General features: G+C 40.1%; 3 protein-coding genes, 3 long non-coding RNA genes and 1 pseudogene across 13 annotated transcripts in view; 3 read left to right on the plus strand and 4 right to left on the minus strand.

The window, feature by feature from the left end:
• Positions 1–1,679: 1,679 nt before the first annotated feature.
• LOC123599230 lies at positions 1,680–14,977 on the minus strand. Of its 3 annotated transcripts, none has more exons than XR_006713056.1 (3): positions 14,759–14,977; positions 12,175–12,395; positions 1,680–2,050 (listed from the first exon to the last, which is right to left on the minus strand). It is a non-coding gene; the product is annotated as an uncharacterized LOC123599230 (long non-coding RNA). The 3 variants fall into 3 exon arrangements; XR_006713054.1 differs by lacking the exon at positions 14,759–14,977 and adding an exon at positions 13,810–14,138; XR_006713055.1 differs by lacking the exon at positions 12,175–12,395.
• MFSD6 (major facilitator superfamily domain containing 6) lies at positions 14,285–92,866 on the plus strand. 3 transcript variants are annotated; one of them, XM_045480537.1, is made up of 8 exons: positions 14,285–14,634; positions 40,658–42,266; positions 66,310–66,407; positions 86,054–86,215; positions 87,123–87,221; positions 88,354–88,634; positions 90,592–90,616; positions 90,772–90,889. In XM_045480537.1, the coding sequence occupies exons 2-8, from the start codon at positions 40,720–40,722 to the stop codon at positions 90,780–90,782; spliced, it is 2,223 nt and encodes a 740-aa protein (XP_045336493.1). In that variant the 5' UTR covers positions 14,285–14,634; positions 40,658–40,719; the 3' UTR covers positions 90,783–90,889. The 3 variants fall into 3 exon arrangements, with proteins under 3 accessions (XP_045336493.1, XP_045336491.1, XP_045336492.1); XM_045480535.1 differs by lacking the exon at positions 90,592–90,616 and having other exon boundaries at positions 90,772–92,866; XM_045480536.1 differs by lacking the exons at positions 14,285–14,634; positions 90,592–90,616 and adding an exon at positions 34,578–34,599 and having other exon boundaries at positions 90,772–92,866.
• A 6,094-nt stretch (positions 92,867–98,960) lies between these two features.
• On the minus strand, positions 98,961–125,673 carry NEMP2 (nuclear envelope integral membrane protein 2). The gene is made up of 9 exons (XM_045480538.1): positions 125,214–125,673; positions 114,995–115,110; positions 109,864–110,095; positions 109,657–109,729; positions 108,472–108,565; positions 107,269–107,383; positions 105,241–105,466; positions 101,476–101,652; positions 98,961–100,779 (listed from the first exon to the last, which is right to left on the minus strand). The coding sequence occupies exons 1-9, from the start codon at positions 125,320–125,322 to the stop codon at positions 100,656–100,658; spliced, it is 1,266 nt and encodes a 421-aa protein (XP_045336494.1). The 5' UTR covers positions 125,323–125,673; the 3' UTR covers positions 98,961–100,655.
• A 39,884-nt stretch (positions 125,674–165,557) lies between these two features.
• On the minus strand, positions 165,558–221,896 carry LOC123599234. Of its 2 annotated transcripts, XR_006713060.1 has the most exons (5): positions 221,716–221,896; positions 199,604–199,698; positions 183,617–183,696; positions 167,816–167,960; positions 165,558–166,537 (listed from the first exon to the last, which is right to left on the minus strand). It is a non-coding gene; the product is annotated as an uncharacterized LOC123599234 (long non-coding RNA). The 2 variants fall into 2 exon arrangements; XR_006713059.1 differs by lacking the exons at positions 165,558–166,537; positions 167,816–167,960 and having other exon boundaries at positions 182,311–183,696.
• Positions 182,741–182,850, minus strand: LOC123600272 (annotated as a pseudogene).
• NAB1 (NGFI-A binding protein 1) lies at positions 221,628–265,462 on the plus strand. 3 transcript variants are annotated; one of them, XM_045480544.1, is made up of 8 exons: positions 221,628–221,707; positions 231,856–232,693; positions 242,733–242,866; positions 245,570–245,621; positions 257,298–257,387; positions 259,031–259,193; positions 261,112–261,225; positions 262,934–265,462. In XM_045480544.1, the coding sequence occupies exons 2-8, from the start codon at positions 231,875–231,877 to the stop codon at positions 263,020–263,022; spliced, it is 1,461 nt and encodes a 486-aa protein (XP_045336500.1). In that variant the 5' UTR covers positions 221,628–221,707; positions 231,856–231,874; the 3' UTR covers positions 263,023–265,462. The 3 variants fall into 3 exon arrangements, with proteins under 3 accessions (XP_045336500.1, XP_045336499.1, XP_045336501.1); XM_045480543.1 differs by having other exon boundaries at positions 221,652–221,902; XM_045480545.1 differs by having other exon boundaries at positions 221,652–221,902; positions 259,034–259,193.
• Positions 265,463–278,851: 13,389 nt separating this feature from the next.
• LOC123599235 overlaps positions 278,852–288,358 on the plus strand; it is a 14,649-nt gene continuing 5,142 nt past the window's right edge. The window contains exon 1 of the long non-coding RNA XR_006713061.1: positions 278,852–279,873. This is a non-coding gene — a long non-coding RNA (uncharacterized LOC123599235). The remainder of the gene's footprint in view (positions 279,874–288,358) is intronic.

Genomic DNA, 288,358 nt, shown 5'->3' on the forward strand with positions numbered 1-288,358 from the left:
CCAATTTACTAATGTATGCCAAAGTGCCTGGTACTTAGAAAGCCTTTTTTTTTTTGTTTGTTTTCATTTTAATAAAAGTAGCCTAGGGGTGCCTGAGTGGCTCAGTCAGTTGAGCATCCACTCTTGATTTTGGCTCAGGTTATGATTCTAGGGTCCTGGAATCAAGCCCCACAATGGGGGCTCTGCACTGAGCATGGAGCCTGCTTGGGATTCTTCTCTTCTCTTCTCTTCTCTTCTCTCTCTCTCTCTCTCTCTGTCTCTCCCCTTTGCCCCTCTTTTCTACTTGCATGCTCACTCACTCTCTCTAAAATAAAATAAAATAAAATAAAATAAAATAAAATAAAATAAAAATAAAGTTGCCTAAATGTATTCAATTTTTAAAAAATGGGTGAAATATTTGACACTTTACCAAAGAAGAGAAATATAAGCATATGTAAAGATGCACAATATTTTTAGTTGTAGGGAAAGGCAAATGAAAACCGTAATGATATGCCCTGCACACCTATTAGAAGGGTTAAAATAAACACATTGTAAATGACAAGTGCTGGCAAAGTCTTGCTACGTATTGCTGGCGAAAAATGCCAATGTTACAGCTGCACTGAAAACAGTTTGGCTATTTCTTATAAACTTAAATATGTGCCCCACGTGCCCCAGCAACTCCACTCTTACGTATTTACTCGAGTGAACCGGAAGCCTTTCTTTACACAAAATGTGTATATACACATTTACAGAAGTGTTATTTATAATAACCAATAACTGGAAACAGCCCAGATATCCTTCAATCAGTGAGTGGATGAAATGGAACACTACTCAACAATAAAAGGAATAAATGATTGATTCAGTGGATCCTAAACAGAATTTGCTAACTGAAAGAAGTCAGACCTAAAAGGTTACATTTTGTATGATTCCATTTACATGACATTCTAGAAAAGGCAGTCTATAGGCACTGTTAGGATAAGTGGTTGCCAGGAGTTAGGGGGGTTAAGTACAAAGTGACATAGCACAAGGGCATTTTTAAGGTGATGGAACTGTTCTTTCCGTTGCTGAGCTGATAGGTACATGACTCTTTGCATTTTTTAAAAACCTACAGAACAATCCACCAAAATTAATGAATCCTATTGTATGTAAATAAAAAATAGAACGTGGGAGGGCAATTCAAGATAAAATGCAACATTTTGGCAAGTGATTCTAATTGCATTACAAATTAATCTAATTGCGTTATACACGAGTAACCACTCTGAAAGGTTGAGTAAGAAAGGAACTGACCTAAGGAGCTTTGGAAAACAGTGTTTTAAATGGATATTGTAAGGCTAATCAAAAAATTTCCAAAACACTGTGCTCAGGGTGCCTGGGGGCTCAGCTGGTTAAGTGTCCAACTTCGATTTATGTCATGATCTCACGGTCTGTGAGCTTGAGCCCTGCATCAGGTTCTGTGCGGTAGCTCAAAGCCTGGAGACTGCTTTGGATTCTGTGTCTCCTTCTCTCTTTACCCCTCCCCACCCTCGTGCTCTGTCTCTTTGTCTGTCTGTCTGTCTCTCTCTCAAAAATAAATAAACATTAAAACACACACACACACATTGTACTCTAGTTGGTAAGCTTACTTCTCTGGGGTATTAGTGAAACTACTTAAACTATTTGAATCATGCATACTGATTTGGGATAAATAAGTAAGTCTCTTGTAGGTAAAGCAAGCCAGGTTTCTCGCTGGCAAAGAAAGTTATAAATAAGCACAAATAGTTATAAATAAGCTGGATTGGAATTGAAAGTATCAGTATGAACTCATGTGCTGTTTTGTTTTTAATTATATATACAGTTAGACAGGTACAGAAATAAATGCAGACATGTATGGATAAATGGATTAGTAAACATACATACATTTCCTACTCCGTCCACTGATAGGGCCTAGAAGCAGTGATATCCCAGTTATAATGGCCACAATCAGTTGGTTTCTAAACACCATCCTTCAACAAAAAGACAGCTCTTTGGAGAAGTTGGTTCTAGTGCTGGAATACGTGAGATGGGTCTAGAGCATCTTGTGATGCCGAAGCTCCTAAAAATAAATAAATAAATAAATAAATAAATAAATAAATAAATAGGCACAGAAATAAACACAATGTGGTATATACTAAAATGGAATATTAGTCAACCTTATAAAGGAAAGACATTTCAACACACACTACAACATGGATGAACCCTGAGAAAATCATGCTAAGTGAACCCAGCCAGACACAAAAGGACAAATACTGTATGATTTCCCTTATATAAAGTACCTAGAGTAGTCAAATTCATAAAGTAGAATGTTGGGTTCCAGAGTCTGAAAGGAGGAGAAGATGGAAGTTATTGCTTAGTATGTTTGTAGTTTCAGTTTCAGAAGATGAAACAGTTATAAAGATGGATGATGGTGATGGTCGCACAACAATGTGAACACACTTAATGCTACCAAACTATGTGCTTAAAATATTTACAATGGTAAATTCTATGTTATGCATTTTTTACCACAATTAAAAAAAATAGGCTTATGAAGCAACTAACATGAGGACTGATTTTAGAAAATATTTTGCCGAACTTCATGGTTATTTATATGTTTAAAATTATGCTGTAAATAATAAATTATACTCAAATTCCACCCTGAAAAAAATCACAGAAGTCAACCTGAAAAGAATACCCAATGGCTAAATACAGAACAATTTGAGAATGAAAATAAATAATGAAAAAATTGAATTTTAAGTCAAAGAATAGAATAAATATCCATGAGTCAATACTGATATAAATAAATAAGTAAATAAGTGGAGAAGAAGGGAAAACTTTTTTCTGCAAGAGAATTCCAATTAATAAGTGTATAGGTAATAAGGAAAATAGGAAATCGCCATTAGAACATCACAGTAATAAAAGCTGCCAGTAGGAACAACCAGTGGAAGCTAAAATGAATGAACAAAGGTTTAAGAGGAAATGACATATTTGCATTAAGCATCAAAGTGTCTCCTTCCAAATACTGTTGATTAGAAAGTGAAAGAGAGAAATCTAGTAGACATCACCCTTCTCAAGGGATCAAGATTAACATCATAGGATGTGTGTGCTTCCTGATATGATCTGAGAAGGGCACATACCTCAGTGACATTCTTCCTCCAAAGATATGGCCTCACTCTAACCATGAGAAAGTATCAGTAAAACTAAACTGAGAATCATTCTATAAACTACCTGACTAGTATCCTAGTACTAATAACAAGGTAAAGGAAGGAACAGGGAAAATTGAGCAGCAATCACAGATTGAAGGAGACTAGGGAGACACAAGTGTTATGTACAATCCGGGATTTGATCCTGGAACAGAAAAAAGGATGTTGGTGGAAAGACCAGTGAGATCCAAATAGCATCTGTATCAGGGTTCAGCAATGTCAGTGTCTTTGTTTTGATCATTGTACTATCATTATGTAAGATGCTAGCATTGGAGGAAGCTGGTTGAGCTCTCTGTTCTATTTTTATAATTTCCCTGTAAGTATAAATTTATTTCAAAATTTATCTCAAAATAAAAGATTTAAAAAAAAAAAAAGAAGACTGAAAATACCAAGTCAGGGCAAGGAGTATACATTCTTGCAACCCCCTTGGGAATCTTTTTGGTACTAACTAATAAAGGTGAAAACCTACATATTCTATAATTTAGCAATTACACTTCTAGGTATATAGGATAGAAATTCATATATATGTGAACCAAAAAACAAGTACAGCAATGTTCATAGCAGCATTATTTATAATTGTGAAGGAATGTAAATAATCCAAATGTCCAGCAACTGAAGAATAAAAAAAAATAATGTGGCATCTTTGTATACTGGAAATGAAGTAACTACAGACAGCAATGTAATTTTGAGCAAAAGAAATCAAATATAAAAGACTACATACGTTGATTCCTTTTATATAAAGTTCTAAAACAGGCAACAAAAATCTGTGGGATTACAAATGAGAATGATGGTTACCTTTGGGGAGAAGGGTGGGGTAGTAATTTGTAAGGGTTACAGGGGGACCTTTTGAGGTGTTGGTAATATTCAATTTCCTGCTAGTGGTAGTGATAACACAGAGTTGTTATTACATTTATTATAAATTACTGAATTTTACTCTTATGGTTTATTGAATTTGTATCCTTATGACCTTCTACAGGTCATATACTCTAAGAAAAAAATTTAAATATTAAGAAATAAAGGGCACCTGGGTGGCTCAAGTGGTTAAACAACCAACTCTTGCTTTCAGCTCAGGTCATGATCTCGAGGTCATGAAATTGAGCCCTGCATCAGGCTCTGCACTGGGCGTGGAGCCTGCCTAAGATTCTCTCATTCTCTCCCTCCCTCCCTCTCTCTCTCTCTCTCTCTCTCTACCTCTGCCCCTCCCCTGCTTGTGTGCATGCACAGTCTCTCAAAAAATAAATAAAATAATGATTTTTTTAAAAAAGATTAAGAAATAAGTATACTTTTAAAAAATTATGTAACTGTGATCCACATTTAGTGCCTTGGTTTGTGTTGGACAGATTTTCAAGGCTGGAGACAGGGAAGCCATTTTGGACACTTTTTCATGAAGACCTTAGAGTAGTATAGGTAGGGATGGGCAAGATGAAGCATGTTACAGAAATGACAAGGAAATAAAATTGGCAAGACTTAGTGTTTGATTGAAGGTGGTGAAAAATTTGGAACTTTATGCATTAAGCCATAAAAATCTAATGAATTTTTGGGCGCCTGGGTGGCTCAGTCGGTTAAGCGGCCGACTTCAGCTCAGGTCACGATCTCGCGGTCCGTGAGTTCCAGCCCCACGTCAGGCTCTGGGCTGATGGCTCAGAGCCTGGAGCCTGCTTCCGATTCTGTGTCTCCCTCTCTCTCTGCCCCTCCCCCGTTCATGCTGTGTCTCTCTCTGTCTCAAAAATAAATAAAACGTTAAAAAAAAATTAAAAAAAAAATCTAATGAATTTTTCTTAATTGGAAAGGAACAAGATGGAAGTGATATTTTTGAAATGTTAATCTGTGTGCCACCCATAGGATATGCTACCTCCTATAATAATCTTTTATTTTTAGATTTTTTTTTAATGTTTATTTATTTCTGAGACAGAGAGACAGAGCATGAGTGAGGGAGGGGCAGAGAGAGGGAGGGAGACACAGAATCAGAAGCAGGCTCCAGGCTCTGAGCTGTCAGCACAGAGCCCGATGCGGGGCTTGAACTCACAAACCGTGAGATCATGACCTGAGCCGACGTCAGTCGCTCAACTGACTGAGCCACCCAGGTGCCCCTATAATCAATCTTTTTTTTTTTTTTTTTAATTTTTTTTTTCAACGTTTATTTATTTATTTTTTGGGGGGACAGAGAGAGACAGAGCATGAACGGGGGAGGGGCAGAGAGAGAGGGAAACACAGAATCGGAAACAGGCTCCAGGCTCTGAGCCATCAGCCCAGAGCCTGACGCGGGGCTCGAACTCACGGACCGCGAGATCGTGACCTGGCTGAAGTCGGACGCTTAACCGACTGCGCCACCCAGGCGCCCTATAATCAATCTTTTTTAAGCCATGTCTCTGCTAGTAAGTAAATCACAAGCCTCTTGATGGAAAAGACCTGAATTTTATGTTTCCTTGTATATCTGGGGCTTAACTTTATGCTACACTACAGTGAATTTATTATTGTCTAACAAACACATATGATGATGATGTGCTACTGGATTGTGAACAGACAAGAAAACATCTTTGAAAATACATGAAGAAAATTACATTCAAACACCTATTACAATTTAAAAAACTCTTACTATGTCATAAACTCTTATTTAAACTTGATAAATATACAGAGGGATATTTTAGTAACCTAATGAAAAATTATATACCTCAAAGCACTAGCTAGTCTTATTCTCAATAGTGAAGCAAGAGGGGCCCTCATAGTAAAAAAAAAAGTAATAACACAAGGGGACAACTATTGATCATCATGAGTATTTATGATTGTTTCATCAATGTAATGATATTTTCAAAAACAGATATAAATATTGGAAAAGAGACTACAGTATCATTATTTGTAGGTTGATATGCTTACCCACCTGGAAAATTCTGAGAATTAAGCAAAAAGATACCAGAATAAAGGATTTCTAGAAGTTAGCCATCTTTCCTATTTATATTTTAGGCCACTTAAAAAAAATAAATAAATACAGATACATATAGATAAGTGGGTTAAATTATTTACCTTTTGAGAGAGACAGTGAGAGTGGGAGAGAGGCAGAGAGAGATGGAGAAAGAGAGAATCCCAAGCAGGCACTGCCAGCACAGAGCCCGACACAAGGCTTGAAACTATGAAACGATGAGATCATGACCTGATCCAGAACCAAGAGCTGGACGCTCAACCAACCGAGCCACCCAGGCACCCCAGCCATCTTTTGAATCTAGTATAAATAGCACTTTCTCCATGAAGCCAAAGCCAAGGAAAGAAGGGATGGTGGCAACGGGAGCTAAAAGGAACCAACCTCGTCACACTTGTCACCCATAATTTATACATTTATTATCATCCATTTATCTGACAAATATTTATCACCTCTCCCTCCATGGCCCTTCCGTTTCCTCCCACATGAGACCACCAATCTCCAAAGCTTGGTGTTTATCCTCCCACCTTTCTCTATGCTCATACAAGCCAATTCTACGAGTCAGCTTCTGTGATGCAGTAACAGGGGTATGGGAGGGCTGCTAGTTGCATCTAGTATCTATTCTGTCCACTGGTCATGGTAATAGAATTTTAATCTGTGCATATGCCACTAAAGACTATATTTCTCAGGCTTCCTTGCAGCTAGATATGGCTGAACACTGAGTTCTGCCACTGGGATTTAAGTGTAATATGTACCTTCTAGCCATGTTCTTAAAAGAAAGGAACATGCCTTCCCCTTCTTGTTTCTCTTTCCCAATGACTGGAATGTGAATACGATGGGAAGAGTTGGAGAAGGCATGCTGGAGTTTGAGATGAGAGCTTTATGTTGAAAGTGATGGAACAATAAGATCAAAGGAACAAAAACCTCCTGGTCCCCAACACCACTGAGCCACCTATTTATGTAAACTTTTATAAGGGAGGGAAACACTTTCATCGTGTTTGAACCACCATATGTTGACTGTTACTATGCTAACACAAATAATAAAACTCTCGAACAAGACACGTTGTTCCCGGTTTTTAAGGAGCTCATGGTCCACCATGGAAGACAAACAAGTCATTAAAATGCTATTTTGTAAGTGCCGTATTAGAGAAGGCACCAGGTACATGAAGCCCTTAAAGGGCAAAAAGCCTAGTCTACAGGGATATAATGTTTTTTATATGGCATCTGAAGGAAGGAAGCTGGAGTGGTATCTACTCAATCCTGCTTAAAAAAAACTTCTCTAGGCTTCAGTGACAATACCCTTCTGAATTTCCTCCTCCTTCTATGGCTGATCCTTCTTTGTCCCTCCTCCCACACCAACTGACTTTTCCAAAGATTCTCGCATATATTCTCTCTCCAGGTGATCCCCTTCATTCCCATGATTATACACAGCACCTCAGTGCTGATACCTGCTGAGTCCAGCCCTCTCTTTTGAGCTTTAGACTCATATATTTAATTGCCTACTTCACAGTCCCACCTGCATGTCTTACAAGCATCTCAATGCAGTATGCCAAAATGTGAACTCTTCTTTTCTTCCCTCCAACCCGCTCCTCCCACAGTCTTCTCCCTCTCAGTAAAGGTTATCACCATCCACCCAGTTCGCGTGAGCCAGAAACTTGTGAGTCATCCTTGCCGCCTCCTTTCCCTTGCCTCCCACACCCAAAACATCACCAAGTGTGCTGATACATTTCCAAACACTCTGTCTCAAATCCATCCACTTTCTCCAGCCCCATCGCTACCACTCTGCTCTAAGCTACTGTTAATCTCTCTTTTCACCAATGGCTGTTTTCTAAATGAGTCTCACTTCCTTCTGTCCTCTCAGTGCCATTCTTCACATAATAGCCACTTCTGGATCTTTTAAAGGTACAAATCAGACCTCTTAAATGTCCCTCAATGGATCCCATTGAATGTAAATTGAAATCCAAAATGCTTAACAGGAGGCACAGGTTTCTGCCTAAACTGCCTTGGCCAACTTCTCCAACCTAATCTCTTGACATTTACCTTTAGCTCCCCACTCACTTTTTTTTTAAAATATGAAATTGTCAAATTGGTTTCCATACAATACCCAGTGCTCATCCCAACAGGTGCCCTCCTCAATGCCCATCACCCATCCTCCCCTCCCTCCCACTCCCCATCAACCTTCAGTTTATTCTCAGTTTTTAAGAGTCTCTTATGGTTTGGCTCTCTCCCTAACTTTTTTCTTTTCCTTCCCTTCCCCCATGGTCTTCTGTTAAGTTTCTCAGGATCCACATAAGAGTGAAAACATATGGTATCTGTCTGTCTCTGTATGACTTATTTCACTTAGCATAACACTCTCCAGTTCCATCCACGTTGCTACAAAAGGCCATATTTCATTCTTTCTCATTGCCAAGTAGTATTCCATTGTGTATATAAACCATAATTTCTTTATCCATTCATCAGTTGATGGACATTTAGGCTCTTTCCATAATTCGGCTATCGTTGAAAGTGCTGCTATAAACACCAAAGCTGAACTCTTTGCTGCCTCAGAGGTGCCCATTCTGTGGGGCAAGGTCTGCCCAGAACTCTTCCCGGCCCTCTCCTCAGGTCTTAGTTTACTACTTCCTCAGAGGACATTCATATCCTCCAATCTAAATTACACCCCTCCATTTTTCTTTTGCATAGTACCTTGTTTTCCTGCCTGTGCAAGACTGCTCATTGACTTCCCAAATCTACTCACCGTTTCTTTTGTAGTAATAGAATTTAGCTGTGCATATGGCTGCTCAGCTAAACTAGACTTCCCTCCTTTGCACCTAGATGTAGATATGTGACCATTTCCGCCAAGGGGAAATGCATGGATACGATGTGTACAAACACTGGGGCTTCCCTTTAAGTGACTGGGCTTATGCTTCCCCATCCCATGTACTGGGAATGGTGGGACCTAAAGGAGTCACCTTGGAGAGATGGAATCCACGTGTTGTATGGATGGTGGGGACACACTAATAACCTTGGCCTGCCTACTTATAGATGGCTACATGAGAAAAAAAAATTTTAATCATATTTAACTACTAGAATTTTGAATCTCTTTGTTACAGTCAAGGGACTTTGGATGGGATTTAAGTAGAGGAGTAAGGTCTGCTGGTAGCACATCCAGGAGGCCTGACACAATATGAGTGGTCTCCCATGGTATTATGCAGCACCGTGGGACTGCAAAGAAGTGACATAGGTCAGATGTTTTTAAACATTATTTGGGTTGCAATAGGAAAACTGATTGGATGAGAGCACACATTAAAGCAAAGAGGCCCAATAAATGGTTATTATAAGGTAGAGGAGAGAACCTCATGGATGAGCTTAAAACAGGGATAGAAAACACAAGACAAATTCCTGAGATATTCTGAAAGATGGTCTCCAGAGGGCTTGGTGTTGACTGGGTGTGGCAGGCAAAGTCATTGCCCCCTAGGGATGCCAACGTCCTCATCCCAGGAACCTGTGAATATGTCACCTTACAAGGCCAAAAGGAATTTGCAGATGTGATTAAGTTAAGGCTCTTAAAAATAGACTCTTGGGGCGCCTGGGTGGTGCAGTCGGTTAACCGTCCGACTTCAGCCAGGTCACGATCTCGCGGTCCGTGAGTTTGAGCCCTGCGTCAGGCTCTGGGCTGATGGCTCGGAGCCTGGAGCCTGTTTCCGATTCTGTGTCTCCCTCTCTCTCTGCCCCTCCCCCGCTCATGCTCTGTCTCTCTCTGTCCCAAAAATAAATAAAAACGTTGAAAAAAAAATTTAAAAAAAAAATAGACTCTTAACTGTAGAGAAGAAACTGATGGTTACCAGAAGGGAGGTGGGTGGGGGATGGGCCAAATGGGTGATAAGTAATAAGGAGGGCACTTGTACTGGGTGCTATATGCCAGTGATAAATCACTAAATCCTACACCTGAAGCTAATATTACTCTGTATGTTAACTAACTGGAATTTAAATAAAAACTCAAAAAACAAAAAAGTTAAGGCTCTTGATAGGAGAAGACTATCCTGGATTATCAGGATGAACCCAGTGTCATCACAAGGGTCCTTAAAGGAAGGAGGCATGGAAGGTCAGAGCCAGGAAGCAATGTCACAACTGAAGCAGAAGTTAGAGTCGGGGGCTCTGAAGATGGAAGGAAGGCTCCTTCCACAAGCCAAGGAATGTGAGTAACCTTGAGAATCTGCAAAGGTAAAGCAGGGGGTTCTTCTGTAAAGTCTACAGATGGAAGACACTTGAAGACACCTTGATCTTAGCTCAGTAACACCCATTTTGGACTTCAGACTTCTAGACTATAAGACAGTAAATTTGTGTTGCTTTGATCTGCTAAGTGTGTGGTAATTTAGTATCGCAGCAATAAGAAACGAATACAGTGAGTATGAGGGTAAGGGTGAAAGGGGCGTCAAGTATGAGGCGCCGGTACAACTGGGTGGATGACCATTTGGGAATCCAGAAGTAAGTGTGAGTGGGGAGGGGCAGAAGCCAACGAAGGGCTGATGTGGGACTCAGGGCCTGTGAAACAACCTACTGGACAACTGGCCACATGGATCTGGCACTCAGGAGAAAAGCTGCCCCAGAGAATAGGGAAGAGCAAGCACAGGGAAAAAACAAAAACAAAAACAAAAAAACAGAAGAAAGAAAGGCCTAGAACAAAAGACAAGTGTTGTATACAAAGGGGAGTGGCTAAAGAGGAAAAGAAAAACCCAGGGGATGTGGGTCACAAAAATCAGAGGAAGGGAGAGTTTCAAGGAGGGAATAGTCAATGCAGTAGGTCCTCCCTTAGCGACAGGGGATAAACTTTGAGACCCTGAATGGATGCTTGAAAAACAGATGGGGGCCCTGGGTGGCTCAGTCAACTAAGCATCTGACTCTTGATTTAGGCTCAGGTCATGATCTCCCGGTTCATGGGATAGAGCCCCATATCTGTCTCTGTGCTAACAGCACACAGCCTGCTTGGGATTCTCTCTCTGCCTTACTCTCCCTCTCTCTCAAAATAAATACATAAACTTAAAAAAAAAGTGGTGAAAAAAAAAAAAAGCGCAGATAGTACCAAACTCTATACTCTTGTTTTTTCCTATGCATACAAATTTATGATAAAGTTTAATTCATAAATTAAGCACAGTAAGAGATAAACAACATTAACCAATACTAAAATACAACAATTAGAGCAGTATACTGTAATAAAAGTTATGTGAATGTGGTCTCTCTTTCAAAATATTGGGTGGTACTCACCCTTCTTGTGATGATGAGAGATGATAAAATGCCTAAGTGAGGAGACAGAGTGAGGTGAACGATGTAGGCGTTGCAACGTACCATAGGCTACTATTAAGGATCATGTGCTTCCAGACCTTGGTTAGACCTTGGGTAATGGAAACTCAGGAAAGCAAAACCGCTGATAAGGGGACTACTGTTGTGTCCAACGATGCTAACAGGTGGACAGAGAAAAGCAGATGACACCATTTGCATGTATGTAAAACCCCCAACCCTCCACATGTGAATATAGGTATTTCTAAATATTTCTAAGAGTGAAGAAGAAGGTCTGGTTAAGAGCCGGGGCCCTGAAGCTGGATGACCTTGGTTTGCATGTGGATTCCACCACTTAGTGGTGTGACCTTGGTCAAGTCACTTAACTTTTGCAGGCACCGGTTTTCTCATTTGTAACATGGGCTAATAACAGTAGCTACTTGTATGTGACTCGTGTAAGAATTAAATGAATGAATATATGGAAAGTGCCTGGCATCAGGGTAAGTCCTGTATTAGCTATTATTATTATTATTATTATCACATATAGTGATGTGTTTGCTTTGTTATTTAAGAATAATAAATTCTGCCAAAGGAACTAGGAGACACAAACATTATAAGGGGGAAATATAAAACTGAAGTAGAAGCAAATAGTTTGTGAGAGAAAGTACATAGTATGTATGTGAACTGAACGTAGAGGAAAGGATAGAAGGTCCAAGTACGCACCAAATACTCTTGATGCATTAAACCTTCAGGAAGCACATGAGACACTCAATATTAGGAATAATACATTAAAATGGTTAAAAAGGCTAAATCACCACTCACTGGTAATACCTGCATGGCTTCCACTTGTTCTTTGCCTGACAAATGCAGTTAAAAGCCACAGCTACTGGTCAGGCTAAATGGTGAGCAGGAACGGTGGCCAGGCACCTGGTTCCTGTGCCTTAGTACAGAAAGCATATGTTGGCTCTGGCACCAGCCATCTCCTATCTGTCAAGTCCCCTTGTTGCACCTCAGTGATGGTCCTTGTAACCCCAGCAACAACACAAGGAAGGCTGAATCAAGGAGAGAAGGGGAGAGAAAGGCACATTTCATAAAACATACCACCTCACGTGTACCCTATCCTAAGTGTGTTAATCTACCCTCCCTTTTCCCCCTGGTTTCTTACCCTGTATTGTAAATTGATTCAAAAAGCATGTGACATCAACATCTTAATTTGGGGAACCTTTCTGTGCGGGGACCTCTGGGATAGCCCACCCGGCAGTGCACTTGGAAGCTAACCACCACACCCATTCAGTACCCCACGGGGTAGGGAGATGAAGGGTAGCAGATCACTTTTCTTTGGTGCATGTGTGCATCTTATACTGAAAAGGGAAGGGGCTGCCAGGAAAAAAAAAAAAAAAAATCCCGCCCAAACAGGGCCAATGAAAACAAGATTTTCTGCTATGCTGACCCTTGAGGCTATCCCGTCCTATTTGAAATAGAAACACCAGCTTACATCTCTAGGATGATTTGGCTTCACTTTTCAACATGGACCTGCCTTTGAGCATCTTTGGTTTAAGAACTACCCTATTTTCCTACAATTTGTTCCTGTTCTCCTTTCCCCCTCCTTCCATATGTAGGAGAGAACGTGAGCGGTGTTAGATGTGGAATCTGTTCACTTTCCTCTCCCCACTTTTTAAGGTTGCTTCTTTAATAGCTAGACAGAAGAGGATGGTAATTCTATCAAGATAGCTACCAACTGGATACTTTGTGAGCTGTCTGTTCCAATAATGCAGTAGGAAGCTGTCTAAAGGCCATGCTAGACCCAAATATCTCATTCTCTAACAACCACCTAATCTCTTTCATTTGCAATTTCAGCATTCACTGCCTTTAATTGTTTTGCTTTTCTGCAGAAGTACTGCAACTAGATTTATCATGAGGCTAATGTCGCTTAGGCTTCAGAACCCTTCCTGGGGTCCAGGAGGGGCTACAGTGACTTTGCATTCGTAATTTTGTTTCATTAATTTATCTCTAAATAGGGACCTCAAATCCCAAAGTTTCTCATCATTTCTTATCAATAGGATTTCGTGGTTAAATCCTGGAAATGAAAGAAGACTTTTCTCCCTTTTATTTAGTGATTTTTGGATAGGTCACATTAAATTTCAGCCTCGGTTTTATCAGTTCTAAGTAATAGTACTATCTGTACCTTTAGGACTATGGTAAGGTTAAATGGCCCTTAAACAGTGTTTCATATATTAGAAATGTTCATAAATGTAAGTTGCCATTATCGTTGTTGTTTATTGCCAGGACAAGACCAGAAGCTCCCTGCGAACGCTACGTGGCACCCCCAGAGCCCATCACGGGCTCACAAAAATACTTACAGAGGGAATGCTACCTTTTACAACCACTCCACTCTCCCCACCTTCCCAGCGGGTCTAACCAGAAATACAACTTGCATTACGTTCTTAGTGCGACACGCGCGGTTACCTCCTTCAGCAACGCGCCAGATACTCAGTAACACCTTCCTAATTTGAAACGCTGATGTAGCTCCGGTGTATCCTACCCCCGCGAGTCCAGAAACCCACGCCGTTTGCCTCCAGTCCCCTGCCCCCTTCCTCTCTCCCTGGTCAACTGAGGACAGTCTGCCACGCTCGGGACCAGAGGCTCTGAGATAGCTCCCTAAGAGCGTCAGCACTGTGCGCTTAATAAGCGCTCAATAAACGCCAAGGATGTAGATTCCCAAGCAGGCCGCCATCTCCTCCCCGCACCCTCCCCCGGGAGCGAGGCCTGCATCATTAGCCTGGGGAGGGAGCCGGGGCGGGGTGGGGTCGGCTGGGGTGCCGGGATAGAACCTGCGTCTGCTTTCCCCAGCCCTGCGCGCTTCCCCGGCAAGGCTGGTTCCGGGGGTCCCCCGGGGCCGGCGGGGCGGGCGGGAGGCCGGGAGGAGCGGCTGCCGACGCATCCGCCGCCGCCGCAGGAGGCGGAGCGCTGCACCTGGCGGCGGGTGCTCGGCGCTCAGCCCTGAAGCGGGTCCAGCTGGTAGCCAGCGGCGGAGGCACCCGGTCGTGGAGGAGCAGGAGGAAAGGTCGCCCCGGAGGGTGCGCTCGGTTCTCCGCTGCGGGTCGCCCCAATCGGCCCGCATCCCTCGGCCGCGTCCCGCCCGCCGCAGCCCCCGAGGAGCCAGCGACCCGCCCGAGATGGTGCGCGACGCCCCGACAGCCGCCGCCCCGGCGCCCCGAGCCGCCGCCCCGCGCCGGGGGGAGATGGCTCCCCGCGCCCCGCGCAGCTGAACGCCAGCGCCGCCCGCAGCAGGTGAGTCGGGGCCCGGTGCGCGGGGAGGGGGCGCTCGGCGAGGGCGGCCCAGCAGCCCCACCCAAGCTTTCCCCTGCGGGGGCCGGGCCTGAGGGCGGAGAGCCCCCCTCCGGCGCGCGCACACCTGCTGTCGGGGGAAGGGGGCCTCGGAGGCGCTGCTCCCGGGGCGGGCAGGTGTGGGTGTCTCGGTTCCCAGTCCCGCTCGCCCGTCGCTCCCTCCCTCCCTCCTAGCCTCCCTCCCCTCGGCTTCTGTGTCGGCTGTCATCTTTATAGGGCGCTGGGGAGGCAGCAGCCGGCACCCCCGGCGCCCGGCGCGGGCAGCACTTCCGCAAACGTAACTGGAGTAGGGAAAACAAAGGCGCTGCCGGAGGGAGCCCTAGCCGGGCGCAGGCAGCAGCAGGGGGTGGGGGTGGGGGTGCAGGCAGAGGGCTGGGCCCCGAAGGCCAGGCCATTCTCCGCCCGCTCCCTCCGGCGCCCTTGCCATAAACATCCTTGGGGGAAAGGAGGAGGCGAGAACCTCCAGACGGCCCCAGTGAAAGAACGTGGCCACCCGTGTGCAGGGAGGAAATTGACAGCGTCTGATTCCCCAGGTGAAAAAATACAAAAATATACCTCCCCCGCCCCCCCCCCCCGCACCCCACCCCAGGCCTGCTACCACCTCCTGCTTCTTTACTTAACTAAAGTCTAACATGGTGTAACATGTCCCTAGAGCTCTTGGAGGTGCTAATGGGGGTTACTAGCCTTTCTCGGTCCTATTTATTCCCTACATAGCTCGCTGTTAAATTTAAGTAGGATACTGAAAAATTTCAAACGCAACTTACCCCTTCATCTACCTCTTCCCCACGTAGAGACCGGTGGGTTAATTACCCTTAAGGCAGGTACACGGTGCATTTTGCCTCTCCCATACACATTCACAGCCACAAACATTTCCTTTTCATCCAAAAATATTTAGTAAACATCTTACAGAGCTCCTGGAGCAGACAAAAACCCTGCCTAATTGTTGTAAGAAAAAATCTTAAATTAAGGCGTTGAGTTTCTAATTCCTACTGGTGTCTACATAGTTGTATGTCCTTGGGCACATCACATCTTCCCCAGCCTCAGTTTTTTCACATGTAGAAGGAGATGGTTGGATGGTGTGGTGGCCAGGTTTGCCTTTAATTGTTCTAGAAGTTCAGGATTTTGTGGAAATCCAGCCTTTTCTATATAGATGGATATAAGGGGTGGGTGGACAGTTAACCAACAACATATGTGTATTTAGTAGATTCCTGCTGTCTGCAGGGCATCCCTTCCCTAAGACACTGGGAGCTAGCCAGTAAAGGTGTATGCATCATCGATGGTTTGTTAACTAAAAGAAGAGGATATAGGAACCCTAGTCATTGGGAAGATTGACTTTTGACACCTTAAGCTGCTGGTCATTAGCAGACATGCAAGATATTTTCAGTTATTTAGTGATAGTCAGATGGCTTGTGTTTATCACAGGTTGGAAGTGAAATTTAGGATTGCTTAGGAGGAGGCTGGGACATTGCTGTTTAGCCCAGTGCATGACACTGGGGGAGTAGGACAGAGGATCCTGTTTCAATAAGGCATTAAAGCTACTAGGCATGTTTACAGTAATTTAGGCTCTGTTTCTATACAAATAAGGCAAACTAAAACACAAAGATAAAACAGCAAGGTTTGCATGTGTTCGGTGGTACAAGGTATTGGATCGCCAAGTCTATCTGGATTGTTGACAGTAATAAGGCATTTTTTGAGAACTTAACTATGTTCAAAACACAATCTTACACACTTAATTTCTAGATCTCTGAGAGATGAGTCTTTTCCCCAGCATTGTGAGTGACGAAAAGGAAGCTGAGAAGAGTTAAGGAATGTACACAAACCACATAATCGGTGAGAGGTGGAATTAGGTTTGACTCCATGTCTCTGGCTCCAAAGCCTGGGAAGTTTCCACGCCGTGTGCCTCCTTATTCAGGACCCATTGGGCCTCACCACCTAAGCGGGTGCCCTCTTTTGCTTTCTGCCTTTGAAAATTAGCTACATTTCAATGTACACGTATTACATATGGTAACAGTTTTCTATGTAAGATCAATATTTATATTGCAGGCATATTAATGCAAATATATTTACCCATTTCTCACCATTTTTAGGTTGAAGGCAAGTGTAAGTACATGAAAGTGACCAAAGATAAATTTAGTTTTAGGCAGACAGGATTTTTTGTTTTACTTCTTTTGATATTCAGTAAGTCTTGACTTAGCAATTGCTTTGTAGGGAAAGGGAGAGATGGAATGAATGTAAATGTGTCTGTTAGCCACTTTGATACATTGTCTTGGGGAGAATCAAGATACAGTTAAGTGAAAAAGGCATTTGAAAAAAATTTATATGCAGATACTTAACGGTACATACAGGCACACATACGCCTCATTGTCCGCAAACCATTGACATTGACTACTTGAAGGAAGTGGGATGGGGTGATGGAAAGAGGGTGCTTTCCTTTTTTCCTTATGAGGTTATGTTTGGGTTATTTATTTATTTATTTATTTTTATTTATTTTTTTTTTTGTTTGGGTTTTTAAAAGGGCCTGTATAGCCTGAATTTTTTTGCCCTAAATCCCGAAGGACACACTGTGTGTAGTACTTGGCCCTAGCGATGATTTCAGTTAACATTTGCTTTGTAGTTGGTTTTCATTCTCCGTATTTAGAAGACACTTATTTATCACTTTGCGAAGTGGCACTGTCTTAATTTAGTTGGCCAGGAAGCTTTTGGAAACTCTCAGAGTCATTTGTTACGACAATGATTTATTGGTGCAGAGACCAAAGCAGAAAACCAAACCAAAACAAATAACTGAAATGTTAAACAACTAAACCTTGAGCCTATATATTAATATGTATTTGCTATAGATATTGAAACTTGTCTTGCTAGTCTGTGGCTCTAAATAGCTCCCAGCACACCCACACCCCTACCTCTACCTCAGTACCCACAAAAACTACCCAGAGTGTTGTATTAAATGTAGCCTCCCTCCGCTTTGGTCTAATGTCATGTAAATGCAGCTAAGCAGGGGATGTGCTGATGATTGTGTGGAAGGGAGGTTTGAGGCTCAGAGATGTGAAGGAGAACCCTGTATTACCTTAGGTTCTGGTGGTGCAGCTGCACTTAGGCAGCGGCGGAGGGGTGGAATGGGAGAGGATGGGCCAGATGGAGTGAAATTGAGGCTCTGAGAAAAACCATATTCCAGAGGTATGGAGAGAGGATTGAATAAAGGAGGGCTAAGACACCTTTTTTGACATTTGTTGCGGTGTGTGTTTGAGAAGACAAATTCAGAGAACATTTTGCAAATAGAAAACCGGAAAGTCCAACTTGAATAACTCCGAGGGTACGCTTTGATCTGAGGCCAAGAGTGGGATTGGGGTAGAGTGGGAGATGGCCCTCATGAGTCAGCAGAGGCCAGAGGGAGCTCTGGCGTGGCTTTGTGGAGGATAAAAGGAGAACTAGAAAGAGGAACTGGTGTTGTCTCAACAAGCCTGATTTGTGGGTTAACTGTGCCAAGGGAAAGTGAGTAAGGAGCCTGAGGTGGTAGTTAGCTGCCTGTGTGGCTCTGTAGACAGACATCCACTGCACAGCTCGGTGCCCTCTGCTTTCCACAAGCTGCCTCCCCATGGGCCCTTCTGCCCATGGGGTGCAGAGTAGGGACGTGGCCAGCAGAGGAACCCTGGAACCCTGGAACCCCGGAACCCCGGAACAGTGGAGGAGTGGGGCCCTATGAGCCATGTGGCAAATTCTTCTCTTGTAACTGCACTGGGTACTTTAGGGACAAGGTTAAGGTAGAATTGGCCCCAAGGTAAACAAGGCCTGTCTCCAGCATAGTTAAGCTTCTGCAGCTATTATGAGTGCCTTCTTAATTCTGTTTTAAGATAATTTATGTGGAGTTGTGTTTATTGGACAAATGGAACCCAAACTCACCTTTGTGAGGGAGTTTGAATAAAAGATTTTATTGTTGGGGTGCCTGGGTGGCTCAATTGGTTAAGCGTCCAACTTTGACTCAGGTCGTGATGTCACAGCTCGTGAGTTCCAGCCCCGCATCAGGCTCTGTGCTAACAGCTCGGAGCCTGGAGCCTGCTTCAGATTCTGCATCTCCCTCTCTGTCTGCCCCTCCCCTGTCTCTCTCTGAGACACGCTCTGTCTCTCTCTCTCTCTCTCTCTCTCTCTCAAAAATAAACATTAAAAATTTTTAAAAATTAAAAAATAAAAGATTTTATTGTTATGCTTCCATAGGGTAAAGATAACACACATTTTAATTTTATTTACTACATAATCAGGTTCCCTATATTTTGAAGGTATGATATCTTTTTTAAAATTATTTTTTCTTGAAGTATAGCAGACATACAGTGTTACATTAGTTTCAGGTGTATAGCATAGTGATTCAACAAGTCTGTACCTTAAGCAGTGGTTACCACAATAAGTATAGTTACCATGTGCCTCCTTACAAAGTTGTGGCAGTATTATTGACTATATTCCCTATGCTGTACTTTTCATTGCCATGACTTATTTATTTTATAAGTGGAAATTTGTATCTCTTAATCCCCTTTACCTATTTTGTCCATCCTTTCAACATCCCTCCCCTCTGGCAACCACCAGTTCTCTGTATTTATGAGTATGATTCTATTTTTTGTTTGTTCATTTGTTTTGTTTTTTAGACTCTACATGTAAGTGAAATCGTATGGTATTTGTCTTCCTGTCTGACTTACTTCACTTAGGATAAGACCCTCTAGGTCCATCCTTGTTGTTGCGACTGGCAAGATCTCATTCCTTTTTACGGCTGAGTAATATTTCATTGTATATATTGTATATTTCACTTATATATATTCTTTAACCATTCATTAGTGGACACTTGGGCTACATACCTTGGCTATTGTAAATAATGCTACAGTAAACACAGACATGCATATATCTTTTCCAATTTGTGTTTTCATTTTCTTTGGGTAAACATCCAGCAATAGAATTACTAGATCCTGTGGTAATTCTATTTTCAGTTTTTTGTGGAATCTCCATAGTGTTTTTCATAGTGGCTGCACCAATTTACATTCCATTAACAGTGCACAGGAGTTCCCCTTTTTCCATCACAAAGATATAAAATCTTTTAAGAAATGTCTCAAAGCCAGGGTGCCTGGGTGGCTCAGTCGGTTGAGCATCCGACTTCAGCTTAGGTCATGATCTCATGGTTTGTGAGCTTGAGCCCCACATGGGGCTTTCTGCTGTCAGCACAGAGCCTACTTCGGATCCTCTGTCCCCTTGTCTCTCTGCCCCCCCCCCCCCATTCTCTCTCTCAAAAATACATAAACATTAAGAAAAAAAAAGAATGTCTCAAAGCCCTTAAAACAGGCCTTTTCAGTTGTCTCTTCAAGTGAGCAGGAGCAGCCCAAGGAGAAGCCGACTTCAATTTAGCAACTTGCTGTGACTTTTTACAAACTACAGAATCAAGGGTGCCCTGATTGTCAGTCAGCTACCTTGTACTTAAAATAATGCCTCTTTTATATGTATTTGAAAAGTGATAAATGCTCAGGGCACCTGGGTGGCTCAGTCAGTTAAGTGTCCGGCTCTTGATTTTTGGCTCAGGTCATGATCCTGGGGTAGTGGGCTCGAGCCCCGTGTCGACTCCTCACTGAGCATGCAGCCTGCTTGGAATCTCTCTCTCTCTCTCTCTCTCTCTCTCTCTCTTTCTCTTTCTCCCTCTGCCTCTCTCCCCACTCACACTCCCTCTCTCAAAATAAAATAAAACATATTTAAAAGTGATAAAGGCTCATCGGAGGAAAATCCAGCAAAGTGTAAGAAAAAAATTAAAGTACTCCTCACTTCACAGAAATAGCCCTAGTAATATTTTGTTATTTTCTTCAAGTTTTTTTCTGAAACATATTTCATATGAAGCACATAGACTTACAAGTATAAACTCTTGCAATACATAGGGGTTTTTATCCTGCTTTTTTTTTTTCACTTAATGTGATGCATATATCATAAGCATTTCTCCATATTCTATTCAGTTCTATTAAGTTCTGTTTTTTTATCCTATGGATATAAGTTCGTATTTTTCTCTGACATGGATATGCCACATTTATTTAACTGCTCCTGTTACTGATTGCTTCCTGTGCTTCAGCTTTGATTATTATGAAAAGTACAGAAATGAACATCCTTACACTTAAATCCTTGCATTCTCATGAGAGAATTACAATGAGGGTGCCTGTCAATCTTCATCCTTACCAGCACTGAATATTTTCATTTTCAAAAGTATTGGTAGGGCATGTATGTATTTTTACTTTAATGGGCTAGGTAATAAGTCATTTTCTGAAAGAAATTTATAGCTCATGCTAACTCTCAAGAGTTCTAACAGCATAAGAAACAATTTTAGATTATATATACTGGAATGTGTTAGGATATAAATTGTTGTTTTAGATAATGGCATTTAGGGGATATAAATAAAAATCATAGATAATAGCTATATGTCTGTAGAAAAATGTATTTTAAATCTTGCAGTCTATATTTTGGTCCAAAGTATAAACTCATAAAATATGTGTCTGAGCACCTAGAAATTCCTAAAATGCCTTATCTTATGGGTAGATCATACTTTCTGTAACCCTCTTAACTTCCTTGGTGTCTTAATGGTGTCAGAATGGTCAAGTAATGACACCAGTCTTTTATTGAATAAGCTTTCATCAAATACCCATTGTAATTATAACATTATTTTTATGTGTGTGTGTGTGTGTGTGTGCATGTTAGTGCTCTAACCTAATGTTATATTACTAATACTTGGAGTTGTGTTTTTATTTCTCCTTATAATTCTTATTTTTACACAGTCTGCTTTTTCAGTGTTCCTACTATTTTTAGATCTTGAACCTATAGTCCTATACCAATATATTTACCTGAGTGAGTCCTTTTCTGAAAAGATTTGAAAAAAATTGTATCTGTCTCTGTGTATAAAATAGGCATTCACATAACTAGATTGAAAAATAAACCAAGAAGCATTTTAATAGTATTGTAATTCATCTTTTTTTAAACTATTGTATCTTTCATATAAGTTGCTCCTCAAGTATAGCAAGCAAAAATTTATTGAGGAAAATCTTTCTCTAAAACCTTAAGCAAATAACTTCTTTCAGTATCAACTTTTTAGAAATCTTTTGCTTCAGGCTTTGAAAAGATAAGTCTAAGATTTTTCATGTTGGCTTCTTGGCAAAGAAACAAAGATTGCATTTACAGCCACTAAACTAGTAAATAATTCCGTAAGATTAAGTGTTGACTTGTGGTGGTGGCCAGGTTCACTGTGGCCGGCTCTGGTGCTGACCCGGTTACATGAAAGTAGTTACGCTTGGAGGGTCCCTTGTCTGAGAAAATGCATAGAAAGCTAGAAGAATCACACGAACACTTACCAGAGAAATCAGTGCATGATGGTAGCATCAGTGTACATCCAAAAATGAGTAGAAGGCATAGGCGTGACACATTCGTTTTAATGCTTTCAAAGACTTCTGGCAAAGACTCCATGGCTCCCACAGGTTGGAACTGTCACTCTGGAGGAAGCGAGTGGCTGGGATTCCATCCATGCCCACTGCTGTGGGTAGAAGGGAGTGGTGAGTAGGAAGGCTCTGGACGGGCCTGTCTTGGGAAACATGTTGCTGGCATTCCAGAATTGAAAAATAGAAAGAATTTCCTCTAACTTAAAAGTGATGCACTCTGGGGGTGCCTGGCTGGCTCAGTCGGTGGAGCGTGCGACTCTTGATCTCAGGACCGTGAGCTTGGGCCTCACGGTAGGTGTAGAGATTACTTAAAAAATAAAATCTTTAAAAGTAAATAAAAGTTCTGAACTCTGTAACGCCCAGGTTCTTTCAGCACTCGTGCTTCAGTAATCTGGGAACTGCCACTGTTTGGAATATTAGTTCAGTGGGGAGACGGTTTCTAAGTGTCAGCAATTGAAGTGCAATGAATATTGGAAACCCAGCCTATTCATTAGTATGGTTATCCTACACAAGCAATTTCCTTGCCCTTTCTGGCTATTGATCTTTGTTTAGGGAGAGATGACTGTACTTCGGTTCTATTTTTACAAACCTTCTGTGACCCTGCCCCCCCTTAAATCTCTTCATTTTCCTTCCTTTTTAAAAATTTTTTAAAAATGTTTATGCACTTTTGAGAGAGAGACAGATAGAGTGCGGATGGAGGAGAGGCAGAAAGAGAAGAGACAGAATCTAAAAGCCTCCAGGCTCTGAACTGTCAGCACAGAGCCCAACACAGGGCTCAAACTCCTGAACTGAGAGATCATGACCTGAGCTGAAGTCCGATGCTTACCTGACTGAGCCACCCAGGCACCCGTCTTTATTTTCCTTCTTGAGTATCAGCAGCAGCATATTCAGTTACTTTCACTCCCTATTTTGAAACATCCACTGGATTTTGTTGTTGTTGGAGAAACTCACAAGATCGAAATATCTTTTAAAAAACATTCTGTTCATGTTGTGATTTGAACTGTTACTTGTTCTTCACACTAGGCTTGTTTTAAGGCAGGAAGTTTATTTGAAATGTAGAAGGAAATGAGGTTCTGGGGCCTGCTTCAAATTTATACTAGAAGCTACTGGCACAGTATTTAATCAGAAGCCTAAAACAAGAATCTGCTTCCATGATGGTTGATGAAGTCTAAGGACCTAAATTACCAATTTTTAAATGACATTTAGTTGGGTCTTACGCAAAGTGAAAGTGAAAATCCCCTTGGCATTTTTTATTACTAAAGCCATATTTAGGATTAAAGACTATTTCCTCCTCCACATCCACACCCAGAAGAGGTGAGAATAACTTGTTCCTTTCACCCTCTTAGCAGTATGAAGGGAAATATGTTAGGATTTCGGCTCCTATCTTTCATGTTTATTATGTTACAAATATAATTAAAATGTTCCTACAGGTGATTATATTTTATTTTATTTTATTTTTTTAATTTTTAAATGTTTATTTATTTTTGAGAGAGGGAGAGAGACAGAGTGTGAGCAAGGGAGGAGCAGAGAGAGAGGGAGACACAGAATCCGAAACAGGCTCCAGGCTCTGAGCTTTCAGTGCAGAGCCCGATGGGGGCTCGAACCCACAAACCATGAGATCATGACCTGAGCCGAAGTCAGATGCTCAACCGACTGAGCCACCCAGGTGCCCCCAGGTGACTATATTTTAAATGAAAAGGTATTTCTGGTCTGGAGATACCTAATTATCATTCCAGTCCCTAATCCAACAGTGTGTTTTTGTTTGTTTGTTTGTTACATTTATTCATTTTTGAGAGACAGAGAGAACACAAGCAGTGGAGGGGCAGAGAGAGAGGGAGACCCAGAATCCAAAGCAGGCTCCAGGCTCAGGGCTGTCAGCACAGAGCCCAACGCGGGGCTCAAACTCACAAACCGCAAGATCATGACCTGAGCCGAAGTTAGACGCTTAAGCTTAACCAACTGAACCACCCAGACACCCCTCCAACAGTGTGTTCTCTAGTGAGTCAGTGTGCATCCTCTCCCCCCTGATCGCCTGCAAAAACTAGGCTGAGGACATGGAAGTGGATGGAAACTTAAATCCATAAGCACTGATGGGTAAAATTCTAGCCTAGTTCATGGATGGTGCCAAAAAGTTCTAGAATACTCACTTGGGGGGCGCCTGGGTGGCGCAGTCGGTTAAGCGTCCGACTTCAGCCAGGTCACGATCTCACGGTCCGTGAGTTCGAGCCCCACGTCGGGCTCTGGGCTGATGGCTCAGAGCCTGGAGCCTGTTTCCGATTCTGTGTCTCCCTCTCTCTCTGCCCCTCCCCCGTTCATGCTCTGTCTCTCTCTGTCCCAAAAATAAATAAACGTTGAAAAAAAAAAAAAATTTAGAATACTCACTTGGGAAGGATGTTTCTAGAGTAATTGTAAAATATGGCCTAGCATTTCAATGAAATAGTACAGCTTGAGGAACATGATCACAATCATCACCAGCAACATATGTGGTTTTGAGTTAGAAAAATACTTTTTCAATACATTATTTCATTTATGCCCTAAAATCCCTCTGTGAGTTAGTTGACTTGGGTTTGTGTTTTGATCCCCATTTTATAACAAGTAAAGGGAGGCTCAAAGAGGCACTGATTTGTCAAAGCCAGGAGAGCAATTGGGACTTCTCTCTGTACTTCCTAAAATTAATCTGTCACATTAAACCTTAGGAAAACATTATACATACAATATATTATCATCAGGTAATAATCAAAAATAATCTTTATTGGAGCCTACAAGAGTAAAGGGCAATATGCTGAGCACTAGATTCCTCATTCAAGGAGATTATAATCTAATTGGGAAGACAGGAAGTACTTATAAAAAGAGCAATAAAATTATCCACAAGTCTTACCACAGCTCAGGTGTGAGACCAGTCTCCAGAAGCAGAGAAAGGAGTCAGGAAAATATCGTTAAGTTTATTCTATTTCCAGATGTTATAAAATATTGCATTAGGTACAATTCATAGAGTACTATCCAAAGTAAATTCTATCACAGAATATTAGTACTTATAAATAATGTACTGGTTAAGACCAGTACATTAAAAGGTCAAATGTTAGGAAAACCTTAGTAGGGTGGCAGTAGCAAAATCCTGCCATTCTGTTTTCTGCATTGAAGCTATAATAATCTTTGTACAATACAAATGTGACCATTGTATCCTATTCTGTTTCATTCTCTTCAGTGGCTCCCTGTTGTGCTCGAAATAAATAATACCAACAAGTTCTATATATTATATCAGGCACTAGGCTAAGATTGAACTGCATTATGCTTTTTCATCCCCCCCTGGCTATCCTAATGGAAAAATATTATTACGTTCCTCCTTTTGTAGACGGGGAGACTTTGAGAAGTGGCTTCTCCAAGGTCATTGATCTAGTCAGTGGCAGAGCTAGGATTCTAATCTCTGACAGTCCCTAATCCCCTGCTCAGTGACCTCTTAGTAGTGTGTAGAAGGCCCTTCTTGATTAGGCCCTCCCCTGCTCCTCTTGTGGATTACTCTCTCATCCTTGAAGACTTCCTTAAGGCCCCACCCAGAGACTTCTGTGTCAACTCTGCTTGCTCCTGTTTTAACATATAGCATCGTGGATTTGGCTGTGCTTACCCCTGTCTCTGTCTTACCCACTGGACTTGATAGCAGGGACTGGGTCTTCACCATTTGAATTACTGATCACCAAACACGCATCCCATCCAGTTGTTGGTGAAAGAACATCTTAATTTTCATTGTAAGTGTCTAATATGGTATTTTGTGTTCTCTCCTGTCGTCCCTCAGCATGGTTTGTAGGGCCATCTGTGATCTGTTGCTATCCGCTAGCCTCAGATGCCCTTCAGCCCCAGTATTACCATTTTAAGGATCTTCTGTTATCTCTTCTCTTCCCCCATCCTGGAATAGTTTTCCCTTTCATCTTTGCCAAGGCAAATCCTACATATTTTTCAGGGTTCAAGTTAAGTCCCTCATTCTCTTGACAACCTCTGTCTGAAGTTTGGGCTCTCTGCTGTGAGCCCCAGAAGCATCCCATTGTCTGTTAACATTTTCTGTTAATTATGGGGTGCTATGTGGCTTCTCGTCTGTTATTCTTGTGACTTATCATTTAAATCTTCCTTGTGTTTTGGGCTCAACTTGTCAACTATAAAGCAAGTCTTTGAGGCCCAAGACCACGTTTTTGACATCCCTGTCTAGTTGAGACATAGCATGCTAAGAGCACAGACTGTCTAGATTTGAATGCCAGCTCTCCTTCTTACTCCCTGTTAACCTTGGGCTAATCATATAGTTTCCCTTTGGCCCGTTTTCCTCATTGTCAAGTTGGGAGAGTAATCATACTCACCCCAGAGAACTATTGGGATTAAATGAGTTAATACATTTTAAACCCATAGCAGATATTACTTAAGTGTTATTGTGTTGTAGTTAGTAATAATTGTGATGATAACATAGCCCGCTGAGCCCTTATTAAAGTAAAAATATGTTGTCAAGATGGCCAGCCACAAGGTATGCATTAGCCACTGTATGGATCAGTTTGCTTGTCACCCAGCAGACAGGTTTTGCTATGAGCCTGGGAAAGGTCCACCAGGAATAACAGGGATGGCAGGTTCTGGATTCTGGAAGGAGTTTCAGTCCAAGTGGAATACTGTTGGCAGCAACTGTGGGGACCACTGAGTATCTGGAAGGTTCAAGCTGGATTTTGGGGAATCAAGCTGGGCTGGAAGGGCTAGAACCAGTTTTGATCTTACAGTTTGGCTGAGCCATTAAGGAGCCATGTCAAAATGCTCCAAAAGGGAGAGGAAGATTCTAAAACAGTCATTCACCTCTGTACATCTTAATGCCCTTGTAGCTTATATAACTGTTATAAAACCAACCTTATGTTTCTTTTTCATGACATTGGCAAAAGGTCTAGCAGATGCTAAAACAATCCTTATTGAAAAAGATCTGCTGGAATTGACATTGAATGCTGTCCTCTGAGGAGAGTGCTTTCTGGAAAATTCTGGGGGTTGAACTGAATGTTCAAGAATGTAGTGCCTGAATACCAGGACTCTAAGACTTGTTTAGAGTGGTTTCTCTATGTCTGTGCTCATAATAGATTGCAGCAGTAGTTAGAGACCTGCCCTGGGACTCACATTGATCAATGGTAGAGAGAATGGTCAATAACAGTTGACAGTGTAGACGTAGCTCTGAGGGTCCAGAAAGTGGATTTTCCCATTTTGCAGCTTCAGTACTGGTCTCTGGGCAATACTGAGTTATGATGGCAATGGTGCCAGGGAAATGTCCTTTCTGTGTCATCCAGGGATTATTTCCTCTCCATCGCTTGTGGTTATGTTGCTACGTTATAATGCCTGCAAGTCTGACCTTTGGCAATTTGTTTTAAATTTTTTTTTTGTTAATGTTCATTTTTGCGAGAGAGAAACAGAAACAGAGCATGAGTGGGAGGGGGCAGAGAGACGGAGACCCAGAATCCAAAGCAGGCTCCAAGTTCTGAGCTGTTAGCACAGAGCCCGACACGGGGCTCAAACGTACAAACAGCGAGATCATGGCCTGAGCTGAAGTCCGATGCTTAACCGACTGAGCCACCCAGGTGCCCCTGACCTTTGATAATTATTATTCCAAAGAACATATTCAAGTTTAAGGGTTTTTTTTCCCCCCTCAAAGTTGAATCCATTTCCATACTCATATATTTGTGGATAACTCAATATAAGTTTAAGCAGTTTCAATTTACATACATAATGAAGAAAGCTATCAATTTTAACAAGGATTATTTCATCACCTGTCATCAATAATTCAGAAATACCTGCTATTTGAATGACTCAGGGTAGGTACTGGTGGAATGTCTTTCCAGGTTTTAAAAGGCTGTGTTCTTACCAGCATTAGAGAGTGCTAAATGAGAAAACTTTTCTGCTTTCCTAATAAATAAAAGCCCTTCTTATCCAAGCTGGCTTAACAGCAATCCTACAATAGAGATTTCCCAGAGAAGTTAATAAATTTTAATTCTGTGTACTGTTTGAAATGTCTTCTCTCCTTTTTAAAAGTTTCTTTTAGGGACACCTGGGTGGCTCAGTTGGTTAAGCATCTGAGTTCGGCTCAGGTCATGATCTCACGGTCTTGAGTTCAAGCCCCGCATCAGGCTCTGTGCTGACAGCTCAGAGCCTGGAGCCTGCTTTGGATTCTGTGTCCTGTCTGCCCTGCCACCACTCACACTTTGTTTTTCTGTCTCTAAAAAATAAATAAACATTAAAAAGTTTCTTTTAAACAAATCTTTTTTTTTAAACAAATGAGCTTTTTTTTTTTTTTTTTTTTTTTAATGTTCATTTAGTTTTTGAGAGAGCCAGCACACAAGCAGGGGAAGGGCAGAGAGAAGGGGACAGAGGATCCAAAGCAGTGTCTGTGCTGACAGCAGAGGGCCCGGCCCATGTGGGGCTCAAACCCACGAACTGAGAGATCATGACCTGAGCTGAAGTTGGATGCTCAGTCAACTGAACCACCTGAGCGCCCCTCTTTTAAACAAATCTTTAAGACTCAGAGGTTTAAACAAAATGTTAGTTTAATGGGTTCATGTTGTTAAACTACTTAATAAACAAAATCCCTCCTTGGTTTATAAAGAGATTAAGTACTTCATCCAACATATAAATATTTTTACTGCTCTTTATACTTGCTCTATCAATCCTTATAGCAAATTAAATGTAATCTAATTCAGCCAAAGCATGGCCTACTTTGGGACATATTTTAATTTTACTAAAATACAGAGGTTGTTTTCGTTTATTTGCTTCTTTTTGTCCCTGATCCCATGATCGCACAGATGAATATATTTAAACTGTATTTTGTCACTGTGTTTTAAATGTGATTATTTTGGGGGTGCTTGGCTGGGTCAGTCAGTAGAACATGTGACTTTTGATCTCAGGGTTGTGAGTTTGAGCCCCACATTGGGCACGGAACCTACTTAAAATAATACGTAAATAAATATAAAAAGTTTAAAAAAAATAACTGTGATTATTTTGGTTCCTTTTCCTCAAAATCTAAGTATAACCTGAAAATATTGTCTAAACATTAATGTCCTGAATTGAAAGTGAAAGTTTTTGTTTGTGTATATTTTTAGATTTCAAATTCTTATAAAAGTTACTGAATGTGACATTCATATAAAGGTACAGAGTGTTATAATACAGGAACATTCCCTTACCTACTTTGCATTTGTTTATACTTTGAGGACTACTTAACATCTGGACTCCTGTAACAGGAGACACCTTGCATAACCTTATGATAATAAAAAATCATTTGAATAAGATAGAGAGGAAAGAATGCTTTGGAAGAAAGTCCCTCATCAAGGTTTAAATCAACACACTAACGTAAGATATTTTGCAGCGTGGAATTAGCATTTGGGCATCAGTTCTCATCATCACGTGGACAATTCAGAGACTTGTACCCTTTTAAAAGGACTTTGTGCCCTTCTATGACCTCCTTGTTAAAGACTCAGTGGTTGATTTATGAAAGATAATTAATTAAAGGCCACCTGATTAGAATTCATAGAATGCATTTTGTACAATTCTGAAAACTATCTTTAGTTTGTCATAGAAGGGTACAAGTAGCTGCTTTAAATTACTTTCTTTTGTAAAGGTAAAGCTCATATGACTGTGTATTTCTTTTTTCTTTATGTTTATTTATTTATTTATTTTGAGAGAGAGAGAGAGAGAGTGAGCGTGCACACGAGTAAGTGTGAGTGGGGGAGGGGCAGAGAGAGAGGGAGAGAGAGGGCGCCCAACGCAGGGCTCAGTTTCATGAATTGTGAGATCATGACCTGAGCTGAAACCAAGAGCCGGACACTTAACTGACTGAGCCACCCACCCAGGCACACCTTAATTTTTATTTTTTAAAGCAGAATACAAAGTGGTTTTTTTTTTTTTTAAGATGAACATTTTTTTAAAAACATGAACAAGTTTATAAAGTAAAACACCAGATTCTATACCTTTCCTCATTTCCCGTCCCAGAGGCAACTACTTTCTTGCCTTTTAGGCCACTATTTTGATATTTATCTGTGTATTTTTAAATAAAATGCTTGTATTCTTAGCTCTTGATTTTTTTTTTAATTTTTTTTTTTTTAACGTTTATTTATCTTTGGGACAGAGAGAGACAGAGCATGAATGGGGGAGGGGCAGAGAGAGAGGGAGACACAGAATCGGAAACAGGCTCCAGGCTCTGAGCCATCAGCCCAGAGCCTGACGCGGGGCTTGAACTCACGGACTGCGAGATGGTGACCTGAGCTGAAGTCGGACGCCCAACCAACTGAGCCACCCAGGCACCCCTCTTGATTTTTAAATGTAGGCATTATCTACTGTCTTCTCACCTTGGAAGGTATGGGACTAACTCTTGTTTCCTGCCCCAGCTCTCTATACCTGTTCAATCTTCTCAGTTCCTATCTTCCCACTGTTGTTGGACTTTACATTAGTAGGACTGTGTAATCATAGCTGAGACATGTAGTAAACTATGGTTATTTTTTTTTCCTGTGCCACTTTTTGTTTTCTTGTGATGTTTTGCTTACCTAACTTTCTCTCTGCTTACCACTAATTCATCCCTAGTCTCTTCACCGTTAGAGTTCCTCTTGACACATTCAGATGTCTTGTTTTTCTGTCAGTGTCCTTTTGCTGTCAGAGCTCTCGGGGAGCCTTCAGACCTGCCACTGCTAGACCTGCTGCCCTCTCCATCTGGTGCACAGCTGTCACGCTGGGATCTGTGGTCACCAGTGTGCTTGTGTCCCTTTGCCTGTCTCCCACATCAGGTCTTTTTTTTTTTTTTTAATTTTTTTAAAAATGTTTATTTATTTTTGAGACAGAGAGAGACAGAGCATGAGCGGGGGAGGGGTAGAGAGAGAGGGAGACACAGAATCTGAAACAGGCTCCAGGCCTGTCAGCACAGAGCCCGATGCAGGGTGCCAACCTCACATCAGGTCTTTAATGTCCTATATCCCCTGTCTTTTTCTTCATTTAGTCCACCCCCCTTTTGGGGGGGGGGCACACACAATCTGAGAAACATGAGAGGTACATTTTTTTGAGAAACTGCATATGTAAAATGTCTTTCTTTATTTCACCTAGAAACTTGAATAATAATTTAGCTGGCTATAGCTTCCAGTGTTACTGTTGAGAAATCTGAAGCCATCTCTGGTTCTTGATCCTTAGTATGTGACACATTTTATTCTCTGAAACTTTGTGGGGTCATCTGTTTGTCCTAGTGTTCTGAAATTTTAATGATGTGCCTTGGCTCAGGTCTGTTTTATTCTCTGTGCCTGGTGCTCAGTGGGTTGCCTCAGTCAGACAATTCATAGCTTTCAGTTCTGAGAAATTTTCTCAAATTAAAAAAATTTCCTTCTCTTAATTTTCTCTATTTTCTTTTCTTGGAGTTCTAATGTTTGTAGATACTTGACTTTCTGGATGATCCTATATTTGTTATGTCCTTTCTGTCCTACTTTCATCTGTTTTCTTTTTTTCTTCTTCAGATTTTAGGTTAAGTTCATTTTTTGTTGAAAAAAATCATACAAATCAGTGACCTTTTACACATTGAACCCATCCATATAATAAAGAGCCAGATCAAAAACTATAAAATTATCAGCACCCTAGAGCACCTTCTAGTCGCTACCTCCCCCAAGGGTAACTACTATTTTAAAAATAAAACTTTTATTAAAACTAAGGTTTTTGTTTCGAGATAACTGTAGATTCACATACAGTTGTAAAAAATAATACAGAGATGGCCTATGTATCCTGTGCTCACTTTTCCCCAATGGTAACATCTTGCACAACTTTAGTACAGTAGCACAGCCAGGATACATCTATATGGTCGAGATACAGAACGCTGTATCACCACCAGGATTTCTCATGCTTCGCTTCTGTAGCCACTCTGCCACTTTCCTCTTGCCTCTATTCCCTACTTAACTCCTGGAAGTCTCTTATGTGTTCTCCATTTCAGTAATTTCATCATTCCAAGGATGATACAGGAATGGAATCATACAGTATGTAATCTTTTAAGATTGACTTTTTTCACTCTTTACAGTTCTCTGAGATCTGTTCAGGTTATTATATGAACCAATAGTTTGTTCCCCTTTTATTGCCGCATAATATTCCATGGTATGGATGTACCATAGTTTGTTGAACTAGTCCATTGAAGGGCATCTGGTTATTTCCAGTTTGGGGGTATTACAAATAAAGCTGCTATAAATATTTGGGTTTTTTTAATGTTTATTTATTTTTTAGAGAGACAGAGACAGAGTGTGAGCAGGGGAGGGGTAGAGAGGGAGACACAGAAGCTGAAACAGGCTCCAGGCTTTGAGCTGTCAGCACAGAGCCTGATGTAGGGCTCGAACTCACAGACCGTGAGATCATGACCCAAGCCAAAGTTGGACGCCCAACCGACTGAGCCACCCAAGCACCCCCTGCTATCAATATTTGTGTATTAGTATTTTGTGTGAAATTTTTTCATTTCTCTGAGATAAGTGCCCAAAAGTGCAGTTGCTGGGTCATGTGGTAGTCACATGTTTAAATTGTTAAGAAATTGCCAAACTTCTTTCCAGAGTGGCTGTACATCCCCACCAGCAATGTAGGAGTAATCTAGTTTCTTTTTTATCCTTGTCAGAATTTGATGTTGTCACTATTTGTATTTTAGCCATTGTTACACGTGTCATGATACCTTTTAATTAAATTTACACTTCCCTGATGGTTAATGACCATGAACATCTTTTCCTCTATCTATATGCATCTGTATATCCTGTATCTCCACTTTGATGAAATGTCTCTTCATGTCTTGTGTGCATTTTCTAATTGGATTATTTGGGGTTTGTTTTTTGTTTTTTACTGTTGAGTTTTGACAATTCTTTATATATTCCATATACTAGTCGTTTGTTGAGTGTGTCTTGCAAATATTTTCTCCTAGTCTATAATTTGTCTTTTCCACCTTTAGTAGAGACTTCTACAGAACAAATTTTTAAAATTTTGATGAAATCTAATTTATCAATTTTCCCTTTTATAAATCATGCTTTTGGTGTTAGGTCTAAGAACTCTTTGGCTAACTTTAGAGCCTGAAGATTTTCTCCCAGGTTTTTTCCCTAAAAGTTATGTAGTTTTACATCTTACATTTAAATCCATGATCCATTTTGAGTTAGTAATATTCATAAAAGGCATGAAACTTAGGTTGATGTTCATTTTTTGCCTATTGATGTCTAATTGCTCCAGCACCATTTATTGAAAAAGTTATATTTCTCTCATTAAATTGTTTTTGCATCTTTGTGAAATATCGGTTGGGCATATTTGGGTGGATTTATTCCTGGGCTCTCTGTTCTGTTCCATTGATCAGTGTGTCTGTTCTTCTGCCAATGCCACATAGACTTGATTACTGTGTAGCCATAATAAATCTTCTTTTTCAAAATTGCTTTAGCTATTCTTGTTCCCTTTTTTTTTTATTTAAAAAAAATTTTTTTAACGTTTATTTATTTTTGAGACAGAGAGAGACAGAGCATGAATGGGGGGAGGGTCAGAGAGAGAAGGAGACACAGAATCAGAAGCAGGCTCCAGGTTCTGAGCTGTCAGCGCAGAGCCCGACGCGGGGCTCGAACTCACGGACTGCGAGATCACGACCTGAGCCGAAATCGGAAGCTTAACAGACTGAGCCACCCAGGCGCCCCTCTTGTTCCCTTTTCATGTAAATTTTACAATAATCATGTCTATTTCAAAACAAAAACAAAAACAAAAAACCTTGCTCAGATTTTGGTAGGGTTTGTGTTAAACCTGTTATAAATTTTAAGAGAATTGAAATCTTTGCCGTGTTGAATGTTCCAATTCATGAACGTGGTCTGTCTCTCCAATTAATTAATTAACCTATTTATTTATGAGAGGGGGCACAAGTGAATGAGGAGCAGAGAGAGAAGCGGGGCTCACATGAAGCGGGGCTCATGCTCACCCAAAGTGGGGCTCGAGCTTACCCATTGTGGGACTCGAACTCACAGACTGTGAGATCATGACCTGAGCTGAAGTCAGATGCTTAATGACTGGGCCACCCAGGCCCCCACTATTTATTTAGATTTTTATTTCTTTCATCAGCATTTTGTAGTTTTTAACATATAGTCCTATGCATCAATTTACATTTAAATATTTCTTCTTTCTAGGAGATTTTGTAGATTTCTTGATATTTTCTACATAGTCTCATGTCAGCTGCAAATAGAAACAGTTTCTTTCTTTCTTTTTGATCTGTATACCTTTTGTTTTCTTTTTTGTCCTTATTGAAATGCCATTTGATTTTTGACAGATCAAAAAAGAAAGAAATATGCAACACTATGTTGCATAAGAGTGGTAAGACCAGATGATCTTGCTTTGCTCCTTTAGAGAAAAAAGTCTTTCACCATTAAGTGTAATGTTACCTGTACGTTTTTGTAGATGATCTTTATCCAATTGAGGAAGTTTCCCTGTCTTCCTGTTTTTCTGAGACTTTTCATGAGTGAGTCTTTAATTTCGTCAAAATCTTTTTCTGCATTGATTAACAGCATTATGATACTCTTTTTCTTCAGCTTAATGTGGATTTACATTGATTGATTTTCAAATATTGCACTAGCCTTGTATCCTTGGAATAGATCTCACTTGGTCAAAGTGTACAATTCTTTTTATATATTGCTAAATTTTCTTTTCTAATATTTTGCTAAGGATTTTTGTGTCTATGTTTATAAGGAATATTGGTCTGTAGTTTTCTGGTGTTTTCACTGTTTTTCTTAATATACGATTCTGGGTTGATAATTCTTTTTTTTAAATATTTTTAATGTTTTATTTATTTTTGAGAGGGAGAGAGACAAAGTGCCAGTGGGGGAGGGGCAGAGAAAGAGGGAGACAGAATCTGAAGCAGCTTCCAGGCTCTGAGTTGTCAGCACAGAGCCTGACGTGGGGCTCAAACTCACAAACTGTGTGATCATGACCTGAGCTGAAGTCGGATGTTTAACCGACTGAGCTACCGAGGCACCCTGATAATTCTTTTCTTTCACAAAATATATCATGCCACTTCCTTCTGGTGTATATAGTTTCTAATGAGAAATCTGCTATCATTTGTTTTTCCAATATTGGTAAGTTGTGAGTCCTGTGTCATTGCTTTCAAGATTTTTTCTTTGTCTTTGATTTCCAGTTTGACTATGATGTGTTTTGGTGTGAGTTTCTCTTGTTTGGAGCGCATTCAGTATCTTGAATCTGTAGGTCTTTTGCCAGCTTGAAAATTTTCATCTTTTATTTCTTTGAGTAGTTCATCTGTGCCCTTTTCTTCTCTTTCCAGGACTTTGATGACATGAATGTTCAATCTTCATGATCCCACAGGTCCTTGAGGCTCTGTTAATTTTTTTTTTCCAGTCTATTCTCTCTGTTGTTCAGATTATGTAATTTCTATGTTCTTTCTTTCAGTTTGCTCATTTTCCCTCTCTCCTCTATTCTGCTGTAGAGTCCATCCATTGAGTTTTTTATAGTTTGGTTATTGTCTTTTCCAGTTCTAAAATTTCCATTTTGTCTCTCTTTATATATTACATTTTTTGCTGGGACTTTCTGTTTCTGTGCTTCAGCTTTCTTCTTTTCATTTTTTTAAGTGTGTTTGTAATCACTTGTTGAAGCATTTTTTGAAGTCTCGCGGGTTCTTGGTATGCATTATTTTTTATTGAAATTTTGATATGTTGGGTATTATGTTATGAAACTGTGGGTTGTATTTAAGCCTTCTGTTCCAGCTGGATTTTTTTGACATGCTCTAGCAAGGGAATTGGAGATGTTGCCTCAGCACTGCCAGATGGAAGTAGAAGTCCAGGTTCCCCACTCAGCCCCTCATGACACCTGAGGGTGAAGGAGCTCCTTGTTACTGTGATGTAGAGATGGATGTTCTGACACCCCATTAGGTGTCCACTGATACCTTCCTGGCTGGAAGGAATAGGAATGCCTCGTCACTGCTCCCCGTGTGGCTTCCACTGACACTGTAGTGCTGGGTGGTGGCAAAAGTCATGAGTCTCTATTAGACCTCTTCTGACACCACCTCAGGTGGGAAAGGTAGGGGTATCTTGTTACTAACAGGTGGGAGTGGAAGTCCAGGATCCCCCTGTGTTCTCCACTGATGCTGTTGTGGGGATATGATCTCATCACCACCTAGCAGTGATGAAAGTCCCAGCCCCCTACTTGGTGTTCTCTGATGACACCTCAGCTTAGGGGTTGGGGTGTCCTCTTGTAGCCTGGTGAGGGTGGAAGTCTGGGCTCCTGTGCAGCTTTTGTTGGTGGAGGTAGGAGTAAGGCCACATTACCCTGGTCTCCTTCTGTGGTATTTGGCTGGAGTAGAGCAGTTATTACCTAAAGCTTTCTATTTTTTCTAGGCTGCATTTTCCCTCATCCTTAAGCCAGAGAGGACTTTGTTTTTTGTTGTTTGGTTGGTTGGTTGGTTGGTTTTGGTTTGCATTCATTGGTATTTCCAAGTTCTGTAGTCCCACTCATCCCCATGTTCTTTGGGTACCAAGGTCCCTAGCAGGTCTGCCTTCTGTCTATCAGAGTCTTCTGTATTTGGTTTATATATAATGTCCCGGTTGTACTCAGCAGGAGCAGTATGGAAAAGTGTGTCTACTTTTGGAAGCAAAAACGTATCCTGACTTTAATACCATCAATTAGTTTGCCTGCTTTTGTAACTCTGTATAAATGGAATCATACAGTGTGTGCTCTTTTGCTTCTTTCTTTTCTCAGTCCATATTATGTTTGTGACATTCATCCTGGTCATTGCATGAAGTTGTAGTTTGTTCATTTTTACTGCTATCCAGTATTTCGTTATGTGAATATAACATACTTTGTGTATTCTGCTGTAGACAGGTTGTTCCCAGTTTTGAGCCATTAAAATTGTTCTGCCGTGAACATTTTTTGTAGATGTCATTTGGTGAATAGATTACTACTCAATACATATCTAGGACTTGTCGTCAGGTATACATTCAGGTTTGATAGCTATTCCCAAACTGTTACCAGAGTAGCGTATCCATTTACATTCCTACCAGCAATCTATGAGCATTCCGGTTGCTTTGCATCCTCACCAACACTTGGTATTATCTTTCCTATTTATTTTAGCCATTTTGGGAATATGTTGTATTGTTGCATTTATTAATAAGTCTTTTTCTATCCTGAAATCTTTAAGATATTTTTCTGTTTTATTCTAAAATTATGTTACTTTATCTTTTACTTTTATTTATGTTTTATTTAAAAAATTTTTAAAGTAAACTCTACTCGAACATGAGGCTCAAACTCACAACTCTGAGATCAAGAGTCACATGCAGGCGCCCCTGTCTTTTATTTTTAGATATACAGTCCATATGGAATTGATTTTTGTATATGAAGTGAAGTGGAAGATCTGTTTGTTGTTGTTCTTTTTCTTTTCTCTAAGAAGTTGCCTCAAATTTTTCTTTTATATCATCCCTTACTTTGACATTTATGCTCTTTTTTCCACAAAAACATTTCCATAACTTTTTCATTCAGGCATTCCTTTCATTCCCCTCCTCTTCCTTCTTTAAAAATATGTATTATTTTTGTTTCGTAGTTGCATTTCTTTTCCTATTGCTGAAGATAACACATTTAGAAGTATTTTTGTCCCCACATAGCTCCTATTTTCCCCATGTGTTTTTTTTGTTTTGTTTTGTTTTTTGCTGTTTGTTTTGGTTCTTTTTTTTTTTATTTATTTAAGTTTATTTTAAGAAAGAGCATGAGTGGGAGACGGGCAGAAAAAGGGGGACAGAGAATCCCAAGCAGGCTCTCCATTGACAACAGAGAACCCAATGTGGGGCTTGAATTCACAAACTGTGAGGTCATAACCTGAGCCAAAGTCGGATGCCCAACCAACTAAGCCACCAGGCATCCCCATGGTTCTATCTTTCATGTAAGATACTTTCCTCAAAGGTCTTATAATTCTGGGTGACTGATCATATCTAGTGACAGGGCTTGATGACGCTGGGCTTCCATGTAGAGGGATTTGGTGGGATGTTTAGTTAGGGAGGCTTCAGTATCAGCATCTCCAGAGAAGAACCTTCCAGTTTCCTGCCTGGAGGATGAAAGCCTTGCCAGCTTCTGGGAACCTTGTGAGAGAAATGGGATGGAGATCTGGGACAGGTCTAAGGCTTGGAATCAGCATGTATATGTTCACTTCCTGCCCTGTTTTCAGTATGGTACCCCTACTCTCAACTCCAGCTATTTCTGTGTGACAACAGAACTTGTTTTATCCTCTCCAGAGGAAAAAACCTCTACTTGTTTGGTGAGCCACGTGGAGTGGAGAAGGGGATTGGGTGTCCTGAGTTGGTGTTCAGATTTTCAGTCAACTCCATTGACAGCAGCCTCCACTCCCTGCCTCTATACACACACACACACACACACATACACACACACACACACACTTCCTTGCACTTCAACCTGATATGGCCAACCTATGAGCTTTTGAAGGATTCTGAGTAATAAATTATTCCACTGTCAGCCAAGGTTTCTGTTTTCTTAGGTCTACTAAGTTATTTACCAATTGTCTAACTGTATTCTGGCTTCCAGAATCTTATTTTATTTTTCCATTTACAGGCGCTTTAATTCTCCTAGCTTGGACTATTGGATTTTGACTTTAAAAATGTGTGTGTGTGTGTGTGTGTGTGTGTGTGTGTGTGTGTGTGTGGTCATTTTAGTGGGGTTTAGGGTTGGAGGCCAGATGTACACAACCTGCCATCTTCACCCCGAAGTGCCATGAAATTTTATACACTTGAAAAAGAACAAATATTTCTTTAAAGTTTGAGCTCAGAAATGAAAATAATTTAGAAAATAAGTCCAAAGGAGAATTATTGTTGTTTTCAGGTGATGAGATGGAATTGGAACCGACTGGGATGGGTGAAAGCACTAATGATGAAAAAAAATAAATAAATATAGAACATTGAGGAAAGTCTTTCAGCTGGACAGTGAAAGATTGGATTTTGCTTTTCCTTCAAGTTTTGCGGGGAAAAAAGGTCCCTTTCACTACAGGAAAACATCAGTTAGGAACTAGTGGGGGCGACACCACATTGTGAATGCACTAAATTCCACTGAATCATTTACATAAAATGGTTAATTTTATGTTATGTGAATTTTACCTCAAATAAAAAATTTTCTTAAATCTAAAAATAAGAAACACACAAACATTTTCAAAACTTAACAGCTATTTTGACACCTGGCTTTTGGGGGTAAAAGATAAGTTGACTTACTACACGGGTCTCATTAAGTTGTGTTTCTATTGTCTGCCTAGGAGCTATTTTTAAAATGTTTACAGGCATGATTCTGGAAGATTTTCAGAAAGTTAGTCTTCGTTTTGGGAAAAGGGAAAGCAAGATCTATTCCAAGGGGTAGCAAAATGAAGTTATTTCTCTCTGGCTTAGAAGGTGAAAGGAAGTAATACGTATTTAATGTATATGCCTCCTACATCAGAATATATTCATTGCAGCATGACAGATCTTGATGCAAGCAGGACCTTTTGGCTCTTTAATTCTCTGTATAATGGAAGAAAGGGAAATTCTGGTGGAATGTGGCACAGTTCCTATAAATTTATACTATTGATATATTACTTATCTTTTGTATGAAACACCCTGTCTTATAAGAAGGTTTAATAAAAAGGCAACATTTATTGCCCAGAATGTAACATTTGGCAGTTTATTGTGGTTATTAGAGCACACAGCTTAAAGCCATAATATTAGGGTTCAAATCCTCACTCTACCACTTACACAAGTTGTTTAAGCTCACCATGCCTCATTTTTCTCATCTGCGACATGGAGAAGATAGTAGGGATTTTGTGATCAGTATGAATTAATACATTTAAAGATCTTTATGTGTTGCCTGGCATAGAGTAAGTGCTCACTCAATAAATGGTATCTGCCATTTTTTTCCTGACATTTTTTAAAACTATAATCCATAAAAGCACAGCTGGAGAAACATATGCAGTATAAACAGTGTGAGGACTGTCTCCTTACCAGGGTATGTGTCATGGCTGTAGTGACCAACTCCAATTGCAAATGTGCATTTTGCTCCCTCATTCTCATTACATTTGTGGTTGTGGTTAAAAGCTTATTTCTACTTTTCTATAGAAACTTAATGGTTGTAGCTACCTTTATTTCCTAAAAATTCTGTACCTCCTAGTGCATTGGATTTGTTTGAAAAGTAAAACCAATAAACTATAAGGACTATTTATTTTCAATTCTCTATATTTGGTTTAGACATAATCCCTGTCATTTGTACATTTTCACTAGACATCGATGAAGAAGATTTGAGATTGAACCAGAGCCATAAACTTGCCATTAGAACGTGTAATTTGTCAGTCAGTGGCCACAAAGAGTATTTGATGTTTTGAAAGCTATTTTTCTTTTTTAGTATTGTATGACTGCAAGTGACAAATGGGAGAATTCTCTCTCATAATTATTATTTTTAGTAGTTTGAAACTCCTCAGTTTCTTGCAAGATGAAGCTCAGTGCTTAAATGTTATTTTCATACTAAGCCATCTTTTAAATTTTACTTTACAGATCAACAATAAAAATTTTGAAAGTCACAAAACTTTAAAATTTTCTGATGGTGGTGAGAAGCCATGGCGGCAGATGATAAAGTTGCCATCTTAACCGATGATGAAGAGGAACAGAAGAGAAAATACGTGCTTGCTGATCCCTTTAATGGTATTTCCAGGGAACCCGAACCACCTTCAAATGAAACACCCACCTCCACAGAAACATCTGCTCTTCCTGAGGAGGAAGTAGACTGGATAGAGAAACATTGTGTTAAAATAAACAATGATCTTCTGATATCCAAGGTCTTCTATTTTTTCTTTTACTCTGCATATGGCTCTCTTTACCCACTTCTGCCTGTGTATTATAAACAGCTGGGAATGTCACCAAGCCAGAGTGGATTGCTAGTAGGTATCCGATACTTCATTGAATTCTGCAGTGCCCCATTTTGGGGTGTAGTTGCAGATCGCTTTAGAAAAGGCAAAATTGTCCTCCTCTTTTCTCTTTTGTGTTGGGTTTTATTCAACTTGGGCATTGGATTTGTCAAACCTGCTACCTTGAGATGTGTACCAAAGATTCCCCCAACGTCTCGTCCCACCAACTCAAGTCATCTGTTAACTATCCCGCCAACCAATTCTTCCATTACCACATCACCAAGAATGCGTGAGAAAAGGAGCCTGCTCCCTTCCACTTGGCCAGTGATATTAGAAACAGAGCCCAATGTCACCGAAACTGTCATCTTTTCGACAGCTCCAAACAAGACCAGTGCACCCACCCCACAACCTCAGACAGATGAAATTACTGACCATATTATGGACTTGACCTTGAATCCGAGCACGGCAACCCCTGCCTTCCTGGGAAATGTAACCAGAGAGACGACCACCGCTATTGTCACTACCACCAAATCTTTACCTTCTGATCAAGTCACTCTTGTTTATGATCAACAAGAAGTTGAGGCTATATTCTTGGTGATCTTGGTGGTTGTCATAATAGGAGAATTTTTCAGTGCCTCTTCTGTCACCATTGTGGACACTGTAACACTTCAGTATCTGGGAAAACACAGAGATCGCTATGGATTGCAGCGTATGTGGGGCTCCCTGGGCTGGGGCCTGGCGATGCTGTCTGTGGGCATTGGGATTGACTACACACACATAGAAGTGATCATTGATGGAAAGGGGTGTAAACCCCCTGAATATCGGAACTACCAGATCGTCTTTATTGTCTTTGGGGTTCTCATGACCATGGCTTTGATTGTTGCCACTCAGTTCCGGTTCCGCTACAACCATTTCAAAAACAATGAAAATAAAGGAAAAGAGGTGGAGATCCCTCAAGTGGAGAGAAACAGCTCTACAGAGTCCTCTGAGGAGACACCAACCACCACGAGCCACTCACAAGCCTTCAACTTTTGGGACTTAATCAGACTGCTTTGCAGTGTGCAGTATGGCTCGGTGTTGTTCGTGGCATGGTTTATGGGTTTTGGATATGGCTTTGTGTTCACCTTTCTCTACTGGCATTTGGAAGACTTGAATGGAACTACAACTCTCTTTGGGGTCTGTTCAGTCCTGAGTCATGTGTCTGAGCTGACAGCTTATTTTTTTAGTCACAAGCTTATTGAATTGATTGGCCATATCAGGTAAGAACATGCTTATTGTTGCTGCCCCTCAGCAACTGAACCTCATCTTTTTAGTTCACAGCTCTTTTTAGCACATAGAAAGAAACTGTAATTTGTGTTGGGGTAAGGCTGGAACGGGAATGAGACTTCCTGTTGCTCTTCCTCCTCAAAATACAAACAAAAAGAAGGAAGGAATGAACCTACTTGGATTCTCTAAAACAAACAAAAAATGCTGCTTCCTCTTTGTATGCCAGGAGGCTCTTGGAATAAATGTTTTCAGGTATAGGAGCACCAATGTAGTGAACTAGATTATGCTGTGGACCTCGAAGGGTCCACTTGTCCCAGGCATTTGTGAAGGAGGGTTTAAGTGGATAAAGTGGATTAGGTTTTTTCAGCCTTCAGTTATTCTCAGCCTTGTTATATATGGTGTTTTATGAAGATGTCCAAATTATTTAATTAGGCTGTGATATGACCCATCATAATCCCTAATCCATGATACTACATAGAGAAGATTCTTACATGATTTTTTCCCCTGATTATTAATCAGTCTGCATTTTTGTCTGCCCTGAAGACATGGGACATTTAAAAATCTTTCTTTCACCTAAATTTCCCGTATGATCTTTTTAGTCAAAAAAAATCTATAAATGCCTGCTGTTTCTTGTGTAATTTTGCTCACCATTAATGTTTGTCTGAAGTTGATCGAACAGTACCTTGCTCTTTGTAAGTCTTTCTTCTCTGTTGTTGGTCTAAAATGTACAGCTAGCTACACTTAAGCCTTCTTAAGTAGAAAAGTATGGCATGTCTGACCCTAAAATTTGAAGTTGCTATGACTGAAAGAGAGCAACCACGCGTGTTTGTGTGTGTCTGTGTGGTAATCATTAAATCTATTTCTGTGAGAAATTAAAAAGGAGAAATAGGCACTGACAAGATTTGAGAAACAGTGACCTTTTTTGCTTTCCTTTATCTTCTAGTAACTGAAGATTTTAATTAGTTAATAACTTAAGTAATTTGATTTAGTTTAAAGTTTCAACCTAGAATCATTCTTTTCCCCCAAACAATTGTGAATATTTTTTTCTTGTTTGGTTGCTTTTGCTTTGGGAGGCTGTGTCCTACTGCTTTTGTTTCTCAAATCTTTGACCCCTTTGTTGTCACTAAACAAAGCCAAGCATTGTATAGATGGTTCCCAGACCCACAGGGTCCCCAAGGCATATTCAGTGGGTCCAATTTGAAAAGAGTCTTAGAATATTAAGGACTTGGAAGGTCCTTTAACTTTGTCCAGGTAGTGTTTACATTCTCTGAGCTGTGTAGACTCACCATGGTGCATGGGATACTTGTCTTCAGCAGGAGTGTATGAGTGACTTCTCTCCTCAACTAATAGCATCTTTAAAATCACAGTCATATGGGGTGCCTGGGTGGCGCAGTCGGTTAAGCGTCCGACTTCAGCCAGGTCACGATCTCACGGTCCGTGAGTTCGAGCCCCGCGTCAGGCTCTGGGCTGATGGCTCAGAGCCTGGAGCCTGTTTCCAATTCTGTGTCTCCCTCTCTCTCTGCCCTTCCCCCGTTCATGCTCTGTCTCTCTCTGTCCCCAAAAAAATAAATAAACTGTGTCTCCCTCTCTCTCTGCCCCTCCCCCGTTCATGCTCTGTCTCTCTCTGTCCCCCAAAAAATAAATAAACGTTGAAAAAAAAATAAATAAAAATAAAATAAAATAAAATCACAGTCATTTGGACTGGGCACGTATGGGCAGGAGGCGAGGCCACCCAGGCCTCCCTTCCTCCCCTCTGGCCCCCTGGGGTGGTGGGGGGGGTGGGTGAAATATTAAAAAAAAAATAACAGGCATTTATTCCCAGAGAGGTACTCAGGCCTTATGAGTGAGTGGTGTTCCTAGATGTCATGGTTTAATCAATTAATTTGAATATTGAATATTAATTTGAATAATTGAATATTGACTCAGTACAGAGTATGAGTGTGCATTCTGTTTTCAAAAAAATTGTTAGGCTCTTCTCACATGCTAAGAAAAGAAGTTTCTTCTCTGTCTCTGCCTTTTGTCTAAGGTGTATATTTTCATGATAAAATCCTGGAAGATTTACTACTAATTTTGGTAATTACATGAAACTTACCCTTGTATTTCCTGAGCATTTTTAGTTGTGTTTCCTTTTTTCCTGAGCATTACTAGTTACTTATTACTTAAAAGCCTACAGCTCAGTTAACCTTAATTTTCTGGCTTTTATGTACAGAAAACATCTTCCTTTTCTTATTTAATGATGTGATGGAAGAAAAAGGCTCTTGTGGTCACATTGCTGCCCCCAAGAGTCTACTGGGATTCCATTCATTAATTTGTGGTCATTTACCTCTTTTGGGTTTTGATTCTGTCCATTAAATGTATTATCTTCACTACTTTTGTAAGATCCTAATAGCTGTAGCGAGATTATGCTCACTGTTCAAGTAGAACAGATATGTTTCTTTTGATGAGAATTTGGGGAGCCCAGTCAGGTGGTGGTGATTGAGATTTGGGGGCTTGAAAGTGTGATGATGACAGTTGTAAACATTTCACTGGAATTCTGTCATACAGTCAATAGTTGACAAAGAGATTATGTTTCTATGAATTGATAGTCTTTCATGTATTCCTTATAGGATCATAAGGAGGGATCTGCCTGTGGCTCTTATGTATGCACATGTTTTTTTTTTCAATACTCTGACTGTCTTATTGTTTGTTTTTAGGAGTCTGAACCACCATAAAGATGGTAAATACCCTAATGTAGCCCAAAGTGGATTTTCCACAACTTTTTAATTTAGATTCATAATGAAGAAAAATATCATACCAGAAAACAGTTTTTTAAAATAGCATGTCCAGGGGCATCTGAGTGGCTCAGTCTGTTAAGTGCCGAACTTCAGCTCAGGTCATGATCTCACAGTTTGTGAGTTCAAGCCCTGCTTCAGGTTCTGTACTGACAGCTCAGAGCCTGGAGCCTGCTTCAGATTCTGTGTCTCCCTCTCTTTCTGTCCCTTCTCCACTCTCACTCTGTCTCTCTCTCTTTCAAAAATAAATAAATATTCGAAGAAAAATATTGTAAAAAATAATAAAATAACATGTCCACTTTTGAAGTACTTAGCATTTTAACAGTTACACAGTTTGGGTCCAGTTTTTCAGGGGATAAACTAACAGTCTAACCACACACACACACACACACACACACACACACACACACACAGAAGTGATTTCTGGTTTTGATCTTGGATTTTGTTCTTCTCTGGAAAGTAGCTTTCTCAGGCAAATAGGATAATGCTGACTATTTCCACTAAAAGAGGTAAATTTCTTTTGATGTGAAATCACATGACTTTGGAATTTACAGCAAGTATATTTATTTCTAGGCTAATTTATGTAAAGGTGATAACTAGACTTCTTTAACTAGAAATATAAATGTATCTTAAGGATACGTTTATGCTGCTGAGTGTTTTAACAGCTGTGAGTAGAGCTGAGATCAAAATACATTGCAATTAATCATTTGTAAATTTGTAAATCATTGCTATCCAGTATTAGGCCATCACCTATGTTATTTGATTTAAATTTGTTTAAATTTTAAGGGATACCAAAATCTACTCAATCAACTCTGACTTTGCCCTAAAATTCTTGCACTCAAGGTCAGTTTTGCCACTCAAATGTCATTTGGAAGGGGTTATAGATTAACCATGCTTAGCCATTAATTACTACTTAATAGTAGCTAAGTATCCCAACGAGCTAGCCAGTCAGCTTGGGAAAGAAGCAAACAGCAAGAGGAAGAAAGCACAGGTTTTCCTGGTGCAAGAAGACCAAGAACAGAGAACAAGACGCTGGGCTACCAGCTGAGGACACGTGAGACATAGGACGTGAAGTTTTGTCATTGGAGGAACAGCAATCAGCATTATAAGAAGGAGGAAACACTACTGTCGGGGTGCTCGGGGAAGGCTTCACAGAGGAGGCGGAACTCGAGCCTGCCATTGAAGGATTTAGAGAAGATCGTGTTTATTTACTTAAGTTTCACTGCTTCTCCTCTCCCTTGTTCTACCATTATATTAGCTAAGTCTAGATCTGCTGGCTGTCAAATCCTATTCTCACCCTCCGTGGCAGGGTGCTCATTTCTGCAGGCTGCTTCTCCCAGGACCTGGTCTCCTGGCTTCTGTGTGGGTTCAGCCCATCCAGTAGTTCTCAACCAGCAGACATAGGAGGAATGCTTTCAGGACTCCTGGTGCTCAGGCTGCACTCAGATCTGTTACTTACAGCTCCCTAGGGTGAACCCAGGCATTCACACTTCTTCAAGTTCCCTGGTTGGTTTCGGTTGATTTCATCCTGTGACCAAGATTGCTAGCCACCAAGCTGGTGAGAGGCACAAGTGGAGGACTAGAGGGAGGGAGGGAGGGAGGAAGGGAAAAAATCCAGGGCATTTCCTTCTTTTTAGCTCCTACAGTGTCTTCTGTGAGTTTTGGCAACTGTTTTCTTCAGTCCTTTCAGGTGGATCTTTCCCAGCTTTGGGGACTTTCCTCAGAGGCAGATCAGTGCTCAGCCACTGTGGCTCTCCACACAGCCCTCTTCAGTCTCTACCCTGCCCCCCAGACTCTCAGTCTTTTTCCTCAGCTCTGAAGACCCCTGTGCCCTGTCAGGCAGCGTCTCTCAGAGCTGCTGTACCTCCCTGTGGCCCACCACCATGGGTGGCCCTGACCCCTGCTAACATGCCCATTCCCGTCAGCCTTCCACCATGGGCCTGCCAGAGGCTGCCTGAGTTCCCTCACCATACTGGGCTTCTCAACACTTCCTTGCAGTTCTTGGTGAAAATGCAAAAAGAGTGTGGACCTTAAGCAACTTCTTTCTCTTCTCATTTTTTTAATGTTCATATGTTTTTGAGAGAGAGAGAGAGAGAGACCGACCGACCAACGCCACGAGGGAGGGGCAGAGAGAGGGAGACTGAGAATTCGAAGCAGGTTCCCGAATGTCAGTGCGGTGTCTGATGTAGGCTGCAAACGCAGCCACCCAGCTGCCCCTGTCTTCTCATTTTTTAAAGGAGACTTAATTTTCACAGTAAATTTGTAGTTAAGTAATACATTCTCTACAGGAGCAAGTATTTCTCTTATTTAAAGATCAAAACCCTGCATATCTGTTCAGTTTAGCGGAACGGCTATTTAGGGTTAGAGAACTGTAGGTTCATGGGATGTAGGGCCTACCACTGAAAGGACTGGGAGATTCAAGGCCAGGTGGGTGCTGGGATTAGGAATGCAAACTTTATCCTGGAGGCTGTAGGGAATCACTGCAAGGTTCAGAGCAGGGGAGCGTCATAGATTTTTATTTACTTGCAAAGCAGTAGGTAACTTTGAAGCAGGGAACCCACTGAGAGGGTTCTTCAAATAGTCCAAGGGAGAGCTGAAACAGGGAGAAATGATACAGACCTGAACTACAGCAGCACCAACAGAAATTGAGGGAAGGGATGGATTTGGGAGGTAAAATTAACAGAATGGTTTGTATGTGGGAAATAAAGTAGAGTTCCCCATGTTTCCAGTTTGGGTATCCAGTGTCCAGTTTAGTGGTTCCTCTAACTCCAACAGGAAATTCAGGAAGGAGATGCAGATTCGGGGCAATGCAATCTGAATCATAATTGGGCTTGAAATTGGAACATCTATTTGGGAATGTCTAACAGAGAGTTGATTATTCCAAGCCTGAAGCTTAAGCTGTATCTCCAAGTCTCGGATTGGGGATATCGATTTGGGACAGTTGAAGCTGTGAACACAGATAAGATCAGCAAGGAAATTTTGTGGTCAAAGAAGAGAAATGGGCTGAGGAAAGTCAATTACGGTGGTCTCCAAGATTTATTCTTATTGAAATGTCGGTCTATGCTCTATAGCTTAAAGTGTGTATTCTCATGCTTAAGAATATTTTGTGTTGGGGGAGTGTGCGGTATGGTATTCACCGTAACCTTTTTCCATCTTGCTTTAGGAGGAAATGACCTTCTGAGCTCTTCTCCAATCCCATCTCTTGAGCCAGGCACCCTCTATGAGTGTTTATAAGTGGACTTAAAACATAAACAAGGAAGAGAGAAAAATAAAGGGAGAAGGAATGTAAGGAGCAGAAACAGAAAGAAAGAAAAGTAGAGAAAGGAAATGCTGTTCTCTCGAGGGGAGGGGATGGTTTCTTCTTGTCCTTATTCATGAAAGGCACTGCCACATAGTGGTTCCAGACACAGGCTTAGAGTCCCATTGCCTGGTTTCAGAGCCCGGCTTCACCTTTTGGTACTGTGTGGCTATGGACAAGTTATGTAAGTTTTTGCATCTCTGTTTTGTCATCTGTAAATAGGGATACTTTTAGTACCTACATCTTAATTGTTGTTTTTATTTCTTTTAATGAAGACTAATGAGATAAAGTAGGGCAAGTGCTTAGCACAGTGGCTGGCATATATTAGGAGTTCAGTTGATTTTTTGAAATTATTACTTGGTCAATCCTCGGCTATATCATGTTGCTTATACAAGAGCCATTGACTATGACAAAAACGCAGGGGCTTAGCACAGTATCACAAGTGTACAGGTCATTAAGCCTGCAAAGTCCAAATGTTTGTGGTTTTCAAAATTTTCAAAACTAACACTCTTTTCAAAAACATTTTGATCAAACTGAGTTTTTCTCCACCCCCCCCTTCCCCATTTTATGACTATAGATTGTTTATATACTCTCTGGTGCCATTTTTTAGGGTTTGGTAAGTATAAGCTACCATTTCTGTAATAGCTGACATACAGAGTGATTATAATTGTAACTGTCATTATTTATATGTGATAGATTTCTATTTTTTCTATTTCTCTCCCACTTACCTTCAAAGACATTGATATCCATTTTTATAGGAAAAGCCTTTTAGAGCTATTACAAGCAAGTATAGATTCTCATTATTAAAAAGCTGTGAGGTATAGAATCTCAAAAGTAGAACTTACGATCAAGAGTTGAAAGGGAGTGATTTGCTTTTTATAGTCCCTTGAAAAGAGCAACTCTGCAAAGAAATACATTACCATGTTATAGCTACCAGGCTGACTTGTTAATAACAGCATTACTGATAATTGAGCCATTCATAGTTCAGAACAAAGGCCATTATGGCAAGGTAGTGTAAGTGAATCCAGGACTTTTATTTATTGGTGTCATATTTGGTTTATTTTCTCTTCTACCTCTGGTGGCTGGCTTGACCCAGGTGCTCACTGAGTTAAAGAGAACAGAACTCACTCTGTATGAGCTGTAACTTGTGGTTGTGGACAGCCTCCTGCCCCTGCAATCTCACAGGCTGAGGTGATGTCTGTCAGGGTGTGCACCAGCAAGAGTAAACACCACTCCTGCAAATTCATTACCTAGACCACACTGTGGGACCAGTTCTGCAGCCCCTGGGGTGCTCAAGTGAGACATTTTCTGTGGAATGAAAATTGCATTTTAAGGTATAGCCTTACCTGGAAAAACTTAAACACATGCAGAAAGACATGTACATGGACACTTACTTGCTTATGCAGCTTTCTAACAGTGGAAAAGAGAGTCTAAATATCTATCAGCTGGAGAATAAATATGTTCAATATGGTATAGTCGTAAGATAGAAGCCTATGCAAAAGGTAAAAGGAATGGACTAGATCAATATGCCAACATGGAAAGCTCTCAAAAATATGTTGAATGGGGGGGTTGTGCCTGGGTGGCTCAGTTAGTTAAGCGTCCGACTTCGGCTCAGTTCAAGATTTCACAGTTTGTGAACCCCCACATAGGGTTCTATGCTGACAGCTCAGAGCCTGGAGCCTGCTTCAGATTCTGTGTCTCCCTCTCTCTCAGCCCCTCCCCGGCTCTCTCTTTTTCTTTCTTTCTCTCTAAAAAATAAATAAACATTAAATAAAATCTTTAAGAAATATATTGAATGGGGAAAAAGCAAGTTTCAGAATGATACATAGTTTGGTACATTTATGCATATCTTCACAATGCATTTTATTTTATTTATTTTTTGATTTTTTTTTAATGTCTATTTATTTCTGAGACAGAGACAGAGCATGAGTGGGGGAGGGGCAGAGAGAGAGGGAGATACAGAATCCAAAGCAGGCTCCAGGCTCTGAGCTGTCAGCACAGAGCCCGACGCAGGGCTCGAACTCACAGACCGTGAGATCATGACCTGAACCAAAGTCGGACGCTTAACAGACTGAGCCACCCAGGCGCCCCTTCACAATGCATTTTAAAAGCTACACATATTTTAAGGCCGCCTTGGTGGCTCAGTCGGTTAAGCGTCTGACTTCATGAAGCTCAGGTCAGGATCTCACCATTCATGAGTTCAACCCAGATTCGGGCTCTATGCTAACAGCTCAGAGCCTGCAGCCTGCTTCAGATTGTGTGTGTGTGTGTGTGTGTGTGTGTGTGTGTGTGTGTGTCTGCCCCTCCTCCACTGGCATGGTGTCTCTCTCTCTCTCTCTTTCAAAAATGAATAAACATTAAAAAAATTTAAAAGAAATAAAAGCTACACATTTTTATGGGTATATCTATATCAAAAGTCATTTAAATTTGGAGAGGAAAATATATTTCAAATTCCTATTAGCCCTGGACAGGATGTAGAAAGGAGGTGACTGGGATGGGGAACAAAGAGGACAAGAAGAACCTCCACTTTATCCATAATATTTAATTTTTAAAGAAAATATGGAAAAATACTCATAATTTTCCATTCTTGGTGCTAGATATATACCTTGCAGGTTTTTTCTGGATTTTCTGTTGGAAAATAGCTGAAAGCTTGTCTACTTATAGTGAACCATTATAATTATACTTATATAGAATTGTGTGTTAGTGTAACTGTATATATTTTATAGACACCTATTATATACCAATATGTCAAACATTGAGAATTTGTGCCCCTGATATGTACATTGCCCATGTGTTTACTCCTAAGTAGCATATATATAAATGACTAAAAGTGTATTTTATATAAGTATCATGGCCTCAGGTCTTTCAAATGAGATCAGATGCAAATTTATACTATCTTATTTGGGAATTAATATCAAACTGCCCAACAACCATGTTTTGGGTAGCAAGTACATTTCTTTATATACAAAAAGAAATTAAGGTACCAAAAAGACAAGTGAAATCCCAAAGACCATAAAGTTTATTACAGGCAGTAAGCCCAAGTATGAGTGTTTAATTATTTTGAGTCATACAGTGCCCATTTACTGCCTTTTTTTGTGTGCAGTCAAAAATCTAAGTAATCTGACTAATTATATTTCTACTTCTCCATGGAAATATTTACCAGACTGCAATTATATAATTGTGTAGGATACTTTCAAGAGTGGATAAGAAAAGAAATTTTCTTAGAAGTTTACTACGAAGCATACCTCTCCAAAGCCTTTCCAACTGGAAGGAAGAATACTGCTCCGTTCTTATTGCTGAAGTAGTAAGCGTCTTTTCTTCACCTTTTCTCTGCTGAAAATAGCATCTCTGAATAGTAATCTATAAGCAGACAAACAGTAATTTGTTAACTTTTCCTGAAAAATATAATCCACAGATTGAAGCTCAGACATTTTCAAAAAGAGTAAATGTTATTACATTTGTCTAGGTACTGTATCTTTGAACCATGCCGCGGTGTTCTGAAGTTGACCACTGGGTACCGTGAGGAATCCTCATGGATGAAGTGTTGGCCATAGTCCTTGGCTGTGACTGTGGAATGTTGGCCAGACATTTCATTCCATTTAGAAGAATGAGAAAGAGAAGGGAGCAAATTGGTCTAGCCTTGGCTTCAGTCACCTTTTCAAGCCCTGGTAGAATTGTGGGGTAGTCTGGTAGCTATCCTGTTTCCTTTTGTTCTTCTTTTTGCCAGTCTACCTATAGGGAGTGTGTGCGTGTGCATGACCTAGATTCAGATCTCACACTTACCGTATGTCTGACCTTGGTTAAGCAGCAATTTAGCTTTGTTAAGCCTTTTAGGTTCCTCATTTATAAAATGGGGTTAATAATTGTACTTAGCTTCATAGCATTGTGATTAAGATTAAATGACATAATGGATAGCAATGCTAAGTGCTCAACTATAAACAGTAGGTCGTATTGTTACTGTTATTATTAATTGACTCCTTCAACAAGTATTTATTAAGCACATACTAGATGACAGAGACTTTCCTAGACCCTGGAGCTATATCAAGTGTGTAGTAAGATAAACACAGGCTCCTCATGGAAGGAACTAGCATACGGTTGGGGTAGACAATAAGCAGTAAACATTATTTTATTTCTGAGGATAATGAGTAATATATAGCAAAAATAACACAGGATGAGGGTTCACAGAGTGACTGAGTAGAGGAGACTGTCTTAGCTTGAGTGGGCTAGGAGAAGTGACTTTCTCTGAAGAAGTGACATTTGAGTAGAGTCCTGAATAGAGACCACCCAGTGAAGATTTGGGGCACCGAGGAAACCACAAGTGTGAATGGCCTAATGTGAGAGTGAGGACTAATGGGCAGTCAGCAAGGTGGACAGCGATCCTGCAGGGCCTTGAGGACCACATTAAAGGATAGCATGTGACACATCTAAGAGAAGTGGGAGCCATTGGCGAGTTTGAGCAAGTGGTGATATGAACAGATTTCTGCTTTTGTGTTTTTTAAAAATACCCATATGAGTGGTAAATTTATCATCATTATTTACCTTGTTCTACTTTAGAAGGGTCCCAATTTACTTCAGTCTCTGAGTTACAGAGAAATTATAGGTTGTTTTCTTCTTGAGTCATAAACTGGTAATCCGTGCACTACCTTTGTTGATTTAATGCCTTCCACCAATCCAGATGAAGGTTTTGAGTTTTTGTGGGGTTTTCTTTTTCTTCTCTTTTTTTTCTTTCTTTTTTTTTTTTTTTAGCAACTTCACAATTCAGAATAGCCATGCAATCTAGAGGATAAACAAAAAATAAACATTAAACATTTAAAAATCTCCAACTTTAACAAAAATATAATTATAGGATGATACTACAAAAATAATAATAGCTGGTATGCTACCATTTGAGTGCTTATTATGGAAAAGTGCTTACGAAGGCATGTGCTAAATACTCTATGCCACACCCTCATTTAACTCTTTTAGTGGCCTTGTGAGTTAAGCATTGGTATGTCTATTTCAAAGAAGAAAGGTTCAGAGTAGTTAAATAAGTTGCCCGTGGTGACACAGTTAGTAAACAGCAGAGGTAAGATTCAAACCCAAGCCATTCAGATCCCAAAGCTCATGATCTCAGCTACTTTATAGATTCATGGGCACAGACTTAGAGTGGCAAGTATTGCCCCTTTATGCAACCCAGTCTTACCTCTCAGTCTTCTTCTTTTCTGTTGTGGATGACCAGTGTCAGTACAATTTTTTCACCTGTTTCAAGTACCTTCCTTTATCTTCCTGGTAAGACCTCCATTCCTCTAAAATGCCCCATTCTCTCAAATTATTCCTTTTACCCCCGATGAAATTCACATTTCTCCAGATTAGCTGCCTTTCAGTAGTGTGAGGATGAGAGTAATATAAAACTCACACTGAATATAAGTGGAAAAAACTAATGTTTCTCATGATGGCTGTGTATCATATAGAGTTAATTCACAATTAAATATTATGTTCACTCAATGTTTTTTTAAAAGAAAGCTTTATTAAAGACCAGATCCTGTTCTAGGATACAATGTTGAACAAGATAGACACAGCACCTCTATCATGGGGGTTCACATAGTGTGGAAGACCATATAACAAACAAAAGTGTTGGGTGCTACAGAAATGTTAACTTAGGCACCTAAGACATTGGGAATGGGAAAAGAATAAAGCAAATAAAACTGAAAGTTCTTTTGGGCAGGATTTACTGTAGCTGGAGCAAGGGAGAAGTTATTTTGTGAGCTAGATACCACATAGGTGGTGGTGCCACCCGCCAAGGAAGGGAACCCAGGGAGGCGGGGAGAGGATACTGGAGTATGGACCTTGTGTGAAGCCTCTGAGACAGTGGAGATGCCCACTGTTGTATTTGTAAGTCTAGATCTTGGAAGAGAGGAGGAGGCTGGAGAGAGGTCTTTGGGGGAACACTGACTGGCATGTAAGTAGGACAACTAGCTCCATCCCATGATTTCAGTTTTCTGTAACCATCTTCCTTCTCTACTTCCCTTCAGCTAGTAGATCCATTTTGGGAAACCATTTACCCCAAATAAGGAACGTGTTACTATCAGTGTTACTTCTGGAAGCAGTGCCAACCATAGAGCAGGACTATTGAAAAGAGGCAAACTCAGTGCTTCTAAGATGGGGATGAAAATTATATCCTAAAGTCAGAACCTGAAGTCTTGATGATTATTTCTCTAATGTTCTCTTGATGTTATTCACTCATAACTCAAGGCCTTCATCCTAGAGTGAGCCACTATTCACCCTTAGGAATGGTGGCCCCTGCATTTCCATGGGACTGGAGAAACATAGTACTGGAGGGAATATGATGCCCCAAATAGCCTAATGGCTTAGGTGTGATTTTTTGTGCTTAGGGCTTACTTGATAAGTGCAATTTAAACTAAGAAAGCAAACCAAGACCAGCAAACAAATCAATTACTATTTTTTAATACACATGCCTGAAGGTAAAATTATTTTTTATTGCCTTAACTGAGGAATGCCACTGATAACTGGAATATACTTTATTCCACAGATTCTTGTATCTTTTAGAGGGAACCATTTTATTCTCAGTTTCCTAATTAGACTACATTAGAAAATCATTATTTCCATTTCTAATTTCTAGATCACCAATAAAAATAAATGGAAATAATATTGTAGGCTTTACAATTTATACAGTTTTCATAAATATTTTTATTGTTATAGCCACTTGACAAAACAGTTAAGTTTTGTTATATTCATTTTACAGTGGCTTGATGAGAGCCGGATAACCTCCATTGGTGGAAAAGACATGTTGACTCCCTGGGGGCCTGGGGTGGAGCACCTGAGAACCTGCAGCCAGGGTTCATGGAGCCCCAGGGTAGGTTCCTAATTGTGTCAGAGAACATGGGTATTAAGAACAGAGAACATGATGGGATTAGTACCCTTATAAGAAGAGACACTAGAGAGCTTGCTCTGGCTGTTTCTCTCCACCATGGCAGGACACAGTGAGAAGGTGGCCATCTGCAAGTCAGGAAGAGGGTTTTCAGCAGAATCCAACAGTGCTGGCACCCTGTTCTCAGATTTCCATGTTCCAGAACTGTTAGAAAATAGATTTCTCTTGTTTAAGCCACCCATTCTGTAGTATTTTGTTATGATAGCCTGAGGTGACTAAGACCTATGTCCTAACAGAGCAAGGAGAGCCTGAGAAGGATAGAGAGGGTTGGGATTCCCAAAGATTCTAAGAGTCAGAGGATACTGGAGTAGGAGTGATGTGTGGCATAACATTGGGATGACTGTGAGAGTGAGTCAAGCAGTGGTAAACTTCTTTTTCTGCATGTGTACTCCATTCCTGGTGGCATTTACATTGGTTGGATGGGCAGATCCACCATGCATGACTAAGAAGGAACAGATTTGCTATGATTGCCCAAGGTCTGCCCTTCTGAATGGTGGGGTGGGGACTCAGCCCAGGTCTCTGGCTGGTAGATCCCATACTCTTTTCAGTGAATCAGATAATAATGTTGGCATCCATCAAAGTAGATGAAGACTAGTTTCATTATTGCTTGATTACTCTTAACCAAGTTACTCTTAATTATGAATACTCTTTTGTTACTACTAAGTTATTACTATTAAGTTATTCTTAGTTCTATCAACAAGATTTTGTTAGAAATCTAGTATGTTTCAAATGCAAGTAGAATATCGCAGCAAATTTTTGTGAAACAAGATTTTTAAGGTAGAATGGTCATTGGTGTGTGTGTGTGCGCGCGTGTGTGTAAAAGAGTACCCTTTCAATTTCTCTGTTTGCCTCCAATCCTCATGGTCAGGGTGGAGGAGGTCTGCTGACTATGGGAAGGGTGTAGGATTTGACAGCAGAAGACCTCAAGTTGAGTCTTGGTTCTGCGATTTGTTTAGTTTTGTGACTCTGGCAACTTGGTTCACCTTTCAGGGCCTTGATTTCTTCAGCTGCAAAACAGGATTCATGAGAACTCTTGCCCTTCCTATTTCAGAAGATTATTGGCAGGAACAAATGAGATAGTAAGTGGGAAAAATGCTAAAGAATTGGAGAACATTATAGAAATACTAGTATGAAGGGTTAGGCATGGTGAGGGGCCTGCAGTAAGCAGAGGTCTCAAGGCCACTGATGTTGATGGTCTTTTTTCCTTAATGTCACAAAAAAGGGGGAAGAGGAGTGGGTTTGGACACAATCTAATATTCAGTTACAGTTTCCTATTTTGAAAAAGAATGGAACAAAATTTCTAGTCATAAAAATGTATTAATTGACAAGTTTGGGGCAGGAGTTTACTGAAATTGTATTTTTTTGTTCTTTCTTGAAAAACTCATAACCTAATTTTCACTTCAGGGAAAGTGTTTAGCATTGTGAGTTGGGATTACATTGAATTAAGTCTGAAAGCTAGTGAAAGTTCAAGAAAGAGAGAAAGAGAGGGAGATAGCTCAAATTCAGTGTTGGTAGGTAGAGTAGTTGACTCTTCACAGTGGGTTCTGTGGAGCTACTTTAGGGATCAAGGAAAGGAAAAGATCCGGGCAATTTTCAACCCCCTGGTGGGCTAAGCCCATCTCAGAGACCTCCCAGGCGGGTCTAGAGACCTGAAGTGTTGATGAACACAGCCTGAGTCGGTGGTTGGACCTACACAAGATGGAGACTCTTAGCCCCTGTCTTTGCTCTCCCCTTACAATCCTGTTAGGGGTGTGTGTGTGGGGGGGGGTGCCCCTCCCTAATTTCTGTTCCTTACCCAGCCCAAGCCAGATAGTCAATTTCTGATTATTTGGTTTCAAAGTCTGTCTGCTTGGGGACAGAAATCCTGGCTCACCTTGTGTCCTGCCTTAGCATTGACACCTGAACTTTCTGGGGCTACCTCAGGAGAAATAGGTTTTTGACCCATTTTATCTCATAACAAAATTTTCCTCTTAACTTTTCTTTTTTGATCCAGGATATTGGGCAGCTGTTGACTGGCATTTGCTTTACTACTTTCCTCTTATGCCATTCCTCTTAATGATTCATCAAAGTTTAAAATGTTAACTGTCTTCTAAAGTCAACTCAAACATATATCCAACTTCCTTGATCCAAACGCATAGCTGTTACCATAGGCATATTCACATTAGCGTCACCAGGCCCTGTCGCTACTGGTCCAATCCACAGGCGTTTCTTCAGGCCCTTGTCTAGGTTCTGACTTCACGTAGGAACCCTGGAGTAGCAACACAGCACATTGTTGTTATCTACCAAAAGAGCCAAAGGGCAAGGGAGAAGGGACCTTGACTTTCACTGGCTAATGGATTTTGAGGCCCCCATTCTGCCTGTCTGGACCTCTATTTCCTTGTCTTTGTAAGACGGTTGGACTTAATGGCTGTGGCTTCTTTGAGTTCTGACTCTAATGATCTAACTTTCTACTGTGGTTGGTTTTAGTATGTGAAAAACCACACATCAGACCTCACTGCTCCCTGCCCACCCCTGCAAGGACTCAGACTCTGAATGGGTTTTGCTGAGAAATCAGAAATGTGCACACTGCCATTCATGCAAATTCATCCAGGCGATGCCATGACAACAGACTGTCTGGTCAGAGATGGGCAATGTGATTTATGATAGTGGATCTGTATAGAGGATTTTCTTTCTGGAAGGCCAGTAGATTTGAATGGAAGTTAGAACTATAAAACTTGCACATTTATCCATGTACTGGCTCAGAATTTGTAAAAGACTTGGCTGCCCTTGCTGAGATGTTTGCATTTTATTTTATTTGCATTTTATTTAATGCTAGTGAAGGCAGTCATGACCATTCCTGAGAAAAGTCTACTGCCAGTATGTCTGTGCCCTGGATGACATCACTTCAGACAAGGTGCAGCCTAGGCCCCACCATGCTGCCTGTTGTAAAAACGTATTAATTAGCACTGTTTGTCAAAGCCTTTCACTCTACATCAACCACTGGAAAAGTAAATAGCAGTCCCCTAGATAACATAAATGAATAAATATAGTTGGATTGGGTTGTACAAACTGCTAACAATTCTTTTCTAAGGGTGCAGCCTCATGCTGACTTCAGAAGCCCAGGGCAGCTACCACTGGCATCATACATTTTATTTCTGATCCACGGAATAAATAGCTCTTGAGTAAAACACGGCATTCTTTACTAAATTTTGTTGGAATTCTAAGTAACCTTGGAGATCGTTTTTGTGGCCTGAATTGTGTCCCCTCCCCCAAATTCATATACTGAACTCCTAACCTCTAATACCTCAGAATGTGACTGCATTTGGAGACAGGGTCTTTAAAGAGGTAGTTAAGTTGAGGGGCACCTGGGTGGCTCAGTCAGTTAAGTGTCTGACTTTGACTTGGGTTATGATCATGTGGTTTGTGGGTTTGAGCCCCATGTTGGGCTCTCTGCTGTCAGCGTGGGGCCTGCTTCGGATCCTCTGTCCCCCTCGCTCTCTGCCTTCCCACACTTGGGCTATCTCTCTCTTTCTCAAAAATAAACATTTAAAAAAATTTAAAGGGTAGTTGAAATGAAGTCGTTAGCGTAGACCAGTGTCTAATATAATGGGTGTCCTTATGAGAAAAGGAGATTGGGACACAGGCACACATTGAAGAAAGACCATGTGAGGACACAAGGAGAAGACAGCCATCTACAAGCCAAGGAAAGAGGCCTTAGAAGAAACTAATACTGCTGATACCTTGATCTTAGATTTCTAGCCTCCAGAATTGTGAGAAAATCAATTCTGCTGTTTAAGTCACCCAGTCTGAGGTATTCGTTATGGTAGAGCTAGCAAACTAATACCATCACATAGGCTTAGCTTGAGCCCAGTTTAGATTTCTTTCCCCCTAATCCTCGGCAGATGGTTACTTAGTCTTTGGCCACTTCTAGTGATGTGGAACTTGCTACCTCACAAGGTAGCTAAGATCTTGTCTCACTTAGGACTCTTTCACTTGAGGAAGCAGAAAACCTTACTCAAAGGGGCTTAAGGAAAACAAGGAATGTATTGTCCAACTGCAAAGTCTAGCTAGCAGATACCTGTAGCGGTAGCTTTAATCGGAGCTCATATGATGCAGTCAGAACCTGGGTTTCTTCGTCTACCAGCTCTGCCTTCTACTGGGTAGGCTTCCTATGCCTATGCTGAAGTCCCAGGCCGGTCAAGGATCAGATCCAGCTGAAAAGAGAGAATGCTTTATTTTCTTAGTTTCTGCTTAGCAGCTAAAACAATTTCTATTGTACTGACAGCTCACAGGTCTGACTTAGGGTTAACATAGCCCCTTCCCTCCTCAGCAGAAAAGGCCTTTATGAACGTCCCTCATACAGCTTTGTCTCTCCAGTTCTCTCATGGATTTTCCACAGGGCATCTTATCCCAGACTCCCCACTATTCTTTCCCCTCCTTATTCTGGCTCCTTTCTTTTTTGCCAGTGATCTCTTTAATTGTTCCCACTTCTTCCTGTGGTTTGGCCAAAGTCAAGAACAGTGAGACTATTATCTCCTTTTGGTTTGGTCATGATACTCCTTCAGCCTGAATTTTGATGAACTTGTTTAACTCCCTCAAATTTAGCTTAGGGTCAACTAAAACTCTTGAGGCCTTTTTCAAATTAATTGCTATACTAAATGTCAATGATTCTTGTTTGGAAATGATAGAATTTGTATTTTATATATACCTCAGGTCATCTCATGGAAAATTTTTAAACAAAAACTTATATGGTGTGTGTGTGTGTGTGTGTGTGTGTGTGTGTGTGTGTGTGTGTGTTTGGTCATCTAACTTTTACCCAAATGGAAACTAGAACAAAACAGCATATTGTGTCTTCCAAGTAGTTGGGTTCCATTAATTAAGGTTCTGTTTTGTTTTGAACATCCTTATTTTTCTACCTAAGATACACACAACCTTAAGAAAAAGTAGACAGATAAACTAAAGGGACAATAGAGAGGAGTAAATATGGCCAGGAACCAGCACAGTGAGCCAGCTGATGATTGCCATAATTATACTCTTAGCTTATCAATCACTGAGAGAGGAAATATTTGAAGGCAGCTAAATAAAGAATGACTTAACACCAACAGAGGCTCAGACTTCACTTTTTCTAGCAGAAAAAAAAAGGAAGTATTGGTAGCTGTACAAACCATAGGTAAATGAATAGTCTTTTTCCTTCAATCACTCTTCGGACATACAATATGGTTCTTATGCTCTGTTCTACAAGGATGGGTCCGTAGCCAGCTACGCCTGTTTAATGAAAGGAGCTTGGTGACTTGGTGTCTCTATTGATGATCCCCTTGGCTGTGCTGTGTTCGGTACGGGAGCGCCACTGATTCTTTGAGCTTTGTGGCATGTATGCTAACTCTTAGTCCTCTAGTGAGATGGGCCTGTGGGTACCCAAGAACCCTGTTATCTGCTAGTGCACATGTGTTGAAGATTCACTGCATGATGCTTCAGGAGGCCCTCAGATAAGCAAACAACAGACAGCTGTTCATTGAACTATTGCTTGTTCACAGAAATGACTTAATATTATCTTCAACCATAGCCTATTAACATTAATCACAAATGGTGACAAATATGGACATCCATTTTTTTTTTTCCAACGTTTATTTATTTTTGGGACAGAGAGAGACAGAGCATGAACAGGGGAGGGGCAGAGAGAGAGGGAGACACAGAATCGGAAACAGGCTCCAGGCTCTGAGCCATCAGCCCAGAGCCCGATACGGGGCTCGAACTCACAGACCGCGAGATCGTGACCTGGCTGAAGTCGGACGCTTAACCGACTGTGCCACCCAGGCGCCCCGGACATCCATTTTTTTAATCATCCTAGTTCCAGGTTTTTTTTATAAATCAAATAATTCTTTCACATACCTGTCTCTTATATACACACACACACACATAAAATTATAAGCATAATATATTTCATAGTTCATATCTTGTTCATCACTGTATCCCTGGCACTTAGCACAGTGTGTTCAGTAAATATTTGTTGAGTGATGTTCTGTTTAAAGTATTTATATTTTCCCTCTAGTTATTGAATATTTATTGAGTGCCTACTGTGTGCCAAGCACTGGGGATAAAACCTAGCCAATATTACATGAAATTGATCTCACCCCGCATGAAGCATACAGCCAGGTTGTTGACACACAGGTACAACTGAGATAAGGATTATGAGGAGAGGCACATGATAACAGCTGTGATCACATATAAAGGAATTGAGTGAGATCGGAAGGAAGGGTAGGACATCAGGTCATACTGAGGGATAGGTTGGGACAGTAGCCCAGTGGGTCCATTTGGCATTTGTGTGGCTGGAGGACAGAGAGCTAAGCAGAACATTGTACCAGATAGGCTGCAGAGAAACATGTTTTATAAGAGAATCTTGTTTCTATCAGCTGCTTTGTTTCAAAGGTTCCCATTGTGTCACATACATTTTCTGATGATCCAAGTGGTCCTTGAAGTAAATAAGCACTTTCCTGAAGTCTCTAGAGAGAGACTGCCAATTCCTTTGTCCAGGAAGAATACAATAATGGTGATGCTGATTATTTTATGTCCTTTTCTTAACTATTTGTGTCTATATGGCTTACTTACATTCAATCTCACAACAAATTCGAAAGATAGCAATAATATTGAATAGTAGCTAGGATATAATATTGTTTTCATAATTTTTTAAAAGTTTATTTTAATTACTTTGAGAGACAGAGAACGGGAGGGGCAGAGAGAGAGAGAGAATCCCAAGCAGACTCCACACTGTCAGTGCAGAGCCCAATGTGGGACTTGAACCCACAAACTGTGAAATCATGATCCTAGCTGAAGTCGAGTTGAATGCTTAACCAACTGAGACACCCAGGAGCCCAAAAAAGTACTAGTTTTATTATAAAATAACCACCAATTTGTCCTTCCAATACTGTGAATTGTGGTTGTATAAGAAATTATAATGTCATAAACACTTTTTTTCTCCTGTTATATTTTGCTCAAATACAGAATCAAGGTGCAGGGGCACTTTGTCAAGGTGACACTTGTCACACGTTTGACAAGTGATTTGGGTTTTCCATGGTGTAGTTGTTTTCTGCTAAAGCATTTGCTTCCTACCACTCGTGTTCATCCTCTTTATAGAGAAGTTCACTTATATCAACCACCTATTCTAAAATTACCTTTATTTCTTGCCTAATTTTATACTTACTGACTTCCTGTTGTGAAATAGGAAAGTGATGAGGTTGTCTCTGAGCTTCTTCATTATAGATGCTCATTAGGTATCTGTATCTCAGTGAGAAGCATTTTTCACCCTATTCTTCTGTACTTCCAGACCTCATAGTGCTCAGGAATATTCTAGGACTCTGAACATGTGCTTTATATTCAGTATAAAGAATTTGACCATCCAGAAGATGATCTTTATCATTTTTAATTTCTTTTTATTCCAAATCCTTAATTTCATAGGTGTGCATGAATTCATTTGCTAGGGCTGCCACAATAAAGCACCACAGATTGGATGGCTTAAACAACTAGAAATTTATTTCCTGAACAGTTCTGGAAGCTAAAAGTCCAAGATCAAGATGTCAGCAGGTTTTATTTCTTCCGAGGAACTCTCCACTGTCTTCATCCCAGCCTTCTCTCTGTGCCTGTCTCTGACCTGTTTTGTTCTCTTCTTATCAGGACACCAGTCATACTGGATTAGGACCCACCCATGCAACATAATTTAAATGTCGTATTTAATGATATGTATTTAATGATACATATACGTATTTAAAGGCCCTATCTCCTTATATAGTCACACTCCAAGGTACTGAGGGTTAGGACCTGGGACTTCAACATATGAAATTCAGGGGACACAATTCAGCCCATAACAGTGAATGAAATGTCAGTTTAAAATTTTTTTTAATGTTTATTTATTTTTGAGAAGCGGGGGAGGGGCAGAGAGAGAGGGAGCTACAGAATCCAAAGCAGGCTCCAGGCTCCAAGCTGTCAGCACAGAGCCCGATGCGGGGCTCAAACCCACGAACCATGGGATCACGACCTGAGCCAAAGTTGGACATGTAACCGACTGAGCCACCCAGGTGCCCCTGCCTGTTATTAATCTTAAAGTTGAGCGTCTGACTTCAGCAGGGATAATAACATCTACTCTGCAGGCTTGTTATAATTACAACACAGTGAATCACCCAAAATAAGCACTCAATAAATTGTAGCATTATTATTATTATTGTTGTTATTATTAGTAGTAGTAGTAATTATTTTAAAGAAAAGCATCCAAGTACCCTCTTGTTTTCTGACAGTACTTTTATTCCAGAATTCCAAAAGAGAGAGGAACACTATCATTTCGTCCTCATCAACCATTCTGGGGTAGCCAGTGCTTCAAGAAATCAGCAAGAGTAAAATTGTGAATTGTGAGCAGAAAGGCAGCATTTTGACCCATGAAAAGGGAAAAGAATTAGATATGTATTTATTGAATAGTCACTGAAAAGTATTTCAGCAACCTAAGAATCTAATACGTGAAAGGGATATTTAAACTGACATATCACTGGGAAGCTGTGTGGCATGACCTAGACCAGTGGTTCTTTACCCTGGCTTAGTATCTGAATAAACTGGGGAGGTTTCTAAAGCACAGTGTGTGGGTTCCAGCCAGAGAGATCTTTATTGAGACTAGCATGGGCCTTGACATCTGTCATTTTTAATAGTTACCTGAGTAAATCTGATGTATAGCCAAGAACTAATGAGCTAGATCAGGGCTTAGCAGGCTTCAGCCCTTAGGCCAAATCTGGCCTGCTGCCTGTTTCTGTATGGCCCAGAACTAAAGGTGGTTTCTGTATTTTTAAGTGGTTGAAAAAAGTCAAAGAAGAATAATATTTTGTGATGCATAAAAACTACAGTTGACCTTTGAACAACATGGGTTTGAACTGTACAGGTCCTCTTATACACAGAATTTTTCAATAAATATAGTATGGTACTGCAAACGTATTTTCCTTATGTTTTCCTTAGTAACATTTCCTTTATCTTATTATTAGAATATAGTATATAATACATATAACATATAAAATACATTAATTGACTGTTTATGTTATTGGTAAGGCTTCCAGTCAATAGTAGGCTATTGGTAGTTAAGTTTTAGGGGAATCAAAAGTTATATGTGGATTTCCTACTATGCAGGGGGTTGGCACCTCTAATCCCTGCATTGTTTAGAGGTCAGCTGTCTATGAAATTTAAATTTCACTGTTCATAATTCAAATCTTACTGGAATACAGCCATCCATGCTCCCTCATGTACGTATTGTCTATGCTGCTTTCACACTACAGTTGTAAGGTTGAGTAGTGGCAACAGACCTACAAAGCCTAAACTATTTATGTATGGCCCTTTACAGAAAATGTTTACTGACCCCTGAGGCTATGGGGTCAAGGTCATCAACAGACTTAGATTAGAACTTAAAAAGGAGACATGGGTTGTGTCATTTGTATGTTTGTGTGATGTATTTTGCATTTTAATTTCCTGTGGGCTTTTTGCTGTTGTTTCCCAGCAGAAGGACCCTTGTTGATGGATCTGTATAGCAAGTTTCTTCAGGAAATTTTTATCAAACAGGATCTAAACATATGCTTTTTTCCTCAAAACATTCAAGTACAAAGAACATAATGTCCACAGAATATGATAACCCAGACCTTTTCAACACTGAAGATCTCCTAAATCTCTTTTAATATCTATTTCCTATCCCATCCCTGCCCCTCAACCATTTTTGTCTTTCTTCCCATCCTTCTGTTCCCTATTTGTGGTTAATATCAGCTGGATGCCTCAAAGCATTTCCTTTCCTTGATCCAGTGTTGGGAAAAGAGAACAATGTTTATTTGATGATTTTAATATAAAAATATAGTTGAGCAAGATGAGGAAAATACCACTGACTGTTATATCGGCTTATTTCTTTTACCTTTGAATTTTCATTCACTTGAATTAAGAAAAAAAAAGCATTAAGATTAGAAAATTAAAGAAAATGGAAAACAAGTTAGAAAGAGAAATCCCTAGGGGTGCCTGGGTGGCTCAGTCAGTTAAGCATCTGACTCTTGATTTCAGCTCAGGTCATGATCTCATGGTTTGTGAGATCAAGCCCCACATGGTGCTCTGTACTAACAGCACAGAGTCTGCTTGGGATTCTCTCTCTCTCCCTCTGTCTCTGCCCCTCCTCCACTTGTGTGTGCTCACTTGTTCTCGCTCTCTCTCAAAATCAATAACTAAACTTCAAAAAAAAAAAAAAGATTAAATAAAAAAAAGAGAGAAATCTCTACCATCAGGCTGTGTTTTATACAAAGAAACAACCACCGTTTACTTCCAAACCAGCTCATCCAGTTCAGAAAGACAGAGAATGTAACGTACCACTTAAGGCCTTTATTTATTTTGTTTTTCTCACAATTTTGGTGGCGGTACTTAAGAGGGGGGAAAGTGATGTTGATATATATTTATTAGTTTGGTAAGCATATGATATCATGGATTTATTTGTAAATAATGAAGATGTGTCAATTGAACTGACAGGAAAAAGTATTTGATCTCCAAATTGTTTATTATTCATCATCGGATGATAGTTTTCGATGACCTTGAGAGTCTCCTTATAAAACTTGGTGTCTTCGATATTGCATGTGAGACCAAGTTCATATTCATGTTCTCATTTTTATCCTGTTCTTCCCCCATCAGAGTGAAGTAGCTATAATCCCAGCATGTTTACCCTACAGCCACCTGGAAGGAAGCCAGTAATGTCATTAGACATGGCAGTGTGCCCAGGCTATCTTAAAAAAGCATCAGCTCTGCTCCTAATTAAGTTTCAGGAAGGGTGATGGTCACTTTTATATTAACAAGTGTTTTTGAAAAGGCTGACGGCAGATACGTTAGAAGCAGCCTTCTTTCTCCTAAGAGTTCCTGGTTAACTTGAATTGTCTTTTAGCTTGCCCACTCCTAAGTTTGAACACTGCTGGATGATGGATGGTTTGGGCAGGGGAAGACGTAGGTAATATTTGCATGCTTTATGCCTCATTCCAGGGCCTCATCTTCTTCTCCCCAACCCCCCTTTTTTTTAGGGTTCTGTACATTGGCCTGGCTTGCAATACGGCTCGCTATATTTATATTTCCTACCTGGAAAATGCCTGGACTGTTCTCCCCATGGAAGTTCTTCAAGGTAAGTTAACAGCTGGAATTAGAATTATTTTTCTACCTGACTGAGCTATGACTGTGTAAAAGTTGAGTGGCCTTCAGCATGTGACTCTGTGAAGGAAGGGCAGTCCTACTGTTTTATAGGATTTTGAAATGGTTGTTAAGGAAGAGGTGACATCAGGGGAGTTGGCTCTTCAGTTACTCTGAGTGTTCTGTGTTTGTTGAGCCAAACAAAGCTGGATTTGTCCCACACCCTTGTGATTAAACAAAGAAAAAGGAACTCTGGAATAAACTGTTATGTACAATTGTTAGGCATGCACTTCCAAAGGTAGTTTTAAGTATAAAAGGATTTATCTTTTAAAGACTTTGGTATTTTGGCGTTTGTAGGTTAACTATAGATACTGGAAAAGGTTGTCATAATTATTTTATTTCTTCAGTTACTTTGATCACATCTAGTGATTTACAACTAAAGCTTTACAGTCAAGCTATTATTTTCCCATGAACTTTTAAAAGCTTTGCTCAAATATCCTGATGTGAGTTCTTCTCTTTGCTTCATTGGACTGTTTCCCTTCAACATATAACTTCGAAAAAAAATTTTTAGGAGGCTCTGGCCATATGCCTTAGGAGCAATGAAAACTTGGATTTCTATACAAAGTTCATTGCCATATTCGCTCATATAATCTAGACTGTGTATTGAAAACCCTTGTTAGCTGCTTGGTTGAGCCATTTGGTGGTTGGCATTATGATTAAAATAAAGGTTCAGGACAAGATGATTGGAGTTGAGGTCTTCTGGGACATCCCAGGCTCCTAAATCATTAATTGTACTAAATAGTATGTGATTATACACAATTTCATTAGCTTTAGAGACCGCCATTATTATTTTCCAACACTGAGGATACAAATATAGCACAATCAACATAATTTCTCATCATGATCTGTAAGATGAAACAAAATGTATAAAATGCAAACACCAAATCCCATTGTGGCATTGAAAAAAAAAAACTATCCTTATTGAAAGGAAACATAATTTATATTCACATTATAATAAAATTAAAATATATACATAATCTAAAGGTGCTTTTCTCAGGTCTGGCGCAATAGTATAATTGATGAAAGGGGATTTTATTTGTAATAGGAAATGGAAATTTGGTCTTATAAGAAATTATTGTTCATAATAATTAGAACTCTGAAAGAGTCTTTTTTTTTTTAATGTTTATTTTTTTGGGGGTGGGTGGGTGCAGAGAGAGAGGGAGACACAGAATCCAAAGCAGGCTCCAGGCTCTGAGCTATCAGCACAGAGCCCAACAAGGGGCTCGAACTCACGAACCATGAGATCATGAGCTAAGCCAAAGTCAGATGCTTAACCAACTTAGCCACACAGGTACTCCTCTGAAAGTCTTGAGGCAGAGCACATACCTCAGCATTGTGTCATTTAAGAATAACAAAGCACTAAATATGGACTGCAGGAAAGACTTGTGTAATAACACGGCAAATGCAACACAGTTCTTTGATATCCCATTTTTAGTCCTATTGTATGAGGCAGGATTCTTGCCTCTTTATTAATTGGTATGCCACAGTGTGCAGACTCTACATTAAAAAGCTAACTGGTATGCCCATAGAAAACAAAGCATATTGTAATAATATATGCATATATCTTTCTTTCTCCTTTTAATTTGATATGAATTAAATGACATAAGTGACTCAAGAAAAGAGAGCAGAAGAGAAGCTTTTTAATTAAATGGTTAAAGGAACAAAAGAGGAATTTTATAAAAGGGAAAAAATAAATGTTGTTATGAATCAAAAAACTTTTTTCCTATTAATTTATCAAAGGTATATTAAATAACTACAAGAGTCAGGTAGCATGCTGGGAATGTAATAAAGGTATAATAAAATGTAATAAAAAATAATATATTAACTAGGGCCCCAAGGTCTCCCCATCTGTTCTGGAAGCTGGATATGTAAACACATAATTACTACAGCATGTTAGATGGAATCAGAAAAATGTACCAGGTAGCAGAGAAGCTCCTTGGAAGGAGCAGGGAGTGGAATGATAAAGATATTATTTAAAGATTTCCCAAGGAAATCACTTATGAGCTGGAGTTTGAGGGGTGCATAGGAATCCACTCTGGCATAGAGAAAATGCCACAGAGCCATGTGCCAGAGCTAAGACATGGAAAGCAGAATGGCAACTTCAGGGAAACTAAGTGTATGCCATGGCTAGAGCTTGATGGGTTTATCATCATCATCCCAAGCTGCCAACCCAGGACATATTTACATAATACTATGGATACTTCAGAGTGGTTATCCCAGGATTTAGGGAGCTGGCCATGTTTGAATCCAAACAGGAATTCTGCTTCCCATGGCAGGCTATAGTTTATACCTCTGTCGTTCATTTTATTTTCCCCTGTGCTCTTAGAAATCTAGTTCCTGATCTGAAGCAAGTGAAAGGGGGATCTGTAAATACCTAGAGTCACTTTGTCTCACAGAGGGCTCTGTGACCACTTCTAAGAGTTCTTTGTGTCTAAGACTGGAGGAGACTGTTTGATACCCTAGCAGAAGTGAGTGCTGAGTGTGTTTTGGTTGTACAATGGAAACAAAATCCCTTGCCTTTGTTAGGCCCATGTGCTCCCCACAGAAAATAGTGGATCACCCACGTGGAATAAATCCGGCATCACAGAAATGCACTTCTGACTGAAGAGGTTTGTTTTGCCAGTCTGGATTCTTCCACCTTTACAGGTGTCGTCCAAGTGCTTTCAAGTCTTTGTGCTTAAGGCAGCTCTACTTAGGATGTAGGAGAGACAAGAAAAAATGATGAAAAAACACTGAGTTAATTATAGGACAAGCCCACTATCATAATAGATGCTCCTTCATTCCTTGACTGGAATTGTTACTGATGATTACCAGAGACCTAGTCTTGGCCGGGGGTGGGGGGTGGGGGTGCAGAGCATCTTGACAGTGAATAGTCAGCACTTCGATTCCCAGCCAGTGCCATATAAGACAATCTTCTTTAAAAAAAAAATAGAGGTGAGGTCTATCTCTTCATCCTGTTACCCCTTGCCTCATCCCCAGAACACCATGAGAACTAGTATCACCTAGTGGACAACAGAATAGGAGGAGACAAGGGATGTGCTTTATTCCCTATCTTCCACTGCCCGTCTCTCCCTCTTTGGGACTGAATGTAACAGGTAAGACTGTTGGATAATGGTGGGAATTGTGAGGATGTTTCTTTTCCCAAGATCTTTTATATTTAGTGGCCAGTATTCTTGTATTCTCTTGCAGGCTTATCCTTTTAGCAGTTCAGCTACCATCTGCAGCAAACATGTTGTTCTGTAAGCAATTGGCAGCACCATATAGAGAAGCAGAAGACATATTTCCTGCCCATAAGGAGCCTGCCATTTATTTTAAAAAGAGACAGTGGGTCTAAGTCCCTAAAAGTATTGCTGGGTACAGTGGAAGGAGTAGGAGAGTTTATGTATATTTCTCAAGATCTCATTTTTATTTTATTTTATTTTTTTTAATTTTTTTTTCAACGTTTATTTATTTTTGGGACAGAGAGAGACAGAGCATGAACAGGGGAGGGGCAGAGAGAGAGGGAGACACAGAATCGGAAACAGGCTCCAGGCTCTGAGCCATCAGCCCAGAGCCCGACGCGGGGCTCGAACTCACGGACCGCGAGATCGTGACCTGGCTGAAGTCGGACGCTTAACCGACTGCGCCACCCAGGCGCCCCTCATTTTTAAAGACCTATAGGAATTTTCTCTGTTACTTTTGTACAAGAAACATTTAAATATTCATGGTTGTGATCAAGCATATCTATTTGTTATAAAGATCAAAAACAGATATTTTATGCTCCTTCCTATGCAGGTACTGGTTGTGAATCCTTACTAACTTTGAGATGAATGTGATCAAAATTATTCTTGCTATAAAATGCATTTAAGGCGAGTAAGGCCAGTGTAGTAGGGCTGCTGTAACAAAAGAGGTCCTTCGAGGTACTTGAATGGTTTAAGCACTGACAGGTGCAAATGAGGTCTGTGTCAGGTCCTTCTCTGCAGGATGCTCTATGAGTGGGAGCTGGGTTAAGATTTTGATGAAAGATGTTCTTCATTTTTACCAGTAGGAGGGCTTGAACTGATATTTATGAAGTTTTGCTCTTATTTAGTATGCCAATTCAGCCAAATAAGAACTGTGTTTTCCTTCCTCTTATGGTCTGGAAGATCATGGAGACATTATGAAAGGATAGTGGAGTCCTTATCTGACAGCAGCAATTCTAGACATGACTCTAGTCTGTTAGCATCAATATTGGAAATTGTCTGTCTGGCTTAACCCTTGAAACACAAGTCGCTTGCCACATGAATATGTAGGATAGAAAAAATGCTCTGGGTTTAGCTTTTCAGTTGATAAACTAACATATAAAAGTCACTGGTGTTAACTGTTAAAATCATTTTTTTAAATCAGAATTGTCTTATAAATTGCAGTAGAGCAATTTTATTCTGTGTCACTCCCATGGTTTATTTAGTTACTAAAACTCTTGGGGCGCCTGGGTGGCGCAGTCGGTTAAGCGTCCGACTTCAGCCAGGTCACGATCTCGCGGTCCGTGAGTTCGAGCCCCGCGTCGGGCTCTGGGCTGATGGCTCAGAGCCTGGAGCCTGTTTCCGATTCTGTGTCTCCCTCTCTCTCTGCCCCTCCCCCGTTCATGCTCTGTCTCTCTCTGTCTCAAAAATAAATAAACGTAAAAAAAAAAACCAAAAAACTCTTATATAACTTTTTCTTTGAAATAGGCATTATTTTGTCCACCTAAAATTCACTTTAAATGTCTTCTGCTTCAAGAATCCTGTTCTGGGCATTTTATCCCATACTTGGCTCTTCCTTTTCTGAATTGTTCTTAGATTCATGGACTGTGTTATATAGTTTAGTACTTAATTGCTATCCAATTATTTTACAAATACTAGTTTAACTTCATGATTTAGTTTTAATTCTTTATTTTTTTTAATTTAAATTCGTTAGTTAACATACAGTGTAGTCTTGGTTTCAGAAGTAGGACCCAGTGATTTATCTCTTACGTATGACACCCAGTGCTAATCCCTAAAAGTGCCCTCCTTAGTGCCCATCACCCACTCAGCCCACCACCACCCACCTCCTCTCCAGAAACTCTCAGTTTGTTCTCTGTATTTAAGAGTCTCTTATGGTTTGCCTCCCTCTCTGTTTTTGTCTTGTTTTTCCTTCCCTTCCTCTATCTTCATCGGTCTTGTTTCTTAAATTCCACATATGAGTGAAATCATATTTGTCTTTCTCTGACTTACTTCGGTTAGCATGATACATTCTAGTTCCATCCACATTGTTGCAAATGGCAAGATTTCATTCTTTTTCATCACTGAGTAATAGTCCACTGTATGTATGTACATGTATATCTATATTGATATTGATATAGATATAGATATACCACATCTTCTCTATCCATTCATTAGTCCATGGACATTTGACTCTTTCCATAATTTGGCTATTGTTGATAGTGCTGCTGTAAACATTAGGGTGCATGTGCCCCTTTGAAGCAGTACACCTGTATCCTTTGGATAAATACTTAGTACTGCAATTGCTGGGTCATAGGGTAGTTCTATTTTTAATTGTTTAAGAATCTCCACACTGTTTTCCAGAGTGGCTGCACAGGTTTGCATTCCTACCAGCAGTGCAAAAGGGTTCCCCTTTTCCTACATCCTTGCCAACATCTGTTGTTTGATGAGTTGTTGATTTTAGCTATTCTGACAGGTGTGAGGTGGTATCTCATTGTGGTTTTGATTTGTATTTCCCTGACAGTGAGTGATGTTGAGCATTTTCTCATGTGTCTGTTAGCCATCTGGATGTCTTCTTTGGAAAAGTGTCTATTCATGTCTTTTGCCCATTTTTTAATTGGATTTTTTGATTTTTGGGTGTTGAGTTTGGTAAGTTCTCTATAGTTTTTGGATACTAACCCTTTATCTGATATGTCATTTGGAAACATCTTCTCCCATTACGTCAGTTACCTTTTAGTTTTGTTGATTTGTTGATTGTTTCCTTCACTGTGCAGAAGCTTTTTATCTTGATGAGGTCTCAACAGTTCATTTTTACTTTTATTTCCCTTACCTCCCTTCGGAGACATGTCAAGTAAGAAGTTGCTGTGGCCTAGGTCAAAGAGGTTGTTGCTTGTTTTCTTCTGTGGGATTTTGATGGTTTCCTGTCTCACATTTAGGTCTTTCATCCATTTTGAATTTATTTTTGTGTATGGTGTAAGAAAGTCGTCCGGTTTCACTCTTCTGCATGCTGTCGTCCAGTTTTCCCAGCTGAAGAGACTGTCTTTTTTTCATTGGATACTCTTTCCTGCTTTGTCGAAGATTAGTTGGCCATGTATCTGTGGGTCCATTTCTGGGTTCTCTCTTCTATTCCATTGATCTATGGGTCTGTTTATATGCCAGTACCATACTGTCTTAATGATTACAGCTTTGTAATACAGCTGTAATACAGTTTAAAGTCTGAAATTGTGATGCCTCTAGCTTTGGTTTTCTTTTTCAACAATACTTTGGCTATTTGAGGTCCTTTGTGGTTCCATACAAATTTTAGGATTGTTTGTTCTAGCTCTGTGAAGAATGCTGGTGCTATTTTGATAAAGACTACATTGAATGTATAGATTGCTTTGGGTACTATAGACATTTAACAATATTTGTTCTTCCAATCCATGAGCATGGAATGTTTCTGCATTTCTTTGTGTTGTCTTCAGTTTCTTTCATAAACTTGCTGTAGTTTTCAGCATATAGATCTTTTACCTCTTTGGTTAGGTTTATTCCTAGGTATCTTGTGGGTTTTGGTACAATTGTAAATAGCATTGATTCCTTGATTTCTCTTTCTGCTCCTTCATTATTGGTGTATAGAAATGCAACCAATTTCTGTACCTTGATTCTATATCCTGCGACTTTGCTGAATTCATGGATCAGCTCTAGCCGTTTTTTGGTGGAGTTTTTTGGGTTTTCCATGTAGAGTATCATTTCATCTGTAAAGTTTGACTTCTTCCTTGCCAATTTGGATGCCTTTTCTTTCTTTTTGTTGTCTGACTGTTGAGGCTAGGACTTCCAGTACTATGTTGAACAGTGGTGAGAGTGGACAACTGTGTCATGTTCCTGATCTTAGGGGGAAAGCCCTCAGGTTTTCTCCATTGAGGATGATATTAGCTGTGGGCCTTTCATATATGGCTTTTATGATGTTGAGGTATGTTCCTTCTATCCTCTTGAGGATTTTTATCAAGAATGGATGCTGTATTTTGTCAAATGCTTTTTCTATATCTATTGAAAGGATCATATGGTTCTTATCCTTTCTTTTATTAATGTGATGTATCATGTTGATTAATTTGTGAATATTAAAAAAATTTTTTTTAATGTTTATTTATTTTTGAGACAGAGAGAGACAGAGCATGAACAGGGGAGGGGCAGAGAGAGAGGGAGACACAGAATCTGAAACAGTCTCCAGGCTCTGAGCTGTCAGCACAGAGCCCGACACGGGGCTCGAACTCACGGACCGTGACATCATGACCTGAGCTGAAGTCAGACGCTTAACTGACCAAGCCACCCAGGCGCCCCTAATTTGTGAATATTAAACCAGTCCTGAAGCCCAGGAATAAATCCCACTTGATCATGGTGAATAATTCTTTTAATATACTGTTCAATTCCATTTGCTAGTATCTTGTTGAGAATTTTTGCAGCCAGATTCATCAGGGGTATTGACTGTAATTCTCCTTTTTAGTGGGGTCTTTGTCTATTTTGGAATCAAGGTAATGCTGGCTTCATAGAATGAGTTTGGAAGCTTTTCTTCCAGTCCTATTTTTTTGGAATAGTTTAAGGAGAATAGGTGTTAACTCTTCTTTAAATGTCTGGTGGAGGGGTAACTGGATGGCTCAGCTGGTTAAGTGTCCAGCTTTGGCTTAGGTCATGATCTCATCATGAGTTCAAACCCCACATCAGGCTCTCTGCTGTCAGCACAGAACCTCTGTGGATCCTCTATCCCCTTCTCTCTCTGGTCCTCCTCTACTGGCTGTCTCTCTCTCTCTTTCTCAAAATAAATAAACTTAAAAAAAAAAAAAAGTCTGGTAGAATTACCCTGTGAAGCCATCTGGCTCAGGACTCTTATTTGTTGGGAGATTTTTATTTTTATTTTTTTATTTTTTGCATTTTTTAAAATATGAAATTTATTGTCAAATTGGTTTCCATACAACATCCAGTGCTCATCCCAAAAGGTGCCCTCCTCAATACCCATTACCCACCTCCCCTCCCTCCCACCCCCCCATCATACAGAGAAAGACAGATACCATATGTTTTCATTCTTCTGTGGATCCTGAGAAACTTAACGCAAGTCTATGGGGGAGGAGAAGAAAAAAAAGGTTAGAGAGGGATGTTGGAAGATTTTTGATAACCGATTTAATTTCTTTGCTGGTTTTGGGCCTGTCCAAATTTTCTATTTCTTCCTTTTGAGTTTTGGTAGTGTGTGAGTATCTAGGAATTTGTCCATTTCTTCCAGATTGTCCAATTTGTTGGCATATAGTTTTTCATAGTATTCTCTTATAATTTGTATTTCAGTGGTGTTGGTTGTGATCTTTCTTCTTTTATTCATGATTTTATCCATTTGAGTCCCCTCTCTTTTCTTTTTGAGAAGTCTGGCTAGGGGCTTATCAATTTTGTTTATTCTTTCAAAATACCAGCTTTTAGTTTCATTGGTCTGTTCTGCTCTTTTGGATTCTCTATTATTTATTTCTGCTCTAATCTTTATTATTTCCCTTCTTCTGCTGGCTTTGGGCTTTATTTGCTGCTCCTTTTCTGGCTCCTTTAGATGTAAGGCTAGAGTGTGTATTTGGGACTTTTTTTGCTTCTTAAGATAGGCCTGAATTGCAATGTACTTTCCTTTTAGGACTGCCTTTGCTGCACCCCGAAGGCTTTGGACTATCATGTTTTCATTTTCATTTGCTTCCATGTATTTTTTAATTTCTTCTTTAATTTTCTGGTTAACCCATTCATTCTTTAGTAGGATGTTCTTTAACCTCCAGGTATTTGAAGGCTTTTCAGATTTTTTCTTGTGGTTGATTTCAAGTTTTGTAGCATTGTGATGTGAAAATATGCATGGTATGATCTCTGTCTTTTTGTATCTGTTGGGGGCTGATTTGCGACCCAATATATGATCTATTCTGGAGAATGTTCTATGTGCACTTTAGAATAATGTGTATTCTGCTGCTTTAGGATGAAATATTCTGAATATATCTGATAAGTCCATCTGGTCTGGTGTGTCATTCAGAGCTGTTGTTTCCTTGTTGGATTTTCTGCTTAGATGAATCGGTCTATTGTTGTAAGTGGAGTATTAAAAGTCTCCTACAATAATGTTATTATTATTAATGAGTTTATGTTTGTGATTGACATATCTGGGTGTTTCAAGTTGGGAGCATAAATATTTACAATTGTTAGATCTTCTTGTGGATAGACCCCTTAATTATGATTTAATGCCCTTCTTCATATCTTGTTACTGTCTTTGTTTTAAAATCTAATTTGTCTGATATAAGCATGGCTACTCCAGCTTTCTTTTGACATCCATTGGCATGATGGATGGTTCTCCATCCCACTTTTTTTTTTTTCCCATCCCCTCACTTTCAATCTGCAGGTGTCCTCAGGACTAAAATGAGCCTCTTTTAGGCACCATATAGATGAATCTTGTTTTTTTATCCCTTCTGATACCCTGTGTCTTTTGATTGGGGCATTTAGTACATTTACATTCAGAGTGATTATTGAAAGATATGAATTTAGTGCCATTATGCTATCTTTAGATTTCGTGTTTCTGGTGATGTTCTCTCGTCCTTTGTAGTCTTTGCTGGTTTCCACTCAGAGAGTCCCCCTTAGAATTTCTTGCAGGGCTGGTTTAGTGGTTATAAACTCCTTTAGGTTTTGTTTGGGAAAGCCTTTATCTCTTCTATTCTGAATGACAGCTTTGCTGGGTAAAGGATTCTTGGCTTCATATTTTTCCTATTCAGCACATTGAATATTTCCTGCCACTCCCTTCTGGCCTGCCAAGTTTCATTGGACAGGTCTGCTACGAACCTTATGTGTCTACACTTGTAGGTTAAGGACCTTTTGTCCCTGGCTGCTTTCAGAATTCTGTCTTTATCTTTGTATTTTGCCAATTTCACTATGATACGTCATGGTGTTGACATGTTTTTATTGATTTTGAAGGGGGTTCTTTGTGCCTCTTGGAGTTGGATGCTTGGTTAGGGAAGTTTTCAGTTATATCCAAATAAACCTTCAGCCCCTTTTTCTTGCTCTTCTGCTTCTGGGACTCCTATGATACGGATATTGCTTTGTTTCATGGAAACACTTAGTTCTCTCATTCGCCCCCTAGTGATCTAGTAATTTCCTTTCCCTCTTTTTTTCAGCTTCATTATTTGCCACAGTTTCATCTTCTATTTCACCTATTCTCTCCTCTGTCTTCAGTCCTTGCTGTCACTGTATCTAGTTTATTTTCATCTCAGCTATTGATTTTTTAATTCATCTTGACTACTTTTTAGGTCTTTGATCTCTGCAGCAAGGGCTTCTTTGGTGTCTTCTATGCTTTTTTCAAGCCCAGCTAGTAGTCTTATGACTGTTGTTCTAAATTCTTGTTCAAATATATTGTTTACATCTTAAATTCAAAGACCATGCTGACACTTTTTGAATTCTCCAAAGAAACACGCACATAGGAAGATACACTTGATGCTATAATCTGCAAAATGTACTGTAATTGTATTTTTTAATTTTTAAAGTTCTTGAATAATACAGTAAGTTCTATGTCATAAATTTATAAATATGTAAAGAAAAATTGAAAACTAAATTTAAAAGCTGAATCTTCAATATGATAACTTTTTTTCCTAGAATACCATCCTGTCTCCATTGCATATCTATGTTTTTAATCATTTACTTATGTTCCCACCTCATTCTATAAATTATTTAAGACAACTTACCAAAATATGCAATAATATATAGAAACTATAAAGTGCTTAGGCTTGAATTAGACTGTCTTGTATTCCAGCTCTCACCTATAAACTATGTGTTTTGAGGCAAGATGCTAAGCCTTAGACTTTTGTGCTATGGAACAAACTGATATGAGTATTAAATAAACTGATGCATGTGAAGTATTTGGCATATTACACGGCACACAGTTACCTTCAATAGATGTTAGATAATATAACAAAAGTAAAATGAAAAATTATAAATAAATAAAAATCAGGACCTAGGAAATATAATTCAGAAGATTCTCCTTGAAGAGGTTAAATTGCAATTATGCATTAAAGCCTGGCCATAAATGATTAGTCACTGCACACTGTTCTTAAAGCTTTCTTTGGGAAGTGAAATTTTTACTGTCTTTGATATAACACCAGTTCTCATATGTGGCTTGATATGGGGAATCACTGAGCATGAAGCATACACTGGTTGGCAAGTTTTGACATTAAACACAGTCAGTTTTGGTGGTAACCTCCTAAAACCTTTTTAAAGGTATGCTGAGGCAATGGTGCCTCCATGTGAAATTCACAAGGGCCCATAAAATATTGTTTTATCAGTTATAGACCTTTTTTTTTTTAAAAAAAGCAACTCACATGTCTTTTTTTTTTAACTTGTAAAGTGAAGCTTATAGAGACTTACAGAAGCTTCATTTCTTTTTTAAAATATTTATTTTTGAGAGAGAGAAAGAGAGGACACATGTGCAGGGGAGGGGCAGAGAGCGAGGGAGATGGAGGATCCAAAGTGGGCTCCACAGTGACAGCAGAGAGCCTGACGCGGGGCTCAAACTCACGAACCATGAGATCATGACCTGACCCAAAGTTGGACGCTCAACCAATTGGGCCACCCAGGCGCCCCTCCTCTGTTCATTTTTACTCATACATGGGATTTGGAATCTTTCTCCAACCTTACCCAGGGCACCTTTTATCTCCAAATGCTTTTTCCTTATACCGCAACATGTGACCACTGCCTGCTTCATTTCATTTCACCATTCTTTTGCTCAGCTGCCATTGTGTGTCAAGCCCTGTGCCAGGTGCTGGATATGTTTATTCTCCTCAAGGAATTCGATGTCTTTTTCTTTCAGATAAATCCAGGCACTTTTCACCCATTAGACTATAAACTCCATGGTGGTTAAAGAGGTGTTTTAATGTGTACATTATCAGATTTTCAAAGCAGAGCAGGGGTTCTGGCACATAGTCTGGGTGCTCAGTAAGTGCTATTTGAATGAATAGCATGAAGGTGATTCTTGTAGTGCTATATGTTGGTGGATATGGGAGCACTGATCTTTAACAATATTGTATGTCTTATTTAAAGTGTCTTTTGTGCAACACATGTATGGTTCATGCAGCTGCTGATAGGTCAACTGCTCTCTGTACGGTTCTGTGCTCTTTTTAAAAGGTCCATTGCTGTTGGTGGCCCTTACTTTGGAAGAGACACTGGGCTTGCTTTTTACCTGATGTGAAATGTATCCTTTTCACCTGATATGAAATGTATCCTTTTCTTCATGGACACATAGTTGGACTCTATTTCCCAGCCTCCCTTGCAGTTAGGTATGACTAATTTGGCTAATTCTGTTCAGTGGCTGTGAGCAGGAATGATGTGTTTCACTTCTAAACCCAGACCATAAAATTTCCGATGTGCCTTCCTCCACTCCCTACTCTGCCAGCTGGATATATGTACCCAGGGTAACCAGGTGTTGAAGATGGCTGAAGCTCTGTAGCCCGCATCCCTAACAACTACATGGAGCACAGCTGTTACTCTTCCTGACCCAGGCCCATTGGGCTTTAGATGAGCAAGAAAATAAAACATCTAATGTATGAAACCACTAAGATTCCAAGGTTTATCCATTACAACAGCTATCATTACCTTAACCAATACAGACTCCTTTTATTGCCAGCCCAGTGGAGATTTTGGTTTTTGGTTTTTGTTTTGTTGTTGTTGTTGTTTTTAGAAAGAGCAGTCCCTTACTTTTCACTATATGGATCTTTCAGAAGCTTTTTTTAACTTTTTTTTTTTTTAAGCCCAGCATTTGAGAAGTACCTTGAAGTAACTGACATGTATGCTTTGGTCCATCAATGGAAAGGGTCTGTCACAACTGATTCAGTGTGCCAGTGCTTTGGGGATACTTATGTTTTGTTTAGTGAGCATAAGTCAGTGGCAGAGCAAGAAAAACAAAAGAAAAACTCCCAGTTCTCCAGTATTTTGATTGTCAGTTCTCACCCCTCCCCGCCATTACAATGGCTTTGTAAAAGCCAGGCAGCATTTTACAAAGAGCAGCTGTCTACTGGTGAAGAAAGGATTTTTTTTCTTGCTAATACTTGCATACATTTATTGCAGTAGAGCATTTTTCTGGGACAAGACTGAATAATCTTGAAATTCATGTTACAGGATCAGATACCAATCTTGAATATTATAAGGTAAAGAGTTATTTGAGACATATAAAAAAACTTGATAATATCAATGATCTGAGCTCTTTGGAAAAGGAGGGGAAGTAGGTGGTAAGATTATACATTTTTTTTTTAATTAGTAGATTTTTGGGGGCGTGTTTGATATTATCAAAAAACTTCTTAAAATAGATAGTTATGTTTACTATACAATAGTTGTTATGAGGGTATATAGTATAGTACTTAAGCACTATACTTCTATACCTTCGATTCAAATCCTGTTCTACTACCCTGTTGTCTATGTGACTTTGGACAAGGCACTTTAATCTCTGTGCCTACTTTCCTTTTTTAGAAAAGGGAGAATAAAAATAGTACTTACTACTGGGAAGAATAAATGAGATAATCTATATAAAACACTTAGCACAGGAGCACCTGGGTGGCTCAGTTGGTTGGGTGTCCAACTCTTGATTTTGGCTCAGGTCATGATCTCACTCACGGTTTGTAGGTTTGAGCCCCACACTGGGCTCTGTGCTGATGGTGCAGATCCTACTTGGGATTCTCTCTTTCCCTCTTTCTCTGCCCACGCATGCTCTTGCTCTCTCTCTCTCTCTCTCTCAAAATAAATAAACTTAAAAAAAAAAAACACAGCACAATTCCTGGTAGACTACTGTATCATTAATGAAAAAAATTTAATGAGTCATACTTATTTCCAGTGGTTCTTGGTTATTCAAATGTAGTGTATTCCCAAACAGTTAAGGTCTTGGATGTAGGTCCTGTGAAGCTATGTCTGTGTTTCTGTTAGGCCTTGTAAGTAATCATGTGGGACGCTAGTAAAGGTAAGGAATTGACTGAGAGACTAAGACTCAGACTGAGAGACTGAGTGACTTGTGTGGTCTTTGAGAGTCATTCACTGCCAATTAACATATGGTATTGAATTGCCACTCAAACATATATATTAAGCACCTCTTATGTGAGTTGGGTGTTTGAATTGCCATTCACAAATATCAGTAGTTTTCTGACAAGTAGCCAAGGAAGGAGAGTCAATTGCAAGGAGAGTCACTTCAAGTACCTTTGTTACCATTACCAGTCAGGGGGCAACATCTTTTTAGACTAATCCATCAACCTAGTTATCTCATACTAAAAGGTTTAAAAACTTATAAAAGCTCTAGTGTGAAAACACTTTTACCCATGCCACTGAATAATTTATTTCATCATATAGAGAATAATCATCTACTACTTTTTTCATAGTTCTCTAATAAAAGGTAAAGTGGATGGAAGCATTTTCTTTTCTCGGCTTCTATCTTTTACCTCCTAAATCTTACAGGAAAGTTTCAGGTAGCACAATTGCTACGATTTTCTTTGTCTTACAAATAAGAAAAATGGCAGAGGGTTTTTAAGTTTCTAGATTGCTTTTTCCTTGTTTTAAAATTAGAGGGCCAGAATACAACTGTGGTTAAAAACACTGTCAAGAGTTTCAGATAATTAATATGATTACTAGAAGTTTGCATATTTAATTTAAGAATAAGAATCACAACTCCATAATTGTCTTTTATATACAAAGGTGTTATTACCAACCCAGTCCCCTCTTGTGGATTTTTTAGTTTTGCTAGTTTCTTCTCTAGGAAGTGGTATGGATTCTTCTGTTTACATGATATTTTGAAAGAAGGTATCTCAGAGAAACCAATTTTAGTTTTATATCTTCCCTGGAAAATGTTGGAGCATACAGGCAGAATGGCTTTCATTCTTTTGCATTTGGTTCCAAAGAAAAAAAATTCTACTCTATGGTTTACTATATTTTCCTTCAGTTAATGCCCTGAGTTGCTTTACGGAATGTGGTTCCCAATTATCTTATTAGTCCTCAAAAGCAGTAAAGAAACTCTAGAAATCTAACTATAGAGAATCTTTTACAACTGCCACTTAATACCACCCCCTAAATTCTAATAGTTTAGAACCTTTAAGAATCCTGACTTAAGTCACCCTGCTGGAAGATGCTTTAATTATCTTAGAAGACTCAGTGTTTTAGAAAACACTTAGAATTTTGAAGAAAAAGAAAGAAACCCTATTTACTGCTAGACTTAAAGTTGATCTAGAATTACAGCAAATATATATTTGCTATTGTTTTGGTCACATAAATACACAGGCCCATCTCTGTCTACTTGTAAATCCTGCAGTTGATTGCTCAGACACAGACAAAACGATAGATTTGGCTTCACTATTAAAGTTAATTTACAGTCATTTGATATGGTTTCAGATCTTTGATGATTCATTTTTAAGAAATGATTTCCACCTTTATGTTGGATTTTACCATTGAATCTAATTAATTTTGAATATATCTGGGGTGCCTGGAAGGCTCAGTTGGTTAGGTGTCCAACTCTTGGTTTCAGCTCAGGTCATGATCTTGTGGTTTTGTGGTTCATGAGTTTGAGCCCACATCGGGCTTTGTGCTGACGGCATGGTCTATTTGGGATTCTTTGTCTCCCTCACTCTCTGCCCCTCCCTGCTCATGTGCTCACTCGCTCTCTCAAAAATAAACATTAAAAATTTTTTTTTGAATACATTCATTTTATTTCTTGGAATATAGGAGTTTTTCCTTAGTGTTGTTAATGAAGAAAAACGTGTATCTGAGAAGAAATGGAGTTTAGCAGGATCTTTAGTAATATAAAGGGAAGTATTTAAAAGTATTTCCATTGTGTACTACTGTGTCAACATTTATAATTAAGACTATCCAGGAATTACTTAGTTCTGAGAAAGCTGGCATTATCTAAGGTACTGCAATTGTTTAGTCAGATAAAGCAAATATTTCATTTGACTTCTGTGGAAATTAAAAGTATGCATACTATTTCTAGTCATCTAAGTAACCTGGTTGAAATGATTACTGAAACATATATAAACCTCATAAAAATTATTTCTATTGTTTCAGTTAACTATAGGGCATATAATCTAACATATCCAGCAAAAATAGTGTTTATTCCATTATTGAATAGTGGAATCCACTTAAGTGCAGATCATCCCTGGTAATTTAATTGTATGCTAGACATTGCGAATTTTACTTTTTTGGGTGCTAGATATTTTTGTATTTCTTATAAATATTCTTGAGCTTTGTTCTGGGACACAGATAAATTACTTGGAAATAGTATGATCCTTTTGAGCTTTGTTTTTGAAGATTACTTAGGTGGGACCAGAGCACTGTTCCCAGTAATTCTAATTCTTTCATAATACTAACACAAGACCCTTCTGAATACTCTACCAATCATGAACTTCCCTGTGTGGTTGAAATAGGTACTATTCCTGGCCCTGTATGGGTTCTGAGTACTGTTGTCTGCAGTGCTTTTGGATGGTTCTTCCCTGGCTGTGGATAGTTTGTACCTATGTTTTTGCTGCAGCACTCTGCTGAATTACTTGAGGGTATTCAAGTACCTTGAAGGTACCTGCCAATCCCTCTAGTTTCTGTAAAGCTCTCTCCTCTCTGGTACTCTGCCCTAGAACTCTAGCTGCTTTGGTCTCTCCAGACTGTTAGCTTCATCTCAACTCAGTGGCTCCCCCTCTATGCCTTGCAGCTATTTTTTTTTTTTTAAGTTTATTTATTTGTTGCAGGGAAGGGGGGGGGGCACAAAGACAGGGAGAGAGGGAGAGAGAGAATCCTCAGCAGGCTCCATGCCCAGCGTGGAGCCCAAAGTGGGGCTCTAACTCATGACCATGAGACCATGACCTGAGCCAAAACCAAAAGCCCGACACTTCACTGAGTGAGCCACCCAGGCGCCCCTGCCTTGAGGCTTTTAAACTCTAACCAGACAGTAAGCTGGGGCTCCTCATTTGTTTCCCATCAATCAGAGATCAGTCATTATTGTTGATATCCAGTGTCTTGGGAACTATATTTCATATATTGTGTCCAATTTTGGTTGTTTCAGAAGGAGGGCAAATCCAGTCCATTATTCTGTTTTTGTCAGAAGCGGACTAATGTCAGATTAAATATTAAGTGAATATTAATCTTCTAGTTTAATTTTTCAAAACCTAGGTTATGAGTTTCTGATGACAGTATCTCCAACTAGGATTATTTTTCAGGGAGCAAGCTCATTACTTAATCTAGGCAGAATCAGATGATTTCTTAACCCCTTCTCAGTAAAACTTGTTGTGACAGTATCTTTTTATTACATGTATTTATTTATTTATTTTATTATTTTTTATTAAATTTAAAGCAGTGTTCTAATAGAGATTTAAATTTAGACAATGCACAGTTGCTGTACATTTAAAATAATGACCCAAATTATTTTTCACCTGTTATCTTTATCCTTTCCTCCCTCCGACAAATGGTGAAAATATAATGAAACTGGTATTGAGGCATTGTAAATGGTCTCTACGCTCTTTCAGAAAACCACTTGGAACTATATATTAAAAGGTATAAAAATTGTTATATCCTTTGAATCATTAGCCTTATTTATAAAACTATAGCCAAATAAATAATCTCAGATTATGTAAAAAGCTGTATCTCTAAGAATGTTATTCTTTAAAAAAAATTTTTTTAATGTTTATTTATTTTTGAGACAGAGAGAGACAGAGCATGAACGGGGGAGGATCAGAGAGAGGGAGACACAGAATCTGAAACAGGCTCCAGGCTCTGAGCTGTCAGCACAGAGCCCGATGCGGGGCTCGAACTCAGGGACCGCGAGATCACGACCTGAGCCGAAGTCAGCCGCTTAACCGACTGAGCCACCCAGGCGCCCCACTAAGAATGTTATTCTTGGTGCTAATCATAATGGAAATAATTTTAGGTAAAAACATGTGTCCGGTAAGGAATTAAAACCCAAAATATATCAAGAACTTCGATAACTCAACAACAAAACTCCCCACACAACCTAGTTCAAAAATTGGCCAGGGCGCCTGGGTGGCTCAGTTGGTTAAGTATCCAACTCTTGATTTCGGCTCATGTCATGATCTCGTGGAGCCTGCTTGGGATTCTTTGTTTTCCTCTCTCTCTCTCTCTGCCCCTCCCCTACTTGTTTGTTCTCTCTCTCTCTCTCTCTCTCTCTCATAAGTAAATAAACAAACATTTAAAAAAAAGCTGGGGTGCCTGGGTGGCTCAATCAGTTAAGCATCCAACTCTTGGTTCTGGCTCAAGTCATGATCTCATGGCTTGTGAGTTCCAGCCTGCGTCAGGCTCTGCTCTAACAGTGCGGAGCCTGCTTGGAATTTTCCCTCCCTCCCTCTCTCTGGCCCTCTCCCACTCATGCTCTCTCTCTCTCTCTCTCAAATCAATAAATAAATAATTTTTAGTAAGTTATTTTAAAAAATGGGCAAAAGACTTGAATAGACATTTCTCCAAAGAAGATATACAAATGGCCAGTAAACACATTAAAAAAAAAAAAAATGTTTATCTTCACTAGCCAGTAGGGAATGCAGATCAAAACCACAATGAGATACCACTTCATACCCATTAGGAATGCTATTATAAAAAAAAAACACGGAAAACAACAAGTGCCAGCGAGGATGTGGAGAAATCGGAGCTAACTCTTGCGCATTTCTGACGGGAATGTAAAATGGTACAGCTACTGTAGAAAACAGGTAGTTCCTCCAAGCATTGAACATATTATTACTGTATGACTTAGTAATTCCACTTCTAGGTATAACACACCAAAGAACTGACAGCAGGGACTCAAACAGATATTGAACACCCATAAACATTGCAGCAGTATTCACAGTAGCCAAAAGGTGGAAACAACTGAAATGTCCATCAACAGATGAGTAAACAAAGTGTGTTATATACCTGCAATGGAATATTAAAAAGGAGGGGAATTCTGACACCTACTACAAACATGGATGAACTCTGAAGACATTATGCTAAGTGATAAGCCAGACACAGAAAGACAAATAGCGATTCCACTGATAAATGATTCCACTTCTATGAGGTACCCAGAGTAGTCAGATTCAGAGACAGAAAGTAGAATAGTGGTCTCCAGGGCCTAGAGGCAGTTATTGTTCAATGGGTGCAGAGCTTCAGTTTGCAGTGTTAAAATCTGGAGATGGATGGTTGCATACCACTTTGAATGTACTTTAATGGTTAAAAGTGGTTAAAGATGGTAAATTTTACGTTATGTATATTTTACCATAAATCAGATATACGTCTTTATTAGGTAGGGGTGTGTGTGTGTGTGTGTGTGTGTGTGTGTGTGTGTGTGTGTAATTAAATAAATAATTCACTCTCCACAAAAGAGTAACCTAGGCAATGCTGATCAGACAATCCCACTCTTCTTCCCCTCCAGGAGTGACACACGCGGCCATCTGGGCAGCGTGCATTTCTTATCTCAGTGCAGCAGTTCCCCCTGAGCTGAGGACGTCTGCTCAGGGCATCCTGCAGGGTCTTCACCTAGGTTTGGGGAGAGGTTGTGGTGCCATGATCGGAGGCGTATTAGTCAATTATTTTGGTAAGAATGACTTTCTCCTTTTCCTTTCCTTCGTTGTTGAAAACATGATTTTTTTTTAGCAACACCTCAGTAAACACTTAAATTATTACTGAAGGTTGCCAGAAGTTAAAACTCCAGTATTCATATTATCTTCCTCACTTTCATGGTAGTCATAATTGTAAAGCTGAGTTCTTAAGTCATTAAGATGATTAGAGCCAGCCTGTAACTGTGCACACATCTGTGACAAACAGCCTAATGAGATGCTACAGATACCTCAAAGGAGCCAAACAAATGAATGGACAGCATGTGCTTTTGGATTGAAGCAAAGTACCCTAACCTTGCTGATATTAATGCTAGAAGAAAGAAAATTCATCATTGTTATTCCAGAAAAATCTAGCTATTTGCTGGCTTTGGTAATGTCACTACATCTCTTGATAACACAATCTGTCTGCCCTGTCAGGTCTCCCTTATCGGAAATACACGGGGTGGGGTGGAGATAAGATTACCCTGCTCGAGGGATCTGGACTGATCAGTCATCTATGGAAGGTGGGCCCAGGGTATCTGAATTTATAGCACTACTTGAGCTCTGCTGTTCCAACTACAGATTAGTAGGGCTGTTTAATAGTTAGGTAAATGGTGCTCAAAGAAGAGAGCACCACTGAGTTTTATGGTAAGAGGCACTCAGAGATAATCCTTTATAAATACAGTTTTAAAATTTGATGAATGACCAATCCAATACCAGCATCTGGGTCTCCTGGGACCTACCAGGCCTGTGTTTTTCCACTCTGTGAAGCCACTGGCTATTCATCATTCTCTGGTATGTCCTAAGCTCTGCTGCCTTTGCCCTGAACTTCAGCACATTGACAGCTGTAGATGAGGGCTCTCTGCATTTCCTGGAATTACTCTATGCAGTGCTCTGTTTTCACAGGGGCTGCCGCAACCTTTCGAGGAATCGGCATGGCCTGCCTGGTGATCCTCCTGCTTTTTGCCCTGATCCAGTGGCTGGCAGTGCCCGGTGAGGAAGAAGGTAAACCTGTCTATTCTTTCTGAATGGGTCTAAAGGTTGAAGCCATGGAGAAACCCAGAGGTGGTCACAGAATACACAGCAGACCTGCCTGGCTGGATTTTCTCAGTGGTGTATGAGAAAATGAATTGATGTGTACCATTGTTAGAAAGAAGCTGTGTCCTATGTTGAAAAGAATACTGGCCATTTTAAGTAGCTTGGGGGTTTTCTTGTTTTTGTTTTGTTTTATAGTACAAAGTAGTATAGGAAGTACTGGTTTTAAATTTCTCTGGTATTCTAAAGGGATTTTGCACATATAAAGCTATGTAGTAATTTTACTACTAGGGATAGGGAGTGGTATTACTTACTATGTTTTTGCCTTCATTTGAAAAAAGTGTCTTAAAATTTAAATTTGAAGTTTTCCCTTAACCAGGCATGGCCTTCATTAAAATTGTTATATACAAAGGAGGTTATGTCAAATACAATGTACAAGTTGAATCAACTTTTTTTTTTTTTTTTAATGAAGAAAGGCCACTAGTAGAATGGAAATATTCTTGCTTAACTCATGGGTCCCAAAACAAGGCTCATCTTCTTTATCCTATCCTTTGAGGGGCATTTGTTTGCCTCAAGTACCTAAAATGCTTCTGTAAAGGGAAAAACTAGCTTATTACAGAAAACTCTAAGGCCGGTTTTAATGCTAACGAGCTATACAGAAAAGAGGACCAATACTGGTCTTTCTCACATTTTTTTTCCTCATGATCCTAAATGGTCTATGCCTTCAGTAAAAGGCCAACAGAAACAGCTATTTCTGGCATTTCCTGTTTTGATGCTTATCTTTAAAAACTCAGTCCTGTAAGTGGGCCTAAGGCCACATTCATTATAACCCATGCCCACAGATTAAGTTATATCTAAGTTTAATGAAAAATATATTTCATAAACAAATACAAGTTAATGTCTATTAATCCCTATAAAGAGATCCTGCAAGATGAACATCACATCCGTTGCTCAGTACCTGCACCAAGAGGCCCCTGATACATAGCAATTTATTAATGTTGCCAAGTACACTAGCATGGGCTCATGGGATTGTCTGCTTATTTTGTTTGTTTAAATATGACGAAAACTCCAAAAAATGATTTAAACGTGATTTTCTCTCCAGACAAGACAATGTTGGCAGAAAGGATTCCTGTGCCCTCTAGTCCTGTTCCCATAGCCACCATTGACTTGGTACAGCAACAGACCGAAGACGTCATGCCACGCATTGAGCCCAGACTTCCTCCCAAGAAAACCAAGCACCAGGAAGAACAGGAGGACGTGAACAAGCCAGCCTGGGGCGTCAGCTCCTCCCCCTGGGTGACCTTTGTCTACGCACTCTACCAAATTAAAGAGATGATGCAGCTAACAAGAGACAACCGTGCTCCTGAGATACAGCCTTTGCAGGTAAAGTCCCTACCTTAAGTGGGCTCAGTTGTGTTAATTATTCACTCACCAAGATTTATGGTAGGTCTAGTGGGCAAAATAAGACACACAAATAATTTTAGTATTCTATGACAAGTGCATTATAGAGGTGTATACAAGGTTGTGCAGAGGGAAAATTCCACCTTATGGAGCACAGGAAGGCTTCACAGAGAAGACATTTCTTGAAAGAAAGAAAATTTTAAAAATCCAATAAATTGTATATTCTTTAAAATTTCAATGTTGACAGGTACCAGTTCCAGTGAGCATATATGGTTCTTGCCATGGGAGACCGTTAACTATTAATTTCTGTAATTCTAAAATTCTAGTGGGGACATTATATATAATAGGACTTCAATAAATAATCTGATGAATTAATGAATTCTGTATGAGTCTAATGGGATACACAACTTAGTGGAAGTGTTGTTTTGCTGGTGGCCTCATGTGAAAAATAAAAAGTATGATTTTGCTTATCCCTGGAGATGTGGTCTCTCCTGAGTAAAGTCAAATCGTGTTGATAAAACTGGGGGTAATTGTAACTAAAGCTATATACTGCCTTTGGAAATGATTAAGTGTGACTTCTATGAATAGTCTGGCTAAAGTAATGAGTCTACTTCCTTGTGTTTAATCATGTCCTTTTAGTTGATGAGTCATGGTCAGCTATATATATTAGAGTAGCTTCCGAGGACACATAAGAAAGACAAAAATAAAGAGTAATTTGGATAATCTCCTTTTTAAAAAATAGTTTGAACTATGTTAGTTCAATTTTTCATGACTTTGCAAACTAACATGTAATATTTCTATAATTTAAACCAAATCTGATTTCTTCACCCATAATCATAATGCATCCTGGTGTATGCATGATCCTATTCATTTATCAAGATTATAAACTCACATGAATCCCCTGCCCAGTCAAAATGGAGAGTATCAGGGTGGGAGGAGCATATAAAGGATGTGAAGCAGGAGAAAGGATGAGATCTTCTGGTTGAATAGCAATGTTTTCATTACTTTGGGTACTCAACCTTATTTTTATGGAAGCCTATTAGGCTTATATATCATTACACTTTTTTTTTTTTCCGGCATGTTAGGATCAATAAAAACTGGCTGGTATGGCTTGGTTATTCTTATGAATAAGAAGTCATTATATTAAGATTTCTTTACATTTTAGAATCAATCACAGAAATAAAACTTTTTTTGGTGCTCAGTTATTTGAAATGATATATACTAATTCAGAGAAAAATCCATTTTGGTTCTTTATTTATCTTGAGAGAGAGAGAGCACACACGCACAGGTGAGGGGCACAGAGAGAGAATCCCCAGCAGGCTCTGCACTATTAGTGGGGCTCAATCCCAGGAACCGTGAGATCACGACCTGAGCCGAAATCAAGAGACGCTTAACCGACTGAGCCACCCAGGTGCCCCGGAAAATCTGTTTTTAGAAAAATATGTTTCCTGATTTGTGTAAGTCAGAATGTATCACGGAATGTGGCAACATGGCATCTTACAGACATGCTGTGGGTGATGCGCTGGGGTATGCGTGTACTCCTGGTTTCTTATAGTGTATGACCTAAGTGGTTGTTGCCATTCTCTTTTTTCACGCATATGTTGTTTGACTTTTAGTGTGCACTTTAAATCCCCAAATATACATCAGGAGTCTTAATTTCAGGACATTCTTTCCTGGCTTTGTCTCTGAGGCTGAGAAGCCTTACTTACTTTCTGTCAGACAAGTGCCTCCAGCTCTTGAATTCTGCAGTCTCAGCAAATGACCTGAGTTTCAATTCTATGCTGCTTGCTCAGTGACTTATCACAGTGGTGGAGGCTCAGTAAACATTTGTCGATGTAAATTATTTTCCTAGTAGTAACAGGCATTTTGGTAGTGATGTTCCGTTATCCACAAGATACGTCTACTTACAGTGTTTGTGTTTTTCATGCGGCTTTGGCAGTTGCACATAGGAAAAGAGATGAAAGGTAAGACATTCTATCTTTATTCCTCTTACTTGTTCCTTGAAGTTACTTCAGGATGATCTCCCCATGTTTCCTATATCTTACTTGAAAGCATATAAAAAGTGTTGGATTTATTTGTTAGCACCGACTACAAAACATCTTTTCTTTTTTCCTTCCAGGGGACCAGTGAGAATCGGGAAAATTCTCTAGCTGGTGGAGTCCGGCCTGTCCCATGTGAGACTCATTCTGACCCATCCAGAAACCAGCCATCCCCTCAAGCAGCAGCATCTCGGACACAGAGCAGCCCCACTCACCCCAGCGTGGACCAGCGTGTGGAGAAGGAGGACCAGCAGGCTCAGCCTGTCGCTGGGGGACACTGAGGGCTCCCACTCATCTCCCACCCTGCATGGAACTGGGCCCCTCTGCCAGGACAGAGGGAGAGGCTCCCTGAACCCAAGACATGCCTCACCTTGAGAAGCATAGCACTATATACTCTTCTAAATACCTGAACTCATCAACATGGAAACACACACACACACACACACACACACACACACACACACACACATACACACACAGAAGCTACAGTACATATTGGCAGACACAGGTAAATTTCTATAATCCCACTGGAATCACAGAAGGGAAATAAGAGTTCGGTAAGGACTTCAGTTCTTTGGTTGGTTAGGTTAAGAACTGTAGGACTTCTTTGCCAGGGCAGTTAGGGTTGAAAGCAGCAGTTACACTAAGTAAGTGGAGGGAAGGAAAGTGTTTCAAGGTGAATGCTGATACAGTTTCCCTCTTTTGATTATTTATTCTAATTATTTGGTTCTTAATGCAAACTGGGAAGAAATAAAATATATCTATAATTTTGTTTCTCTTGAAGAGAACTATTTAAAAAATTACAAGACATATTTAAGAAGTAGCCAGATAAAAGTTACTAGCTTATATGCTTTTGTTTAAAAAACAAAACAGAGAAACAGGAAAAAGTTTCATCAGAAACTTGGCATATCTCTAGCAAATATATTTTTATATGTATATGGTATATAATGAAAATAGTCCATTCTTTGAGCAGCAAAAGCCGTACTGACTACCACAAACTAAGCTGAGCTTTAAACGCCTTTTGTTTTTAAATGGGCTTTAAGACAAGAGGACAGAATATTTCAAATAAACCAACCAACTCAGTATCCTATGGCTTGACAGACAAGGGTTTACCAAATATATTGATACTGTAAATAGCCTCTATCACTATTTCACAATTTTATAGTGATTTGGGCTCTAAATAGCTGATGGAATTTTTAAAAAAATCACTGAATTCCTAAGGGTTTCTTTAATTAAGCAGTACTATTTACAAATAACAGTATAAGATTTAAGTGCCTGGGAGAGGGATTATAATTTTTAAAAATTACACAATGGGTAAGTTTTTGTTTTGTTTTTGGTGAAGGGAAAAGGTGGTGAACAGGAAGCCAGGAATGGAAAGGATTAAGAAGTAACTATATTTTCCAATGACTAAAGAAATTATCTCAGTGTATTCCTTTTCATGAAGATACAGTCAGACACTGGACAGATGAAACAGGGGTGTGCTACTGTAAATATTATACCTACAGTCAGAACAGTGGCTAGGTGACTCACGCATAAAGCTTGCTGCTAAAAACGAAAAGCTAAGGATACTAAGAAGCCTTGGGGGAGGGCCGTGGAAAAAGCACTGCTTTAGCTGAATGAAGGTCAATGGTATGTGTAATAACTGTGAGTGAGCACAGGAGAGAGGAAAGAAAAGAACAGAGTTAAAAATGAGCAACTCACCTTACCTCCTGACCCTGATTAGACAACATCAGTTGTAAAGTGAGGGCCTCTCCACGACACCATACTTCTGCCCAATACTGCATCTGGGAGAAGAAAGTCTATACTTGGATGTTTAGCTTTGCCACAAAACACAGCTTAAAAATAAAATAATGGAAAGAAATAGAATTAAGCAAATAGTTATTTTTGCACTTGAACTGAAACGTACTGTACTGTAAATTATCATGACTCATTTTAAGTGACCTTTAAAATCAGATGTATTTATTATGCTTATGTAACTATAGAAATAAAGAAGTGGCTGACAGGCTGAACCTCACCTATGAATGTACAGTATGTGGATTTGTGACACTGACTTTAGGAAGTCAAAAACTTATACTGTGTCTTGTGTTTACAGTTCTGATTTATTCCTTTGAAAAGCCTGCTGTTTTGGAAATGCACAGTTGACATGTTGAAATAAAAATAAATATCATTTTTAAATATTTCTTAAATGATAAAGATGTGACCAAACAAATAAAAGCCCTTTACTCTGGAATAACTGAGACCAAATTCAACAGGCCTTTGTTATGGAACATTTACTATGAACGCTGATGCATTGATGCAGTAATTTCTAGCCTTTTTAGGGAAGATACCTTCATGGGGTTCTGCACTCTGTAACTTTTTCTTGCTGTCCTCAAAGTGCCATGTGGCATTTTAAAAAATATTAAAGTGTATTCAAATTAAATTCTGATACTTTTATAACCCCAGTTGAGATTCCTTGGGAATCCCCAGAGTTGTCACAAAACCTGGGCTGATATAATCACTATCTTAAGTCTTATTTCATACTCTTTCTCTTATGAGTGTAGAAAGAGTAAACTACCGGAGTCCTGAGCTTGTGTGGATCCAAAAAGGCTAGTTGCTAATTATCAAACTATTTATTCAAAGCCTTAAGTAGAATATTAGATGATTATAACACACATAGATCCACTAGCCAGTAAACCTCAGGAATAGCCTAAGTTATTCATAGGAAGAACAACACTACTTTACTGGCTTACTACTCTCGCCATGGGCCACAGGAAGTGATTGCCTCAGCACTTCCCGGATTTGCAGTTCCTCCAGTAAAGTGGGGTGGGGGCTGCTGGTGGTACTGGGACCATTACCTAAGCAGTATTCCTTCAAGCCAATCTGGAGTTAAGCAGTGAATCTTGGAAAAGGAGAACCACATCTACAGTTACTGGGTTTGGTTGTGTGCCGAGATTTATCTTTTTGTCCTTAAGACAACCCAGTGTAGCTCCTAGAATAGGAACTCCTATAATAGGAAGAGTCTGCAGCTAATAGAGCTTACATCATGGAACTGAGATCACAGAGCCAGGATTCAAACTGAAACCTGCCTGATGCCAAAGCTCAGGTCCACCCAGCACCTTCCCCCACAAGGTGGGGAGGCCACTCCATGCTTCTGCTATGGTAGAACAAGCTACAGAGCAGCCCTGGCCTGCACCTGTGCCTGATTCGTGTATGTGGTTCTATTTCCATTAGGATTTCTAGATATTCCAAGATACCTAGAAATCCAGTAACTTCAAACCCCTCGTGTTTTGTTAGTTGTGAGTGTCAGACCCCTTATACTCTGGAGGTGACTTGGATAGTCTGGCAACCCTGTAGACAAAATTTGGGAGGCTGGCTGGGACCCTGAAGGCCCATGTCACAGGAGTCAGGAAAGACAAGCCAGTACCCAGGAGCAACAGCTTTGGTAAAGCAGCACCGTCTGGTATGGTAGCCATTAGCCACAGGTGGCTATTAAGCACTTGCAATGTGGCTAGTGCGTCTGAGGAATTAGATTTCTCATTTTATTTAAATTTAAACAGTCACATGAGGCTCATGGCTACCATACCTGGACACTGTAGTTCCAGAGGAAGAGATCATTTTGGGGTGATCTCTGGGCCTCCGTTCTCTCATCTTCAGTATGAGAGGCTGGACCCTAAAATTATGTTATTCTGTGAAGATGAGGCATGCTGTGTCACTGCTGACTACAGGGAAGTGAAAAGTGATTTTCCCTTTAGAAGTTCTGTCCTTTGGTGCGTGGGGATAAGACAAAGCTACTTCGGAAGCCCCAAAACGCTCCTGTGCCATTTCCGCAAAGCTCTAAGATTACCTGACTCAAGAATTCCAAACCATCAAGCAGATGGGGAGAGAGTGGGAGCAAATAAAGGGGTGAGAGAAAGGGAGACTGGTTTCTCAAGTCAGAAAGTAATTTACCTTATGCCAGACAAACCGTGGCTTAAGAGAGTAACACTGGAAATATGTTGATGTCTAGACTGGGGGAGAAATGAGCCCAGTCCAGGTGGCTAACTCTCAGCTCTCATCTGCTTCAAGTGGCTAATGCAAGACCATCTGCACCACTGTGGCTCCAGGAAGATTTTAGATGGCAACCCAGGAACCTGACAGCGCTGGGGGTAAATTGCGGGTTCTGGAGTGCCACTGTCTGGACTTGAGTCTCAGCTCTGCCAGAGGAAATTTACATATATTCACAACCTCTCTGTGCCTCAGAGGCACTGTAAAATGACGGTGATTGTAGTATCTGCCTTCAGGTTGTTTTGATGTTGAAACACAGAGGTACCTGACACACAGTGTGCACTATAAATACTGCCATCGTTGTGTGGCCAAGAGCCCATGGCAAGAGGAGTGCAGTCTCATTTCCCCAACCAGCACCCCGTTCTCTTCATAGTTTGTTAACACTGACATCTATAATAAGATCGCATTCCCCCGGACTACAGTGCTATGTTATGATGTTTGCCGACACCTAGTAAGTTGTACAGTCAAGCATTTGGTTCCAACGTGAATTATAATCATTAAGTTGGTTGCAGATATGAGTTCGTTAAGGGACAAAATTAAGCAAAATATAAGTTGAGGAGCTGGGGAAGAATGACAAGTAACAAGGGCCAAATCTATAGTGTGCAAAAGCCATAGACAGGAGAGGTTATAGGATATCTGTTCCACAGTTTCAATATTTCTTTTTTGTCTAAGAGGTGTCAAAAGATGTAAGCGAGAGTTTTATAATCATTTAACAAGTTACATACCCTCTTTCCAAATTGTCAGCTGGTATTATTCTCTTCACCTGTAAACTTGTATTTTAAAAAGGTCAGGAACTTTTTGTTCCCTGAAAATCTCAATGGGGGTAGGGGGGAAGGGTCTCAAAAAAATAACATGTAGACCAGTGCTACTCAATTCTAATTTACTTTTAGTGTACAAAAGTACAGATTTGCAGTAGTTTGGAGGCGGGGGAATTGGTCCATTGCCCCAGAGTTGGCACACACATAAATTCAGGAGATGTAGTCATCTCTTCAACTGATCAGCCACTTAACTTGACTTTGTTTTTTTAAAGATGGCAGGAAAGGAAATAGCAAGGGCACGGGCCCTGACACACTGAGCCTTGCATTCTGATTATACCACTTTAGCTACATATGTCCTTTAGCAACCTTCTCCGAGTCTGTCCTCAGTTGAAAAATGGAAATAATGCTAAAGTATATTACAGTGATTGTAAGTCAAAATGAAGAGGCATAGAAAGTGCCCGTATAGTACTTGACAGATCAATAAATGCTGGTTCTCCTCCCCTTTCTCCTTTTGATTACTGCCTTTCTGGAAAATGGACCAAATGTAAAAAATAGATTCTCCCAAATTATTTAAATAATAGTGGTTAAAATAGTGGGTGGCTCAGTTGGTTAAGCACCCGGCTCTTGATTTCGGCTCAGGTCATGATCTCACAGTTGTGTGGGGGGCCCCTGTGGGGCTCCTTGCTGGGTATGAAGCTGGCTTAAGATTCTCTCCCTCTGTCCCTCCCCAGCTTGTGCTCACATGTGTGTGTGCTCGCACTCTCTCTCAAAAAAAAAAATTAAACAAGGGGTGTCTCTGTGGCTCAGTAGGTTGAGTGACTTTGGCTCAGGTCCTGATCTCGCTGTTCCTGAGTTTGAGCCCCGCATTGGGCTCTGTGCTGACAGCTCAGAGTCTGGAGCCTGTTTCAGATTCTGTGTCTCCCTCTCTTTTTCTGCCCCTCCCCTGCTTGCGCTCTGTCCCTCTTGCTCTCAAAAATAAATAAACATTAAAAAAAATTAAAAAAAAATTGAAACAACAAAGAGCAGCTATCCCATTGAATGTGTCTTCCAAGATGTATCCTACTAAATATACACTCAGCCCAAATCTCCTGTGACCTGTGAAGGCATCACATTCAGAGACCATAGCAAAAATATGCAGTTACCTTAAAATGGTAACTAGATTCCTAAGCCAGAGAAAGACTGAAGATTTTAAGAACGTATCTGAAAGAAGAACATGCCCAGTAGAAGGGGGTGGAGATGCTGATCAGTGACAACAGGCACAGAGAGGAAAAGCTGGCAGGGTCTGCATAAAGGAGGCCTGTGCCAAAAGATTTAGTACCTCATCACGTTAGGGTAGTCCCACTGAGGGATTAAATTAGACTTTTTGGCCTGGTGACATCAAACACTTGAATTATGTAACAAACTCCCTTTGTTCTCTTTCTGCTCAAGCAACCTTATTCCTACTATTTGACCCCCTCACAGATCTGTCTTCTGGGAGAGAATCTGCTGGTCTTATGAATTCAAGTGTTTTTATCCTTAGGCTAGTTTTATTTTTGGCTGTGAGTCACTAAATACACTATATGAATTGGCTAACTCATGTGGTAAACTCATCAGTGTCATACCTCCTGGTGGGGGTCTCAGAAGGCAGCAGTGGGGTCACCTACAAACACCTCTCTATCTTAATGCAGGCATCTTCGAAATTCTACATCCATTATGTTATTTATGCAACAGCTGGACAAAAAAGGCTGATTTAAAAAACTGTACTTCTCTGGGGCCCCTGGGTGGCTCAGTCGGTTAAGCGGCCGACTTCGGCTCCGGTCATGATCTCGCAGCCCGTGAGTTCGAGCCCCGCGTCGGGCTCTGTGCTGACAGCTCAGAGCCTGGAGCCTGTTTCCGATTCTGTGTCTCCCTCTCTCTGACCCTCCCCCGTTCATGTTCTGTCTCTCTCTGTCTCAAAAATAAAATAAACGTTAAAAAAATTTTTTTAAAACTGTACTTCTCTAGGAAATAACCTCATACACAATAATCCTTTTTCTTTTCTTTTTAAAAAAAAATTTTTTTTTCAACGTTTATTTATTTTTGGGGCAGAGAGAGAGGGAAACACAGAATGGGAAACAGGCTCCAGCCTCCGAGCCATCAGCCCAGAGCCTGACGCGGGGCTCGAACTCACGAACCGCGAGATCGTGACCTGGCTGAAGTCGGACGCTTAACCGACTGCGCCACCCAGGTGCCCCTCCTTTTTCTTTTCTTAACACAACTGCAGGAGTCTTAATTTATGAACTTGTTTCGATATATTGATATAATCCATCATCTATTCCAAGCCTCTTAAAAACTGAAATCTCTTAAATTTCTAGATTTTTTAAAAAAGGTCATAAATTGAAATACTGTCCTAAACATCAGATGGACATTCCCCTCTGATTCAGCCCTTAGTATTATTGGCAAAGTGTACAACCAATTCACAAAGCAATTTTTGTGATATGTACAATGTGTTTTAAAACATTTTAAAAATAACATTTGAATGATATAATTGTTTAAGCATGGCCCCCTACGCTAAATCTCACCCACACATTTTGGTGTCAAATAGCCCCAACTTGCTAACAACAGTAAGCTTTTATGAGGCACCTTGCCTAAGCACTAACACAAAGCGTCTGTTCTGTTCCATAATTGCACACCTATGGCGATATGAAGCACAAAGCCAACTTTTAACCACCTGTGAAGGGCAGAGTCATTTTACTGAATGGTCATTTAAACAGTTTAAAGGACTTTTTTTTTTTTTTTTTTTTTCAACGTTTATTTATTTTTGGGACAGAGAGAGAGCATGAACGGGGGAGGGGCAGAGAGAGAGGGAGACACAGAATCGGAAACAGGCTCCAGGCTCTGAGCCATCAGCCCAGAGCCCGACGCGGGGCTCAAACTCACGGACCGCGAGATCGTGACCTGGCTGAAGTCGGAGGCTCAACCGACTGCGCCACCCAGGCGCCCCTAAAGGACTTTAAATAAAGGAGGGAGAGGGAAGTGGGAGGGGGAAGACAGAGAGAGGAGGGAAGGGAGAAAGGAAAGAAGAGAAAAAAGCTCTCCTATGGGAGTCATCTGTGTATTGCTTCACGGGGATTAGAACTGTGATCAGCACTATAATAAATCCCAAATCAAATGAACACAACAGAAATACACCAAACGTATCACAACTAATGCTTGTAACTGTTTTGCTTTTCACAGTACTCACATAACAGAAACTGACAAATCCATGATTTCCTCTAGAATAAACCTGAAAAACAGCATCCCAGAAGACTCTTGTACTCTTCCTCTCTTTAGCTGTTTTTATTGTGATGGTCCCACCCAGCTTGACCCACTAGGGCCTCCTTCTGCAGCCAGCTCCTCTTCAACATGGCATAGGTAAGGCCCAGACTGCAGCTGACTGTGCACACGTCATTCAGACACACTTTCTGCCAAAAACTGCCTCCTGGGAGGTGAACATGGTGAGCACAGCACTGATGCATCTGATACACTCATAATATACCGGCAATAAATTTAATTATAAAAAATTCAGATAAAACTATAACAAAAGTGTCAGACCTGTTTACACTTATAAAACAGTCATCATCATAATCATAATAAATTTGAATGGAAGATTCTTTGATATTTGAAATCAATCTATGTGAAAGCACAGATTGAATTTAGTGCACTTCACAAAGACTGCAGAGCTCTTAATACTGGAAGGTGTCTTGTAAAAAGAGGAACTTGTAAAATACACACTGCTTCAAAGAGAAAATATTATTTGAAAATCAACCTAGAAAGTTCCAAATGGGTAGCCATGCTCTTGTTTTAACAATTAGAAACACTCTACTGATCTTGGCTCAGGAAAGCAGCTCCTAAATTTTCTGTAATGTCCTTCCTCCGTATCCACATCCCTCCTAGTAAAAAGAGATTCCTCATTCTGTATGCCTCTTTAAGAACTCAACACAGCAAAACCTCCTTAAAGTGAATCAATTTAGCACATCTTAACCCTTAGATTGTTTTGCCATGTTCAGATCTTTTCTCAGCTCTTAGTTTTGGCCTTCTTTCCCCAGGGTCAAAGCTCAGGGTCATTTCACTCCGGAGAATCAAGAAAAAAATATTTGTTCTCTGAAGAAAGATCACAAGTCTGTTGTGTAGGAAACTGTTACAAATATATATAACTAAATTTTAAAAATGGACCAGTCAACTCAAAATGTCACAAGAGGTTAAGTGTCTTCAATTGCAATATACAAAAAATTATAGAAAATAATTCTTTCTAAAATTTATGTCTATAAAAATCTTATCAAACTTTAAGATATAATCTTAGGAAATGTTTCTCTATCATAGTTATCAAATAGATAGTTGTCCATTATTAAAAAATAAAAAAGTCACCAATACTGTGAGATCCAAGTCTATGGGGAGATGGCCCCTAGGCTCACCTCTGAAGGTCTCTTCTTAACCCTGAGTTGTAGGTAACATTAGGGCTGATGTCTAGTCCCAGTGCTGCCTCTAAATAGCTTTGTAGTTTTGGACAAGTTATTGAACCTCCCCAAATCTCAATTCTGCCATCATTAGCATTTTCCAAACTGCTCCAAGGAATATCAATCTCACAGAAAAGGGTTCTGTGGTCAAATTAAGTCAGAAATGGCAGCACACAGTTTCTATCCAGGAGATTGACAACGTGCATCGTCAGTATTAAAGGCTCTGAGAAGTCCTGCGGTACATTTGTTTAACTTTGTTTCTATCTTAGTTGACCTCACAATCCCTTTACTGACTAGCACTTATTAGCACCCTGTGGATTATACTTTGGAAAACACTGGTCCAGCATATCTCAGATCTCTTCCAACACTTATATGCAGTCTTCAGACACAGGTTCTGAGGTTAAGATTTAATGCCTGGTGTTGACAAGGCAGATGTTCATGTTAACTTGCTCTTTGAAGATCAACATGATTCTCTTGCTCCTAATGAAAGTCTTCATTCAAGGAAAGTGGCAATGACTCTCACAAAATCTTGATGACTACAATAAGTAGCAGAACTCACCAAGAACGAGAAGTTATCTTCAATAGTGTTTAGTTTTCCTTTCCAGTATGACTCTTCTCCATAGCAAATGCTTTTGCCACTGTTCCCTAGAACTGTTCTGCCCAATGTTAATAGGATCCTTGCCCTTAACCCATTTCTTGTCCAGAATGAAGTCAATGCATAGATGGTCATCAGGCAGTCCTCAGGTTAAAAAGCTGTTCTTCCAAGAAGGCACCCCCAAAACCATATTGCTCTTCATGCAGACTAATTTCTTCAGGCGACAAGTGGCTTCCTCCAAGAACAAAGTCTGCAAATCTAATAAGTAGTTTTTTTGTTTTAAATAAAGTTAATGTTATCACAGAAAGGTTTATGTGGAAGATAACATGTTCTCTTGCTATTTATCCTCTTTTTAATTACATTTGACTTTACATCAATAGAGAATGGCATTTATACATTGGGTGTAAAAATGGGAATGGCTTAGGTGATCCCTCTGGAGATATTCAGAGAAAGAGCAGAGAAGGCGGCTGACTTACGAGCACTGACTGCTGCCTATCCTAACAAGTCCTGTTTTCTAATTCCTTTTCTCTTATTAGAGTCATTATTCATTCATTATTTTAGTACATCAATACTCTCCCCCTTCAATGTTTAATTTGAGGGCACTGTTATTTAGATAAAACTATGAAGGAAGGGAAGCAGTAAGGAAAAAGATTTTGGGACAAAGATGTCTTTCCTGGTAAGCTTTGACAATTACTTTCGACAGTGGTCACTTCTCATGTGGAAGTTATGTTTACGACCTTCCGTATCAAACATCAGGTCACTATTTGTCCTGACATTAGCAGCTCTGTGCAAGGCAGAGCACTGAAGAAAGAGCAGGGCCACTGACAGTTTCCGCATCATGGGTTCTCCTGGGCAGCAGTCTGTTCCTAATGTGAAGTACCTGTAGCAAACCGTCACAGTGTTTTCACAATCATCCCAACCCCAGTGTGGTCCCGGCAGCTGAGCAGGGCTTACTTGTTAGGAGCCTGGAGTCTGGAGACTACCAGCCACGTGGGGAAGTCGGGCCTGCAGCAGGCTCCACGAAGCTCCTCCAGGGCGCTGCTTGTCTCAGCATCAGCCTGTTCCCGGTACTCATCTTCAGTCAGATACTTAAACACTGGCTTCTTGGATGTCCACCATTTCTTCATTTTCCTAAAACATGTGGCATTTGGTTGCTAGATTCCTGCTCATATTTGACTGCTCAATTCAACCCTTAAGATTTATAAAACTACATTTCTTAGAAAGTAACAGTAATACTTAACTTCCTTGACACCACACTATACTTTTTTATGGTTCTTACTGTGACTATGGAATACAGAACATGCAGTTTGGGCTAATAGTACATTTCTTCTCTTCCTGGACCATCCTAAATAATGTTCTTAGGAATTTGAGACTCAATTTCTGATAGACATGTTAATTGTATTCTCAATAATTTTTAATCGCACAATCAGACCATTAAAAGTCTGGTTTCCTTATGCTTGGCCTGCTCATTATCTTGGGCACTAACAGAAGCAAATCTTTTGAGATACCCTTTTACAGAGACCTGGTAGAATTCATGGCCACTTACTTGCTAGACCTAAAGGAAAAAAAAAAAAAAAAAAAAAAGGAAGATTTGTGGGATATCACCTCCACCTAGTGGTGGTGATTCTGACTAATCCTAGAGACAGGGAGTAAATACCATACAAAGGTCGTTTGTGTACAATAATTTATAATTCCTCCTTTGCTTACATGCTAAGGGGCTCATTATTGGAATTTTCTTTTTGAATCAGGAAAGTCCTAAAGGGGAGAATCTCATAAAGATGGTAATGATGATAAGGTTTTAACACATATGTTAATTTATCAATGAGTTTTTAAAAATGTTCTTGGGTGGTTTAAAATTTAACCAGAGATTCCCAAATCTGGATGAGTACAAGAATTACCAGGAGGTGGTTAAACATATATTTTCTTGAGTGTTGGGACCTGAAAAGTCTTTTAAAGATTATGTGGTGGATGATAAGTCAGATTGAGGAACCACCAATATTGTTTCCTTTTCCTTGTCTGAACACCTAGCCTGGTCTCCCTAGAGGAAAATCTCTGGTCTCTGAGCAGAAGACTGGGACACAGTCCTGGCTCTGAGTTTCACCCACTGTATCAACTGAGGCAACTGTTAACAGCTCTGACCCTCACTTGGCTCATATGAACAAAGTGAAAGCAATAACATCTACCTCACAGGACACCTGGGTGGCTCAGTGGGTTAAGTGTCCAACTTTGGCTCCGGTCATGATCTCGTGGTTTGTGAGTTCAAGCCCCGTGTTGGGCTCTGTGCTAACAGCTTAGCCCAGAGCCTGCTTCAGATTCTGTGTCTCCCTTGCTCTTTGCCCCTTGTGCACTTTTGCCATCTGTCATAAATAAATAAACTTAAAAAAAATTTTTTTTTAAATATAACATCTAAACCTCATTAGGTCACTATACAGGTTAGATGAGATATTTTGTGTAAAGCGAGTGGCCTATAGTAAGTGTTCAATAAGGATGATCAAGAGAGTAGCTACCATATATTAGGATATATTCAAACAGCTCTTTGTAAAACTAAAATACTGTACAAATCAAGGTATTATTTCTCTGGTTTGTTATTTATGTTCCTGTTTTGTTGTTGTTTTGTCTTGTACTTGTTCATGTAATTATTCACTAGCAAAATGAAAAGCTAAAGAAGTTACAAAACATTTTATTAGGTTTGTGTTAACAGAATGCACAGCAAATGCATAAAAAGACCATCACACAGGTAACAGAACACACCTTACACTTGGTGAGGCAGCTGGAGGTTTAAAACAAAAGGGGCCCAAATGCTAACCCGCGTTCCTCAAGCCACAAGCCTGGCAAAGGACCCAGGCCTGGGGAATGTGGATGGCTAGCTTCCTCCCAGCAGAGGGACCTCTGGTAGTCCCAGTCACCTTTGGCCTCTGAGGCAGTGCAGAGAGCAGCTAGCAGCAGCCCCTCTGTCCCAGCCTCGCTACCTTGCAGTCTTGCCAACATTCTCTGCACAAGGGCCCTGTCCTGTCACTGGCTATATGTGTAGTAGCAGATCCATAGACTACAGTTACCACAGTCTCCTTCCTCTCAGCCAGGTTTACCTCATAAATATTTATTAACACCCTCACTCCCTCAAGGTCTCTCTGCCCGACTCTGGGCCCTCATCACCTCTTGCCTGGACCGCTATGATGTCACTGTCCCAGGGCCTCCCGCTTACATCCACCCTCTGTGCCAGAAGGCAGATGGGCCACATTCTGCCACCCAATGAGGTTCATGGTCTCTGCTTTGATTGTGTTAACTGTATTTTTATTTTTAGATTAGTTGCCAACATTTAAAAATAATAAGAATTCACATTCAAATCCATATTTCCAGCTTTTCTAAAAAAAAAACAAAAGATCTGGCAAGGCAGGGCCCATATTCCTATGTGATAATAATCAGCTCAAGCTGAGTAGTAATTGCCCCCTTACTGATGAGGTTGCATTGTAGAATTTCTCACAGTCCTCATGATGGCCCCACTGACTCACCCCTGCTCAGCATCACCCAGTCAGGACCAGCCCCAAGCATTTGGATTTGTAATTCTGGTCTAGGCAGCAGCAGGCAGAGAATGCTGACTGCATTGCAGAATGGCTTCTTGCCTCCACTATGCACAGGATCAGACTAGATTCCTTAACACAGCCTGTGATGCCTCCACAACCTGGCCGACGGCCACCTCCCTTGCCTGCCTCATGATGGTACCAAACTGGGCTTTCTCCCTGTCAGGGAGGTCCTTCCCACATTTATTCACCCGGCTGTTTTAATTCATTAAGGTTCAGCCCAGTAATATCTCTTTCAGGAACTCTCCTGAATTCTATGTGCCATAGTCCCTGAACAGGCATATTTTTAACACTCCAAAGATACAGAAACGCATGCTGATGGCTCAGCAAGTACACCTCAAGGGTAGGGACTATCTCCTTCATCCGTGCACCTGACACAAAAACAGGTGTTCCGGCTCAGTGACTAAGGAGAGACATAATACAGTTGTGACAACAGAAGCTACCTCATCTCTCTTTCTGTATTTTTCAAGGGCTTAAGCCTTAACTTTATTTAAAAAAAATTTTTTTTAACGTTTATTTATTTTTGAGACAGAGAGAGACAGAACATGAATGGGGGAGGGTCACAGAGAGAGGGAGACACAGAATCTGAAACAGGCTCCAGGCTCTGAGCTGTCAGCACAGAGCCCGACGCGGGGCTCGAACTCATGGACCGCGAGATCATGACCTGAGCTGAAGTTGGACACTTAACCGACTAAGCCACCCAGGCGCCCCTTAAGCCTTAACTTTAAACCTTAAAAAAACCAAAAAGTCCTAAGCATAAACAATACATTCATTTAGCTCTATTTCATAAGCACAACAAATACCTTTAAAGCAATCTTGGGTCCTAATGAAAGGAAATGTAGAATAAAAGTAGAAATTGTAGGCAACCCAGAACCCAAGTAATTTTGCCCCTGATCTTAGTAAGTTCTAGGTGAGCTGTAATTACCTAGTATTTGGGGGGAGACCTCTGAAAGATTAATGAAGACTAGAAATGGAGATGGGATTAGATGCTTAAATTCTCTATCCTCTTTCTCTCCCAAATCCCCAGATGAAATGTGGTTAATTGTGAGACTAAATAGGACACATCCAAGAAACTTCCCCAAACAATAAAGAAAACCAGAACTCAAAATGTCACATTTACAAGGAGAAAAAAGATACGCACCACCTCATATAAGTGAACGCCTTCAGTGGGTAGCGTAGACTCCTGGAGGCCAGGATGAGGATCAGAGCTGCATAGGAGCCCTGGGGCACGGTGACTCCACAATAGATCAGAACCAGGGCGAGGAGCCGCAGTGTCCACGTCAAAAGAGTCACGCTCCTTTCATCAACCAGGGGCCCATGCTTATAACAAACAGCAAAGCTGAGAAATCCAGCTACCAAAACATAGCCTGTAAAAGCAGAAGAACTTGAAAATCTGAACTTGAAAAGTTATGTGAAAGATCCTGGTAGAGCCTTGACTTAAGCAGAAAACCTTCATTTGTGTTTTCTTTTTCCAAAGAAGTAAGGCTGAAAAACACGTAGAGGGGTAGTTATTCCTTCAATGTGAGATACTGTGCTGACTTTTTATGATAATTAAGGTTGTCTAATAATAAATTATTATGATATGTATATTTTTTAGTTCAGAGTCCTAGATGGGCAAATGTTACCATAGTTCCTTTGGTCAGGAATAAGCCTCAGCATATGTCACAGTGGGCTACAAACCCTATTTTTCATTTTTACTTTCTAGTCAAAAAAGGAAAATATAGTGGAGGGATCAGTCTCTATCCCCCTAATACAGTGCTCAGTTTCTACATTAATAATGGCAGGATGATGAGATATTCTGCATCCTCCCTCTGATCTGATGTGAAATACACATCTCCTCTGATGTATACTATGAAAAATGGTTCACTTGTGTCTAAGAAAGCCTCAAGATCTAATTTCCAGTTTAGGAAATACAGGGGAGAGAGGAGCAAGTTAAATTATACCACAAAGGAGTAATCAGAAAAATCCAGACAGTTGGGACACTCTACAGGACAACTAGTCTCTTCACCAGAGCACTATGATGAAAAAAGCAATTGTTATGGATTAAAAAAGACCTACAAGACATAATAAATGCAAAATATGGTACTGGACTATATCCCACCTTATACAGACCAACCATCAAGGATGCTGGGGAAATGTGAACATGGCCTGAGTAATTTATGTAATTATTGATTTTTTTAAGATTTAATAGGTATTTAACTATAGAAGAAAATGCTCTTTTTTTTTTTAGAGATGTTTACTGAAATATTTAGAACATACCATGATATCTGTAATTTACTTCAAAAACACTTAAGCATAAAAAGAAAAATGAGCTAAAGACATAAAAATCTTCAATTAAAACAAAAATTGATTGCTTCTGTTTTGGGTGGGTGGACTTATGTGAGAAGTTTGGCACTAAGGGCTTAGGAGAAAGTTGACCCTCCCATTCTCCATTATTCCCCAATTAAAACAAATAAATAATTTTTAAAACTTGTTCATTTGTTTTTGCTTTCAGGAAATAAGAACAAGTGGTTTCTTAATAGCTTCTCTGTTTCTGAAAATTCAAGTTTTCATTAGTAATTTATATTTAGGATTTTTCACCTTTCATGCTGAATACATTAAGAAAAAGAAAGAGTCATGATTCAAAGCATAAAAGCAGTCAAAAGGGACAAATACTTTTTTGCTCTTTTCATCATTAGTACAAAAAACTAAGAAAGATGTCATTGGGAAATAGACTAAAATGAGATCTAAAAGGGTTGCCTGGGTGGTTCAGTCAGTTGGGTGTCCGACTCTTGATTTCGGCTCAGGTTGTGATCTCACCGTTTGTGAGTTCAAGCCCCCCCCCCCCCCCCATCAGGCTCTATGCTGACAGGGAGAAGCCTGCTTGGGATTCCCTCTGTCTCTCTCCTCTCCTCTCTCCCTCCCTTCCTCCCTCCCTCCCTCTCTCTCTCTCTGTCCCTCCCCCACTTATGCTCTCTCCAAATAAATAAATAAACAAACTTAAAGAGAGATCTAATGAACTGAAATCATCAACTGTGGGAATAAAATAAAATGTTTTTAACAGCACTTCTCCTTAGTTCAAAAGGAAAATTTAGATGCTAGAGAGAAACATACTTCCAAAGGAAGTCCTCTTAGTTATACTTTCAGCTTTGCAATAATACATATATATATATTTTTTTAAATTACCTACCTAATATATATATTCTGTTTTCATGCCATAGCCACTTCAGATCTTCCATCAAATGGCATACAACATAAACTGAAGCAAACCAACAACCAACCATTAGAGCCCAAAAGGTGCTATACTGTGTGTGAAAGAGAATAAATGACACAGGTTTTGGTTCATTCACTCTCACAAAAATAGGAGGAAACAAATAAACCCTTTATATTATTAGAAACTTCTACATCACACTGCACTGAGGCCAATTCAAGGTGCTCTCTGGTGTCTTGTTAAAGTTATGACCCATGAACCAGCAGCATTGGCATTACCCAGGAACTTGCTGGAATGCAGACTCTTGGGCCCCATGGCAGACTCCCAAATCACAACCTGCATTTCAGCAGGATAATACTCAGGTAACTTGCATGTATACTAAAGGTGGAGGTGAAGAGGCACTGTTTTAAAGAATAAATTTATCTCAAAATAATGCCAGTGTTGCAAGCTTTAATCAGAGTATCTGCAACATTATCAACATTAACTAATATTTATCCTCAACTAAGTGCAGGGCATTCTTTCATTAAAGGTGTTTCGGGGAACTAATAATAATGAAGAAATCCCCAGTTGTAGCAATGCTGTTACTCAAGGCCTTGATGGTTCAGCATCACGACATTCCTCAGCTCTGTCAAGATAAGAGAAATTTCTACTCAGCATAGACTCAGCCCCCACCATTCCTAAGAAAGATCTACTACCTGAAAGTAAAAGGGTCTTGGGGCAACTGGGTTGCTCAGTTGCTTAAGCGTCCAACTTTGGCCCAGGTCATGATCTCACAGCTCCTGAGTTCGAGCCCCGCATCAGGCTCTGTGCTGACAGCTCAGAGCCTGAAGCCTGCTTCAGATTATGTGTCTCCCTCTCCTTCTGTCCCTCCCCTCCCCGCACTCACACTCTGTGTCTCTCTCTGTCTCTCAAAAATAAGTAAACATTAAAAAAAATTTTTTTAAATAATGGGGTCTCAAAAAAGTATCACCAAAAGTTATATTTACTTAAGGGTATACATAATAACAAATAAAAATGGAATCTCTAGAAAAAGATACATTTTAAAGCCAGTTTTGTAATACAGTATAGAAATACAGTTTGAATTTGGAACTGTCATAATCAACGTGATTAACTTTGATCCATTTTTCATGTCTATGAGATCATGGTTTCCCTCTTTTATTCATTTATACACAGTAGGCCTACCTTAGGAATAAACCTTTTCACCAGAAGCAGGACAAAGACTAACGTCATTAGAACACCTAGCACGGTCCCAGAAGAGTAAAAGAAAATAGGACTTCTGTCAAAACAAGCAAATAAAAGCCATTTAAATGCCAAGCAGCACTTTCAGTATTAAAACTGTTTAACCTGACGATAGCAACTATAAAGAATACTAAGAAGAAAAACTCAGATGTTAGTTTTAATTAGATCCTATACTCAAAAAATGAAATTTCTATACTTGAAATTTATAGTCAATAGCTTGCCACTAACTCAAAACAAAATGTCTGAGTTATCTATGTTTAGAATCTGATCCAAGAATAATTACTGAGTGCCTACCATGTAGCAGGCACTTGTCTGAGAGCTCTGCATGCATTCACAACAGCCCTGTGAAATAGTTATCCATGTCAAAATTTTACAGAAGAGGAAGCTAAGACACCAAGAAGTTAAAGACCTTCCATAAGTCAGTATCTGCCAATTGGAGGATTCAGGCTTATAGCCCAGCTCCTCTGAGTCCAAGCTTTACTCTTCAGGCTATGTAACTAACATTGGTTTTATAAAGGCCATGGATTGCATTAAACATACTTAATTGCACTACAAGAAAGATGAACAATATTAAGAATAGCAAGCTAAGAAGTAAAATATTATTGGAAAAGGACTCCTTTTTCATGAGAGAAGTTGTAATAAACAAAATATCAGGATGCGATGTTTATCCAAGAGTCAAATATTTGTTAAACTCAACCTTCTGTATCAGAGCCACAAATTTTGGAGGCAGCTTGAATCTAATAGAGAGAGCAAGCCTCTGGCATCAGAAAACCTGAATATAAATCTCGGCCCTAGCAAGAACTAGTCAGTGATGATGAATGTTGGTTTTCTCATTGATAAAATGAGAACAATAATGCAAAGTTCACATAATTAAGAGGATCAAATAAAAAACGTACATTAATACGTAACACAAAATGATTCATGTAAAAAAGCATGCTGTAATATATACGTACATATCATGTACTGTTTCTGGTTTTAAAAGGCCTTTCAAGCACTATCTTTAGAACTACTGTTTGTAAAACCTAAAGCAAGAACTGCAAACTAGTGTGGAAATACTTAGCATAGGGTCAAAATTGTCCTATACTCTTTTTAATTTACAAAATTAACAAAATAAAAAGGGATACTTACCTACTCAAGGTCTTTGCATAAAAGAAGAGGAAAATACCTGCTACAAACACAAGGAAGAGTTTGAAATCCACAACTGGAATAAAAAAGACACACACACACAACAAAGACTTTGTGTCAATGTAGTTGGTAAAAGAAAAGTCACTTTATTGAAATGTCACTCCAGAAAAACTAAATCCATAAAATCAAGTATAATGAAAACAGACTTACTGTTTCGATTCACACTAATTGTATACATAAATATCTTCCTGACAGGCTTCACAGAGAAGCACATGGTCTCTCCATATGGATTGATGATCATGGTAACTTCATTAGACTCCTTTGGTGTCCAAAAATTATGAATCACACATTTGATAAAAGATAGAATGGTTTCTGGATACTGACAATTATGTCTTCCTGTGATATATGCAATATTGAGCAGGCCTGAACTGGTAATTTTCACCTATAAAATAAGAACAAAGAAATCCATAAACACAGAAGTTAAAACTTCTCATAAGCTCCTTCAAATCGTAAGCAGAGGAGTAAAGAGAGCCCAAGATAACTGGATAAAGAACACTCAGATATACACGATCCCAGGGATCCCAGGGATGGACCTACAGATCTGGGTTTAGTTCAAACGCACTGAGCACAGAGACTTTTGAAAGTGGTTATTTCTTCCCCTGAGTTGTAGGTGACTTAACTCCCTCCTGTAGCAAGTTGTTGTGGTCAAGGGACATGTGAAAAAGGATGACAAAAGTAATAGGTGGCAAACTATTTGGTTATAAACATGAGAACAGGAATTATGTCTCTACCATTTTCTACTGTGTTGTGAGAAAAAGCACTTCCTTCTGGATCAGCTGAGCATATGTAATTCAGGCTTCTCTCCCCATGCCTCCTGAAGAAGGACCAGAATCCAACCACAGGTCCTATTCCAGTCTCACAACAAAGTACTGGCTACAGTACCAAGCAAACAGTGACAATCCAGTGTTCATTAAAGAACAATTCTGCTGCTGCCTTTCTCCCTCTCTATTCCTCTTCTCTGTCCAAGAGTAAGGCAAGCCTGAAAAGGATAGTGAGATCACCAACTCTGAAGACAGGGCATCAGGTGATATAACCCATTACCGACACTCATTTCTCCTGGACTTTAGTTCCTGGCTCACTGATGCTCTCTCTCTAATACTATTTCCTGTCATATTTCTCAGGGTTCAATGTGTTTATTATGTACGCCAAACTCCTTCCAATGCTCTGATTCTCAGCATCTTGAGCTCCTACCCTCTTATGCTTGTTCTCTGCCCCACCTCAGCTAACTACTCCCACGGCCACACCCAGGACCTTGTTCATACCAAACTACAGCCCCTCTACAGGTTGTTTCATGCATCCCACTGGCTGACCACCAACTCCTACCTTTCTAGCATGCCCTGTATAGTACCTCGACCCCAGTAAGCCTTTGACCCCACCATGGATCAAGCCATTTTTCCCCTGCTCCTCACCCCTTTGATGTCCTTAGCCCCTTCTTAATCCAGCTAAATTCCACGATCAATCATTACAAATCATTCTCTTGCAGGTACCCGACTCATTTGCACTGCTCTTGCTTTGTCACATCCACCTGCAAAATCCAACTCTCCACCCATTCTACTCTTGGCATTTGTACCACCCAATGGTGCTAGATAAACACATAGTAGCTTGACTTCAAGCCCCTGAGTGGGAACGTGAAGTGGGACCTGCAGCTATAGGCAATCACACCACATTCCGATCTACTCTCCACTCTCTTCAACAAAGATTTCACAGCTTTTCCTTCCTCAACACCAATACCTCCTCCCCTTCCTCACTCTCCACTGAAAATGAAAGAAGCCAGAAGAGAACATCAACAGGTTCCTATCCCCACCTCCACCCAGCAGGCAGCACCTGCAGGCACGTGCTCTGCTTCCTGCCTGTGGGGAGGAACTTTCTGCCACAGAGGAGACTTAAAGAAGATTCTCAAGGCACAGAATCAGATCCACCTCTGTCCACTCAAGGACAGCCTACCAGCACTTCGTCCCTCTCTGTTAGACCATTCCTATCAGGACACAAACATATTGAAGCTTTTCCATTTAAAAACAAAAAAGCCACTTTCCCCTCCAGCTATCCCCTTGCTTCCCGGTGCACTCAGATTCTTTTAAAAAGTTGCCCATACCTGCAGTCTTCAGTTCTTCTCCTCTCCATTCTCTCTTTAACCCTCTTCCAATGTGTCGTTTCCAACAGGCTGTCCCTGACAAAGTCACCAGGGACCTCCATGTTGCTAAATCAAATGGCCAATGCATTCTCCGTCATCATATTTGATCCACCAACAGCATTTTGGCCCTGCTTGTAACACTTCTTCCCACAGCGTCCTGGACATCTTCACCTGTTGCTCCTTCTCTCTCTCTCCTCTGTTGGCCTCTTCCTCCTCCCTGACCGCTTCATATAAGACTGACCCAGGCTCAGCCACTGGTCCTCCATCTAAACCCACTCCTTAGCACTGTCTGTAAACATGCATCACTGCTTAGTTTTGAAAAAAGAAACACAGGAAAGACAGAAGCTAGTAATATTGACTACCCACAAGGGTTGGATAGGAATGATAGAGAAATGATGGGGAGTGACACTTCTCTGAGGATACTTCTGTGTAGACCTGTGATTTTAAACCATACTAATATTGCACATACTAAAAAATAATTATAATAAAATCAACTAGGATGGGGGAAAACCCTTAAAAATAAAAACAAATATATTTCAAATGAAAATGGAAATGAATGAAACCAAATATATTTCAAATGAATAATACAACCATATTGAAGGAGGATGGGTGGGAATGAATTAACCTAAGTAATTTTGGAGCATAGTATTAGACTATGTACTCTTAAGCTAGAGATAAAACACACTCTAAACAAACGTTGACAAATAAATAATAAATAAACAAATTACTACCCTAGCATTAAGCAAATAAATTAATATACTGATGATAATGAAAACCAGGTTCCCCACTATCAGAGAAGAAAGTTACAAATACGACAAGGAGAGAGATTAGAATGAACCCAGTAGTATGGGAGATATCAAAAAAGCATGTTTTTTTGTTTTTGTTTTTAATTTCAGAGAGAGAGAGAGAGAGAGAGAGTGTGTGTGTGTGTGTGTGTGTGAGTGGGGGAGAGGGGCACAGGGAGACGGAGAGAGAATCCCAAGCAGGCTCCATGCTTAGCACAGAACCCAATACAGGGCTTGGGTCCAAAACCCTGGGATCATGACCTGGGCTGAAATCAAGAGTTGGAAGCTCAACAAACTGAGCCACCCAGGTGCCCCAGAATGCATGTTTTTTAACAGATAGAGTGACAGGGGGCCCCTGGTTGGCTCAGTTGGTTGAGCATCCAACTTTGGCTCAGGTCATGATCTCATGGTTCATGAGTTCAAGCCCCACAGTGGGCTTCGTGCTGATAGTGTGGAGCCTGCTTTGGATTCTCTCTCTCTCTTGCAAAAACACATATTAAAAAAAAAAAAAGTGACAGAAATAGATACATGTGCAGGTGTAGGGGTGTATATGTCTCTGTGTCTCTGTGTGTATGCATATGACAATGGTATCCCAGCACTAACAAACACACCTAACTCTGAATGCTCCTTGAAAAAATGTAGGATTCCAGAGCTAGGTTTAGGAAATTACAAGATAAGCCTGGAGCATCCTGTTTGCCAGAGATGCTCAAATGATAGGCACAAATTAAAAGGACACATGAGATACTTTAAAAAAAAATTTTTTTTAATGTTTTTATTTAATTTTTAGAGAGAGAGCGTGAGTGGAGGAGGGGCAGAGAGAGAGGGAGACACAGAATCCGAAGCAGGATCCAGGCTCTGAGCTGTCAGCACAGAGTCTGACACGGGGCTCAAACTGACAAACTGTGAGATCATGACCTGAGCCGAAGTCAGACGCTTAACCGACTGAGCCACCCAGGTGCTCCCACATGAGATACTTTGAAGGAACTCCTACTGGCCAAATCTAGGATAATTTGAATATCAAAACAAATTATAAGGTAATGGATTCTAATCCACTGAATGAATTGGCAATCTGTAATATTACATGAATATAAATAAACTGGAGAAGGAAAAAGTCTTCCTCGTTGAAGAATAATGATGAATGAGGAAAGAGTAATGGAATTAGAAAATCACCATTTGATAAAACAGCATGATGATAACTGGTTCATGCAAGCATCATCAATGGATGATAAAACTACAGGGTGAAAGGTAAAGAGTATCTACATAGTTTCAAAGTATCCCTCAAAATACTCATTTATTACAAAGGGGAAAATGGTCACTTTCCAGTGGTAAAATTGTAAATTGACAATACCACCTTAAGCAGGTGATCAAAATGGTGTATATTATCAGTAATAGTACAAATCAACATCATATGCCTTCTGATATGCTGTCCCATCTTTTTCCCTCAGCCTAGAACACTCTTTCTTGGTATATTATCTTGGTAACTCTCTAACTTCATTAAAACCTTTCTCAGGGCACCTGGGTAGCTCAGTCAGTTAAGTGTCTGACTTTGGATCAGATCATGATCTCCTGGTTCATGAGTTTGAGCCCCACGTCGGGCTCTGTGCTGACAGCTCAGAGCCTAGAGCCTGTTTTGGATCCTGTGTCTCTCTCTCTCTCTGCCCCTCCTCCTCCACTTGCGCTGTCTCTCTCTCTGTGTGTCTCTCTCTCAAAAACGATTAAACATTTAAAAAAATTACAGTCTTTCTTAAATATCACCTTCTCTACAAGAACTACCCTGATCACTCTTTTTATACTGCCCCCCCCACCTCCCTCATTCCGCTTACTTTACTCTACATTTTCTTTTTTCATAGCACTTACTAGTTTTATAATTTTCTTCTCTATTACATTTATGGCCTATCTCCTATCCCTAGGAGTATAAACATCACAGGAGCAGGGATCTATTTTGTTCACTGATGTATCCTAAGAGCCTATAATAGTTCCTGGCACTTAACTAGTGCTTAATAAGTATTATTAATGAAGGAAAAGTACTGGGCTATTGAGATTAACTATTATCTTGGCCATACCTAGAATCAGAGAGGGGCTTGGGATAGCAATGATTTTGGAAAGTATGTATCTGAATAGCAAGCACCTGTGCTCACTTAGAAACCATATTTATTTGGAGTAGTTTGGGGAAGGGCTGATGAAGCGTATGAAGAGTTAATGTACCCTTCCACATATCCCTTTCCCTTGGGCCACTGGATGTGATTCCCAAGCTAGCTTTCATACTGATACACAGCTCTATGTCATATAAAAGCTATTTTGTATTCTTGAAGAAGTACATTTTAATTCCCAGCTCCTCAGACATAATTTAAACATAGGCTCTTACCTGCAGAGTTGACCACATGTATTTCCACTCCATTCGGGAATTTCGATTGTAGCAGTAACAGTCTGACTCAGAAGTTTTAATTAAATCCATTTCCTTCAGAGCTTTACACCTTGGAACTGAGAGATCGAAAAGCGATTATATTTCCTAAATATTTAATTTCCTGCAATCTTATCTTTTTTTTTCCTTTTATTCACAATAATAATGCATTTTACATTCTTTAAATGAATTCTCCTACATAGTAAGTATAGTCCCTCCATCTTTCCAACCTACAGGAGACAGACAAAAAATTAGTCTAGTGTCAGTACTCTTGTGATATATGGAAGGCACTATAAGAACACAGAAGGGGGGCGCCTGGGTGGTGCAGTCGGTTAAGCGTCCGACTTCAGCCAGGTCACGATCTCGCGGTCCGTGAGTTCGAGCCCCGCGTCAGGCTCTGGGCTGATGGCTCAGAGCCTGGAGCCTGTTTCCGATTCTGTGTCTTCTTCTCTCTCTGCCCCTCCCCCGTTCATGCTCTGTCTCTCTCTGTCCCAAAAATAAATAAACGTTGAAAAAAAAATTAAAAAAAAAAAAGAACACAGAAGGTGGCCAGGAGGATGGGTTAAATGGGTGATCGGTATTAAGGAGGGCACTTGTGATGAGCACTAGGTGTTGTATGTGAGTGATGAATCACTACATTCTACACCTGAAACTAATATTACACTGTTATGTTAACTAACTGGAGTTCAAATAAAAAGTGAAAGTAAAAAAAAAAAAAAAAAAGAACTCAGAATGGGTACTTCAGTCTTGAAGTAGAGGGCAAGAATTGGTGGCAGCTTCAACACCTGCAGCTAGAGAGGTAAGCAGTAGTTACTACTTACTCTAAGGAGTATGGACTTCATGCTGAAAGCAGAGCATTGAAGGATTTTAGGTAAGCATCAAAGTCTCAGCAGGAAACTGATGACACTCAAAAGGGTTTAACTGATGAGTTCAGTGAGGATGTGGGCAGAGTTAAGGCATTAACAATAAGGCGCTGTGAACTTCCCAGACATCAACAACAGCAGGAAGCCTTTAACATCCTTGCCTGAAATGGCAAAGGGAGGGCCCAACGTCACCAGAGCTGCTGAAGCCCAGAGGACAGTAGTGTCATGGGATGCAATCCCTGCCAAAATGTGGAACGGTGGGATGAAGGTATGACTACTTCAACCTCTCTCTCCTGCCCTCCCATCAGTGCCTTTCACTGGCCAAATGCAATGGGAAGCAGGAGGGCAAAGAAGCCCAGGTGATGCAGTCCACAGATGTCCACTTCCAGACACCGAGCAGGGAAGAGAGGGGCACAGAACAGATCTGTGAGAACAGAGAATAACCAGTTTAATAGGGAAATAACAGGTACACAGTTGTGTTTTAGAAAAAGAATTCTAAAGCAATGTGCAATTTTAGAGGTGAGGAAGACTAAAAGTAGAAGAACCACTAAGGAGGCTACTAAAGGAGTCCAAGCAAGAAACGAACTGGGTAGGAGGGAGAAAGAACAGATAAAAGACCACTTAGGACTGAAATCAACAGACTTTGGAGATTCATTAGATGAGGGAGAGCAAGAAGACGACCTGAAAGTTCTGGTGAGTGGAAAGATGGTGAGGTCCCTCACCCAGAAAAGGAACACTGGAGAAGATGCAAGCCTGTGCAGGGAAAGGGGGATGAGTTCAATTTGGGACATAACTGAGTTTTGGTTGGTGGGACTAAGTGAAGACGGATAGATCTACAACACAGGAGAAATGTGGGGACAGAAGCAGATACATATGTGTCTGCATATATAAATATATGTGCATCTGTATGTTATATACAACATATAAATAACATTTAATACAACACAACACAATCTAATATACAGAGGAAGAGAGACAGGTGCTTTATGAGAGGGTAAATGCCATATGAAAACTGTAAAGTAATGGGATTCATTTTATTCTGTGGCTGCCTCCGTATCTGAATTTAAAGTGAAGTGAGATGGGGGCGCCTGGGTGGCACAGTCGGTGAAGCATCCGACTTCAGCCAGGTCATGATCTCGCGGTCCGTGAGTTCGAGCCCTGGGTCAGGCTCTGGGCTGATGGCTCAGAGCCTGGAGCCTGTTTCCGATTCTGTGTCTCCCTTTCTCTCTGACCCTCCCCCGTTCACGCTCTGTCTCTCTCTGTCCCAAAAAAAATAAATAAACGTTGAAAAAAAATTTTTTTTTAAATAAAAAAAATAAAGTGAAGTGAGATGAAAGTCATAAATTCCTCTGGATCCAGGACAGGGTGTCTCACCACTACACGTGTCAATAGGAAACAGGCACAGAGAATGTTATGGGCACACAGAGAAATGGGCCTCATGCCCATCCCCCAACTCCTCTAAGGAGAGTGTGGTCAGCTGCTCCATAAAAACATCAAGTGAAGTTAGAATAATCTGCTGCACCACAGTTGGGGAAGGACTGAGTAACTAGAAACTAGTCAACAATTACATCCATTCAGGGAATGATATCGAATAAGCCCACATAGGTTTGTGTCCTAGCTAGAAGCATCCTAAGCATTAAGCTTAAAGGAAGTGAAGACAGATTTGGGGAGAAAATGAGGAGAATACCCACCAATGCAACTGCATGGAAGTCACAAAGCTGCACAAAGCAGGAAAGTCACATGAGAACCCAGTATCTTCTTTTGACACTGTCAAATCATTTAATCTATACTCTTTTAAAAAAAAATTTTTTTTTAACCTTTATTTATTTTTTGAGACAGAGAGAGACAGAGCATGAATGGGGGAGGGGCAGAGAGAGAGGGAGACACAGAATCGGAAGCAGGCTCCAGGCTCTGAGCCATCAGCCCAGAGCCCGACGTGGGGCTCGAACTCACAGACCGCGAGATCGTGACCTGAGCTGAAATCGGACGCTTAACCGACTGAGCCACCCAGGCGCCCCGAATCTATACTCTTAACATTGTGAGGAAATGCACAGTTTTTTAAATATACCAACAAATTTGCAGAGTTTGAGAGTCTGAGATGGAAATACAAGAATCCAGGTGAAGAGGCAGGTCTCAAAACGGCACGTAAAGGAAGCTCCAGAAGCTCTCTGCTAAATACAAACTACTAAAAATTAAAACTGCATGCCCTGGGGGTGAGGGGGCCACTGGCTGGCTCAGTCCGTTGAGCAGCTGACTTCAGCTCAGGTCACGATTTCACTGTCTCTGAGTTCAAGCCCCATGTCAGGCTAGGTGCTGACAGCTCAGAGCCTGGAGCCTGCTTCAGATTCTGTCTCCCTCTCTCTGCCCTCCCCTGCTCACGCTCTGTCTCTCCCTCTCTCTCAAAAATAAATAAACATTTTTTAAACATTTTTAAAACATGCATCCCTCGGCACAGCCTGTTTATATACAAGACCAAAAGGGGAATGCAGAACCAGTGCTACCAACACACAAAGCAACCAACTGCTGAGGCGAATTCTTGGATATATCTGAGATGCAAATGACTCCTGGCCAAGGGCTACACAGGGGAGAAAGCACTCCTGGACATCGAAGAGCTGGCAGCTAGCTGTAGAAGAGACAATGTCAAAGGCAGTGTAGAACCTGGGAGCACCTAAGCAACTGAAACACATAAAAGCCCTCAGCTAGTGAGAACAAGCATTAGGAGGGCTGTCGACTGGCCTTCTGGTATCCTATGTTCTGCCTCTATGCAGCCCTCCTGTTGGGTCTCTGAGCAGGAACAGGTCTCTACTGGGTGGCTAGAGTTGACAACTTTATACTGACAACTATATTCCTCAGTAAAAGAGGGGAATCCCTACCTATTGTTGAAATGGGAGTGCATTCCAACCAGGCAGGTAAAGGGGGTGAGGCTTAAGGTCCACAGACCCCAGCAGCCCCAGACCACTGTAAGAATGTTAACTTCCAGCCAGTTGTTTCTTCAGGGCTACTCCTAATACGACACTTGTGCTCAATGCCAGGAGCTTCTCCCTGCATCGCCTCTCCTAGTGGGCTCCACTACTTCAAGGAATCAATTCCTGTAAGAACAGTGAACTACTCTTGTTAGTAGTTTGAGGGAATATCCTCTTTCTGGGACCTGAGCTTTGCAAACAAATACTGCCTTCGAATGAGTTTGCTCCCCCTTGGTCCTAAGACTGTCTCCTTAAATCATTTGGTATCTGTAACTTTTAAGAGCAAGATGGTGCAATTTAAATATAGTGCAATGATCTGAATTTAGAAGTAAATGCTTCTCTGCTGTCCAAACCAGTCTTCTTGCACTTGGATTACTGTAATAGCCATTTAGCTGGTTTCCCTGCTTCCAGAATTGCTCCTATGACATTTCCCTAGACCGATTCTCCCATCAGCATATAGATCTTTCAAAAACATCCATCAGAGCAGATTATTTACCTGCTCAAAACCAATGACTTCTCATTGCATTCATAATAGAATCCACCCTCCCTTCCAAGGACCTAGTACTCTGACCTTCTCTCCTCCACCCCTCCCCCTCTCAGCTACTCAGGCCACACCAATCCTCCCATCCTCAAGATGCTGAACCATTTCTGCCTCAAGTTTTCCTACTTGCCAATTCCTCGACCTGAAATCTGCCTTCCCCAGATTTTGGCAGAGCTTGCTCCTTCTGATAATATATGTTTGCCCAAATGTCACCTTCTCAGGAAGACCTTCTCTGACCCCACTGTCTAAAATGGCACACTCCAGCCCCTTTTATCTACTTTCTTCTCACTCTGCTTTATTTTTTCTTCATGTTATTATTCGTTTATACTCTGTCTCTCCATGAAGTTAGGGACAGCAAGTTCATTACCGTATCTCCAGCCTTTAAATATCTGTCTTCTGTGTGTGTGTTGTAATTCCAGAGGGTTAGTGAGTTATTTGGGCATGCATAGCCCAGACAGTGAAAGCCTGACCAATCTTTGTAAAAGTCTGGCCAGCACCAGTCAGCACAATAAAAGGAGGTACACTTTGTCCCTCCCTTTGAAGCAACATGATGTAAACAAACATCCTATCCAGTCTGTGTCATTGCCATCACGCCTACAGAACCCATAGGACCTACAGAACCTACCCTACTCCATCATCAGTATACCTTAACTAGAGGGTTGAGAGCTGTAATCCTTAAGATCCCTTGGACTAGGGACTCTCTTCTTGGTCCTCACTGGTTAGAGAAGGGCAGAGAGATGCAAGAGGCAATAAGTTTTTGTTTTACTCATATATGGTACATCAGTGTATTCTACATAGAAGAGAATAACTTGCTCTGAGTTTCTCCTTGGTCCTCAATAGGATTAAGTAAAGTACAGAAGGAGGTAGGTTGCTCTGGCTATTGATTTCAATAGAAACACTACTAAAAGCATGTTGCAAAGTGTTCCCCCTGGAATTCTCCAGAGTGGCCTCTGGCTTTTGAGGTCAAGTTGATGTCGAATTTACACAATACATGAGATATGATAGATAAGGTGTTTATATTTCATGGTGTCCACTGGCTGCCCTCATTGTTATTAACTCTCTTCTGAGATGAATTTCATTCAATCCACACAAGAACTCTGAAATATCTAAGGAAGAACATGCCTAACTTCAAGTGAATTCATGTAAACCATAAGCCATGGGCTAGCTAGGCTAAACGTAAGATACTGTAGCAATCAAGATTGTTATCTATTGCCCAAGTGTGCACACTCTTTCTAAAATAAAAAATAAGCAAGTAAATAAATAAATAAATAAATAAATAAATAGAGATTGTTAAGTAGGCTGGACTACTGCCTTCCTAGAGATAACAAGATCTTCTAATCTTAGATTGTTTATAAAGGTTATCTTTCCTAGGTCTCTCCTCCCTTAAATAATCTTCTAGAAACATTTCATTATTCAGTTTCTTCCTCCTCCATCTCCACCTAAGGGTGGAAATAGAAAACATAGCCAGCTAATCTGAACTCTATTGGCTGTTCAAGCCCTGACACTTCAAGACCAGAACTCTGTGAAGCTGCCAGATGTCTATAGGTATCATTTATTTATGTGGCCTCAGTCATGCTGGTTCATTCTGCTAGGATGGAACTTCCTGGAGGCAGATGTAGGGAAACCCAAAAATATCACAATGATACCAACAAAATCCCTTCACAATATAATCAAGAAAACAAAAGGGAATTTCTGGGGCTCCATAAAAACTTAATAATAATCATTCATCTGATCAGAAGAGAACAATACCTGCCTAGGGACAGCTACTGCTTCCACCTGAGGCTGAAATATGCTTCCACCCTAGAAGGTGCCCCATAACCTGGGTATTCACATCCTCACACCTGATTCCAGATGCAGAGAAAGTTCTGGAAGTGTGGGCTATCCCAGCTCTGCCTCATCTCCTAAGTACTTAGGGAGTATCTACAGGGCCAGCCCAGCATGCCATCATCACAATGCCTACCCCAGCAAGTCTGCAACTCTAAGTCGCAAAATGACCATTGCCTTCTGTAACTCTATGCAGTCCTCAGCAGGTTCTCTTGATTCTGCAATAAACCTGACTTCCGTAGAATATATTTCTGGACAATTGTGCCCAAACGGCTAAGACAAAGCGCAATTATTTACATTACCAAAGGATCTGAGTCAGGGTTACCTTACCCAATGAGATTCCTTAGTTCATTTTATTTTTTATTAAAAAAAATTTTTTTGATGTTTATGAGAGAGAAAGGGAGAGAGACAGAGCACGAGCTGGGGAGGGCAGAGAGAGAGGGAGACACAGAATCCGAAGCAGCTCCAGGCTCTGAGCTGTCAGCACAGAGCCCGACGCAGGGCTCGAACTCACAGACCCCAAGATCATGACCTGAGCCGAAGTTGGAGGCTCAACAGACTGAGCCACCCAGGTGCCCCCTTAGTTCATTTTAAATACCACTCAATTTAGGGGTGCCTGGGTCATTCAGTCTGTTAAGTGTCAGACTCTTGGTTTCGGCTCAGGTCATGATCTCACAGTTCCTGAGATGGAGGTTCTATGTCATGACAGCTCCCTCTCTCTCTCTGCCCCTCTCCTGCCAGTGTGGGTGCTCATACATGTGTGCTCGCTTGCTCTCTCAAAATAAATAAATATTAAAAAAATGTTTTATTTTTTTTTTAATTTTATTTATTTTTTAATGTTTACTTATTTTTGAGACAGAGACAGAGCATGAACAGGGGAGGGTCAGAGAGAGAGGGAGTCACAGAATCTGAAGCAGGCTCCAGGCTCTGAGCTGTTAGCACAGAGCCCGATGTGGGGCTCGAACTCACGGACCATGAGATCATGACCTGAGCCGAAGTCGGACGCTTAACCGACTGAGCCACCCAGGCGCCCCTAAAAAAATGTTTTAAAAAGTGCCACTCAATTTATAAATATTCAATGAATCTAATTTTAACATTACATAGCTTATATAAAAAAGGGACAGATGGGTATCACCTGCTTTAACTAATAAATTACATTTAAAATTACTCCTTTGTACTACTTTTGTCATTTTTTAGTTTTCCTAATGTAAAAGGATATATTTAAGTTAAAGAATTTAGTCATATGTAAGGTAAAAATATTCAGTCAAAACTTCAGAAAAGGGCAGGTAGTACTTAAACCTACTTATAGCATGTGCTAAAAATAAAAAGCACAAACACTCCTCAAATCCTAGCAGATCTTAAACAACCTCCAACATAAAAATATTTCAGCAACGTTCTTCCTAAAAATTTAACCTTACATGGCCCTCATATGGGAAATAAATATCTTCAGATGAAACTATAATATAAAATCACTTATTAAATTAGACTGCCATTTTCTCCCTCTGGCCTATCACTGCTTTTCTTTTGGGACAAAGAAGGGGAGGTAGAAGAATAGGAAAAACAAAAAGGAAAACCAACAAAACTTAGCTCCTGAAAGGTCAAAGGAAGAAGGACTTTTCTGGGTATTATTTTATAAATTCCTAGTTTCAAAGGAGTTACCATGGAGCACCAAAGTTACAAAGTTAACTTTCCTATTCTAGTAACCCTAGTTTTTTTTAACCGGACTTGAATATCAATCTGGATTTTTATTTCTCCAAGAATGTGCATAGAGAATGAATCTGAAATTAGCACATGCTGATGTACATTCAGGCTAATTTTAACTTCGAGTACTGATTTTTCTTCTCCATAGAGAAGAACCTTGAAAGCTGTAGTTTCAAGTGGCCTATTGCTATATAGTTCAAGCCTGGGAATTCAACCCAGTGGCCTGAACTTTATCATAGGACATGTGGTCTCTAGGGCCCTCTCCCACTCGCTGCAAACTATGAATAACTCTTCCTTTCAGCCAGACAACTATCTGCTTCTCCTGTGTCATTTGCCTCTGACTTTCATCCAAATAGGGTGACAGAAAGCTGGCCTCGCTCTAAACGTTCTCTATTGTACGGAAGGGTGTGTACATTCAAGACAGAATTTTACAACAGTAAGTATCATCTAATCCAAGCTTCTCATGTTATAGATGGGCCCTATTTCATGAAAGGAAGTACCAGCTGTTTGATCGCAGGGATACTCATAAAACCACTTTTGGAGCAACAATGTTCCTTAGACCTAGTCTAGTCCAGAGGTTCCAATGTGGTGTCTTTAGAACCTTCACAGGATCCAGGATGCTCCATAGCCTCTGCTGTATAGTATATCTGGAATGGCAAGTGTTACTATAAGGCTATGTAAATTGCCATTTTTCTTAGCTGTGGGCTAGAATTCTATCAACTCAGTGGGCATCCTGCATGTCTTGGGCAGAACAGTAGCTCTGATAAGCATTTACGTGGGTCTTTGGCTAACAAAATAGAAGGAAGAATAGTTAATACTAAATGTAATAGAAATATGAGAAATATTGGGTTGACTGAAGCAAATAAAAAAGTGAGGAAAATATTGGAAGCCATTCAGCAACAGAAGAACTTTATTTTACTCATGAGAAAACCATTGTCCATAAAGATTATGTGCCTGGACCAAAGTAAATTCTGCAAGTGAGTGGGGAAATGTAATGAATAACTAGAACTCAAGGTTCTGGGTGTTGGTCCAAGGCTACTTACAATTTTCTGGCTGCTTCTATGCTCAGAAACCCTCCCTCTTAGACACATCTGTCATTTATTTTTTTCATCAGTATATAGACCGGTTACATTTCTTACTCCTAAAGCCTGACTTTCCTCATCTGTAAAATGGGTATGTAAATGGTTCTTAAGCCCATAGGGTTACTGTGGGTATTAAAAAAGATTATGCATTTAAAGCACTTTTAACACATAGGAAGCACTCAAGGAATGTCCATTCAATGAAAACTGGTACTGAACAGTTCCCCAAGTGTTTAACGCACTGCAAGATTCCCATGAGTTGGCAGCTCTGGCAGAATCGGGAAACTGTCTTCATCCTTAGACAAAGAACCTTGATCTCGTTGGAGGGGCTAAAGGATCACACTTGGGTGCCTCCCTTTCAAACAGCGGTTACCAATGAGAGGAGGAGAAGCTGGTGGACAGAAATTCCAGGAAATCTTTTAAAGGATTTTACGCGAGGAGTGGGGATGAGCTAGAAATGTTAAGCTCATAGCATATTACTAGAAGTTCTGGAGTCGGAACTCGCGACCTCCCTTCCGTGCCAGGATCTTGAGAGCACTCCACAGATAGCCCTTAACAACAATATGAGGAGCTACCATCTCTTGTTTCCTATGTAACATCGTGCACACTTTAAACATCACAACAATCCCGTCAGATAGCATCTGCTTTACATGTGACCAGTAGCGTGCCTTTTTCAAGGTCGCAGAGCTAGTCAGAGGCAGGGGAATTTCGGTCTAATTCTAAAGCTAAAGCTCTTCTATTGAGTCCAAAGTAATAGCTATATAGAGAAATACTGAGGTTTTCAACACAAATCGATGCACTAGACAAAAGTCTTGTGTTGAAAGTCGGGAGACTAGCTAGGGTCAGCTGTGCCAGTGACAAGCTGTGTGACCTCAGACAAATCAAAACATCTCGGAGCTTTGGTTGCTGCTTCGTAAACGAGGAAACTGGGCTAGACTGAGCTTGGCGGTTGCTTCTACTCCTAAAATTATAAAAGTGTCCAAGTGACAGCAAGAAGACCAGGGAAACCCAAGCAGGCGATAAGGGATGTTGGGCCTGCCTCGGCGCCGGCCACGCCCGGCGAGCCTTAGGGGACGAGAAAGCGCTCACCGGGCTGCCTGAGCCTTACCGCCGCCGCCGAGGGCAGGGAGAGCGCCCTCGAGCCGCCGCCAAGGCCTACGAACCGGAGTCCGGGAGCGCGCGTGCGCGCCGGCCGCTAGTGCCCGCGGTTACCTGCCAACGCCGCCGCCGCCTCCTCCTCTCCGCGCACCGCGCCAGCGGGCGGCGCGGACAAGGGCTGCAGCCAGATTAGCAGCCACCACCGCCCCAGGGGCGGCCGCATCCCGCCCCGGGACCAGCTCCGCGCCCCCGTTCGGCCGATAGTAGCAGCAATGGCGCAAGGCCTACGAGGAGGCTGAGCGGGGCGGCGAGACCCGTACGCGGGAAAGGCGGAGGCCCCGCCTTTCCGGGGCTGAGGAGTTAGCTCTGGGCTGCGGGCGACGGCTGGCCGAGGCCTGGGGGCTCCCTGTAGCCCTCTTCTGGCCCCTACCGGCCTCGGGGCTTCCGGGCCTCGTCTTCCCCTGAGGCAGTTGGGCAGTGGCCCAGTCCCGTCGGTCCCTGCGCCAGGGTGGAAACGGCGGCGGGGGGAGGGGTGGGAGCTCCTCTGTGAATTTTGCCTAAAACTTCCCTGACCCGTGACCTGCGGAGTTTTAGGTCTCAGTTCTCAGAGGTCTCCTGAGCGATGCCTCTTGAAGGGCCCTTCAGGAACAACTCCCCCGCCCCCCCCCACACCTTTTTTTTTTTTTTTTTTTTTTTAACAAATCAAAGTTTATTTTTCCTTTTTTTCCCCCATTTTCCTTTGTGTATGTAACAATAACAAACTGGCAATATGGTTGCTTAAGTAACACTTATATGTCCAAGCTTATCAACACACCACACTTTAGTATAAAGAGAGTGTAAAATGGTCCCTCACCAATACAGCATGTCTTAAATTAGCTTGCATTTAAAAAAAGAAAAAGAAAACTGATTGATGGATGCCACAGGGAGGGGGTGGGGAAAGGCGGGCAAAACAGTTCAAAAAAATACAAACTTACAATTATAAATAAGTTCTGGTGACGAAATGTACAGTATGATGACTAAAGTTAATACTGTAATGTCTATTTGAAATTCGTTAAGAGTAGATCTTAAAAGTTCTCACCATACACAAAAGTCTTTGTAATTATGTGAGGTGATGTATCTTACTATGATGATCATTTTGCAATATATACATATATCAATCATGTTGTACACCTAAAACTAACACAATATTATATGTCAATTATCTCAATAAAGCTGGGAAAAATATCTTGAGTGGCCTTAATATTGATAATTAGTAGAGAACTTGCAGTTAAGTAATATATATACTGTAGCTTTTTTTCTTTTTAAAGAATGGAACTTTCAGGCCCTAGAAACCCATGAAGGTGATTCAATATTTCATACCAAACATTTATTAGAACAAAAGTTCATTTCCTCTTTTCTAATTCTGGTCTTCTGGTTATGTACCTCAGGGAAGCCAATTGTGACAGAAATCATCCTCTAAAAATAACTTAGCTTCATTATCCCTAAAGGTATGAGTAGGACTGACTAGACTTACCCGGGCTTCAAAGTAAGGTTTAACCAACTGTCCTCAAACCCCTGGCACCGTGTGTGCACCCATAGATGGTTTGGGAAGTTCGGAAATCTCCTTATAAGGAATTCTTCAAGGGGATGAGTTTTACAAATAAACTGTTATTAATGAAACTGCCACCTTGTCTGACCCTGCAGACTGTCTCCAGAGAAACGGCAGAGCTCCTGGTCCAAGTGTGAGGTGTGCATTCGCCTCTTGCACAATGACTTTTTTTCCTAACCACATTCATTTTGATTTAATTTTGGATGGCACTATAAAAAGTGGCTAAAAGAAGCAGGTAGATACATGTGTTTTCCTGCAGCAGCATCTGGTAGAGAAAGAAGCAGGCAGCAGCATAATAAATTAATATTTAAATTAGAAATAAGTTCTGGTGATGAAATGTACAGTGTGATGACTAAAGTTAACAATACTGTAATGTATATCTGAAAGTTGCTATGAGTAGATCTTACAAGTTCGCATCATACACAAAAGTTTTTGCTTTCTATCTTTCCATCCATCAGAAAATAGAGAAAAAGTTTGTCCATCAGTAGGTCAGTGAAGTGAGAAAGTTGTAGTTGAAATCACCATTAAACTTGCCAAGAGGATGTAAAACAATTGTAACTGGATAATAGCACCAGCTCATAAATTTCTACACCAAAAGAGATGATTAAAAAAGGGAAAAAAAAAAAAAATCATTGCCTCCTAAGGCAGTTGCCCAGTAGTGGCACAGATTTTAGCTGTGGACTTCTGGTAAACAGCCCATGTCCACCTCTAAGATGGGATGAAGCACTACGGCTTGGGGGTCTGGATCTCATAGATAATGAAGAAGTTGGCACTTTCTCCAGAATGCTATTATTGGTGTGGGTAATAAGTAAATGTTTAGCAATGAAAATGCAGATTCCCAAGACATACCCTCTAGAGACTGATTCAGTTCATCTGGGGAGAGCCCAAAATATGCCTTCTTAATCTGTACCCCAAATGATTCAAAATCTTTAGAATTAAAATTTGAGTTTTATAAGTTTCATGCTTGATAGGAAGTGGCTTTTTCAGCAAGTTTGTAATCACAGCTAAAATATTGTGTGTGTGTACTTTATGTAATTCATATTGCTTTAACATGACATATTTTGGGGGAAAATGTGTAACAAAGAGCTTCCTTAGTATTATTTTAGTGACCTGAATTTTTATTTTCATTTTATTTTATTTTTAAATTTTATTAACTCATTTTGAGAGAGAGAAAGAGAGAGAGCAAGGGAGGGGCAGAAAGAGAAGGAGAGAGAATCCCAAGCAGGCCCTGAGATGTCAAGTGTGGAACCCAATGCAGGGCTCAAACTCTCGAACTGTGAAATCATGGCCTGATCCCAAACCAAGTTGGATGCTTAACCAACTGAGCCATCTAGGCGCCCCATGACCTGAGTTTTTAAATTCCATATGACTATTTCCACATGGTATAAAAAAGATTATAATTCAATTTTCAGCCTCTGCATTTTTATTTCTAGAGTTCTTGTTCTTCATAACTAATTAATTTTCTATAACTGTCATAGTGTTATAATCAGTCATTATGAATCAGAAGTAAAATTTAGCTCATGTCAGAAATTATTTAGGAACTTTCACTTGGTTTCTAGGTAGGTAGAACATTTAATTAAACGAATTAGAATAAAATAAAGTTCTACTACTTTGGGCTCTTTCATAAAGAAAGATTTGGTGTATTACTGCAATGATACCTGCCAATGTCATAAAGATTACATAGGCTATATGTTGTAACTTCTTTTTTTCATTTATTTATTTTTGAGAGAGAGCGCAAGCGCATGAGTAGGGGAGAGGAGCAGAGGGAGAGAGAGAGAGAATTTTTTTAAATGCTTATTATTTATTTTGAGAGGTACAAAGATAGCACAAGTGGGGGGAGGGGCAGAGAGAGAGGGAGAGAGAATCCCAAGCAGGCTCTGCGCTGTCAGCACAGAGCCACTCTGGGGCTTGATGCGATGAACCCTAAGATCATGACTTGAGCCGAAACCAGAAGTCAGACGCTCAGGACCCCAGAGAGAAAGAGAGAGAATCTTGAGCAGGTTCTGCCATCAGCATGGAGCCCAACACAGGTATCAATCCCATGACCCTGGAATCATGGTTTGAGCCAAAATCAAGAGTCAGATGTTCAAATGACTAAGCCACCCAGGTGCCCCCATAACTTCTTTTTAGAAGTTCCCAGTTTTAGAATTCTACATATAAGAGAAAAAAAAGAAACCACCACCACCAACAGGCTGTTCAAGACCTCTCCATAAAAGAAACAAAGAAAGAAGTTGATTTGTTGGATCATGTTTTTCTTAGCAGATTTCATTTGTGAGATATTTTGAAATTGACTTGCCATATACTAGTTCAGTAATTTTAGGAATAACTCATGTCAAAACTAAAAGGGAGATAGCTTTTCAGTATGACTAAGTGATATTAGGAAGTATGAGAATAAATATAATTTATAAGAAAGATAATATGTCTTCTATACTAAATTAGTAAACCTCATGGTAAAAAATAATTGTTAAATTCAATTCAAATGTTTCAATTCAAATAGAGAGATGTGGAATTCTTTAAAATCGTAGTTCTTGGGGCACCTGGGTGGCTCAGTTGGTTGGGCGCCTGACTTTGGCTCAAGTCATGATCTCACGGTTTGTGAGTTGGGGCCCTATGTCTGGCTCTGTGCTGACAGCTCAGAGCCTGGAGCCTGCTTCAGATTCTGTGTCTCCCTCTCTCTGCCCCTTGCTCTTTCTCTCTCTCTCTCTCAATAGTGAATAAACATTACAAAAAATTTTTTTAAAGACAGTAGTTCTCAAGTTGTGGTGTGGATAAGGCCCCATCCATCTCCAAACATTGCTATTCAGTAGGTCCAGTGTATGGCCTGGGAATCTTGATAATTCTGAGTCAAATAGTCTTTTGTCTATACTATATTAAAGTTCTGTTCTTTAAAAAGAAAAAAAGAAAAAATACTAAAAAGTGATTGATGACTAAATGATGGTTAGAAAACAGTATCTGTGGGAGAAAAAAAAAATAATGTATTTGGTTAATCTGAAAACAAAGAAGATGGAAGAGTTAGAACTTTCTAAGACTTAATTTAAAGAACCAAGATATAGAAAACTGGAAACGAGTTATTATGTTTTCAAAGAAAAGAGCAATCTCTCACCTGGACACCATCCAATTCTACCACTCCACATCACCTGAGTCCTAAGGAAATTCTACCAAAATTTTCTTTGCTGCCAAAACACCCTTAGGGAGCATTTTTAATTTGACCATTCTCTATAATCTAGATCTTCCCCCCGCTCCACTGGAGTAATTTCTATTAAAACGATTACAGTGAGGGGTGCCTGGGTGGCTCAGTCGGTTGAGCGGCCGACTTCGGCTCAGGTCATGATCTCACGGTCCGTGAGTTCGAGCCCCGCATCGGGCTCGTGCGACAGCTCAGAGCCTGGAGCCTGTTTCAGATTCTGTGTCTCCCTCTCTCTGACCCTCCCCCCTTCATGCTTTGTCTCTCTCTGTCTCAAAAGTAAATAAACGTTAAAAAAAAATTAAAAAAGAAAACGATTATAGTGAGATCATTATATTTCAAAATCAATTTTTCTTTCCAGGAAAGCTGTAAACTGCAGATGTCCCTTTCATTTAAATTCCTTAACTGACTCTATTGGTTATTTATTGACAATGAAAAAAATTTGTGTATGATTTAGGAGCCCTTCCATTCAGTTAAAACAGGGATTTTCTCTTCTTGCTTTCAGTTCTTGATCATGTACTTACTTCAGAATGCCCCCAGTGGTCACAGTCTATCCAGAAAATTCCTCAATCTATTTTCATGTGTTTTTGGAAAGAACTCAAATATTTTTTAAAAAGGGCATGTGGGGGCTGGGAGATGAAGATAAATATAACAGAGTCTCAGATTTTGTTCTTCTGCGTGTATGTTCTCTCTCCCCACCCCCTCTTGCTCTCCAAATCAGATATAAATAACTTCTATTTCCAATATTGCTGTCTCCTTGTATGTATATCGGGCTAGATCCAAGTATATTATGGAATTGTTGTAAAGATATTTGACTTCCTTTATTTTTCCAGAATGCTATTGTTGATCATGGGAGTGGAAACAAAGTGTAAGCAACTATTGGGAAGATATTTATAATGTTTTATTTATAATAAAAACAATATTTTATTTATGAGGAAAACTGACACAAGAGAGTCTGTTCTGAACTGTTTCTATAACACAATCATAATTTCTAGATTAGTCATGTTTCAGTGGAGATTATGGAAAGTGGAAATAATTCAATTAATTGCTTCCAGTTTTTGCTAATGTTATTGATCATATTTTGCCCATAAAGCCCATGTGCCTGAAATTTTACTTACATTAAGCAAAGTCTATAAAGCTAGATGAAAAAAATTATTATTCAATACATTTCAGGAACTTCCCCCCTCACTCAATTATATTTCTTCGCTGTGATTTATGGGCTCTGTCCTTATTGACTGGGTCAAAAACTCCACCTATATTATCAGAGTATGTATTAATTAGGATGTTCCCAACTACCAGTAACAGGATTTCCGACTAAAAGTGTTTTAAACCATGAAGACATTTATTATGTCACATGGAAGTAAGTCCCAAGGCAAGTTAATTCAGCAGCTTAAGTGTGCTATCAAGGTCTCAGACTGTTTTCAGCTCTCTACTTCACTCACCACTCTTAGCTTGTCTTTAAGCTTTTCTCCTCACAACTGAAAAAGGCTGCCAATGCCCCTGCTGCTGGGTCCTGACACAACCATCACCAATGGCAGGGGGCACTAACTCCCCTTCCATCTCTTGAATAGGGGAGTAAAGCCATTCTTAGAAACCCTCACCTTCACCCTCCCTGCAGCGTCTCTTGCTGGTCCTATTAGAAGCGACTAGCCCATGCCCTTGCTAAATGGGGTGGAGTGAGTATCTGGCATTTTCAGCCTCCATGGTGGGAAGTGGTTTCACAGAAGACAAAAACTGGAATAGCAATAGACAGGGAATAAAATCACTATGGTGATAGTTCTGACAGTTTCCAAATGCTTTCAGAGTTTTCTGAAGATGGTAATTGAAATTTACGCTGACTTAATAAACAAGTTTTATTCATTATCACAAACTTTGATAAATGTATTTTCTTTTTGAAATTTACACATGGACTCAAAATGGGAATTGCTTCTACATCAAGTATTTTTCTTTCTGTTGCTCTTTTGTAGATTTACATAACATCTTTATTCTAAAACATTGAATTTCCTAAATAGCAAATATTTCCTATTCTAATAATGAAAGAGAAGAAAATTAAACAAAGGAGTATGGGTTATTATAGGGAGAGTAAGGGGACAGTAATAAGATTGGTAGATAAAGGAAAACAAGGAAGGGTAGAGTACTGAGCAGTGACTATTCTGGATGGTCTAATGTGAGAGAGTTCAGTTAACTAGGTCACTTGCCACTTGGAATGAAGGGCAGGATGAGCCATTAAGACTCTGTAGGAAATAGAGAGAAAGGAGGAGGGAGTTAATTCCTTTTTCAGGCATGCATTCTGCAGGTTAGAATTTGTCTGTCCCAACCACAGGTGTGTCCCTGGAAATGCATGTTCATATAGGTTGGCACTCCTTTTTTTTTTTTTTTTTCTTTTTTTCACTTACAGATATTTTGCCCAACAACAATGCTTAAAATAATCCATCTAAATATTTAAGGCTTTTAACTTGTTTCTGCAATAATTAAAGATAAACCCATTAATATTTCTTGCATTTGTTTTAGGATTGAGAGGTTACTCCTCCTGCCTTCCATTTTACTATTTCACCTGGTTCTTTTTTGCTTTTTCCTAGTTTTCCCCCTTTCTACTCCTTACCAGATATTATAATCATCAGAAATATTATAGGTTCTTTTTTTTTTTTTAATTTTTTTTTTCAACGTTTTTTATTTATTTTTGGGACAGAGAGAGACAGAGCATGAACGGGGGAGGGGCAGAGAGAGAGGGAGACACAGAATCGGAAACAGGCTCCAGGCTCCGAGCCATCAGCCCAGAGCCCGACGCGGGGCTCGAACCCACGGACCGCGAGATCGTGACCTGGCTGAAGTCGGACGCCCAACCGACTGCGCCACCCAGGTGCCCCTTATAGGTTCTTTTTAACACTTTATCGATCTTGAATAATAGACAAGAAAGAATTTTGTTGAAACCCTCCCTTTGTTGTGATAGATATTCTTTATGTTAGATAGGTTTTAGTTGTTTTAATCCTTATATCTATTATAAAATAAAACCATATAAGGCAACACAAAATGAATGTATACCTTTATGAGTTATTTATTACAAGGCAGACATTTTTGTAGCCAACACCCAAATCAAGATACAGAATTTTCCAGCTATTCCAGAAGCTTTCCATGTGCCTCATCAATTTCAAACCACCTACCTTTCCCCAAAGGACCCCCCATCCTAATCTTTGTAGTAATTATTTCCATGTGTTTCTTTATCGTTATATAGCGGAAGTGCATATCCATAGACATTATGTTTCTGCCCGTTAAATTTAAAAACTTCTAATGTTTTTTTTTTTTTTAACTTATTTTTGAGAGAGAAAGAGATAGAGCATGAGCATGGAAGGGGCAGAGAGAGAGGGAGACACAGAATCCCAAGCAGGCTTCAGGCTCTAAGCTGTCAGCACGGAGCCCAAGGTGGGGGGTCGAACTCAGGAACTGCGAGATCATGACCTGAGCTGAAGCTGGATGCTTAACCAACTGAGCCACCCAGGCACCCCCCATTAAATTTTCTTTTAAGTTTATTTATCTTGAGAGAGAGAGAACATGAGTGGTGGACAGGCAGACAGAAGAGGAGAGAGAGAGAATTCCAAGCAGGCTCCCCTCTGTCAGAGCATAGGAGCATAGCCCAACATGGGGCTCGATTTCATGAACCATGAGATCATGACCTGAGCCAAAATCAAGTCTAATGCTTAACCGAGTCACCCACCCACCCATGCCCATTAAATATTTTTAATATATCTTTAAAATCTCATTCTACAGGTTCATCCTTCCACCATTTGGAAATTTGCTATTTTCATACTCATGGTGCAGTACAGCATGTTCCTCTGTCCTCAGTATTTCCTGAAAACTGGCAGCTGGCTTAAGAAGCTTCACTGGACTTGGGTTTTATTTCTTTCAGCAAGATGATAGGTTGTATTGTGTTCTTTCATCACGAGACATATGATGTTTGGTTGATTCTCTTTTTGTGATATTACTAACTTTTGATATCTGGATCCATTAATTCACTGGGGGGTTGCAAATGGTGATATTCAAATTCCATTAATTCTTTGTCACTTATTGTTTGGGATACTTTAATAAGGAAATATATTTCCTTATGTATTATGTGGTTACTCTGTGGTACAGTTCATTAAGAAAAGGTAGGACAAGTACTTGGTTCTTTCTTCCTATTTACTAGATTTTTTTGTTGTCTTTTAAAAAATGTTTATTTATTTATTTTGAGAGAAAGAGAGTGGGGGAGGGGTAGAGAGAGAGGATGAGAGAGAATCCTAAGCAGGCTCTACACTGTCAATGCAGAACCCGACAAAGTGTTCAAACTCACAAACTGTAAGATCATGACCTGAGCTGAAATCAAGAGTCTGACACTTAACTGACTGAGCCATCCAGGTGCCCCCTATTTACTAGTTTTTAAGAGAATAAGTTGGTTTCTTACCTTCCTCTGAAGGTGACTCTATGTTTTAAAAAATATTATCATGAACTCATGATTTCAACATATTGGATAGGTTTCAATCAATGGCAATTACTTCTTTTTTGAAGCTCAAATTGTCCTTTGGCTAAGAGGATTCTCTTCAGTTTGGCTTCTGAGCCCTTTCCACACACCATACTAATTTTGGATAACTTCTTTGATTTTTAATTTTATTTTAAAGTTTATTAATTTGTTTGGAGAAGTGTGGAGAGAGGGGCAGTGAGAGAGGGAGAAAGAGACTCCGAAGCAGGCTCTGCACTGACGTGGGGCTCGAACACTCAAACCATGAGATCATGACCTGAGCCAAAACCAAGAGTCAGATGCTTAACTGATTGAGCCACCCAGGTGCCCCTTCTCTGATATTTTATATCAGTGGTCCAGGTTCATCCTGTACTTGTCCCAGACATGGAATCACAGTCATGTTTCCAAAAGTTCTGATTTCTTATACAATTTCAAGATCATAATCTAGGTGCTAATACTTATCGTTCCAGGGATGGTTATTGTTTCTGGGCCTTTCCAGTGGCAGAGCTAGGAAATCTATTTATTGATAAGTATGCATATAGATATGATTTTACATATAAAAATACCTAGTATACTGATATTTCCAATTAAAATTCAGAACTGTGGGGTTTTTTACTTAGCCTTTTTTATCCTTTTACTACATCTGTATCTCTAATACTCCATAACAAGATTTCTGGTTCCCAAGGATATAGGAGACGATGGAATTAGAATATTTAATAATTACTCATCCACATCGTACACATGACGACAGGCCCAGAATAACAACATACATATTACTGCCACCAATATAATTACAAGGAACAGCTTGTAATTATATTACCTCCCAAGACATTTTTATTTGGGCCTCCTTCTATCTCTGTTCTGTTGTCTCTGTCCAGCTCAATTGTGATTCTGCTCTCATTTCTCTTCTGTGTGACGCCCAGTCCTTTGATGGGAGCTCCGGAAGGTGTCTAGAGAGAGTTCGTAGGGCCTACACTGCTTAAATGCCTTCAGTCTTTGTAACAGACCTGGTGCACTCACCATCTACTGGATTGGGCAAAACCTACCCACATTTTCCAGAAATAGTTGCTACTTTGGACTTCTCCCAGTCTCAAGTCTGTCAAAGTCTGCCAAGCTTCCCTGCTTCTCTCTGCTTTTCCTGCTCAGAGGTTGATATGATTCAGGTCTTGTGGCTGCTGGTGGTTTGTCCTTACTCACATGATTTTGAAGTCTTTGTGGATGCCTTGTAACCTAGCATCAGTGTAAATGTTGTCCACGGGCTTTTGATTTTATTGAGTTGTTCTGTGTGTTTTTATGTTGAGACTTGGATTCAAAATTATTCTGCCTCTGTAGTCATCTTCCTAGAACCCACCAAACAGATTTAAAATATTCTCTTCTTTAAGTAGAATCTACCTTTTGACACGAATTGGAAATGGTAAGTGCTAATAACTTCCTAAGCTCTGATAATTTTATTATAATTTTAGTAGGGTTTAGGGAATGTCTTCTCAATGTTAGAAAATCCTCTGAGAGCTTCAGAGGCATGTATTTGTGTCTACTTCCTCACACAATTAAAGAGAGAAAATTTCCATATCCTCAACCCAGTTTAAGAAATTAAGTGCTCCAGGTATTAATGGAAAATCCAACTTCATATAAAACTTCAGCACAAAGCAGGCTGTAAGCTGAATATAATAAAAGTAATAATTCTTACTGTTGTATAGGAGGAGGTGTGTTTACAGTGTTTTTGCAAAAAAGTATCTCATCTCAGCCTCAAAATAACCTTAGGGAGGTAATGTTATTATGAGTCCCACTCTTCAGAAGAAGAAATTGAACTTAGAGGACTTTGATGGTTTGACTTAAGATTTTTCGCAGACAGGATCTACATATAAAGGGTTTACTCTTCCACCAAGGCCTCAGCCTCAGAGAGATCCCTGCGGGGGCACGTGAAAGGAAGAGGAACCTGCCTAGCCAGCTCTAGGGATCAAATATTTCCTGAGGACCCAGGGGGTAGCAGGTGATGCAGGTGGATGTCTCTCACAGTCTGGTTCTCTCCCACAGTCCTGTTAAGAGCCTGTCTACAGCCTGTAAGCGACACAGTGGCACCTGAACTTAGGACTCTAGACCCCTTGAAAGGTTTGCTTTTTTCTGCCAGCTGACATCAGTTTCAGCCGCATGTTTTGTGTGACCCGCAGCACATTGAGTAGCTCCGTGTGGCCTCGCTGTACCTGCATGTTGTTGGATACGAGTAACTTTGATTCAAGGTAGATGTGAACGGACAGGGCTAGGGCATTTCTGGTGCTTCTGGCAGCACTTCTCCAATGTTCACAAGAGAATCCTGTCCCAAACCTTCAGGAAGTCTTTCATTACATCCTAGTATTTCACCTTAAAATTTGTGCAACTTTAAAATTTTACTTTGCAATATATCTGTGCTATTTGAATACAAAAAGAGCATTTTCCATACTTGCCAGCAAGTAAAATTGTTGCTATAAGGAGGACCTAGACTGTTTGTCCTGTGGCTCCTTGGTACCCCCTGGCATATAACCACATACTCCTAAAGTTTGAAAGCTTCATAGGAAGTGGAAGAAGAAGGCTGCATGCAGTTCTACCATGGGAGTTTGAAGGTTTTGCTACATGTTTGAACTTTGTTCTGTAGACACTGAGAAACCAATGACGTATTTTAAGAAAGAAACTGACCTGGTCAATTTTGTGTTTTAGAGGAATGGCTTTGAACCTCTATGATCATCACCTATAGTAAGAAATACATTTTACATGGCGATTCATATGCAGACTGTATGTGCATATACACATATATGAATGTGTATATAGACACATATATGAAACAAAAATTTGATGAAACATTATCCTAATACTTCCCATTCTAGTCTATTTCATCTAGAAAAAGTTAATGCAATTCATTAAACTGGTTGCAATTTTTAATTTTTTTATTTAAAAAACTTTTTTTTAAATGTTTATTTTTTGAGAGACAGAGTGTGAGTTGGGGAGGGGCAGAGAGAGAGAGGGAGACACAGAATCCGAAGCAGGCTCCAGGCTCCGCCCTGTCAGCACAGAGACCGACGTGGGGCTGGAACTCACAAGCTGTGAGATCCTGACCTGAGCTGAAATCAGACGCTTAACTGACTGAGCCACCGAGGCGCCCCTGCAATTTTTTTAAAAAAATCGTTTTGGTGGCAGTATGGAGGAAGGGAGATAGTAGGACCACTTAAAGTGCAAATAGGTCAGGATAATCAGGATATAAAGCAAGGCAGTGGCAGTGGGGATGCATTTAGAATCCACAGAAATTGGTTACTAATTGCCCACGAAAGTGATTTGGGGTTTCTGCTTTGAGTGAATGTCCATCCTATTTACTGAGACTAGGAAAACAAAAGATACAAGTTCAGAAAGGAAAATAATAGATTCCAGTTGGAAGTGAGTTTGAAGTACATGCAAGACTAGTAAGTAGCTGGGTAGGAGATTTGGAGCTCAGGAAGGAGGGGCGAGCAGGAGAGAAAGATCTGGGACTCTTGAGCATAGGTGTCTTAATTCAAGGCGGGGAATGGGGACAAGACTGCCAGGATGAGTGGAAAGAGTCACATGAGAGGAGGGCCAAGGACAGAACCTGAACACTTTCATTTGAAAGGAGAGCAGAAGGGCACCTGAGTGGCTCAGATGGTTGAGCGCCAGATTTCAGCTTAGGTCATGATCTTGCGGTTGGTGAATTTGAGCCCTGTGTCAGGCTCTGTGCTGACAGTTCAGAGCCTGGAACCTGCTTTGGATTCTGTGTCTCCCTCTCTCTGTCTCTGCCCCTCCTCTGCTCATGCTTTCTCTCTCTGTCTCTCTCTCTGTCTCTCTCTCAAAAACAAATAATCATTAAAAAAATTTTTAATAAATAAAAGTAAATAAAAGGAGGGCAGAAAAGAAGAGCCTGCAACAGAAACTGATAATAGACAGGAGAGCAGAGGGTCACTTGCGCCAAAGAAAGAATTTTCAAGGAAGGAGTAGTCATCAGAGCTAATGCAGGAGGAAGGTCTAATAAGATACAATTTAGCAACCAGAAGGGCATTCTATCTTGAGAGATAGCAACAAAAGGGGGTAGTGATTTAGGCAAGCAGTCATAAATGCTTAACAAAGACACTTCACAAAAAATTATAGGTAGTCCTGGGAAGTGGGTGGAGAAGGGTACCCTGATCCCTGAGAGGGTCTGGGAGCAAGCAAGGTTTGGCTGCTTCAGGGAGGTAACTGGCTGGTACCCAGGAAAGCGGACAGCAAGTTGCAGGCTTACTTGCTCTGTGTCTCAGGGGTAAGTCACCGGTTTCTGAAAAGGAGGGTGGTCAGAATGAGGCAGGACCTGAATCCTAAGCAGGTGACAGTTGCAGCCAGGTTCGACTGTGGTTGAGGCACAGGGATTAAGGCAGCCACCCACTCTAGTGTACATCGGGTGGGCCAGACTCAGGACATGGGGCGGAAGGTTCAGAGCAAAGCGGGAAGTCAGGTGACTTAAATGCTGAGTCCTGCAAGTGTTCAGACAAGAACTGCATTTTTTTCAGCCTGGAAGGAACTCTGAATTAAGGTAGGAGACTGCAGGTCGTAGTCCAGCAGTTCCTGCCTGCCGCTGACACAGGCATACTGAAGGGGGTTGGGAGCAGGAGGCAGGTGAAGAATGCAGTGGCTGCAGCTCGGCTCGGGCGGGGTGGGGGCACCTTCCGATCACACTTCTCCCTCCTTTACTCAACTGCCTATAGACACTTGCTCCTCCAGTACTATTGAACTGGTTTGAGCATCGTTCTGCTCACTCATTTTTAACATGTTGAATCAAATCTTTCTACATACTGATATGCTATTTGCATGTTGGTCATTTTACCTTTTTGAAAATTATACTTTAATGGTATACATATCCCAAAATTTAAAAAAATAGGACATTTGTTCTCCATTACTGATCACCTTCTTTTAAAAACAAATTGGACATATGGGTTAAGTCTTTGAACTTCAGGACAAATATGCCACGTGTTGGTGTTATTGTGATTTTAGGTGATAACTTATATATTTTTTTTCAACATTTATTCATTTTTAGGACAGAGAGAGACAGAGCATGAACGGGGGAGGGGCAGAGAGAGAGGGAGACACAGAATCGGAAACAGGCTCCAGGCTCTGAGCCATCAGCCCAGAGCCCGACGCGGGGCTCGAACTCACGGACCGCGAGATCGTGACCTGGCTGAAGTCGGACGCTTAACAGACTGCGCCACCCAGGCGCCCCTGGTGATAACTTATATTTAATTCAATACCTATTTGTGGAGAGCCTGCTCTGGGCAAGGAGTTTATATTTATTAACTCACACCCCAAAAACTGTTAAATTTGGCTGTCATTTATAAGTGCCATGGATTTACAGTAAAACCTTGGTTTGCAAGCATAATTTGTCTGGAAACATGCTTGTAAACCAAAGCACTTGTATATCAAAGCAAATTTCAAGAACCGTTGGCTCAGTTGTGATCATGTGTTGTTCGGTGTCACATGCTACCTGTATTGCAAGACATCACTCGTTTATTAAGTTAAAATTTATTGGAAATGTTCACTCGTCTTGAGGAACACTCACAGAACAAGTTACTCGCAATCCAAGGTTCTACTGTATTGTGAATTCAGTTCATTCACATAGCTGATCGTTAGTTAACATACATAGGAGGTACAGCCATTAAATTGACTTATTCCTGTCAATTGTAACCTGAATGGACCTGGGTAAAGTTAGGGATCCAATTGTCAGTGTTTGTATTCCAAGCAATGTTTAAGTACTGAAATACTGTGTTTGTTACAATATCAGTAGTATTTTAAAAAAATGACAAATCTGGATAATTTATGCAACAGGTATCCAGAGAATTTATACACTGCATTACTATTGCAAATGGAACAGAACTATACTCATTAAGAACATTTTAATGCTTCTTCCAGGAGGATTAGAAGTTGCTACTGGGCAGGAAGATGAGGGGATGTTCCCAGACCCCAACCACCATTTCCTCAGGGGCTGGATTCTCTCTGCTTCCCTCAGTAGTGTTCATCTTCTTACATCCTGTCCCCTTCTCCAATCACCCTATGTGAGAGGACTCAAGAAGTGGGAAAGGGTCATCCCTGCCTTAAACAGCAGTCTTCTCTCAGAGAACACTTGAGAGCAAAGTGTGGCACAGAATGAAGACTGTATGTATTAGACAGCTAGAGCCGCCATAACAAAATACCACAGACCGGGTGGCTTACACAACATAAATTTATTTTCTCACAGTTATAGAGGCTAGAAGTCCAAGATCAAAATGTCAACAGGGTTGGTTTCTTCTGAGGCATCTCTCCTTGACTTCTAGATGGCCGAATTCTCCCTGTGTCTTCACAAGGTCTTTCTTGTGTGTGTCTGGGTCCTAATCTCTTCTTTTAAGGAGACTAATAGAGTTGAACTAGGGCCCACCCATAAAACCTCATTTTAACTTAATTGACCCTTTAAAGGTCCTATCTCCAAATACAGTCACATTTTGAGGTACTAAGGGTTAGGACTTCAACAAATGAATTTGGGGGGCAGAGACACAATTCAGTCCATAGCACCAAATAGGTTTATTTCTTAAAAGTAAAATACAGGCATTTTAGTATTCTACAAAATAAATGTCAAAATACCAGTATTACAAATAACATCACAGCTTTCTTCATAATATAATGAGGTCAGTTACTTAAGTATATTATAGATAGAGTTTCTATTTTAGTGACCTCTAGAATAGTCTTAGAGGCTATTAACTTTATTTTTTAAAAACTAAGAGGGTCTTACTTTTTATTTTACTGTGCAGCCACTGCTGCCCAACTGTTTCATCTTGCCTTTGACTGGATGTCCTCAACACATAGAAAAATTTTGTATGAAAATCTAGTTTTTAAAGGGTAATTAAGAGATGTCAGTAAAAGGGAAGAGAAAGACAAATCTTTGAATTGGGATTCACTGGGCTGACCTAAAAGAGAAAATTCAAACAGTCCTTTCCCTCTTTGGAAAGTCCACCAGGGACCAAGCCCAGCAGACCTGAATTAGCTCAAAGGGAAAGCACAGGTGAAGACCAGGAGAAATGGGACACAAACTCCTTCACTAGCTCTGGTCTGAGAAGACTCCTTCCTGGCCAGGAAGCTCCCATTGTTAAATAGAGGACTAGGTGTCTCCAGTCCCCTCCCAGTTGCCCAAGAAATGCACTGTAGCATCAGAGTGGGCACTTTCTACTCTGCATCCCACTGTCCCGGTTCATGTGCCTCTCAAGGGAGTCATGAACACTCCACACTTATTTCTGGAGGCCGCTATGGGTGGAGGCCAGTGCCCTTTCATCCCACCTTGTTTGTTGATTGATTGATTGATTCATTCATCAAATGTTACAGACTTCCCACCCTGTCCCTTGGCCAAGTCCTTTGCAGTGGAGTCTGTGTGGCTCATGCAGTAAATGTGGCTTGGCTGTGCATTAAGATGACCTCTATGATCTGTCTTTACCCTCATGTTATAGGAGTCTGTGCTTCAGTTTCAGACTTTAATGCAGATGTTTAAATAATCCCAAGTACAGTTTTTAAAAGAAACTTAATATAAATGCCTGGGGCTAACAAATAAGGAAAGAAAGGTATCCCTTTCTTCCTAGAGTTTTCACGCTTGTTTTAGATGGAAAATTTAAGTTCACCTAACCATGAACCTTCAACATGTTCCTCTGCTCTGCTTTGGGCCACTCTTGTTTATGAAGGCAACTCCCAGATCACTCATAAAACTGCATATGAACTGAAACGTTCTTCAAAGAGGTAATTTTTAAAATTCAAAATTACTATCTGTAAGATGGCATCATCAGCAAGTTTTGCTTTTTAAAATTAGAATTGCTAATGAATTGTTTTCTAATGCTCTTTTTACCGTCCTATGGATATTTTCTTAAGACATTCACATTTGTAAAATGGCTTTGTTTTCTCTGCTTGGCTCTCTCATCACCCACACAAACCTGGCCTCCTACTCTTTGCTGACTCAGGGGCCCAGCCTCTTCCCACACAAGTGCTCAGTGACCTGGTGCCCGCTACCCACCCTCTCTTTTGTTCTCCCACAAATCCACCCCCTCACCTTCTCTCCTCCATACAGGTAGACATTTTCATACTCCCACTGCTCAGCAGCCAAAGCCAAATAATGGCCTGGGGGTGGGGAGGAAGAAGAATACTTTTTCCCAATGACCATTATGGTTTGTTTTTTTAATTAATAAGCTCTATCCACAAATTAGTTGATAAACAATTCTTTTATTCTTAGATTATTTTTTTAAAACTCCTTCATACACAATAATTGGATTTTCTATTTTTGAGAACTCTACCAAAATGTAGACACATTGAGTGTTGTAACTTTTTTTCAGCAAAAACAGATGCTCTTATTTTTTATCCAAAGTAAAATGTTTTACTCACATTTTCGAGTGAATGGGTGTACCAATGGGACAATGGCTCATTGGGATGGTTATTTGCAATGACAGTGTTTGAGCTATAGCTGAAATCAATAGGCAGCCTGACAAGATTAATTAGCTGCAAATTATGCCTGAGCCCGTACCAGAAATAAGGGTCAGCCCACTCATCAAAAACCTGCCAAGAACTCCCCACCCTGTGGGGCTAGCCCTGGAGGAGGCAGAAAGGCCCGTCTCTGCTACTTATGTATGTTTTTAAGGTTACCAGAGAGGCTTTCCCTAAATCATCCTCACCTTTATGTTGCTATGCCTAAAATTCCAGCATTAAAGAGTCATTCCTGAACCTTCTCAGCATTTATAGTATGACGAATTAGAAAGATGCTGGATTTTCTTCCATTCATGACAACTGTTTTTATCTTTTCATAGAGTTCACATTATATACTACGTGGCATAAACAGAATCTATTCTGCAATGCCACAAATCTACTCTTTAATAGGAAATATGAGCATAATAGTGGGTTTTAATAAGGAGCGCACAATTGAATTTGTGTTGGTATGGTTTATTTTGTTTTGTTGTTTAGCTTTTCCAATGTTATAATTGATATGAACTCCTTGAAAGAAGGCTGGGACCATTTCTCCTCTTCATTAATCTCTCTGAGGTGTGGCACCATACCTGACATATAGTAGCACTCAGTCCATGACTGGAAAATTGCTTCCTGTCCCTGGTAATTTCTCTTGTCATCACTAAGACCTGGGGGCAATTTTATTCTACTTTATATACACAACTAATTTACTCTTTGTTTTTTTCACAACACTGCACCTGTTTTCTTAAGTAATCATCGTTTTCTCTCTTGTATCATTTTTAATCTTAGAGCTCTTCATGGCTTATAAGGACATTTAAGATAGAGTGCTATATGATTTAACTTTATATGCTCACATAAAGCAAGGCTTCTTACATAAAAAGCTTCTTGCATAAAAAGATGTGAGCCAGGTGCAAATACCTCACTGCACCTCCTGCAGCCACAGTGGTGATATGACTACCAGTAAATTTCTACTTGCTGGCTTCCAGCTAAAGATGGGGAAGCCTGGGTAGCTCAGTCGGTTAAGTGTCCGACTTCGGTTCAGGTCAGTATCTCACAGTCCGTGAGCTTAAGACCCATGTAGGGCTCTGTGCTGACAGCTCAGAGCCTGGAGCCTGCTTTGAATTCTGTGTCTCCCTCTCTCCCTCTGCCCATCTCCCTGTTTGCGCTCTGTCTCTTTCTCTATCTTTCAAAAATAAACATTAAAAAAAAAAAAGAAAAGATGGTAAATGAACCCAGGCATATATGTCCTTTCAGTAGAGGCCAGAAGAGGGGATAGGAATAGGTGAGAGATTTCAACAAATATTTGAAGGAAAGAGAATAAGGAAGGGTTAACGGCCCAATTGGGGAGGAAGCCTCTAAGTCTAAAGTGTGTAAAATGGGGCATACTGAAGATAAGCAAGATATTTTGCCTTGAACAACCTAAAAGAGGCTCAGGACTTGGAATCACCAGATTTGGCAGAGTGGGAGTGAGATGTGTGGTGTAAAGCATGAGATAAGTTGAAAGCTTGAAAAGAACAGACAACTGCTTTTGTACCCTTCGGCACAGAAAATCAGCAGCCATTCTACCCCCTCACCTAAGGAGGAGATAGAAGGTTTATTTCCTGGAGATACTCAGTAGCAAAGTCCTGAGCATCAGAGAAACCAGGCCTGGCAGATGACATGGATATGGCATGGCGATTAAACAGTGAAACAAATTACAAGTCTACACTGAGGGGGCACCTGGGTGGTTCAGTCTGCTAAGTGTCTGACTTCGGCTCAGGTCATGATCTCATGGTTCGTGGGTTCGTGCCCCGCGTCGGGTTCTGTTCTGACAGCTCAGAGCCTGGAGCCTGCCTCGGATTCTGTGTCTTGCTCTCTCTCTGCCCCTCCCTCGCTGGCTCTCTCTCTCTCTCTCTCTCTCTCTGTCAAAAATAAATAAAAACATTAAAAAATACAAAAAAAAAAAAAAAAAGAAAGAAGTCTACATTGGGAATGGTTGGATTATCTGTGTTCTCTCCCCTGCCACACAATCAAAGAACTGTTAATCAAGCAACTAACCTCTAGGCCAGTGTTTTTCAAACTGTGGGTTATGAAATCAGTTATGATTAGTGGATTATGAAATCAGTTTAATGGATCATAACCAACATTGTCATGGGTTGAGTTCCCCAGGAAACAGACTCTAAGATTCAGTTATGAGTTCAGAATATTTATTAGGGCATGCCCCTGGGATCAATACCTGTAGAAGAAAACAGAACAAATTACTACAGCCCCCACATTGGATGTGGCCATCCCAGGGAATGTGACCTTGGGCATGGCAGCTCTCTGCACTTTAAGGCAATCCCTTGAAGGGCTGACAGCTGCAGACTGCCCACCAGCAACACTCTCATCAGCTGGGGAACCAGTCTTTCATTGCAGAGGGATCTGAATGATACATCACAAGGTCTCTCAGAAACATTAAAGAAAATAAAGTTCAGTAGACTGGGTAGAAAATATCAGAGTGCATTACATGTAGACAAAGTAAATATTTTTGCATGAAAGCTTTTTGCCTTTATGTATATGTATGTGTGTGTGGACTGGGGTGTGATGGAAAATCACTTCTTACTGTCAAAAATGTTTATAAGTCACTTTCCTTGGCAAGAAATTAGTGGAATGTTTTCTGAAAAGCTAAACTGACCCAGAGAAGAAACAAAATGTTTTCTCCACAATCCACAAGTGAAGCCGTCACTCTCTAACCCCATCTGCCCATACAGAGTTCCTCATCAGCTTTTTAGCACCTATTCTTAAATTTAAAGGAACAACAAAAAGACCACTGGGCATGTAAGGCAACCTCTAACTTTAAAGAGAGAACTCAGTTTGAAAAACACAAAGAATAAAAGAGGAAACTGTAGAGAATAGAAACAGCACTCTTCATATCCTAACTTATAACCTCAAAAATCATGAAAAGATTTTATATATAAAATAAAAGCAGGGGGCGCCTGGGTGCCTCAGTCAGTTAAGTGTCTGACTTCATCAGGTCATGATCTCACAGTTCATGAGTTTGAGCCCTGCATCAGCCTCTGTGCTGACAGCCCAGAGCCTGGAGCCTGCTTCAGATTCTGTGTCTCCCTCTCTCTCTACCCCTCACCCCACTAACTCTGTCTCTCTCCCTCTCTCTCAAAAATAAATAAAATATTAAAAACAAGAAAACTCATTAAAATAAAAGCAGAACGCTATGATAAAAGAACAATTAAGGAGAAAACAGGAGAGGGCTCTTGGAAATGAAAAATATTATAATAAAAAATTTTCAGTATAAGAATCAGAAGACAAAGTCAAGGAAATCTGATGAAAACAGAACCAAAACATGCATAGATGAACAATGAGAAAAAAGATACGAGATTTAGAGATTCAGTCCAGTAAGTACAATATCTGACTAGAAGTAGTTCCCAAAAAAGAAGAAATGGAGAAAAAATTACACAAGAAAAGTTCCCAGAACTTCAAGGCATAAGTTTCCAAATTGAAAGTGCCTACCAAGTACAGCACAACAAATGAAAACAGGCACATCATTGAGAAGTGTCAGACCACTGGGAATATAGAAAGAACCTCAAAAGCTTCCAGGAATAGAAAAGCAAATGACTCTTACACTACAAAGTAGGAATCAGCAGACTTCTCAACCACAATGTTGGACTAGAAAAAGCAATCAAACAGTGCTTTAAGAATTATGCAGGATAAATTTTTTAAACCTAGAATGTAATACCCAGCCAAACTATCAAAGTGTGACTGCAGAATAAAAACTTTTCAGATACAGAAAAATTCAGAAAATTTATCTCCCATGTATCTTTTGTAGCAAGCTACTACAGCAGATTACCTAGAAAAATAAGGGGAAGAAAACAAGAAAGAGAAAGACATTAGATCTAAGAGATAGGAGATCCATTACATTTGACATGAAAAGGGAACCCACATGGTCATGGTGAAGGTGATTTGGGTGCAGCAGCTCTTCAAGAAGCCTAAAGAGCAACAAGTTCAGATTGATGCAAGAGGATAAAGGGCTTCTGGAAGGATATCTCCAAGAAAATAAAGAAATTTATAGAATCTTTCATAAATATCAATGTATTAAGAGATTTACATTTCTGGAAGATAATAGGGAATTCATTTTTTTAAGTTCTTTAATTCCATACATACAGTGTTATATTAGTTTCAGGTATACAATATAGTGATTCAATAGTTCTATACATTATTCAGCACTCATCACGATAAGTGTACTCTTTAATCCCCATCACCTATTTCACCTACCCATCCCCCACCTCCCTCTGGTAACCATCAGTTTGTTCTCTATAATTAAGAGTCTGTTTCTTGGTTTCTCTTTCTCTCTCTTTTTTTCCTCCCCATATGTTCATTTGTTTTGTTTCTTAAATTCCACATATGAATGAAATCATATGGTATTTGTCTTTCTCTGACTGACTTACTTCACTTAGCATAATACTCTCTACATCCATCCATGTTGTTGTAAATAGCAAGATTTCATTCTTTTTTATGGCTGAATAATATTCCATTATGTATATATACCATTTCTTCTCTATTGATCTACTGATGGATACTTGGGCTGCTTCCCTAATTTTGTTATTGTAAATAATGCTGCTATAAACATAGGGATGTAAGTATCTCTAAATTAGTGTTTTTGTACTTTTTGGGTAAATACCCAGTAGTGTAGTTGCTGGAATTTAGAGTAGTTCTATTTTTAACTTTCTGAGGAAACTCCATGCTGTTTTCCACAGTGGCTGCACCACTGTTTGCATTCCTACTAACAGTGCAAGAGGGTTCCTTTTTTTCCACATCCTCACCAATACTTATTTTTTCTCGTGTTGTTTATTTCAGCCATTGTGACAGGTGTGAGGTGATATCTCATTGTAGTTTTCATTTGCATTTCCTTGATAATGAGTGATGCTGAGCATCATTTAATGTGTCTGTCAGTCATCTCTTATGTCTTCTTTGTAGAACTGTCTGTTCACATTTTCTGCTCATTTCTAAACTGGATTATTTGTTTTTTGGGTGTTGAGTTTTAGAAGTTCTTTATATATTTTGGACACTAACCTGTTAATAGATATGCCATTTGTAAATATCTTCTCCCATTCAGTAGTTTGACTTTTAGTTTTGTTGTTTCCTTCATTGTGCAGAAGATTTTTATTTTGATGTAGTCCCAATAGTTTATTTTTGTTTTTATTTCCCTTGCCTTAGGAGACATATCTAGAAAAGCGTTGCTATGTCTGACATCAGAGACATACTGCTTATGTTCTCTTCTAGGATTTCTATGGCTTCAGGCATTACAGTTAGGTCTTTAATACATTTTGGATTTATTTTGGTGTATGGTGTAAGAAAGTGGTCCAGTTTCATTCATTTGCAGGTAGCTGCTCAGTTTTCCCAATACTGTTTGTTGAAGGACCGTCTTTTTCCCATTGCATATTCTTTTCTCCTTTGTTAAAGACTACTTGACCATATAATTGTGGTTTTATTTCTGGGTTTTCTATTCTGTTCTGTTGATCTACGTGTTTATTTTTGTGCCAGCACCATACTCTTTTGATTACTACAGCTTTATAAAATATAATTTGAAATCTGGAATTGTGAAACTTCTTATTTTGTTTTCTTTTTCAAGATTGATTTGGCTATTCTGGGTCTTTTGTAGTTTTAAATAAATTTTAGGATTGTTTGTTCTAGTTTTGTGAAAAATGCTGTTAGCATTTTGATAGGGATTGCATTAAATGTGTGATTGCTTTGGGTAGTATAGGCATTTTAACAATATTTATTCTTCCAGTCCACGGACATGGAATGTCTTTCTATTTCCTGTGTCTTCTTCAAATTCTTTCATCAATGTTTTATAGTTTTCAGAGTACAGTTCTTTCACCTTGGTTAAGTTTATTTCTGGGAATTTTATTATTTTTGGTGAAATTGTAAATGGGATTGTTTTCTTAACTTCTCTTCCTGCTGCTTCATTATTAGTGTATAGGAATGCAACAGATTTCTGTACATTGATTTTGTATGCTGTGACTTTACTGAATCCATTTATTACTTCTAGTAGTTTATTTGGTGGAGTCTTTATGGTTTTCTACATACAATATCACATCATTTGCAGAATGTGAAAATCCTACTTCTTTACCAATTTGAATGCCTTTTATTTCTTTTTGTGGTTTAATTGGACTACAACTTCCAGTACTATGTTAAATAAAAGCGTATGCCACATCTTCTTTATACATTCACATCTTGATGGACACTTGGGCTACTTCATAATTTGGCTATTGTAAACAATGTTGCAATAAAAAACCCCACAGGGCGTGTGTATTATCCTTTCAAATTAGTGTTTTTATTTTCTTAAGGAATTAATTTTTTTTTTTATAATATATGAAATTTATTGTCCAAATTGGTTTCCATAAAACACCCAGTGCTCATCCCAAAAGGTGCCCTCCTCAATACCCATCACCCACCCTCTCCTCCCTCCCACCCCCCATCAACCCTCAGTTTGTTCTCAGTTTTTAACAGTCTCTTATGCTTTGGCTCTCTCCCACTCTAACCTCTTTTTTTTTTTTTTTTTTTTTTTTTTTCCTTTTTTCCTCCCCCTCCCCCATGGGTTCCTGTTACGTTTCTCAGGATCCACATAAGAGTGAAACCATATGGTATCTGTCTTTCTCTGTATGGCTTATTTCACTTAGCATCACAGTCTCCAGTTCCATCCACGTTGCTACAAAAGGCCATATTTCATTTTTTCTCATTGCCACGTAGTATTCCATTGTGTATATAAACCACAATTTCTTTATCCATTCATCAGTTGATGGACATTTAGGCTCTTTCCATAATTTGGCTATTGTTGAGAGTGCTGCTATGAACATTGGGGTACAAGTGCCCCTATGCATCAGTACTCCTGTATCCCTTGGATAAATTCCCAGCAGTGCTATTGCTGGGTCATAGGGTAGGTCTATTTTTAATTTTCTGAGGAACCTCCACACTGCTTAAGGAATTAATTTTTGACAGGTACATAGAAAAGTAAGCATACGAATAAAATGAGATAATCATCAATTCTCAGGAAAACAAATTTGTGCCCAGAGAAGCAATATAATCATAGTATATTATATGCCTCAGCTTTAAATAATATTTACATCATCTTAATCATGTAAAAACTGATCAGTGATCTGATAAAGCCATTGTATATAACCATATTAGGAAAATTAGAGGAGAGAAGAGACTAAATCCATATCTTCCCTAGAGGAGAGTCACAGAAAATATATGGAACTTTGAGAAATCAAGAAATAGCAGTAAAAATGTGGAGATAAATACCAGATGAAACAGCTGAAAGAGCTGAGTGTGGTTGCTTTTGGGAATGGAAGCAGATCTTGCAGGTTAGACAGGGAAAGAGGCTACTTTTTTTCTTTTAGACTTTGAAGAGATACGTAGCTATTAAAACTTTGCACATTTCTAACCTAGATGAAAATATAAACATTTGGAGAAAGAAAAATGCCAACACAGGCATATTATTTTTGAGATATGGAGGCAACCATCTTAAAAGCTAAAGGGAAAGCTTGAAAGTGGTTTCCTTTGGAGGAGTGGGACTGGATTTGATTTTCACTGTAAGCCCTATCTGATTCTGTGGATTTGTGATGAGGTTGCATTGAAGAAAATTTTTATTTTATTATTATTTTTTAATGTTCATTTATTTTTGAGAGACAGAGAGAGATGGGGAGGGAGGGGAGGGACAGAGAGACATAGGGAGACAGAGGAGCTGAAGCAGGCTCTGTACTGACAGCAGTGAGCTTGATGTGGGGCTGGAACTCATGCAACTGTGAGATCATGACCTGAGCTGAATTTGGACGCTCAACCAACTGAGCCACCCAGGTGCCCCTAAAGGAAAATTTTAAATAAAAATAATTGCAAGAATGAATCCAGGCATGTATACACTTAGGAAGAGTTTTGAATTTTAGCTCTGCCTACTTAGTGGATTAGGTTCCTAATTTTTAAAATCTTTAATGTCCGCCTTACAAAGGGTAAGGAATTCATGAGAAAATACATTAAGAACCTCCTGGTAGATTGAAAATGATCAATAAATGTTCCCCTTTTCCCTCTTACAGCTAAAACCAGGGCACTAGTTTTCAGTAGTATAAACTCATTCTTTGAAACCCTTCTCTTTCCTGGACTCACAAGGACCCTTCCATTACATCTTGGATATAAAAGAAATAGTGTACACGTGCATAATGAAGTCATTTAAAAAAAATCCTAAGTGAAATAATAAATGTCCTTTGTGTAATCTAACCTTGCAATCCATCCTTTTTTTTCAACAATAAACTATGCAATACATAGTTTGACTTTTCTCAAGCCTTAATGATTTTTGAATGAGTTCCAGATTCAAATTTTATCTAATAGTAAACAGAACCAATCCGTCCATTGTAGAATGACATTAAAGCTGGGCTGTGGTGAATAGGTTAGGAGTGAGGGATTGAGAAATTGAACCCTACATTTTTTGGGGGCAGGCAGGCTTCCTGGATCAGTAGCCCCTGGCCAGGATCAGCCTGTTTCATACAGCACTATATAATTGTTACTATTTTCCTTTGAGTGCCATGTCATGAAAACGGTTGGGAAGTACTGCCTTAAAGAGGTGCCATAAAAATCCATCGTAAGGATGGAGAGCCATTTAGGTAAAGTCTTTTTCAGTTGCTTCCTTATTAAATTTATAAGAGAAGTAGTTAAATTTACATGTCTTTAAATGAGTTTTTGATGTCCCCAAAATCTGAGTGGAAATTATGTAACATTACATTTATGTATGAGTTGGGATTATCAAGGTTAGCTACAATTAACTTAACAGAGACCCCAAGACAGTCATTTAAGCAATTAGATCATTACTCTGTCCAGTAAAAAGAATTCTGGAGAAAGCTAGCCCAAGGCTAGCACGGTGGTTCATCATCATCATCAAAGATCTGGCTGCTTTTAGCTTTTGGTCTTACATCGTTAATGCATGAATCTCAGCTCAGGGAGCACAAACCAGCACTTCCACACCCCAAAAATTAGGATGGAGGGGGAGAAGAAGGGTGTACCCTCTTCCTTTTATGAAGACTTTCCACAAGTTACCACCCTATTTACATTTAGGTCTCATTGTGTGGAACTTAGTCACATGACCACACAGCTATAAGCATGGTCGCAAACTGTGGTCTTTTAACTTGTTGGCAGTGTGTCTAGCTTAAAATGGGAGTTTTATTAGAGAGAGAAGAATGATTATTTTGTAGGCAAACAGCAGTCTTCACATGTTTTGGTAACTGCCATGTAATTCATTTCAAACAAAAACCATCTGTCAAGTAATTATTTAATATATACTGCTAGAAAGGCTGAAATAAGCATTAAGGAAGATGAATTAGGAAATTCATTATTTGACATCCTGATTACATATTATTGCTGGATTTAATAATTCATGATGAAGACAGTGTAGCTAGGGGATAAAAACTCAGATTCCAAAGTAGACTGTCTGACTTCCATTTATTAGTTGTGTGAGCTTGAGAAAATTGCTTAAGTGCTCTATGCCTTAGTTTTCTTTTTTTTTTAGGTCAAGGTAAAATAGTAGTACCTATCTGATAGAAATTTGAAGGATTAAATGAGTTAGTACATGAAATGTACTTAGAGTAGTATCTGGCATATACTAAGTACTCAACAAATCTTAGCTATTAATAAATCTTTTACTTAAATTGAAATCTTTTTCTTTAAAATCATATGTAGCTATGACAATCTGGTTCTCCATTAAGAATTTCCAGGTATGAAATGCTTTCCTGGTTTCACATTTGTAGATGCTTGAAAACGGTGATCCCTGGAGTAAAACCATAGGGCTTTACTTGAGCTAATAAGTGTTATGTTTCATAGTAACATTAAGAAAAAGAAAAGATGGGGGGCGCCTGGGTAGCTCAGTAGGTTGAGCATCAGGGTGTCTTCTTTGGTTCATCTGGCATTTCCTGGGTTCCAGCAGTGCATCAGGCTTGCTGCTGTCGGGGCGGGCTGCTTCAGATCCTCTGCTTCCTTCTCTCTATGCTCCTCCCCTGCCCACGTGCTCTCTCAAAAATAAACATTAAAAAGAAAGCAAGAAAGCAAGAAAGGAAGAAGAAAGAAAGAAAGAAAGAAAGAAAGAAAGAAAGAAAGAAAGAAAGAAAGAAAGAAAGAAAGAAAGAAAGAAAAAGAAAAAAAGAGAGAAAGGAGGAGCACCTGGGTGGCTTAGTCGGTTAAGTGACTGAATCTCAATTTAGGCTCAGGTGTAGCCATTGAGCCCTACATGGGTCTCCACACTGACGATGCACAGCCTGCTTGGGATTCTCTCTCTCCTCTCACTCTCTGCCCCTTCCCTGACTCTGTCTCTCTCAAAATAAATAAACTTAAAAAACAGAGAGAGAGAGAGAGAGAGAGACAGACAGACAGACACACACACACACACACACACACACACAGAAAGGGCGAGAAAGAAAGAGGAATTAGGTATTGGTCAAACTGAACCGTGACTGGTTTGTCTCCTTTCTCCTCCCCTGTCTCCCACTTCTGCCTTTGAGTGGACTGTACTGATGACAGTCCACCCCACCAGCCCTGCAGCCTGAGGTTTCCTACTGCCTCAGGGCTGTTTAAAATTATAAATTTCCTATGGGAATGCAAGCTGGTGCAGCCACTCTGGAAGACAGTATGGAGGTTCCTCAAAAAACTAAAAATAGAACTACCCTATAACCCAGCAATTGCACTACTAGGCATTTATCCAAGGGATACAGGTGTGCTGTTTCGAAGGGACACATGCACCTCAACGTTTATAGCAGCGCTATCAACAATAGCCAAAGTATGGAAAGAGTCCAAATGGCCATCGATGGATGAATAGATAAAGACAATGTGGTATATATATATACAATGGAGTATTACTTGGCAATCAAGAAGAATGAAATCTTGCCATTTGCAACTACATGGATAGAACTGGAGGGTATTATGCTAAGTGAAATTAGTCAGTCAGAGAAAGACAAAAATCATATGACTTCACTCATATGAGGTCTTTTAGAGACAAAATAGATGAACCTAAGGGAAGGGAAACAAAAATAATATAAAAACAGGGAGGGAGACAAAGCATAAGAGACTCATAAATATGGAGAACAAACAGAGGGTTACTGGAGGGGGTGTGGGAGGGGAGATGGGCTAAATGGGTAAGGGTCATTAAGGAATCTACTCCTGAAATCATTGTTGCACTATATGCTAACTAATTTGGATGTAAATTTTAAAAAATAATAAAATAAAAAAAAATTATAAATGTCCTAGATCGGGACAAAAATGTAACCTCCAGGGGCACCTGGGTGGCTCAGTCCATTAAGCATCTGACTTTGGCTCAGGTCATGATCTCACAGTTCATGAGTTTGAGCCCGGCATTGGGCTCTGTGCTGATAGCTCAGAGCCTGGAGCCTGCTTCGGATTCCTTGTCTCCCTCTCTCTCTGCCCCTCCCCCGCTCATGCTCTGTCTCTCTATCAAAAACAAACAAACAAACAAACAAATAAATAAAAACATTAAAAAGAAAATGTCACTTATATGTGTGTATCTCTATTATTTTTGTTTTCTTTCCCCAGATTTTCCTCAAACATTTCCACAAATGTGAGAGGATCTAATTTCCTTTTGGAAAAAACAATATTCAAGTGAAATTTTGAGGATTTGTTGCATTAAAACTATGCTAACACACAATCATCTTCTTTTAATAATTAAAGAAGTTTCAGAAAAATAAAAAGTTCTTATTTCCATTAATGTATGGCTTTCATCTTTGGACCCAGGACGACTGCTTCAGTGGTTGCCATTTCCTTTCTAGTGGGAGGGGATAAATAAGGCACAGGGAACATGTGCCCTGTCACTTTTCTGGGCCAAACTGGGAAACTGCATACATTCCTCCTACTTCTACTCTATTGGCAAGAACCTAGTCATATGGCAATACCTGGATTCAAGAGAGGCTGGGAAATGTGGTCCATAGCTGGGTGTCCCTCTGAATGGCTAAAATTAGAGGTGGGGGTTCTATTACTAAAAGGAGGAAGGAGAGGACAAAGTTGGAGTGTGTTAGCAATCTTTGCCACACGATTGTATCACACAGTTGCAATATTGTAAAAACAATTTTATGTTGTTTTCTACTTAGCATTATATCAAAAGCTTTTTTCCCCCACATTACTGCATGATTTTCATAATTATAAGCAACAAATAGCTTTATAATAATTTATTGAGTGATAATCAATAAGTTCTTTAACTCTTCCTATTATTGAAAATGTAGATTCTTTCTAGTTCTTCACTGTTCTAAAACAATGTCACAATAGATCTTTCTGTGACTATAATTTTTTCATCTTCTTGAGATGACTCCCTTAGGACAAATTCCAGGAACTGGGGATTACTAGGTCAAAAGAGTGTGTGAACAGTTTATGATTCTTAATGTTTTTGTTCCAAATTGGCTTCTGAGAAGGCAGTACCAATTTGTTCCCAAAGGAAATATGCACATTTTTTTTTTTCCTCTGAATGTGGCGAGGGAGACACGGTCACATATCCTTATAGGTAGAATATTTTCAGTTTTCAGAGTCTGGCTGGAACGGTCAGGATACCCAAGACTTGGGTTTCAATCTCTTATTCTGCCATTTCCTAGCTATTTAGCTGTAGGCCAGTACTTACTCTCCCTGTTCCTCAGATTCCTTACGTTAAAATCGAGGATAAAAATATTCCCCTTATAAGATTGTCTGGTAATCATTAAGGCTATTAACAAATCTTCTGTCTTATCATCTTCTATGCACATGTTAAAAATATAATTCCCGGGGCGCCTGGGTGGCGCAGTCGGTTAAGCGTCCGACTTCAGCCAGGTCACGATCTCGCGGTCCGTGAGTTCGAGCCCCGCGTCAGGCTCTGGGCTGATGGCTCAGAGCCTGGAGCCTGTTTCCGATTCTGTGTCTCCCTCTCTCTCTGCCCCTCCCCCGTTCATGCTCTGTCTCTCTCTGTCCCAAAAATAAATAAACGTCGAAAAAAAAAATAAAAAAAAAAATATAATTCCCTACTCCCTTGAAGATAGATATGGCATGTGACTTTCTTTAGCCAGTGATATGGAAGCAAAAGTCACGTGTCATCTCCAGGCATACATTCTAAGACTTGTTTGTGATTTGCCACATTCTTTTTTCCCCTTTGCCATGTGGTCAGAAGTATTTTGGATCATACTAGCTCCTTAAATGAGCCCTAGAATAAGCATGGCACAGAGAGGAGCCCCAAGCTGTGATGGATATGTAAACTGAGTAAAAAAGAAATCTTTGTTGTTTTTTCTTAAGTCACTGAGACTTTGGGATTGTCTGTTATTGCCACATAATGTAGCCTATCCTGACTACTGCAGATTTACTCAGGATTAATAAAATAATAAGCATGTTATTATTTGGTCCAAGATGTTGAACCAAAGGAAGAGCCTCAATATATGTCCTTTGCAATAATAATTACTACCATTCATTCTGCGCTTTCTATATACCAGACGTTTGTATACACTATCACATATCTTCAAAACAATGTTGCATATTATAAAGGTCCCCATTTTATAAAGGAGAAAAACAAAGCTCAGAACGGTTAGTGTTTTACCTGACTTCATCCAGCTAGAAAGCTGCAGGGCTGCCATTCAACCCTGGTGTATTTCTTCCCATTTTAATCTATTTTCTTTGTGTTTGGATTTTTTTGGCATTATTATTATTATTATTATTATTATTATTATTATTATTATTTACAGCACTGTGTAAATTTCTCGACAGTCTTTGGTTATGAACTTTGCATGTATTCCTGCAACAAAACTTCTATTTTCTTAAACTTGTTGCAAGATAAACAAAAATTGAGACAAAGGTTCAGTAGCTTGCTCTTCAAGCCCCTGCTTGTTCCCAGAAGAAACCTCATGAACCCCAGTACCCTTTATATTTTTCTTGGCCTGAGAATATACCTGAGAGCAGTTAAGATTTATATGCTTATGAAAGGAAAAAAATAGTTTTAAAATTGGAACGCAATGAGTCAGATTAGAATGAGTTAGATTAGATGAAGTAAATTCTAAAATCCAACTTCTATGGACTCTTTCTTTCAATAGCTTGATGAAGATATGATTCACATACCACACAATTCAACAATGTAAAGTTACAATTCAATGGATTTTAGTATATTCAAAGAGATGTGTATCCATTGCACAAATCAATTTTGGAATATTTTCATTACCTCAAAAAGAAATCCCACACCCCTTAGCTGTCGCCCATCCTCCCATCCACTCCTCACCCCACCCTCCAGCCCTAGGCACTTACTAATTTACTTTCTGGGCTCTGCTTCTTTTTACATGGCTCTCTAAATGTCAGTTTCCAGCCACTCCCAACAAATGATCTTTCTTCCCACCTACCCCCGGTCCCACTCCCAACTCTGCAAAGCTTTGCTCAATTATTTTTAATTCAAAGCTCAAATTCTGAAGTATCTGGTACAAAAACTAATTTTTTCTAAAAACTTTTTTGCTTACTTCACTAAACTTAGAATTTCATTGCAGGGGCACCTGGGTGGTTCAGTCAGTTAAGTGTCTGACTCTTGATTTTGGCTCAGGTCATGATCTCACGGTTTGTGAGTTCCAGCCCCATGTTGGGCTCCTTGCTGGCAGTGCAGGGCCTGCTTGAGATTCTCTCTCTCTCTCTCTCTCTCTCTGCCCACTCTCAAAATAAATAAAAACTTTAAAATAAATAAAAAACTTTAAAAACAAACCCCCAAAAAACCCACAAAATCTTTTTTTCTCTTTCACTATTCCCTTATGAGCCTTTTCAAAGCTTGTTAGTACCACTAATTCTTTATATATAATGGTCAAATAAATAAGATTAAATTAAAGTTTCTCTCTTATATGACCCTGGTTTTTAAAAAGTGTTGGTTAGGAGAAAGGCAAAACTTGAAATTAATGGTTAAAAAGAGTACTAAGGATCATTTATGAATTTTAGTGACTTATATTCACAATTACTATGGGGAATATCTGATTTACCTTTTATAATGCTCATTGCCATGGAAAATTATTGACAACTTGCTGAATTGGGTTCTATTTGTTACCCTGAGACTCTTAAACTATTTGAATCATATGGCTGGAAACAATAATTTCTAGAACTAATACCAACTTCCAAAGTTTGTTGATGGAAGGCAGAACTGATGCTAATACATTTTACTGGTGTTAAATAAAGCAGGAAGCAACAAAATAAAGCTAAACATTAAGAGCAGGGGAGGTGGGAGTTATTCCCTAGGAAGGAAGAAATTAATGAAGCGTGAATGCTTATACACCCTTGAAGACAGTATTTCCTCAACATACTGAAATGAGGGTGAATTAACTAGTTTATGGGGGGAGGGTCTGGTTCTAGTCTCTACTTGTGCTGTGCTGACTTGTCTTTTGTGTTTTGGAAACGTCTGGTGATAGCAACCTCTTAGTCTGTGGTAAAACCCAGTCCAAAGACATGTGAAGCCTGGACACGTGAGGCTGAACAAGCGTATCCCAGAGACATGAAATATAGTAACAATGTTGGGGAGGTATGGTAACGCAAAAAAACAATGTTGATGAACAAGAACGCTTGAGGGGTCATGGCTTCATCTAAAGAGAAAGCACACACTTTATTGGTAAAGAGGATATGGTATACCTTTTCATGTTTTTCAATGAGCTTTGCAAATTCTAATTCTGCCATAATTATAACTGCCTTGTTCTCATGAAGCTTACCCTCAGCAAATGTTTATTCAGCAACTACAAAATTATGCATAACTCACTGGGCTAGGAACTGTGAGGGATACAATATAGAAATGACCGGAGTCCTGGCCTCGAGATGGCGAGGGAAAGCACACTGTGCCTGGGAGTCAGCGAGTTCAGCCTATAGACTACTACATTGGTGGGGAGAATGGAAGACAGAGCTGGAAAGGAGGACTCAAACTGGTAGCTTCCTGAACACCAAAGTTATACGTTAGGACTTTATTCTTTGGAAAGAAGGGACTCACTGATTTTTTTGTTTTGTTTTTAACGTGGAAAAAAAGCAATCAGAGCTGTTTCTGGCTATTTAGTCACATATTTTTTGTCCTGTTGATACAATCTTTCCTTAGATGGTAAATTTTCAGTGGACAAAAACAGTATCTATCTTACTTGCTTGTTTAATGTTCAATGCAGTGTGATAGGCTATGCTTAATACTCACTCCATGTAAACAGCAGCTGTTATGAAAAATTCATGTGTTCTTAGAATGGAAGGAATAAAGGACCCCCATTGTTCTTAACATTCATTTAGTCAAACTAGAGGAAAATTCACCTCACCAAGGAAAAATAAGAAACCTAGGCAACATGGCAAATCATTTGCCCAGGAAGAGCACTTTTAAATCCTAGAGAAGCTATCAAGTACTACCCAGCATGGAAACAGTATAAATTCGTATGTTTTGTATTCCATTGATTCAGCATGTTTTTCAGTGTCTTGTCTGTAGGTAGATTCCAGGTGATTAACATATATTTAAATTATCTAAGATTCTGGTTAAACAGAATCAACCTTAATTCCCCTCTTTTCTTGTCCCCTATATCATCTGTGGGTTTGTAGGGTCCCCTAGCCCTAGGCAACTTGCTGTAATGAACAGGATGTGAGGGACACCACCACAGGCACTGTGCTGTACGAGAGCAACTCAAGAAAGGACTGGAAAACCATGCAGCAGTTAGAGGGAGGGTGGAACGAAAGGTGATGACCCCTGTAGAGTCTGCACTGGCTTCTCTGGGGATCTGAAGAGGGAAACCAAGAGTGTTTGTAGTTTCCAGAAATAGGACGTATTGCCAGCTTCTTTCCGTACTCTGTCTTAGCCTGGCTGTGGGAGAACAGGCAGGCACATGCAGGCTGACTTTCCTGCTTGTGACAGCTCCAGATTACAAATGTGCAGAACCAGATTACAACACCAGCATTCCCAGGCCCCGGCAGCAAAGTGGGGTGAGCTGGGATGAGGTGAAGGAAAACCCTAAAAGAAAGGAAAGCAGAGGAGATCATGAGATGAAGATGAAGTAGGCTGGTAGATATGGTGCTCAGGTGTGGGAAAAGGCTGTGTGGAAGACAGGACGAGGGCCCCAGACAAAGTCTTGTGTTGCCTGGGCGTGTGTCTGAGAGAGATGTGGGTGTGTTTGCAGAGGAAGCTGTGGGGGCATGTGTGTGTGTGCACAGTGTACGGTAGGGAGGGGTTTCATTGAGGTAGGAGTGGGAGGGTGTGTGCAGTAGGGTGTGGAGTGTGGGGGTGGGGAGAAAAGAGTGAGGAGCAAGGGAGGACTTGTATGGAGTGCCAGGAACACCCATTCCACAGAGGAAAACTGCCAGCTGCCAGAGAGTCAAATCTCCTTTATGGGAACGGATCGGCTCCCCACAGTGGATTTTGGCCACAGATCCTACCCCAGGAATCTTGCCAGATGTTTGACCCATGAAGGGAGGAACACAGTTTCTGGGTTCTTACCACACCCTGATCCATGATCTTTCCCAGGGACTGATGTTTTTGCTTGGGTATTATCACAGCGTTGGTCACAGAGCAGCCTTTCTTGGCAGACAGTCTAGTGAATAGAACAGTAAATCAGAAAGAAATACTTTCTAGTCTTGATTTCATTGTGTGCTTTTTGATGGCCTTTGGAACCCTACCATAATATTTCTGTGCTTGATTCTAAATTTTCCTAGTAACAAGGAAGAGTATATCAACCAGCTGAGGAAAATGTGGTGTAGAATTAATAACTGCAATGACGAAATAATTATAAGGACCGATGGGTGACAAATTTTAATCCAGTATGAGAGAGAACTTGTACTACTTAGAAGTGTTCAAACCTAGGAGAAATTGATGTAGGAGAAAGTATGCATCATGTCATTAGAAGTATCCGGACGGAAGATGAGCAGCTGTTAGGTATTTAGGGGGAATTCCCGAAGCAAATAAAAGGTGTACTTAAGATACTTAAGGTACCCAAAGAGTTATGCAAAAACTCTGAGATGTTACGATGCTAGAATTATTATTTTTAAAGTTTATTTGTTTGTTTGGTTATTTATTTATTTTGAAAGAGAGACAGAGAGAGAGAGACAGAGAGAAAGGAAGAGAGAGAATCCCAAGCAGACTTTGTGCTGTGAGGACAGAGCCCGACGTGGGGCTCTATCTCACCAGCCATGAGATCATGATCTGAGCCGAAATCAAGAGTCGGGTGCTTAACTGACTGAGCCACCCAGGCGCCCCATAATTCTAGAATTACACAGTACTTTATTTTTATTTATTTATTTTTTTAACGTTTATTTATTTTTGAGACAGAGAGAGACAGAGCATGAACAGGGGAGGGGCAGAGAGAGAGGGAGACACAGAATCCGAAGCAGGCTCCAGGCTCTGAGCCGTCAGCCCAAAGCCCGATGCGGGGCTCAAACTCATGGACCACGAGATCGTGACCTGAGTTGAAGTCGGACGCTTAACCGACTGAGCCACCCAGGCGCCCCAATTACACAGTACTTTAAGCAATACAGAATTATTTCAAATATTAAGATGCCCTGGATATGGAATAACCAAAGCATTAAATGATCAACTAACAAAGAATGTCTCTGTGTTTAGCACTGTTATTGGATAGGCTCTATGTACAGCATAAAGGTAGAGAGAACCTGAGGTCCAAGTTTTTCACTGTAGCCCTTAAACAAACTAAATACAGAGAAGAAGGCTATGCTATACACCAAGGAGAAGTATTCAATAAAAACAGGCTAGAACTCTCGTCAGTCATTCCTGAATAGTTTCTGTTTCTAAGAGCGATCCAGTCCAATTTTATGTAGTACTGAAAGAATGCTAGAAGTTTCCTCTTCAGTGATTAAAACTTTCAGATGTTTGCTGACCACCCAGTTCAGACACATACTAGGTGCTTGCTTGAGAGCTGGTACAGAAGTCTTTAGAACTTCCTTAGCTTCCAAAAACTGTTGATAAGGTTTCTCAAACATTAATGTGCATTTTAATCATGGGGACCTACTAAAATGTAGACTCTAAATCAGCAGGTATGAGGTAAGGCCTACGATGCTGTTTCTTTCTTTTTCAAAATTTTTAATTTTTTTTTTTTTTTTTTTTGAGAGAGAGAGCAAGTGGGGGAGGGGCGGGGGTTGGGTAGGGAGAGAGAATCCCAAGCAGGGATTCACACTGACAGTGTGAAGCCCGATTCGGCACTCGATGCAGGGCTTGAACTCATGAACCGCGATGTCATGACCTAAGCCAAAGTCAGACACTTAACCCACTTAGCCACCCAGGTGCCCCAAGATCCTATTTCTAAGAGATGCTGATGATGTTCATCAAAGAAGCAAGGCTATGGATGAAGGCTGTCAGGAAATTACAAGTACTCCCATATTTTCCTGGGCAAGGGCACACAGTGCATCAGAAGGATAAAATTCAATTCTATCCCATCCATAGAATCACAAAATTAGTAGTACAAAAGGAGAAAAGCCTTGCAAAGCCATCTAAAAAACATAATTTGGTTATTTTCACTGGCCAAAAATTTATTATGTGAGGGAGTATCAGATCTGTGTGGGCTAGATGGGGGTCTCCTTACGGTGGTGATAATATGATCTATTAGGATAAATGTCAGGGATTTCTTGGGAATTCCAGACTACTCTGTCAAGTAGATAAACTTTGGTTTTTTTAGTCCCCTCTTACCCTTTGTCTCTTCCTTCTTAGAACACACCTTTCTATAAGAGGGAACATTGAACTTTTCCCTCAGGACTTTGACCTCAACTAATTTTCTTCATTTCCTCTAAGGACTCAGATGGTAAATAATTTAAGGTGTGACCCTTCCCAGGGAACTCTAGACACAAAAGGATAAAGCTCTATCAGCATATGTCAGAACTATGACAGGTATAAAAGTATATTTTGATAGGAGGGCTTACTTAAATAGCCTTTTACTTCTTCCACAGGCTGACCTGACTCAGGATAAAAGGAGTGGGGAGCAGTAGCTATTGGGAAGAGTCATTGTTAACCATTCTCTGAATGGTTACTTATTTATTTTGCATCAATGAATTGGAAATAATTAGATTCGACCCTGTTTCTCACCTCAGAATAGAGAGCAACTAATGTCATACCGTATATTTTTAACTATACCAGAAATGTAAGAATTACTGGCTTCATCCATTCACAGCTGAGCTCTCCAGTAATACTGTCCATCCAGGACACAATACAAATGAAGAATTATGCAAAAAGTTCCCTGAACCATCAAAACGGATGCCATTAAATTCCTATGTGAAAGCTCATGAGAGCTAAAGGTGTTGGTATTCATATAATCAGTATCTCCCACTTAATGTCAGTAATCCATTAGTGACAATAAGATGTTCCATGTAAACAAAGCTGACTGGAAGCCTATTTCTCATTATTTCAAATGGGAAAAATTATAATGTGTTGCACATCAGCCCTAAACCACCAGCAAATTACTTAAAAGGGAATGAAAACATGGTAAAATGTGTATAGTACATGTTATGATGTAAAATGACTAAACAATGCTTGTTGATCATCCAAGAACTGAGACGGTTTTTAACAGCTGCTTTGTATGCTGTGATGTCTCTCTTAGTACCCGTGACAGAGAAAATTACCTTTGTTGACAATATATACTTTTTAAAATGTGTACACATGATTCTGACTTTCTATCAGTTGTGTTTCTTTTCCCACTTACTGCTTTTTAAAAGTGTTCTATTGAGTGTTGAATATGTAAATATACACTTATCCGAAGATTTATGGGAAAAACGTGTATTTACATACTGAAAACTCAATAGAACATAGAATATATATATATATATGAAGTTGGGTGTCAAAACCAAGAGGAAATTCTATGAGAAAAATGTTCACTGGGGAGATGTTTGTGGCATATGTCTAGTGGTATGCTGGAGCCTACTTATAGTAGTTTGCAAGAACCAATGGCTAAATTTTCAGTAATTTAGCAAGCTGGCTGATATCACATTGGTAATTTGAAATTGGCCATGGTGGGAGTATTTATACCACAAAAGTAGGCAAATGATACAAATCAGGGACTCCTCCCACCCCCATGAGAGCTGGTTGCTAAGCATTTACCAGTTGAGTTACCACTGAGTATGCCTATACAGTATTTCACCAGATGTAAGATACCATTGGTTGTTGGGCAGATTATAGTATGTCACAGTAAAAATAATCCCCAAACATCATTAGTTTACACAATGAAAGCTTATTTCATGCTACAATGAGGGTCACTTGGGGCTTCTCCTCTACTGGGTCACTTAGGAGCCATATGCTGATAAAGTCTCCATCACCTCTATAAGAGGCTTCAGGGTTTACTGTGCTGACAGAAAAGTCATTTGAAAGTCAAGACCTAGTTTTTATATACTTTGATCCAGAAATAACACAAGTCACTTTCCACCCATATCCCTCTGGCCAGAACTAGTCATGTGGCACAACCTACTTAAAAGAGCCCTGGGAAGCATAGGGAACAGATTAGGTAAGCACCACTGGTCCAGTCACACACACCATTACATTATATGTCTCTGAGGAAAAAAAAAATACCAATTAAACTATGACTTAAGGCTTTTATTATAACATAGAATGAGTTATTTGGATATATATTTTTTTGGGGTTTTTGTTTGTTTATTTGTTTGTTTGAGAAAAAGAGCACACACACAGGAGACAGAGGGAGAGGGAGAGAGAGGGAGAATCTGAAGCAGCCTCCACGCTCAGCACTGAGCCTGACACAGGGCTCCATCCCACAACCCTGGGATCATGACCTGAGCCGAAATCAAAAGCAGGACTCTCAACTGAGCCACCAATGTGCCCCTGGACAAAGATTTAAGAAAATCATTTATCATGCATACCAAAGGGTAAATGAGTCAAAACAAATTGGTTTAACTATTCCCTAAAATTTCTTCACGTGTAGAAGGTGGTTCCTCTGAATCACTTTTGGATGCAGAGTCAACTGGTGTCTCTACAGCGTATCAGACACTGTGCCACCAAGAACATGAGCGAGGTGGCATTTCCTAAGAGGGCTCCATTTCTGTCTCTAATACTTTTTTCCAAACCACGGGCACCCATTATAAAAGTTTTAATTCTGGAGCTTTATAGGTCCTACTGGAAGCTATTCATGGAAGTTTTTCAGACCACACGTTTATACTCCCACCTCAAGTATCCTCAAATGGCATTGTCTGGAGCTGTGCAGTTGTCCAGTTAGACCCTGACAGGAAAAACCAAGTCACTATCCTTTCAGTGAGCTCGGTTTTATAATGGACTAATTTCTCACATATAGAGGCAACTGTGTCACGAATCCTGCTTGGCTGAGTGTGATTTGAGAAGCCATAGGTTGTAAGATACGTTGATCATAGAGATGTTGAATATACAAAATAAATAGATTAAATGTATTTTAGACCCTATTAAATATCATACTTAACGAAGAGGGATGACTAAACCTTAGCCTTAAAGATTTTTGAAAACATGATGACCAGAAAGAAGAAGAAAAGCACAGTGATTTCAAAGCTATACGTTGTTTTCCTCTCAAGAAATGGAAGCTGGAGGGGCGCCTGGGTGGCTCGGTCGGTTAAGCAGCCGACTTCAGCTCAGGTCATGATCTCGCGGTCCGTGAGTTCGAGCCCCGCGTCGGGCTCTGTGCTGACAGCTCAGAGCCTGGAGCCTGTTTCGGATTCTGTGTCTCCCTCTCTCTGACCCTCCCCCGTTCATGCTCTCTCTCTGTCTCAAAAATAAATAAACGTTAAAAAAAAAAAAAAAAAAAAAAAAAAAAAAAGAGATGGAAGCTGGAATTCACTTGCAGGACAGAATGTTTTCATATTTTGGAAAAATAATCAGAATGAGTCATTTAGGTGTTCATACGTAAGCAAAGGCCTTGTCTTACGTTGGTGACTCTGTGTTGCTAAACATCCCTGTGTTATAACTCAACAACAAATGCCCATTTTGCAATCTGCAGAGTTGCATCTCTGAGCATTGTATCTCCCTTAGACAAATATTTATTTTCTTTAGCATATGAACTTAGACTATATTGTGCCTGAAAAGTATCACTTATTTACTTAGAGATTTGTGCGCATTGTTGTCCAGAAGCAAAATCTGGAGACTGCATGAAGAATGAGCAGGCAGGGCCTCCTGTGAGTGGACAGACCACACAAAGGAGCAGAAAGGACTCAACCAGGCCAGGACTATCAGCGCCTGTGGGCAATATAAGGTTGAGTTGTCTAGAGTGTATTGATGTTGGGCTGTTGTGTTTTGATGCATTATCCTACTGGGAACCATGGGACAAGTAAGATACTGGTACCAATGAGTGATGACTGGAAAGGTTGGCCTTGAACTGGAAGGAGGAAACATCTCCTTTCCATCTCTGGAGCTTGGCTTGGGCTTGTGTTTGGAGTTGTGCGGTTGTTAGATCTGCTTCTGCGGTTGGAGTGAGCTGCACTGGGGTGGGAACCAAATAGGCATAAACTCAGAATGGGTCTGAGCCTCCCTGAGTTCAGGGGTAAGCACATCTGGCAGCCAAACCTAGCAGCAGTTAGACAATGTGCTCCTCTTCTGTTATTCCCCAACCTTCAGTTAAGCTTGTTAGTAGTGCAGCCTGGTCTCCGGGGACTCTAGTGAATGAAGGGAAGATCTGTTTCACAGCTGAGATGAAATGACACAGAACAGAGTGAGCGCTTTCCTCTGGAGTCAAAGAGATGAGGGCAGCATATTAGGAAGGAAAGGTTTTTTTCCTGGAAGCCAATCACAATCTGAGAACAGAAGCCTGAAGTACTGGGAAGAAGATAAAAACTTTTATCTAAAGTAAGCAGAAATACTCAAAGCAATGAAAAAAAATTAATGCAATAACTCCATGGGACCAGGTTATAGTCAAACAGTGACATGCACTCTTTTACAGCCCAGTACAATATTGTGCATTTGTCATGAAAACTCCAAGTTCTTAAGAAAAAGTTGAGTTGGACAAACTCAGTTTAAGATCACATCAAAGTACATACTGCCATTGAGACAGATTTTTACACAATTTGTTAGTATAAAGAATGTACTTACGACATAATAGCTTCACTCTCAGATATCTGGAAACCTTGGCTATTTTTCCCTGAAAAACCTGGACAGTTATTTTGCTTATCCAATTCATGGCACTGGCATTATAGGACATCTCGGTATTTTCCCTGAAAGCATTTGGAGACGTTCCCTGTGTGTTTCTAACAATGCTCTAACAGCTCATATGAATCTAACAAGCATGAATTTATCTAAATCTTTCTTTATCCTATTTATATTTGTGGACTACGCAACATCTTGAGGATAATGAGTTCCATATGTTTACTACCCACTGTATAAAGTAATGCCATCTTTTATTTATCTTTAAACTACTTTCATAGAATTTCAATGGGTGCCCTTGAGTTTTAGCATTCCAGGATTTGAGGATGTTCTCACTCTGGGGCCCCAGCTAGCACAGACAGGGCTTTATGCAGAGGAGGAAAAAGCACCCTCTGGCATTCAGTTTAGGAATGGGTGTTCCGCCTTTCAGGCAGATGTGGCCTTGTTCCAGGGGCATGGTTCAGTGAGCAGAACACGGCTAGATTTCAGACCCAGTGTGGCCCCCGCTTCGTCCCCCATTCCTCACTATGCCCTTGGCCAGGTGCCCTTGCAGCATCCAACTGGTACAATGGCATGCAGCAGCCTTGAACCTCACCACATAGATCCTTTAAGGACTTTACAGATTTTGATAATAAACTCTCTCCGGTTTTGCCTTCCTGAGATATCTTAGTCTTCCCGTTTGTTCCCAATTTAGAGCTATTGAGCCTTCGCTGCCTTTCTTGGGATGTGGGGTTCAGGCTGAGGAGCAGCCCTAGACACTTTCTGCCTTCTTCCTGGGACCCTCAGGATCCAGTGACCGTCAGCAGGCTGCTGGGCTTTAGAGCAGCCACAAAACAGAGGCCAGAGCAACAAGTCAATAATAAATTCTATTTCCAGGGTTTCAAGTGGATAATTCAGAGATGATCATCTTATAGTCATAGTTTAGATTCATTTGCCCCAGACTTACCATCTGCTTGTTGCCCACAACGAGAACTCCCGGATACTTTTCTATCCATTTCCCGAGCTTGATGAGGTCTCTCTTCATTATATCTTCATCAGTGCAGAACTGTACCACCTGTACCTGTCACTCTTCAGATTTCATTCTCTATTTCCTTTCCAAAAACATATTCGAATCCTAAGTAATACAGGGACTAGCAATAAGGATAACACCACTTACAAACAAATACTGAAGATCATGAGTTTATTTCCCCTTTCCTTTAAAAAAAAAAAAAAGGCTTTAAGCCTGTCCTCCACTCATCTACCCCAGGGCCTGACACTTGGTTGTTACTCAGTGAGAGAATAAATGACTAGATTCCCCTTAAAGTCAGTTTTGTTTTGGGTTCATTTGTTGTTGTATAGAAGCAGCCTCTGTTGTACACATTTGCAAGGCCCTCATTCTCCTTGTTCTGCTCAGTGAACATTGGGACTGTAGTGATGCATGGGTTATGTAATTAGATCCTTCTAGAATGTTGGATACTGCACCCAGTCATCCAGTGAAATTTAATTGTTCAGCTTTCTTTTCATCCCAGGTCTTTGTTCCCATATTTAAAATATATTGGGGCGCCTGGGTGGCTCAGTTGGTTAAGCACCCAAATCTTAATTTCAGCTCAGGTCATGATCTCACAGTTTGTGGGTTCGAGACCTGCATCAGGCTCTGTGCTGACAGTGCAGAGTCTACTTGGGATTTTCTCTCCCTCTCTCTCTGCCCATCCCCCATTCACATTCTCCTCTCTCTCTCTCTCTCTCAAAAGTAAATAAATAAACACTAAAAAAATATATCAAGTATTTCTAAAACTAACAGTTGCATTTCAATCTTACCTTTAGATAAGACGCTTACATATTTTCCCCAATTCTACCATAGAAGGGGTTTTCTGGGGGAGAAAAGTTCTATACAAACCCCAACTAATAAAGGTTTTTATCATAAGCACTTTTCTCTTCAATGGAGAATTCTGCTATTTTCAAATTATTTAATTAAAAAATTTAAAGATTAATGTAAAAAAATTTAAACAGATAGAGTCACTAGTAAAAGGAACCCCAACATATACACATGTTCCTGCTTCAACAGTTTTTATCTGCTCTTGAACTTAACCGTGGTTTGTTAGTTTGTTTGTTTTTAACATGCCTTGACATCTATTGTCCCTTCTGCTCCTGAAATTATCATGTTCTTCCTCCTCTTGTGGGGATTTTTATTTTAACCTCTTGTGGCAGGTTGAAAATTTATTTAAGTAATCATAAGCTCCCAACATATCCACCTGTATTATCCACAGAATGACATAGGCTATGGACTTCCTAATCACAGGCTGTTTGAGTGCCATTCTCATATTGTTTGTTACTGGATACTTGTCAATCGTATTTCTGTGAGCAAAGCACTGATTTGCCCTTTGTTGTTTTAAAGGATGTTTATGTGGCAAAAAGCCTTCAAAGTGAGAGGTAGCAGGAATACTCATTGACCATTACAGAAAGATTCTGGGCTCAGGGTTCATCTCCTGTAACTCAGCACTGCACAGGGTGATGTCATCTGGCATATTCCCCTCACCCTGTGGGAACTGGGACTGAGGAGCTGATGTTAAAATGCCAATGCTCTGGCCGTCGCTATTGCTGTAATAAACTCCTTCATCTCTGACCTAGGAATCTTGTTGTTGTTGTTGTTGTTGTTGTTTTCCTAGCATCCATGAAACTATGGCATGTTGACTTACTGGTTTGCAAGTCGGGTAAATGTCAGACCCTTCACAGTTCTTGACAGTTTTGGCAATGATAGTGGTGCTGATATAAAAGACACGGCCTTCTGGAAGGGAACGGATGAGTGCCTCACAGGCCAATTAACAGGATTTGAGGGAAGTCCATGGGAATCACTAGTGAATGGACTAAATTTTGTGGCCAACTAAGAAATAGAAGTTTGTTTGTTTTACTTTGTTGCCTGATAATGACAAGGAATTAGAAAGGTGGTTGCAGGCTGAATATCAGGAAGTAGTTTCAGAGACAGTTGCCTAAGTGCCTTGATTGTTGCTACCTTTCCCCTGGATGGGGGAACTTCCTTACCAACCGAGGGGTCAACACTGAATGTGTAACAGCCAGTGCTAAGATTTATCCTGGGTGGGCAGAAGTTTCCACCCCCATCCAGACAAGTTACACAGACACGTATCCACAAAGAGCATGAAAGGAAGGATATTCGCTACCACCGCGGGCAAAAACCAGATGGGTCATTAGAGCTTCCACTGGTCACATGGGGATGAGGGGGTGGGGTTTATAATGGTTATCAAGGAAGAATGCAACAACTGTGCTTTCTTATACCTCAAAGCCTCCTGTAATCTATAATGCTAATTTTAGATCCATTTGGAGATGACAGTAAAAGGTCTCAGAATTTTTTTTGCAGTGAATCCTGGCTACTATAAGGGAATACTGGCCTTCTTTGGGAGATTTTTTCTGAGACAGAAAAACTCTTGTTTTGAAATGGTTTGAAAAACCATTTATGAGGCACTGACTAGGGTCCAGGCTCTTACTTCTCTGGATTGGGTTTATAATGTTAACAAATGAGAAAGAGAAAATGATCTCTCTCTACCCTCCCTGACCTCAACCACATTAAGGAGAAACCATTAGAGGTAGGGGCTGACGTTTCCCTTCCTATCCCCAAGGAGGATTAAAGGCCATACACATCCATTTCGGTAAGCTGGGGAGTCCTGGAGTGAAGTAAAACTTTTATGACTCTATTGGTACAGAAGCCCAATTCACTATCCTACCTGCATGAGTGGAAGGAAAAGGCATGCAGATTCACCTAATGGAGTAGGGCAGGGTTTATAGTGGGGAAAGGAAGCTAGCCTGACTTTGTGGATGCTGCCTTTTTAGCCAATTCAATGTACTGTTGTTGCTGCTTCTACATCTTTTTTTTGTTGTTGTTGTTAATGTTTATTTCTTTTTGAGAGACAGAGACAGACATGGCATGAGTAGGGGAGGGGCAGAGAGAGAGGGAGACACAGAATCCGAAGCAGGCTCCAGGCTCTGAGCTGTCAGCACAGAGCCCGGCACGGGGCTCGAACTCATGGAGTGTGAGATCATGACCTGAGCCGAAGTTGGACGCTCAGCCGACTGAGCCACCCAGGAGCCCCGCTGCTTCTACATCTTAATGTCAATGAGAATTGATGCTTATACTTCTCTGTTCCATAAGTATCAGAGAGGATGCTCCTCAGTTGAGAAGAGGTGCATGTAGAGAATGTTAAGATGGCACACAAGCCTTTATAGTGATTCCTAGGGGATTTGGGTACTCCCAGAGAGGCACTAAAAACATATTGGAGGTCTTGCTGTGCAAATGAGACTGACCTACAAGTGCCAGTGGTAAAATGTGCCGTTAGTCTGTAAAATGGATCCAGTGACAGTCACAATGTTTGGCACAGGTGGTGTAATGGGGGCAACAACTGAATTCAGTTGCCAGAATGTATGTATTTAGTGAGCACCTCTACCCTCTAACATCCAAAGCTTTCCTTACGTGATGTCCCGTCAATTGGCAAATCAGAAGCCTCAGTTCAACCACTGTGACTACAGTATTATCATATGTCTCTTAGAGGTGGCTGATAAACCCTGAAAAAATTCAGGGGCCTGCTGACCAAGTAGTTTCTTGAAGCTATGTGGGTGGATTCACAACATTCAATTTTTCTGTCAGTCAAGGAAAAACTGCCATCTCTTTGACAACCTGCCACCAAAAGGATGCCCATGTTGGATACTTCGAGTACTGGAGACAGTGAATGCCTCATTTGGGGATTCTATTTGGCTCTTCATATGGGTTCACTTGCAAATCAACATCCTTTGAGTGGAGCCCAAATGACTAGACTGCATTGGAAGCTATCCAGAAAGTTACAACATAAAGTGTTATAACTCTAACCCATAACTTTAAAGACACCTCTGAGCTAGAAGTCTCTGTGCCTGATGATTTTGTTGATCAGAGCCTCTAGCACAGGGAGGCAGCCTCCACCCAGAGATGCCCCTTTGGGATTTTAGATTCATTACTTTCATGATACAACGATCAGGAAAATTCCTTTGACAAATACCTATTAGCTTGCTAAAACTGAACGCCTGACCCACGGAAGCCTTACAACTCTCTGATGTGATATTCCTATTTTTGGGTGAGTCACCTCAGATTCAGGCCCAACAAGCTTCACTTGTCAAGTGAAAATGGTATATTCAAGAACACAGCCAGCTTGGCCTCAGCAGCTTCTAGACTTTACATGTAACAATGGTACCTATTCTTTGGGGGAAAACTGTTCCCCACTGTGCCAACTAAGGCAAAGTCACTGGCTCTATAGGGCCCTTAATTCACAGCAGTTTCCCTAAATGCCTGAGCCTCACTATTCCAATAGGCTGAAACTTGGTGTAATTCATAGGGCTGCTATGGTTGTTCAAGTTCAGTGCCAATGATGCAAGCCCAAAATAAAGGAACTTGCTCTAGTCATTGGGCTGAAATCAAGGCTGTTCTCATAGCAATGGACAATACTGTCCTTGAAGAATTTTGATATACATATTTTTTTACTGACTCTTGGGCCATTGTCAATGGTCTAGCTACTTGATCTGCCTCTTAGAAACTAAAGACTGACAGATTAAAGATACCCCTCTTTGGGGCTATAAACTGTGTGAATAAACTGTGGCTGCTGATAGAACTGTCTGGATTAAGCCCAGGCTAAGAATCTGTTCTCTGCTGAGACTGACTGGACTCAAGTCACTGACTAAGCTAAGCCTGCACTGCCCAGATTTCTACCATCCATGCCTGGATCCATCCCCATAGTAGACATGGAAACACATCTACCATCACAGACTGGGCATAAAGTAAAGGCCTCTATATTTCTGATGCAGAGGCTACAGCTGCATGCCAGACTTGGAGCTCCTGCCAAAGTTGACTCATTTGTCTCGTAATGAGGGAGGACACATCACCCGGGGCATCGACTCCACCCACTCCTAGTAGACTGACTGCTTTTGGCCTTTCATTCCCTCTCAGCGTTACCCACAGGACCTCACTTCTATTGATACTTTTTCAGGTGATGGTGTTTTTGTTCTAGTCCGGTCAACCAATTCTAGCCACACTGCTGTTGCCCTTGAAACTAATCCATGTCAAGTTTTTGGCTGTCTGGACCATTTGCAGTCTGACAATGGTGTGTCTTCTATCACAAGCCATTCAACAATGAGCTGACAGTCAAGGCATTTGATGGACCTTCCATGCTCCCTGCCTTTCTGCATCTGAAAGCCATCCTGCATCCTGAGCACTGGAATGGCCTCCTCAGTAACTGGCTCAATATTACCTCCATCTCTACCTCCCTCATCTCCTCCTGGTCCACACATATTAGTAAGACAATCTGATCACTGAATGCAATCTCCCCAGAAGGGGATCATTTTCTCTCAGCTGCTTCCTGGGTAATGATTAGCATGCAAGGGGTAGGAAGTTATATAGTCCTAACTAGAAAACTCAAGACTCTACTCTTGCCGTTCCCAGTTAAGATACTTTTACTTTTCTCCTCATGGCAACCTCAGGCTAGCCTGGTTGGTTCACCTACTATTGCTGTAAATAATAAACCGTCTTCTGTCTCTGATTTCTTATTTTCTTATTTCTTCTGCTAGAATAAACGAAATTATACGAGGCTAACTTGTTAGCTTGCAAGTAGGGTACAACATCAGACTTTTCATAGTCCTTGACACTATCCTACACTGAACAGCAGTCTGGATTGTAAAACACTCAGAGCATACAGCTCTAAAGAAATGATGCTTGCTTTTTACCTTTCTGCCTAGTGTTGTCAAACTGAGGGTGATGACTCTGTTACATGCTCTTACGGACTCAGCAAGATTATGCTAAGAACGTTTTGACAAAAAACTGGAAATGAGTAGGATCCAGGCACTATTTGTTTCCTTTGTATTACCATGCAGAACAAGAACCTGTGGATTTTCTTTGCCAGTTGCCATCACACTTACAGGGTCCAGGGTGTGATTATCTACATGAGAGTGTGCTTCTTAATGACCTTTCCTCCGCGGTGACAATGTGTACAACAAAGACTCTCATTACAGTAAAGATGGTATGCAGCTCAAATCAGGGTTGCCTAACTGAAATGTAATATCACTGCTGATAGCCATGAATATGTTTAAAGAACTTGTTGTGAAAGCTCCTCGTATGTTTACTAGTATGATTCAGCCTCCATGCTGTGAGATTACAGTTCAGGAGGTTCCTGATACAGTAGGGATAATGCTAGCTCGCACCGTGTGAGCGTGTGTGTGCGCGTGCGTGCATGTGCCCATAGGCTGCCCTTCAGAACATATTAATTCCTCAAACCCAGGAAAAGTGAAGGAGCTTTTTTCTCACTTGCTAAGAAAGGCTTCTGCGGTTATCATAAAGCACAACCTCAGAAGGTCTTTCTTTATATCAGTCAGTGCGTAACAGTTCTGACACACAGTACTTCACATGTTTTCACACGTGTGTGTGATTGCTGATGCTCATGGAAACCTCATGAAGCTTGAGGGCCCTGGAGACTGAAGATGGCTCAGCGACATCCCTGGAAATGGTCATGGGCAACTGGACTAGGGTACATTAGTGCTCTTGGGGAGTTTGTGGATGATTCAATAAACACTTATCGAATGTTTGAATTCTTGAACCCTACTATCTGCAGGTATTGTAGGAGACACTAAGAAAACACAGATGCTAAAACATTTGCCCATGAAAGGCTGTCCATCTAGTGGAGGCACCATTAAATGGCCTGTAAACCAATAACCATTCTTACATGTGAATGTGCATACAAGATACTAAATGGGAATAAAGAGGTGGAAATGATTAACTCTGCCTGGGATTAAACAAGAAAATTGAGAGTGTAAAGTGGTTTTGAGGTCCAGTACTGTGTTCGGGAGTGTTACATTTAACTTTGTATTCTGTGCACCATGAGGCTTACACCTCCTCAGAGGTGCAGGCAGGAAGGTGAGCTCTGGAGTCACACAGCCCTGGGTTTGAATTTCAGCTCAACTATTAACAACCACTTATTAGTTCTGTGACTAGGAAATTAACTTCTGTCAAATCTGGTATCTTTGTTGTTAAAGTAGGAATGCTTATATCACTATACTGAATTATGAGGATCGGAGGAAATAACCAATCTAGGAACATCTGGGTGGCTCAGTCGGTTAAGCGTCTAACTCTTGATCTCAGCTCAGGTCTTGATCTCAGGATCATGAGATCTCAGGAGTGTGTCTGGGTGGCTCAGTCAGTTAAGCGTCCGACTTTGGCTCAGGTCATGATCTCCGCAGTCCGTAGGTTCGAGCCCCGCGCCGGGCTCTGTGCTGACAGTTCAGAGCCTGGAGCCTGCTTTGGATTCTGGGTCTCCCTCTCTCTCTGCCCCTCACCTGCTCACACTCTGGGTCTTTCTCTGTCTCAAAAATAAACAAATGTTCTTTAAAGAAAGGAAATGACCAATCTAATGCGTACACATAGTAAGCGCTCCATACATGTTAGTCCCTCTTCCCTCTTACCATTCACCCCTTATTCCTGTATTAAGTAATGTAGAAAAGCCAAATTACCAGCTTACTGGGAGTCATCATTTGGTCATTCTTTCAGGGATTGTGGCAGAGTCCAGAGTATTTTGCAGTTTGAAAGCCAAATAATTGAGTGAGTATAAGGAGAGGGGAAACAACAAGAATGCTTTTTGCTGGTTATTTTACATAATTCTCTTTTTTAATCTTCAAAAAACCCTGTAAGGGAGGTCATGTTTTCCCCGTATTGGAGCGAATTTTATTACCTACTATAATATTTAGTATTACTTAATTCATTTTGTTTTGTGTGTGTATTACCCTTCATAACCTTGAGATAGGTGTGTTTTTTGTTGTTATTGTTGTTGTTATTTTTAATTAGTAAGGGTCCCAAATTCAGGTACACTTCAAACAGATGAGAATAGTTGGCTACTGCCATCCAGTACTGATGGAAGAAGGCCTCGTGTATACATGTGCTCAATTAACCGAGAGCTTGGTATATTTTCCATATACATATAGTATACACATAACTCCTCATTAAGAGTAAATGTAAAGTTTCTTTATTTTTTTTTAAGTTTATTTATTTATTTTGAGAGTGGGATGGGACAGAGAGAGAGGGAGAGAGAGAATCCCAAGGAGGCTCTGTACTGTCACCGTGGAGTCAGACACAGGGCTTGAACTCACGAACCGTGAAATCATGACCTGGGCCAAAATCAAGAGTCAGATGCTTAACTGGCTGAGCCACCCAGGTGCCTTTAAAGGTTCTTTTAAACAATGGGTAAAGAAAACAAATTTATATTATTTTTTGGTTTCTTTTTTATCAACATATCACAGCCTTAAAGTTATACAGAGTTCATGATTGGAATGTTCCTTTATCTCTCACCCTGAATCTTAGCAGGAAGTCAGAGCTCTCCCCAAGGGTTGGGTATGGCTCTAGGGCTTTGGTGTAGATTTACCGTATCAAAATAATTTTTCTCCCAGTCAGCTATGCTTTCTTTCTACATCAGACAAGAGGGCACTGAAGAGAAGACATTAGCTTATCTTTTTAAAACTTCTGATCAGCCCCAAGACATCTGCCTTGCCCTAGCTTCTCTGTTATCAATGCTTCTGTTGGCTTTCCCAAAGCTCCTCATATTACTGAGGGTATGAAATAAGTAGTTCTAACCAAAGACTCTAAAATACAGCATAGTTCTAAAAAGAAAGTTTATTTTTCTCATGTGATATAGACTAAAGCAGACCACTGGGGCCAGCCAGAGGGCTGTTCCATGAGGTCATTCAGGGAAGTCTGTCTCTCCATCTTGTTGCTCTACCATGCCCTGGGGTTATATTCTCATGCCCTGGGCTTAAAGCTGGTTGATCCATGTCTGAGTTTCAGCCAGAGAGAAGAGTAAGAAAGTCTTACCAAGTAGCTGTGTCCTTAAGGAGATAATTTAGACAGGGCATACATTAGTTCATTTCTCAATGGCCTGAATTTAGTCACAAGGTCACCCCTAATACCAAGGAAAGCTGAGAAATGTAGTTTATAAACTAATGGTCATGAGCCTAGCTAGAAATCAAGGAGCTCTATTACAAAACAGAGGAGAAAGGATACTGAGAAACAATCTCATGCACACTCCATAAGAGAAAAGTTGGAAGAGATGAGTAGATAGGTAATAGAAGAGCAGAACCTCCCCCCGTCCCCCCCTTTTTGGGGGAAGTCCCCAGTCAGGAAGCATTCATCCATTTTAAAGTGTTTAGTATGTCTCTCCCACTATCATCCCTCTGTGGCAGCTCCTAGCTGCATCCTCTACAGTAAGCACCCTGACTGGCCTCCCTGTCTCTCCCCTCGCCTGCAAATCCACCATTAACTCAAGTCAGCAGAATCTCTCACAGCTGCAAACTAGACAACATCACTTCTCTACTTAGAACTCACCACAAACCTCTCCTCGCAATGACAATCAAATCTAAGTTCTGGACTGTGGCCTGGAATGTTGCCCTCCTGTCTTCTGCTTGTTCCTTTTCCTTCTCTGTACTCTGCCACTGTCTTTTGGTTGTTGTTCTTCCTTGAATATACTAAACTTGTCCTCATCTTGGTTCTTTCCCTTATGCTATTCCTTCTGCTCAAGAGACCAGATCTTTACAAAGTTGTCTCTTTCTAATATTCGGGCTTCACCCCCAAGGTGACCACTTTAGTGAGGTCTTCCATTAACATTCCAGCCAAAGCTCCCTCACCTCTCAGTCACCATCAGTGACATAACCCAAAATATTTCCTTCATCACCTGCATCACCACCACTATCATTTTATTATTTAATTACATGTTTATAGTATATAAACTTTTGGAGATAGGATACTGTTCACCACCGTGAACAGCTCTTAGCAGGCACCATGGCCCTATGAACATATAGCAGGCGGTCTGTAATTATCTGTTAGCTGACAGGCTTGACCTTTGTAAAACAGTAAAACGATTTATCTCATAGATATTAGTACAGGTCCTTGAACAGTGTAGGTATTCAGTAAATTTTTATTAAATGAATAGAACTAGCTACAAATCCAGTGCTTCAGAGAGATAAGGAGTGCCGTTTGAAAAGGCTTTTACATAAGTATTTTGTTTTTAGTTAATACTTTCCTAAACATCAAAGAATTCAATAAGCGTTGTAAAATATATAGGCAAGTATAAAGAAAAGTCTTACCACTGAAAGCAAATCATTGCTAACATTTTGGTAAATACTCACCTAGACTTTCTTCCTATATGCTCACACTCATACAATTGTAAAAATTGGTATTATACCATATACAGGCATACCTTGTTTTTTGCTCTACTGCACTTCTCAGATACTACATTTTTGTGTTTAAAAAAAATTTTTTTTAAATGTTTATTCATTTTTGAGAGACAGACAGACAGACACACACACACACACACACACAGCACAAGTGGGGGAGGAGCAGACAGAGAGGGAGACACAGAATCCGAAGCAGGCTCTAGGCTCTGAGCTGCCAGCACAGGGCCCGATGCGGAGCTCAAACTCACAAGCTGTGAGATCATGGCCTGAGCTGAAGTCGGACACTTAACCGACTGAGCCACCCAGACTCCCCTCCACAGATATTACATTTTTCACAAACTGAAGGTTTGAGGCAACCCTACACTGGGCAAATCTATTGGTACCACTTTTCCAATAGCATTTGTTCACTTTGTGTCTGTGTCACATCTTGGTAACTCCTGCAATATTTCACACTTTTTCATTAAATATAACAAATATGGTGATCTGTGATCAGTGATCTTTGATGTTACTATTATAGTTGTTTTTGGGCACCGCAAACTGTGCCCATATAATGATGAACTTGATTGATGACTGCTGTGTGTTTATGACTGTTCCACCGACCTGCTGTTCCCCTGTCTCTCTCCCTCTCCTCAGGCACCCCACCCCCACTCCCTGAGACACAACAATATTGAAATTAGACCAATGAATAACCCTACAATGGCCTCTAAGTGTTTAGTTGAAAAGAAGAGTTGTAAGTCTTTCACTTTAAATCAAAATCTAGAAATGATTAACCTTAGTGAGGAAGTCACAGCAAAAGCTGAGACAGGCTGAGAGCCAGGCCTCTTGTGTCAGCTCCCCAAGTTGTGAATGCAAAGGAAAAGATTTAGAAGGAAATTAAAAGTGCTACTCCAGTGAGCACACAGATGATAAGAAAGTGAAACAGTTTTATTGTTCGTATGGAGAAAGTTTTAGTGGTCTGGATAGAAAGAAGATCAAACCAGCCACAACATTCCCTTAAGCAAAACCTAATCCAGAATAAGGCCCTAACTCTTTTCAATTCTGTGAAGGTTGAGAGAGGTAAGGAGGCTACAGAAGAAAAGTTTGAAACTAGCAGAGATTGGTTCATGTGGTTTAAGGAAAGAAGATGTCTCCATAACATAAAAGTGCAGGGTGAAGCAGTAAGAACTGATTGTAGAAGCTGCAGCAAGTTCTCCAGAAGATCTTGCTGAGGAAATTGGTGAAGGTGGTTACACTAAGTGATAGATTTTCTGTGTAAATGAAACAGCCTTATACTGGAAGAAGATGCCATCTAGGACTTTAACGGCTAGAGAGGAGAAGTCAATGTCTGTGTTCAAAGCTTCAAAAGATAGGCTGACTCTCTTTTAGGGGCTAATGCAGCTGGTGACTTTAAGTTGAAGTCAATCCTCATTGACCATTCTGAAGATCCTAGGGCCCTTAAGAATTATGCTAAATCTACTCTATCTGTACTCTATAAATGGAACAACAGAGCCTGAACAGCACATTTATTTACAACATAATATACTAAATATTTTAAGCCTACTACTGAGACATATAGCTCAGAAAAAAAGATTCCTTTCCAAATAATTCTGCTCATTGACAATGTACCTGCTAAGCCAAGAGCCCTGATGGAGATGTACAGTGAGATTAATGTTTTCATGCCCACTAACACAACATCCATTCTGCAGCCCATGGGTCAAGGAGTAATTTTGACTTTCAAGTCTTATTATTTAAGAAATACATTTCATAAGGTTATAGGTGCCTTAGATAGTAATTCCTCTGATGGATCTGGGCAGAGTAAATTGAACACTTTCTGGAAAGGATTCACCATTCTAGATGCCAGTAAGAACATTCATGATTCATGGGAGAAGTCAAAATATCAACATTCACAGGAGTTTGGAAGAAGTTGATTCCAACCCACATGGATGACCTTGAGGGATTCAAGACTTCAGTTGAGGAAGTAACTGCAGATGTGGTGGAAATAGCAAGAGAACTAGAATTAGAAGTGGAGCCTGAAGACATTACTGAATTGCTACCAATCTCATGATGAAACTTTAATGGATGAGGAATTGCTTCTTATGGATGAGCAAAGAAAGAAGTTTCTTGAGATGAAATAGACTCCTGATGAGGATGCTATAAAGATAGTTGAAATGGCAATAAAAGATTTAGAATACTCCATAAACTTACTTGATAAAGCAGCAGTAGAGTTTGAGAGGAATAACTCCAATCTGGAAGGAAGTTCTGTGGGTAAAATGCTATGGCATCACATGCTACAGAGAAATTGTTCATGAAAGGAAGAGTCAATCAATGCATCAAACTTCACTGTTGTCTTCTTTTAAAAGATTTCCACAGTTACCCTAACCTTCAGCAACCACTATCTTGATCAGTCAGCAGCCATCAACATCCAGGCAAGAACTCCCAACAGCAAAAAAAAAAAAAAAAAAAAAAAAAAAAAAATTAGGACCCACTGAAGGCACACATGATGGAATGGTTAGCATTTTCTAGTGATAAACTATTTCTTAATTATATACAATGTTTTTTTTTCAATATATGAAATTTATTGTCAAATTGGTTTCCATACAACACCCAGTGCTCATCCCAAAAGGTGCCCTCCTCAATACCCATCACCCACCCTCCCCACCCTCCCACCCCCCATCAACCCTCAGTTTGTTCTCAGTTTTTAACAGTCTCTTATGCTTTGGCTCTCTCCCACTCTAACCTCTTTTTTTTTTTCCTTCCCCTCCCCCATGGGTTTCTGTTAAGTTTCTCAGGATCCACATAAGAGTGAAACCATATGGTATCTGTCTTTCTCTGTATGGCTTATTTCACTTAGCATCACACTCTCCAGTTCCAACCACGTTGCTACAAAGGGCCGTATTTCGTTCTTTCTCATTGCCACGTAGTACTCCATTGTGTATATAAACCACAATTTCTTTATCCATTCATCAGTTGATGGACATTTAGGCTCTTTCCATAATTTGGCTATTGTTGAGAGTGCTGCTATAAACATTGGGGTACAAGTGCCCCTATGCATCAGTACTCCTGTATCCCTTGGATAAATTCCTAGCAGTGCTATTGCTGGGTCATAGGGTAGGTCTATTTTTAATTTTCTGAGGAACCTCCACACAGTTTTCCAGAGTGGCTGCACCAATTTGCATTCCCACCAACAGTGCAAGAGGGTTCCCGTTTCTCCACATCCTCCCAGCATCTATAGTCTCCTGATTTGTTCATTTTGGCCACTCTGACTGGCATGAGGTGATATCTGAGTGTGGTTTTGATTTGTATTTCCCTGATGAGGAGTGACGTTGAGCATCTTTTCATGTGCCTGTTGGCCGTCCGGATGTCTTCTTTAGAGAAGTGTCTATTCATGTTTTCTGCCCATTTCTTCACTGGGTTATTTGTTTTCCGGGTGTGGAGTTTGGTGAGCTCTTTATAGATTTTGGATACTAGCCCTTTGTCCGATATGTCATTTGCAAATATCTTTTCCCATTCCGTTGATTGCCTTTTAGTTTTGTTGGTTGTTTCCTTTGCTGAGCAGAAGCTTTTAATCTTCATAAGGTCCCAGTAATTCATTTTTGCTTTTAATTCCCTTGCCTTTGGGGATGCGTCGAGTAAGAGATTGCTACGGCTGAGGTCAGAGAGGTCTTTCCTGCTTTCTCCTCTAAGGTTTGGATGGTTTCCTGTCTCATATTCAGGTCCTTTATCCATTTTGAGTTTATTTTTGTGAATGGTGTGAGAAAGTGGTCTAGTTTCAACCTTCTGCATGTTTCTGTCCAGTTCTCCCAGCACCATTTGTTAAAGAGACTGTCTTTTTTCCATTGGATACTCTTTCCTGCTTTGTCAAAGATTAGTTGGCCATACGTTTGTGGGTCTAGTTCTGGGCTTTCTATTCTATTCCATTGGTCTATGTGTCTGTTTTTGTGCCAATACCATGCTGTCTTGATGATGACAGCTTTGTAGTAGAGGCTAAAGTCTGGGATTGTGATGCCTCCTGCTTTGGTCTTCTTCTTCAAAATTACTTTGGCTATTCGGGGCCTTTTGTGGTTCCATATGAATTTTAGGATTGCTTGTTCTAGTTTCGAGAAGAATGCTGGTGCAATTTTGATTGGGATTGCATTGAATGTGTAGATAGCTTTGTATACAATGTTTTTTAAGAGATGCTGCTATTGCACAGAGACCACAGTATAGTGTAAACATAACTTGTATATACGCTGGGAAACCAAAAAATTCATTTGACTTGCTTTATTGCAATATTTGCTTCATTGAAGTGATCTGGAACCAAACTCACATGTATGCCTATATGCAGTTTATTTACTTATTTATTTTTTAGGTATGAGATGTATTTATTTTTATTTTTTTATTCCAGTATAATTAACATACAGTGTTATATTAGTGTCAGGTGTACAATGTAATGATTCAACAAGTCTACACATTTCTCATCATGTGCTCATCAAGGTAAGTGTACTCTTAATCCCCTTTATCTATTTCACCCATCCCCTTACCCACCTCCCCTCTGGTAACCACTAATTTGTTCTTTGCATTTAATAATCTAGGTTTTTTGTTTTGTTTTGTCTCTATGTGCAGTTTAAATAGAAAACTTGCCAAGTATAGTCACAAGGAATGTTTGATTAATTGATTGATTGATTAATTAATTTTATGTCAGACGAGTAATATGCTGAGGTAGTAACAAAGTTTAAGAGAGCCTCATGTCACACAAGAGCATGGCGACCCAATCAAAGTTCCAAAATAATGCTTATTTTAAAGTATGAGGGCAAACATTAAAATAAATTAGATTGTGTGCTTTAGTTCTGTGTTTCAGGTGGTGATTAGAGAAAGCACAGAATAAGTTTTGCATGACACATCTATTAGCTGGCAGACACATGCTCCATGCTAGGGGCTCTCTGCAGAGTATGGGAAAAAAGAATTCTCTAGAAAAGTTTGTCAAGCCTGAGATGCTGCTTATTTTTATTTAGATCTAACTAACTCTTCTTCCCTTCCACAGAAGAGCACTGATTGCTTGTGCTTTCATCTTCCCTAGCAAAAGATGGTAAAATATCAACGGAAGAAAACTATCAAGATTTATTTTTGCCTTTACCACAAACAAGTATGTAATGCAAACTGCCATGATGGAACTGTACAGATATGGCTATGCTATCAAAATGTCAGGGATGCTTTCTTTCCGGAAGGTGGGGGAAAACAACTAGATTTGGAAATCTGGTATACAAATGTATATGAATATACAAATGCCATTTATAGATCCAGATATACCCATCCACCCATAAGTATATATAGTTGGCATCAAGTCACTAAGCATAAAGATGTTGTGGGTGTTTATAACTTTTTTAAAAAAGGCATTATTTGCATTAAAAATGGTTTCTAATTTCCAAAATAGTCTATGTGAGGAGTTGGGAAATTTGGGTGAAAAGATAAGAGTGGGGGAAGAAAAGTACTAGAAACAAATTGGACACAAATGCATATAAATACCACAGTCTTTTGTGTTTTCAGCCTTTTACATACACAGAAGAAGACGTACCTTGTGTTTCCGGTTCTGACTTTGCCCAGCAACTGGTACGAGTTTGGTCAAGTCACTTCCCTTCCTTAAGCCTTTTGTTTCTTCATCACCAAAATAAAACGAGAGAGAGAGAGAGAGAGAGAGAGAGAGAGAGATGTTGGCATTAGTACATCACGTAGCTCCCCTAAGCAGTACAGAATGTCCCCTCCAGCCTAGCCTTCTATGATTGTTACTATGAATACATTAATCGTGTTATTTTGCACAGATTAATTATATGGGTTACTGCTAATTTTTTTCTTTTGTCATTTTGTTTGTTTGAAGGATGCTGGTAGGTGGTTTTGCTAAATGGGACTTTCTTTACCTGCTTGAAATTTCTTGTGTGGTATCTACCAACATGACTGACGTTTCCAGTTATCTGTCAGTTGCGTCTGCAAGCCTCTGATGCTGGTTGAAGTTTGACTTAGGCCAAAACCCTTCTCAAGTGGGTTTACTGTGGATGGTACTGTTCATAAAAGGGGTGGTTGGTGACTTGTCTCAGGGAGACCATACTGAAGAATACAGTCACTTCAGAGCTTTGGCCAGAGAGACAGGGGACTGGATGAGGAAATGGCAGTGTGCAGTATGGTTTTCAAGAGAGAAAAAGTACTTGCCATAAGTGATCAGTGGTTTGTGAAAATAAAATTATGCTGAAGTCCTGTAAATCTTGTGAATACTAAAGACTTCACCATCATCCACAGAACAACTCTTGAGAAAGGAAACACACTGCCTGAAAATTTCCTGCTGCCTTGAATAAGGGCTTGGAGGGTAAGAAGGAAAAATGGACATCAACCGAAAAGAATAACACAAAGAATGCTCATGTGTCAGTCACTGCTGAAATAGACAGTTAAAACTTTCATGACAGAAGGAAAACCCTCGTAGAGGTGCCCCATACAGCGGTTGAGAATCCCAGGCTAAGGCTCAGCCACAGTTCTAAAACCTTAGAATAAAATCAACAATCCCTCTAATTGTTTATCACAATGCTTTCTTTAGACATTTTACTTGAGGAGTTGGGGTGGAGCGAAGAATAAGAAAATCCTTTCTGAGCTTGCCTTACATCTAGTTTGAAAGTAGAATTTCTTTACTGGAACTGCTGATCTGTAAGGCCACCAGTTTATGTGGGTTTCAAAGGGCTCTTAGAGTTCAAGTATGGATGTGTTCTGTTTGTGTGCCAGTACTGTGCACATACACACACACACCCGCCCCGTTTATATCTCCAGGCCAGTGTTTCTCAATCTCTGAACTACTGATATTTGGGGTCAGTTAAGTCTTTTTTTTTTTTTAATGTTTATTTTTGAGAGACATAGAGAGAGGGGGGAGGAGGAGGAGCAGAAAGTGAGGGAGACACAAGCTCTGTGCTGACAACAGGCAGCCCAACAGAGGGCTGGAAATCAGGAACTTCAAGATCATGACATGAGCCGAAGTCGGAAGCTTAACCAATTGAGGCACCCGGGTGCCCCTGGTCAGTTAATTGTTTATTCTGGGGCTGTCCTGTGTATTGTAGGCTGTTTGTGAGCATGCCTCGGTTCACCTACCAGCAGCCAGTGCTATCTCCCCCTTCTCTTTACCTGCACCCCCATCTCCCCTGACATACAATGAACGTTGCCAAATGTCTCCTGGGGGACAAAAATCTCCCTTGGTTGAAAACTTCGGGCTGAGATAAGGATCTTTAGAGAGAGCAAAGGAAGACAGAGAGTGAGTAACATGAGGCTTTTCTCTAGGATTCAGATACTTATTCTCAGGGTTACTCTATTTATGGAAATTATTCGAAGATGCTTTAAGTGTTTTTAGGAAGCTGCTGTCATTCCAAACAAGCCAAATATTGCAAATATTATTTTAAACTGTAACTCATAACCGCTTTCTACAGCATGTCTTCATGGATTCAAGAATTTGCCTTGAAGAATGCTGTTGATTCATTTGTTGTTTTCACAACTTGTGTCACCGCTGGCCTTCCCCTCATAATAGCATCAAGTAGTGTTCTGGTTTTTCCCCCAAACTTTACAAACCACTTTGATACATTGCTGAAGATACATTTTAGCAGACTAACTTTTTTTTTTTTTAACTGCACTTCTCAAAGAACCCACTTCGTCTACTTGCTAGGAGAGAAATTATTTTTAATCTGAATGTAATTGAGGCATAGTGGCCTAGATCCACTTTGACATTTTGCCACACAGTCTTAAAATATTTTGCAAGTAGCAAAATTATACTTTGATACAACACTGACCTTACCAAGTAACCTTATGACCGAACCTAATATCTTAAGTAAATGTGACCAGAATTAATATACCTTAATCTGAAGCTTAAGGAATACGCCCTTATTCAGTGTTTATATCTTATCTTGACTTGTATTTTACTTCCAAAGGAGAGGAAAACAGTACAAAGGATGAGGGGTTTTATGTGTGTGTTTGTTTCCTGGTGGTAGCACTCCAGGACTTTCCCTCCAGAATTTATTTCAACATCATTTACTGAACACTGACTGTGAGCAAGGATTTATGCCAGTTTTTAGCAGATTTTGTTTTTGCAGTAAAATCAGATGTATTTCTTTTAAAATTGTGCTGTGATGAATCTTTTCTCTATTATTTTGATATTGGTGAAGATTAACTATCACAAAAGTAATGTTTTCTCCATCTATAAATGCAGGACTAAAAAAGACTAGAAGAGAGGGAATCTACAAAAGGGAGACTGGGTTTTTAAAAAGCCAGACATATAATATTATAAGATTAAAATAGGTGGTGAGAATTCTGTTTCTTATCACTTCGCTATTTGGCATTAAGTGGACAAAAAAGCAGACACTCTCAGGCTAACTTTTTATTTTCTTCTGGATAGATGGCAGGCCCAGAATATCACAGGTTAAACTCTTGAAATGCCTATAATTTCAGATGAGTGAGTTCTGGTAAAAATATACACTTTCTGGCCTATAAGTTGTCCATCATGTTTTTCCATATTTGCTACTGTTTTATTATAATATGTTAAACACCAGTAAATAGGAACAGTGTGAATATTACTATTGCATTTAAGGATTTTAACTTTAATTCTTACTTGCTTTTAGATTCTGCATCTTTTATGTTAGGTGCCTGGTCTCCAATTTTGTGTTGATTTACTTGGCTGTGTGGGAGTTATGTAAAATTATCCAACTGATATAAGCCAGGTGTTCACAGCTCTTCATGCATCAGGGACTACACTGGAAGCTTTCCAAGAGTAGGTGTCTGTGACCTACATAGCAAGTATGACAAAGATGGCACATGGGCCTATTTGCAGTGTCCCTTAGGCAAGCCGTCCCCTCAAGCTCACTGACCTCCTCCAAGGTCTCCTGCCTCCCGAATCCCAGACCCACTCCCCAATCACTTGGGAGAAATGTCTTTGGCAACAGTCAGCTCTATGGTGCCTTCCTGACCAACATGGAGAGTTTGCAGCAGCACAGCGGCCCCCGCCCTCTCCCATGGCTGAGTGTCATCTTCACACCTCTACATCCTACACCCCTAGCTGGTCTGAATGGTACAAAGCAACTAGAGCCTCAGAAAGTTACTTTTCAGAGGCTCTAACCCCAGCTGCAGATAGCACAGAAAACAATACATTCGCTATCTTTAACAAAAACGATCATTTTAACATTTATTCATTTGTGAGAGACAGAGACTGAGTGGGGGAGGGGAAGAGAGAGAGAGGGAGACACAGAATCCGAAGCAGGCTCCAGGCTCTGAGCTGTCAGCACGGAACCCAATGCAGGGCTCGAACCCACGAGCTGGGAGATTATGACCTGAGCGGAAGTCAGAAGGTTAACTGACTGAGCTGCTCAGGCACCCCAAAAGCTGTTCTTTTAAAAACACTTTCTCGGGGCGCCTGGGTGGCGCAGTCGGTTAGGCGTCCGACTTCAGCCAGGTCACGATCTCGCGGTCCGTGAGTTCGAGCCCCGCGTCGGGCTCTGGGCTGATGGCTCAGAGCCTGGAGCCTGTTTCCGATTCTGTGTCTCCCTCTCTCTCTGCCCCTCCCCCGTCCATGCTCTGTCTCTCTCTGTCCCAAAAATAAATAAACGTTGAAAAAAAAAATTTTTAAAAACACTTTCTCTTGTTCTTCTGCTCATTCTTTTCTTTTTATGTTGTTTCGAATTCTTGTTTCTTGGTTATTCTTTTCACAGAGGGAGAAGAGAGAGGTTAAAAAGCAACCAGAAGATACTGGAGAAGGGAAAGAGACTTGCTAGTGGAGGGCTCACGGGGAGGGTTATCAGCACTCATTTTAGAGCAAGACTGGGACCGCTGGAATAGAAATTACTTGCTTACTGTAGGATTGTATGGCAGCAGTCATGGACCCAAGTGGTAGGGACCATAGCAACCTGTCCCTAGCTCTGCAACGCAGCCAGCATTCCTGTCCTCCCGCCACAAACACACAAATAAAACCCTGGGCAATTCAAGGGTGCAAGTAGGACTTAGGTAGTGTATTAGTCAAGGTTCTCCAGGGAAACAGAATCCATAGGAGAGACAGAAGGAAGGACAGAAGGTAGGGGACAGAGGGAGGAAGGGAGGAGAAAAAAACCAAAGATACAGAGAGAAAAGGAGACAGACAAGAGAGAAAAGAGATGTACTTATTTTAAGGAATTTGCTCACATAATTGTGAGGCAATTTGTAGGGCAGACTGGCAGGCTAGAAATTTGGGCAGAAGTTGATGTTGCAGTCTTGAGTCTGAATTCTGCAGGGCAGAGGGCTGGAAACTCGGGCAGTGTCTCTATATTGTAGTCTTGAGAAGTATTCCTTCTTGGGAAATCTGTCTTTGCTCTTAAGGTCTTCAAATGATTCCATGAGGCCACCCACATTATGGAGGATAACTGCTTTACCCAAACTCTGATTTAAAAGTTAATCACATTCGGGGCGCCTGGGTGGTGCAGTCGGTTAAGCGTCCGACTTCAGCCAGGTCACGATCTCGCGGTCCGTGAGTTCGAGCCCCGCGTCGGGCTCTGGGCTGATGGCTCGGAGCCTGGAGCCTGTTTCCGATTCTGTGTCTCCCTCTCTCTCTGCCCCTCCCCCGTTCATGCTCTGTCTCTCTCTGTCCCAAAAATAAATAAACGTTGAAAAAAAAAATTAAAAAAAAAAAGTTAATCACATTAAAAGCAAAACAAACAAACAAAAACCCAAAAAACAAAAAACAAAACCTGTACATAAACATCTAGATTAGTGTTTTACCAAAAGACTGGGCACCACAGCCTAGGCAAACTGACACATAAAGTTAACCATCACAAGCAGTGTGGAATCCAGAGAGTGCCCCCAAATCATCAAAAATCCACCCCTCCCCAGCTTCCTTGGTGAAGGCCTCCACTGACCCATCTTCCAGTCATGCCCCATGAACAAACACTGTGGCTAAGGGAATGCAGTTCCCTGGCTAGGGCTGAGAATGGGGGGAGAGGTTGCTGTGTTACAGAAGGGATGTTGAGAGGGTATCAGGAGCTGTTCAATTAGAGGGATCCCACCCACCAGAAGTAAGGGACAGAGGAGTGTCATTTTGGGAAGGAAAAGAAAACATTTTGTGCATATCTAGACCTTGAGTACTTAAAAGGTGGGAAACAGAAGGGAGAGAGGAGAGACACTTTGGGAGAAAAGAAGGGCTCTTGCTGGAATGTCCTATATGCTCCTGCAGCTGGAGGTGGGCAGTTTTTCCAGTGGTCACATCAGATATCAAATGCAACTGATGGGCATGTATCACATTAGCTTGAGTTAAACTACCTTTGAATCTCATGAAATCTTCCTTTGAGGAAAATTTACTTTTTCTCATTGATTTGAAGTCAGTAATTTCTGTTCCTCTGAACACAGAATTGCTTTTAATTATAAATGCATGACATTTAAAATTATTTAAATACAAATATTTTTACACCAACGGGTGTGGAATGTGGGGTGTGGGATGTGGGGATGGAAGCAATGAATTCTTTCCTGTGCAGAAACCCTGCTAGAAAAATATTTTCCCTTAGTCATCGTTACAAAAATCATCCCTCTCAGGGATGCTTGTTATTTAAAATTAAATGGAATTGGCATTTGGAGATTTTTTTGAATAATTTAGCTGGATTTATTTCAATGATTACATAATGGCTACGAATGGGTCAAGGCCCCAGTCATACCAGGGAATGAAGAAATGTATTTGTTTATACGGCCATTGTTCATCTGCCTCACCTACTCTCATCTCCTGCTTCCATCCCCAAGGCTGCTACCCCCACTTGTCTCACACACTCCATAAGGATAGAGACTACCTTTATCTTACTCCCCGGTGTGGTCTCTGACATGTAGCATGGTGCACTCGTGTGTGTTGAGCTGAACTGAACATTGATATCTGGGGATCCCGGCCATTTAGGAAGATAGAGAATGCTATGATAGTTCTGTAACTTCTCAGCAAACAAAGTTCCTTTAGAACAAAGTCAACAATGTTATAACAACAGCCTTACGGATTTCTAAATGCACAGCTGTCATTACTGGCAGCTGCTTACACCAAAAATCTTACGTGCGCTAATGTCTGCCAAATATTGGAAACCAACTCTAGGCAAAATCTGAAGTATGTTTCCTATATCCCCACTATTCACCTTACAGAAAAAAATCTATTTATCTCGAGAGAGAGAGAGAAAGCAGGGGAGGGGCAGAGAGAAAAGGAGAGAGAGGATCCCAAGCAGGGATGCGGGGCTCGAACTCACAAGCCATGAGATCATGACCTGAGCCAAAATCAAGAGTTGGACACTTAACCGACTGAGCTGCCCAGCTCCCCCCACCCACTATTCACCCCTTTTAAATTTCCCTTTTTTAATATTTCTCTTTTTCATGTTCAGATCTCCCCTACCCTTTCCATTCCTTCCTTTTATCAAAATAGGAAAGAACCTCATTTTAATCATTTTTATTTGTAAATTAGTAAACTGATTATAATTTGGAATTAATGAATTTCATTTGACTTTTCTTGATTATAAAATGAAAAAAATGTGTTACACTCTAAAAGGAAAGCCAGGTATGAATAAGCAGATGGGGATGGTCCTTCTGCTCATCTGTGGGTGCCTCCTTTCTTCCGTTTCTGCTTTCCTTCTTGGGGAGTACATGGGAAAGAGGCATAGACAGGGCCACCCTAAAGAGCACCCCTTACTGTACAATGACTTTAAGCCATTGAGGGTGACTAGAAGGCGTCCAATAAAAAAGATGGTCATGCACTTTTTCATATACCAAACATCTATTTCCAGGACCTGAATAGAGCTATGGATCTTGGAGATCCATTTCTCTACGGATCATAAGTCCACTTTGCCCTATCCCAACCACTTTAGGCAAATAATCTCCTTATTTCTTTTGAACACAGGCCAGTCCCCTCCCCCAACTTTAACTCAACTCTTGTCATCCACGGGCTTTAACAAAAACTACCACATGCTGGAAGGGCCTGGGTGGCTCAGTTGGTTAAGCATCTGATTTCATGGCTTGTGAGTTTGAGCCCTGCGTCAGGCTCTGTGCTGACAGCTCCAAGCCTGGAACCTACTTGAGATTCTGTGTCTCTCTCTCTCCCTCTCTCTCTCTCTCTCTCTCTCTCTCTCTGCCCCTCCCTGGCTCATGCTCTCTCCCTCTCTCTCTCAAAAATGAATAAACATTAAAAAAAATTTTTTTTAAATTACCATGTGCCAATTCTGTGCATTGCTAGGAGTCTGCAAATATTGCTAATCTGAAAACAGTCCTGGAAGACTGTATTAACCACCACAAGCAGTGCGGAATCCAGAGAGTGCCCCCAAATCATCAGAAATCTAAAATCGCCCCTCTCCAGCTTCCTTGGTGAAGGCTTTAATTGACCCATCTTCTTCTAGTCCATGCCCCAGTGAACAAACTGTGGCTAAGGGAATGCAATTCCCTGGCTGGGGCCGAGAATGGGGGCAGAGGTTGTTGTGTTACAGAAGAGATGTGGAGAAGGCATCAACACCCCAGCAAGACAGGCTAACATTGTTTCCATTTCACCTGTGTGATTCAGGGAGGCTAGGGACATCCTCAAGCTCATAACATTAAGTGACCAAGTCAGGAAGCTTGGGTGTCTTCAGCAATAAAGCCCATGTCTACTCCCAGATGGATTTTTAATGTTGTCTGGCAGTCTGGCATTTATTTGTTTAAAAATTGACAATTTAATTGTGCTGCTTCCCTAACCTGAAATCTTGGATTATATCCTCATGCCCCCTATCTTATTTCTGCCTCCACCTAAATGTCTCTTGGGAACTTCACATTCCACGTGATCAAAACTGAATGCAACACTGTTCCTATGTTCCTAGCCTTTAATTCAATCAAGTCAGCTACTTACACTAGAAACCTGGGACTCCTGATTTTCCCCTTTCTGTCATTCTCTTTTTAAAAAATTGGCCACTAAGTCCTATAGATTCTTTCTCCCACATATACACACAAATACACATGTAGTGCTATAAAACCCTCCTTGACTTCTTTGGAAAACTCGGTCCCTCTGCACCTTCCACCACTGTAGATACATGCCGTGATTATAAGAACATACACCACTGTTCTTGGAGTGTCTGTTGATAGAGTGCATCTTGCCCCCACCGGAGACAGAACTCTATATAGGGGCAAAGGTCTTATATTGTCTGTGCTTGGAACTCAAGGCATCTTGCATTGTTTCTAACACATGGTAGATCCTCCATCAATACCGCTGGGCTGGTTTTAATTGGAGTGCATCAGAGGAAGAAAGGTCTCATAGTGCTTATACTTGAGATTTAGATACCTCCTTATGATTAAGCTGAGGCCTGAACAAAATAGGCCATTTTCAAAGTTTGTCTTTTATGTGTGTGACCTCTTCTGTTTTAGTCCCTTTTTCATATCAGTAACAGCCCCTCTCCTTTTAGATCCCCAGTGACCATCTACATTTCCTCTGTCCCTTTCCCCAAATCAGGAAGGATCTAGAAACATCACTTGTATCACAACTGAAACTCTCAGCTCTACTGCACACTAGCTGGGATTGTGGGCAAGTTCTTAACCTGTCTGAAATTGTTTCTTCATTTATAATACAGTTATGAAAATACCTGCCTCCTAGAGTTGCCATGGAGATTCAGTTTAAAAAAACAAACAAACAACTCTACATAAAGCATTAACACTATCCTAAACACATAATAATGGCCCGATTAAGGGGCACCTGGGTGGCTCTGCCGGTTGTGCATCCAACTTCAGCTCAGGTCATGATCTCACAGCTCTTGGGGTCGAGCCCCATGTCAGGCTCTGTGCTGACAGCTCAGAGCCCGGAGCCTGCTTCGGATTCTGTCTCCCTCTCTTTCTGCCCCTCCCCCACTCACACTCTGTCTCTCTCTCTCTCTCAAAAATAAATAAACATTACAAAAAATGGCCCAATTAATGTTAAAAGAAGACTGCCTTATTAATACCAATATGCTAATTCTTTCCAATGTATTTACTTTAAAAATTGCTATTTAATTATGGAATGCATGATCTCTTATTAAAGAAACCTATTTGTTCAACTAGTATCTATTGAAGCTTCCCTGGTGTCTTGCTTCACACCTGAGAACACAGGAAAAAGACTGGATCCTAGCACTGGGGAGTGGAATTTCCCACCTTTGTGATATAGTGAGGTGTGCTGAGGGCAAGTTTCCCAAAGAAGGGTTCCAAGAGGGCTGAAATCAGTCAGAGGAGGGCAGTCCTGTTAGAGGAAACATGAACAAAGGGGACAGAAGTCAGACAGGGTTTGACAGGAGAGGACGAATGACAAGTCATTTGGTTCAGCTGTAGCTTGGGTGCATGTAGGCGGGGGCAGGGGAGTCAGAAAGATGAGGCTAGAAAAGGTAAGCGGGTGGCCAAATCCTCAGGGGCAACAGCAAGTAGGTGGGAAAGATGTGGGCTGGGGTTCTTCTAGCCTGGGGGAAATCACGGCTATGTTTGCATACTGGAATAACTGGGAGCTTTTAAAAATACCAAAGCCTAGGCCCCTAGACAATTACACATAAACCACTATGGGTGGAACTGAAGCTTCATTTTTTTTTTAAAGTTCCCCAAATGATTCTAATATGTAGCTGAATTTGAGAGCTGCTATATAATCTAGTCCTCAAAATCATATCAATCCAAATTCAGCTATGAAGGTAATGATGTGATCATCATTGACCTTCAGAATGGGGGAAGTGGGAGCTGTGTTTTTCAAATTAATTAATTTCTTATTGTGGAAAAATATACATAGCATGAAATTGATCATTTTCACCATTTTCAAGTATGTAGTTCAGTGGCATTAAGTACACTCACATTGTTGCCCAACCATCACTTGTCATTACTTTTCATTATTCCAAAATGAAACTCTGTGCCCACTAAACACTAATTCCCCATTCTTCCCTCCCTCAGCCATTCTACTTTCTGTCTCTAAATTTGACTACTCTAGGTACCTCATGTAAGTGGCACCATATAGTACATGTCCTTCTGTGACTAGCTTATTTCATTTAGCATAATATCCTCAAGATGTACCCATGTGGTAGCTTGTGTCATAATTTCCTTTCTTTTTAAGGTTGAATAATATTCCACTGCATGTACATACCACATCTGATCCATTCATCCACCAGCAGAAACTTACACCCACATAAGGGTGTATAAATGGGTGTACTAATATTGATTTGAGTCCCTGTTTTCAATTCCAGAAGTGGAATTCCTAGGTTATGTGGTAATTCTATTTTAATTTTTTTGAGGAACTTTAATACTGTTTTCTACAGCAGCTGCACTATTTTCCATTCCCGCCAGCAGTGCACAAGTTTTTTGTTTTGTTTTGTTTTGTTTTAATGTCTATTTAATTTTGAGACAGAGAGCAAATGCGAGCAGGGGAGGAGCAGAGAGAGGGAAACAGAGAATATGAAGCAGACTCTACACTGTCAGCACAAAGCCCAACATGGGGCTTGAACCCAGGAACTGTGAGATCATGACCTGAGCCGAAGTCAAATGTTCAACTGACTGAGCCACTCAGGCACCCCTCCCCCCAATTATTCCACTTCTTTACTAATACTTGTTATTTTCTGTTTAGTGTGTGTGTGTGTGTGTGTGTGTGTGTGTGTGTGTGTGTGTGTTTGTGTTTGTGTGTGTGTGTGTGTGTGTGTGTTTATAATAGCTATCCCAATGGGTGTGAAACAGTATCTCATCGTGGTTTTGATTTGCATTCCCTAATGATCAGTGATGATGAACATTTTTTATGTACTTATTAGCCACCTGTATTTCTTCTCTGGAAAAATGTCTAAGTAATTTTTCCATTTTTTAAATTGGGTTGTTGGTTTTTTGTATAAGTTCTTGATATATTATGGTTATTAATCCTTTGTCAGATATGTGATTTGCAAATATTTTCTCCCATTTCACTAGTTGTCGTGTGCATTAGTGGTATAGTGGTGAGCATAGCTGCCTTCCATTTCATTGTCTTTTCACTCTGTCGATAGTATCCTTTGATGCACAAAAGTATTTAATTTTGATGAAGTTCATTTCATCTATTTTTTTCTTTTGCTGCCTGTACTTTTAATGTCATCACCCCTGTGTTTTGCAAATGTGTGCACAAAGTACCACAGGTTGGGCTCCCCATAGAGAAGACTGAAATGGAGGCTGGTATATACGGTATTTTAGGCAGTGCTCTTGGTATCACCACCTGTGGAAGGGAAGGGAAAGGAGCATGGGCAGCAGGAGAAATTGGGCTGTGATGCAGGCTCAAGGAAAGACTCAACTGATCATCACAATGAATTCTGAAGCTGAGAAGAACCTTCAGAGATGTCCTTCATTTGGGTGAAAGGGACAGCCTTTATATTTGACCCGTCATTGGATAGGGGGTACTACCAGAAGGGGCTATGACCAAGAGTAAAGCAGCTCTTTTCAGGCCAGGCAATGCCAAAGAAGGCTGACAGCTGAAAACTGTTGGCCACGTGCACTCCCTGCATCTGGTCTTTATTATTGGAAGGAAATCTGGGTGACATATCATATCATCCACTACATTCCCAAAGAAGTCTCTTCTTGCTTGCTTTAGTCTCCTGGTGCTTGTTCTGGTCCCCTCCTGGTGAAGGGGAGCTGGGTGACATATCACCATCCACTACAGTCCCAAAGAGGTCTCCTCTTGCTTGCTTTGATGCTCCTGGCCCACTGGAACTTTACTATAATTTAGGGAAGTATCTAAGGTCATCAGGAATCCCCAGCCTATTGCTGGCCCACTCTCTCCCTTCTCTTCTTCACTCTTCATTTTTCAATCCCTGGTCTCTCTCTTCCCCACCTACAATACAGTAACATTACTGTTGCCCTCCTGTTGGTCATGGCCCAGCATTCTTCCACCTCAAGCCTTTTATTGCTCAAGACATGATGAGCAGGAACGGGAGCAGAATGTGGTTGCTTAAATCCTGGAGTATGGGTGGACGGCATGAGAGAACAGCAGAGAAATGTTGGGATAAAGTACTTATGCACAGAGTATCCCATACCAGGAGCTGAGGTACTGAGGGAGGGGATATTGAATCAAATAAGCAAGTACATGATGAGAACATTAAGAAGAAAAACGATGACAGTTAAATAGTACTTGACGTTAGGGACATAACAAACATTCACCTTAGTTTTAGATGTTGAAAAAATGGCAAAATGAGAAAAAAAAATGCAAAGTTAATATTTATGTCTAATTGCTATCCAGCACAATAATTCAGTATATAATAAAATGTGTTCAAACTTAAATGTGTTAATACTTTATTTCTAGTTGTATTTGATTAGAACTGTAAACTCTTACATACAAATATGGGGCTTCCTAAATTGTGGTTCACATAGTATGGAGATCTGCTCACAAACCCAAAACACCAGAGGGAATGTTCACTACAGTGCATCCTCTTTCAGATTGAAGAAAAGGGTACTTTTGGATCCTTCCCATGGCCCCTTGGCTCTCACAGATACAGAACCTATTGTACTGAGTTCCTAATCCTAAACTCTAAGATTTGCTTCTCATACAAATTTCCCCTTGGTCATCTTATCTGTGTAGTGTAACTATGTTTTGTGACTTTTCCCTAAAAATAAGTTTTAGAATATTTGAATAATTGGATTTATGAACATTTCAATTCCTAGCCCTTAGGTAACCTACTCCTCTTTGGTTTTAATGAAAGTCCACTACCCAAGGCCTTTATGTCATCTAAAGTCAGACTTCATTTGGAAGTTCAGTAATCTTTTTTTCTAAGAAGTATTCTTGAAAAAGTATTATCTATTTGGAAATGGGTTAGGGCAATCTAGATGGAGAAAAAAATGTAGATTTTATATTCTTCTCTTCCTTTCCTAGTTGTATGGCTCCAAGATACCAGAATTTCCCCCCACTCTCACCCTACTGCATCCCACCCCCACTCTCGCCCCAAACTAAATTACCCCTATAAGAGAGGTAAGTAATATATATACTGATTGAAAACATTTCACCTGCACAGAATTTCCATTTGACCTCTGTTTCATTTTTGAGTGTCATTTCCAATACTTTCTCTGACCCTATTTCTACTGCAGTCTATATCTTCAGACTAAGAAAAAATAACATTTCTCTGAGGAAATTTACTCTGAATAGACCTCCAAATGCAAATTCTCTGGAAAATAATGAGATTATACACTCTTTAAAAACAAGTTTTGATATTTCCTTTATCCTAGAGCCTCATTTCTCTTAGGACAGCCATGGGGGAATTGAAGGATTTCTTCACTTGCATTAGTTTTCTGTATCCTCATCACCATGATTATCGCTATTAAGTTTTTAGCCTACATTTTTATGATTCAATCTTGGAAATGGTTTTTAGAGTTTTGTGATCATTTCCTCGTTTCCATTTTTCAGGCTTTTACAATGACATTAGCTATTGTCCTTTTTTTAAACTGCCTGAAAATCAGGATTTAAATTTTAGTATCAAGTAGCTAAATGGAAAATCCCTCTCCTGGGATTCTTAGGAAGGTCACATGAGAAGCCTCCAAGGATACGCTATCTCATCATAGGTTACAAGCTCAAGATCATAGAACTAGGTCAGAAGCCCAAGATCTGAGCAGGTTCTCCACTCTGCTAACAACTTTATCAGCATAACTCATCAAGGCTTAAGCACTATCATCCTGCCTTTCCATGGCTTTGCCCCACTGTTGGCTTAGTGTGGCCAAGCTACAAATCTCTTTTTAGTCTTCTCTCCTTTTGTCTATCAGTTCTTCACCTTTTCCCAAGTGTTCCAGGCAGTTCCTTTGTCCTTATCATCAGTTTCTAGCAAGTAGTTCTTAGACTCTCCAGGCCAGGATGGAGCACTACAAGTATATCTCTTAGGGATCATTAGCACTTCGTGAGAAACACCCAAACTTCCCCCATCGAGACCCTTCAAAGGTATAGTACTGCTGTGAGATTTTATGTATCTTAATTCCTTCTCCCACCATCATTCCTTTCGTCCCTTCCACCAAGCAGAAGTTATTAGATAGTAATAAATGATGTCATCTTCAACAAAGGAGATAATTCCCAATTACTAACTTCTTTTTTTTTTAAGTTTATTTATTACTTTGACAGAGAGAGAGAGAGAGAGAGAGAGAGAGAGAGCAAGAGAGAAAGTGAGCATCAACGGGGAGGAGCTGAGAGAGAAGGAGACAGAGAATCCCAAGCAGGCTCTGTACTGTCAGGCAGAGTCCAATGTGGGTCTCAATCCCATGAAGCAGGAGATCATGACCTGAGCTGAAATCAAGAGTCAGAAGCCTAACCGACTAAGCCACCCAACCCCCCCCTTCCCAATTATTAACTTCTAACTTAATCTATAACTGTGTTATAGTGTTATCTGAAAATAGAAGATTCTTTATTCTTTTAAAGTTCTTATTATCCCCACAATGTCTAAAATGTTGGGAGTTGGTAGAATGAAAGTTAGCAAAGAATAATCTCTCTTCTATCAGATGTAGCAAAGCTGATTCTCAATTCAAAGAGCAGGACTGGTTTTGCTATTAAGACTAATAGTAACCCATTTGTTGCTTGGCTCTTAAAGCACAACAGGTGGACTTAAAAAAACTTTTTTTTAATGGTTTGCTTTTCAGATGGTAATTGTCATACACAAATAATGCATGGCTGAGCAGAATCAAACCTGGGATGTGTGCAGGGTCAGTTCCAGAAACAAAAGACAGGTTTCTACAATCTAAGGGAGAGGTTCAGGAGACAGCCAAGGGCAATACTTACTGTTCCCTAGGCATGGCATAGAACTAAGAGCAAAGTACTAAAAGCTGACAGTGAGAGATGAATAATGGCCACTGGGAAAAAGGGCAAGCTATTAGGCAATAGGCAGTTGGAAAACAGAGATTAAAAGTTAGAAAATAGAACCAAAGCCATTCAATTAATTCTGTCATTCTGTATCTTCCCTGGTTGGGACTGCTTTTGCCTGGGTGGCCAGTCCTGCATTGGCTCTTGGGCCTCAGCTTCTTAAAGGTACTACCTGGCACCTGGCATCACTATCATCATCAAATCAGTGCTTATTTTCCCAGGATGCAGAGCAAGTGTTGATTTGCCAGATCCCCTGAGAACTAAACTCTTAGTCGGATGTGATAGCATCTTTTCTTCTCAGAAGGTTTTTGAGAAGGTTTTCCGAAGTTGACACCTTTACTGACTTCCTGCAGCTTATTTTATAAACATCTGTGGCATATGTGCTATTAAAATTTGTGCACAAAGGTACTGTATCCTTACAAGCATCTGAAGAGTATGGAAAGAAGCTATTGTAGTTACTTACCACAACCAGTTGTTTGCTCTCAGGTGGTGGGAGATAAAAAAGAATGCTTGGAAGACAGGAAAAGAGAGACACAGAAAATTTCCTTTTGCAATACTCAGCCTTTTCCAGAGAAAATATGTAACCTGTAGTGGGCATTGTTTCCACATCTTATTACAATATTGAAAAGGACAAGAAGTCCCAAAAGAACTTGTAGATCTCATCAGTGTTAGCAATTCAGCCGTGCCCATCAATGGAATTTAAAGAGAGCTATACTGGGAACTTCATGAACCCGATAAAGGTCATCTACAAAAAACTCCGATACATACATGATGGTGAAAGACTGGATACTTTCGCCCTCGGATTAGGACAAAGAAAAGGATATCCACTCTTGCTACTTCTGTTCAACACTGTGCTGGAGAACCTAGACAAGGCAATTAGGCAGGGGAAAAAAAAATTAAAAAAACAGAAGTCATAATATTGGAAAGAAAAAAGTAAAACTATCTCTATTTGTAGATGACATGATCATGTATATAGAAAATCCTAAGGACTCTATTAAAAACAATATTAGAACTAATAAACAATATTAAAAGTTGCAGGATACAAGATCAATATACAAATCTCAATATATTTCAATATACTAGCAATTAACAATGTGAAATTAAGAAAACAATTTCACTTAAAGTAGCATCTAAAAGAATAAAATAGGAATAAGTTTAACAAAATAAGTGTAACATTTGTACACTGAAAACTCTGAAACAATACTGAAAGAAATAAAGGCCTAACTAAATGGGAAGACACTTCAGGTTCATACATTGGAAGACTTAATATTGTTAAAATGGTGATACTCTGCAAATTGGTCTGCATATTCAATATAATACATATTAGAATTCTGGCTGGCTCTTTTTGCAGAAATTGCCTGATACTTCCCTATTTCAAAATTTACTACAAAGCTTCAGCAAACGAGACAATGTAGTAGTGGCATACAGGTAAACATATAGATCAATGAAGTAGAATTGAAAGTCCAGAAATAAACCCTCATATATATGACCATTGATTTTCTACAAGGAAGCCAGCCAGACAATTCAAGGGGACAACTAGGTATCTACATGCAAAAGAATGAAGTTGGATGTTGACCTTTCGCCATTTAGAATGATACCTCAAAATTAATCAATAGAAATACAAAAGTCTTAGAAGAAAACATAGGAATAAATTTTTGTGACCTTGACTTAGGTTTCTCAGATATGACACCAAAAGCACAAGCAACAACAAGAGAAGATAAATTGGACATCATCAAAATAAAAACTTTTGTGCTGCACTTTAAGAAAATAAAAAGACAACCCATAGAATGGCACAAAATACTTGAAAATCAAACATCTGATAAGGGACTTGTACCAGAATATATAAAGAATTCTTAAAATTCAACAATAAAAAGGGAAATAACCCAATTAAAAATAGGCAACAGATTTGAATAGATATTCCTTCAAAGAAGGTATACAAATGAGCAACAATCACATGGAAGAAATGCTCAACGTCATTAGTCATTAGGGAAATGCAAATCAAAACCATAATGAGATACTGCTTCACACCTACTAGGATGGCCATCATAAACAAATTGGACGATAACAAGTGTTGACAAGTATAAGGAGAAATTTGAACCTTTATTCTTTGTTGGTGGGAATGTAAGATGACACAGTCAATTTGAAAGACAGTTTCTGTTCCTCAAAAAGTTAAATACAGAGCTACCATTGACCTAGCAATTCTAGTTCTAGGTATATGTCCAAGAGAACCGAAAACATATGTCCACACAAAAACTTGTACACTAAGATTCGTAACAGCATTATTCATAGTAGGTAAAAAGTGGCAACAACTCAAATGTCCATCAGCTGATGAATAAGTAAACAAAATGCAGTATTCATATGATGAAATATTATTTGGCCATAAAAAGGAATAAACATGGATGAAACTTGAAACATCATTCTGAATGAAAGAAGGCAGAAACTAAAGGCCACATATTGTATGATTTCTTTTTTATAAAATGTCCAGAATCCACAGAGACACACAGAAAGTAGATTGGTAGTTGCCAGGGTTTGGGGGAGGGGATTGGGGAGTAATTGCTAATGGATTCAGGGTTTCTTTTTGGGGTGATGAAAATGTTGTGGAATCTGTGCTGATCATGGGGCAACTTTGTGAATACACCAAAAACACTGAATTGCACACTTGAAAGGGTAGATTTTTTGGCATGTGAATTACATCTCATTAAACCTGTTGTGAAAGAAAAAAAGAAAGAAAAAGAGGGAGGGAGGAAAGGAAGGAAGGAAGGAAGAAAAAGTGAGCCGTACATAAAGTAATCTGTGATGGTCTATTTAGGTCACCATCAGCCCTAACAACTTCAATGCTGTCAAGTATTTGCATTTGTTAGCTTGTGTTTAGCCTGCCTTCCTTCCTTCTTTTTTCCTTTTCTTTTCTTTTTACATTTTGAGGCTTCAATCCAAGTCATCCAGCCAAATGTATTTTCAAACATGTGTTTGTAACATATCTGAGTCCATGGCCAAGTAATCCAGATTTAGGGAGAAAAGTATGACCAAATTCATTCATTCATTCATTTATTTTTTAAAGAGTGAGAGAGCATGAGTGAGGGAGGGGCAGAGAGAGAAGGAGAGAGAGAATCCCAAGAAAGCTCCATGCTCAGTGTGGAACCCAATATGGAACTCAATCTGATGACCCTGGGATCATGACCTGAGCCCAAATCAAGGGTCAGATACTCAACTGACTGAGCCACCCAGGAGCCCCTGACCAAATTCATTTTAGTCACAGATTAACAGACAGGGGGACTCTGGAGACCGAAATGTTTCTTTTCCAAATATGGTGATATAGAATTATTAAATTAATGATAGGTTCCTTTTAGTGCCAGGTTAATATCTGAAAATAACAATCAATTTAAAAGTTAGAATGAATAACAAATGGAATGAAACACACATTCAAATGTACCCTGAGGAATGCCCTTTTATATTATCATATTAAGAGTATATTAAAAAAGAGCTGTACTTGTGGGTGTATAATGATTTTAGGTAGTTATGCAGCACCCTTCTTTTCAAGTGCTCAGAATGCTTTATAGCGTTTACTTCGACAATTGTCACAACAGCCTTGTGGGTGGCAAGTGCTGTGCTAACCAGTGCAATACAACTGCAGGTCAGATAGCCAAAGGACACAGAGTTATCACATGAGGTCTAGAGTACAAGTAGGCGTGAAACCCAGGAGGTGCATCTAATAATGCCTCTTGTACATCTGACCAAAGTGGTATCTCCTTGGACTGATAACCTTTCTAACCAATGATGGCTTTGAGTTCCCATTACTCTGGATATTCCAAATGTGTCAGTCATATCCTAAACAGATGGTCACTATCACACAATATGACTGTTTTTTTGTGGGGTTTTTTTTTGTTTTTCTTTCTTTTCTTTTTTTTTTTTACTTTCTTTTTTAAATTTACATCCAAGTTAGTTAGCATATAGTGCAACAATGATTTCAGGAGTAGATTCCTTAATGCCCCTTACCCATTTAGCCCAACTCCCCTCCCAAACCCCTCGAGCAACCCTGTTTGTTCTCTACAATTAAGAGTCTCTTATGTTTTGTCTCCCTCCCTGTTTTTATATTATTTTTGCTTCCCTTCCCTTATGTTCATCGGCTTTGTATCTTAAATTCCTCATATGAGTGATGTCGTATGTTTGTCTTTCTCTAATTTCGCTTAGCATAGTTTCATCCACGTAGTTGCAAATGGCAAGATTTCATTCTTTTTGATTGCTGAGTAATACTCCATTGTGTATACATACCACATCTTCTTTATCCATTCATCCATCGATGAACATCTGGGCTCTTTCCATACTTTGGCTATTGTTGATACCACTGCTATAAACATCAGATGCATGTGCCCCTTCAAAACAGCACACCTGTACCCTTGGTTAAATACCTAGTAGTGCAATTGCTGGGTTGCAGGGTAGTTCTATTTTTTTTTTTATTTATTTTTTTATTTTTTAATATTTACATTCAAATTAGTTAGCATATGGTACAACAATGATTTCAGGATTAGATTCCTTAGTGCCCCTTACCCATTTAGCCCATTCCCCCTCTCACAATCCCTCCAATAACCCTCTGTTTGTTCTCTATATTTAAGAGTCTCTTATGTTTTGTCCCCCTCCCTGTTTTTATATATTATTTTTGCTTCCCTTCCCTTATGTTCATCTGTTTTGTATCTTAAAGTCCTCAAATGAGTGAAGTCACAATATGAGTGTTTTTGATGTTAATAAGAATCACATGGCTAACACTTCCTTAAAAAAAACTGGACTAGATATTGAAAAATGGACCTCAGGGTTTTCTGGGGGTTTTTTGGCGGGGGGGGGGGGGTGTTGATTTCCTGTTTTATTTCCAGAAAAGCACAAGAGTATTCAAAACCTATAAATAGTATTTTGAAATGGATTAGCATCTACATTTGTTATATGTCACACAATCTGAGAATTTTAGAAGGATCTATAAAACAAGAAATGCTTTTTGGAAAGCAAAAATTGAGAAGCCAAGAGCATGGACAGTTTTACTTAACATTTTGGGCCTCAGTTTCCTCAACTGTAAAATAAAACTTTGGACTAACTGAGCTCTTAGATTCTATGCAGCGATTTGTTCTGGTGATTATATTTCCCTGGGTCATCTCAAAGGGTGGGCAGGGACATGCATGTAGGGACAGTCTCCATCTTATTAACCGGTATGTTCCCCATGTTTAGCACAGGATCTGGCACATAGTATTTTTATCCAAAAATATTTTTTGAATAAATGTCTACCGTATTCTGTTTTAAAAGATTTTCTTTGGCTGTGAGGCACTACAGTTGAAGTTAAAATTAACATGAAAACCCTTCCCAGGAATATATCTGTTGTATTGGCAATGTGTTTTTATTTTTCCAGATTTCTTCCATTCCTAAGTTACTGACTGGCCATTCACAAAAGGATATATTAAGCTTTGAAGGTTTCCAAATACCTCTGGTGAGGGAATTTCTACGAGTGTCCAAGTGTTTCTCACTAACCTTGAAGTTTATTTATACCTGCAGTATTTTTGGTATTTAACAAATAATAACATATTTACATTCCATCAACACTTCATTGTTTTTCCTTTAAAAGTTCTTTAAAAAACTTTTTTTTAACAATCTGCCCTGGTTTTATTCCCCTCCTCTCCATTAGTTACCAGTGCTGACTCTATTCTTTTGACTGCCAGTATTCATGCAGAAAACTTAGAGATTTTTGCTTCCAAAGATGCGCCCCTAAAGAATAAGAACTTCTTACAGAATGCATACGCTTTAGGGGCATCTGTCTCTAACTTGACAGAAATAAAATAATAAAGTTCTGTGTTTCCTTCACACATTTAGAAGCCAGAAATAGATTTAGACGTACATTTTTCAAACCGTGTGCCAACCTAGTAAGCGGAGGGAAACAGACTGCAGGGAGGAGGCTCCCACCCCCCTCATGCTTGTCCTACTCCCTGGGCCCCCACCCCCCAGCTGCCCGCAGCCCCACCAGCTGCTCCCCTGCCGGCTGTACTCCAGCCTCTCCGGCTGTCCTGTCGTGCCGCTTGGTGTTGCTGGGCATCCTGGAAATCACAGCATCACAGCGTGTCAGAGCTCAGTGACTTCGGACTGGCTTCTTTTACACCACTGAACATTTGCTGATTATTGCCTTTATTTCAGACTTCACATTTCATCATCCAAAAGGGCTCAGAGAAGGTACCGGGATCAGCAAACTGCTGCAATATCTTGCAGTTAGCCTCCTCTTCTTAAAGCGGAGGTCAAGAGAAGGTGCTAGGTGCCTGGAGAGATGGAGTTGATGGAGAAGGCCTGTCTGTTACTGCTCTTCACCCTGCAAGGAAGGAAATCCTGGAGACTCCTGAGAGTATAGAGCCCAACAGTGTAACATGGTTTTAAGTAGCAATGTAAGCAGTACACATCTTTCCTTAGAAAATATAAAATCAGGTTTGTAATGCCTTTTGCCCCAGACTGTTATCACACAAAACACTGAGTAAAGAGTGTCCCCTGGCCTGAGCTGGGCAGATCAGTCACTCTCACTGGAGTTTGGAATCGAGACAGAAATGCTCATCTGCCTGTGAACTGGGGAGGTGTGGATTAGCAGTGTTTGGGGCTATGCACCCGAAGGCAGTGAAAACATCTGCAGGGGAGAGAGGAAAAGAAAAACAAATCTACAGAGAGAAAAACAGAGAGGAGAACAAGAGAGAGAGCATGCTTCCTGGCTTCCTACAGGCTTGCTGGCTCTTGGGGCTAGTCCCTCAGGATACTGGGCTGCCTCCAACATTTGGCCTGAAGTTCACCTCTCTAATATGCAACAAAAAGTCTTTCCTAAAACATTGACTTTGCAAGTGTTTTGACAACAAAGCACAATCATAATCCTTTTACCAAGTTCAATTATCCAAACTCGCAAGAATTTGAACTACAAGAACCCAGAAGTAATCACAACACATATCCAAGTAGCAGAAAGCTGTGCTTTCGGTCCAGAATGGTGAAGAGTATCACTCCTAGCTGTGCCCAACACTTCCAGCTATCCCCTCCTCAAAACACAGTAATTCACCAAATATCTATCGGGCAGCTGCTACATGTTCTATATCAGGTCAAATGCTGAAGGTCTGAAAGCCATCACGACACAGCCCCTGTCTCCTAGGAGCTTTCAATCTAATGAAGAAGTTGGATAAGCAGAGTGCGCCATATTTCCCCGATGCACACTGGTGAGAGAATTCAGTCTTCTCTAACATCGCTCTCAATGAAAACTTCAGTGTTGATTAAGAAATAATACTACTACTTTGCAGATTTTATTTTCATATTTCAAGAGGACAAGCATGAGCATTAGCTACAAAAATCTCAAGGATTTTGAAGGTATGACTAGCTTAAATTCTTTAGAAGATTTTGGACGGATGCTGCAGGGTTCTAGACAAGGAAGAAACAGTATCTTTCAAGATGCTTATGTATCCAACCTGATGAAGCAGATTACACACAATTTAACTTCCCTCTGCTGGTTGTAAGGAATGGGGCATATGGTACACTTCCAACTTTGATAGGATCATGTTGGATGTTTTATCAGGTTCTCTATGTTTACAGTATAGCAAAGTCCTTAATGTGAAGGAAACAAACCTTACTTAGACACTGTCAAAGATCACTTATAACATCAACTGATTTTATTAGATCAATGTAATGTAACTCTTCATATTAATATTTTACTATTTTTATACTAATTATACACCAAAGATCAGTGGTATTCAGAGTAGGACTTATAAAAGTAACTTTTACCTGATTATGAATTAACAAATATTTATTGCAGAATATTTAAATAGACTAATATTGTACGACTTAATCCACAAAACCATTTTATTGCTATAGTCATAATTTTTATTTTTATGTTTTTTAGATCTTTACTTGCTCTATCAGCACAAAATCTAATACAGACTCTCCCCAAATTGTCTAAAGACTCCAGGGGCTTAGTCCAAATGTAGATAAGGCTGAGTTATAGTTCCAATGCCAGGCCTAGAGGGAATTGGTCTAGACCCTTTCACTGTTGCACAGTCCATGCTGTGGCAATGCCCATGATGGTTCTGGCCATTGTCCAGACGTGGTGGGGCCTGACCCGGGGCTCTGCAGTTACAGCTTTCTTAGAGTCCCATACTTAGAGCTTTCTTAGAGTCACATACTCACACATTGGGCCAGGGTGGCTGTGTCCTAAGGAACTTCCAGCTCAGCTGTGTGCTAAGCTTCCTCCAGTAAGGCATAGGCCCTTATGTTTAAGCCAGAACACCAACTTAGGTCTGATCATTTCTAGAGATAATTTTATTTCACGGCTTCATTATTCTTATATGATAATGAGCTTTAACCAGATTTGGTAAATCTCAAAAAGAGCAGGAATAAGTATTTGTCCCTGCCTTCCCAGATGGTCAAAGCTCCATATTCAAACTGTCCTGCTATTTCATCAGAAATCAGTTTTATTAAGGTCACTGTAATGTGTGCCAATAGGTGACCACCATAGAATAAGTTGACTATATAGAATATTACAACGAAAAACATCAAAATTATCCATAATTCCAACCATAGATAACCACTGTTGTGTAAAAAGATTCTTGTCCTAACTTACCTTCCCAACTCCCTATTGCACTGCTCTTCCATATCCATCCTTGACACAATTTGGACAGGTTGCTGCTCTTTGAATGCTCTCTACTTTCTCTGTCCACTGTATTTCCTTTTCCTGGAATGCTTTCCTTACTGTTTCCCCCATTGATACATACTTCTTTCAAGGCCCAGATTGAATGTCACTTCACTCTGATCTCATCCTCTGGTGGAGGCTCTGAATATCCTAACCCCCCAATCTGTACCTCTCTGGAGACACTTATTTTATGCCCTTGTATTCTTATTTTTGCTCTCAGGTAAGAATTTTGTTTTACTCAAATTTTCATCCTCCATGTCAATTGTGGCAATGTCTTCCTTGCAAATACTGCATACTTGACATTTATTGGAAAATATATGTAGAAACAAGCTATAGAAAGATGACATACCAATTTAGTTAGCCCAAATTCTTTAACTTTATTAAAATCAAAATGATAAGTATCAAGTGCCTACTACATGTAAGACACCAGGTATTTATTATTTCAAACTTTTCTTAAATTTACTTGGAAAAAGCGTAGATGTGAAAAATTATGAAGAATAACATAATACTCATATACCCACCACCCATATTAAGAAAGAACACTGGGGGTTATTCTTTCCAGTCATTTGTTTTAACCATATTACACATGTATTTATAATCTGTGTTTGCTGAATTATTTAAGAATACTAGATTCTGATAGGGGCACCTGGGTGGCTCAGTTGGTTGCGTGAACGATTTCAGCTCAGGACATGACCTCATGGTTTGTGAATTTGAGCCCCACATTGGACTCACTGCTGTCAGCACAGAGCCTGCTTTGGATCCTCTGTTCCCCCTCTCTCTCTGCCCCTCTCCCGCTCGTGCTCTCAGTCAAAAAGAAATATTAAAAAAAAAAAAGAGTATCGGATTCTGATATAGAAAATAAGAGAAGTGAATACATAGGAAGAAGAATGAAACTAAAAATTGAAGCAAATAGCTAAAGGGGCGAGCAAAATATTCATATATGTTCAATAAGTAAGTTAGTAACCTATTAGATACGTTAGGTAAAGTAAGTAGAGCATTTGTGTAACGAACATAATTACAAAGGGATGGAAAGAGGAAGAGATTCCTAGTAGTCATGACACAGTAAACATGTATGAGATCGTGAATCATCAAATATTCATGACACACTGAAGATAACATGAGGAATATGAGGCACTTGCTATTAACAAGGTCTTAATTCAGGCAACCACTGGCTCCTCACATCCGCTGCACAAGGAATGCAAAATAAAATCCATAGCTGCTCATCAGGCTTACGTGTGAGCTACAGCCATCAAGCAGATGCACTTGATTCCAAACCTATAGAGGAAGTGTGTGTTTTGACTCCAAACACCTTCTGAGTGTAGTGTCCACTTGGTTCAAATCTCAGTTCTGGTCCTTGCAAGCATACCCTTAACAAGGAAGACAGAAAGGACTGAAGACCGGGGAGTGTCATTTTTTCCACCCTGCCTACATCATGTCTTAAATGTGTTGACCTAACCTATCTCTTTCACCTTGCATCTTGCTGTATGTTTTCCATTGATTTAATAAACCATGAGATTTAATCATCTCCTTTTGGTCTGGAAGCCTTTCTGTTCGGCGATGTCTTGGATAGCTTGCCTGTTACTGTACTTAAAGACTTCCGTAGTGCAAAGGTAATTTCCCACACATTTGTATTTACAAATTTTAACCTGGATATAAATGGCATCACACTGTACATATTCATCTGCAACTAGATTTTTTACTCAATATCATATTTGTGAGAATCTTCCAGAGAGATATGTAGATCTATTTCATTTATTTTCACACTATATCCACTATATAAATACATCATGATCTGTTCATGAATTCTTCTGTTCATCTAATGTAGGTTGTTTACAACTTTTTACTATGGAGACCAAGGCTGCTGTGAATATTCTTGTACATATCTGCTTAGGCACGTAACTCCTGAGGTTGATCTCAGAATATACCCAAGAGTACAAATTTCTGGGTCAAAGAGCATACATATCTTTAACCAGACTAAATATTGCTAAATGGCTCTGTAAAGTGATTGTTTCAATTTATACTCTTACCAGAAATATATGAGTTCCTATGTTCTTAATCCTAGCCAACATTTTGTGTTGTCAGACTTTGACATTTTTGCTAATCTGATGAATGGGTGCACTTTGGTTACAAAGAAATAATAACTGTGGCAATTAAAAACCTTTACGGTATTTCCTCAGTACTTCAATTATGAGGAAAAAATATGTGCAAATTTTGTCTCAGCTTTTTGAACTGTCCCAAGTAAAGTTTCCCCTTCCTCTTTCCAACTCTGTGAACACCAAAGAAAAAAACAGCTTTCAAACAAAAGTTGCCATTTTTTTTTTCTCTGTAGGGATTAGGGTTTGGAGGAATACTATGTTGGTTGCTTTATGTCACAAAAATATCCCTCTGGTTATAAAGAGCACAAGAAAAAGAATTTAGCTGTATCCCTGCAAATCGGCTATCCCTAAGCACATGCCACAATGATGGTGGGTCAATAACTCAACAACTATTACTCACAGGCTGGGAATGCATTCATTCAAAAAATTCTTGAAAGCTGCTCCTTGTCCCACAATATCTATTGCAGGGGCTTCTTCCATGCCTTAAATTAGACTATTATAAATTAATGTACTGGGGGTCAAAAAAATTCATATTTAAGAAACCTCCCAAAGAAATGACATCTCAAAAAAATACATTCAGTACTTAGAAATCGCTATGCCTTATTTTTCACATAACTTTCAATAGCACAGATGGATGAGACATAGGACTTATAAGTTCTATTGGGTCTAAGATGAAAGTCATCCTCAGCATCTTTCTTTTCCTAATCTAGCACATTCAGACAGGCAAATCTTTGTTCTTCATTTCTTGCTTAAACTCTTGGATCACTCCCTGACAGCCCTAGCATTCTCAAATGTGGTTTAGGGGTCCCTTTTGGCTTTAGATCCTCTAACATAACTGTTCTAAAAATGCAGATTCCTAAATCCCAGCCCAGGCCTACTCAATCAGAATGTCTGAACCCTGGAATTTCATTTTCTACAAACTACCCAGCTTGATTTTTTTTTTCTTTTTTGCAACTGAGAAATAGAACACACATTAAGAACCAAAAACAGAAATATGCAGCTCAACAAATTTTTTTTTTAATTTTTTAATGTTTATTTATTTATGAGAGAGAGAGAGAGAGACAGACAGAGCATGAGCAGGGGAAGGGCAGAGAGAGAGGGAGACACAGAATCCAAAGCAGGCTTCAGGCTCCAAGTTGTCAGCACAGAGCCCAACGCGGGGCCCGAACCCACAAACTGAGATCATGACCTGAGCTAAAGTCAGAAGCTCAACCAACTGAGCCACCCAGGCACCCCAATAAATCATTACAAAGTAAACACCCATGGAAGTGCCCTGCCAGCGCTTCAGAATCACCCCCCCATCCCCCCACCCCCCCCTTGTTCCCCTTCCAATCACCTCCCTCTTCCCAGTTCCAACTACTCACCTAATGTCTAGCACTACTTGACTCCGGTACTCTCTGAAGCCTAGAACTACAGTGACAGACTAAAATCCACACTGGTTTGGTCTTGCAACTGTGACTTCTGCCTCTGCCCTCTTCACAAGTCATTCTCAAGTCCTTTCGAGCCAGTTATGTTTCATTTTACAATTACTGCCCTAATTCACTGCTTCTGCTTCATGCTGTTTCACTGCCTCTGTACTTGCTGGGGAGTGCCTGTATTTCCCAAGTCCTAATATTAAATCAATCCTTCAAGACCTGTCCAATTGTCACTTTCTTATAAGCCTCCTGATGTTTGTCCCTCTGCCCCATCTGGAGCAGAACCATCATATTTTCCATTGTGTGACTAGGAACATCTTATATGTGGATTAACTATTCTTTTGCATGTCTGTTCCCCTTCCTTGACCAGGAATTAGGGCAGAGGATTTTTTTTAAATGTGTATTTATTTTGAGAGAGGGAGAGAGAGAGAGAGAGCAGGGGAGGGGCAGAGAAAGAGAGGGAGAGAGAGAATCCCAAGCAGGCTCTGTTCTGTCAGTGCAGAGCCTGATGCGGGGCTCAAACTCAGAGACCCCGGGATCATGACCCAAGAGGAAGTCAGATGCTCAACTGACTGAGCCACCTAGGCGCCCCAAGAATTTTCTTTTTTTTTCTTTTTAAAAAATTAGAAAAAAAATTTTTTAACGTTTATTAATTTTTGGTAGAGCATGAATGTGGGAAGGGCAGAGAGAGAGGGAGACACAGAATCCGAAGCAGGCTCCAGGCTCTGAGCTGTGAGCACAGAGCCTGACGCGGGCTCGGACTCATGGACTGTGAGATCATGACCTGAGCTGAAGTTGGTCGCTTAACCGACTGAGCCACCCAGACACCCTCTTTTTTAAATTTTTTAATGTTTTTTTTATTTTTGAGAGACAGAGAGAGACAGCATGAGCGGGGGAGGGGCAGAGAGAGAGGGAGACCCAGAGTATGAAGCAGGCTCCAGGCTCTGAGCTGTCAGCACAGAGCCCAACAAGGGGCTTGAACTCACAAGCCGTGAGGTCATGACCTAAGCTGAAGTCGGATGCTCAACCGACTGAGCCACCCAGGCGCCCTGAGAATTTTCTTTTTTAATTCTCTTGAGCATGTAGGCTTCGTGTGTGTGCTTTGGTAGGTGCTTAATTGTTGAACAAATAAATAATCTCCAGGCATGAACATCTGTGCCTCTACACACTAACACCTCCAGGTATATCTGAATTAGATCATGTCCTTCCTTGTCAGGAAACAAACTCAGATGTCAGCAGAGTACTGGGTGCCAGAGAGGCAGGAGAAAGCAAATGGAAGCAGTAGGGTGAAATGCAAAGGGAGAGGTGGGGAGCCAGAAGTTGCCTAGATCTCTGTGGAGCCCTGGGGAGAGAGGAGTAGTCCCACCACTCCAGGCAGCTGGGGTGGGGGCAGGGCGCGATCTCGCCTGGCCTGAGTCCCCCCTTTTTTCTCAGGCAGGACTTCTGGTTGTTAGAGCGCTGTGCCCTTGTGCCGTGTGGGAAGTCCAGACTGCCCAGGCTTCTTTACAATACCTTTTCCTGCCTCTAATTGTCCCCAGACTATCTACCTGTTTCTGAGTGTCTGTTCTTGCTTGCCAAGTGCCACCTCGTAAGTAACCTGCCTTTTTCTTGACCTTGGCATACAAGGAAGGTAGAGCGTTCAGTTCTTCAATACTCCTACCCATCCATAGTATGTGTGAGTGGGAGTGCAGGGCGAAAACGGGACACACAGAAGGGCCTTGTGTAACTGCCCTGGTGCTCCAAGGATCTGGATCCTAAGCATCTGGGCAGCCTGCCACAGGAACCTTCGCAGCAATGTAAATAGTCCTTACACAAATGAACCTCCACTGTTAGGCACACTGAGAGGTCCAAAGAACAGGAATGAGAAGAATGACTCAAAACTGATATAATCCAGAAAAGATACAGTAAAATAAATTTTAAATCTATCAAAAAGTCGTCTGAGAAAGAGTCATTGCCATGGTTTGATCCCTGGGATGGGGGGTAGGGGTGGCTTTAGGTTTGGAGGTGAGCAAGGGCCAGCACAGAACTGGCATTCTTGGGACAGGCTGCATCTGTGAAAGGAAGTAAGACCAGAGACCTGCAAACTGAAGTCTTGGAGAGAGTGGGCTCCTCCGTCCTCCCCTAAACAACCACAGTGACCTACAGAAGGGTCTCAGGCAGCAGGGGACCAGCACTGGACCTGGTCCCCTTTCTGGCCAGCTTTCTGCAGCACAACAGGGACAGTGAGAAACAGTGACAACAGAGGCGGCTCAGACACCAAGTGTGTCACTCTTGAGATGTGGAAACCAATATGAAAGAAAGGAACACCACTCTTTGAATCACTGTACAAAAGCCAGGGGCTGCAGAAGTCTCTGGAGTCGGGGGAAGCCACGAGAAAAAGACACAAGCGGACACATACTTGAATGATTAATCAGACAAAAACAAAGAGATATGACTGCATTTGTAATATCAGATTAAAGAAGTGCAATCAAGCTAAGCCTATATCTCTAGATCTATCTGACACATGGTAGACTTTCAAGACATAATTATACACGATGGATTACGTACAAATGGCTCAATACATATTTGCTGAATAAGTTCCTGATTTTTGTTGCCCTCCTCAAAGAAGTAGAAAAATATAGTACAATTCTGTTTTAATTTTTATTTCATTGTAAACTGCTTTTGAACCGGAATCTTTGTTAAACATAACACTTAAATTCCACCCCCCCCCCACCGATTTTCAAAGTAATACATGTTTGTTGCTGAAATTTTTGCAAATTAAGAAAGCATAAAAATAAAAATTATCTGTAATACCATCACCCAGAGATAACTATGCTAACATTTGGTAAACTTTTTCCCATATGTATTAGGTAGAGAGATTGTGGATTATTCTGCTCTGTTCTATTTTGCATAGTAACATTATATCATGAGCATTTCCCAATATTATTAAATTGAATTAAATTAAAATGAAATTAAATATTAATTGAATTAAATTAAATTGAATATGTTCTATCACATTGATGTGATATAACTCAATGAATTCACTATTTGGGGTGTTTTGTTTTTCAAATTTATAAATAATGCTGTGATAAATATCCTCTTCTTAAATGTTTATAAACTTAGGATAATATACTAGAAGTGAATCTATTGGGTCAAATAGAATGAACACTTTGAAACTACTGGTTTGATTTGCCAAATCGCCCTGCTAAAATGTTGTTTTCCTTTTTACCAGACATGTGCATAGGAGCCTCTAACCTTACCAAGAGCAGGATGATTTGGAGAATTTTATTTAAGGAATATATTTTATGGCTGGAAAAAATTCTCACTCTGTCACTATTACAGATTGTTGTTTCAGTAGGAAATGAAAAAATATACTGACAGAAAATGAGGAAATCAGTCTTTATATTTTTTGACTACCATAAATTATTGCCAATCCCGGGCAAGCTGATGGTCACAAAGTATAAGTCTGGGTGTGCACAACAATATAATTCTATAAAACTATAAAGATGTAACTTGGAAATTACATGTGGACAGAACCGTGTTTGATTTACTTTTATTTCAATAATTTTAAATCTCCTATTTTTCAGTACATGCATTGCCCTTTCAAAGTGTCTGCTCCTTGAAGGCAGTCAGTGTTGAGTAATTTGTTGTGACAAGTAGCTCAACTCATTAACACACTCAATTTCCTTATATTTGAATAATCGCAGGGTGAAAGCACTTGGTGTGGTAGGTATTCTTTGAACCTATTCTGTTCTTCTTTTCTTTTTCTGATATATACATATACCCAAAATATACACCACCACTCCCAATCCAACTCAAAGATAATGTACAGGCTCTCTTTAAGTGAAGGGGACAGGAAAACCACTTTTCCTCTGTCCCTACTTCCTGAGGATCAATCCCTAATGCTCCCTTCCATCATTGCCATTTGTCCCAGGTCAAGAGCACTCTTTTGTGGAATTTATGTCGGGTTGATCTCTTCTCTGTCTCTTCTTTTTCTTCTTCAGCAGAGTCATGCACTTCAGTACTTTCTTTCTTTCTACTTCTTTCAGAATAGTTATGTCCACTTGAGTCAGCTTCTCACAGGTGCATGGTTATTTTCTTTGTCTCTTTTTCTCCCTCCACTTTCTTCCAACTCTTGCCCATTTACCTTAAGAACAGCTCTCTTCCTTTACATGCTATTCCTATTCCCTTCCTCCTTTCATGAACTTGAAAAAGCCCCGTATCTTGGCTGACAAGTCAACACACTTTTGGCAAGGAAAATACCAAAATCTTTCATCCACCCTCATATGTAATGCTTAAAAGAGGTACACTAGCTGGGGGTGCCCTGGGTGGCTCAGTGCACTGAGCAGTTGACTCTTGATTTTGGCTCACATCATGATCTCTCAGTTTGTGGGTTTGAGCCCTGAATTGGGCTCTGAGCTGACAGTGTGGAGCCAGTTTAAGATTCTCTCTCTCCCTCTCTCTCTGCCCCTCCCCCAATTGTGTGCATGCTTTCTCTCTCTCTCTCTCTCTCTCTCTGATAGAATAAATAAATTAAAAAAAAAAAAAAGAGCGTCTCCTTCCTGCAAAGTGCAGACCTGAAGTAAGAGAGCAGCTCAGAGAAAGGTGGGTGACTGAGCATAGAATTCTGTCAGTCTCAGTCAATTGGGGGGAGAGCAGAAGCCAAACATGGGATTGTGAGGAATGAGAAAGCCCAGAATGAGGTGTGCATACGGAAGACAATTTGGATAAATTCCAGAGACTATGAGCAGAGTATTTCACCCATTCTCCACCCTCTGCCTTGTGTAGTTAGCTGAGAATTATTAGTGACCAGTGTCTTAGTCCATTAAGGCTGCCACAACAAAAGTACCATAGACTGAGTGGCTTAAACAACAAACGTTTATTTCTTCACAATCTGGAAGTCCAAGATCAAGATACTGACAGATGATTTGGTGTCTTAAAAGGAGCCATTCCTGGTTCATAGGTGGCTATCTTCTTGCTATGTCTTCACATGTTAGAAGGGGCAAGAGAACTCTCTGGTGTCTCTTTAACAAGGGCACTTACATTGATGAGAGCTTTACCATCATGACCTACTCATCTCCCAAAGGCCCACTTCCTAATAGTTGGGATTAGCATTGCAACAAATGAAATTTGGGAGGACACAAACACTCAGTTCATCACAGCCAGGGATAGGTGGACAGTAGTCAGTGTTGAGACCTGAAAACAGCATTATGAAACAGTTAACTGTACAAATCCTGCATGGACGATGTCAGAGAAGGAAAAGGATAGGAAGAGAAAGCGTAGCTGAGTTGTAATCACTACTGCCAGAGAAGATAAAGAAGGAAGAAAAACCAGTCCCAATTCCTTAAAAAGTGTCCAGAAATTCTCTTTGGAAAGTCTTCTCAAAACTTTACATTTACATTCCCTTCTATCTTAAACACAAATTTTTAAAAATAAAACCAAAATTGGGGCGCCTGGGTAGCTCACTAGATTGAGTGTCTGACTTTGGCTCAGGTCACGATCTCGAGGTTTGTGGGTTCGAACCCCACGTTGGGCTCTGTGCTGACAGCTCAGAGCCTGGAGCCTGCTTCAGATTCTGTGCCTTCCTTCCTCTCTGCTCTGCCTCTGCTGGCATGCGCTGTCTCTCTCAAAAATAAATAAACATTAAGGGGCGCCTGGGTGGCGCAGTCGGTTAAGCATCCGACTTCAGCCAGGTCACTCAGCCAGGTCACGATCTCGCGGTCCGTGAGTTCGAGCCCCGCATCAGGCTCTGGGCTGATGGCTCAGAGCCTGGAGCCTGTTTCCGATTCTGTGTCTCCCTCTCTCTCTGCCCCTCCCCCGTTCATGCTCTGTCTCTCTCTGTCCCAAAAATAAATAAACGTTGAAAAAAAAAAAATTTTTTTTAAATAAACATTAAAAAAATAAAAAACAAAACTAAAATTACTCTTCATTCAATTAAATGTTTGGTTGTATTTACTATTTAATATTATATTAGTATTTTTCTGCTGTTCATATTAGCAATGTATAGTGTAAATGTCTTTAACTGTAGAAGTCAATTGTGTTAGATGACCTCTAAGAGCCCACCTTGTCCCCCCAAAGTCTGTAATTCTGTATTTTAACTTGCACTTTATAACCATTTGTAGATTCCCATGCTGGGAATCAGTCTCATTTTTTTTTCTTCCCCAATAGGAATGGCAATACAAGTTCAAAATAACCAACTTATAAATGAGCTATTTGAACTAAACTAATTGTATGTTGAGTTTCTGCAAGGTATTTGAACATACTTTGAATATACACAAGAGGTTGAATTAGGTTGGTGAACTTCATAATCCTTTACATCTTAAGATCTGTTTACAGTGTTTTATAATAAAATGCAATGTGCGAAAATATGCTTATTTTTTGAAAAAGAGCAAGCTCTTGAAATTACTAGCTATGAAACACATTCCTATTAGCTTACCTTGAAGAAACTTGTTTTTTTTAAATATTCAAGTCTCATTGAAATGAGAAAATACTCAACTCTCACACATTCAAAAATCGACTTAATTTATAGTACATGTCCAAAGCTTTAAATTTCTTATTGTAAAATAAGGGTAGTTTTAATTATATTTCTGGTTATATGAATATTACACATGACTCAGTTAATTGTAGGGCCACCACCACATAGAGTGGAAAATTCGTTAAGTATAGAATTGTTCTGAGGCAGTAATAGCAAATCTGGAGGATAGCATTATATTGTATCTTAAATCTTGTAGGTCATAAGCCATAATGCTACTCTTTCTCTCCTCTAAGAACATTTTAAATATATTATGAATTCTTTTGTTTTGAATCACTGAGGCATTTTAAAGTAAAAAATCTTTCTGAAAGTAATAAAGTAATGCTCTTTCAGCAAAATTTTTCACTCAAATGTCAGAACCACTACCAACTTTTTACATTTTTTTTTACTAAAAACTTTTTTAGTTTCATCATGTGGAAATGGTTTTGTCCAAAGAACTCCTTATTTGTGCAAATGCACTTTAATCACTGAAGTATTTTTTTGGTTTTTAAAAAATGTTTATTTATTTATTTTGAGAAACAGAGACTGTGCAAGCAGGGGAGGGGCAGAAGCAGAGAGAGAAAGTCCCAAGCAGGCTCCACGCTCAGCTCAGAGCCCGATGCAGGGCTTGATCTCAGGACTGTGAGACCATGACCTGAGCCAAAATCAAGAGTCAGAAGCTTAACTGACTGAACTATACAGGTGCCCCAATCACTGAAGAATTTCTGATAACATATTTTTTTTTTTAGATCCTGTTAAACACATATGTATTGAATTCAAGAGAAGTATAAGACACACTTACAAGATGGAATGGAATATGGAACGATCAGAATTTATAGTTTTTACCATAGGGGATGGAATGTCTTCCCTTAACAAACCACCAGGGCCTGGCAATGGGAGATAACTGTGTGTGTCTGGACATGGGGTGGGGTGGAGGTGGAACAGGAGGTGGTGTTTGGGGTAGTATGGATGACAAGTGGTATGGTAGTATGGATGACAAGTGGTATCATACTTTTTTTTTTTTTAACATTTATTCATTTTTGAGAGACAGAGAGAGACAGAATGTGAGCAGGGGAGGGGCAAAGTGAGAGCGGGAGACACAGCATCAGAAGCAGGGGGCTATGAAGCCACAAACTGTGAGATCCTAACCTGAGGTCAGATGCTTAACCAACTGAGCCACCCAGGTACCTCAAGAATCATGCTTCTTTATCAGATACAGATGAATTCTCTTTGTGAGCAGCCACACTGACTAGTTGGCTATATAGTTGTCATATAGACACTATACAAGCATAGAAATTGATGCCTAAAAGCTTAAAAATTTATCTTTTCATTTTCCTTCCTCCCATTGCTTACCCCAGCACCATAGAGTGTTTAAGGCAATGCAAAGATGGAAGAATAGACTACCTAAATGTGCCCACAAAACAAACAAGAAGGTTTTCAGTGTTTAACTGTAGAAATATGGTAGCCCCAGATTTCACTTTCTATAGTTTCAGTAATCCATCGTCCAGAAGTAGATGATCCTCCTTCTGATATATCAGAAGGCCAATTATGTCACAATACCTAGTCATTCACCTCAGTTCATCTCATCACCCCTAGAAGGGTTAGTATAGGACAATAAGATATTTTGAGAAAAAAAGACCACATTTCCATAACTTTTATTACAGTATATTATTATAATGGTTCTATTTTATTATTAGTCATAGTTGTTAACCTCTTACTGTGCCTAATTTATAAATTTATCATAGATATATACAGGAAAAAACATAATATATATAGGGTTTGGTACTATTTGCGGCTTCAAACATCCACTGGGGGGGTCTTAGAACATATCCCCATGGGTGAGGGGGAACAACTATTAGCAGTTACAAGTCGGAAGAAAAAATATCTGCTGTGACATATTTCCTTTTCAGCAGCATGTTCAAGACTGGCCAAACATATAAAGGCTCAGGAAAAGGATTTAATGTCATTTCTACCAACTCTGGAAACAATTCTACTGGGAGGCTCAACAGTCCAGGTTAAGACTGCTCATTTCATGACTTGTGAATCACTAACTGTACATACTTATGGAAGAAACTTATTTTTTTCTAGCTATTCAGAACCAACAATGTTTGCAAAACATGAGTATTCCAGACAGAAACTAGAATTTTGCAGATTTCATTGCCTGAAAATTTGTTAACCTGTAATCTTTCCAAGAAATTGTCTTTATTTCATAACAACCTGTTAACTTTCTCTTTAGCAGAACAAGGTCCACAACTTCAAAACCATGACAATTAGGCTAAGACAAACTTCCAGCAGTGATTTCTTCAGTTGAAGAATTTGAGGAAGCAAGCATGCTTATTCATTTGATATGTCAATGCAACTACTCCATACAGAACCTTTCAGTAACACTGGAAAAAGAAGTTTAATTATATATATCCCGTTGTGGTAATACTCATTCTTTCAACGTGTTTTTGAAAGAAAGAAAAAAAGAAGTTCAGTACTTTAATAAGGCATTTTTCTTTCAATGTTATCATCCCATCCGTTGCTGCAACATAAAGATGTGGTATGAAGAATTTCCCATTTCAAAGAATGCCTTGTATCCCCATCAGCGAAGTAGGCACACTGGGAACCCAGCCAGGATGTGGGAATGGCTTCCTATAAAACTGAGTTTTTATATGTATGTTAAAACGGAATTCTACCTGTATCTGCAGTAGTTTAGATTTACTAAATGTGTTCTGCCCTTCAAGAGCACGTTGCTAAACATTCGGGGAATTCTTTCATTTTCCCGTTTTTGTAAAGAGATAATAGATTCTAAAACAAATTTCCAAAAATTGTGACAGTAGCTGAGGTACATTTATGGAGGTGTTTTAATACTTTCTTGGGTTTGAAAAGTTGGTGCAAACCAAACTCAAAAATTCTATAGCGTGCCTCGGGAACTCTGTTTAAATACACCCCAGAACTGTTCTAAGCACCATCGGATTTCTTCACCCAGGAAATAGAAAATATTAACCAGTAAAATAACACAGGCAGGTTTTTAGGAGGGTTGAGAAGGGTGGAATTAAGTTGCCGGGCAAAGCAGGACAGTCGTCAAATCCGCACTTTGGGTTTGTGGGTTCTCACTCTTCCCCTCCTCCCCCACCCCCAACGCCGAGGCAGTGCTGGGGAGGGGGCAAGATGGGCGAGGCAGAGATTCTCCAAAATCGCCAGTTTTTCTCCCAGCTCTGCGCACCTGCCGCCCCCACTCAGTGCGGTCGCGGCTAACTTCCCGCAGGCCGCCTGGGACCAAAGGGCAAGGGGCGCACCTGGCGCACCCGCCTCGCCTGCGGGGGCGAGGACGGCGCCCAGATTAGTGGGCCGAGGGCGCTCTCTATTTTTTTTCAAGTCAGCCTCCCGGAGGATGTTGGATTTGGCGGGGTATGCTCTTTGAAATACTATATTGGGAACCTCACACATTAAAAAAGAATTTTTTTTTAAATTGCAAATCTTCCCGGTTCACTTGGCAGCTGGAGAGCAGGCCCGAGGCGGCGTCCCCTCCCGCCCTCCACCCCCGTTTCCCTCCTTCCCGCCCCCTCCCCCCGCCCGGAGCGGGACTCGCGGGAGCCGCCCCCTCCCGGGCGCCCACTTGGTTCCTCCCAGCTGCCGTGTGAATGGGCCGCCCTCCGGATTCCGCGGAGGGGGCGGCGGGAAGAGGCCGAGCCCGGGTCCCGGCGGCCGCCGCCCCCGCCCCCGCCCCGCGGCGGCCCACGCCGGGATCTGCGTCACTCGGCCGCGCGTGGGCGGGAGCCGGAGCGGCGAATGTAGCAAGAGCGGAATCTCCCAATGTGACAGCGCGCGGGGGGTGGAGGCGGCGGAGGCGGGCGGGGGAGGGGGAGGGTGCAGCGCGCGCCGGGAGGAGAAGGGAAGGGAGGAGGAGGGAGGACGCGGCGGGGGAGGTGCGGCTGCCACCGCCCGCGCGCCGGAGCCCTGAGGAGCCGCCGCCGCCAACGCGGCCGAGCGGAGCGCCGTCGGGGCTGGCGGGCAGGAAGGAGCGGCGGGTCCGAGCTGGGGGGGAAGCAGGGAGAGCGCGCCCACCACCTTCCCTTCCCCCCTCGATGGGAGCGGGGGCGTCCCGGCCGCCGCTGCCGCCTGAGGAGGGAGAGCTGGGGGCCATCACTTCGGAGTTGGGGCTGAGCAGTCCTCGCGGGAGAGTGTGCCAAGACCGCTGCAGCCGCTGGCCGAGTACGTACCTGCTCGCTGTCTGCCAAGTGCGAGACGCGTTGGCGCTCGTGAGGCGGCGGGCGAACTTGGGGCGGCAGAGTCGCCGGGCCGCGCGGGCACTCAGGGGCCGGCGTCCTGGGGAGCGGGCCCCGCGCGGCCGCCACCGGAAGGAGAGGGCGGCATCTGGCTCGTGTGGGCGATTCCCGGAGAAATTCGGTGCGCCGGGGCAGCGAGAAGAGGGCGAGCAAGGCAGCGGGCCTGGGTTGTGCGTCTTTCCTCCGAGAGAGCCGTGGGTGCGAGTCCATTCTAACGCGACTGGGGTCGTCGCGCGGGGCTCGGGGGTGCGTGGTGGGTGTTCGCGCTGGCCCCTGAGTTTTGCAGCCACCTTCCCCAGGGGGGGAATCTTTTTGTTGATTTGTTTACTTTATAGAAATGTTACACTCAGTCTTAATTTTTCTCCAGGGTATCCTCTCTTTCCAAATGTAGTTTTCTTTTTAAAAGCGGAAGGAGAGTTTTGCTTGGAAGTGGCTTACAGAAACTTGGCACCAAGGTGCAGGGAAGCGAGAGACTCGTGCTCACTAAGGCCGAGTGTGGAATTTGCAAACACATGTGGGACATAAAAGCCTTGGATGCAGGCAGAGGTGTGTGATCTTATTCATGGAGAAACATTGCAAGTGATATCAGGTTTATGGCTTTCAATCTCAGGGTTCACAAGCCTTAAGATATGAAACGACACTTCCAAGTAAGCCTAAAAATATAAAAATATTCCGAGGTCTTGGAAAAGGATAATTGGGTTGGAAGATGCAGGTAGGTATAGATTCTGCAGACCAAGTTTGCAGCAGGTGATCTGAAGGAATCTTTGACTTGCATGTAGCTTTATCCCACCACACTCATTGAGATCCGTGAGGCATGGAAAATTTGGGGTAACTGTCAATTTCAGATTGCATCCCAAAGAATTGACTTGGAGTAACCTGTCACTACCAATTGGTTTGCCAGTGACGTGTCTGCAAACTCAAGGAGTGCAAAGATCAGAAGCTGAGAGGGAAATTCTCAGATCTTGTTTAAAAATATTTTGGCAGTTTTAATAGATAATATTAGATTGCATAGGAACAGAGGAACGGAATTTAAAATAGATTAGTCACGTAGGAAATGCTAGGCTGTTTTGTTAGAAAAGTGTGCACACAGTGAATTACCTTTTTAGATTTTCACTTTTTTGAAGATTTTCCCTTGTGAAACATACCAAATTATGACACGTCACAATTTATGTGTGGGTTTTAAGGAGAAATATTGGAAAACGATGCATAGGGCTTTCTCTATTTTGGGTGAAGGCTTAAAAGAGCTGCTTCTAACCTAAGTGCCAGTAGAAGTGGGCTCTTAGATTCAAGGGTATCCTTTTTCCTCCATCTTTCAATATCATTTGAGACATTTAATATTGTCCTTTAATTAAGCTTAAAAATTATGTTATACCCCTAGGTATTAAAATACATATAAAAGTCCTCTTAAAAATGTATAGCTGTCTGGCAAGGTCAGCCTTCTTTGTTCTTGTTGGGGTGTTGGATGCTGGAAAATTAGGTCTTGAAAGAAAATAATTTCAAGGAACCATGGGAAAGTTTCTTGTTTTAATTTTATTAGTTTAGCATCTTGCACAAAAGTTAATATGCCATCCTGGTATTAGAAAAATCTCCTATTCCTTGTCTCTGGTGATTCTCTGTTATATGTGAATGAATCCATATTAATAATAATAACATTGAGGCATTGTAGACTTTTAATTTTATTTCATTCTGCCTGCTAATTGTGGATGTAATTAAAATGACAGAAATCCTTAGGAATACTAAACCTGTTAAAAGAAAATTTAGTGAGTTTATATGTCTAATAAGTAATTTGATATATTAATTAAATCTCATCCTTTTTCAGAATTATTGATATAATTTAATCTCAGCTAAAATAATTTAAAATTTTCCTTTTTTTGTGACTATTAAGGAACACCCATTTTCCTATAGGAAAGTTAATAGATTTTCATTCCTCTGAGAATCAGTTAAAGCTTCCGATATTTTAATCACACTTTAAGGACATAATGGTTTATTATTAAGGATTTTGGGGGTTTGCATTGTGGATGCTCTGAAAGAAGAAATTAAATGTATTGCAAAGTGGGAGAGACCTTTGAAGAATCTATTGCATGAGCTTTAAATATTTAAAGTAAAAGGTAGTTGAATGGAAACAAATATGGCAGGTTTGTGTGTCTCTTGACCTAGACTCTTTTCTAAGACTTGGGTCTCATCTATTCCATTAGAAGTCTGTTTATTTTTGTTGGTGCTCTTCATGTGCATTATGAATATGATGTTTTATGCTTTATATTTCTTTCATGGAAAGGACCATTTTATAATGTTTTGAACAGTTTAGGTCTTGCTAATGTATAATTGTCTCGCATATGAATATTTCATCATGGAGTTCTTTAAATCTGTTAAGGAATAAATAATCCCCATTCAGGCATAATAAAAGGTCCCTAGCCCCTTTGCTTTGGATTTAGTTTTATCTTACCTGCTTCTTTCATACTTTTCAGTAGAATGAAGATTAGCACAGTTACGATATTAAATGCAAATTTCCTTTTTGATCTGACATGTTCAAAAAACTAGTACAATAGTAGAATGTCTTAAACTCTCTTAAACTTAATAATGGAACAAGTGGGAAATCAGAGAAGTTGATGCTGGGAAAAAATAGTAATCCTCATCTTGTCAGAATTCTCACAGCTAAAACATACCATTAGGGTTTCAAATAGTTTGTCATTTCTCAATACATTCTGTTTAGGGGGCTGAACGTTAATTTGCACAGTACATTAATTTAATTTTAAAGAGAAATTTATTTTTTTTCTTTTTTTTTCTCTTTCTTTAACATTTATTTATTTTTTAGTGACACAGAGAGGCAGAGCATGAGCAGGGGAGGGGCAGAGAGAGAGGGAGACACAGAATCCGAAGCAGGCTCCAGGCTCCGAGGCATCAGCACAGAGCCCGACGCGGGGCTTAAACTCACGAACCGCAAGATCATGACCTGAGCCGAAGTCGGACGCTTAACCGACTGAGCCACCCAGGCGCCCCAAAGAGAAATTTCTGAAAAAAGTGATAACATTTATATACACTACATGCATTCTGTGTGCTCAGAGGACAATGTTTCTTGAATGATTTGGCTGTGAGTTAATTGAAGAATTTCCAGCTGTATCCTATAAAATACCTATGTTAATGCGTAGTTATTGTTTAATTGAAAAAATAAATATACTGTTTTTCTAATTTAATAGATTAAACTTAAGCATTGGATACTTTAATTAAAACTTTAAGGGGTCTGTAAGACATTTTTCTCCAGCTTCATTCAGAAATCAGAAAAAATCAATAGGAGGGAACATTTTAAGTTTCCCAAGTTACGACTAATATCCATTAGGAGCTATGTGTTTAATTCAGAGCTATGACAGCAATGAGATCCAAAATACCTTAAGATCACTAAATGCTTAGTAGTAAATGTGTTTAAGTAAATTATTTGGCACTTGGAACATACAGGAGTTAGTGCCTAGGCCAAGTCTGCAGTCTTAAGTATAAGCCGTGATGTAACTAAACTTAATTATTTTAACTTGAGTTGTAGGACTAGGACGAAAGTTAGAATTCATTTCCTAGGCTTAAGGCTCATCCATTCCTAAGCCCAGTTCTGGCTTTTCGTAAACCTTTTGTGTTTCAACCTGTGTCGTAACCCACTGAGCCCTTCTCCCCAGGCCCTATACCTTTAAGCTACAGTCTTCCGAACTTGGTGGTACTTCAGAGGCTTTAAATGCGGTCTCTACCCTCAAGTTTCCTGTTTTTTCCTTACCATTTCCAGTCCCTATCTTTCATTCCTTTGGCACACACTGGATCTCATCTAGATGTTAAGAGGAAAACAGTCTGGTGGAACTAATTCACCTTAATCTGTAAATGACTCATGAGCTAACTTCCCAAGTTTTTTTCACATTTTTTATAAATCTGTAAGAAGCTGCTGTTAACTTAGACAATTTTAAAGTAAAAATTTCAGGCTGTGTTGGGAGGAAGGAATTTATAGTCCTTTGCATAAAAAATCAGTCACATTTTACTGGGATTTTGCCCTTGCTTTCTCCTCACTGCTGGAAGAGTCTCTCCTCTTTGGAATGCCACAGACTTCACAAAAGTGTGTATATTTCCTATGTCATGAAGAGGAGGATTGAAGAGTAGTGATTATGAATCCATTTGGTATTTGTTATTTGAGGATAGCTTCTATTGCATTTTTATTTGTAGAAATGGAGGGAAAAGACTTCTCTTTCATGATCTCTTAAAATGCTGGTGCTGGGTCTGGACTAACACATGAAGTATATTCTAACACTAATCATGTGTAGTTTCTGCATCAGGGAATGCATCCTTTGATCTCTTGGAAAAATAGCCATGTTATGGGAATCAACCATACAGCCTTATGAGAAATAAATATTGAGGATGAGAGAATGTAGGAGATCATAGGGAAAGTAACAGCTATAGCACTGTTAACTAGATTCGAAATTCTTCAGCACACCAGTTTACACAGAGAGCATCCCTTTTGGTATGTGAAAGGGGGCCAATGATCAGATTTTGTCTCAAATGTTGGTTTCATTCAACAGCAGCCTTCATAGAGACTTTATTCTACATTGAGCACTTTGCCAGGAACAGAGGGGGATAACGAGGCCGGTTCCTACCCTCAGGGAGCTTATAGCCTGACAGTAACCTGTTCCGCAGAGCCAGGTGGGGTTGCTTCTCTGTTCTGTGGCTTCTTATGTATAACACTTAGAATGGCATTTGTCACAGTGTTTAAGTGTCTGCTTATCTGTCTTCCTACTCCCTCTTAACTCATTCCCCATGAAGGTCATCTTTCTTCCAGATCCCCAGGACTAGGTCAGTAACTGGCATATTTGAATAAGTGGGGAAAAAATGAGACAGGAAGTAGTGTGGGGTTCAGAGAAGGGAGAGGACACCTACACCAAGGGGGTGTGGGAAAGACTTTATGGAAAAGGCTAGTGGAGGTGGGTGGGAGGGAGCGTGCCTGGCACAGGGGCAGGGAAGTGGGAGGCACATTCGAGGAATGCCCGGTGTATCAGTTTGGCATGAGCACAGGGGCATGTTTGGGACCAGAGAGAAGGCTGGAAAGGTAGGTTTGGGTCTGGGATGCCTGTATGAGTAGTTTGGATTTCTTTCCCTTGCAGTGGGGGCATTTGCACAGGTGGAGTAAAGAGGAAGATCTTTAGGAAGATAAAGTTGGTATTGCAGTATGGGATGTATTGAAGGTAAGGGGGAGCTGTTTTCAAAGTTGAAGCAAGAAGCAGTCAAAACTAGAATTGGGTGCTTTTGAGGCAGAGAAAGAAAAAGGGTGGTGATGTGGTTTAAAGAGATGAGGATTTGAGAAAGGAAGAGGAAAACAAAGATGAAAGAGTAGTGGCGCAACTAAAGAAATAAGAGTTGGGAAGAGTAGATTTGGGAGTGTGGAAGAAGGGAGGAAAATGTGAAGTTTTGACAATTTCCAGGTAGTAGTTGAAATGCGAAATTATCAGAAAAATGATTTGGTCTGATGGTTCTCAAACTTTTCAGTTACGAAGATTATTTTTTTAATTAAAAAATTGCACATGTTCATTGATTTTTAGTATTTTTGAGTGAGAAGCATATACTGTAATGACAACAGCTACTGTGACCACTTCGACCACTACTGTGAATTCGGTTACACTTGTAAATAAGTTTATTATTTTATTAAATCACAAAGTGTTTACTTTCATTTACAAAGTAGGCCTGTGTGAAAGGCATGTTTTTTACTCAGTAGCCAGTGCTTGTTGCACATTTGCCAGTAACCCCATGGTCCCTGGCACTGGTCCAATCTTCAGATAACGATTTGGAGGTCAGTCTGCTTTTTGTGATAATTGAAGCCTGGGAGTGGTTGAGATTCTCTTTTGATGGAGAATATGGAAAGACAATAGAAAAGAGATTTAATGTAAAAGTTGAGAGAACTCTTGCACTTAAGGAAGGCATTGCCATTACCAGGTATAGAGTGTTTCATGGAGTTCGGTCAAGCTGCAGAGAGGTTAAAGAGAGAGGCTAATGATAATAGCTGCTTGAGAGTTTTGATAGAGTTGTAGGACCAGGAGGCAGGCTGAAGCTTCTTGGAATGGATTCAGGCAGGTTTAAGGGAAAGGTTCGTTTCTCTAGTGACCAGTAAAGGCCTCTGTCCTACACTAAATGCCAGAGAAGTTTTGTTTCCTGTAGCCATATTAAGTGCTTCGTTGTGGTTCAAGGACAAAATAGTAGGAGTTGACCTGTCAAGTTTTCTGGGCCAAGCTAACCCCTTATTTTATTGAGCATAATTAGAATCTGACAGGTGACTGATGGTATCCAGTAAGGAAGCAAAGTGAGTTTGTTTCTAAGGTTCTGTAACAATTATTACCATTAAAAATAGATTAATGAATAACAAATGGCCTTAATTGAATCCATTGTTGTTTAATTCCTCTTCCTCTTGAACTGACCAGGCTGAGAACATTCAAGCTAGTACAAGTGGAGGTTTGCTGTATATAGGCAGCAGGCCTTTGGTTGAGATTTTGAATGCAGTAAAAATTAGTAACCGGTTTCTCTTAACTTTGGAATTCATAAAAAGGTCAGACTCAGCATGGTTGTTTCAGCATCCTGCAAAGGCTAGGTAGCAGTAGTTTTCAGCTGAGTAGATTTACTATACTATTAGCTACCTGCTTATCGTGTTGTCGTTCGGATCTTTTTATATTTACTAAAGATTGGAGAGATGTAGATAGATGCTTGCTCTTGACTTGTTTGACCTTCATGTTGAAGCATGAATAGATACAGCGTTTGTAAAAACAGAAAAACTCATCTTATAAGAATTTTCTTTTACATCAAATCAAGTTAATGTATGAAGTGGTGGGTGTTTAAATTATCACAACTGGCTTTTGTAGGAAACTGAAACATTCTCCTAAAGCAAAAGCTTAAGGAGAAAACTCCTTTCCCAGCAGTCAGTGTGGGCCTTTAGAAGCCTCCTGGGACTCTAAATAGTTGACTTATTTATCTTTCATCTGGTATCTTGACTTTGGAAATGCACATTTGGTCCTATCAGTCATTACGGAGGCAGTATAATAATTACTGCTTTCTTAATGGCACTGCTTTCTTACCCCCTTAGGAACTAGAGCGTTTCTTTTCTTTCTAGGTAAAGATGAGAAAGGATAGACATTTTAAATTAATATTTTCCAAACTTATAGACTTAATGTCAGAAGAATAAAACTTAAGTTTGGGTCTTTAGTTCTCCTTAAGTTTTTTCTCTTTTATATTTGTCTAACATATATTCCTTTCCTTTCTTATTGCTAATAAAAAGATTCAAAAACTATTCTTACAGATTTTCTCATGTAGTCTTTCCTTTATTGTATAATTTGGGGGAGCACATATGATGAAATCATCACAAACCCTGCAAAGTTATAGTCCTTTTATTAAAAAGATTGTGTGTGTACCTGTATTTTTTTTTTTTTTTTTTGTATACTCTTGAGCTGAAAGTCTTTGAAGCTCTTGCATTAGGTGCATGATGGGAAAGGAGGTTTCCTTTTTTCTACCTCAGACACTTTCTAGAAGTCCTTCTATTTGGTATAATGTAGTTCAATACGGACTTTATCTTGGGTCTGTAGTTCCAAAGAACTGTGTTCTTATGTTTTAGTGTCCAGCTGGATGAAACGCTCTCTCCCTGGAGAGGCTCCCTGCAGTGGGAGGGCAAGCGGATCCTCTTGTGGGTGATTTGGAAGATGTGAGAATGTTTTTATCCAGAGGGCTGAGGTGGCATGAATATGAAGGTAGACTTAAAAAATCTGGATGATCACAATATGTAGGAGTTTGTGGTACCCAGAAGGTATACTAAATAGGGATCTTCTAGTGTATGTTGCCAAATTTATCAAATCATGAGTCTCCTAGGGTACAACTCTGTGACGTAGGAAATTGTATTTTTTAGTAGCACCCCAAGTGATGGCTGCTGCTCCCCAATTAAAATTTTTTTTTATATCCCTTATAAAGGGATATAACCCTTGGGGACAGGTCATCAAGTCACCTGGCAGTACCCTTGTAAAATAAAGAACCATAAAATTTGAGGAAGTCACTAGTTGATCCAAGCAGATTGTGAATGACACAGAGGTCCCCTTAGAAGTCAGTCCTTAGGGTGTTAGGGAGCTACATTCTTCTTCAATGGGATGACTGAGACTAGGATTTTGTATAGCATTCTGGTCGATGACATAAAACAGAAGCCCCAGATTTGGTGACCTCCTGGCCTTTAGAGATGTTCCTAAGACTCCTCTGCTTGCCTTATCTCCCAGTTAACTGTTGCTCTGTACAATTTTGAGTTGCAAGTGGAGCTTCCGTTTTCCTCTGATGTACATACTCTTTTGGCTTTCGGTAACTTTCTCCATGGAGGGCTATAGGATACTTTTTAATCCTAAAGGAGTAGGTTGATTACAACATGTTTGTTTCTCTTAAATGGAAGTACTTGGCCAACTCCTCTTTGTATGTGGGAGGTCTCCAGGCAACTGTGAATAACTTTTAAAGGCTGCTAAGAGGTCAAGAAGTGCTTTGCTGGGTCTTGTTCTGTCTCTTTAAAAGCAGGCTTCTCTGTCTTGATTGGGTTCTAAGAGTATGTTTCTTCCTGGACTCTGTCTTAGGCTCTCCACTGTTTCTTTGGAGGGCTGTTCCACTCTCCCTTTTTCCATTCTGTATCTCTAACCGTTATACACACTTAGGCTCCAGTCTGTTACTTTGCATGCAGGGCGTATCTATTTAAGCATTCTACCTTACGCCATCTTCAAGTGCCATATGTTTGAAAGAGAATCTCATCATCCTGATTTTTCTGTATCCCCAATGCCTGTCGCGGTTCTTAGACTGTGTAATCCTGTAGTCATCTATTAACTCTTTTCTTCGTGGAATCACAGAAAGTGTCAAAAAATGGTAGCCATTTCCTTTCCTTCATCATTTACCATCTAAGTGATCACCAAATCCTGTCATTTATTTGTTTGAATTTTTCCTGCTTCTCTTTTTCTTGGTTCTTAAGTTACCACCACCTTCTATCTTCTCACCTCCAATTCATACTGAAATCTATCTTCCTCTGCCTGCCAGACTAATCTTGCTAAAATTTCTTCATAAAATGGGAATTATTATACCAATTTCGCAGGGCTGTTGAGAGGATTAAAGATCTTCTTTGACTTATAGTTGGGGTAACATTCCAGTAAGTTGTAACATGTCATGTGTTGAAAACGCGTTTAATACACCAAACCTAACTGAACATCATTGGTTAGCCTAGCCTACCTTAAACGTGCTCAGAACACTTACATTGGCTTACAGTTGGGCACAATCATCTAACACAAAGCCTAGTTTATAATAAAGTGTTGAATATCCATGTAATTTATTGAATACTGAAAGTCAAAACCAGTGGTTGGCATGGGCACAGAATGATGGTAAGCATATCGGTTGTTATCCTCATGATTGTGTGGCTGACTGTGAGCGTTGGCTCACTGCTGCTGCCCAGCATTACAAGAGAGTATTGCTAGCCCAGGAAAAGATCAAAATTCAAAATCTGAAGCATGGTTTCTACTGAATGCATATGGCTTTCGCACCATCGCAAAGTTGAAAAATCGTAAGTCAAACCTGTAAGTTGGAGACCATCTGTAGATGTAATGTAAAGTATTTGTCATATTGTCTGAGGCAAAATAAGTATTCGGCAAATGGCAGTATAACATACTTATTATGTCCTTCTGAATTTGATTATCCTTCACTTCACCTCTGTATCCATACCATGGAAGCAGCAACGTGAAAAGTCAAAACTAGAGGATATAGAGCCCTGTAAGCCTTGGTTTGAGTCTTAGACTTCTGCTTAACTAGTTGTGAGATTTTAGGCAAATTACTTGCATTCTTTTTAGTTTTCACTTTAAAATGGAAACAATTATATTGACCACTAGGATTGGTAGGAGAATAAAATGAGAGAACTTATGTAGAGCGGGGATGCTTCCTTAACAGTTGCTATGCAAATGCTCCTTGTCTTTGTTCTTCCCACACTGTATTTGTAAATCCTGTGGTGTCTGAAAAACAGGTTTAAGAATTTTGGAGCAAGTGAGATGAGTATTTCCTCTCTTCTTCTTGCAGGTTAAGACCATCCACAGTAATGGCTGCGGCCTTACCCAGGACCCTGGGGGAGTTGCAGTTGTATAGAATATTACAAAAAGCCAATCTGCTGTCTTACTTTGATGCCTTTATTCAACAAGGTGGTGATGATGTCCAGCAGCTCTGTGAAGCTGGAGAAGAGGAATTCTTGGAAATCATGGCACTCGTGGGCATGGCTAGCAAACCCCTTCATGTCAGAAGGCTACAGAAAGCTTTGAGAGACTGGGTTACAAACCCTGGCCTTTTCAATCAGCCACTGACTTCCCTGCCTGTCAGTAGCATACCCATCTATAAGTTACCAGAGGGATCACCAACGTGGCTGGGGATATCCTGCAGCAGTTATGACAGGAGTAGCAGTGCCCGGGAACCTCACTTGAAAATCCCCAAGTGCGCTGCCACCACTTGTGTGCAGAGTTTGGGACAGGGGAAATCAGATGTGGTGGGGAGCTTAGTGCTGCAGGGTATCGGGGAGTCCAGACTCTGGCAAGGCCACCACGCCACCGAGAGCGAGCACAGCCTCTCTCCGGCAGACCTTGGCTCCCCAGCTTCCCCGAAGGAAAGTAGCGAGGCCCTGGACGCTGCCGCCGCGCTGTCTGTGGCCGAGTGTGTGGAGCGGATGGCCCCCACCCTGCCAAAAAGTGACTTGAATGAAGTGAAAGAGCTGCTAAAAACCAACAAGAAGTTGGCCAAAATGATCGGGCACATCTTTGAGATGAGTGACGATGATCCACACAAAGAGGAGGAAATTCGAAAGTACAGTGCAATATATGGCAGGTTTGACTCAAAGAGAAAGGATGGGAAACATCTCACGCTTCATGAGGTAAAAAGCCCACATTTTTCTTTGTATGTGTGTGGTAGGTTTTTTCCTTAGAGGTAAGTTGGGTAATATTTTGCAGCGAAGGAGATACACTCCCTGAAAACAGTGTTAAGAACCTTTAGGTGTTCGCAAAATATGAACTCTTTTATGAAAATAGACCTCGCTTATTGTGTTGGGGTGTTTTTGCGTTGGACTCAAACATGTTGAGCTTTGGAACTATGGTGTAGGGGAAGAATTTAAGCAGGGAAAGCATAAAGTCTGTGCACTTAGAAGGCAGTTTGTATTTTAATGAAGAAATAAAACAGGATTTTAAATACAACCATTTAAAAAGCATTTTTGTAGACATTTTTTAGAAAAAAAATTTGTAAAAAATAGCTGGAACTTAAAAGGAATTTTCAGCTAGCAAAGAAAATAAAATTATATTAAATGAGCGTTATTATTATAGGTTTGAAAATTGTTTTGGTTTGACATTTGGCATTCAAATTCTCATCATTGTATATTTGTAGCACTCTGTCCAGAAATATCTTCCTTAATTAGAAGAATGCATATATATCTCTTTTGCACGTACTTCCTTTCTCTTCTTGTCCATCTGGTCAGTGCATCATCTTTAAGATTTCACTCAAGCATAAGCTTAAGTCTGTTCTGATATGTTTTCCCACAAGTAGAATGATCTCCCTTTCCGTTTCCATTTTTATCCCTACGTATACTACTGTCATAGTAACTTCGGCACTTCATTGTACTTATTTGAATACTAGTCTGTCCCTCACAGTTTACTTTGGGTTCCTTCAAGGCAGAGGTAATGTCTCATTCATTTTTATATCTTCAGAGTCTAACACACTCAATATGTGCTTAGAAAATAAACGCATTTTGAAGAGTTAAAAAGGCGATTTTGCTGATTTTTTAAATAGCTTTTATCCTGTAAGGATTGAAAAAATGTTCAGTTGAATATAGTATTCCATGTAAGAAACGTTAGATTTTTCTCCTAAGATTTGTACTTTAACACAGAAAAGAATGTATACTTACTGCAAAAATATTCAGTCATTACAAAAGGATGTAAAGTAATTGAATCTGTAAACTTTCAGATAGTTTTCTTTACACATACAAATAAGGGATCATATTTTGCACACTGTTCTCCAAATTCCTTTTTTTTTTTTAATTTTCACATTGGTATTCCTTTTTTTTTTTTTTTTTTTTTTTTTTTTTTAAAGTTTATTTGAGAGAGACAGAGCAAGTGGGGTAGGGGCAGAGAGAGAGGAGACAGAGAATCCCAAAAAGGCTCTGTGCTGCCAGCGTGGAGCCGGATGCAGGGCTTGAACTCAGGAAACTGTGAGATCATGACCTGAGTGGAAACCAAGAGCTGGATGCTTAACCGACTGAGCCACCCAGGAGGCCCTCCAAATTCCTTTTTTTTTTTTTCCCCAAAAAATTTAACAGTACACTCACAGTAGAATATACTGTTAGATATCTTTCCAAGTGAGTAAACATAGAGGTGCCTTTTTAATTTTTGTGTTGCATTATATTCCATAATGTGAATGTGCCATTATTTATTTACCTGAACCATTCACTTGTTGGTGTCATTTAGGTCATTCTATTTTTTCGATACTATGTATGGTGGTACATGAATATTATACACCTGGTCCTTTACAGACAGACTCATGCATATTTTTCTATGGAATAGCTTCCAACATATAAAATTATGGGATCAGAGAATATCTAGATTTAATATTTTAGTAGATACTGCTAAATTGCTTTCTGCAACTTCTATACTGCCATTACTATATGCAGGTATCCATTTCTCCACACTCTTGCTAATACTACAATTATCATTCTTTTTAATCTTTGCCAGTCTAACAGATGAAAAATTTTCATTGCTCATATTTACTTTCCTTAGGGAGGATGAGTATCTTTCTATATGTGTAATGGACATCCAATTTTATGTTCTTATCCTTTGTTTTAATGTTGGGGTTGTTTTTCTTAGCCTCTAAAAAATTGATTGGATAGAACTTTTTATATTTTAAGGATATTAACCTTTTGTCTCACGTTGTGAACATTTTCACAGATTATCATTTGTCCTTTGACCTTTCAGACTCATTGCCATACTGAAGTTTGATTTTATGTAGTGTTATTTACTGATCTTGTCCTGTTTGATTTCATTAGTCTAACTCTCTATTCCTATACCAGTGTAGAGTTACATTAATTAGTATAGCTAAATAATATATTTTGGTATCTGGAAAGGCAAGTGTTCCTTCAGTAGTCTTGTTGCTTCTGTTTTTTTAGGTAGCCATATGCATTTCTCCTTTCAAATGAAATTTTTAATGCATTTGTTAAATTCCCCAAAATTTTCTGTTGGTATTTTTATTAGAAATTCCTTAAAGGTATGGATTCACTTGGGAAAAATTGACATATTTACAATAATGAAAACACCCATACAATAAGTATAGTGTCTATATTTACATATTCCTCAGTAATTTTATAGTTCTTTATTCACATATCACATAGGTTTTGCACATTTTTTGTTAGGTCAAGTACTGCGTATTATATATATGCATATTAAATGTTTATTATATATTTAAATTTATTTTGTTTAATACAGGGTAGGCAAATATATAGGATTTAAAAGGGATATAATTGTAAATGAAATTTTTTTCCCCACTTTTTTTTTAATTACTATCACTGGCTGATTTTTGTATATTAATCTTTTTTTCAGCAATTTCACTACCTCATCTTTTTAAATGCTTTAGATTTGGATGCATAATGGAGCTCAGAATAAGGAAATTGGTTAGTAAAATGTCTTAAAGTAACAGCGAATCTGTAATTTGATATATGTTGGGCATATCCCTTTGCAATTGTTATACGTATTGTGGCCGTACAATAACAGACTCACAAGGATTTAGGAATAGATCCAGAAAATACACTTAGTGTTATAATTCTGATACACTTTGACATTTTCACTACCTATGAATTAATAGAGGAGTTGTTGTGGTTGTCATTAGTAGAAAACAAAGGGCAAAACATGTTGGCAGTTTTAGTTTCATGCTTTAATCTAGTTTTTATGTGATTTTTTTAAACATAGCAGATGAAACACAGAATTGAGCCAGTATTATTATCAAAGCAAACGTATGTTAAAGAGATGACTTTAATAAACCAAATCAACCTCACTTTTTTCTTTTAGAAGTCCTAACCTACTTTTAAAAGAGAGAAAAATTATTTCACACTTGGTTTTTGCTAAAGGGTTCTTTGCTTCTGTAGATAAATAGGTACAGATGGTATTTAGGTAATGAGATTATCGTGGGTTTCCCAAAATAAGAGAACACTCAAAATGAATGCTAGTAGGCTGAGATGTGGGGGTGGGGGCTTTAGAATATGTGGCTTGTATTTTTGAAACTTAGACCACTTGTTATTTGTAACTCAAGTATGTGAATCTGGTCCAAAATTATAGCTTAGGATAGATGTTTATGAATCAGGATGCTTCCTTCAAACTAGTAACCATTCAACAGCTTGGTGGAAATTATGAAATCTTGAGAGAATTAAAAGAGAAGGTGCTACATTAAGTGTACCATCTAAGTATGATAATTTCACATTTTCTCACTTGACTGTTTAAAATGAATGAAAGATATTTGAGTTTTTTCTAAATTCCTAAGATTAAAGAACGATACTGGTTTGTCTTCAATTTCCAAATATAGAAATACATGATTTACTGTTAATTCACTGTTCCTGTTTGTGAGTTTTCTTCATATACACGCAGTGGATACCGTTCTTTCAATCTTTCAAGACATAGAGCTGTATGTAGGTCTTTAGTGGATGAAAATCAAAAAGTTATCTACACCTGAAAACATTTTTTCAACTTTCTCGGGTACTTAAAATTCTTTTTTCTTGTATGTATTTTTATATTTGTTTCCAAATGCACTGTACATGGGCAGTAAAGAATTACAGAATTAATCATTGTTATAAACTTTTTTTTTAAGCTAAAGAATCAGCAGTGGTCTTAAGACCTGGTTAAATTGATTTAGCATAATTCCCAAAGTTTTGGTATGAAGTTATTTTTTTCCAGTTCTGATTACTTCTCTTTTTATTTATGATTTCGTACCCATGAACTATTTATATGTTTTTTTATTTCCAAATATGAGGGGTTTCCCTTAATTATTTTTCTAATGATTTTTAACTGAATTACAGTGTGGTCAGAACACAAGGTTTGCATGATGCCAAAGCTTTAAGATTTGTTGAGATTTTAGTTACAGTTCAGTATGTGGTGTTTTTTATGTGCTTCTGTAGCTGTTGGTAGAGCGTTCTGTGTCTTTTAACAAGCTTATTAACTTCACTAGACCTTCTAAAGTAGTATTTTATTTTATTTTATTTCATTTCATTTCATTTCATTTCATTTCATTTCATTTCATTTCATTTCATTTCATTTTATTTTGGTCTGCTTGCTCTATCAGGAAGACTTTTGTTTGAAAATCACCTACTGTGATTGTGGAGTTGTCTGTTTCTCTTTGTATTTTGCAGTAACTATATCAATCTTTAATAACACATTTTGCTTTAAAAGCCTATTTTGGGCACACCTGGGTGGCTCAGTTCGTTGAGCATCAGATTTTGTTTCCGGTCATGATCTTGCAGTTTGTGAGTTGTGTCCCACATTGGGGTCTGCGATGACAGCCTGTCAGTGCAGAGACTGCTTCAGATCCTCTGTCCCCCTCTCTCTGCCCTTCCCCCGCTTGCGCTCTGCCAAAAAATAAATATTAAAAAAAAAGCCCATTTTGTTTGATATTAATATAAATACATGTGCTTTCTTTTTGTTAGTAATCGCTTTATGTTTTCTGCATCCTTTTACTTTCAGTTTTTCTGAATCCATGTTTTACATACATCTCTTGTAAATACCAATAGTTGGATTTCTCAAAAAAATCGAGTCAAATTTTGTCTTCTCACTGTAATATTTGACCTTTTTACATTTATTATAATGACTAATATTTTGAATTCATTTCCCTTATTTTATATTTCTATCCTGCCTCCCCCTCTTCAGATCTCAGGTTTACTATTTGGAATTAAGTTTCCTTTAGCCTGAGGTACATGTTGTAGAATTTCTTCAAAAAAATTTTTTTTAATGTTTATTTTTGAGAGACAGAGACAGAGTGTGAGCGGGGGAGGGGCAGAGAGAGAGGGAGACACAGAATCCGAAGCAGGCTCCAGGCTCTGAGCTGTCAGCACAGAGCCTGACTCAGGGCTCCAACTCACTAACCACGAGATCATGACCTGAGCTGAAGTCGGAAGCTTAATCGACTGAGCCACCCAGGCACCCCATATTGTAGAATTTCTTAATGAAAGCCTACTGACCTACCCCAACCACTGGAATATAGCTTAATTTTGCCCTCATTCTTAACTGCTGTTTATTCTGTGTATCAAATTCTATATTGTTATCTTCCCTTAGTAATTGAAGATACTTCCTTGGCTTTTGGTTTTCATTATTATGTTTGCAAGTCAGTGGTCATCTGACTACTGGCTGCTTTTGAAATCTTCTGTTTGCCTCTCCCTGGTTTTTTTCTCTCCTGATTTCTCAGTTTTTCTTGGTCTTTTCTTTACTGTATTATTCATGTCATGTTTTCAACTCTTTATTTCTTTAAATGAAATCTTTGAGAGCTCATTCTGCTGTCATTTCTGCTGATTATTACTTTTGATGCCTTGTTTCTTTGGATGTTTTATGATTTCTACCATTCATATTTCTTGGAACTGTGGGAATGTTTGGAGGTCTGGGAAGAAAATGGATTCTCCTAGAGGTTATTTGCTTTTGCTTCTACCAGGCACCTGTTTTCTGCGCAATACAAGTCTGGGACCCTCTGAAAAAAATTCTCAGCCCACTTAGTGTGAATTAGGGCTAAAAATCATGTGAGGGCTGATTTGGAGTTATGAAATCTCCAGAGAGTATCTTCTGTTTTCTCCCACTCATAGTAACAAGGGTCAAAACAGGTAATTTCCCCAGCACTCTCCTGGGAGTACAGGTGTATTTTTAATTCAGGCTAATAGTGGGTATGTAGTGCTTTGGGATTTCAGCTTTGTGGAGGAGGGGTCTTAGATGCTTCACCTTTAGTGGATCCTGCGTTTTTCTTCTTCTCTTCCCAGAGAGATGTTCCCACACTTCAGGCCGTGAAGACTGAAACTCAGGGTCATCTGGTTTAGCAACTGTCCTCAATTTACTCCTTTGAGATACTGTCTTCATTCATTTGAGCCTGACTAACCCTTACTGTTGTCTTGCTGGCTTATTGATGCATTTAAGATATTTTTCCCCTCCATTTCATCCAACATTTTTTAGTTGTTTCCTTTGAGGGGGCCAGTCATTCCCTCCCTGTGCTGGAAAATGAAAGCCTTGAATGCCTTTGAGCCTCCCTATCACACAGCGGTCTCATGGTATTTTTATGCTAACAATACTCAGTGGAAAGTCAAATCATGTGATTGTTAAAGATTATAATTTTAACTACCAGTAAAGGAAATTTTAAGTCTAGTTATAAATGATAGAAAGCTAACTTCAAGAAATATTTTACATCAAGATTGATGGAATTTTGGTGTTTTTAGCCACAAAAAGAGGAATTGGAGAAAGTAAACAATTAGAATATTTTATACTTTTAACAAAATTAGACACTTGGAATTTTTAAAAAGCTAGTATGGTACTGCAGTGACTACTGTATTAGAGTATTTGTATAAGTTTTTGAAATATATCATAATATTTATGGATTTAATTATTAATTAGTATGAAGTCTAGAAAACACTGACCAAAAAATACATTTTTGAGGGGTAACCTTGATGAGTCAGCTTCTTATTATAACTTGGAGTGGGCCATAGTTATTTCTGCAATCTCAGTTTTAATACCAGAGGTCTCCCTAAGAGCCTGGAGTGCTCAGTCTACTTTTTTTTTTAATCTTTTAAGCCTGCATTCAAGTAACGAAGGATGTGTTATGTTTGTTTGCTTTTTTGGTTCCTGATAGGATGGTGGAAAGAATACCAAATACTGTTTTCAGTTTATGTTGAAAGGTTATTTTCTCTGGTTGTGCATAAGGTGGTACCTCTAAAGTGTTGTCAACTAAAATATCTTAATGACAATCAGAAGTTCTCCATACTAATTTAGGGTTATCAATACAGGAAAGACCAGGCTACATAAGAAGGAGCTTGAGAAGGACTTCAAGGTCATTGTAGCTACTACTAAGCCAAAATTGAAGTTAATTTATTTAGGAAATCATTCTTTAAGTATATTTCACTTTTAGCTCCATTAACACTGTGCCTTTCAAAAGCACTTAGGGAAGAAATTGGTCTATTGATGATTCTTTAGGAAGAGGGGAGAAGACTGAAAATACATTGCTTCTATTTTGCTCTCCTATTCAGTTGTGGATTTAAAATAGGAAGCCTGGGGTTGGGGGGGAGGGTGTGCCCCAGCGGAGCTCAGTTGGTTAAGCAACCAATTCTTGACTTAGGCACAGGTCCTGATCTCACAGTGGTTTATGAGCTCAAGCCTCGCTTTGGGCTCTGCACTAACAGTGCAGAGCCTGCTTGGGATTCTCTCTCTGCCTCTCCCCTGCTCACTTACTGGCTCTCTCAAAATAAATAAATAAACATTACAAATAAAATAGGATACTTGGGTTTATTATAACATTGTCAGTAGCAAAATTATTTGAGAATAAGCCAGTGTAAATTACAGGTGGAAATATGGGGAGGAGGATGTAAGGTATGTAATTTATATCATATAACATATTCTTTTAAAAATTTTTTTTTATTTTAATGTTTTTTATTTTTTTTGAGACAGAGAGAGACAAAGCATGAGCAGGGGAGGGGCAGAGAGAGAGCGAGACACAGAATCTGAAGCAGGCTCTAGGCTCTGAGCTTCAGCACAGAGCCTGACACGGGGCTCGAACTCACGGACTGTGAGATCATGACCTTAGCTGAAGTTGGATGCCTAATCGACTGAGCCACCCAGGCTCCCCTATCATAACATATTCTAAATGGTTTCAGAACTTAAGTGGAAAAAATAAAGCTGTTAGACTAAATTACAGGAAAACATTTATGTATTATTAGGGTGTGAACGGAATTTCTATGCTTGGTACCCAAGACAAAAATTATAAGGCTGATGATAAACTGAAAAAGGAAAATACCTCTGCACATGAAGAGTTAATGTTCTTAATGTGTAAAGAATTCCTCAAGTCCATAAGAAGCAAAATAGTTCAATAGAAGAAACAGGCAACTGCCATGAGCAAGCAGATTTTAAAACAACTTAAAAACATTAAAAAAGGTTGTTTTATAGTTAAAGAAATGTGAATTATAATCAAATGTCACTGAAAATATATTAAATTGGTAAAGCTTTTAAAATAAAATAACCAGTGTTAGTTAATTCTGAGTAATGGATCTTCATATAATTGTTGCTAGCGTTATGATTTGGAGCAATTTTTCTGGAGAGTAATTTGGTGAAATATGTAAGTTTTAAAATGTAGTATGTTTTGTGGCCTTACGAGTTTATTCATAGGAATTTATTCCAAGAAAATAATTGAATATGTGTGCAGAGATATACAATTAAGAATGTTCTTTGCAGCTTTCTTTGTAGTACATGAAAAACTGGGGAGTTTAATGTTCAGAGTGAGGTTGATTTAAATAATATATTACTCTTAACTATAATGGAATATTTCTAGTTAGTAAAAATGAGATCATAAAGAATACTTAAATTCATTTATCAGTTTACATGCCAGGTGCTGATGTAAACAAACCACCTTTCTGCCTTAATACGTGATGTACAAAAATGTAGCGTATGTGAGAAAAGGCAATTGCAAATCTATATTCACGTGTATGTTTATATGTTCACAGACAGATAGTAGACTATACACATTAAAATGTTAGTAGATGGAAGGTGTGCATTCTGCATTTATTTTCTTCTTTTGCTTCTATTTTTGAAAATTTAAATGCAGATGATTTTTATGAATAAAGTGGGATGCCTGGGTAGGGAGAAAGTAAATGCCTGCCTTTTTATGAAAGGAAACCAAGAACTAAGAACAACTTTGTGCCACGTGTGTCTCCTTATTTATCTCTTGTTAAAATCCTTTGAGGTAGTTCCCGTTTTGATTATCCTGTTTTTGCCTCTGAGAAAACTGAGGCTCTGAGAAGATTTTACATGCCCAAAGTCCTACAGATGCTAAGTGATGGAGCAAGACTCCTCTCAGATCTGTCTGCCATCAAATCCCATTCTCATCTTGCCATCAGTCATGTGTGGAACCAGCATGTTTCTTGCTTTTTAAAAAAGTGTGATATACCTCTTCGCAGTTCCCTCCATCAATTTAAGTTGGTAAAATTATGTGAAAAAAACTTTTTCTGATTTATGAAAAAATTAATAGGTTTTGAATTTAAAAGGTAACATTTGCTACTTAAATTTCATTACAGAATGTTTTGTCAGGTAGCAACTCTGTATTGGCATTATTTAACACTGATGAAAAAGTAGAATTCAATGAATTTTAGAGAATTACTGACTCCAAGACAGTGATTTTCCTTTTTGGCCCTAATTTGTAATAACTCTGGTACTAAGTGATTTGATAAATATTTAACTCCAGTCATCTAATTTTTATTCCTTTCTAAGAATTTTCATATCCGTTCACTTTGAAAAATATGTCAGACCATGTATACTCATTTTTAGTTAGGGGAATGTTATCACCAAATCATATCCTATCCCCTGGCTTTTCATAAAAATGAGATACAGAACATTTTTTACTTTTTATTTTTATTTTATTTTGCTTACTTTCTATAAATTCTCATACCTAAACAAAAGTATTTTAAGCATATAAATATCTAAAACCAAGATGACTGTTTTGATTACTTTGAGTCCTGAGAGATGGTAGATGATGTGATTTTCTTGTGAAATTAGGCATTAGGACTAATAAGGAATAAAGAAAGGCCCATCCTGATTTTTATAAATTACGATCTCATTATATAATGACCTGACATTTTTATATCCTTAAGTGAAGCATTTTTCACACTGGTGAAATGAGGGTGTTTATAACTTTTAAACTTGGTTTTGGATCCACAGCTCACTGTTAATGAAGCGGCTGCTCAGCTCTGTGTGAAGGATAACGCCCTGCTGACGAGAAGAGATGAACTATTTGCCCTGGCTAGGCAGATTTCTCGAGAAGTCACCTACAAATATACCTACAGAACCACCAAGTAAGTGTCTAACTAATTGGCAATATTTTTACATTGCTTTATGGGAGTAGGACATTTTTCCAGACATTGCTAAAGTGGTTTTTCTTGTTTTGTTGAAATCCTCTTTTGTCTTTCTTTTGAAAGACAGTTCCCTAGTATTACAGCATCGTTCTGGTAGTGATTTTAGACATTCTTCGCACACAGATGCTTTGGTTTTGAGTGTGAGGATGGGATTTAGTCAGCCAGCATGTGTAGGCTTTTTTGTATACTCACTTACCATATGAACTTGTTGAACTCTCTGAGGAAGCAAAGGGGTTCCTTTTGCTGCAGGGTGTTTGCAAGCTAATGAGATTAGCAGAATAGATAAAAAAGACTCCATTGATGAGTATTTAAGGGAAAATTGAAAGATACCAGATGATGTGGAATATGGACATGTAAAATATGGAAGTGCAATATGGAATATTTGAAATAAAAAACTTAATTGTTGAAAAGCAGTGTGGTTTTTTTTTTTTTTTTTTTTCAACGTTTATTTATTTTTGGGACAGAGAGAGACAGAGCATGAACGGGGGAGGGGCAGAGAGAGAGGGAGACACAGAATCAGAAACAGGCTCCAGGCTCTGAGCCATCAGCCGAGAGCCCGACGTGGGGCTCGAACTCACGGACCGCGAGATCGTGACCTGGCTGAAGTCGGACGCTTAACCGACTGCGCCACCCAGGCGCCCCTGTGGTTTTAAAATTTGATATAAATATCTTATTCCTCTTATCTCATCCTCACTTAAACCCTAAGCAAAATGGTTGTAGTACCATTTTGATTGTATTCTTCGGTTCCACATGGACCCTAACTTCTCGTTCACCATCAGTTGTGTGTGCGACTGCTTCTCTGAGGAGATGCCGATGACCACTGGCATTGGAGTAATTGAATGTGTATTCAGAAACCACATCCTGAGCACCCTTCCTGGCCCTAATAAATCACAGTTTCTGGATGGAACCTTGGAATCCACATTTTCACAAGTATCTCAGATTATTCTGGTGCCTGCTCCAAATTGAAAAACCACTGTTGTAGGCATTTGCTGTCATTGTCATGATTTCCCCCAACTCCTAGCAGCCTCATTTGCTACCCTGCCTAAAGAAAGATCCCACATGTTTACAAACTGACACAAAGTAAAATTCTGCAGACTAAATGAACAACCTAATCAAGAGCTGATTCAGTGATATATTTATTTTTTCACTGTATTCTACAAAATTTCTGACTGCTTAATTTAATTTTTTTAATGTTTATTTATTTTTGAGGGAGAGACTGAGCACGAGTGGGGGGAGGAGCAGAGAGAGAGAGGGAGACACAGAATCCAAAGGAGGCTCCAGGCTCTGAGCTGTCAGCACAGAGCCCGACTGAACCCATGAACCTCAAGATCATGGCCTGAGCCGAAGTCGGATGCTTAACTGACTGAGCCACCCAGGCGCCTCTCTGATTGCTTTATTTAAATGATTTGCTTTAATCAGAGTAATACATATACAGGATTTAGGGAGTCATGCAGTACACAGGGCTTATGATGAAACTCAGCAGTTTCTCTGCTCCATGCCTTCCCCCTTCTGAGTATCACATCACATCTTAGAGGCAGCTGCTTTCAACAGTTTTTAGCTATTTCTTGTAGTATGTACATTTATATATTTTTTAAGTTAAATATATTTTTAAATATATAAGACTTTTACATCACGTAAAAGTCAAAACTATGTGAATATGTAATATAAAAAAGTTGCACTCTGGTTCCTGTCTTTTTACCCTCTTCCTCTCCTCAGTGTGTAAATGGTTTTATTAGGTTTTCTTTCAGCTTTCTAGTGTGTGTTTATGCACTTGCAAACAAATATAAATATATTTTCTCATTTTTACCTTTTTTCCAAAACAAAATAGGCAGCATATATTTACATTATTCTATATCTTGCTTTTAACATATCTTGGAGATCTTGTCGTGTTAGTACGTACACATCTAGCATTATTTTTTGCATCTGCATGGTATTGCATTGCGTGGATATACCATGATTTATTTAACCAGTCCCCTATTGATGGATACTGGAGTTATTTCTAGTCTTTTATCATTATAAATAGCACCATAATAGATAACATCATACGTATTTTGTTGGTTCTGAGATATACTTTTTTTTTTACATTTTAACGTCTTTATTTTGAGGGATAACTTAGAATTGATGGCTTATTGTAGTTTAAGTGACCATAGTATTTCATATATTTGTAGGTACCTTTGGGAGATTTCCCAGAAGAGGGATCTGTAGGTCAAGGGAAAATGCCTCTGTAGTTTCAATAGATAGACAAAATGTATTTTAATCTTATGTAGCCTTAAGCATTCATCTTAAAGAGCCACTGGTCATTTTATCCTGAAGTGTTTCTACTGATTCATAAAAGGATATCATGCAGTGTAAACCTCCTTGATTTTTTTTTCCTTTTATATTATGTGATCATTACATATTTATTAAGTAATTTCTTTGTGGGTAGTTCTTAGGTAGTGGCCTTTTAAAGTGTATAAGTGTGTCTGCATATTTTTCTAATTTTATTTAGAAGTGATAAAAAGTCTCTTCTTTATTATGTCCATGTTCACTATGAATCTCTTATTTCCAGTGTAAAGGTTCCAGTGGTATATGTTTTGGTGGAAGTTTATAGATTGAGATGTCTTCAGGATAAAATTTTTTACCTTCTCAAGTTTTTCTCTTCAGGTCAAAATGTGGAGAAAGAGATGAATTATCTCCGAAGAGAATTAAAGTGGAGGTAAGATTATGCATTATATATTTTCATGCTAATAATGTTTATTTACTAATTCAAACCAAAAAAAAAGGATATTCCATGAACAAGTGAAAAATGTGAATTTTGGAATCTTTTTTTTTTTTTTTTTTTTTTTTTTTTTTACAAATTTCTGTTGTTTAATGTTTATTTTTGAGACAGAGAGAGACAGAGCATGAACGGGGGAGGGTCAGAGAGAGAGGGAGACACAGCATCCGAAACAGGTTCCAGGCTCTGAGCTGTCAGCACAGAGCCCGACGCGGGGCTCGAATTCACGGACCGCGAGATCATGACCTGAGCCGAAGTCGGCCGCTTAACCGACTGAGCCACCCAGGCGCCCCTGGAATCTTTAAAACAATATAGAATTTTGTTGCTTTGAAGTATCTAATTTGAACTAGGAAACTGAAGAAATTCTTAGAAAACAATGATGAGATTGATGTCCAGTCATTTTATTACAGGTTGATATGTCGGTGGGTGTTGCTTATAGATTTAAAACTCTCCTGGTTACATGATTTCTTTCTTTCTTTTTTTTTTTTTAATTTTATCTATCTATCTATCTATCTATCTATCTATCTATTTTTTTGAGAGAAAGAGAGAGCACAAGCAGGGGAGGGGCAGAGAGAAGGAGAGACAGAATCCAAACCAGTCTCTGCACCATCAGCACAGAGCTCACTGTGGGGCTCGAAGTCACAAACTGTGAGATCATGACCTGAGCCATGATCAAGAGTCGGACACTTAACCAACTGAACCACCCAGGGGCTCCAAATGATTTCTTTTATAATCTTATTTATTTAGTCATCTTATCAAATACATTTAGAGGAGCCAAGGTTTATTTATATTAACAATCTGAGAGAAATGACAATTTAGTAGCTGCAAGTAATGGAGACTTGCCTATAATTAAGCCTCTTAGAGGATTGTGGTTGAGGCTGTCCCTTCAGATTTTAGGCTTGCAAGAGGTAAGGTGGGAGTTGAGCAAGAAAAACGAGCTTTTGTTAGGGCTGTCAGAACTATAGAATGGTTTCAAAACCACTGTTCCTTAATTTGGAATAAATACTTTTTAAAGGCCAGTCTGAAGCAGAGTAGAAATTTGAAGTCAGAGAGCTCCTTCCTTTTTGTCTTGGGCAGGGGATTGACAAGGGGGGGGGAGGGGAGGGGGTCATTAATTCTCTTAGCCATCCATTATTTAATTTCAAGTTCAAACAAATAAACTCTGTTTGACTATTGTAAATTCTCTCATTATTTTAACTAAGCATCTGTTTGGACTAATCTTTCAGCCATACCAAAGCCACAGTTATCTTTTAAAAACATAAATCCTGGGACACCTGGGTGGCTCGGTTGAGCATCCAACTTTGGCTAGGATCATGATCTCACGGTTAGTGAGTTTGAGCCCCACATCAGGTTCACTGCTGACAGTGTAGAGACTGCTTCCGATCCTCTGTCCCCCTCTCCCCCACTTGTGCTGTGTCAAAAATAAAAAAATAATAAAAATTTAAAAAAAAAACAATTACAAAAGAAAAAAAGAAAGAAACAAACAAACAAACATAAATCCCTTCCTTGCTTAAATCTTTCCAGGGCTTTCTACTGTACCTAAAATAAAATCTACACTTTTTCCTGAGGCATCTAAGATCCTCTATGATCTGACTCTAACTTTGTATCTCTGGCCTCATCTGCTACCACACTTCCCCATTCTTACTGTGTCCCAGCTACACTGACCCACTTTCTGTTGCTGGCACATGCCAAACTCATTTGTGCCTCATCACTCACTGTTTGTTCCCCTACCTAGATCTTTAGCTCTTCACCTGGCTTTAGCTCATAGCTGAGAATTTGCTCTGACATACCTGCTTCCCTTTCTAAAAAGGCACCTTTACCTCAAAATCACATTTAGGCTCATTTTCCTGGTTTGTTTGTTTTCATAGACTTACTGGTACCTGAAACTATTATGTATTTATTTTTATTATCAGTCTTCCCCATTAGATGAGAGTACAGCTCTTATCTGTCCACTACTTTATACTCAGATTTTATAATAGTGCCTTGCACTTAATAGGCACTTAATAAAATCTGTTAGATGAAATAATGAATGGCCATGGTTAAGTATCTTTGATTTCTTAAAAACTTTAGCCTAAAGCAGTGGTTCTTAAAGAAGGGAAGAATTTAAAACGTTGTGCTTATATTTGTAATCAACCTCTTATTAGGTCTTGAGTAATGTTTAAGATGGGTTAGCTTCAGATACTATGCAAAAAAAATTGTTGAAATGATCCAAAAGGCCATTAGAAGATAATCTAACTAGTGAAATAGTTTTATCCTGTTGCATCCCAAGGTAATGAGAGAGGATCCCTGTAGATTTGGTGACTCTGCCACTGAGAGGGAAGGCAGGTAAACACAGAGACTGCTAAGAAGGCACGTGCCATCAGAGAGAGGATTTAGAGGAAAAGGTATAAAACCTACCCAATGACCGGAAAAGGTAGTCAGCTGCTAGGCTAGAAGTTCTGACCACCTCCCTCTCCCACTGTTGGCCCTGACTCAGGACCTGTTGTGATCCTGACTCAGGCTGTTCTCACATTTAAGCCCCAGTTTCCCTCATTGTCTGTTTGCAGAGATCACTGTTAAACATTGAAAGTTTGAGATCACGAACCTCACAGACTGATCTGTAATTTTTTTCTTGTTAGGCTGTATTGATAAATCTTTCTGACCTTCTCAGTGGCCCTTATCTGAAATTTAAGCAAAGTATTTTTTGTATCCAGTCACAATGTTTTGAGTTTCATTTTAGTAGTTCAGAGTATTAGGTTATAGCATTAGATGTGACCCTTCTGTTCCTTTAAATATGTGCACTATAGATAATTGAATGATAGTTCTGTATGGTTAGTTTATTGTTTTACTAGTGTTCATAAAGCCATTTGAAGGGTTCTGGATTTAGAATTAAGATAATCAGCATTTTCTTTTTCTGTGAATAACAGTTCTAACCTCTCCCAAATAACACACATGACTAGTCAACTGCAGGCTACTTTATTTTTTAATGTTTATTCTTGAGAGAGAGAGAGAGAGAGAGACAGACAAACAGAGCATGAGCGGGGGAGGGGCAGAGCGAGAGAGGGACACAGAATCTGAAGCAGGCTCCAGGCTCTGAGCTGTCAGCACAGAACCTGACATGAGGCTCGAACCCATGAACTGTGAGATCATGACCTCAGCTGAGGTTGAATGTTAAATGCTCTTATAGACCACTCTTGATGTTTCCCAGAAAGAAATAGGGACTTTAACTTTGAATTTAGGGCAGTTTACTTTTTTTTGTTGGTTTGTTTTTAATTTTGTTTTGTTTTTGCTTAGTTTTTTAAAAGCACTCCTGTGTTGCAGGGTGACTATCTCTTCAGAGTGTGTGAGTGTGTGTGTTATGCATGTGTGTACCTACACCTGTATTCACTGTAATCCTTTGCAAGATATACAGTATTGGCATAAGTCCTTGTCCAAATTCTTTTGTGTACTGTAATTCAGATTTGAGATAGTGGAGCTATTCATTGGTTCTGGAAGCTGGTACTGAGGTAGTTAGTATTGTATAGGTTTGTTACTCTCTTAAGACTTTTCATCAAGTATTAGTGCTTTGTCTAGATCTACTTTCTATGTGGCTACTGCGAAGGGGAGAGTTTCTGGCATGAGGAGAGATTAAGGGAGGCTCTGTTGAGTAGATAACTGTTTGAGCTGGTTTATTTTATTTAAAAAAAAAAATTTAATCTTTATTTATTTCTGAGAAAGAGAGAGAGTGTGAGCGGAGGAGGAACAGAGAGAGAGGGAGACACAGAATCCAAAGCAGGCTCCGGGCTCCGAGCTGTCAGCACAGGGCCCAATGCGAGGTTCGAACCCATGAACCGCGAGTTCATGACCTGAAGTTGGACGCTCAACCAACCAACTGAGCCACCCAGGGCTGGGTTTTAAAATAAGGGTAGGATTTCAGAAGGTAAAGATGTGGGGTGGAGGGTAGAGGGGCATCACAAAGGTAGTCTATCTAGCATGGGCAAAGACACAGAGGAGAAAATCCTGTGCATTTTTAGAGAACAGTGAGAACAGTTTGTTCAGAATATATGACTGACACCAAGGACTTCATAAGTACAACTAGAAAGATTTTAGAATTCTTTGAACATAGTGTTTCTTATTTCATTTGAATTACTAATTCTCTATTAAAAGAATATACTATAAAGATAACCTTAGCACATTGTAAATTATAGCAGATTACTAATTACTAGGTCCATATGAATGAGAATTTAGTCTTTAATTTTCATGTTTCTGAAATCCTTGACAGTAACCAATTGGCATACATGCCAAGTTGCTGACTTCTTTTCATTTTAAAAAGATAATTAAGAAAAAAATTTTTAAGTTTATTTATTTTTCTTGAGAGAGAAGGAGAAGAATGCATGAGCAGAGGAGGGGCAGAGAGAGAGGAAGAGAGAATCCCAAGCAGGTTCTGCACTGTCAGCACAGAGCCTGCCTGCCCAACACAGGGCTTAAAGTAAGGATCCTTGAGACCATGACCTGAGCCAAAACCAAGAGTTGGACGCTTACCCAACTGAGCTACCCAGACACCCCTTAAAAAAGATAATTTTTATAATGAACAAAAAGAAATGTAATGTCAGTAGGTAAAATAGAAATGACATCACAAATAGACACGTAAGGGAAAGAAAAAATTTCTTGCGTGCCATTATCAGTGCATTAGGATAAACTAACGAAACTAAACGAAAGTGTTTTCTTGTTGCTGAATTATGTAATTTCCTGAACTGTTTGTGAAGTATTGGCTAGAAGTTTTAAAATCCTTGTCTGATATTTTTCCTCTTATTATGTAGTGAGTTGTTCCCTTTTAAAGATTTTTTTTTTAATATAAAATTTATTGTCAAATTGGTTTCCATACAACACCCAGTGCTCATCCCAACCGGTGCCCTCCTCAATGCCCATCACCCACCCTCCCCTCCCTCCCACCCTAAAGATATTTTGTAATGGTAGTTTTGAGAGTGTGAGCCAGTGCGAGTGGGGAAGGGTCAGAGAGAGAGAGAGAGAGAAAGGGAATCCCAAGCAGGCTTCTTGCTGTCAGGATGGAGCCCGGCTCTGGGTTCTATCTCAGGAACTGGGAGATCCTGACCCGAGCTGAAATCAAGAGTCAGACTTGCAACAGACTGAGCCACCCAAGCACCCCAGTTGTTCCCCTTGAAGGATAGTTAGCTATTTATTTGATTGTTTTTGTTTAATACAGGATACATATTGTAGTAAAGTACTCAGCATAATCTGTTGTCCTTAAGTAGCACTCCTTTCTACAGGGAAAGTTTGACATTAAAAAACCTAGAGATTTTAGGGGCGCCTGAGTGGCTCAGTTGAGCGTCTGACTCTTGATTTCAGCTCAGGTCATGATCCCAGGGTCATGGCATGGAGCCCCAGGTCAGGCCACCCCACACTGAGTGTGGAGCCTGCTTAAGATTCTCTCTCTCCTTCTGTCCCTCTACCCCACTTGCATGTTCTCTCTCTCAAATAAAATTAAAAAAACAAAACAACATAAAGATCTTGAACTTTCTTTCTGTAATTCCCAGAATAATGAAGTGGACACAGAGGAAAAAGGTTGCTAGCTTGAGGAGGCCTTAGGGTAACTCAGTGGAGCCTCTAGGGAAGGCACCTCTTCAACCCTGTAGGTTAGTAAGCAAGGCTTGGGAATATTTCTCCTGTCAAGGCTAGATGAATAACTTGTCCACCTGGAATACAACCCTTTGTGTAAATCCACTTTCAGCTAAAATAAAAATGAATTATGTTTATTCTTTCCTTTTTCATCAGAAACCCCAAACCTAAGCTCTGGGACACTTGGAAAAATAACTGCTTTTTCCTGAATGTATTGTATGCCTGTCCCTGCTAGGCATTTGAAATTCATGATCACAAACCTTCCTGTCTCTCATTATATGGAGGCTTTATGATTTCTGTGTATAGCCAAGGAGACACCCGTGAACTCTCAGGAGCTTGCTCAAGTTGCCGCATTGCTATCTAGTGGCAGAGCCAGGGCTCCTAATCTAGGTCTGACTCCTAAACTGCAAAGCAGAACTACCTTCCTGGGTGCTCATGAACCTTGGCTATAAAAACACTGTTAGAATTCTACCTTTTCTCCTGCTAGTCTGGTATGAAAAGCCAAGCGTGTATAGCAACTGAAGTCTTTGAAGAAAGGGGAAAGGGTGGCAGTTACCATTTTCTATTTCAAGGAAGCTTATCCGAACAATTAAGTTTTGAGTAGGGGAGCCTGGGTGGCGCAGTCGGTTAAGCGTCCGACTTCAGCCAGGTCACGATCTCGCGGGTCCGTGAGTTCGAGCCCCACGTCGGGCTCTGGGCTGATGGCTCGGAGCCTGGAGCCTGTTTCCGATTCTGTGTCTCCCTCTCTCTCTGCCCCTCCCCCGTTCATGCTCTGTCTCTCTCTGTCCCAAAAATAAATAAACGTTGAAAAAAAAAAAAAAAATTAAAAAAAAGTTTTGAGTAGAAAATTTAACAACATAAATTACAAAATGTATTTAAATATAAGACGTTACCATTTGTCAAACTAAATGCTTAGCATGAGGAAAAGCACTGTCTTTGGAAGGAGGTTAAACCGAGTAAATCAAGAAAAATTAGCTTGATTTACGTATACTGTACCTATGACAGTGTGTTTAAGACAGCTTGACAACTAAAGGAGGTGAAAAACCAACAGCCAAAGTCCCTGGCACTCATATCTTTCCCTCATTTTTAAAAAATATTAATTAGGGGCACCTGGGTGGCTCAGTCGGTTAGGTGTCCGACTTTGGCTCAGGTCATGATCTCACAGTTCGTGGGTTCGAGCCCCGCGTCGGGCTCTGGGCTGACAGCTCAGGGCCTGGAGCCTGCCTTGGATTCTGTGTCTCCCCCTCTCTCTACCCCTCCCCTGCTCACACTGTGTCTCTCTCTCAAAATAAAGATTAAAAAAAAATTTTTTTTTAATATTAATTAAAATAGATTTCAGTTGATAGCCTTTCTTTTTCATTAAGAACATAACATGTTCTCAGAACAAACCCTGTCATTACCTTCAGTGTCGTAAGTAGTGTCTTGGAAGAGAGGAAGGATATGGTGGTTACTGTTCCAATCTCATCTGTAAGTTTTCTTCGTTCACTGACATTGCTGGAAACTAGGGAGAGAGATGGGAGGTGACAGCATTCTTGATCCTGTGTGGGCTGGGAGTGCCAAGCAATCAGAGATAACTGCATGAAAGAAATGCAGTTTGTTAATAGAGTCCAGAAAGTCAGAGAATTGGGGTTTTGAAGAAGAAGGACTTAGAGGAAACATCTGCTAGCAGTTCCAGGGGAGTGGGGGTGGGAGAGGGAGGCAGGGGGAGGGAAGAGGGTCAGAACATCCACCTACGCTGTTACTAAGCTATTGAGAGAAAGCTGGTCTAATTTGATGTAGACTCTTCCCCTCTGGATCAGAAAAACAGAAGCATTACAATCTGCTATTCATATAGAAAGTGTGAGTAGAAAAAAAAAAGGAAAATGCACGTGTGAGGCTGAGAACATCTGTTGGAACAAGTCATTTTAAAGACAGCTAAGCAGTGGCTTTAAAGCTTGCCGGTATTTGGTGGGAAAGTTGAGGAGGAATGGGGGTGGAGACCAATGGGATGAGAGTAATTAGGTCACGAACAGCATCCCACCCTGTGTCTTTTATTTTCTCAGTGCTCAGAATCAGAGTCTCACCAGTAAGGGAACACTGTGATTAATGGCAGCAGCCAAGAATATGACATGAAGATAAATTGCTCATAGCGTGGTACAGCTGGTTCTTGGGAAAAAAGCTTGAGAGACATATAACAAAAGTCCTGCACCAAACATAATATGAAAGACACCAGTTTCTTGGGAATGTTCTCACTTTTATTTCTAAGCCACATTTTTTGGGTACCTGAAACCTAGATCATGTAGTGATAGCTCCTCAGTCCTGTATTTTTCCGTAAAGAACTATCAAAGACTGTGGGAGAAAATCAGAATGACTAATGTCTTCATTACAGAGACAGACCACTCATTACTTGGATATTGTTGTTTATTGCTTATTGCATGTTTTTACGTCTCTTTATTAATGAAGGAGCAGTGTCCATTTCCCAAAAACTTGCGCATACATGTAGAGTTTGAAGTTACCCCTTCCAGCTTTTCCAAATTCTCATGGTTGAATAATCCTGACAGTGATGCCACTGTATGTTTGTATAGCAGTGTGGGCTTTTCCAAGAATCACTGTTTGCATTACTTCATGGAATCCCCACAAATCTCCACTGGGCAGATAAAGCAGATGGTTTAAATCTCCATTGAACAATAATGAAGTTAACTTTCCTACCTGGGATCACACATCTAGTTCTTAACATAAGAAGACTAGATCACTCTTCTGTGAGTTCCTTTAAAAAACCGGAATATTGGAGATTCTGGCCTGCGCACACCCCACCCAGGGCTTGTTGAGAAGCTGGAATTCTTTAGTGTGGTTATCCAACCTGACTCTTGCCCCAAGTTCACAACTCCGTGAACCTGCCTTGCAAACTTACCTACACAGAGGTCTCCAGAGGGTAAGATGTAGCCTGTCCCCTACTGAATTCATCAACCTTCTGCTCCCTCCCAAAACTCCTTGGTGCTGAATTCATTACTTTAGAGAACGTTACCACCAAACTCCTGGTTGCCAAAGCCATATCTTAGGAATTCGTGTGTTTCTCTGTTGTAAGGCCACTATTCTCTGTCTTGGTCACAGCCTTCTAACCAGTCTCCCTACCACCATCCTTGCCCCCCCACTACATTGCCCCCATCACATTCAGATTGGACTTTCAGAAACACAGATCGGGTTCATTTTCTCCCTGAGAGCTATGTTTCTCCCTGAGCTATGTTAAATATTCTCCAGCCTCTCAAGTGTGTCCTCCTGTTCTTCTTGCCTCCAGGCTTTTATATAAGCTACTCTCTTTCCCTAGAGCCTTCTCTTCTTTCAAGTCTCAGCCTAGATGTCATGCCTTCTGGGAAGCCTTCCCTGACGGCGTCTGTGCTCGGGATCTCTTCGTCCTTGCCTTCTCTAGACTGTTTGCTAGAAGGGCAGGAGGCATGGAGTCCAGGCATCGAGTACCGAGTCTAGAACCTATTATGCAAACAAGAGATTTTGTATGAATGAACAAACAAGTATTTCCAGATTTCCACTGTTCTTTCCACTAGAACAGTTCCCTTCCAGTATGGTCAATATTGTCCTGCTGGTTTTAGTGTTAAAAACCCAAGATGTCTAGTATGTAAGTAATCTCTGAGCTGCCTATGCTATATCATAGAAATGCAGTAAGTCACTTAACAGCGTGTTCTCTATTTTACTGTGGTTAAATCCGGTAGCTTTTAAAGGGAACTTAATAAATATCAGTAGCAGACATTTGTTGGGTAATATCTGTGTGCCAAACATTGTGCTAAGTGTTCTTTATCAATTTTTGCTTCTTTAAAATGGTTCTAGGGGCACCTGGGTGGCTCGGTCGGTTAAGCATCCTACTCTTGATTTTGGCTCAAGTCATGGTCTCACAGTTGTGAGATTGAGCCCCACATTGGGCTCCACGCAGAGTGTGGAGCCTGCTTGGCATTCCCTCTCTGTCTCTGTCTCTGTCTCTGTCTCTCTCTCTCCCTCTCTCTCTCTCTCTGTCTCTCTACCTGGGCCCCTGCCCTGCTCACATTCTCTCTCTTTCTCTCAAAATAAATAAATAACTATTAAAAAATAAAAATGTTGATTATATGTTTACCCACCATAAAGCTACATGAGATTATCTCAAGATGTCAAATTTATTTGCTTCTGACTCCGTTTCATTTCATGTCTTTGAATTTTAAAATAGTAAATTACTACTTAAGAAAAGAAGTTTGGTAGATGAAATCTTTGAAAACATGAGTTCTGCAGTGGAAAAATAAGACCTTGTTGGGGAAAAACTTTCGAATCTGTATCTCTTATTTCAAATAAGATAAAATATTTTGTTATTATCACATCTCTTTCTGCTGTTATTATAAGAACTTTGGTTTTTAATGATTTACCCTTTGTTACACAAATATATAGTTCATGAAACAAGGGGAGAAATGTTTTGGAGGTCAATGACCATTTCTGTGAAGAGTCCTTTAGTAGTTTTTAGTAAGGTTACTAAAACCATGCTGTCATGATATTTGTAGATAACAATTTCATGTGGAGCAATAAATTACCAAAAACCCCACAAAATAACTGAGAAAAGTAGTAGATTGACACTTTTATATATACATAAAGTGGACAGTGGTAATAATGTAAGTTGGTATATTGTCCAGGAGTAGAGTGCCCGAGGTAGGCTCTGTTTTATGTAAGAATTAAGTATGCATTGATACACTTATTTAGCAGTGATTACATGCTGAAGGCAGTATCTCATTTGCTCCTCACAACAACCCTAACAGATAGTTGCTCTTATCTTTATTTTTCATATGAGGAAACTAACCTTCTGAAAGGTTAAATTACTCATCCAGTGTTAAGTGTTAGAATTGGAACTTGAGTGCAGGTGTTGACCATTCAAATCCCCATTGCCTCTTATATGAAATGCTGAAGGAGAAATCACAAGTCAACATGGAAGAATTCTGAAATTCCGGTCGGGATTATTGGGTAGCACTTCGAAGGAAATTTACATTGGTTCTTTACAACATTACATATAACAAAATAAAATCCTGATGGACTAGAGAGTTAAATTTAAAAAACAAAGCAAAGTTGGGGCGCCTGGGTGGCGCAGTTGGTTAAGCGTCCGACTTCAGCCAGGTCACGATCTCGCGGTCCATGAGTTCGAGCCCCGCGTCAGGCTCTGGGCTGATGGCTCAGAGCCTGGAGCCTGTTTCCGATTCTGTGTCTCCCTCTCTCTCTGCCCCTCCCCTGTTCATGCTCTGTCTCTCTCTGTCCCAAAAATAAATAAACGTTGGAAAAAAAAATTAAAAAAAACAAAAAAAAACAAAGCAAACAAGATAAAGCTTTAGAAAAACTGGAGGGTAGAGTTGAGTATTTATCAAATCCGTAAAGCAGAGTGCCTTTCTGAAGTTTATAGGGATAGAAGAATTTACAAAATAAATGTATACACAACTACAGTAGATAAAATGTAATAAAAGTTTTTGAATATTGATACCAAAATGCAAACTGGCAAAAATTAAGAAGCCAACACCGCCCAGTGCTAGCAAAGAAAACTTATGGTAAGATTAACCAGTGAAGGCCCTTGGGTAGAGGATGTGAAAGAAAAATGTTCATAAAAATGTCCATCCCTTTGCTGTAATTGTACTTCTGCAATCTATTGTATCGGAAAATCTAAGCTATGGAAAATGCTATTTCCGTGAAAATATTTTTGTGGTGGTTTTCAAACCAAAAATAAGAAAAAGAAAAGAATGTCCAGTATGAAGATAGTGAATATTACTAGTTGAACCACTAGATGAAATGCTATGTGAAATGTATAAACATATAAATCTTTTTCTCCTTTTCATTTGTATTTTTACTGATGTTACAGCTGTAGAAATAAAGTTCGTACCATAAAAGTCTGAAGTGAAGTATTATACATTAAAATTTTAATCATGATTACTTGAACTGTAGGGTTAAAGCTGTTTACTTGGCCCTGTCTTCCCAGTTCTGATACTTTATTTACAAACTCCAACTAAAAAGGACTTCTGCTTTGGCCCATAGGATGGATTTCCAGACTTCCAGGATTCTGTGCAGACACTCTTCCAGCAGGCTAAAGCTAAGAGTGAAGAACTTGCTGCTCTTAGTTCACAGGTAACGTAAACCACCAGTTAACATTTCCTAATAATGTCTGTCGATGAACAATAAATGGCTGCTTCGGCTAGCTTTGGTTTTAAGCATCCAGGGATTGGATTTCTTTCTGGTGGTTTTTTAAATGTCATCTGATCCACAGCTGTATCAACAAGATAGCAACAACAACGTAGTTTGATTTGGTTATGAGCAGAATCTGATAGAGTGATATTTATTCTTTGTAGTTTTGTAGGAAGAAAGACAGATTCTCTACCTAAGAAAACTCAATTTGGTACCAGGAAAACAGCCATGTTGACTATGGCTGTGTGATACAACTCTGAGATAAACTAGAACTCGTTCTCAACACAATATCAATTGCCATGGTAGCTATTGTTAAATCATTTCAATTCGTGTATGGTAAAAAAATCCTTAAATTAATGTGTAGCTTCAGGTGCTTTTGCTATTGAGTTATTTTATTGTTGTCTGTGAAAATTAACATTTAAATCTAATTTAACATTTCTAAAAGGTGTTAAAAGGTCTAATTTAACCTTTTAGAAAACACTGGAAGTTTTATTCCTGTTGATCTTCTGCCTAGTGACTGCTTTGGGTCAAATTCAGTAGTGCCAAGTCTTGTTTTTGTCTTGTTCAGAGGATGAAAACTCCATTTCCTCCTTAGAAATCTTACTGAAGTTTTATCAATTAATAAGCTCCAGTGAATCGACATTACTGTTCCTTTTGATCTGGTTTATTTGCATTCAGAAAAATAGCATAAGCTTTTATCCCAGTCTCTGAATTAATATTTTTCACCTGTTGATTTTTACTACTGTGAATCAGGATTTTTCGTAACTAATTTTATATAGGAGCTTCCTTGTGCTACTGTTTCATATGGAATGGTAGTGATTCCTGTCTGCATTTTGATTATTACCTGCTTAGCAAAATACATAAATACAGTGCTTTCAGTGTCACATGTAAGTAACTTAAAGCAATACATAAAGAAGAAACTTACAAAACACACACGGAGATAATTTGTATGTCAGCCAACTTAATTGTGATTTTAAAGCATGTCTTTTTACGATTGGTTGGGAAATACCGCAGTCTCATTCCACGAGCAAGGTGAAGATTCTTGTTGGCACTCATGTTTTTCCTGCATAATTTGCATTGTTTGATTTTGGTGGGAGATGTATTTGTCTTGTTCTTCTAGACAGCCATTTTACACCTTTTCTCCCCCAAACATACTGTCATCATATCAGAGCATGTGTAGTGCCAGATCCTAAAATAAAAAATGCCAAGATGTCACCCTGTGTGTTAGAAGCAGATTATAGCAGATGTTGCTGTTGCTCTGAGGTTCCTTTTTAAAAAAAATATTTTAAAGGACTCAGTACTTTGGGAAACAAAGCTAAGGTTATTTTGCCTTTGAGCTGAAGTGGAATTCTCTTTCAAGGATGAGCAGGAAGGTTTTTTTCTTTTGCACAAAATCCAACATTTTATGTTTTAACATGATGATATAGACATCTAAGCATATTTATGGAATGTGTATACCACATGAAGTGCGAACTAATTTAATGAATACTAAATATATTTGCTGGAGTCTGAAATTGGCATCTTTAAACCATTAAAACCATGTAGAATGTTTTAGTTACTGATTTTATTTTTGCTTTACTTACTAGCAGCCTGAAAAGGTGATGGCAAAGCAGATCGAGTTCCTTTGCGCCCCAGCTGGCTGTGAGAGACTGCAGCATGCTGAGAGAAGACTGTCCGCGGGGCTGTACAGGCAGACGTCGGAAGAGCACAGCCCTAACGGCCTGGCTGCTGACAGCTCTGACGGACAAGGTACCTCTCGAGAGTGGCCTATGCTTCTAGCGCAGTTGCTAGGTGCACGTCAGAGAGAAACAAAAGTTTGCCTACTTTTAAATCTTAATATTTTAGAGAGATTATTTTATACATTCTGTGTAAAAATTAATTGGTAAATTGTCTCTTTTTTAAAAAGAAGGAATTCATCCTGCAAATGTAACTCGTAATTATTTTGGGGTTTTTTTTGTTTGTATGTTTGGTTTTTACCTTACTATCCCTAAACAGTAGCCGACACATGCATTTGCCATGTATTTTGTAAAGGGTGAGTGGGAATGGGAAATGTAAACATTACAGATCATTTCCCCCCAAGAAACTGATTCCATGGGAGACGTTTGTCATTTTTTAAAAGACCACAACTTCATACTTTTTTAGACTTCAAAAACAGATTTATCTATGAAATTTATAACATTTGGTTTCTAAGGGAATATGGTTAACTGCTTCTAAAGTACTGTGACGAGAGTTGAGATTTGTAGAGATAGTATACAAATGGAGAGACTTGAAGAAATTTTGTATTCTCTCAGGCTTTAGATTGGCCTACAGTCCCTATGAAAATATTTTGTGTGGTATGTTGGAGATTGTTCTCTTAGACACTTAGGTTTAGAAAGCTATGATTCATGAGTAATTTTTTTGTATTCACACATGAAGAAAATCTCAAGTCATTGTCATTTACTCATAGTATTTCCTGGGTGCCGCCAGGCATCCTTTTGGGCACTGAAGATGCATTGGTGAAGTTAAGTCCCTGCTGGCTTGGAGCTTATGCTGCAGTGGAGGCAGATAATAACTAGTTTCAAATAGTGATATGTGTCTGAAGAAAAACAATAATTTTTGTAGGACCGTCTTTTTTGTTTTGTTTACATATTATTACAGTTTTCTAGAGAGTGGTTACTACTGTCAAAATACTAGATTTCTTTCTAAGTAACAGTACCATGTTTTTGTTTTTTTTTTTTTTTTTTGGAGAGAGAGAGGGTGCAAATGAGCGAGGGGGCAGAAAGAGAATCCCAGGAAGGGCAGAGAAAGAAAGAGAAGTGGGCTTCACCCGAAGAGGGGCTTGAACTCAGAACTGTGAGATCATGACCAGAGCCAAAGTCAGATGCTTAACAACTGAGCCACCCAGGTGCCCCAGTAACAATACCATCTTAATAAGCATTCGCCAAATGTAGAGTAAAATATGTCAGCTGATTTCAGAGTACTGGAGGAGAAGAACATTCTTCCTTTTTAAAATATTATGGAAACTTTATAGTTGAGGTCTTGTTTAACTTCTCTAAGTCATCCTTGACAGTTAAGACTCAAAAGGGTTAAGAAGCAAAAGCAAAATTAATGAAAGATTTGGTGACTCTTAATTTGTGAAACCATGACAGTGCACTTTGGGTTAGCAGTCAGCTCTGTGTGATGGATTTAGGATTATGACAGAGAATAGGATTTGGTGCATTCAGCGTTATTACCATATCTGTGCTAATTCTGTCTTCATGGATTTACCATAGACTTTGTTGTTAACAGGAAGTTGCTTGAAGCCTTCTCTGTCTCTAGTGTTATTATATAGTGAATGACATGTCTTGGTAAATAAAATGCACTGCTAAGAAAATGCCTTACTCGGGGGATGTATTACATGCTAAAGCTGGAGTGCTTACTGGAAATCCCAGTCTTTTGTTTAGTTCATGTTTCAGTCTTAATGTCCCGGCAGATTCATAAACCTTGGAACTAGCATGAATCGCCATTTCCCTCGTGAGTTGTCATTTAAGATATTTCTCTAACTCTTATTCAAATTGTTCAGTGCCTGTTGGCCTTCCTTACTTCTTTCCTAAGGAGTGTTCAGGCAATTTGTGAAAACTTATTTTTAAGAAAAACCACAAAGTGTTTTTAGTATTGTTCATGTTGCTTTTTTCCCCCTTTTCATTAGGAGAAAGACCTTTGAATCTCCGAATGCCTAATTTACAGAACAGACAACCCCATCATTTTGTGGTGGATGGAGAGCTGAGTAGACTTTATCCCAGTGAGGCAAAGTCCCAGTCAGGTAAGAATATGGGATATTATTAGAGTAACACTGGAATAAAATATCTTTAAATTCTGTTTTCCCGCCCTCCACTGTCATTCCCTACTCCCCCCACTACCCCGTGTCTACCCCCTACCCGCCAAAAAAAAAAAAAAAAAAAGTCATTTACTAACAATGTTACTAGTCAGTTTTTCTCCTTTTGGAAATAATAGATTGCTCGAATAATAGCAAGTCTTTTGTTTGTTTGTATAAAGTAGGCTTGAATTCATGACCCTGGGATGCTTGACTCGGGATGCTTGACCCCGAGTTAGGGTCTTAACTGGCTGAGCCACTCAGGTGCCCCATTAGCCAATCTTTTTTAGAAACTGGTATTCCAAAGAATTGACAGAAGCTTATGAAGGTTGATACTATTTTGATTAGCTATTACACGAATGGTTATTTTTATACAAGATTTAAAACCAAATAATACATGGCTGATTTATGTAATTACCTTTTTCCAGCCTTTCATAATGTGAAATTGAGGGATTACATGTTTCTTTTCATACTAAGAAAACCCTGTACACCAAGTCTAAACTTTTCTTCCAGGTGCATTTTGGGGGTGATATTTATATTTCAGAAGTAAACTGAACTCCATAAAGGAAAAGTTCTTCCTTATTACTGTTAGATGTTTACCTATTTTCACCCAAGAAAAAGTGAGTTAGACACAGTATTAGAGAACAACACCATTTGAAAATATGTAGTATCACTCAGTCTTTGAGTTAAAGTAACTTCACTTGAAGTCCGTTGCTTCATCTGTAAAACAAGTATCATTTCTACCTCATGGAGTTAATGAGTGTTCTACAGGTAGCATATATATAGAATTGTCTGGCTGATAGCATATATATATAGAATTGCCTGGCTGATAGGAATTCAGTAAATGGTAGCTACTGTTTTTTTACTCTTGCTAAATTTAAAATCTACTTTTTCATAGAGTAAATTCATAAATTGAACTGCCTAATTTCGGATCAGCTATTCGTATTGGTTACATTTCTAGAATCCTTTTCAAAGTGTGTGCATATATATTTGTCTTTTAGTGCCAGTGCTTCCTATCAATGCTCAATGCTGTCATTCTCTGGTGTTTTTGTGAGGTTGAAATAACTGCACACACCTGACTCCAGGAAATGGTTCCTTATGAAAGTAGTCTTCGTTCTTCTATCATGTGTCATGGCTGGAGATACTTTTAAAGATAGTTCCATGTTGAAATGTGGAAGATTTTTTTTGTCTCTTTTTTTCATTGATAGTGACTAAATATTTTAGCCAGTAACTTTGTATACGTGTGACCCATTTTATTTCACATATATTTTTTTATCATGTTGAACCAAATGTTAAATAAAAATATGGTCTATTTGTTAAATGCTTTTTTGTGCCTTTCATCGTTTAACTCTCATGCCGCCCTATATAGATACTATCCCCATATTGCAGATGAAGAAAGATACTAAGGCTTAGAGAGGTGTGTACATTGCTTGGAGATGTACACAGCTAGTAATTGGCAGAGATGGAATTTAAATCCAGAATCGAAGCTCTTAATCACAAACTCTATAAACATAAAATGTTTTTATGGAATTGCAGAATTATGAATAGTTGATACTGTTTGCTGTGGATTTGGGGGATTTGTTTCGTATGTTTGAATTTGTTTTTTGTGATCCATTGATTTAAAGTATCAACACACCCTGTTTCCATTTTTATGCAGAGAGTCTTGGGATTTTAAAAGACTACCCTCACTCAGCTTTTACTTTAGAAAAGAAAGTCATCAAAACAGAGCCTGAAGATTCAAGATAGCTGTGATTCTCCCACTGTTCTCTGGAAATGGCATTCAGTTTAAGGATAATGCTCCATCATAGAAATAAGCCTTAATAACCAACGTTGCCTCATTCAGCTCAAACAGATTTCATAGCCAAAGCATAAGGATTGATACAGTAGTCTGTGGAAACCAGGAAGACAAAACAACAGCCACAAAAGAGAAAATTGAGAGAGTGTTGCAATCTGTAACAGAAATATTGATCCATTCACATTCCTGTGTAAGTCATTTTACGTGGAAAAGCTTACAAATTAATATTGTAAGCATTCATTATTTAAGAATGTACAATGTATTTGTGTAATTTATAGAAGTAAAAGCTAGATGTGGAGACCTGTTTGGTCCAATAGATGTGGATAGTTTATTTTACTTGAAATTTCACTGTCTCCTTTTAAGTGTATTTAGCATAGATATTATTATTTGTTAGAGTTTAGATCTTTGCAGTCATAAAGAAAGTTTAAGTGATGTAGGTATTGGCAAGGTTGGAATGACTTTGGAAAAATGGAAAGCAAATGGCTTAATTTAAACCAAGAAAAATATTGTGTATTTAATATTTGATAAAACTGATTTTAATAGGAAATGTGTCTTTTTTAGTAGTAAAATGTCACTTTTGCTGGCTTAATCAGGCACATTTATGCAATTAATAAATACTAAAGTAAGTTTAAAAATGGGCACTAGAGTAGCAGATCTCTTACTTAGTCGACTCAGATTGCATTATATCATTATATTGTAACAAAAATAGGAAGCTATTACTTGGACAGAGTATTTGAAACAAGTGAACTGATGTGTAAAAGCCTTGACTTAAACATTGTTATTTAAGAATGTGTTGAATAGATTAAGGCATAATAAGTTAACCCCAAATGTGATAAGGATGGTGACTAGTAAAAAGGCTATAATATATAATATTATAGAGTAAGAACCATTTTATATCCAGAAATTCTTCTTTATGTCCTAGATAGAGTCTGAGAAAGTAGGTGGCTCTCCCTGGGGAATGTCTCACCACCCAGACCGTAACAAGTGTGGACAATCACTACATCCACATTTGCAGGCATAATTCTGTGGACATTTAGTTGACACCTGTATTTGTTATTTATTTTACAATTTTGTGGACCTTTCATATTTGTGTCTGCAGTTTTTTTCTTAAAATTCATTTTAGCTTGAAAGTATGTTTTAATTTCTTCCCTCTAATTAGTGGGCTGTGTGCATATTTATGGGGGTGTGCTTAAATGTTAATAATGTACTTGCATACTTAGGAGAATTTCACATTGGAATCCATAGTTTAAAAAAAACCAAATACTATTTCTACCAATTTACATTTTTTCTTTTGGTTTAAAAGAAGACATTTGACCGCTTTACCTACTTCCTCCAGATTCATCTAAACCCAGATATTGCTGACAACAGCATACTGAGTTGAATATGTGGGTTTTTTTTGTTTTTAATTCTGCTCTAGGTCATAATTGTGTACAAAATACTCAGTTGTACTCTGTTATACTAAAATTCATCAGCCAAATGTTGGATGAAATGTCGGGACTGTAGTCTCTGATCACTGTCACATATATAATTGCTTTTTCATTTTGATATGTAGAATAGCTTTACAGTAGAAACACCAGTAAACAACTTTTATACTATTGAAAGGCTCTTTCCCCTACCTAAATGTTTTAATTGTACCATAGTGTTTAGCCCACTGAAGAAGCTTTTTATGGACCTTGCAACTTCGTTGCTAGCGTGAGGTTGATTATTGTGGTGGTATTGTTCACTGTGTAGAAATAGTAGGAGTATGATTTAAATAGATTGTTCAGTTTTTAATATTAGCCATAGAACTGGTTAGTATCTCAGTAGTTTCATGAAACGTTTCCTGTATTCTAATCTATTTTGAGAAATTTTGTGGGTTTTTTTTAATTGTGTCTTACAGTTCAAGTTTGTAGATTTTAATAAGCAACAATTTTTAAAGATGCGGTAATCTTCCAACTAATATTTATCCATCTTTCATGGCCCCACAAACTGCATCTTTAAATCCATAAATAAGTTTCCGTAAGTATCATACTTTCCTGGTCTTTCAAGCTTAGTGATAAGGGGGAAGCACAAGAAAAATTTCAGTAGAATACAGTTTTTATTTTGTAAACACTAATGTATTAAATTTGCTATACATTGAAGCAAATAATATATATTTTTATTTGAATTGTATATATGAATTGGATGTTATAATTAGTTGATTTTTTTCATTGTGTTGGAGGTATTTTCACTGAACAAGGTCAATTGGTTACCTCAGTATTACAGCCAATATAGTCCAAGGGACCATTTCTCCCCAAGTCTGTGTTGTACTTTATTATGTGAAGTCTGCGTTTCTGTGACTCTTAAATCTGTTGGTGAGGTGGGACGAGTGCACTTGCTTCCTGTGGCAATAAAGATTTTCTGTGCCTCACACATTTATGTGTATAGAACTTTCTGCATAGCACTTTTCACAGTAGGTATTAGTAGCCTTCTCTGCCTCCCCTCTGTGATTTTTTGGGCTGGACTTGGGTGTTAGGAGCCAGGGCCAGGACTTCTCTCTTTAAGTCAAAACTAAATATCATTGTCTTCATTTCTAGAAAGTTACTTGGCAAACAGGTACTTAATTTGACTCTGTCGGGGATGGCGTTTGGTTTGTATTGTTCTCACTTAAGAGAAGTTTACAAAGATGTTGTAAAAACTATCCACCATATCTAACCAACTAATAAATTAAAGGAGGAACATTAGGATTTAACATTTATGATACACTAATATTTATAAAGTGTTAATGTGATTTGGCCTCAGTGTTACAGCTAATTACATGATATTGAGCCAAACTGTGGTAGAGAATTAGCAAAAGCTTTGCAGTGAAGTTTTAATTGATGAGTTTGGTGGGTTAATAAAGAGCTTCATTGTGTCCCAACACTGTGCTAGATGGTAGGATGAGGGTGGAGGCCACAAAGGAAACCTAAGACATGATCCTTGCCCTTTGTGAATCCAATACCTAGTTGAATTGGAACTAATACCACTCAGATAAAAATACAGATTTTCATGCGTTACAGACTTAGGATGAATAAGGAGCTGACATTTATGTGTATTCTGTGTTTAGTAGGCATTATGGGAGTAGGCACTTCACAGGTGAAAGAAAGCATATTTAGTGATTGAGATGCAGAAGAGATCAGCCACGACTAGAATAGTTAACTGAAGGCCATGAGATGTGATAAAAGGCCATAGCGGTTGCGCATTTCTCTTTGAGGCCACTTAAAAAAAAAAAAAAAACCTAATTTTTTTTTTTAAGTTGAATGCCAGTTACATCTGCTTGCCAGGATAGTAATTCTTTTGACCGGCCCACTGAACCTGTCAAAAGGCAGGGGGAAATTCTGTTTTTTCTTGTCCTTAATTAGCAAAACCACTTAGGTAAAAGCTTTAGGACGCGGTGATTATGAGGCTACTAGCACCTAGTGTACCTTTACAATTATTGTTGTCCGCATTTAAGACTTAAAACCTAAATAAGCATGCAAGGAATTTTCTCACATACTTGGTTGCTCAAATGTTAAAAAGTAGTATTGACACGATACCTCTTTTACTTGTATGCTTGTAACTTCACTTATTGCACTGAGACTTCAAAAGAAAATCAACCAACGTATTAACCTACTGAAATTGAGGAGGTCTGTCTCTTATAGGAAATGAATTCGGTTAAGTAAACAGCTAAAGTTAGAGTTGAGTAAATGTTTTGTGTTTGTAACAGCTTAAAGCATATAACCAAATATGGTAGCTGCTATTTAACTAAAAACCACCTTATGGTCCAGCTGTGTGCCTGGGTGTTGTTTCAGGGAATCCAGGCTTATTTATTTATTATTATCCGTGGGTGTCCTCATAAATGAGATTCTCAAGTGGGCCTCCAAAATTAATAAAAGAATGAGCCAATGTTCAGAAATTTATTTTTATTGTAAACCCGTTTAATCTTAAAAACCCTACTGTTAACTATTTCCTTACTGACTCTGTAAGATGATTCTTATTTTACATAGAAGTGACCAAAAGCTAAATGCGAGGGCCAGAGTTTTTCTTACTTTTTGAGTATGCACTGGTTAAAGCTTTAAAACCTCTTCTCTGACTTCCATTTCTACCGACCTTTGAAAAAATTTTTTTAATTACCTTGAAGATCTTTTTATTTTTTTGTATGTGTGCAGAAAAAGCTAATCGGAAATTTAGTTTTTAAGTTCCAACTTGCAAGTCTTTATCAGTGGAGAAAATTTTAACAATCACTTTTAAGGGAACAATGAATAATGACTGGTTCTGCTTACAGAATTGGTTAACTAAGCTTCTTTCTTTCTTTATTCTTTCATATCCTCCCTGTCTTTTAAAGGCCATGAAACTTCTAAGTATTAAAACAACATCTTATTGAATTCTGGGTCTCCTGGTTGTGTATGTTTGGTCGCAGTTTCCAAGGTTATTCTTCTGACAGCTAAATACCTATTTTCAAAGTTTAGTTCATCTTCAGCTAAAGGAGATTTTTATGACATTTTCGTAGTGATTGGATAAAACTCTCAAACAAGAACCTCGAAAATGAATCACATAAAATACTAATCTTAGGTTTTTTTCAACATACAAACAAAACGTGTATTTACGATCCTCTTTCTATTTTATTCTTATTGACCGATTCCAGACACTTTAGAGAGAAGTTTCCTCTTAACTTTTTTATTTTATTATACAACTGCTGTCTACTTAAGTTTTCCAGTGGAACTTCTCCAAAACAACTGACTTCTTCACAAACTCAGAGAAATAGAGTTAATTGAATATTGCCACCAAACATGTTGCAGATGCAGGTTACATAAACAGAACAGTTGTTCAAGGTAAGAGGGTAGTGCCACACAAATGTTAACACCAGCCCGAGAATTTTTCTCACCAACTCAGGAAGGGTGGCCAATTTTGTGAATGTCCTGGCAGTGCAAACAGTTTGGTAAACAGCCCAGTTTTGCTGTGGGTGAACACCAGTGACAGGGTAAGTTAGATTGTGCTTCATATTTACACATTCTGAAACTCTATGAGTCATCTTTGCATTAGAAGTTTGCACCTCATAAATTTATGTTTAAAGCGCCATGTTCAACACCCACATACAATCCTAAGCAAGCAAGGCCATTCTCTTACAACTGTCACAGATACCCTCTGCTGACAGGTCACTTAGGCTCAAGTATGTGGGAAGATATTGAAGTAGTGCATACGTAGGTGGGATCTTACCGGTAACTGGCTCAGCAGAAGCATTTTCTAATTTTCTGAGACGACCTACCATCGTCAACTGTGAACTGTTAAACCAGACACTCGTGGTCTAGCCCCATACCCTATTTATTACCCTTCCCACAAGACAGTGATTTCTTTGGTAGCATCTTCTTCTACTGTAGGCCCTCCAGAAGTCACATCATTTTACTTAGTTGTTTTTTTTTTTTTTTTTTTCTTTTTTAAAGCACACACTTTCCACCCTCAGGTTCCCAACAGCATAAGGTAAGGATGTTTTCCATCAGCAGTTAAAATGAACTGGGTCATCCTTTTCCTTTCTGAATTCAGCCAGTTAACTCTGTCATCAGAACACATCCATATACGGATTGAGTGAATTTCTTTTGCGTGCATTGGCTAAGTCTCAGATTGGACCACATCTTTCTGATTTTTACTGATGAGAAGACAAGACAGCTTGTACAATGAGAAGGATACCACAGAAACAGCCACCTACTTAACTCCAATGCTTAGGGTATTAAAAAAGCAATTTGCACTTATTTAAAAATTAACTTTTCAAAAATTAACAGTTCAAGGTAAGAAATTTGAGGTTACCTAATTTATTCAAAGAGAATAAAAAATGTATTTTTTAAAGTTTACATATTTATTAATTTGGAGACAGCGTGCAAGTTGGGGAGGGCCAGAGAGAGAAAATCCCAGCTCCGCACCATCAGCGCAGAATCCGATGTGGGGCTTGAACTCACAAACTGTACAATCGTGACCTGAACCAAAGCCAGACGCTTAACCAACTGGGCCACCCAGGTGCCTCTGTTGTAATATTTAAAAGTAAGAAGAAAGATCGAATTTCCCAAGACTTTCAACAGGAGAAATAAGTCACTTTCTATGTTCCCTTATTAAAAAGACAACTAGTTCTGCTTTGGAAAGCAAATGACCTAAAAACAGGCTTATACTCTTAATCCTGTGGTAATTGTGTTACTGCCATGTATCACATTTACCATTTCCTAGCACTGGGCCAATTGCTGTACATTTAATCCAACTTCAGGAAGTAACAACCCATTTTGCAGATGAGAAAACAGGTCTTAAGATTAGGTAATTAGTTATCACAGAGCTAATAAGTAGTAACTGGGGCCATTCTGCTTATTCGATGGCAAGACCGCATGCACCCTGTTCTGTTAAATTTCCTTTGAACCAAGTGATCAGCTGGTTAAGTTGTTAGTGGTGTCTAGATCCCAGCAGAAACTTCCTAAAGGAAGGAAATATCGAGCCATTCTGAAGGCAGGTATTTAAGCAGAGGAGTAAAAGGACATTGCACTGCTTTGGGATAGGCCCACAATGGGGGAGCAGAAAAGTCACATTCAAGTACCGTTAGAAAATTTAACAGACTAGAGCAAAGACTTCAAACAAAAATTTTATTAGAGAGGAAACATCTAGAAAGGAGATCATGTCCATTCAATGAAATCTTTTGAAACTCCCACAAAGTTCTGGTTTAATTTGGGAAGCAATTAGAAGCTTTTTGGGAGGGTAGTGAAACAGTCCAAAAATGTCTGGAACATAAGAGCAAAGTAATACAAATTGGATCCTTAAGGTGTTTCAAGGAGCCCCCAAAGAGTGTGATTCTGGCTCTGAGGTATGGAAGGAGCGACTAGGATACTACAGCAGTGTCCAACGTTCAGGTGGCCAAAGTGAGCAGTGAGAATCAGGACCAGGGAGAACAAGAATGAAAGCTACCCAATCATGCAATCATTCATTAAGCCACCTGCTTAAAAATACCCAGGCACAATGTTAGGAACTAGGAACCCAAAGATCTCAAGGCATGGTCCCTGCCCTTGAGGGACACTCACTATTTAGTAGAGGAAGACAGCAATCAAGATCATTGATGATAAAGTGGCAGTACTTGACAACAGATTAAAATAAATGTCTGGCTCATGAGAAAGGAACGTATTAACCAGTCGGATGAAAACTATCCATGCCTTTGACCCTGGGAAAAGGAATAGTAGTGCCACTTTCCAAAAAAGAACTTAGGAAAGAGTTTAAGTGTTCAATACTATTTTGTTTCACATACATTCCATTTTGGTGTTGTTGATCTGTGTGACTAGGGCTGCCTTACAGGCAACAAGAAATATCAAAACAAAGATCATGTAAAAGGTCAGGATGGAGTTCTGGATTTTTGAGAATTTGAAGTCCTGTTCCCAGAGAGACTCCACCAAGAGCAAAGTTTGTATAGACAAACTGATAAACCCACAAAGAAAAACACCATGATGAAAGGCTAAGGTGTGTTTACAGTGTATTTAGATGGAAGAGAGGAAGGGTTCGGTGAAGGAAACAAATTAGCTAGATTAGGAACTGCTTCATTTAACTTCATTTACATCTCCAAATTTCACCTACAAATTATTAATTACAAAGAGAAAAAGTGAGTTTTACTATTGTGAAATCTATTCTTTCCTGAACTGAGTGGAAAAATTCTAGAAATAGCGCTTTCACTTAAAGCTTGCAAGGCTATCTTTATCATTACAATTGTGACCTAATTAAATCCTTTTCACACCCTGCAAATTTGGCATTATTTTCCTTGTTCTCTGAAAGAAAAAACTGCACCAAGAGCTTTAGGAACCCACTGATACCTAGAGAAGGAATTAGTTTGCAGGTGATGGTTATTTCTGCTGTGGTTTCTGTCCTTAATGAAGAAAAATTAGACTGTACATTTAAAAAAAATACAGGTTGCCTCCAGCTCTTTTATGAGAGCCAATGTGAGGCACTAATGAGACAATTATGGAAGATTTGAGGAAGAAGCATGGGCACTGATGGCTTAAGATACTCAAAGTCAAATATAAATATATACTGTGTTTTTTAAATTGAGGGTCTTTTTTTAATGTTTATTATTTTTGAGAGAGAGCACAAGAAGGGGAGGGGCAGAGAGAGAGGAGGACAGAGGATCCGAAGTGGGCTCTGGGCTGGGGCTCGAGCTCATGAACCTCAAGATCATGACCTGAGCTGAAGTCAGACGCTTAACTGGCTGAGCCACCCAGACACCCCCATTGAGGTTTTTTTTTGTTTTGTTTTGTTTTTAAGATCGAGAAATGTTTTGTTAAAATATTTTTTTAAGAACTCAAAGGTTTCCCAAATACAACAAAAATTATCATCTGAACAAATGCAAAGAATAAGAACTACAAACTGTGTCCACCACCCAGACCCATGCTCTGCCTCCACTCAAGGGCATGAGTACCCAAAACGGTATCACTGAAGGCCATGGTGAGAGCTGACTTCCACAGTGAGCCCTGTTTGACATGTTGAGTTTGAGGTTCTCTGCCTGTCTTAGCGGAGGTACTTAGGATTTACTTGGAAACAAAAATCTGGACATTGAAAAATATGGAGCTCAGGTCAAGACTGGCGTCATAGATTTGGGAGGTACTGGTGTCTCACAGATGGGAGTTGAAGCCCTGAGAGTGAAGAGGACAAAAATAGAAGATAGTTAAAGATAGAATCCTGAGAAATATTAGCTCATATGGAGCAGGCGGGATGACAGGAGCCACCAAAGATACTCAGAGCAGTCAGAGAGAGAGGAGGACTAAGTAACATCAAGCAGCCACTGAATAGAGGTCAGCAGTAAGGTCAAATTAGACAAGAATCAATTAGGATGAGAACAGGCTGGATTTGATTATTGCTAAGTAGGTCACTGTTAACCTTTAAGATAGTGCTACCAAAGAGGGTAATTGGGAAGAGTAATTGATGCAATTGTTTAATGCCATTAAAGTAAAACAACATAGTGATAAAAGTAAACGAAGAATATGAAAATTACCAACTGGCTTCATACAGGCCTCTTCTATTCAAATCTAAGGTTGTTTAAACCTTGATAAAACACCACATCCTTCCTTCATCACAGAAACATTTTTTTTTAATGTTTATTTTTGAGAGAGAGAGAGCGCGGGCAGGGGAGGGGCAGACAGAGAGGAAGACGCAGAATCCGAAGCAGGCTCTGAGCTGTCGGCACAGAGCTCGACACAGGGCTCGAACTCATGAACCGAATCATGAGATCATGACCTGTGCCGAAGTCACCCAGTTGCCCCTTTCATCACAGAAACTTAAGATAGATTTACTTAAAACTATGGGACATATTTAAGCTTACTATGCAAGCCAGAAGGCAGGGCACTAGAATCCTTAAGCAACTCATCCCAGCTGCCATCACAGTCTGCATCTCAAAAGGCTGCAGTAGAATCCTGTAACAACTAATTGGAAACACCAGACCTTACAGCAGAACAGATTTGTATAAAAGAAAAAAATTGTTGTGTTTTCGGTTTTTCTATGTGTTTCAGTAAAATGACCTTTTAACAGTAAAATACTACTGATTCTCACCCCATGATGCCAGGCCACCATCACAAACATCTGGCTGTTTGTTTATTATAATCTTGTGTTTCTTTTTGAATACTACTTTTATTTCATCCCTGCTTATTTGCGGTTTTTATGGTTTCAGAAACAGGTAGCCATCGCTTGTCAGCCTTTTGGCTAAGATGAAGTAGCGAGACAGGTAGAAACAAGTAGTGAAAATCAAGAATGAAGAGAATGTTTAGAAGAAAACAGTAATAGGGCACCTGGGTGGCTCAGTCAGTTACGCATCCGACTCTTGGTTTCAGCTCAGGTCAGGATCTCACAGTTATGTGAGTTCGAGCTCCATATCAGTGCTCGGCACTGAACTTGGAACCTGTTTGGGATTCTCTCTCCCTCTCTCTGCCCCTCCCCCACTCACACTGTCTGTGTCTCTCTCAAAATAAACAAACTTTAAAAAAACCCAAATAATTCATCAAGCGATATATTTTTTAAAGATTTGAAGTACGTTTTAACCTCTAGAATGTGCTTGTTTTCCTCATGCTAAAGGCAGCTTTGAGGTATGAATAGAACACTCTGATAGCTGTAGTTCAGCCTAAACATATTCTCCCTGATCTCACATGCCCTGAACTTCGATGCCTTTAATTCCATGAAAGTGAACTTGACTCATCTGCTCTTTGCTTCTGCCACCAAAGGGAGGGGGTGTATGTTGACACAACAGACCCTAAAAAGAGGTATGTGCCCTGGCAGTTTGGAAAGATAGGCCTGCTCAAACTCAAAAAACATAAGAATCGAGACTACAGAGCTGTAAAAATTAAAATTTTAGTAGTCTACAAGGTAATTAACTTTTATAAAAAACTCCGAGTTAAGGAAATCAGCCTCATTCTTTGAAATTTGCTTTTTTTTTTTTTCTTTCACTTAATAAAAGCATCTTTTAAAATTCACTTGATTCTCAGGACACCTGGCTCAGTCAGTTAAGTGGCCAACTTTTCTCAGGTCATGATCTCACAGTTCGTGGGTTCAAACCCCCCATCGAGCTCTTTGCTGACTACTCAGAGCCTAGAGCCTGCTTTGGATTCTGTGTCTCCCTCTCTCTCTACCCCTACCCCCTACCCCACTTCTCCCTCTCTCTCTCGAAAATAAATAAAACATAAAAGAATGTTGTTAAATTCACTTGATTCTCTCAAAATCTCTCACAAGATGTCCATTCTATGTTTGCTTGAGTGCAGATGGGGACCTGAATTCTAACATGGTGAATGTTATCATGAGTGTGATACACACACATAGATGGAAGAATCTAAGGAATCTTTTCTGCTGAAAGAGTCCAGAATGTTGAGATCACATGCCCAGTTCTCAGAATGAACTGAGGTGCACCTGTTTGGTGACTTGTTAAAGGTCCCACCTCCCCCAAGTGACAGAGCCAGAGCGAGACTGTCTCCCTGGTCTAGTGCTGTCTCTCCTGCACCGCTTTCCTTCTCCACTAGGGAAGGTTTGTGTTACTTCCCCAAACCAAGCAACCAACCAACCAACACCTGTTGACTATTAGTGGTTAGAGACAATTCAGGAAACATGAATGTGAGTCCTGCTGTGCACCTACCATTTATTTACTGCCACCAACAAGCCACCTTTTATCTTGTATCCAAAGCTGCATTTCCCTCATCCAGAGAAGTGCACTTTGCGGTTCAAAGCCAAGTGCTACAGATCAAAGGACTCGGGAGCAAAAACCCTCCTTTTCATAAGTGGTTCATCTTCAGGTGATGAGACTTTTCAGCAAGTCATGAAAGCTTTTTGACCTTCAGTTTCCCATTTGTAAAAGGTAAATCATAAGGGATGCTCTCCAAATTGCAGGACTGTGGTGGGATCATAGCATGTAAAAAACCATAAAGGTGCTCTAAAATGGTCCGTCTTTCATAAGGTGCATATACTACCTCAGCTGGTTTCATGAGTGCCCTGAGAACCCATGAAGCTTCTCTTACAATGTTTAAGTTATTGCTACGAGTTACTGAGGAAAAAACATCTTGTAGTCTGCAACTTATCTTTTCCATTTAAGAACATGCTTTACTTATTTGTTACAGTCCTACTTAAAAAAAAATAAAGGAGGTTTTAAAAAATAATAATAAAGGGGCTTTTTTATTTGAGCACTTAGGAGATACCGCCATGCAGCAAAAGAATACTGAATAAGGTTCAGGACCCCAGGATTCCAGCTGTTGGCTCTGCCACTGTCTTTATGTGTCATTTATGGGGTCTTTGCCATGCTGTAATTTCCTTATCTGTAAAAAGAGGCTGGGCTTTCACTGGTTTCTGGTAGCAGGTGCCCTTTGATAATCCAATGAAGTCTACTGATCCCCTCCTCCTAATGTACACAGGCCTCAACTTTTGCATAAACTTCAGTGGACTCACTGCCTCATCTAATGCATAATGGACTCCAGGTAAACAAGTCCTAACCTCACTGATCTCTTCTAGCTTTAATCATCTAAGAAATCTATAACTTTATCAATTTTGAACAAAGATGGCATTCCATTTCCAGTTAGCTATTTTATTCATTAGAGTTCAACCTGAATCCTACACAGAGTAAGAGATTTCTGGCACTAGATCACTCCACAAATAGTTGAAATTTGTGAGGAAAAATATCTGATGGCCTCATTATTTTCTTTTAATTTTTTAATGTTTTTTTTTTTTTAATTTCTTCTCGAGAGAGAAAGAGAGAGAGGGGGAGAGGGGCAGAGAGAGAGAGAGAGAGGCAGGGAGACAGAATCCGAAGCGGGCTCCAAGCTCTGAGCTGTCAGCACTGACCCTGATGCGGGGCTCGAACTCACAAACTGCAAGATCATGACCTGAGCCAAAGTCAGAGGCTTAACCGACTAAGCCACCCAGGTGCCCCAGCCTCAACATTATTTAGAATGAGAACTCCTGAATCTATTATCTCATATCTTAAGCATATGTGACTTCCGGCTCTCACATCTAGGCCTTCAACTAAAATAAAACGGCATTTGGTAAAACAAATTCTTAAATCTCTGTTCATATTGAAAAGCAAATTCAAGAAATTGAAATACCCCCACTCTGCTTGAAAAAATACTCGGGAAGGGAAAAAATAAACTTGGATTATGTTCTTTTTATTTGCTATTCACTGTGTTGAGAATCAGGAGAATGGGTGTCAGGCTACATACTCTATCTTATATAATGACTGGCCCCTACAGTGAGCTCTTTATTGAATGCAGCAGAGCCCATTGGAATCAGGTTAAGTGCACAGGAAAGTTTTTTGGAAGAATACAAGGATATCTCAAGGAACCCAGGACAGGAAGTCAGGGCAGCTTCAGGAAGAACTGGAGCCCAAGATTTGGGAATTTAGAAGCGGAAGTTGTTCTCTCTTGCTGTATCACAGAAGCTGAATGCTTCCCAGTTTCCCCTTCCCTCCGCACATCTGTCAGACCAGGAGTCTGCTTCAGGATGCTCATGTCTGTCTGGCTCAGCCTGACAGTGACTTTCTGTCCAGATATCAACCAGGACTGATGAGAGTCTTGAAAGCCCAATTCCAAATTCCCTGCTGAGAGAATTTGATTGTTCCCACTCAAGGCACAAACACATTCCAGTGAGCTGTGAGAAGTTAGGTCACATCACTGCCTGCTTAGAAGGAGCCATGGGACCAAAATTCCCAAGAAGGGGGCTTGCCCAGATTCCCTAAAAAGAGTCAGACAGAGTGAAAACAATAGGGAAAGCAAACAACTTTCATCCCTAGGATATGGCAGACTTCAAAGCAAGGTAAGGTAAGGGCACCTGGGTGGCTCAGTCAGTTAAGTTACTGACTCTTGATTTTGGTCAGGTCACGATCTCACAGTTCTTGAGTTTGAGCCCTGTGTTGGGCTTTGTGCTGACAGCATGGAGCCTGCTTGGGATTCTCTCTCCCCCGCCCCTCCTCCACTCATTCTCTCTCTCTCTCTCTCTCTCTCTCTCAATCAATAAACATTAAAAAAAATTTTTTTTTCCATGATCAAGCGGGATTCATTCCTGGACTGCAGGGCTGGTTCAACAAAACATTTGCAAATCAATCAATGTGACATATCACATTAATAAAAGAAAAGATAAGAACCATATGATCCTGTCAATCGATGCAGAAAAAGCACTTGACAAAATTCAGCATCTTTCTTAATAAAAACCCTCGAGAAAGTTGGGATAGAAGGAACATACTTAAACATCATAAAAGCCATTTATGAAAAGCCCACAGCTAATATTATTCTCAATGAGGAAAATCTGAGAACTTTCCCCCTGAGATCAGGAACACGACAGGGTTGTCCACTCTCACCGCTGTTGTTTAACATAGTGTTAGAAGTGCTAGCATCAGCAATCAGACAACAAAAGGAAATCAAAGGCATCAAAATTGGCAAAGATGAAGTTAAGCTTTCACTTTTTGCAGATGACATGATATTATACATGGAAAATCTGATACACTCCACCAAAAGTTTGCTAGTACTGATACATGAATTCAGCAAAGTCACAGGATACAAAATCAATGTACAGAAATCAGTTGCATTCTTATACACTAATAATGAAGCAACAGAAAGACAAAGAAACTGATCCCATTCACAATTGCACCAAGAAGCATAAAATACCTAGGAATAAACCTAACCAAAGATGTAAAAGATCTGTATGCTGAAAACTATAGAAAGCTTATGAAGGAAATTGAAGAAGATATAAAGAAATGGAAAAAAATTCCATGCTCATGGATTGGAAGAATAAAATGTCAATACGACTCAAAGCTATCTACACATTCAATGCAATCCCAATCAAAATTGCACCAGCATTCTTCTCGAAGCTAGAACAAGCAATCCTAAAATTTGTATGGAACCACAAAAGACCCTGAATAGCCAAAGTAATTTTGAAGAAGAAGACCAAAGCAGGAGGCATCACAATCCCAGACTTTAGCCTCTACTACAAAGCTGTAGTCATCAAGACAGCATGGTATTGGCACAAAAACAGACACATAGACCAATGGAATACAAGAGAAACCCCAGAATGAGACCCACAAAAGTAGGGCCAACTAATCTTTGACAAAGCAGGAAAGAATATCCAATGGAAAAAAGACAGTCTCTTTAACAAATGGTGCTGGGAGAACTGGACAGCAACATGCAGAAGGATGAAACTAGACCACTTTCTTACACCATTCACAAAAATAAACTCAAAATGGATGAAGGACCTGAATGTGAGACAGGAAACCATCGAAACCCTAGAGGAGAAAGCAGGAAAAAACCTCTCTGATCTCAGCCGCAGCAATTTCTTACTTGACACATCCCCAAAGACAAGGGAATTAAAAGCAAAAATGAACTATTAGGACCTCATGAAGATAAAAAGCTTCTGCGCTGCAAAGGAAACAATCAATAAAACTAAAAGGCAACCAACAGAATGGGAAAAGATATTTGCAAATGACATATCAGACAAAGGGCTAGTATCCAAAATCTATAAAGAGCTCACCAAACTCCACACCTGAAAAACAAATAATCCAGTGAAGAAATGGGCAGCAAACATGAATAGACACTTCTTTAAGAAGACATCCGGATGGCCAACAGGCACATGAAAAGATGCTCAACATCACTCCTCATCAGGGAAATACAAATCAAAACCACACTCAGATACCACCTCATGCCAGTCAGAGTGGCTAAAATGAACAGATCAGGAGACTATAGATGCTGGCGAGGATGTGGAGAAACGGGAACCCTCTTGCACTGTTGGTGGGTATGAAAACTGGTACAGCCACTCTGGAAAACAGTGTGGAGGTTCCTCAAAAAATTAAAAATAGACCTACCCTATGACCCAGCAGTAGCACTGCTAGAAATTTACCCAAGTGATACAGGAGTACTGATGCATAGGGGCACTTGTACCCCAATGTTTATAGCAGCACTCTCAACAATAGCCAAATTATGGAAAGAGCCTAAATGTCCATCAACTGACGAATGGATAAAGAAATTGTGGTTTATATACACAATGGAGTACTACGTGGCAATGAGAAAGAATGAAATATGGCCTTTTGTAGCAACGTGGATGGAACTGGAGAGTATTATGCTAAGTGAAATAAGTCATACAGCGAAAGACAGATACCATATGGTTTCACTCTTATGTGGATCCTGAGAAACTTAACAGAAGACCATGAGGGAAGGGAAGAAAAAAAAAAAGGTTAGAGAGGGAGGGAGCCAAAACCTAAGAGACCCTTAAAAACTGAGAACAAACTGAGGGTTGATGGGGGTGGGAGGGAGGACAGGGTGGGTTATGGGTATTGAGGGGGGTACCTGTTGGGATGAGCACTGGGTGTTGTATGGAAACCAATTTGACAATAAATTTCATATTTAAATAAATAAATAATAAATAAAATAAAACATTTATTTGATGAGAGGTAAAAGGATTAAACGAGACAATGCACACACAAAAATAAATAAAAATAATAAAATAAAATAAAATAAAATAAAATAAAATAAAATAAATATTTTAAAGCAAGGCAAGGTAATCAACAGTATCCAGAGCATCCTGTAGTAGCTGAGGACGGAACACTGATGCTTGTTCCCAAGGTCCAGTCTCTTCTTGATGCTACTCCTCAACACTCAGAAGAAGCCTTTGTCTAGAGAAGATATCTATAGCCCAGCAACTCCCAGTTACCATGGGAAGCAAGTATATTATCTGGTCCATAGCTCTTTCCAGATGTGTACCAACAGTTAGGATTGTATGTTGGCAACCACATTCTGAAATCCTTATCAAGAAAATTTTAACTACAGAGTTACAATAAATAATACAGATTTTCATAATATAAGTTTTGGACCATTTAACCACCTATTTATTAATCTCTATAATGTCTTTTCAAGACAGTTGGGAAAGTGTAGATTAGCCTTGAAACTATGAAACTGTATTCCTTAGCACCATTTTGGTTAGCTAAATATATAAGTTCACCTGAGCTAGCTACAGAAAGATTAGAAATTGATTTTAAAAATACAGTGATATTTAAGGATATGAGGATAAAAGGGTTCTAGCTGGGCAGAAACCAGGAAGCTAAAAAGTATTAGGAACCCCCATCATCCTCCCCCCATGATTCCCCCACGGTTTTCTCTGGTTCTTTTTGAGAGTCTAATTCATTATTTTCCCTGACAACCGGCTTTTACCTGCTTCTAATTCATAAGGTGGAATATGACCACTAACAACAGTGAGTTTATCCACTTACTGAGGTGATTTCTTGAAATATGAATTTGTGTGTATGTTTTGTTTTGTACTTCCTTCTGCCTCCCACCCCCCAGAGCCATCTACATTGACTAAAAGAGAATTAGGTGAAAGGAACAATCCAAATAACAGCCCTACCTTAGTTTAAAGCTAGGTTCTCTTTTCTGTTTATTATGGATCTTTGATAAGAAATACAATTGCTGAGAAGTCTGTTTTGCTTGCTGTTTGCTATGAGCATTGTGGGACCTTTCCTGAATGTAACCCGCTGTGTAGTAGAATGGGTTGTAAACCTTCCTAAATGTAATGGAATGAGTAGTTGTACTTAAACTAACTGGCGTCTCTCGCTTCTGTAATCTTGCTTGTTTAACACATTCCTCACCTATCCCCTTCCCCTTTTTTTTTTTCTCTCTCTCCCACCACAAGTAACAGACAAAGGACGCCCAGTCAGAAAACCACAAATGTCCTTACTTTAGAATTTACCTATCAGGACCCTCACTCACCTATGCTGTTTGTCCCTGTCTATAAAAACCCTATACCAACTCTGATCGGGGCCTCTGTGTGTCACCGGCAACGAGTGCGCAGAGGTCCAGGTTCGAACCTGCAATAAACGACCCTTGCCGCTTGGCTTTGACTCACGACTCTGGTGGTCTTTTGTGGGAGGTTTTAGAACATCGGGCATTACATTTGGAGGTTCCACCGAGATCTCCCCCGAGCTCACCAGACTTCTGATCAATGGGTCGTATCTGATTCCGATCGGTAAGTAAGCCGGCTCTAACGTTCTTCCTTTTCTCTCTAATCTGTGCTTCTTCTCTGGAGAACCGGTTCTGTCTGGAAGCTGGTGTGACCCTGGCGGACGCGCTATAGGGCACCCAGCCGGGGTCAGTTGGAGACGTCCACTGACATCTGGGGCTCTTTGGCCCATCTGAGGACCAGGTTGGTCCATCTGGGGCTGTTTGGCCCATCTGGGGCTGTTTGGCCCATCTGAGGACCAGGTTGGTCCATCTGGGGCTGTTTGGCCCATCTGGGGCTGTTTGGCCCATCTGGGACCAGGTCGGTCCATCTGGGGCTCCTTGGCCCATCTGGATTCTTTTCTGGGGGCTGTTTACGCCCAACGCGCCTGCGAACTAAATACTTTCATTTTCTTTATGAACCTCCAGAGTGCTAAAAATATCTCTAGGCGTCTAAAAAAAAAAAAGAAGAAAAACCATCTAGGCATGCCAATTATTACCGGTATTTTGATGTGATGTATGTCTGTGTGTCTGTCTGTTGAATGGAATGATTGTTGGGAGTCAGGGGCACGCGCCTGACTTACCCTATGTGTAGTCCCACAGCATAAGCTACGGGATTCGAGTGGGCTCTAACCCGATTTCCGCGGTGATCCTCATACGGCTTAAGGCGGTCAAAATCTCTTTGATCCGAGCAGGGGGTTTATACCTGCCCGCCCATGCTAAGAGGCACCTAAGTTCCCGCGAGGGACGCGGACGGGCGAGTACGCGAGTGCTTCTTTGTCAGTCTAAAGAGTGCTTCTTTGTCAGTCTAAATGTATTGTCACCCCGGGGCCCTTGTAAATACCGCCGTAACCCTCTCTGTCGGGCTAGCCAAGAAAGTTGGAACCGCTGCGAAAGATTTTTGTTAGTTCTTGCTTTTCTTTCATAGGTCGGATGTTTTATTGGAATTAAGTGTTTTCTCGGCTGATCAGAATTAATTATTCCATCCTTTGTTTCTCTCTCCTCCTTTCTCAGCTCCCTGCGGCTTTCCTTCCTGCCCCCTGGCCAGCGGTGCCCCCCCCTTTTCTCCTCTCCTCTTCCTCAGAATTATAATATGGGCCAAACGCAGAGCACCCCTCTCTCCCTCCTCCTCGCCAATTTCAGGGACGTAAAAGCTAGAGGACACAGCTTAAGCCTAGACATTCACAAAAGGAAGTTAATTACCTATTGCCGCTCTGAATGGCCCACCTTTGGGGTTAATTGGCCTACAGAGGGAACCTTCTGCCTCCCTGTGGTCCTTAAAGTAAAATCAAAAATTTTCCTACCAGGGAAAGAAGGTCACTCGGATCAGATTCCCTATATTCTGGTGTGGCAAGATTTAGTAGAAAACCCTCCTCCTTGGATGGCCTCTTCCTTAATAGCAGAGTCATGCCAAATCCTAGCGGCTAAACCTATCAGCCCTCCCAAGTCGCCAACTCCAGCTGCACCCCCTGTTCTCCCCGACAGCCAAGATTTGCCTTTTCTCGACCCTCCCCCTTACCAGGTTCCTCCTCGCATTCCGCAAGCTGCCCCTATCCCTGCTGCGCCGGCAGAGCCTCCCGTAGCCCAGCCCATAGGAGAACTGGAGAATAGGGAGGCTCAACCCGCGCCCATGCCTAATGGGGGCGAAGTCCAAGGGCCGGCCGGACATACCCGTAGGCGGGCCCCACGTGAGCCAGGACTTCGCCTTCCTGACTCCACCGTAGCTTTACCCTTACGGGAAATAGGGCCTCCCGATGATACGGGGAATCCCCGACTCCAATATTGGCCCTTCTCTACTAGTGACCTATATAACTGGAAAACCCAGAATGCCCGATTTTCTGACAACCCTAAAGATTTAATAAGTCTCTTAGACAGCGTTATGTTTACTCACCAACCCACCTGGGATGATTGTCAGCAGCTCCTCCGAATCCTGTTCACTACCGAGGAGCGAGAAAGAATTCAATTGGAAGCAAGAAAGCTGGTTCCTGGGGATGACGGCCAACCCACTGCTAACCTTGATCTCATTAACGCAGCTTTTCCCTTGACCCGACCCCCACAGGATGGCTGGGACTACAACACGGCAGAAGGTAGGGGACGGCTGCGCATTTATCGCCAGACTCTAATGGCGGGTCTCCGGGCTGCTGCACGCAAGCCCACTAATTTGGCAAAAGTGTATTCAATAATACAAGGTAAGACAGAGAGCCCTGCCGCTTATTTAGAAAGATTAATGGAAACCTTCAGACAGTATACCCCCATGAACCCCGAGGCCCCCGAAAATCAAGCTGCTGTTGTAATGGCCTTTGTAAATCAAGCAGCCACTGATATTAAAAAGAAACTCCAGAAGCTAGAGGACCTGGAGGGAAAACAGATTCAGGACTTACTCCGCATTGCCCAGCGTGTCTATAATAATAGAGAGACTCCAGAGGACAGGCAACTTAAAGCCACCGAGAAAATGACCAAAGTCCTGGCTACTGTTGTCCAAAAGCCCCTGGATAAACACCAGCCCCTAGATAAGGACCAATGCGCCTATTGCAAAGAAAAAGGCCACTGGGCTCGAGCATGCCCTAAAAAGAAAAAGCCACATCATGGACAAAAACCGTGGCCGCCAAAAACCACACCCGCCCTCTTCACTCAAGATGCAGAATAGGGGGGACGGGGTTCGGATCCCCTCCCCGAACCTAGGGTAACGCTACAAGTGGAGGGGAACCCAGTTCAATTCTTAGTCGACACAGGGGCACAACATTCGGTCTTGATCAGACCCCATGGAAAAATCTCTGAAAAATCTTCCTGGGTCCAAGGGGCTACTGGAATAAGAAAATATCCCTGGACCACCCAGAGAACTGTGGACCTAGGAAATGGAAAGGTCACCCATTCCTTCCTAGTCATCCCTGACAGCCCGTGCCCCTTATTAGGAAGAGACTTACTCACTAAAATGGGGGCCCAGATTCATTTTACGCCAGGGGGCCCCCAAGTGACTGGTCCGCACAACCAACCCATTACCATACTTACTCTAAGATTAGAAGATGAATATCGACTCCATCAGGAATCACCCTCACAAAGTCAAAACATAGAGCCCTGGCTCCAGCAGTTTCCAGAAGCATGGGCTGAAACCGGGGGTATGGGGTTGGCTAAACATCGCCCAGCTCTATTCATAGAGCTGAAGCCGGGGGCAGATCCAGTCCGGGTCCGACAATACCCGATGTCAATGGAGGCCAAAAAGGGCATCACACCACATATCCGTCGCCTCCTAGACTTAGGCATCTTGCGTCCCTGCCATTCAGCCTGGAACACCCCCCTGCTGCCCGTACGAAAATCTAACAGTGCAGACTACCGTCCGGTACAAGACCTGAGAGAAGTTAACCGCCGAGTCATGGACATACACCCAACAGTACCCAACCCCTATACCCTCCTAAGTGCCCTCAGTCCAGAAAAACAATGGTATACGGTCCTTGATTTAAAAGATGCTTTTTTCAGCCTGCCTCTGGCCCCCAAAAGCCAAGAGCTCTTCGCCTTCGAGTGGTCAGACCCTGAGAGAGGCATAAATGGGCAACTCACCTGGACCCGGCTCCCCCAAGGATTTAAAAACTCACCCACCTTGTTCGATGAGGCACTCCACGAGGATCTGGGTGAGTACCGGAATCAAAACCCTGAAGTGACTCTCTTGCAGTACGTTGACGATCTTTTAATCGCCGCTGAGACTGCCGAAGCTTGCTTGCAAGGCACCAAAAATCTCCTCCGGACACTTGGTGCCCTGGGGTACCGGGCTTCAGCAAAGAAAGCCCAAATTTGCAGATCCGAGGTAACCTACTTGGGGTATCTGTTAAGGGAAGGCCAACGATGGCTCACTGATGCACGGAAGGAAACCGTTCTCCGCATCCCCCGACCCACGACCCGAAGGCAGGTAAGAGAGTTCCTGGGATCGGCCGGGTTCTGCCGCTTGTGGATACCTCGGTTCGCCGAGATGGCCAAGCCTCTTTACTTGGTCACCCGAGAACAGGCGCCCTTTGAGTGGACAGAGGAAACTGAGCAGGCTTTCCAGCAAATTAAACTCGCCCTGTTGTCGGCACCAGCCTTAGGGCTCCCCGATGTCTCCAAACCCTTTCATCTCTTCGTAGATGAAAATAAAGGGGTAGCCAAAGCAGTGCTGACGCAACTCCTTGGCCCATGGCCCAGGCCCGTTGCCTATCTTTCAAAAAGACTGGACCCAGTAGCGGCTGGCTGGCCCCCTTGCCTCCGTATGATCGCTGCTACAGCTCTAATGGTAAAGGATGCTGATAAGTTAACTATGGGACAAGAGTTACATATCACAACCCCTCATGCCATAGAAGGAGTCCTCAAACAACCTCCTGACCGATGGATTAGTAACGCCCGACTGGTTCACTACCAGGGACTATTATTAAATCCCCTCAGAATCATTTATGCTCCCACCCGAACACTAAACCCTGCCTCCCTGTTACCAGACCCGGACTTAGATACCCCTCTCCATGACTGCACTGAGATATTGGCACAGGTTCATGGAGCTCGGGAAGATTTACAGGATCATCCGCTGCCGGACGCTGAAGTTACCTGGTTCACTGACGGCAGCAGCTTTATACATCAGGGTCAAAGGTACGCGGGGGCGGCAGTCACAACTGAAACTGAGACTGTTTGGGCAGAGCCTTTGCCAGCTGGCACCTCTGCCCAACGGGCTGAACTTGTGGCCTTAACTAAGGCACTGACTTTGGGAAAAGACAAGAGACTAAATGTGTACACCGATAGCAGATATGCTTTTGCTACGGCCCACATACATGGAGCAATATACAGAGAGAGGGGACTGTTAACTGCAGAGGGGAAAACCATCAAAAACAAAGAAGAAATATTGGCTCTTCTAAAGGCACTCTGGCTGCCTAAACGACTAGCCATCATACATTGCCCAGGCCACCAAAAACCGATCACACTGGTGGCCAGAGGAAATAATCTGGCTGACCAGGTGGCCCGACAGGTGGCCTTACAGGTGGACTGTGCTTTAATGACCACCCTACCAGACCCCGGTCCAGCTAGTTTACCAGAAAGTCCCACCTACACTAAAAAAGACCTAGACTGGATCCAAAAATTGCCTATGACTCAGTGCCTTAACGGGTGGTGGAGAGCAGCGGACTGTAACATAATCCTCCCAGAGGAAATGGGAAATAAAGTCTTATCCAAAATGCACCGAGCCACTCATATGGGCACGAGAAAAATGCAAGACTTAATAAGACATGCTAGGATCACCATCAAAGACTCTAGGACAAAAATCGAACAGATAGTTACTAGCTGTAAAGCTTGTCAACTAACCAACGCCACCAACCACGGGAAAAACCCTGGCTCCAGAACTCGTGGAACCAGGCCGGGAGCCTATTGGGAAGTAGACTTCACCGAGGTAAAGCCTGGAAAATATGGATACAAATATTTGCTAGTGTTTATAGATACCTTTTCAGGATGGACAGAGGCCTTCCCCACCAAGCATGAGACTGCGCAGGTAGTAGCAAAGAAGATGTTGGAAGACATCATGCCCAGGTATGGATTCCCTACCCTAATAGGATCAGACAACGGACCAGCATTCATTTCAAAGGTAATACAAGGGATAGCGCAGTTTATTGGGGCCGATTGGAAACTACATTGTGCATATAGACCCCAAAGTTCAGGACAGGTAGAAAGAATGAATAGAACCCTAAAAGAGACCCTAACCAAATTGACCATGGAGACTGGCGCTAACTGGGTAGTCTTACTCCCCTACGCTCTGTTCAGGGTGCGGAATTCCCCTTACAAACTTGGATTAACCCCCTTTGAAATCATGTATGGAGTGCCCCCCCCTATAATTCCCAACCTGCAGTCTAATGTGTTAACTGAATTTGATGATCATGAACTTCTTATTTCCCTGAGGGAACTCCAGCACACCCACCAGGAAGTTTGGCCCAGATTGAGAGCCATTTATGAGAACGGGCCCCCTCCCGAGCCGCATCACTACCGACCCGGAGATTGGGTATACGTGCGGAGACACCAGCAAGAGACCCTCCAACCACGGTGGAAGGGACCCTATATTGTGATCCTAACCACACCCACTGCTCTCAAAGTCGACGGAATTGCTACCTGGATCCATTACACCCACGCCCGACCAGCTGATACCTTTGCGGTTCAAAAAGACTTCGTACCGGAAGCCAACACCGCCTGGACGGTTGACCAGAGTAAGACTCATCCTTTAAAATTGACTCTGCGTCGAAAACCTGACCCCGAAAACCGGCTAAGACCAAAGGCCTGGGTGTCCCATACCAGGACTGTTGCAGCAACTCCGGACCTACAATGATCGGAGGAACCCTCATTAGCGTACTCCTGCTCACCTCCTACGGACTGATAAGCATTGCAAGTAACCCCCATACACCCTATACTTTAACCTGGGAAATTACTAACCTAAAAACCCATGAAATATATAATGTCACCACTAAAACAGATGTCCCCCTGAATACCTGGTGGCCAGATTTATATTTTAATCTAGAAAAAGTCAGTCCGTTAGAAGATATGGGAGGGGGTGAGTGGAAAAAGAAACAGCGAAGGGTGTCAATCAGTAGAAATGGATTTTATGCATGTCCGGGATTTAGGGAACCAGGAAAGATGAAACACACCTGTGGGGGGATAGAATCTCTCTATTGCGCCGCATGGAGTTGTGTCACAACTAATGATGGGGAATGGAAGTGGAAAGTAACCTCCCAATTCATTGAAATGTCCTATGTCCGACCATGTACTCGCACCAGGTATAATGAAAATTGTAATCTCATCCGTGTGCAGTTCACAGAAGAGGGAAAAAAGGACCCTCGATGGGTTCACGGGCTGACTTGGGGACTCTATTTATATCAGTATCCTCTCTATGGAACCCTCATTCAGATAAAATTAAAGGCACAGCCCAAAGTCCCACCAGTACTAGTGGGACCAAGCCCCATGGGAAAGGGCCCTAACAAGCCATCTCCAAAACCCACTACTAGGGCCCCGAAAATTCAAATCCCATTCAAAGATGACCCCTTATGGGTAATAATGAATACCACTTATCAGGCCTTAAACCGTACTAAACCCAATGAAACAGAAGCTTGTTGGCTGTGTTATTCCACAAAACCTCCATTTTACGAGTCGATAGCAATAATAGGAAATTACAGCACTGCAAACAACTCAGACGCTTGCGGTTGGGGACAGAAAAGACCTGGCCTCACACTACCAGTGCTTACGGGAAACGGGACATGTATAGGAGCAGTACCAACAAAATATAGCCACTTATGCATAAGTAACAAAAATATACTCAATATTTCAGGGAACTGGATTATTCCACCAAATAACGCATGGTGGCTTTGTTCTCATGCGGGATTAACCCCTTGCCTCTATAAAGATATGTTCAACCAGTCAGAATTCTGTATAATGGTAATTGTGTTCCCAAAAATCATATACCACACAGCCGAATATGTAGACCAGATGTGGATAGCACCTAAAAGAGTGACTAAACGAGAACTTATTACTGCAGGAACTCTAACTCTAGCCACCATATTTGGACTCGGGGCCATCGGAGCTGGGACAGGGATTTCGGCCTTAACTATACAGAACAAAGGATTTAGTATACTTAGAGAAGCGGTTGACAAAGATATAGAAAAAATAGAAACTGCCATCACTTCGCTTGAAAAGTCCCTAACCTCCCTCTCGGAAGTAGTTTTACAAAACAGGAGAGGATTAGACCTGCTGTTCCTACAGCAAGGCGGTCTCTGTGCAGCACTAGGAGAAGAATGTTGTTTCTATGCTGACCACACAGGAATAGTAAGAGATTCTATGGCCAAGGTCCGAGAAGGGCTAAATAAACGAAAAAAGGAAA

This window comes from Leopardus geoffroyi, chromosome C1, assembly GCF_018350155.1.
Source record: "Leopardus geoffroyi isolate Oge1 chromosome C1, O.geoffroyi_Oge1_pat1.0, whole genome shotgun sequence".
NCBI lineage: Eukaryota > Metazoa > Chordata > Mammalia > Carnivora > Felidae > Leopardus > Leopardus geoffroyi.

Coding starts and splice junctions, on each gene's coding strand:
- MFSD6 (XM_045480535.1), top strand. CDS start 40,720: ATGGCGGCAGATGATAAAGTTGCCATCTTAACCGATGATGAAGAGGAA. Junction 42,267..66,309: donor GAATTGATTGGCCATATCAG/GTAAGAACATGC, acceptor CCTTTTTTTTAG/GGTTCTGTACATTGGCCTGG. Junction 66,408..86,053: donor CCCCATGGAAGTTCTTCAAG/GTAAGTTAACAG, acceptor CTTCCCCTCCAG/GAGTGACACACGCGGCCATC.
- NEMP2 (XM_045480538.1), bottom strand. CDS start 125,322: ATGCGGCCGCCCCTGGGGCGGTGGTGGCTGCTAATCTGGCTGCAGCCC. Junction 105,467..107,268: donor AAACAGAATATATATATTAG/GTAGGTAATTTA, acceptor CTGCTTTTACAG/GCTATGTTTTGGTAGCTGGA. Junction 100,780..101,475: donor AGACTCCAGGCTCCTAACAA/GTAAGCCCTGCT, acceptor ACTACTTATTAG/ATTTGCAGACTTTGTTCTTG.
- NAB1 (XM_045480544.1), top strand. CDS start 231,875: ATGGCTGCGGCCTTACCCAGGACCCTGGGGGAGTTGCAGTTGTATAGA. Junction 232,694..242,732: donor AACATCTCACGCTTCATGAG/GTAAAAAGCCCA, acceptor TTGGATCCACAG/CTCACTGTTAATGAAGCGGC. Junction 261,226..262,933: donor TGAGGCAAAGTCCCAGTCAG/GTAAGAATATGG, acceptor ATTTTTATGCAG/AGAGTCTTGGGATTTTAAAA.